The 288,358-nt window shown below is 40.9% G+C and overlaps 11 protein-coding genes and 3 long non-coding RNA genes across 36 annotated transcripts in view; 5 read left to right on the top strand and 9 right to left on the bottom strand.

The window, feature by feature from the left end:
* Positions 1-11,380: 11,380 nt before the first annotated feature.
* LOC121847306 lies at positions 11,381-12,384 on the bottom strand. The gene is made up of 3 exons (XR_006084191.1): positions 11,961-12,384; positions 11,652-11,815; positions 11,381-11,518 (listed from the first exon to the last, which is right to left on the bottom strand). It is a non-coding gene; the product is annotated as an uncharacterized LOC121847306 (long non-coding RNA).
* Positions 12,385-12,387: 3 nt separating this feature from the next.
* LOC121847307 lies at positions 12,388-14,309 on the bottom strand. Its single transcript, XR_006084192.1, has 3 exons — positions 12,908-14,309; positions 12,634-12,740; positions 12,388-12,481 (listed from the first exon to the last, which is right to left on the bottom strand). It is a non-coding gene; the product is annotated as an uncharacterized LOC121847307 (long non-coding RNA).
* A 7,785-nt stretch (positions 14,310-22,094) lies between these two features.
* On the bottom strand, positions 22,095-67,031 carry npas2 (neuronal PAS domain protein 2). Of its 2 annotated transcripts, XM_042326715.1 has the most exons (22): positions 66,434-67,031; positions 61,631-61,835; positions 58,570-58,626; positions 56,893-57,047; positions 52,770-52,861; positions 52,463-52,552; positions 49,935-50,055; positions 42,852-42,965; positions 41,725-41,843; positions 34,375-34,457; positions 33,042-33,148; positions 32,608-32,755; positions 31,968-32,052; positions 31,515-31,644; positions 31,191-31,297; positions 30,991-31,077; positions 30,235-30,420; positions 29,757-29,966; positions 26,047-26,240; positions 25,373-25,465; positions 23,324-23,534; positions 22,095-23,199 (listed from the first exon to the last, which is right to left on the bottom strand). In XM_042326715.1, the coding sequence occupies exons 2-22, from the start codon at positions 61,684-61,686 to the stop codon at positions 23,002-23,004; spliced, it is 2,643 nt and encodes an 880-aa protein (XP_042182649.1). In that variant the 5' UTR covers positions 61,687-61,835; positions 66,434-67,031; the 3' UTR covers positions 22,095-23,001. The 2 variants fall into 2 exon arrangements, with proteins under 2 accessions (XP_042182649.1, XP_042182650.1); XM_042326716.1 differs by lacking the exon at positions 30,991-31,077.
* Positions 67,032-101,711: 34,680 nt separating this feature from the next.
* On the bottom strand, positions 101,712-103,904 carry vma21 (vacuolar ATPase assembly factor VMA21). The gene is made up of 3 exons (XM_024431389.1): positions 103,741-103,904; positions 103,137-103,246; positions 101,712-102,919 (listed from the first exon to the last, which is right to left on the bottom strand). The coding sequence occupies exons 1-3, from the start codon at positions 103,800-103,802 to the stop codon at positions 102,774-102,776; spliced, it is 318 nt and encodes a 105-aa protein (XP_024287157.1). The 5' UTR covers positions 103,803-103,904; the 3' UTR covers positions 101,712-102,773.
* A 5,795-nt stretch (positions 103,905-109,699) lies between these two features.
* On the bottom strand, positions 109,700-110,878 carry mtnr1c (melatonin receptor 1C). The gene is given in 4 exon segments (XM_042327843.1): positions 109,700-110,157; positions 110,160-110,467; positions 110,469-110,511; positions 110,860-110,878. Coding segments are annotated over 4 exon segments (828 nt in total).
* Positions 110,879-121,562: 10,684 nt separating this feature from the next.
* zgc:113208 (uncharacterized protein LOC550591 homolog) lies at positions 121,563-125,420 on the top strand. Of its 2 annotated transcripts, none has more exons than XM_024431387.2 (6): positions 121,563-121,934; positions 122,168-122,323; positions 122,415-122,502; positions 122,618-122,688; positions 124,620-124,750; positions 124,867-125,420. In XM_024431387.2, the coding sequence occupies exons 2-6, from the start codon at positions 122,297-122,299 to the stop codon at positions 125,099-125,101; spliced, it is 552 nt and encodes a 183-aa protein (XP_024287155.1). In that variant the 5' UTR covers positions 121,563-121,934; positions 122,168-122,296; the 3' UTR covers positions 125,102-125,420. The 2 variants fall into 2 exon arrangements, with proteins under 2 accessions (XP_024287155.1, XP_024287154.1); XM_024431386.2 differs by having other exon boundaries at positions 121,565-121,934; positions 122,404-122,502.
* Positions 125,421-130,197: 4,777 nt separating this feature from the next.
* On the top strand, positions 130,198-134,843 carry nono (non-POU domain containing, octamer-binding). The gene is made up of 10 exons (XM_024431385.2): positions 130,198-130,354; positions 131,023-131,149; positions 131,242-131,435; positions 132,421-132,722; positions 132,832-132,927; positions 133,069-133,265; positions 133,492-133,679; positions 133,917-133,938; positions 134,049-134,149; positions 134,345-134,843. The coding sequence occupies exons 2-10, from the start codon at positions 131,023-131,025 to the stop codon at positions 134,447-134,449; spliced, it is 1,332 nt and encodes a 443-aa protein (XP_024287153.1). The 5' UTR covers positions 130,198-130,354; the 3' UTR covers positions 134,450-134,843.
* Positions 134,844-138,489: 3,646 nt separating this feature from the next.
* On the top strand, positions 138,490-157,832 carry aifm1 (apoptosis inducing factor mitochondrion associated 1). 5 transcript variants are annotated; one of them, XM_024431381.2, is made up of 22 exons: positions 138,490-138,750; positions 139,824-139,954; positions 140,941-141,049; positions 141,160-141,186; positions 145,934-145,996; positions 146,117-146,182; positions 146,286-146,360; positions 146,464-146,517; positions 146,626-146,691; positions 146,802-146,873; positions 147,339-147,487; positions 147,681-147,811; positions 147,906-147,996; positions 148,373-148,457; positions 148,574-148,650; positions 150,672-150,780; positions 154,530-154,637; positions 154,812-155,041; positions 155,279-155,421; positions 155,514-155,638; positions 156,249-156,442; positions 156,562-157,832. In XM_024431381.2, exons 1-22 carry the CDS (start codon positions 138,663-138,665, stop codon positions 156,631-156,633), a joined length of 2,265 nt encoding a protein of 754 aa, XP_024287149.1. In that variant the 5' UTR covers positions 138,490-138,662; the 3' UTR covers positions 156,634-157,832. The 5 variants fall into 5 exon arrangements, with proteins under 5 accessions (XP_024287149.1, XP_024287148.1, XP_024287150.1 ...); XM_024431380.2 differs by having other exon boundaries at positions 146,455-146,517; XM_024431382.2 differs by lacking the exon at positions 146,464-146,517 and having other exon boundaries at positions 138,491-138,750.
* A 959-nt stretch (positions 157,833-158,791) lies between these two features.
* glra4b (glycine receptor, alpha 4b) lies at positions 158,792-168,665 on the top strand. Its single transcript, XM_024431379.2, has 10 exons — positions 158,792-159,506; positions 160,585-160,712; positions 165,199-165,266; positions 165,360-165,583; positions 165,780-165,862; positions 166,067-166,204; positions 166,294-166,508; positions 166,714-166,872; positions 167,438-167,548; positions 167,836-168,665. The coding sequence occupies exons 1-10, from the start codon at positions 159,448-159,450 to the stop codon at positions 168,103-168,105; spliced, it is 1,455 nt and encodes a 484-aa protein (XP_024287147.1). The 5' UTR covers positions 158,792-159,447; the 3' UTR covers positions 168,106-168,665.
* Positions 168,666-171,712: 3,047 nt separating this feature from the next.
* On the bottom strand, positions 171,713-172,826 carry rpl36a (ribosomal protein L36A). The gene is given in 6 exon segments (XM_042327842.1): positions 171,713-171,733; positions 171,951-172,073; positions 172,255-172,322; positions 172,556-172,613; positions 172,615-172,653; positions 172,797-172,826. Coding segments are annotated over 6 exon segments (339 nt in total).
* On the bottom strand, positions 172,613-201,366 carry LOC112257641 (dystrophin-related protein 2-like). Its single transcript, XM_024431378.2, has 24 exons — positions 201,113-201,366; positions 200,772-200,907; positions 187,197-187,377; positions 185,371-185,527; positions 184,096-184,204; positions 183,657-183,919; positions 183,196-183,342; positions 182,916-182,994; positions 182,714-182,774; positions 182,272-182,333; positions 182,103-182,177; positions 181,775-181,994; positions 180,465-180,550; positions 180,205-180,362; positions 178,855-179,021; positions 178,653-178,764; positions 178,420-178,556; positions 178,240-178,305; positions 174,746-174,793; positions 174,488-174,619; positions 174,047-174,281; positions 173,804-173,927; positions 173,594-173,692; positions 172,613-173,395 (listed from the first exon to the last, which is right to left on the bottom strand). The coding sequence occupies exons 1-24, from the start codon at positions 201,113-201,115 to the stop codon at positions 173,376-173,378; spliced, it is 2,877 nt and encodes a 958-aa protein (XP_024287146.1). The 5' UTR covers positions 201,116-201,366; the 3' UTR covers positions 172,613-173,375.
* Positions 201,367-208,841: 7,475 nt separating this feature from the next.
* LOC112259080 (nuclear fragile X mental retardation-interacting protein 2) lies at positions 208,842-220,866 on the top strand. Of its 2 annotated transcripts, none has more exons than XM_024433844.2 (4): positions 208,842-209,058; positions 210,640-212,307; positions 215,216-215,248; positions 215,408-220,866. In XM_024433844.2, exons 1-4 carry the CDS (start codon positions 208,917-208,919, stop codon positions 215,458-215,460), a joined length of 1,896 nt encoding a protein of 631 aa, XP_024289612.2. In that variant the 5' UTR covers positions 208,842-208,916; the 3' UTR covers positions 215,461-220,866. The 2 variants fall into 2 exon arrangements, with proteins under 2 accessions (XP_024289612.2, XP_042182648.1); XM_042326714.1 differs by having other exon boundaries at positions 209,053-209,185.
* A 14,205-nt stretch (positions 220,867-235,071) lies between these two features.
* LOC112259335 lies at positions 235,072-238,416 on the bottom strand. Its single transcript, XR_002954822.2, has 3 exons — positions 238,356-238,416; positions 237,769-237,830; positions 235,072-235,233 (listed from the first exon to the last, which is right to left on the bottom strand). It is a non-coding gene; the product is annotated as an uncharacterized LOC112259335 (long non-coding RNA).
* Positions 238,417-279,988: 41,572 nt separating this feature from the next.
* Positions 279,989-288,358, bottom strand: part of LOC112257639 (RNA-binding protein Musashi homolog 2) — a 432,435-nt gene continuing 424,065 nt past the window's right edge. For 6 of the 16 annotated variants that reach the window (XR_006084054.1, XR_006084058.1, XR_006084059.1 and 3 more), the window contains 4 exons: positions 287,517-287,671; positions 283,713-283,783; positions 283,569-283,609; positions 282,057-282,172 (listed from right to left, as the gene is read on the bottom strand). Coding sequence is in view for 9 of the 16 variants with exons in the window: in XM_042326705.1 (XP_042182639.1) it covers positions 282,131-282,175; positions 287,517-287,671 (200 nt within the window). In the remaining 7 variants the exon portion in view is untranslated. Of the gene's footprint in view, positions 282,176-283,568; positions 283,610-283,712; positions 283,784-287,516; positions 287,672-288,358 lie in introns of all 16 variants that reach the window. The other 10 variants (XM_042326705.1, XM_042326712.1, XM_042326710.1 and 7 more) reach the window with 5 other exon arrangements.

The following is a 288,358-nucleotide window of genomic DNA, read 5'->3' as shown; positions in this document are numbered from 1 at the left end:
GTCAGCCAGGATCTTCCAGATCCGCCAGTCAGCCAGGATCTGCCAGAACCACCAGCTGGCCAGGATCTGCCAGAGCCTACTACCTGCCTGAGCTTCCTCTCAGTACTGGGCTTCCTCTCAGTACTGGGCTTCCTCTCAGTACTGGGCTTCCTCTCAGTACTGGGCTTCCCCTCAGTGCTGAGCTTCCCCTCAGTCCCGAGCTACCCCTCAGTCCCGAGCTACCCCTCAGTCCCGAGCTACCCCTCAGTCCCGGGCTTCCCCTCAGTCCCGAGCTTCAATCCTCAGTCCCGAGCTGCCCCTCAGTCCAGTGGGGTCCTTGGTGAGGGTTATTAGGCCTAGGTCGGCGGTGAGGGTCGCCAATCAAAGGACGCGTTACAGAGGGACTAAGACTTGGTTGGAGTGGGGTCCACGTCCCGAGCCGGAGCCACCACCGTGGACAGACGCCCACCCGGACCCTCCCCTATGGGTTTAGGTGTGCGGCCGGGAGTCCGCACCTTGGGGGGGGGGTTCTGTCACGCCCTGGTCTTAGTATTTTGTGTTTTCTATATTTATTTGGTCAGGCCAGGGTGTGACATGGGTTTATTTTGTGATGTGTTTATGTATGGGGGTTTTTCGTAGGTTTTGGGATTGTGGCTTAGTGGGGTGTTCTAGCAAAGTCTATGGTTGCCTGAGGCGGTTCTCAATCAGAGGCAGGTGATTCTCGTTGTCTCTGATTGGGAACCATATTTAGGCAGCCATATTCTTTGAGTGTTTCGTGGGTGATTGTTCCTGTCTCTTTGTTAGTTGTCACCAGATAGGCTGTATAGGTTTTCACATTCCGTTTGTTGTTTTTGTATTGTTCGTGTTTTTTCGTTATTAAACATGTATCAAAATTACCACGCTGCATTTTGGTCCGACTCTATTTTGACGGAATAAAACCGTAACAACATCCTTGGTCATCCCTACTGCCTCTGATCTGGCGGACTCAGTGTGTTGGAGTGTGCCCCTGACTATCCATAAAATAAAATTTAAAAAAGAAAATGGTGCCATCTGGTTTGCCTATAATATAAGGATTTTGAAATAATGTGTACTTTTACTTTTGATACTTGAGACTTTTACTCAAGTCGTATTTTACTGGGTGACTTTCATTTTTACTTGAGTCATTCTCTTATCTTTACTTTTACTCAAGTTTGGCAATTGGGTACTTTTTCCACCACTGCTAATAAGCATGCACCCATTAAGAAAATTACTGTAAAAACTGTCAAATCGCTGTGGGTTGATGAGGAATTGAAAATGTTTATGGTTGAGAGGGATGAGGCTAAAGGAATGGCAAATAAGTCTGGCTGCAGAACCGATTGGTAAACGTACTGCAAATTGAGAAATCATGTGACTAAACTGAATAAAAAGAAGAAACTATACTATGAAACAAAGACAAATGACAGATTGATAGTAAAAAGCTTTGGAGCACCTTAAATGAAATTTTGGGCAGAAAGGCAAACTCTGCTCCAACATTCATTGAATCAGATGGCTCATCCGTTACAAAACCCAGTGATATTGCCAATTACTTTAATGATTTTTTTCATTGGCAATATTAGCAAACGTAGGCATGACATGTCAGCAACAAATGCTGACACTACACCAGTATAACTGATCAAATTCTGAAAGGCAAGCATTGTACATTTTGAATGACCTACTGGGGTCTGACAACTTGGATGGAAAATTACTGAGGATAATAGGGGAAAATATTGACACTCCTCTTTGCCATATCTTCAATCTAAGCCTATTAGAAAATGTGTGCCCGCTGGCCTGGAGGGAAGCAAAAGGAATACCGCTACCCAATAATAGTAAAGCCCCCTTTACTGGGTCAAATAGCCTTTGGAAAAAATGGTGTTTGACCAGACACAATGCTATTTCACTGTAAACAAATTGAAGAGACTTTCAGCACGCTTATAAGGAAGGACATTCAACAAGCACAGCACTTACACAAATGACTGATGATTGACTGAGAGAAATTGATATAAAGATTGTGGGAGCTGTTTTGACATTATCTGCTGATGGAAAAACGTATGTGTTATGGCTTTACACCCCCTGCTATATTGTAGATAAAGAGATACCTGTCAAACAGAACACAGAGGGTGTTCTTTAATGGAAGCCTCCAACATAATCCAGGTACAATCAGGAATTCCCCTGAGCAGCTGTCTAAGCCCCTTGCTTTTTCAATCTTTACTAATGACATGCCACTGGCCTTGAGTAAAGCCAGTGTGGCTATGAATGTGGATGACTCAACACTATACACATCAGGTACTACGGTGAGTGAAATCACTGCAACACTTAACAAAGAGCTGTAGTTAGTTTCAGAACGGGTGGCAATTAATAAATTAGTCCCAAATATATATATTTTTAAACTAAGAGCATTGTATTTGGGAACACACTAAATGTATTGGGTAAATGAAATGTCATGTAATATTTTTAACTGTAAGTAAATGTCTTAATGTTGCTGGACCCCAGGAAGAGTAGCTGCTTCATTGGCAGCAGCTAATAGGGATCCTTAATAAAAATAAATACAAACAATTTTGGGACTATATCAACAATGGACTAATGAAACAAAAACCAAAAGTTTTCCTTTTTCTCCAGATACTCAAACCCCCAGTTTAAAAAAACTGAAAATTGCCACAAACAATATCTACAAAAATATTTCCAGAATTTACAATAAAATGTGACTGCCTAATCATGTTAACAAAGAACAAATTAATTTCAGACATATTGTGGTCCAATATATTATCCAAAGCCATGTCTGTCATTCTATACACCTTGGTGATGAGAACCTCTTCTTTCTCTCCTCCCAGATGACAGAGGTCAGGGATATACACAAAATGTGTCTTTCAGCTCCACAGCAGTTGACAAATTTATTCTGAATGAACAAAAAAGAAAAACCAGCATACACAAAGTAACTGTCCAGTTAAAATCTCACTTTTAAAAGTTGATAAACTGTTAACTCCATACCCAAATAATGTTGTTGACGCATTCTATACTCATATGTGGCCAAAGCATACATTGGAGAAAAAAAACTTCTGAAAAACCCCACCTCAACCTTGTATCTCAAACAGACCGCTTCAAAAATGCTTGCCATTTCCTCAGAGGATGATGTCATCCTCCTATGGAGGATGAGCTGACCAATCAGTGGTCTACTCGCATTAATATTTTTAATGACCGCTATACACCCACACCATAGTCACGCCTTGGTCTTAGTATTTTGTGTTTTCTTTATTTATTTGGTCAGGCCAGGGTGTGACATGGGTTTATGTTGTGGTGTGTTTTTGTATTGGGGTTTTAGTAGGTATCGGGATTGTGGCTGAGTAGGGTTGTCTAGGAAAGTCTATGGCTGCCTGAGGCGGTTCTCAATCAGAGTCAGGTGATTATCGTTGTCTCTGATTGAGAACCATATTTAGGTAGCCCGGGTTTCACTGTGTGTTTGTGGGTGATTGTTCCTGTCTCTGTGTTAGTTGTCACCAGACAGGCTGTATAGGTTTTCACATTTCCGTTTGTTGTTTTTGTATTGTTCGTATTTATCGTCATTAAAGATGTCTCGATTTAACCACGCTGCATTTTGGTCCGACTCTCCTTCGACGGAAGAAAGCCGTAACAGAATCACCCACCACACCAGGACCAAGCAGCGTGGTGACAGGCAGCGACAGCAGAAGCAGCGAAAGGAGGAATGGACATGGGAAGACGTTTTGGATGGCAAGGGTTGTTACACTTGGGAGGAGATACTGGCTGGAAGAGATCGCCTCCCATGGGAACAGGTGGAGGCACTTAGGAGAGCAGAGGCAGCCGGAGAGAGGAGCCGACGATACGAGGGAACACTGTTGGCAAGGAAACCCGAAAGTCAGTCCCAAAAATTTCTTGGGGGGGGGGGGCTCAGGGAGAGTGTGGCAGAGTCAGGGTTCAGACCTGAGCCAACTCCCCGTTTATCGTGAGGAGCAGCGATCACAGGACTTCTGGACTTGGGAGGAAATATTGGACGGAAAAGGACCCTGGGCACAGCCTGGTGAATATCGACGCCCCAAAGAAGAACTGGAGGCGGCGAAAGCGGAGAGGCGCTGGTATGAAGAGGCAGCACGGCGACGCGGATGGAAGCCCGAGAGTCAGCCCCAAAAATGTATTAGGGGGGGGGGGCTCACAGGGAGTATGGCTACGCCAGGTAGGAGACCTGCGCAAACTTCCTGTGCTTACCGGGGGGCTAAAAAGACCGGGCAGGCACCGTGTTATGCTGTGGAGCGCACGGTGTCTCCAGTGCGGGTGCATAGCCCGGTGCGATACATACCAGCTCTTCGTATTGGCCGGGCTAGAGTGGGCATCGAGCCAGGTAAGGTTGGGCAGGCTCGGTGCTCAAGAGCTCCAGTGCGCCTGCACAGTCCGGTCTATCCAGTGCCACCTCCACACACCAGTCCTCTGGTGGCAGCTCCCCGCACCAGGCTTCCTGTGCATGTCCTCTACCCAGTGCCAGCACCACGCACCAGGCCTTCAGTGTGCCTCGCCTGTTCAGCGCTGCCAGAGCCTTTCTCCTCTCCAGCGCTGTCGGAGTCTCCTGCCTGTTTAGCGCTGCCAGAGCCTTCCCCCTCTCCAGCACTGCCGGAGTCTCCCGCCTGTTCAGCGCAGCCAGAGCCTTCCTCCTCTACAGCGCTGCCGGAGTCTCCCGCCTGTCTAGCGCTATCAGAGTCTTCCTCCTCTCCAGCGCTGCCAGAGTCTCCTGCCTGTTCAGAGCAGCCAGAGCTGCCAGTCTGCATGGAGCAGCCAGAGCTGCCAGTCTGCATGGAGCAGCCAGAGCTGCCAGTCTGCATGGAGCAGCCAGAGCTGCCAGTTTGCATGGATCAGCCAGAGCTGCCAGTCTGCATGGAGCAGCCAGAGCTGCCAGTCTGCATGGAGCAGCCAGAGCTTCCAGTCTGCATGGAGCAGCCAGAGCTGCCAGTCTGCATGGAGCAGCCAGAGCTGCCAGTCTGCATGGAGCAGCCAGAGCTGCCAGTCTGCATGGAGCAGCCAGAGCTGCATGGAGCAGCCAGAGCTGCCAGTCTGCATGGAGCAGCCAGAGCTGCCAGTCTGCATGGAGCAGCCAGAGCTGCCAGTCTGCATGGAGCAGCCAGAGCTGCCAGTCTGCATGGAGCAGCCAGAGCTGCCAGTCTGCATGGAGCAGCCAGAGCTGTCAGTCTGCATGGAGCAGCCAGAGCTGCCAGTCTGCATGGAGCAGCCAGAGCTGCCAGTCTGCATGGAGCCGCCAGAGCTGCCAGTCTGCATGGAGCAGCCAGTCTGCATGAAGCAGCCAGAGCTGCCAGTCTGCATGGAGCAGCCAGAGCTGCCAGTCTGCATGGAGCAGCCAGAGCAGCCAGAGCCACCAGTCAGCCAGGATCCGCCAGTCAGCCATGATCTTCCAGATCCGCCAGTCAGCCAGGATCTTCCAGATCCGCCAGTCAGCCAGGATCTTCCAGATCCGCCTGGATTCGCCAGTCAGCCAGGATCTGCCAGAACCACCAGCTAGCCAGGATCTGCCAGAACCTACTACATGCCTGAGCTTTCTCTCAGTACTGGGCTTCCTCTCAGTACTGGGCTTCCTCTCAGTACTGGGCTTCCCCTCAGTGCTGAGCTTCCCCTCAGTGCTGAGCTTCCCCTCAGTGCTGAGCTTCCCCTCAGTGCTGAGCTTCCCCTCAGTGCTGAGCTTCCCCTCAATGCTGAGCTTCCCCTCAATGCTGAGCTTCCCCTCAGTCCCGAGCTTCCCCTCAGTCCCGAGCTTCCCCTCAGTCCCGAGCTTCCACCTCAGTCCCGAGCTGCCTCTCAGTCCAGTGGGGTCCTTGGTGAGGGTTATTAGGCCAAGGTCGGCGGCGAGGGTCGCCAATCATAGGACGCGTTACAGGGGGACTAAGACTTGGTTGGAGTGGGGTCCACGTCCCGAGCCGGAGCCGCCACTGTGGACAGACGCCCACCCGGACCCTCCCTTATGGGTTTAGGTGTGTGGCCGGGTGTCCGCACCTTGGGGTGGGGGGGGTTCTGTGACGCCTTGGTCTTAGTATTTTGTGTTTTCTTTATTTATTTGGTCAGGCCAGGGTGTGACATGGGTTTATGTTGTGGTGTGTTTTTGTATTGGGGTTTTAGTAGGTATCGGGATTGTGGCTGAGTAGGGTTGTCTAGGAAAGTCTATGGCTGCCTGAGGCGGTTCTCAATCAGAGTCAGGTGATTATCGTTGTCTCTGATTGAGAACCATATTTAGGTAGCCCGGGTTTCACTGTGTGTTTGTGGGTGATTGTTCCTGTCTCTGTGTTAGTTGTCACCAGACAGGCTGTATAGGTTTTCACATTTCCGTTTGTTGTTTTTGTATTGTTCGTATTTATCGTCATTAAAGATGTCTCGATTTAACCACGCTGCATTTTGGTCCGACTCTCCTTCGACGGAAGAAAGCCGTAACAACCATTCTGTTGTCGGGGACGAGAACACCATTCTAATACAGAAAATCTGCTTTTTAACATCCTTTATTACACTTTTTTTGGAAGAAAACTATTCTACTCTTATTGTAATAAATTATAGGTCATATTTCATACGAATCTGGAAACACTGGACAGTTACTTTAAGTTGTAGAAACATTATGCATACAGCCCTCCTGATTACAGTGTCTACATTTGACATAATTAATGAATCAATGCTTAATATTATGTGCAGACAGAATGTACCATGAAAATCATGTTTGATTTGACCCTGCACTGTACCATGTAATCAATACTCAGTCTAACCTCAGGAATGGACAGCATGTTTGCCATAACTGCTCTCTTAAGTGGACTATTGAGTTTTAAAGCTGAAAGCTCCACTTGTAGGTCAACATTAGGAAATTTGATATTGTAAATATGCTTGTGAGCAGGTCATGAACCACGAATAGTTGTCGGCTTGAAAATAGCCAGGGTCTTCCGCCTCAGCTAAAAGCAGTGCCCCATGACTGGCTCCAAGGGGTGTGTCTTTATCCTCCCCTCCTGTCCCCCTCTACCAGGTGTGTTACCGGGTTCGGGGAGAGCAGCTTCACTCAGGCTCAGGGGGTCTGCGAGAGGGCAGAGGAAGCCTGTAGACAGGCAAGACAGAAGTGTGTTGTCATGGGGGTCTTGAGGCAGACCTAAGGACCTGCGGTCCCCAGATGGCATCATCTGGTTTATAGAGAGAGAGAGAGAGACATGGTAGTGTGTGCAGCTCCTGTACTCACAACAATACAGTGAGTATAACATACAAAATTATACATTCATGCATGTCCTATTTTAACAAAGGGAGATGTATAATGAATCAAATCAAACTATTTTAAGTGCATTTAAAATAGTATACAATCAACACATTTTAGAGTAAACAATGAAAGAAATAAAAGCAAACAAGCAATAAAATATTAATAAAACAAAAACACTAAGGATGTATAAAACAAAATCCCTGATTGACTCAAGTCAAATGAAAGGAATGCAAATAAATGATGAACATGAGCTCTACATTACCAAATATTGTGGTTTTATAGTATCCTTTGCAGGCTACTGGTGAGAAGGTGTCTGTGGTTTGCTCTAGTATTCACCTGGCTGCATGGAGGTTACTCTGCTGCAGCAGAAGGGTCTTGTCGACAAATCTGAATTTCTGAGAAAGGCAATCTGGGTAAACACAACTAGAATGTAAATGGGTCAATGGCTTGACGTGCATATTTTGGTGTCCGAATTAAATATTTTACAAACATCAACAACCAATATATACACATTTTATGTTATGAAACTACGTTCTTTCTCTTTTACTTTGTCCTAAAAGAGTTAATGGTTAGATGTGAATTTTTTTTCATTTTTTCATTCTGTGCACCTGTCCAAAAAAAATAATACAATCTATAAGTGTTAATAAAACATCTTAAATCATAGCAAAACTGTCAAAAGATTATTCTGGCATGATTTTATAATGGTCTACTGCACTACACTTTAATATGGGTAAGACAGTTTAGGCAGAAAAGTTTTAAATACTTTACATACTTTTGTCCGGAAAAATTAGCCTTCATGATTATCATTCGTTGCAACTGACATAAAGTCACCATTTTGGATCAAATCACATGATGATATACTAGTGACAATATGTGACATCATTAAGATGCCTGTGAGGCACCCTTTGGTTAAGAAGAAATGTTAGGCATTCGCTCGTAAATGTTTAATAAGTTCACATTTCCACTCCCTGTCAGGTTTTACCTCTCCCAGAAAACGCTAAAAAACAATACAAATTTTCAATTATCTGAAAAGCTTGTATATTATTTTGAAACTCAAGATGCATACTTAAGGTTAAAGTCAAGTTCTCACATGGGTACACAAGCAGTTGCCTGTAAAACATGTTTACGTGAGAAAAATCATATGGTACAGCCAAAATTATCATTCATAGTCACCAGAATTTCCAGTTGCACCATATGACTAAACAGTTATACTGAATGATATCAATCTCTTTGTCTTAAGTTATCTATTCATCTATTGAAAAAAAAAATTGTACACAGAAATACATAATATTATTTACTTTTAAGTAAAAACCATTTTTTGAAGGATAAGGGTGTTTTATGTCTGTGTTGTACAGTTTTATAGTAGTGCACATCAAGCAGCTAATACTGAAAATATGTGTAAGTAAAAAACGACTATCCTATTAATCTAGATATACATCTTATGTGTGTGCAAAGTGTTGCTACAATTAAGTTTCATTTGCTGAGACGGAGGAGACATCAGAGACAATAAATAGGCCTATCTATCTCCTGGCAACAGTAGAAGAGGGCGACAACTGTTGAGGAGAATGTATACACACATTTTGTGAAAGTGTCTCAACCTGGATCCCTTAAGGACCTGAAAGAGGTCTTCAACCAAAATCTAGATGTTCCAGCAAAGCAGTTCAACTGGATCCACCAAGTAGAGAATTGTAGATTTCTGAAGGAAAGTCTCACAGAGGAAGAGGTGCTAGTTCACATAGATTTCTCTGAGAACTTTGCATTGGGGGCGGCAGGGTAGCCTAATGGTTAGAGCGTTGGACTAGTAACCGAAAGGTTGCAAGTTCAAATCCCCGAGCTGACAAGGTACAAATCTGTCGTTCTGCCCCTGTTTGTATGCAATATTTGCTTTGTGGACTTCACCACACAGATGTTGCTGTCCAATTTTGTGATGAAACAAACGTATGTTTGCCAGCTTCTCTGTGAACAGACCAAGCATCTCATAACCTGAGCTACTGGGTGGGTCCCTGATGGGCATAGAGAACTGATTATGGCAGAGGATAAAAGTTGATTCAGTACCTTTTCTCTTGCATCCTGGCCCGAGTGATGTAGCATTGCTTTATCACTCTAAGAGACTAAATACAATTATTCTAAAACACGCAAGTCATCATGACAATGTAAAATATACAAATACAATTTCAAATGCCGTAGTAAAGGGGAGTTACAAGTACAATTTTAAATGTTTAGTAATGTTGACAGTCATATAGCTCACCTGTGTTTTGAAACTCACCTCTTCTTGGGTTGTTTTTCCCCCGTCTGCCGAGTGAGCTCTGCACACCAGAGGGCGCTGTTTCCCTGTTTTTCAGTTCCGTCTACAGTTTTCTGATCACCGTGTGGGTTAGGTACAGCCACAACAGTCTCACCCACAGACTGAATCGTATTCTAAACTTGACTTACCAACGGCAAATCATTCCTGTACAGGTAACTGTTTTTTTTTGTGTCTTTCAATGTATCCTGTCCTGTTCTTGTAAAAAAAAACAATGCATCGACTTTAGATAAAGATAATTAGTGTGTTAAAATAACATGAAATGTGTTATATACACTGAGTATAGCAAACATTAGGAACACCTTCCTAATATTGAGTTGTGCACCTCTACAAGGCGTCAAAACCATTCCACAGGGATGCTGGCCCATGTTGACTCCAATGCTTCCCACGGTTGTGTTAAGTTGTCTTGAAGTCCATTGGGTAGTGGATCATTCTTGATAAACATGGGAAATTGTTGAGCGTGAAAAACCCAGCAGTGTTGCAGTTCTTGACACAAACCAGTGTGCATAGCACCTACTACCATACCCCATTCAAAGGCACTTAAATATTTTGTCTTGCCCATTCACCCCCCTGAATGGCACATATCCGCAGCACACCACCCTGCAGCACACCACCCTGCAGCACACCGCCCTGCAGCACACCGCCCTGCAGCACACCGCCCTGCAGCACACCACTCTGCAGCGCACCACCCTGCAGCGCACCGCCCTGCAGCACACCGCCCTGCAGCACACCGCCCTGCAGCACACCACTCTGCAGCACACCACTCTGCAGCACACCACTCTGCAGCACACCACTCTGCAGCACACCACTCTGCAGCACACCACTCTGCAGCACACCACTCTGCAGCACACCACTCTGCAGCACACTGCTGGCTTGCCAGATGCTGTTGGAAGTGGTGTTAGAGGGCCAGTAGGAGGCACCCTTTCCTTTGGTCAAAAAAATACACAAAAAATATCCCAATGCCCCAGGGCAGTGATTAGGGACATTGCCCTGAGTAGGATGCCGTCTTTCGGGTGGGACGTTAAATGGGTGTCCTGACTCTCTGTGGTCACTAAAGATCCCATGGCACTTATTGTAAGAGTAGGGGTGTTAACCCTGCTGTCCTGGCTAAATTCCCAATCTGGCCTTCATACCCTCATGGCCACCAAATCATCCACAGCGTCCAATTGGCTCATTTATCTCCCCTGTAACTATTCTCCAGGTCGTTGCTGTAAATGAGAATGTGTTCTCAGTCAACTTACCTGGTAAAATAAGGGTTAAATTAAAACATCTCAAAGCTTAAAAATATATATATATTTTTTTTTACCTCCGCTTCATATACATTGATTGAAGTGGATTTAACAAGTGACATCAATAAGGGATCATTGCATTCACCTGGTCAGTCTGTCATGGACAGAGCGTGTGTTCTTAGTTTTTTGTGTACTCAGTGTATCTAGAGTTAGAGAAATGTATTGACGTGTCACTCCACAATTATACTATAATACAGTTGTTTTTTTAAAAACCACATTGTGGACCACTCAAACTGAGTTGAAACACTAAAAACAATCATAGGCAAACATGGTACATGCGTAATATATAATGCCTTAAATAATCTATACACATTTATTCATAAAGTACAGCAGCTAAAAGGACAATTAGGCTCTTGTAAAAAATAAAGTATCCATTGGAGGATAAGGTGGCAGGCTTTGGCACAGGCATTTACATTATTGTTACCTGATAAAATGTCACATAATTGGTTATTTTCATCAAGACTGTTAAAATTTAGATTTTGTCCGGACAGCTGACCAAAAGATCCTCCTTAAATTCATTGTATAAACCCACAGTAAAGCAATCAATAAAGCCTACCTGGTCTGACAGTGCCTCCTTTGGCCATGTCACATACTGCACAGCAATGATCTGACCTTGGATTGCCAGCTGCTTGTGCTAACGATAATGCAGACCCTCCATCTCCCTCTTTAGGTCATTTGCAGCAACCAGAAGAACTTGAGCTGGTAGATGGGAAATAAATATGAAAATGATTAAATGGTGATGTCTGCTGTGGTTAAAAAGCAACAAACATACAAAAACCAGTATTGCATATTACAGACATCTTTCCTTCATGAAAAGGTTCCCCTCACTCACCTGAGCCAACTGCCACTGACTGTGTGAATATCTGAGGGGTGTGAGGGAAGCAAAAATGGCCACCAACAACAGTCTTCTTCGGCATAATGCTGTCCTTCAGTCTTGGTCCACTGGTCGAAACTTCACCCTGGGGTCTGACAGGTATGGCTGGCCCTTGTGATACCCTGAGGGAAAACTACATCAATCAAGTGAATCAATACATACTAGATTATATTAACATAATGTCGCATTGTGTCCGTCCATATATTCTTTTTTAAATAAAACAGTTGTACTGTTTATCTTTTCTTTGCAAATGACAGCTGCACTTACCGGTATTAAATATATGTGTATTGCAGCTGCTGATGAGGTAAGGCAGTGAGTCTTGCTCTTAACACTTTCTCATCTGAGTGCACACCAGGTATGTTACAATGGGATATGGGGAGGGTACAGAGCAGGGAGAAAATAAGTACAATTAGGAGAGTTCTGTTGCCGTTTACCTATGGAATTGTTTGTATTATAGCTACTAACTGTTATAGCTAGTACTATCGTAAAAATATTTGCTTGGGTATATCCCATGGTATATTTCTGGTTGTGAAGAAGCAGAAAGTTCCAAAAAGGACTATTGGATGTTCCACTGCATGGACCCAGCGGTAAGTCCAGTATTTTTCTGGGCCTGCAAAAGATGGAAAAAAAACATGAGCATTTGTGTTACATTTTCAGAATAAATGACTAGTCCAAGTCTAACGAACACCTCTGACCTGCGGACCCCTTACTCTTGACTCTCTCCACCCGACCCACAAAAATTACCAAGCCAAATGACATCACATGCAGAATTGTTCTTCAATTCTTATCTAGAAGAAAAACATTTATAAGAAGCAAGGAATGAGTAGTTCATGCATATGACAAAGACTGCTTAGTAATGTTGTAAATGTTACCCAGGGAAAGGCCTTTGTTTTTTTACATACAATCTAATTTAAACTGCATAATGTGGTTGTGAACTTACCTGGTGGTGAACTAGTAGGAAACCTTAGGCAAGCCCCATTGAGACTGCACACTTGGCTGGAACCACAGTAAGGAGTGCAGTGGGAGTCCAAAGATTCAGACAGATTTCTACAAGGCCATGAATAATAAAAATGAAGAGTTTCACAGTATTCAGTATACAGTGTTCAGACAGAATATTATTTCAAAATGACCAATTGGGAGTGTCTGTCTGGCAATGTACTACTGTATGTTGATTTGCTAAGTTGTGAATCACTAGGTTAGGTTGAGTTCAGTACCTACTGAGTGAAAGCTCTTCATTCTGTGGTTGTCTATGTCAGGTCGAGACCTGTTTGGATTATACTCTGCTTGAGGGTGTAGTTTTGGAGGTAGAGCACAGTTCCAACATTCAGTCTCTGGTACCACTCGGGCCACAGCTCATTCTACATGACCAGGGGCATGGTGACACTTTGGTCTGCGACCTCAAAGTAAGTCTGGAGCATGGAGAAATACACAAAGAGTGCCAATCCTGATGAGACACTTCATACAGACAACATTCAAAGAAACGTTAATTATATTGTCAGGGTTGAGTAGAGAAGAGATGGTATATGTGTAAAGTGTTATTATGATATAGATACTACTCACCTGTTTCAGGTAATCACCATTGTAATTACCACAATAGTTAGCAACTGAAATTCTGATTTTACCATCTAGAACCTATACTCTGCTTTCAGGACCCTCATTATTCCAAAGAGACAGGTAATGTTTGTGGCCCATCTGCAGGGGTGCATCACTTTGCAATGCCACAATGTTTCTAAATCCATCCTTGGTAACCATGAGGAGGGACTCAAAAGTCCTTAATCTTGCGCAAAACATTAGACTTAATTGAACCATGTTCAATCTTCTCAGTGTAAACACAAACCTGACCAAATAATTTCTCATTGTTAAACAAATGAGTACTGGGTAATGTTATTATAAATTCCACTGCGAAGGTTTTTGTGGACCAGATCATTTAGACTACGGTCAGAATGCACGTGGCTTGCACAGACTCACTCACTGTCGTGTTTTAGCTGTAAAGTTGTTGTTGTGTCAAATATCTATATAGTCAAATAACAGCATCAGTTTTGTCAATTTGAAGTGTATGAGTTTTTGCTGTAAAGAACTGTCCCAAAGTAGAGTGTAAGAAATATGTCAAATTAGATGTTTTCTCAACTTCTTCAGGTATGGTTCATTAATGTGCATAACAGACAGTGCACTGGGCGAAATGGGTTTAAAAAAAGTATCTTGGTAGCTATGTAAACACAGTTTTTAAACAGCCATTTGCTGACTACTGTACAGCAGCTGACCACGCAAACAAGGGTTACCGTTAACCATCAACCCAGTGCTAGCAGTATATTTCTTGCCAAATCAAATCTTGCACAAAAACGCGGCTGTAGTAACTAACTTTAGCTACGTAGCTAACTCAGCTGTTAGTCCGCCAGATAGCTAGCATGCCAATGTTACTGATATGATATCCGTTCTTCCGGTTTATGACTAGCTAGCTATCTAACGTTGGCTACTTTTTGACTTACGAAAATCACGACAAGTTGTTTGGAAAATTGGAGCTACAGTATACTTTCTGATAGTAGGCCGAATTTATCAGAGTTTAGCTTTTGCTTCGGCGCCAGTGGATTTGAATATAGGAAGCTGTCATTCCACACATCAACGCTGCAGCACTGACTACGTAGCCTACTACATACACACTAACGTTACAGGACCAAAAGTATGTGGCACCTGCCCGTCGGACATCTCATTCCAAAATCATGGTCATTAATATGGAGTTGGTACCCCCTTTGCTGCTACAACAGCCTCCACTCTTCTGGGAAGGCTTTTCACTAGATGTTGGAACATTGCTGCAGGGACTTGCTTCCATTCAGCCACAAGAGCATTAGTGGGGTTGGGTGATTAGGCCTGGCTCGCAGTCAACTTTCCAATTAATCCCAAAGGTGTTCGATGGGGTTGAGGTCAGGGCTCTGTGCAGGCCAGTCAAGTTCTTCCACACCAATCTCGACCAACCATTTCTGTATGGACCTCACTTTGTGCCATGGGGCATTGTCATGCTGAAAAAGGAAAGGGCCTTCCCCAAACTGTTGCCACAAAGTTGAAAGCACAGAATCGTCTAGAATGTCAATGTTTGCAGTAGTGTTAAGATTTCCCTTCACTGGAACTAAGGTGCCTAGCCCAAACCATGAAAAACAGCCCCAGACCATTATTCCTCATCCACCAAACTTTACAGTTGGCACTATGTATTCGGGCAGGTAGAATTCTCCTGGCATCTGCCAAACCCAGATTCATCTGTTGGACTGCCAGATGGTGAAAGGTGATTCATCACTCCAGACAGTTTAATGGCGGGCGAGCAATACACCACTCCAGCCGACGCTTGGCATTGTGTATGGTGATCTTAGGCTTGTTTGTGGCTGCTTGGCCATGGAAACCCATTTCATGAAGCTCCTAACGAACAGTTATTGTGCAGTTTTGTGTTGCAACCGATGGCAGACAATTTTTACAAGCTTCAAGACTTGGCGGTCCCTTCTTTGAGCTTGTGCGGCCTACCACTTCGTGACTGAGCCGTTGTTGCTCCTCAACGTTTCCACTTCACAATAACAGCACTTACAGTTAACGAGGCAGCTTTAGCAGGCTGGAAATTTGACAAACTGACTTGTTGTAAAGGTGGCATCCTATGACAGTGCCACGTTGAAAGTCACTGGGTTCTTCAATAAGGCCATTCTACTGACAATGTTTGTCTATGTAGATTGCATGGCTGTGTGCTCAATCTTATACACCTGTCAGTAACAGTTGTGGCTGAAATAACCAAATCCTTTCATTTGAAGGAGTGTCCACATACTTTTGTATATATAGTGTATTTTAACAGGACTCGACTCCTTTCAGAGTAATATCAGAGAGAATAAACTTCAGTTACACATTAATGAAAACATGCAGAATAAAGTGCACCAAATGCATGTTTTTTTTATATTTATTTTTCAAGATACCACATTATCAAGATTAATTGATTTATAAATAATTCAATATCACATAATTAATATCCAAGCTGTTTCAGAATGTAAACTTTTTATTAATTTATTTTAAAACAATATTAACAATATGTTAAAGCTTATTTTTGATGGTATATACAGACAGAAAAAACAAGCCATACAATAGACTGTGAAACACCATAACACCAACTTGCTGAATTGAAGAAAATAATAACCTCACCTCCCCAAATAAGACACTTCAATAATCTGTTACAAAATACTTCTGTTTGTTTTACTTTAAAATCATGTAACATATATTCAATCTATTTGACATCTCATAAAATAAAGAACTATATAATCTCAACATGTTTTGTACATTCTATAATACAATATTCTCAATTAGTTTTCTGCAATGCAATGGCTAATATGTACCAGGTTCTGTTTTTGTTTGTCTTACTTTTTCCTGGCAAATGTTTTACAGTATGCATTGATTGACCCTCCACCCCATATACTGCAAGGATGCACAGTCCACTCTAAAGGTCACAAATGCAAAAGTCAAAGTAACATCATGCCTTTAAAAAAAGAATGACACTTGATGAAGAATTCATGAACATACAAATATAGTCTGAAACAGTGAAACAAAAAGTGCATAATCTACTGCTGGGGGAGGTCGATTAAACAGAATCATAGAAAGAGCCAGTACCATTTGATCTAGCGCAGCAATCACAATGAAGAAACACACATACCAATAAACATGAACATTTGTATAAACTGAAGCAATACACAGCAAACACACAATGGCTCTCAGCATGACCTTAAATGTAGGAAATCATCTGTGGCACTGGGTTAATGGAAATGAATAACTGCCTCTGGTTTGAAATGGGGGCAACTAATGCAAATTCTTTACATACGATGGTTAGCTAGAGAGTACACTGGATACTTGTGAGAACATGGTTTACTGTTATTCTATGAGCTTGATAATTAAACATACACTACATGTTCCTTCAACCAGCATCAAAAGGCAGTTCACCTTATGATTGGACATTGAGCACACTGAACCAACAACAGTTTTTTTTGAATGATAAGGTTGAGTGGAGGCCAACGTAGGGAGTCATTTAGCTGACAATCAACAAACAGTATTTAAAAATGATACAGCATTAACAGGACAGTTGTCTAAACAAATCTGCATGTAGGTCTTGAATAGAGTCAATGTTGTGTCTTTAGAGTAATAACAAACTGACACAGTAATGATGTTGAAACAATGTGTTGCTCATATCACTTAAAACAATGTTGACGTTGGGCTGACCCCAGCAAGAGGCCAACACAAGTTCTACTGAAAAATAGAATGGCTCCCTTTTCCCTCATGCCAGCATCATTCTCAGACCAGTTGACCTGCGTCTTTAGTGTGGATTAGTCATTCTAACAAAGTCTTCAGCAGATACAAGCTGTACCTCAGTAAAGATACTGCTTATATTTATGGTTGAAGGAATGTTAAAGATATTTTAATACAAAAATATTTCTATTTCATTCACATAGTACATTGGTTTATAGTATAGAACTAAATCTCTATTTTACATGAGTACATACCTGCCTAGAAATGTTTATTTTCAAAACTGACATTGCACATAGTAAAAGGGTAAACCAGCACATACTCGAAGCATTCTACAACTTTCTTTAAGCATCTGTTCAACCTAAATGAACAGCACCAGTCTTCATGAGAGTGACTGTGACAGATGAAGTGACAGTGACTCAATGTACACAGCAGATTGCTAGGATTGTCATAAACATTGTACAATTAAAGATTCTTATTACTCCACAATGCATTTCAACCTTCACTTCATGTCAAAGGGCACATTTAGTTTGATTAGAATTCCAATATGGTGTTACATTTTGTTATGGCTATTGACTTACTCATGGAGAGTAAAGGAATTTTGAGGCATACCTACAGTAGGTCTGTTTGTTTGACGGATGTTTCACTGAAGGACTTTCCCATTCAAATATTACAATATCTAATGAACGTGGGGGAACTCAAATCAGATACCTAATGATGTAGTTATTTAGCTAATGTAACTTTAAAGAAAAATAATAAGAAATATGTAGTATTATTTGATTGTCATTTACATTAGCAGGTCATTTATCTCTGGTTAGTATTTTGTTATTACACAGTTTTCCTGAAATCACCAGAGTGTATGGACATAATAACTCATACATGGATAAATCCACTAATAGACTCCCTCCTACCCCAAAAAAATATATATATATATTAACCGACTAGCAAATATAAACCATGTAACCAGAAAATGATGACAAGTTGTTAATGTAATACTGAGAATAAATGTGTGATTATTAATAATTTGTGGTTATTTCCACAAATAACCTGAGAAGAAAGTTGCGTTACGAAAGCATACATAATCAATGTATGACAATTACAATATATTAGTGACATCTTCTTAATCATTGCAGCATCTGTTACATGTGATACAAAGTAAAATAGTCCTTGGTTAGTAGTTTATGGTTGTGAGCCATTTAAGGCATTAGGACCCTACCCACTGGGCACAAACTGGTTGAATCAACGTTGTTTCAATGTAATTTGTCGACGTATTGTGATGTGGAAAAAAGTCATCAAACTGTTGTTCAGAGGCTGAAATTCCAACCACAGGATTATGTCAGCAATTTAAGCTATTTTCAACATAGAAACCTTGTATAAAATGTCAAACATGTACCCTTGACACAACATCAGATCTTCAACGTTATATCCACTATAAAAAAAAAATTTTAAACATAGGCTGGGCAGCAACTCCTACTGGAGAGTTGCTCCATCTACAGTACAGCTATTCATTTGGTCTCCCATGCAGGGTTTTAACCAAGCCCAGCTTTAATATTTGTCACTGACTACTACCAATGTGCTATCGTGAGAACAATTATTGAGACCTCTTAATAACTAAATATATTCACTGTTGCTATTGACGTCATTCTAATGGGTAGGTTTAACAGATCAAATGAAATGTAACCATACTTTATAAGTCATACAGTATATCATCAATGATACTAGTCAGGCATATATAGCATTTAAAAAGTCATCAACAGCTATTGTTTCAATTCAACCCAGAGTTCAACTAAATATAGACAATACATATAGGCCTAGGGTTTAAAGCTTTGGTTGATTTCAAATGTCATCTTCATGTTAATCATTAATATGTTGGATTCACGTCTCCATCTCAACCAAAAATCTAAGTTAAGGAATGGGACTAAATCGAATCAAAAACTAAACTTTAAATGCACCTAAAATACAGTTTGATTTGATTTAGTATATTCTTTAACTTTGCGTCTTGGTTGAGATGGACATGTGAATCCAACATATTCATTATTCATTTGTAGACATACTGGATTTGAAGTCAGTGGCACCACTTTTGCAATAGAGTAAATGGCTTATTAACTTGTCGACAACTTAACAAATTATATGTTGGATTGACGTCCCCAATTTAACCAAAAATAAAAGTTAAAGAATAGGATTAAGCCAGTGGCTCAGATGAAACCATCCAAGCGTTAGATATCCTTTAAATGTTGTTATTTGGTTGTTGTCCACCAAACACAATTCAATATTACTTTTGTGATACAGTAAATAGCCTAAAGTTACGGCTATTTTACAAACTAATGTAACAGTATTTATTCAGCCTAAATGAGTAATGCATCCATGGCCACATTTTGAAATTAGCCTACTGTAACTCTAAATGTCTTATGTAATCATAGAAAGCTTGCATGTTCAAAATAGCATGCAAAGGTCGCAGATCTGTAGAGATTGCTATAATAATTGCTATAATAATCTGTGCAGAATCTTGAACAGAATTGATCACTTTCACTATGTACTTTTAAATGTAACCTCAACTGCAATCCAGGTCATTGGGTTGTGCTATGAGATGAAGCACAGTTATAACACATTAAGTTGTTGTATAAATACAACATATCTGACATTCTATTCCCATTTGAACTTTGTTGTGCTTTTAAATGTTTGAAATCGCAGTGATAACACATTTAGACGACAACTGAACCAAAAATCAGACATTGAATTTCCATTGGAATTTGGTTGTGCTTTCAGATGGTTGAAAGCTTAGTGACAACACATTGGGAATTCAACACACTTCTGGTTGTCTTTTAGATGGTTGAAAGCTTAGTGACAACACATTGGGAATTCAACACACTTCTGGTTGTCTTTTGAATGGTTGAAGGCTTAGTGACAACACATTTGGAATTCAACAAACTTCTGGTTGTCTTTTAGATGGTTGAAAGCTTAGTGACAACACATTGGGAATTCAACAAACTTCTGGTTGTCTTTTAGATGGTTGAAAGCTTAGTGACAACACATTGGGAATTCAACAAACTTCTGGTTGTCTTTTAGATGGTTGAAAGCTTAGTGACAACACATTGGGAATTCAACAAACTTCTGGTTGTCTTTTAGATGGTTGAAAGCTTAGTGACAACACATTGGGAATTCAACAAACTTCTGGTTGTCTTTTAGATGGTTGAAAGCTTAGTGACAACACATTGGGAATTCAACAAACTTCTGGTTGTCTTTTAGATGGTTGAAAGCTTAGTGACAACACATTGGGAATTCAACAAACTTCTGGTTGTCTTTCAGATGGTTGAAAGCTTAGTGACAACACATTGGGAATTCAACAAACTTCTGGTTGTCTTTTTGAGTGGGTGAATAAATGTTGAAATCTCATTGATCAACGTCTCAACCAAATATGACCCACATTTCCATATTAAAATGACGTGGTGTGCCCAGTGGGTATTGTTTTATATTTCAATTCCCCAATAAAAATGCACACAGTAGAACAGCAAGACATAACAATAATGGCTGCCTGCTTACACTTGTTTTGAAATATATGGTAAATTAACAAACATGCTATGGTAGTCTACTAATAAGGTTTGCTCCGTCCATTAAAGTGTGAATAAAAAAATATGAAGCCTGATTTTTACGAATTATTTAATGAAAATGTTGGCATTAGTAATTGGTACTTTTCTTTAGTTTTAGAAAATTAAATGTCAAAATATTTGATTCTATAGTGAACATAATAGGGTTATACTTGCATGAGGATAGGTTTCCAGATGCTTTGTCAGTCATTTAAACAATATATTTTTTCATACATGTACTAATAGTGTTGGGTGGTGAACATACTATAGTGTTTAATAATGATATCAATTACAGTATACAGTGCATTCGGAAAGTATTCAGACCCCTTGACCTTCTCCACATTTATTACGTTATAGCCTTATTCTAAAATGCATTAAATAACAATGAATTCCTCATCAATCTACACACAATACCTCATAATAACATAGCGAAAACAGGTTTTTAGAAATGTTTGCAAATTTACATTAAAAAAACTGAAATACCTTATTTACATAAATATTCAGACCCTTTGCTATGAGACTCAAAAATTTAGCTGAGGTGCATCCCGTTTCCATTGATCACCCTTGAGCTGTTTCTACAACCTAGATTGGAGTCCACCTATGGTAAATTCAATTGATTGGACATGATTTGCAAAGGCATACACCTGTCTATATAAGGTCTCACAATTAACAGTGCATGTCAGAGCAAAAACAAAGCCATGAGGTTGAAGGAATTGTCCGTAGAGCTCCGAGACAGGATTATGTCGAGACAAAGATCTGGGGAAGGGTACCAAAAAATGTCTGCAGCATTGAAGGTCCCCAAGAACACAGTGACCTCCATCATTCTTAAATGGAAGAAGTTTGGAACCACCAAGACTCTTCCTAGTGCTGGCCGCCTGGCCAAACTGAGCAATCGGGGTAGAAGGGCCTTGGTCAGGGAGGTGACCAAGAACCCAATGGTAACTCTGAGAGAGCTCCAGAGTTCCTCTGTCTAGATGGGAGAACCTTCCAGAAGGACAACCATCTCTGCAGCCCTCCACCAATCAGGCCTTTATGGTAGAGTGGCAGATGGAATCCACTCCTCAGTAAAAGGCATATGACAGCCCTCTTGGAGTTTGCCAAAAGGCACCTAAAGAATCTCAGACGATGAGAAACAAGATTCTCTAGACTGATGAAACCAAGATTGAACTCTTTGGCCTTAAAGCCAAGCATTACGTCTGGAGGAAGCCTGGCACCATCCCTACGGTGAAGCATGATGGTGGCAGCATCCGGCAGGGACTGGGACAATATTCAAGAACGAGGGAAAGATGAACTGAGCAAAGTACAGAGAGATTATTGATGAAAACCTGCTCCAGAACGCTCAGGACCTCAGACTGGGGCCAAGGATTCACCTTCCAACAGGACAACGATCCTAAGCACACAGCCAAGACAACGCAGGAGTGGCTTCGGGACAAGTCTCTGAATGTCCTTGAGTGGCCCAGCCTTTTATTTTTTTATATAAATTTGCAAAATGTCTAAAAACCAGTTTTTGCTATGTCATTATGGGGTATTTTGTGTAGATTGATGAGGAAAAAATAGATTTAATTCATTTTAGAATAAAGCTGTAACGTAACAAAATGTGGAAAAAGGGAAGTGGTCCGAATGCACTGTATCTAGGATGACTGATTTGAATGTGTGATGAAATAACAACTGATGTCCAACATCAAAATGAACCCTTCCTTTACATTTCCTTCTGGGGAAAATATTGTTGTTTTATAGGTTTGTAAAACTGCTGTTTCATAACAAAAAAGTATGCAACAACTGCACAACAAAACCATAACTCACAGACACAAAGTGTTTTTCATGTGAAATGAAGATGCAACTTTGAAGAAGTAAATGTTCACTGCTTGTGTTTACTCTCTGAACATCAGGACAGATGCTATGAACAAGTGCAGTCAGTGCACAACTAGACTCACCTAACAATAACCTACTTTTTTGTTGAAAACATATCTGCATAAAAACACATAGCAGAACTGTTTTCCTTATGATTACTTTCATAGTTTTCTCCATCCAGCAGTGTCATGATGAAATATGACGTGTAAGCATGGTCCCAGTAGCTTTGTGGAGTGGGACAGAGAGGTTGGTGGTGCAGTGAAGCACAAGCCTTCAGCACACTGACTCCTTTTTCATTTCTGGGAGAGCTGTCACATTGGGGGCCGCCACCGGTCCAAGCAGCCTCTGACTGTGGTTCACCCCAGCATGGGGTACAAAAACTGCTTTGTCTGAAAAGGGTGGCTCCTTATCAGAAGTAAGGTCACCACAGGCATATTTTCATTTTTTTTTTTTGCTGTGGAAACAAAGCCACTTTGGCTTCTTAAACAGCGAATAACACTGCACAGCATGGCACCAAATAGCCTCTGTCTCTTCTATGCATCCCATATAATTCTGCCACTGAACCTGTGACAATACATTTCAGGGGATAACTAACAACTCTGTTTGAGTCTTCGGTGCTACCGAGTGAGCATATTTCGGAAGTCTGAAAGGTTGCCAGTCTGGTTTTGGGAATGGTGGTGTTGTTGCTGTTGTTGTTGTGGTTGCTGCTGCTGCGGTTGTTGTTGAATATAACCCACAGTACCTTGCTGTGGGATATTAGTGGCGTGGAAGAACGCCTGAGTGGGTCCACTGTGTAAGAGTCCTTGGGGCTGCATCTATCAACAGAAAGGGATCAGGGCATAAGTGAGGTGATACTAGTTATTCTACAGAGTGAGCCAAACCCCCGCCAGCCCAAGGCCTGCGATCACACGACTGCAAGTAGTAGGACTACTACCTTACCTGAAAGAACTGCTGGGGCTGCTGCAGCTGTAGAGAGTGATGGTTGGCCTGCTGCTGAGGGTGGTAGGTGGGCTGGGCCTGGTGCGTGATAAAGCTGTTGTGAGGGATCATGATGGGGGACGTGAATACAGGGGAGGGGACCAGGACAGCGTTGCAGTTCACCTGCTGCATGGGGAACGACGGGGTCATCATCTGCTGCTCCAGGGAGTATCTGGGGAGGGATGAGCGCAATCAACCGGTCAACTACATTTACTGTGTTCATAGTAACAGAATATGTTTATTTTGTCTTTAACACTTAGATTTCTGCATGGTCTGATAATTTGCAGATACAGTTGAAGTCGGAATTTGACATACACTTAGGTTGGAGTCATTAAAACTCGTTTTTCAACCACTCCACAAATTTCTTGTTAACAAACTATAGTTTTGGCAAGTCGGTTAGGACATCTACTTAATAAGTAATTTTTCCAACAATTGTTCACAGTCAGATTATTTCACTTATTACAATTCCAGTGGGTCAGAAGATTACATACACTAAGTTGACTGTGCCTTTAAACAGCTTGGAATATTCCAGAAAATGATGTCATGACATTAGAAGTTTCTGATAAGCTAATTGACATCATTTGAGTCAATTGGAGGTGTACCTGTGGATGTATTTCAAGGCCTACCTTCAAACTCAGTCCCTCTTTGCTTGACATCATGGGAAAATCAAAAGAAATCAGCCAAGACCTCAGAAAACAATTTGTAGACCTCCACAAGTCTGGTTCATCCTTGGGAGCAATTTCCAAACACCTGAAGGTACCACGTTCATCTGTACAAACAATAGTACGCAAGTGTAAACACAATGGTACCACGCAACCATCATACTGCTCAGGGAGGAGACGAATTCTGTTTCTTAAGAGATGAACGTACTTGCAAAAAGTACAAATTAATCCCAGAACAACAGCAAAGGACCTTGTGAAGATGGAGGAAACAGGTACAAAAGTATCTATATCCACAGTAAAACGAGTCCTATATCAACATAACCTGAAAGGCCGCTCAGTAAGGAAGAAGCCACTGCTCCAAAAAAGCCAGACTATGGTTTGCAACTGCACATGGGGACAAAGATCGTACTTTTTGGAGAAATGTCCTCTGGTCTGATGAAACAAATATAGAACTGTTTGGCCATAATGACCATCATTATGTTTGGAGGAAAAAGGTGGAGGCTTGCAAGCCGAAGAACACCATCCCAACCGTGAAGCACGGGGGTGGCAGCATCATGTTGTGGGGGTGCTTTGCTGCATCATAAGGGAGTACAATTATGTGGATATATTGAAGCAACATCTCAAGACATCAGTCAGGAAGTTAAAGCTTGGTCGCAAATGGGTCTTCCAAATGGACAATGACCCCAAGCACACTTCCAAAGTTGTGGCAAAATGGTTTAATAAGGACAACAAAGTCAAGGTATTGGAGTGACCATCACAAAGCCCTGACCGCAATCCTATAAAAAATGTGTGGGCAGAACTCAAAAACCATGTGCGAGCAAGGAGGACTACAAACTTGACTCAGTTACACCAGCTCTGTCAGGAGTAATGGGCCAAAATTCACCCAACTTATTGTGGGAAGCTTGTGGAAGGCTACCTGAAACCTTTGACCCAAGTTAAACAATTTAAGGCAATGCTACCAAATACTAATTGAGTGTATGTAAACTTCTGACCCACTGGGAATGTGATGAAATAAATAAAAGCTGAAATAAATAATTTTCTCTACTATTATTCTGACATTTCACATTCTTAAAATAAAGTTGTGATCCTAACTGACCTAAGACAATGAATTTTTACTTGGATTAAATGTCAGGAATTGTGAAAAACTGAGTTTAAATGTATTTGGCTAAGGTGTATGTAATCTTCCGACTTCAACTGTACATTTATATCATGTGTTTTAAGTACAATCAGTTCATATCAAGGATAAATGTTCTCATATTTCACTGCATGTACTACATATGGGTCAAATAACAGACCATGTAAAGAAAGTCAACATAATGATTATATACACACTCAATCACACACTTACTTGGTTTGCTGGATGGCTGTGTTGCACTGGGAAGTCTGGGAGCTCATACTGCTATCAGGTAAGAGGGTATGCATTGGCTGGTTGAGCAGCATGCTGCCAGAAAGAACGGTCTATGTCAGTGTCAAATCTGGAACTCCAACCTTTCTGAAAATGACCCCTGGGCCATGAGGGCTGAGATTGCACAAGCTGGTATTTTCCACCCTTGACATACTTATCCATCTCCAAAATACAGTGTGAGTCTAATAGACAAGACAAAAGGTTTTGTGACTCAAGGAGACTATTCCCTCTCCAATGTCACCCTAACCTTTTTCTTCTAACCATTTGATTTCAACCTGAAGAACTCAAATCTACTTTTATTTTTGATTAAGTTAACAGAAGGACAAGACTTTCATATCAAGTTACTTTCACTTCAAGGTAAGCTGGTGTTAAGCAGGTGCTCTTTCATTCAGAATTCATACAATGTAGTTATGATTAACTTCAAATCATAAAGCTTTGTTTTAATAATATACAGCTTGCCATGTCAATGTTTCCCAAAATGTATTCCGTTACAAGTTGCTTCAATTCAGACCAATCTAAAAGCTGAGTTACACTGACCATGAAGAACAGACTCAACACGTTCTTGAAAGGAATTGTGCAACAAGAAATCAGAGTGTTTTACTGTCTGTAGGGCTCACCGTAACTGTCCCTCTTGACTGAACTCGGTGTCTGAGTGTCTTTGGTTTGCGTCCTGCAGTGGCTGTGTGTTCATCTGCTGAGAGAACATCATGGGGTTGCTGTAAAAGGGCATGGTCAGGCTGGTGTGGGTGTGCACCGGGAGACTGACTGCCTGCATCTGCCCGCCTGCATTCCTTATCAATCTCTGCTGCACCTAAACAACAACAACAGGGACATTAACACCAGGTTGACTACAGTCATGAACGAAACACGTCCTTGTATATTTGAAATCAAATCAAACTTTATTTGTCACATGTGCCAAATACAACCAGTGTAGACCTTACCATGAAATGCTTACTAACAAGCCCTTAACCAATAGTGCAGTTCAAGAAGAGTTTTAAAAAAATATACCAAATAAACTAGAGTAAAGAATATTAAAAGTAACACATTAAAATAACAATAGGCTATATACAGGGGGTACCGGTGCCGAGTCAATGAGTAGCAGCAGTGTACAAAACAAATGGGGGGGGGGGGGGGGGTTGTCAATGCAAATAGTCCGGTGGCCATTTGATTAATTGTTCAGCAGTCTTATGACTTGGGGATAGAAGCTGTTGAGGAGCCTTTTGGTCCTAGACTTGGTCTATCACTTGGGTGACTGAAGTCTTTGACAATTGTTTGGGCTTTCCTCTGACACTGCTTATTATATACAGTTGAAGTCGGAAGTTTACATATACCTTAGTCAAATACATTTAACAATTCCTGACATTTAATCCTAGTAAAAATTCTCTGTCTTAGGTCAGTTAGGATCACCACTTTATTTTAAGAATGTGAAATGTGAGAATAATAGTAGAGAGAATGATTTATTTCAGTTTTTATTTATTTTATCACATTCCCAGTGGGTCAGAAGTTTACATACACTCAATTAGTATTTGGTAGCATTGCCTTTAAATTGTTTGGATTGGGTCAAAGGTTTCAGGTAGCCTTCCACAAGCTTCCCACAATAAGTTGGGTGAATTTTGACCCATTCCTCCTGACAGAGCTGGTGTAACTGAGTCAGGTTTGTAGGCCTCCTTGCTCGCACACGCTTTTTCAGTTCTGCCCACAATTTTTCTATAGGATTGAGGTCAGGGCTTTATGATGGCTACTCCAATACCTTGACTTTGTTGTCCTTAAGCCATTTTGCCACAAATTTGGAAGTGTGCTTGGGGTCATTGTCCATTTGGAAGACCCATTAATTAGCTTTAACTCCCTGACTGATGTCTTGAGATGTTGCTTCAATTTATCCACATAATTGTACTTCCTCATGATGCCATCTATTTTGTGAAGTCCACCAGTACCTAAGGCAGCAAAGCACCCCCACAGCATGATGCTGCCACCCCCGTGCTTCACGGTTGGGATGGTGTTCTTCGGCTTGCAAGCCTCCCCCTTTTTCCTCCAAACATAACGATGGTCATTATGGCCAAACAGTTCTATTTTTGTTTCATCAGACCAGAAGACATTTCTCCAAAAAGTACAATCTTTGTCCCCCTGCGCAGTTGCAAACTGTAGTCTGGCTTTTATATGGCGGTTTTGGAGCAGTGGCTTCTTCCTTGCTGTGAGGCCTTTCAGGTTATGTCGATATAGGACTCGTTTTACTGTGGATATAGATACTTTTGTACCTGTTTCCTCCAGCATCTTCACAAGGTCCCTTGCTGTTGTTCTGGGATTGATTTGCACTTTTAGCACCAAAGTACGTTCATCTCTAGGAGACAGAACGCATCTCCTTCCTGAGCGGTATGACAGCTGTGTGATCCCATGGTGTTTACACTTGTTTACTATTGTTTGTATAGATTAATGTGGCACCTTCAGGCGTTTGGAAATTGCTCACAAGGATGAACCAGACTTGTAGAGGTCTACAATTCTTTTTTTGAGGTCTTGGCTGATTTCTTTTGATGTCAAGCAAAGAGGCACTGAGTTTGAAGGTAGGCCTTGAAATAATTTTTTTATTTTATTTAACCTTTATTTAACTAGGCAAGTCAGTTAAGAACAAATTCTTATTTTCAATGACGGCCTAGGAACAGTGGGTTTACTGCCTGTTCAGGGGCAGAACGACAGATTTATACCTTGTCAGCTCGGGTATTTGAACTTGCAACCTTCCGGTTACTAGTCCAACGCTCTAACCACTAGGCTACCCTGCCGCCCCACACCTCCAATTGACTCAAATGATGTCAATTAGCCTATTTAAAAAACATTTTTTGACCCTTATTTAACTAGGAAAGTCAGATAAGAACAAATACTTAATTTCAATGACGGCCTAGGAACAGTGGGTTAACTGCCTTGTTCAGGGACAGAACAACAGATTTTTTTACATTGTCAAGGATTCGATCTTGCAACCGTTCGGTTACTAGTCCAACGCTCTAAACACTAAGCTACCTGCCGCACCAATCAGAAGCTTCTAAAGCCATGACATCATTTTCTGGAATTTTCCAAGCTGTTTAAAGGCACAGTCAACTTAGTGTATGTTAACTTCTGACCCACTGGAATTGTGATACAGTGAATTATTTGGGAAATAATCTCTCTGTGAACAATTGTTGGAAAAATGACTTGTGTCATGAACAAAGTAGATATCCTAACCGACTTGCCAAAACTATAGTTTGATATACTGGGCTGCACGTACTACCCTCTGTAGCGCCTTACAGTCAGATGCTGAGCAGTTGCCATACCAGGCGGTGATGCAACCGGTCAGGATGCTCTCGATGGTGAAGCTGTAGAACTTTTTGAGGATCTGGGGACCCATGCCAAATCTTTTCTGAGGGGATCTGAGGACCCTTGCCAAATCTTTTTAGTCTCCTGAGGGGGAAAAGGTGTTGTCGTGCCCTCTTCACGACTGAATTGGTGTGTTTGGAACGTGATAGTTCGTTGGTGATGTGGACACCAAGGAACTTGAGACTCTCGACCTGCTCCACTACAGCCCCATAGATGTTAATGGGGGCCCGTTTGGCCTGCCTTTTCCTGTAGTCCCCGATCAGATCCTTTGTCTTGCTCACATTGACGGAGAGATTGTTGTCTTGGTACCACACTGCCAGGTCTCTGACCTCCTCCCTATAGGCTGTCTCATCGTTGTCGGTGTTCAGGCCTACCACTGTTGTGTCATCAGCAAACTTAATGATGGTGTTGGAGTCGTGTTTGGCCACACAGTCATGGGTGAACGGGGAGTACAGGAGGGGACTAAGTACACACCCCTGAGGGGCCCCAGTGTTGAGGATCAGCGTGGCAGACATGTTGTTGCCTACCCTTATCATCTGGGGGTGGCCCGTCAGGAAATCCAGGATCCAGTTGCAGAGGGAAGTGTTTAGTCCCAGGGTCCTTAGCTTAGTGATGAGCTTCGTGGGTACTATGGTGTTGAACGCTGAGCTGTAGTCAATGAACAGCATTCTCACATAGGTGTTCCTTTTGTCCAGATGGGAAAGGGCAGTGTGGATTGCGATTGAGATTGTGTCATCTGTGGATCTGTTGGGGTGGTATGCTATTTGGAGTGGGTCTAGGGAGGATGCTGTTGATGTGAGCCATGACCAGCCTTTCAAAGCACTTCATGGCTCCCGACGTGAGTGCTACGGGGCAGTAATCATTCATGCAGGTTACCTTCGCTTCCTTGGGCGCAGGGACTATGGTGAATATTTCCCTGCTAACTCTATACAAAGTAAAAGTCTAAAGCTATTGGGATAAGAGTATAGATGGAGAGCTGGGGTACCTGAGGGGAGGGTGTGCTGTGCTCTCTGAGGAGAGAGTGAGGGGACGAGTCGTGGGCTCCATGGAGAGGCTGTTTGGAGTGGGCCGAGGCCTGTCTGATCACCCTAGACTGAGGCTGAGGCTGCTGGACCGGCCTCCCTGGACCCTGCTGCTGAGGCTGCTGCTGTTGGACCTGGCCAAAGTCACCGTGGATGGGTTGCTGTAACAACATCTACACACACACACAAACACAGGAGGGCTTAGCTACTGTATCCACTCTATGACAATTGGCTTAGGTTAGCATTTCCCAATCTCAGTCCTCAGGACCCCAAGGGTAGCACGACACAGCTGATTCAAAGCTAGATGATTAATTTATTATTTGAATCAGCTGTGTAGTGTTATGGGAAAAACCAAAACAGAGGACCAAGTTTGGGGAAACCCTGGCTTAGGTTAAGGGACTGCTTTAGGCCGGGAGTCTGACTAGCGGTAAGCAGGGTTACCTGGAGGTTAGCTAGCTGAAGCTTCTCCTTGATGTCATGCAGCTCCTGCTGCTGAGTCTTGATGTCCATCTGCAGGATGCGTGTCCTCTCCTCCAGCTGCTCCTTGAGCTGGTTCATCACACCTAGCTGAGGCTCTTGGGGCTGCTGTTGGTACATGGACTGCTGCTGCTGCTGTTGTTGTTGTTGCTACGACGGAAATAATAGGATACACAGCCATCATGATAACGGCGGTTCACAACAAAGTACCATGCATGGGCGATGCTCTGGCACAAGCCTTCACAGCTGCCTACACACATTTTCAGAGCCAAGGAGGACTCTGCTGTAGTTCAGAAATACAGCACTCAAGCACTTGAGGTCCACAGAAATCATCCTCACAATCATTATCGCTTGATTAGCACTTCCAGCTCTTCTTGTTTCCAGCTCTTCTTCTTGTTTTCATGCAGATGTAGGAGATGCTTTTACTTGGCCTCATTTAACATGAGTTGAAGTGATCATCTTGAGACAATTTATACATACTTGAGAGTAGTAGTTTTACATCTGGAATTTAATTGTCATCTACATTTACAGCTATAATATGATCATCCCCAATTACGTTGCTGTGGTCTAAAATCAAGTGGGAGTGGAGGCATTTCGCACAAACAAACGAGGATGTCAACCAACAGACAAGAGCAAGCTGTCATAATAATGGGAGACTACTAGACAAACAGTAAGCAGGCAGGCGACAGACAGACAGGAGAGATTAGACTAAACACCAACCATTACGGAGTGCTGGCTGCAGGTAGGAGAAGGGGGTAGGCTCAGTTGGGGAAGGAGGTCAAAAGAGTTTTGCCTCTGTACCAAAGTCTATAAGGTGAAGGACAACAAAAACAGACGGGGAGTTGAGCAGGATTCCAGGCTGATGTTTTTCTACAAGTATTGGTTTTTCCACTGGCTAGTTCTTAATGAGGTGAACTGACCTTTGCACTACTGGGTACGAGTCTGGCCAAATTCTTCTCTGTCCCCGCGACTGATGCAGACTGTCGTGATGGTGTGCAAGCGTCTGTGAACCGCAAGGATGTGTTGGCTGGTGGGGAAAATGATTCAATATGTAGAAGGTTACGCATACTTCATAATTAACCATTTAAATCCAAAATTGTATACAGTAAGTGAGTGTATGGTGGTGCAGAGTTTGGATTAGGGTGAAAGTGGTGTTGTATGGTACAGGGTTCAAGTCTAAACGGACTAATTCAGTATGGGGGTATTTGGGTTAGCTGGAAAAAGAGAGCAACAGAGGGACTCACATGCCGAGTCGGACAGGGCTGTGTGGGAGGATTTCCGGGAGCTGTGGGAGGACACTGAGCATGCCCCGCTCATCCTGTCCTGTCCGGGAGGTTCCAGATTGGGACAGATGTCCAGGTACACCTTCTGAGCCTGGAACACACAGGATAGACAGAGGAGTATCAAGTACTGACAGCGCCAATAAGATCTGGGACATATTAGCTTTTACCCACTCAGAATACACACAACAATGCCTGACACTTGAAAGCTCTGTATTTGCATGGCATTTCACCATCCCACTTAGCTCTGAACACTGACACAGGATTGGAAAGTAGAGCACCACTGTACATGATTGTAATGTATATGATTGAACGTGGTAAAATGGCTGTTTATTGGGAAACTTGAATACTGGATGTTATTGTAACATTCTTTATGATTCATTATTTATATTTGATCCTAGTGACTCTTCTTCATACCTTTATGGAGGACGAAGTGGCCATCTCAGGTGACGTCTCCTCCAAGCCAAACTCTCTCCTCCTCTCCGCTCTCACCTCCGCGTAACTTCAAGTCCGTGACAGAGTGTGATAGAAAGACAGATCAAATGTCAAATGATTTGCCCATAAGCCTAGCTTTTCCATCAACAATCAATCAAATTTGTTTTATAAAGCACTTTTTACATCTACCCAGTCTGAAGCTCCAAAGAGCAAGCAATGCAGATGCAGAAGCACAGTGGCTAGGAAAAACTCTCCAGAAAGGTTGGAACCTAGGAAGTAACCTAGAGAGGAACCAGGCTCTGAGGGGTGGCCAGTCCTCTTCTGGCTGTGCTGGGTGGAGATTATAAGAGTACATGGCCATTAAGGCCAGATCTTTCTTCAAGACGTTCAGATATTCATCCTCAATTTACAATTTTATTTATTTATTTTTTTATTTTTTTTTATTTATTTTTTATTTATTTATTTTTATTTTTTTACCTTTATTTTACTAGGCAAGTCAGTTAAGAACAAATTCTTATTTTCAATGACGGCCTAGGAACAGTGGGTTAACTGCCTGTTCAGGGGCAGCATCAGAGTATATTTGACCAAACATGACAGAGAGAGACAGAGGAATTAGGTTTACCTGACGACTGTGTGAGTGCACACTATGAACTCTGGCTTGGAGTTCCACTGGTGGTATGTAATGTAGTAGTGTGTCTGGAGCCAGATCCACTGCTGACCCTTGGTCAGAAACCGATAGTAGCAGGATTTACCCTTCCCAAACTGCATTACTGTGAAGACAACACAGGGACATTTTCAACAGAGCAGTCAGGCATACACAAATCACTACACTGCCCTTGTTCCCAAAATCCTAAAACATCAGGAGTAGCAAGCTCTAAGCAGTCTCAGAAGTCCGGGCTTTTTATGCACATTGGTGAAGTGGAAATAGAAATGTAACTACAGTGGGATGACCTCTTTCTTTGAAATGGCTGCCTGGATCCTGTGGTAGTGAGGAAGAGTGGGAGAGAGGGAGAGAGGGAGAGAGGGATGAAAGAGGTAGAGGAGAGAGTTGCTTACATTGCTTATGACACCGCGCTATAAGCTCCAAGTCATCCACATGATAGTAATCATAGCCAGAAGTCCCAAGAACCTCAAAGGGCAAGTAGCCGATGATTGGTGAAGCTCTGGAAAGAGAGAATAACCAAGATATTAGGCAGCTATGTTTTATAACAACAACAGACTGGTTAAACTGTGACATTTAAGTATTTATTTTGTCGGAATGTACTATTTTGCAGCCTTGAGAGAATAACTTGATTGATAATGCCATAATTACCTTGACAAGTACATTGAAAAATGCATGAACATTATGATTAATAAACCTACGTTTGTACTGCCTCAAGCACACAGGGCAATATAACTTCATATGATCCATACAGTTATGACACATTGACAGAATATCACCACTCTAAATAGGCTAGGGCTGAGCGAGTGCGATGTTGCGAATGCCTAAAAAATGCGTAAACATGGCAATGTCGTATAATCACAGCTATGATTATGACATGATTTTGGCTCACTTGGTGCATTTCATTCATCAATGCTCAGTTAAATCCACTTAGCCTAGGCCCCCATAAGCCAAATTCAGAATGGCATGCAGGTCACATTATAGAGGGAGCCATTCTTGAGACCTAGCGCAGAGCACAGCAGTTTGGCAAGGAGCTGTGAATGTCCAATTATAGCTCAGCAGAGCACAGGACGTACAATTTCCTCCCTTGGTTTTACCTTCTTTACAGTTATCTAATAATCTCGGGGTGGTTGCCATCCTCCCTGCTCTGAATTCACAAGGGTCTTTGATTAGCAGGTACTAAGGGATTTGATTTGATACTGCATTGGTGGTGTCATGAATGATAGAATGTTGCAGTCTGGGCTGTTTCTCATTGGTCCTTTATCACCTGTGACATTGCAGACTAATCTTGTGTCTCACTCTCACTATCCAGGGCACGGCAGCAGGTCTAAATGCCTTACTTAGTGAGGACGCCAGGCCACACAGTGGAAACTAGCACAATCAGTCAGTCACGCCACTAGCACCAGCAGTCTGCTGAACACTGAGCCTGCTCACCCAAAGCCAATCAGATGGAACATAACCAAGGGACACAGCGGGGCAGTATGACACGCCAGTAGACAGAGTTTACAAACAACAATGTCATGTTAATGCCAAGATAGAGACAGGAGAGAACAGCAGTTGTCCTCTTAAATATATATGTTCACTGTAGCGCCAAAGATGTGCAGCCCAGAGGATGCCAGTTGATGGGCACCGATGACAGTGTGGCTTTCCATCAGGATATGAAGCTACTCAATTAAAGACTGATAACAGATGGAGGACAAAATGTACAGTTTTCTATGCTCCTCTTACCTGTGATCTAAGAACAGGAACTTCCATTCAAGGCTGTGTCTGGATGTGAATTCATCACAGGGATCTTCCACATTACACAAATCCTGGTAAAAGTAACAAAAATACAATTTAAGGCACTAGAGAACCAATCCTTAAATCCCCCCCAAAAAACTATTGGTGACCATGTAATTATAAGGTCTACGAAAAGTCTAGATCTGAGTTATAAGTTTTCACGTCATATCTCAGAACTGCTTTGGAGTGAATTCCTCATTCATAACTAATCAAGTCCCTCACCATAGAGGTACTTAAAGTGCAGAGTATCAAAATCCTGAGACTTTTGTAAATTCGTTTTTTTTTAGGGGGTTGTTGTAATTGTAACCTTGTAAGTCTCAAAAGTGGATCCGTGTTGTGTAAAAAGGTTCTTTCTGGCACTTAATGATACGATTATTTCAACGTTAATAGAAAAGTAAAGCCATTTAATGATTAAATGAAGAGAATAACCTTCCTTCCTTCAAACCACATGATGTAATACATCATTTCATATTCAACATCAATTCAACATGAATTCATAATCACCAAACACTTGTCCTTGCATCAAAGCTAAGAACAGCTTCTATCTCAAGGCCATCAGACTGTTAAATAGCCATCACTAGCCGGCTACCACACAGTTACTCAACCCTGCACCTTAGAGGCTGCTGCCCTATGTACATAGACATGGAATCACTGGTCAATTTAATAATGGAACACTACATACTGCTTTACTCATTTCATATGTATATACTGTAATGCCACTCCGACATTGCTCATCCTAATATTTATATATTTCTTAATTCCATTCTTTGTATTTTACTTTTAGATTTGTGTGTATTGTTGTGAATTTTTAGATATTACTGTACTGTTGGAGCTAGGAACACAAGCATTTTGCTACACCTACAGTAAAATTTGCTAAATATGTGTATGTGACCAATAACATCTGATAAATATGTGTATGTGACCAATAACATCTGCTAAATATGTGTATGTGACCAATAACAACTGCTAAATATGTGTATGTGACCAATAACATCTTCTAAATATGTGTATGTGACCAATAACATCTTCTAAATATGTGTATGTGACCAATAACATCTTCTAAATATGTGTATGTGACCAATAACATCTTCTAAATATGTGTATGTGACCAATAACATCTTCTAAATATGTGTATGTGACCAATAACATCTTCTAAATATGTGTATGTGACCAATAACATCTTCTAAATATGTGTATGTGACCAATAACATCTTCTAAATATGTGTATGTGACCAATAAAATGTGATTTGATTTGGACTTTAAAACAATAGCTCAATGAAATGACAACTACCCTACAGTGATTTCAAAAAGTATTCACACCCCTTGACTTTTCCCACATTTTATTTAGTTACAAAGTGGGATTAAAATGGATTTAATTGACATTTTCTGTCAACCATTTACACAAAATACTCTGTAATGTCAAAGTTAGAAAAAATATATTATAATAATAAAGAAAAACACTAATATATCTGTATTAGAAAAGTATTCAACCCCCTGAGTCTACATGTTAACACCTTAGGCAGTGATTACAGCTGTGAGTCTTTCTGAGTGAGTCTCTGAGTTTTGCACACCTGGATTGCACAAAATTTGCTCTGTCAAATAATGTTGATCATTGCTAGACAGCCATGTTCAAGTCTTGCCATAGATTTTCAAGTCGATTTAAGTTTTAAAAAATGTAACTAGACCACTCAGGAACATTCAATGTTGTCTTAGTAAGCAACTCCAGTGGATTTACCCCAAACATAATGCTTTGTATTCAGGACAAAAAGTTATTTATTTTGCCACATTTTTTTGCAGTATTACTTTAGTGAGTTATTGCAAACAGGATGCATGTTTTGGAATATATTTTTTCTGTACAGGCTTCCTTCTTTTCACTCTGTCATTTATTGTGGAGTAACTGCAATGTTGCTGATCCATCCTCAGTTATCTCCTACAGTATCACAGCCATTAAACTCTGTAACTGATTCAAAATCAACATACTGTCAAACTGTCAATCAACACAGCTCAGGTGGTGAATAAGCAAACATATTGGTGATTTGCTATACAGCTATAGGATTGGGTGCAGCACAAACATCAAATTATAAGAAGAGAGTATTGCCATAATAGTTAAATATGCAGCTCAAAACAATGTTGGTGATCAAGAATATTAACTGTTTACTTTACAAGCTCATCAGCAGAGGGGCAACAATTTTTAGAAAAGGCCTACTGCTATTTTTGTATCTAACAATTGCTTGAAATGGATCATTTGCTTATGAAACTTGCATTTGGAATTTGTTTAAAATGAATTATTACCATAGGCACTGCTCTTCACTTGCACTCTCCAAACTCCAGCCAGTGGAAAGTGATTATTTTCTCTTGTTGAAATGTTTTCTCTTGATTTCATATGTTTAAATGTATAGGCCCTATGTGGTATATCTATATTGAAATAATTGCTAGCGTCTCATCATTCCATCCCCATACCGTTTTTTGCAACACGTAGATATTTCTGTTACATGTTTGACAGGTCTACGATACATTTGCATTTAGCCAAACATTAATTATTTTATTTTATTTTTATTTCACCTTTATTTAACCAGGTAAGCTAGTTGAGAACAAGTTCTCATATGCAACTGCGACCTGGCCAAGATAAAGCAAAGCAGTTCGACACATACAACAACACAGAATTACACATGGAATAAACAAAACATACAGTCAATAATACAGTAGAAAAAAAAGAAAACAAAGTCTATATAGTGAGTGCAAATAAGGTTAAATAAGGGAGTTAAGGCAATAAATAGGCCATGGTGGCAAAGTAATTACAATATGGCAATTAAACACTGGAATGGTAGATATGCAAAAGATGGATGTGCAAGTAGAGATACTGTGGTGCAAAAGGAGCAAAATAAATAAATACAGTATGGGAATGAGGTAGATAGATGGGCTGTATACAGATGGGCTATGTACAGGTGCAGTGATCTGTGAGCTGCTCTGATAGCTGGTTCTTAAAGCTAGTGAGGGAGATGGGAATCTCCAGCTTCAGTGATTTTTGCAGTTCATTCCAGTCAGTGGCAGCAGAGAACTGGAAGGAAAGGCGACCAAAGGAGGAATTGGCTTTGGGGGTGACCAGTGAGATATACCTGCTGGAGCGTGTGCTACGAGTGGCATGAGTTGGCATGATTTCTATTGTGCCCATGAACATTCGCAAGACTCATGAGGTAGAAGTACTGTTTATTTAAATAAATGTATGGTTTCCTTTGTTCATATTGCTTGAGTTATGTCTGGGTTCTGTGTGTCTGTCATTCTGGTCATTCTGGTTGTGCGTAATATCTGCACAAGCGCCTCAGTGTGCATAGAAATAGGCTACGTGGCCTGCGCTCCACGCTCTGGAGTCAGAACGTTGAACAAGATAAAATGACTGTTCCATGTATGCACGGTGTTGAAATATCATTAATAATCATTAAGTCGGATTAATACGAATGTAACAATGGATCTGGAATTTTCCTTTTAAATTGTAGAACCAGTTTTATTGGTTTTAATTGCCAATTGGATTGTATGTTCCTGGGGGCCAAGTGCTTATTATGTAGGCCTACCTGTTTGAGCTCTTGTTAGACAGATTTACTTTCTCAAAAGGAGGCTGTATAGTCTTGCCGTCTACCTGTTTTCATTCATATAGGGCAGGTTAAGCCTGATACAGAGGCTATTCCTTTTGGGCTAATGCCTGTGTATATTTGGTAAATCTACTTGTATGTTTTGTATGATCTGGCGCTTTCACCATTGGATTACCAAGACCTGTAAATAAAATGTACACTCTGAGCACGTCAACCTGCCTTGTTTTCTGCTGATGTCATGCCCTTACGACTGCTACATGTCCCTATTGTACACTTACAAATGCTAATCAAAATAATGAAAAGTGCTGTCTGGTGGCCTCAATAAATAGACAGAGATTTGTAGTTGAACAAGTCGTTGCATGTATAGATTTTTTTGTTACTTGACTTGACTTGCTCTTAGAATGCACGACTTGGACTTGACTCGAGTCTTGACCCGTTCTACTTGGTACTCGACTTGAGACTCAGACCTTGTGACTTGAGACTTGCTTGTGACTCGAATAATAGTGACTTGGTCACACCTCTGATAAGCCGTAATGGGCAGTCATTACCATCATGGGACTTATATGAATTGTTTTACTCAGTGTTGTTGCAGCATTCAACCCACGTAAAGCATAGTTCATTTAATGTCTAAAACAATTATCGAAACCAATAACCTTTTTTAATAATCGAGCTGACCTCAAAAAGCATTAATAGCTCAGCACTAATCTACTAAATGTATAGTTCTGAGATATGGAGTATTATTCAAGTCCCAGATCTCAGAACTGTTTTGTGATGTCTTCCTCTTTCATGACTCAATGCATCCCCTTACACGCAAATATGTTTGATTGGAAACTCAGTAATGTGTGATTTGATTGAGATAGAACCTTATAAAATCAAGTTCAAAGTTGCTGCGCAGATAGAACTTTCACATAAAAAAATATATAAAAATGTCATCGTAAATAGATGTATTTTATTTTATTAAGAACACCTTCTCTTTTCATGACATAGACTGACCAGGTAAATTGAGGTGAAAGCTATGATCCCTTAATGATTTCACTTGTTAAATCCACTTCAAATCAATGGAGATGAAGGGAATAAGCATTGAGACAATTGAGACATGGATTGTGTGTGTGCCTTTCAGAGGGTGAATGGGCAAGACAAAATAATTAAGTGCCTTTGAATGGTGTATGGTAGCAGGTGCCAGGAGCACCGGTTTGTGTCAAGAAGTGCAACGCTGCTGGGTTTTTCACGCTTAACAGTTTCCCGTGTGTATCAAGACTGGTCTACCACCCAAAGCACAACTATGGGAAGCATTGGGGTCAACATGGGCCAGCATGCCTGTGGAATGCTTTCGACACCTTGTAGAGTCCATGCTCCAAAGAATTGAGGCTGTTCTGAGGGCAAAAAGGGGGGGAGGGATGCAATGTATGTCACGTGATGGATCATCAAAAGAGCAACTATGTGAATAACATTTTTTTTTACCAAAAAAGTACAATTATTCCAAGGTCTGGTAAAAAAAATATATATATATTATTTTCCGATTGCAAGTGAAACATGCAACCCAACCTAGAAGTGACAAAAGAATAATATGATGAATCACAATGCAAAAAACTCTAAGACAGGACTTATGGCTTGTCATTCCAAGATGGCGTAGCAGTGCAGACGTGGTTTGTCGTCCTCTCGTTTACTTTTTGTATTTTTCGTCTTTTTTGTATATATATATATATATATATATATCCGGTAACCCGCCTCACCCAATGTGACACGGATCCGCTATTTTTTAGACCTTATAGCCAGAACCTCCATCAGAAGCTAACCAGCTAATTAGCTACTAGCTATTTAGTCATTGTTAGCCACTGCTAGTTGCCTTTACCTTCTGCACAGACACCAGCTGTTTTTTTTTGCCTGGATAATACTTGCCAGCCTGCCAGTATCGGACTGTTTTCTCCACTACAACGCCGGATTCATTTCAAATCCCACCGTACCTTCTTCGCTGTGCAATCCGGTTTTCGAGCTGGTCATGGGTGCACCTCAGCCATGCTCAAGGTACTAAACGTAATCATAACCGCCATCGATAAAAGACAGTACTGTGCAGCCATCTTCATCGACCTGGCCAAGGCTTTCGACTCTGTCAATCTCCTCATTCTTATCGGCAGACTCAACAGCCTTGGTTTCTCAAATAACTGCCTCACCTGGTTCACCAACTACTTCTCAGACAGAGTTCAGTGTGTCAAATCAGAGGGCCTGTTGTCCGGACCTCTGGCAGTCTCTACAGGGATACCACAGGGTTAAATTCTCGGGCCGACTCTTTTCTCTGTATATATCAACGATGTCGCTCTTGCTGCGGGTGATTCCCTGATCCACCTCTACGCAGACGACACCATTCTGTATACATCTGGCCATTCTTTGGACACTGTTAACTAACCTCCAAGCGAGCTTCAATGCCATACAACACTCCTTCCGTGGCCTCCAATTGCTCTTAAACGCTAGTAAAAACCAAATGCATGCTTTTCAACTGTTTTCTGCCCACACCCGCCTGCCCAACTAGCAATCACTACTCTGGACGGTTCTGAATTAGAATATGTGGACAACTACAAATACCTAGGTGTCTGGCTAGACTGTAAACTCTCCTTCCAGACTCATATTAAACATATCAAATCCAAAATTAAATCTAGAATCGGCTTCCTATTTCGTAACAAAGCCTCCTTCACTCACTCACGCCGCCAAACATACCCTCGTAAAACTGACTATCCTACCGATCCTTGACTTCGGCGATGTCATTTACAAAATAGCTTCCAATACTCTAGTCAGCAAACTAAATGCAGTCTATCACAGTGCCATCCATTTTGTCACCAAAGCCCCTTATACCACCCACCACTGCGACCTGTATTCTCTAGTCGGCTGGCCCTCGCTACATATTTGTCGCCAGACCCACTGGTTCCACGACATCTATAAGTCTATGCTAGGTAAAGCTCCGCCTTATCTCAGCTCATTGGTCACGATAACAACACCCACCCGTAGCACGCACTCCAGCAGGTATATCTCACTGGTCATCCCCAAAGCCAACACCTCATTTGGCAGCCTTTCCTTCCAGTTCTCTGCTGCCAATGACTGGAATGAATTGCAAAAATCGCGGAAGCTGGAGACTTATATTTCCCTCACTAACTTTAAACATCAGCTATCTGAGCAGCTAACCGATCACTGCAGCTGTACATAGCCCATCTGTAAATAGCCCACCCAATCTACCTACCTCATCCCCATATTGTTTTTATTTACTTTTCTGCTCTTTTGCACACCAGTATTTCTACTTGCACATCACCATCTGCTCATCTATCACTCCAGTGTTAATTTGCTAAATTGTTATTACTTCGCTACCATTGCCTATTTATTGCCTTACCTCCTCACGCCATTTGCACACACTGTATATAGACTTTCTTTTTTTCTCTATTGTGTTATTGAGTTATTGACTGTACGCTTGTTTATTCCATGTGTAACTCTGTGTTGCTGTTTGTGTCGCACTGCTTTGCTTTATCTTGGCCAGGTCACAGTTGTAAATGAGAACTTGCTCTCAACTAGCCTACCTGGTTAAATAAAGGTGAAATAAAAAATGTAAAAAATTAAATGGCTTTTCAAAATGTATTATTTTCTTCTTCCTCTTTACAAGGTAATATAAAACATCTGTATGTTCTCAAATGGAATCAGCAAAGATTTAGCAAAAGAAACACGATCTTACCTTTAAAAACTGCGGAGTGACTAATCGTACAGTGGCAACAAGGCAGACCTGCTCTTCCAGTGATGACTGCAGTGTTCTTGGTAATGTCAACTCAAACCCGTTACAAGAGGAAGTAGGCACTGAGTCAAACAACAGAAACAGTCACTCAATACCTCCCCAGAGGATGAATGTAGGCATAGCAAATATAAATACACAGCAACAATTCATTTGGTGCATTACAACAGTATAGTATAGACACGAGGAGTGATTATCATCAACCCCAAACAGGTATATCTGTTACAAGAGGAGTGTGTGCTGGGGATTTTGCCCTTTAATCACACACTCATTTGAGAAAGGAAAATCAGCAGGACTGTGGCCCCTGAAGACTGTGGTAGTGATCCCCAGCTGAGGGTTGGGGGTAATGGCAAATCAGGCAATAAATCTTTGATTAGCAGTGACTGGAGTTATTCTACGAGTGCCAAATAACTTTACATAACCGTTCAATCTCACCACACTCTGCCTTTCCATCTCACCACACTCTGCCTTTCCATCTCACCACACTCTGCCTTTCCATCTCATCACACTCTGCCTTTCCATCTCACCACACTCTGATGACCTTACTACGTCATTAGGCCATTCAAACGACTGGAAGTCCAAATCTTTAAAAAGTATGGAAATATCCAAAAGTCCGAAGCATAATTTCAGACGAGAGGGAAACATTTCCTCATACGTCTAATTTTCCAGTCATTTAGCCAGGTATTTGAATAGTGATCATCAATGAGATATGCAGTTCTGAAACGGTTTTATAACCTGTTTGATTTTCTGTCTGTTTTATGTTTCAAGTAAGTTTTTATGACATAACATCTCCATTCTAATATTCAATAGAATGCAGAGTTTGGCCTTATTAATATAACTAGATGGTTTACTGTCCATTCATCAGGTTGAAGCTCGGTCAGTAGTTGTAGATGTAATGGCACATAAAATACACATGATCATAGAACAATAGTTCTGGCAGTTGAAAGGGAAAGTCATTTCTGTTGTTATGCGAGTATGTCAAGGAAACAAAGATTTGGGAACTAAAACATTGCAAAGTATTGCACAACTTTCAAATGTCAAGCGAGCTCAGGGTAGAATAACAGAACACTCACCATTGTTATGAAACTTGAAATCTCCTACAAATTTCACATACTCATATGTAGGGGGTTCCTTTGGGTCGATGTTTCCTCTGGCTAAATGACAGCAGAACTCAATGTGTGTCTTACCTGTAAAAAAAAATACCAAATGGAAGTTAGCTGCAGTGTCCTCAACAAAACACAATGCTTTTTCCATCATCATGAAGAAAAATAAAGTAAGAAAAATTATTGACTGACAAAGCGAATAACCCATTTTCAGTGTGTATTTACACATACTCTATTGGCACTTCTTTTTCATATAAATCATCTTGAAGTCTTCATGGTGCAACATGATAAACTCGTTTCAAATAGGTTTAAATTTTATGTAAGAGCCTTGGATAAAACTGACAGAGTAAATCTCACAGAAAAGAATGATGACAATAATAATTTTGCCATTACAACTTCTGCTCCTAACAACCACTGACAGCTCAGACGTTTTGGCTTTTCTCTCGTGGCTGGAAATCAGCACACAGCTCCCAGTAAATGGCATTGAACCCAGCATAGTTTGTCTCAGTTGTCATGGGATGGCTCAGCAGTGTTGTTCCTACAGACGAGGCTTCACTTGGCAGGGGAATGGGACCAGTGGTGGGAGAGGAAGAGGGGGAGTATGTCACTGAGCCATCGACACACTAAAACTGTGCACTGATGATGTTCTAAATACTCCTCAATCAGACACAATGTCACAGTCACACAGAATGTCTGAATACAGTCATCCCATTTTCTACAGAATCCATGGCTCCGTTTAAACGGGTTACCTTTGCGGAAGAGAATGCCTCCACAGACTTATGTCAGAGCACTAGCTCAGACATACTGTACACACTGAGGGGACTCTACTAATCCTCCAAAGCCAATGTGTGGCTCTTCATTACACTAAAAATAGAGCATTGTGGCATTGTCAGGAGGCTGGGAATACCAGTGGCCCTGTGCCATTCAAACTGAGATATACAGTGCATTCGGAAAGTATTCAGACCCCTTCCCTTTTTCCACATTTTGTTACGTTACAGTATTAATCTAAAATGGATTTATTAAGAAATTGTCGTCATCAATTTCCCCACAATAACCCATAATATCAAAATGAAAGCTGTTTTTTTAAAGAAATTTTAGCAAATGTATTACAATTTTTTTTTAATTAAATATATTATTTACATACAGTACCAGTCAAAAGTTTGTACACACCTACTCATTTAATGGTTTTTCTTAATATTTTCCTATTTTCTACATTGTAGAATAATAGTGAAGACATCAAAACTATGAAATAACACATATGGAATCATGTAGTAACCAAAAAAGTGTTAAACAAATCAAAACATTTTAGATTTGAGATTCTTCAAAGTAGCCACCCTTTGCCTTGATGACAGCTTTGCACACACTTAGCATTCTCTCAACCAGCTTCATGAGGTAGTCACCTGGAATGGATGAAAATGAACAGGTGTGCCTTGTTAAAAGTTAATTTGTGGAATTTCTTTCCTTCTTAATGTGTTTGAGCCAATTAGTTGTGTTGAGACAAGGTAGGGGTGGTATAAGTTAAGTCCATATTATGGCAAGAACAGCTCAAATAAGCAAAGAACAATGACAGTCCATCATTACCTTAACACATGAAGGTCAGTCAATACGGAACATTTCAAGAACTTTGAACGTTTCTTCAAGTGCAGTCACAAAAACCAAGTGCTATGATGAAACTGGATCTCATGAGGACCGCCACAGGAAAGGAAGACGCAGAGTTACCTCTGCTGCAGAGGATAAGTTCATTAGAGTAAACTGCACCTCAGATTGTAGCCCAAATAAATGTTTCACAGAGTTCAAGTAACAGACACATCTCAATATCAACTGTTCAGAGGAGACTGCGTGAATCAGGCCTTCATGATCGAATTGCTGCAGAGAAACCACTACTAAAGGACACCAATAATAAGAAGAGACTTGCTCGGGCCAAGAAACACGAGCAATGGACATTAGACTGATGTAAATCTGTCCTCTGATGAGTCCAAATTTGAGATTTTAGATTCCAAACGCTGTGTCTTTGTGAGACAGACGCAGAGTAGATGAACGGATTATCTCCGCATGTGTGGTTGCCACTGTGAAGCATGGAGGAGAAGGTGTGATAGTTTGGGGTGCTTTGCTGGTGACACTGTCAGTGATTTATTTACAATTCAAGTCACACTTAACCAGCATGGCAACCACAGCATTCTGCAGCGATACACCATCCCATCTGGTTTGCACTTAATGGGACTTTCATGTGTTTCTCAACAGGACAACAAACCAAAACACCTCCAGCCTGTGTAAGGGCTATTTGACCAAGAAGGAGAGTGATGGAGTGCTGCATCAGATGACCTGGCCTCCAAAATCACCCGACCTCAACCCAATTGAGATAGTTTGGGATGTGTTGGACAGCAGAGTGAAGGAAAAGCAGCCAACAAGTGCTCAGCATATGTGGAAACTCCTTCAAGACTGTTGGAAAAGCATTCCTCATGAACCTGGTTGAGAGAATGCCAAGAGTGTGCAAAGGTGTCATCAAGGCAAAGGGTGGCTACTTTGAAGAATATGAATAATATTAAAATAATATAGAATATAAAATATATTATTAACACTTTTGGTTACTACATGATTCCATATGTGCTAATTAATAGTTTTGATGTCTTCACTATTATTCTACAATTTAGAAAACACAAAAAATTAAGAAAAACCTCTGAATGAGTAGGTGTGTCCAAACTTTTGACTGGTACTATAAGTATTCGGACCCTTTGCTATGTGACTCGAACTTGAGCTCTGGTGCATCCTGTTTCCATTGATCATCCTTGAGGTGTTTCTACAACTTGACTGGAGTCCACCTGTGGTAAATTCAATTGACTGGACATGATTTGGAAAGGCACACACCTGTCTATATAAGGTCCCACAGTTGACAGCGCTCGTCAGAGCAAAAACCAAGGCATGAGGTCGAAGGAATTGTCCGTAGAGCTCTGAGACAGGATTGTGTCGAGGCACAGATCTAGAGAAGGGTACCAACAAATTTCTGCAGCATTGAAGGTCCCCGGGAACACGGTGGCCTCCATCATTCTTAAATGGAAGAAGTTTGGAACTATCAAGACTCTTCCTAGAGCTGGCCGCCCGGGAAAACTAAGCAATCAGGGGAGAAGGGCCTTGGTCAGGGAGGTGACCAAGAACCCGATGGTTACCCTGACAGAGCTCCAGAGTTCCTCTGTGGAGATGGGAGAAACTTTCAGAAGGACAACCATCTCTGAGGCACTCCACCAATCAGGCCTTTATGGTAGAGTGTCCAGACGGGAGCCAGTCCTCAGTAAAAGGCACATAACAGCCTGCTTGGAGTTTGCCAAAAGGCACTGAAAAAGGAGCTGAAAAACATCCACACAGCATGATGCTGCCACCACCATGCTTCCCTGTAGGGATGGTGCCAAGATTTAACTCTTTGGCTTGAATGCCAAGTGTCACGTCTGGTGTAATCTGGCACCATACCTACGGTGAAGCATGGTGGCAGCATCATGCTGTGGGGAGGTTTTTCAGAGGCATGGACTGAGAGACTAGTCAGGATCAAGGGAAAGTTTAATGGAGCAAAGTACAGAGAGATCCTTGATGAAAACCTTCTCCAGAGTGCTCAGGACCTCACACTGGGGCGAAGGTTCACCTTCCAACAGGACAACAACCCTAAGCACACAGCCAAGACAACGAAGGAGTGGCTTTGGGACAATTCTCTGAATGTCCTTGAGTGTTCCAGCCAGAGCCCGGACTTGAACCCGATCTAACATCTCTAGAGAGACCTGAAAATAGCTGGGCGGCGACGCTCCCCATCCAACCTGACAGAACTCGAGAGGATCTGCAGAGAAGAAATACAGGTGTGCCAAGCTTGGAGAGTCATAGCCAAGAAGACTTGAGGCTGTAATTGCTGCAAAAGGTGGTTCAACAAAGTACTGAGTTAAGGGTCTGAATACTTATGTAAATGATATAATTCAGATTTGTATTTTTAATACATTTGCAAACATCTGTATAGAATGACACACACATTTGGGATTTAAAGCGCAAAGGAAAAAAGGTTCCTTATTAAACCAAGAATGATATCATCACTCCATTATTACACATATCTAACGGGATTAAATGAAGTAAAATGCTTCCTCTGTGGTACCATAAGCTCTGAGTCAAGTATCTGAGTTCACTTATCCAAGAGTAGCTAGACGTTCATAAGTACCTGAGAGCTCCTTTGTCCTCAAGTGGGAGTGCAGTGCACATAATGTATGTATTAGTGATGAACACTCAACTCAGCGTAACAAACATTCTCATAGCTATTCTTCAACAGAATGATAGTAGCACATTAACCAAGAAGATAGCTGACTTCCAAAACAATTTGTGTGTTGAGCAGGAGAAGCAGTATTTTTTTTTAAGAAAAGAAAGGAGATGAAAGATAAATGCAGGAATTAACTGTTAATGAGGCTAGGAGAAAATTATGATTATTCCAGACACAGTAGCGTCTACAATAGTTTTCTATGCTTTGTATTCCTATAGTTCTAAACATAGACCTAGATGATTCCACATCAGTCTCTTTCTCAGAAGAAAACAATTGTAGCATGGGATTAAGCTCAGTGTCTCAAGCCCTAGATACAGTATTACTGAAGCTACAGTGATTAAAACTCCTAACCACACTGCTAGGCTAACTACTATTATTAGCTAAAGGACTAATCATAGGACCAGTGTCCAGCAATCCAATAAACTGGCAGCACCAAACATGGCAACCTGCCCTATATTCACGGTCAATTCAGTATCAGGACTGCAGAGCAGAGGTGTGAGGTTCAGTACAGTAGAGTGTGAATTCCTAACACACAGAGGAATTAGTCATGTAAATACAATAGAACTGGATGAATGCCTACAGGAGAGATTTAACACTTTGTCAAACAGAATTTTTTCCAATGCTGGCATAAAATCGCTGTTTGTTTTGAAGGCTGTGGCGTGTGACTGTTGGGCCACTGCGTGGTTTGATGTATAATTCATGGGGATATCGCTCATAAAAGTGAAATAGCCAACATCAAAAGAAATAAAAGGTCACCACAGCCCTGTTCATTGCTGTAGTGCATTAAATTAAGCAAAACAAAGCACGGCTACAGGACAAAATAGGAGGCTGGTACAAATGCTTATGAATAATTGTTCTGCAACATTATGCCAATAAGAAAAACAAAGCATTACTAACTTTCATTCAGTGACCCTAGTTTAGACCTGTGGATGAACAACAATATAATTAAAGTGTAAATGTTGGTTAAATGCCACCCATAATATTTATGTAAAATCTCATTAATATGGTGATGGACTCTCTGATTATACAGCACAGATGACTTGGATTCTTAGTGTCATCACCAAGAGTGATGCCCACCTATAATTTGGCCCAAACAACTACCTCTTTCCCTACTGTATTTATTTATTTATTTATTTATTTTGCTCCTTTGCACCCAATTATTTTTATTTATACTTTGCACATTCTTCCACTGCAAATCTACCATTCCAGTGTTTTACTTACTATGTTGTATTTACTTTGCCACCATTTTTTGCCTTTACCTCCCTTATCTCACCTCATTTGCTCACATCATATATAGACTTATTTCTACTGTATTATTGACTGGATGTTTGTTTTACTCCATGTGTAACTCTGTGTCATTGTACGTGTCGAACTGCTTTGCTTTATCTTGGCCAGGTCGCAATTGTAAATGAGAACTTGTTCTCAACTTGCCTACCTGGTTAAATAAAGGTGAAACATTTTTTTTTAAATAAAAGAGTCCAAGACACTCGGAGATAGGTAAGAACATTTCAAACGTCTCATCAAACAACACTATTGTGAAATACACAGACATCTCTATCCAGACATCTCCTAAGCTAAGCATCCCTGGTGATGCCAAAGCTGGAGATCGACCCAGTACTGATTGACTGAGAAGGAAAAATGGGTTCAGACCTAAGGGAGTGAAGAGGAAAGATGGGTTCAGTACTGAGGGGGTGAAAAGGAAAGATGGGTTCAGTACTCAGGGAGTGAAGAGGAAAGATGGGTTCAGTATGGAGGGAGTGAAGAGGAAATATGGGTTCAGTACTGAGAAAGAAAGATGGATTTAGTACTGATGTAGAAAAGAGTTAAGATGGGTTCAGACCTGAGGGAGTGAAGAGGAAAGATGGGTTCAGTACTAATAAGGAAAGATGGGTTCAGTACTCAGGGAGTATAGAGGAAATATTGGTTCAGTACTGAGGGAGTGAAGAGGAAAGATGGGTTCAGTACTAATAAGGAAAGATGGGTTCAGTACTCAGGGAGTATAGAGGAAATATTGGTTCAGTACTGAGGGAGAAAAGAGGAAAGATTGGTTCAGTACTGAGGGAGTGAAGAGGAAAGATGGGTTCAGTATTGAGGGAGTGAAAAGGAAAGATGAGTTCAGTACTGAGGGAGTGAAGAGGAAAGATGGGTTCAGTATTGAGGGAGTGAAGATGAAATATGGGTTCAGTACTGAGAAAGAAAGATGGAATTAGTACTGAGGTAGAAAAGACGAAAGATGGGTTCAGTACTAAGAAGGAAAGATGGGTTCAGTACTGAGGGAGTGAAGAGGAAATATTGGTTCAGTACTGAGGGAGTGAAGAGGAAATATGGGTTCAGTACTAAGAAGGAAATATGGGTTCAGTACTGAGGGAGTGAAGAGGAAATATGGGTTCAGTACTGAGAAAGAAGAAATATTGAAGGTTTCAGTACTGAGGAAAGATGGGTTCAGAAGGGATTGAAGAAATATGGGTTCAGTAAGAGGAAATATGGGTTCAGTACTGAGAAAGAAAGATGGGTTCAGTACTGAGGGATTGAAGAGGAAAGATGGGTTCAGTACTAAGAAGGAAAGATGGGTTCAGTACTGAGGGAGTGAAGAGGAAATATGGGTTCAGTACTAAGAAGGAAAGATGGGTTCAGTACTGAGGGAGTGAAGAGGAAAGATGGGTTCAGTACTGAGGGAGTGAAGAGGAAATATGGGTTCAGTACTGAGGGAGTGAAGAGGAAATATGGGTTCAGAACCGAGGGAGTGAAGAGGAGGACTAAATACTCACTGTCTAGGAAGTCAGCAGAGATGGGGTCAGTCATCAGCATGTGGGATGATAGCAGCTTATAGACCTCCCCATGCTCACGCTCAGGGAGAAAGTTCAAGATATTTTGGTCCACCATATCTGACTGATACAAAAGGATAAAAGGTGGGAACGTCAGTGTCTATGGCCCATCATTGTCCATGCACATGTCATATCACAGTCATATTATAAGATACGGTATTACATACCATAGTTAGTGTCCCAATTGCAATAATGTATACACTGATTTGAATTAGTATATTTAGATCATAATTGGAAGCTAAAGTAATTTTTTGTGGGTACTTTTTTTACCCCTTTTTTCTCCCTAATTGGTAGTTACAGTCTTGTCCCATCGCTGCAACTCCAGCATGGCCTCAGGAGAGTCGAAGGTCGAGAGCCGTGCGTCCTCCAAAACACCACCCCGCCAAGCCGCTTTGCATCTTGACACACTGTTCGCTTAACCCGGATGCCAGCCGCACCAATGTGTCGGAGGAAACACCGTACAGCTGGCGACCGAAGTCAGAGTTCATGCACCCAGCCGCCACAAGGAGTCGCTAGAGAGCAATGGGACAAGGACATCCCAGTCGGCCAAACCCTCGCCTAACCCGGATGACGCTGGGCCAATTGTGCGCCGCCTCATGGGTCTCACGGTCACGGCCGGCTGCAACACAGCTCGGGATCGAACCCGGATCTGTAGTAACGCCTCTAGTACTGCGATGCAGTGCCTTAGACCATTGCGCTACTCGGGAGGCCTTGGAAGCTAACGTTTAACGCATGATACAATCAGAAACATGGTGGTTGCAAGATTTAATCTATATCCTTGTTTACTGTGCAGCTCTTTTAATATACAGTGGGGAGAACAAGTATTTGATACACTGCCGATTTTGCAGGTTTTCCAACTTACAAAGCACGTAGAGGTCTGTCATTTTTATCATAGGTACACTTCAACTGTGAGAGACGGAATCTAAAACGAAATTCCAGAAAATCACATTGTATGATTTTTAAGTAATTAATTTGCATTTTATTGCATGACATAAGTATTTGATACATCAGAAAAGCAGAACTTAATATTTGGTACAGAAACCTTTGTTTGCAATTACAGAGATCATATGTTTCCTGTAGTTCTTGACCAGGTTTGCACACACTGCAGCAGGGATTTTGTCCCACTCCTCCATACAGACCTTCTCCAGATCCTTCAGGTTTCGGGGCTGTCACAGGGCAATACGGACTTTCAGCTCCCTCCAAAGATTTTCTATTGGGTTCAGGTCTGGAGACTGGCTAGGCCACTCCAGGACCTTGAAATGCTTCTTACGGAGCCACTCCTTAGTTGCCCTGGCTGTGTGTTTCGGGTAGTTTTCATGCTGGAAGACCCAGCCACGACCCATCTTCAATGCTCTTACTGAGGGAAGGTGGTTGTTGGCCAAGATCTCGCGATACATGGCCCCATCCATCCTCCCCTCAATACGGTGCAGTCGTCCTGTCCCCTTTGCAGAAAAGCATCCCCAAAGAATGATGTTTCCACCTTCATGCTTCACGGTTGGGATGGTGTTCTTGGGGTTGTACTCATCCTTCTTCTTCCTCCAAACACGGCGAGTGGAGTTTAGACCAAAAAGCTCTATTTTTGTCTCATCAGACCACATGACCTTCTCCCATTCATCATCTGGATCATCCAGATGGTCATTGGCAAACTTCAGACAGGCCTGGACATGCTTGAGCAGGGGGACCTTGCGTGCGCTGCAGGATTTTAATCCATGACGGCGTAGTGTGTTACTAATGGTTTTCTTTGAGACTGTGGTCCCGGCTCTCTTCAGGTCATTGACCAGGTCCTGCCGTGTAGTTCTGGGCTGATCCCTCACCTTCCTCATGATCATTGATGCACCACGAGGTGAGATCTTGCATGGAGCCTCAGACCGAGGGTGATTGACCGTCATCTTGAACTTCTTCCATTTTCTAATAATTGCGCCAACAGTTGTTGCCTTCTCACCAAGCTGCTTGCCTATTGTCCTGTAGCCCATCCCAGCCTTGTGCAGGTCTACAATTTTATCCCTGATGTCCTTACACAGCTCTCTGGTCTTGGCCATTGTGGAGAGGTTGGAGTCTGTTTGATTGAGTGTGTGGACAGGTGTCTTTTATACAGGTAACGAGTTCAAACAGGTGCAGTTAATACAGGTAATGAGTGGAGAACAGGGGGCTTCTTAAAGAAAAACTAACAGGTCTGTGAGAGCCGGAATTCTTACTGGTTGGTAGGTGATCAAATACTTATGTCATGCAATAAAATGCAAATGAATTACTTAAAAATCATACAATGTGATTTTCTGGATTTTTGTTTTAGATTCTGTCTCTCACAGTTGAAGTGTACCCATTATAAAAATGACAGACCTCTACATGCTTTGTAAGTAGGAAAACCTGCAAAATCGGCAGTGTATCAAATTTTTATTCTCCCCACTGTACATGAATATTAAGTTACAAAGAACAATGCTGTTACGAGCTAGATCAGCCTAACTCTCACTCACCGGTAAATGGGCAATGAGTGAAGACACGCTGTCGGACACATATATAATGTTTCCATCTGTAGTTAGTGCTATGAGGAAACCGTCTAAAGCCTGTGGAAGGAAAACAAAGTGATCATTCTAATACCAGCAACTATAATTGTTGTGTGCTACATTTGTTTCAGAGGTGCATCATGGGTAATGCTGGTGCTGGCGATACAGCGGTTCATCAGGATGTCAAAATACAGTATTCCTTCCAGTACAAGTGAAGGATGTCTTTTGGCTTTATTTAATATCAGAGGAGATTAACGTGGTGCTAAGCTGATTTTACCTCTAGCATCAACTGGGTGAACTCCTCATTACTGAGGAACGAAGGCTTCCAGTCCTGCCGGATCTCACACGACTCGGTCTGTGCTGTTATTTCTGAAACAGAGGATAAGGCCAAGTATAGGGGTTAGATAGATCTGTTAGCACTACACTACTGCTGTCCCCGACAAAAAAAAATCTTGGTCGACCAAGAATCATCTGTTCTTTCAACCAATCGATTTGTTGATATTATAAAATGTGTATTTTTAGACACATCCTATGTATTTTAATCAAATCAACTATATGCACTGAGCTTGTCTGATGCTTTAAGCAAACTGTTTGATTCAATAATTAAGACACACTCGTGACTAGAGGGAGTTTGACCGCAATTGATTTGAATGTGCCGGGCCTGGCTCAGACTTGCTGAGCCGTGTTAAAAAAAACTGTGAGTGACTGTGTGACTAGCACCTATTGTCTCTTTCTCCTCCCTGCTGCAGCTACCACCACAGAACATCAACAGTGTGTATCACGCTGTTCGTGTTGCTGAAGCTGCATCATAATTACATCCATTTCTGACTGAAAAGTTATGTTACCAAAATCTCTCATTGGTTTAGGAAAAACATTCCCTATTCCCTCAACCGTTGCTCTCTTTACGTGACACATGTACGCATCACATGCACGTAACCAATAGGACCTGGCCTATAACATATCATAATCACATCAATAAATTGGTTAATACACAACTCTGAACACAGTAACAAGTGACAGCAAATCAGATGCAGAGGACGTGACAAATAAACTCGAATTGGGGGAATGTTTACTGGTTGCTCAGGAGGAAGTCTGAAGAGTGGAATACATTTTACTAGTTGTGGAAAATACTGGAGATCAAGAAAAAGAAGCTAAGGAGCAAGTGCCACATGCATATTATGTTTGCCAAACGGTATCTATTAGATGACAACATCATTTTTCTGACTGTTTGGAACAATGTAAACAACACTGAATAAATAAGCGTACCAGAGGGTCTGTTGTTTTGTAAAGCCTTTATTACAGCAAAGACTAAAAACAGTCGCATTCAATTTTAGAATTGGAAAGGTTTAGGCCTATTTATTGTTTACGCTAATTATGTAATGTCGCTTTGTTATTTTGCATTTCATATCATGAATGACTCCTATGCTGTGTGATGACATTAACAAATAAATTATTGATTGATACAGTAGCCTATAAAAGTATTGAAATATAGGCCTAAGTTAGTTAAGCTACTAAGACTAAACAAGATGAGCTCTTAGGCTTATAGCTAATGATGATGGTATACAAGGTTGCTATACGAAGCCTACTAATGATAATAACATGACTTATTATTATAATAATGATGATCATAATAATAGTAATAATAACAAGAAGGACATCAAGGAAAAAGGAGGATTATTATTATAAATATAATTTTTCTGACAATTTGGAAGAGTGTAAACAATAGCAAATAAATTATAAATAATACCAGAGAGGCTGGTCTAACAAAAAAAGTGTTAAGCCTTTATTACAGCATAGCAGAAATTAAAAACTGCCACATTTGTGAATCTGACATGTTGTGGTTGCTTGAGGATTGGTGATCAGTAGGTTATTAAACAAACACTCACAGGCAACAGAAGCAGTATCTGTCTTATTTCTGTAGATATACAGTTCATTTGGAATGTATTCAGACCCTTTGACTTTTTCCACATTTTGTTACGTTACAGCCTTATTCTAAAATAGATTAAATCATTGTTTTCCCCCCATCAACAATCTACACACAATACCCCATAATGACAAAGCAAAAGTTTTTATTTATTTATTGCAAATGTAATAAAAAATAATAAAGGGAAATATCACATTTACATAAGTATTCAGACCTTTTACTCAATACTTTTTTGAAGCACCTTTGGCAGTGATTACAGCCTTGAGTCTTCTTGGGTATGATGCTACAAGCTTGGCGGCACACATGTATTTGGGGAGTTTCTCCCATTCTTCTGGATGGGGAGCGTCGCTGCACAGCTATTTTCAGGGCTCGCCAGAGATGTTCGATCGGGTTCATGTCCAGACTCTGGCTGGGCCACTCAAGGACATTCAGAGACTTGTCCTGAAGCCACTCCTGCGTTGTCTTGGATGTGTGCATAGGATCGTTGTACTTGGCCGTTAATCTTTCCCTCAATCCTGACTTGTCTCCCAGTCCCTGCCACTGAAAATCATGTCCAATTATTGAATTTACCACAGGTGGAATCCAATCAAGTTGTAGAAAACATCAAGGATGATCAGGTGAATCCTGTTTTCATTGAGCTCAATTTCGAGTCTCATAGCAAAGGGTTTGAATACTTATGCAAATAAGGTATTTCTGTAACAAACAACAACAAAAAATATGTTTTTGCTTTGTTCTGATGGTGAATTGTGTGTAGAGTGATGAGGAACATTTTTTATTTCATGAATTTTAGAATAAGGCTGTAGAGTAACAAAATGTGTAAAAAGTCAAGGTGTCTGAATACTTTCCGAATGCACTGTGTATGGATGATATATAAAGCCAGGCACATTTAACAGTTACAGACCAAATTAAGTTGGGGTTTCCTCTCTCATCATTTTTCTTAGACAATTACGGCAAGGGCTGTTTTCTCGTCTCCTAACTCCGGTGTCTTGTACACCATGATCAAAAAAAACTTTTTTGCTACTGCTCAACTAAAGAAATCATGGTCGACCAACAGCCTATCGACCAAACAATCAGCCAGTCGACTAAACACACCAACATCCAGGGGACCATCGCTGCCAAATCGGCTAGTAGTGGAAGGATCCTGATGAATACCTCTGAATAGACCCAACTGATCAATCTCTCAGATAAAATAGGAGAAGCATAACAGAAGTGGAAGAGCGGTTAAGAAATATCCCAGATCGGGACTGTTTCTGTCTAAAAGCCATCTCGTAAACACTGACAGCTGTGACCTTGATTCTGACAGGAGACTGACAGGCTGACTACACTGCTCGCGTCACGTGAGAGAGCGTTGCAAAATACATTTAGAAATGTATATTATTAAATTATTGTACCCACGCGCGCGCCAATGAGCATCTGCGTTGCCAAGGGCTAAAATAGAAGTCAGTTCTATTTGTGGCGCAGATCGCGCTGCAAGTCCTGCCTCTCCCATCTCCTCATTAGTTTACAGAAGCAGGTTCCCATGTGCCATATCCTCATTGGTTATACCCACGTGGGTGATTGAAAGACAAACAAGGTCGGTGGCGGTAATGCACCTAATTTATGAAAGTTGCCAATCACAATATAAAGTCAAAAGAAGTAAAGGCCTGGAAGGAGGAAAGATGACTAGAAACGATTCGGTTGACCGTTTTATGTGTGGATTAATTGGCAGAGTAGAGGATCTTGTGCATTTCAGGTAAAATAACAACTCAATGTTTATATCCCAGGACAAATTATCTAGCAACAGCAAGCTAGCTAAATAGGACAAATTAGCTAGCAAGCGCAAGCTAGCTAGCTAATTTGCCATAAATGTTTAACGCTTTTCGACCTGTCCCCAAATTAATATAATTGGTTCAGAGTTTGTTTTGATATTTTAACCTGCGTGTCGTGATCGCGTTTGGTGTGGGGGGACAAAATACATTTATGCACGATGGCACACGCACACAGCCGGTTTGGGTTCCATGTGAGTTGAAGTTCTGTCTGTCTGGGCCAAGCTTGGTAGGGAAGTGGAGAACTCCTCTCTTTTCTCTATGTTCCCGTCCAAACAAATACTATACTAGACAGCTAATGCCCTCCACCCTCTTAGTTCCTTCCTTCTTTTCCCACCCATTCTGGGAGCAGTGATGTTCTTTATGTAGGGCAGGACAGAAGTGCCACATGCACACGCATTTGACATTTGAGTCACTTAGCAGACAGACGCTCTTATCCAGAGCGACTTACAGCTAGTGCATTCATCTTAAGATAGGTGGGACAACCACATATCACAGTAAGTACATTTTTCCTCAATAAAGTAGCTGTCAGCAAAGTCAGAGCTTTTAGGAAAAGACAAGTTCAAGTGTTGATGTTTTTTGGTTGTTTTTTAGACGCCACACACACAGGTCAGCAGGTGGCCAACGTCAATGTGATGAATGATGCAGCCGACTACATTACACATTCCTACCTTTCTGTGTCTGCAGGAAGTTGATCGTTCTCTGCAGTATGGTGGACTTGTCCATCTTGCGCGGATGACCTTGGCCCTGCAGCATGGTGCACAGCTCCTTGATGAGCACATTGAATTGGTCTCTTCTTTTCTTTTCCGATTTGTTACGAGATGCCCTTTAATAGAAAACATGATAAATGTACAGGATTACATTTCTCACCCTTTACACTGAGCATAAAAAACATTAGGAGCACCTTCCTACTATTGAGTTGCAGACCCTTTTGCCCTCAGAACAGCCTAAATTCATCAGGCAAGGTGTCGAAAGCGTTCCACAGGGATGCTGGCCCATGTTGACTCCAATGCTTCCCACAGTTGTGTCAAGTTGGCTGGATGTCCTTTGGTGGTAGATAATTCTTGATACACAAGGGAAACTGTTGAGCGTGAAAAACCCAGCAGCGTTGCAGTTCTTGACACACTCAAACTGGTGCGCCTGGCACCTACTACCATACCCCGTTCAAAGGCACTTAAATATTTTGTCTTGCCCATTCACCCTTTGAATGGCACATACACAATCCATGTCTCAATTGTCTCAAAGCATAAAAATCCTTGTTTAACCTGTCTCATCATCTTCAGGTTAAAAGGTTAAATAAAATGTAAATTAAATAAAAATCTACACTGACTGAAGTGGATTTAACAGGTGACATCAATAAGGGATCATAGCTTTCACCTGGATTCACCTGGCCAGTCCATCATGGAAAGAGCAAGTATTCCTAATGTTTTGTACACTCATTGTAATTTAAAACGTGGAACATATACACTTTATAAATGATTTATAAAGAAGTGCATTTGAGGACAGATGCTAATGCGCAAAAGATGCGGTGGAAGTTGCGAGCTCAACGATTCTACATACAGCTTCTTATTTATTAAACACACTCAAGCAAGCTAAGAAGTGACAGCTGCAAATAAATAACCACCATCACAATTCACTCATTCCTCAGCCACCATAAAACAGCTTGCAGGATGCTAAGAGAAGGATGACAGTCTAGTGAAACCCAACAATATCCCTTCTGATATCACAAGCAAACGTTTCTGAAGATTCATCCCATATGGACTTATTTTTTTATGGAAAACACTCTGATATCAACAGCATAGCATGTACAAAATCTACCATTAAAACAAACAAACATATCTTTTTTTGTGCTTGTAGTTTTTGCTGCCATTCTCCCCACACAAACCTTCGATGAATCTGACCCCAGCTGAACCCACCAGAAAACTGATACACTGACTAATGATTTAAAAGTCTACTTTCAGTCAGGCTTGTATGCATCATAACTGAAAAGCAAAAAATGGCTTGACCTTGTTGACTATATTTAACAGTTTCCTATGATATTTTGTAAACTGTCTAGGCACAGAAACACTTGTCTTTGTGCTGAAGGTGTTGAGGTTTATAGAGCTGAAAGTGTGAAGAGTCTTCACATCAGGAAAGCAAACACCTTCACAGATGGAATGTCAAAGTAGGGCCATGCCAAGAGGACCTTTCATTAACACATACAAGCTGAAGTAGGGAACTTCTCTGTCTGCCTCATCTCTCGTCCTTACACTCAACCGTCTGTCTCTCATAGGACACACACACTCACACACAGCCATTACACACAGACACACCACCATTAAACACACACACACACAGTGGTGGAATACCTTTTTGCCCTGTCTTTCTCATCTTCATCCATCAAATCGTCCACACAGCTGCTGGTGCTAGAGGGAGAAGGGAGAGGGGAGGGGGAAATTAGTTGGAATGCTGTTTCTCTGAATTAACACCAAAGTCATCAACAGATAGATACAAAGCCCCCTCTCCCATACAATATTATGAACAGAGATAGATACCCTTGGAATGTAAACCATTCTTCAAATTGTCATCTTATACAACAGCAGTCTCCAACTATGGTCCAAAAGTGCCCAGATGCTTTATTCTAGGGTGTTCACATAGTACAGTAGTCGACCAAGTATATCCCTGCATACAGTGCATTCAGAAAGTATTCATACCCTTTGACTTATTCCACATTTTGTTGTGTTACAGCCTGAATTTAGAATGGATAAAATATCATTTAAAAATAATAATCACCCATCTACACACAATACCTTGTAATGACAAAGTGAAAACATGTTTTAGACATTTTTGCTACTTTATTGAAAATGTAAACATAAATATCTCATTTACATAACTATTCACACACCAGAGTCAATACATGTTAGAATCACCTTTAGCAGTGATTACAGCTCTGAGTCTTTCTGGGTAAGTCTCTAAGAACTTTGCACAACTGGATTGTCCAATATTATTCTTTTGAAAATTCTTCAAGCTCTGTCAAGTTGGTTGTTGATCAGTGTTAGATATTTTCATGTCTTGCCATAGATTTTCACGGCGATTTAAGTCAAAATTGTAACTGTAACACTCAGGAACATTCAATTTCTTCTTGGTACGCAATTCCAGTGTATATTTGGCCATGTGATTTAGGTTATTTTCCTGCTGAAAGGTGAATTTGTCTCCCAGTTTATCCTAAAAAAAACTCCCAAATCCTTGCCGATGACTAGCATACCCATAACATGATGAAAATACTGTATGAAGAGTGGTACTCAGTGATAAATTAACTTTATTTGACACATTTTTTTGCAGTTTTACTTTAGTGCCTTATTGCAAACAGGATTCATGTTTTGGAATATTTTTATTCTGTACATGCTTCCTTCTTTTCACTCTTTAATTTAGGTTAGTGTTGTGGAGTAACTACCATCCTCAGTTTTCCCCTATCACAGCCATTAAACTCTGTAACTATTTTAAAGTCACCATTAGCCTCATGGTGAAATCCCTGAGCGGTTTCCTTCCTCTCCGGCAACTGAGTTAGGGAAGACGCCTATATATTTGTAGTGAATGAGTGTATTGATACACCACCCAAAGTCTAATTAATAACTGCACCATGTTCAAAGGGATATTCAATGTCTGTTTTTTATTTCTTATTTGCTAGGCATTGGAAAACCTCCCTGGTCTTTGTGGTTGAATCTGTATTTGAAATTCACTGCTCGATTGAGGGACCTTACATGTAATTAATTGTATGTGTGGGGTACAGGTGAGGTAGTCATTTAAAAATTGTTAAACAATATTATTGCACACAGATTGAGTCAATGCGACTTATTATTATGACATGTTTACTCCTGAACTTAATTAGGCTTGCCATAACAAAAGGGTTGAATAATTATTGACTCAAGACTTTTCAAATTTTTCATTTTTAATTAGTTTGTAAACATTTCTACAAAGACAATTCCAATTTTACTTTATGTGGTATTGTGTGTAGGTCGGTGACAATCTCAATTTAATATTTTAAATTCAGGCTGTAACACAATAGAATGTAGAAAAAGTCTATGGGTGTGAATACTTTCTAAAGGCACTGTATATTGTTAGAATGTAGGGTAACTCGGTAAGTCATACACTACATGACCAAATGTATGTGGACACCTGCTCGCCAAATATCTCATTCCAAAATCATGGCCATTAATATAGAGTTGGTACCCCCTTTGCTGCTATAACACCCTCCAATCTTCTGGGAAGGCTTTCCACTAGATGTTGGATCATTGCTGTGGGGACTTACTTCCATTCAGCCACAAGAGCATTAGGGAGGTTGGGCACTGATGTGGGGCCATTAGGCCTGGCTCGCAGTTGGCGTTCCAATTCCTCCAAAAGGTGTTCAATGCTGTTGTAGTCAGGGCTCTGTGCAGGCCAGTCAAGTTCTTCCGCACTGATCTCAACAAATCATTTCTGTATGGACCTCACATTGTGCACGGGGGGATTGCTGAAACAGGAAAGGAACTTCCCCTAACTGTGCTACAATGTTGGAAGCACAGAATCGTTAAGAATGTCATTGTATGCTGTAGTGTTAAGATTTCCCTTCACTGGAACTAAGGGGCCTAGCCCGAATCATGAAAAACAGCCCCAGACCATTATTCCTCCTCCACCAAACTTTACAGTTGGCACAATGCATTGGGGCAAGTAGCGTTTTCCTGGCATCTGCCAAACACAAATTTGTCCGTCGGACTGCCAGATGGTGAAGCATGATCAATCACCAAAGAGAATGCGTTTCCATTGCTCCAGAGTCCAATGGCGGTGAGCTTTACACCACTCCAGCAAACACTTGGCATTGCACATAGTGATCTTAGGCTTATGTGCGGCTGCTCGGTCATGGAAACCCATTTCACGAAGCTCCTGACGAACAGTTATTGTGCTGATGTTGCTTCCAGAGGCAGTTTGAAACTCAGTAGTCAGTGTTGCAACCAAGGACAGATGATTTTTACGTGCTACGCGCTTCAAAATTCGGCGGTCCGATTCTGTGAGCTCGTGTGGCCTAACACTTCGCGGCTGTTGTTGTTTCTAGACGTTTCCACTTCACAATAACAGCACTAACAGTTGACCGGGGCAGCTCTAGCAAGGCAGAAACTTGACAACCTGACTTGTTGGAAAGGTGGCATCCTATGACGGTGCCACATTGAAAGTCACTGAGCTCTTCAGAAAGGCCATTCTACTGTCAATGTTTGTCTATGGCGATTGCATGGCTCCAATATTTGTTTACGGGTATGGCTGAAATAGCCAAATCCAGTCATTTGAAGTGGTGTCCACAATACTCTTGTATATATAATGTATTTCTCCATACAAACACATGTATTTAGCAGTGACAGAAAACACAACAAAGACAATAAAAGTAGCCTAGATACTCACTCCCATTCCCTTCGGCTAGACGGACATAGGGACCCAAAGTCGGAAAGGTTGTCCATACTTACTCCCTCTCCCAGCCAGGCCCTATCTGAAGTCTGATGTATCCCATTCGCGCTAGCTGCACTGAAACACCCAGGAAAAATCTAGTGATCACCTGCTGCTGCTGCCCACCTCCTCCTCCTGGAGTCCGCCACAGAAATACAAAAACCTGGGGAGGATAATAAGACAGAAAGTGGGCTTGAATTAAGGGGGGGGAAGTCTACTGTAGTTATGGCATATCTATGTCAATCACACATACATCTGATAATTACTGTATCTTAATTAATATGCAGTAGTTTAATTCAAGTATCATAGCTGTATTATGCCCAGCAACAGTACTGCCCTCAGTATTTTCTTATTCACACTCAATCAAGTCCCCAAACCTACTTGAAAGTCATCCTATTTCCAATTATTTTCTGAACAGGTGTACTTTTTAATGCTTCCTTTTGAGCTTTCATTGGAACTAAATCAATCAAATGTATTTATAAAGCCCTTTTTACATCAGCCAATGTCACAATGTGCTATACAGAAACCCAGCCTAAAACTCCAAACAGCAAGCAATGCAGATGTAGAAGCACAGTGGCTAGGAAAAACTCCCTAGAAAGGCAGGAACCTAGGATGAAACCTAGAGAGGAACCAGGCTCTTCTAGCTATGCCGGGTAGAGATTTTAACAGTACATGGCCAAGATGTTCAAACGTTCATAGATGACCAGCAGGGTCAAATAATAATAATAATCACAGTGGTTGTAGAGGGTTCAACAGGTCAGCAGCTATGCTTGTCAAAAACAACAACAATAAATGCATACAAAAGTATTATGTTTATTGTAAAATACAAGGAGAACTATTATTTATCAACCCAGATCCTGTGCATATCTCAGTGAATATAATATCAGTGATTGAACACATTACCAGAAAAATACAATTATTCATTGTTAGCCATGGTTTCCAACAGTGAACAGCATGTATTAAAGGAAGTGTGGTAAACATAAATTACCACCTGGACACAGCAATTCAACATGGAGGACGCAGCATTACGTGCGGGAGGAGCTCTACTGACCTAGAAAAATCCCAGAGGCAGAGACACCTCTTTTGTTAACAAAGAGAATGGAAGAGTTACCTCATTCAACCCATCACAAAATATAAAGAAAAACTTGAGCAAACACCTCTGGGAATTCAAACAGCCTTTGTCCATTTGCAAATGTAACCCTAATAGAAAAGTAAATCAGAAGCCATCAAATCAAATACAACCGAGGAGGAACCATTAACCATGTGTTTAAACGAGAGGAATGTGACTGACATGTTGAGGTCAGATGAAAGCGTTAATTAGCCATGTACTATTAAGCCCCATGATTGAACCCCGTTCATCTTAGCTTCAGGTCTGCATTGTCTGAATCATAGCCTAGAGGTTAAGAGCATTGGGCTAGTAATTTAGAGGTTGCTGGTTCAAATCGTTGAGCTGGCAAAGTGGAAAAATCTGCTGTTCTGCCCTTGAGAAAGGCAGTTAACCCCCCAACAACACCTGCTCCCCAGGTGCTGATGATGTGGATGTAGATTAAGGCAGCCCCCTGCACCTCTCTGATTCTGGGGGGTTGGGTTAAATGCGGAAGGCACATTTCTGTTGAATGCATTCAGTTATGCAACTGACTAGGCATCCCCCTTTCCCTTCTTTAAAATCTGAGATACCGTCCTTTTCCATCTTCCACTTTCAGATGAAGTAAACTACAGCAGGCACCAACCTTTTCGATCAAATTAAATGAAACCAATGAACCAAGATCAAATGCATCCACTCTTACACCAAGATAGTATTCCATGCAAAAATCTTTCCAATAATCTTGAGTGGGGGAACAACACATCATTCTTTCCTTTACTCCAATTAAAAGAATAGAGGTCTGTGGGCTGGAAATGTTTTTTTTTTTTTTAAATATATATATATATATATATTATGTCTGTGTAATTATGACAGTTGGTGGCCATTTTCCGTTCTTTGCGGTTCAGGATGTCTGAGAATGGTGACTCTGTGCCCATTTCCATTGGGCCGAGACCCAGTTCTTATTCCATACGTTCACTGACTGACATACAGAAGCGGCCTGAGAAGGGGCCAACGTGGATATTATATTTCACATAGCTCTCTTCATGTAAATGAAATCCATGCGCTCAGGCGAGGAAAACTGAAAGGAAAATCCAATAAGAGTTGTAAACTGTGATAAAATGATGAGCCATAAAAAACACATTTTCTCATAATACATTTCAAAGCTCAACAAATTAACCAAAACACTTTATGGTATTTATGACACTGACATGAAAATGGTTTCTTGATGGTGCCTGCTGCTTGTCACCATGCCCAATAAGATTATGCACAATAAATCTTTAATATGGGTCCCTTCATTACTCAGAGGGTTCGCTTAACTCAAAGATTATATTTTAGGCACAATTGATACCTACTTCAGCTTTAATCTTCCCTTTTGTTGTTGAGGGGTTTTTCAATCAAGTCTCGACTATACCTCATGCCTGTGTCAAAGAATGAATCAATAATTCCGTATTTCAGGTTGTTTCCTTAAAGGGAAACATCACAATTTTGAACTTCATATTCATCATCTCCAGCACCACCCCAACATCAACATATGTGAAAATTGTGCGTTTCTATGTTTTGTAGTAAAACGATGGAAAAAGATAAGTGTTTCCAATTGTGACGTTTCCCTTCATTGAAAAGTCATGCAATCGTATATTCACACTGTCAATGGTTCACCTTCACACAGACACACATTCAGAGAGTTATAATTTCTATTGAAGCAGCCATCTTTAATCTTACAATGTTTTAACTCTTACACCTGTCAAGATATCACTGCTGAGAATGGTTTGGGCGGGAGCTGCTGGTCATAGATCTGAACCTTTTCATAAAAAAAGGTGACGTATTTAAGTCTTCATCAAGGATGTAATTCCATGAGAGGTGAGAGGTGGCCCAAGATGGCATAAGGTTAGTAAATCTAGGCTGAAGTGTCAGTGACACATATGGTGAAAACAGGAAAAGAGAATGTGAGACTAAACACATATGACATGAAGTGTTTCGGGCTGATGATATATACTTTAAGGGTCGAGGGGGTGATTTCATTGTACTTGACTCTCAACACAAACCAATCATAATGTGATGTTTCTGTGATATGTAATGCCAGTGTTTTTCCCAATCTACATTACCCTGGTCTAAATTATATTAGGCTCATATTTTCTACTTGTCTTCAGCTTTGTTTTTGGACAAGCCTATGTGGCCTCATGAATAATAGATTCAAAGCCATAATTTACTCCTCAACTAAGGAGGATTCTTGTAACACTTTTACTGTAATATTTAAATCTTGAATTAGTGTAATTTGAAATGTAAAAAAAACTCAACTTGGTCATGATTTGTGATAAATGTAGAACTAGCCTATAGGGTGCCAAATGTTCTTTAGAAACACAACACAGCCCAGGGTTTTTTCTGGCTCACAATCATTTCTTATCATAGATTCACTTAGCCTTTACAAACCAATACCGCCAATCAATCTGGGTCGTCATTAGTTACCACAGCTACAAAGTCATAATTATGGCTAAATCCTGCATAGTATTTCTACAATTTACTTTCTTAAATTCTGACTTTAAACCTAACCCTAACCCTAAACTTAACCACACTGCTAACCTTATGCCTAAGCCTAACATTAAAATAATACCAAAAAAGCTCATTTTTTGTAGTGACAACCATCAATCTGGAAAGAGAATTAATCGTTGACTTTACTTCCTGGATCAATGTGCGTCTCCATGATTAAACTAGTCAACTAACTAAACCCTGCCTTGAGTGAAAAGGAAACAACATCAGAGAGATTCACCTCCATTGGCTCCCTAAGCCAAACAATGGGAGGGACATCTCACGCACTCACTGACCTTCTCCTCCAACCAACATCCACTGAGGTGAAGAAATAATAATGTCCCCTGACAAAACTGGGGGAAAATTACATTGGCAGATAATTAATTCATATGGTTTCATACACTAGGCCTACTTAGCTAACCATCTACTTAGGCTGCTGACAGAAGAAGACAAATTATTATATGGAAATGTCAAATGACAGATGTCAAACCTTTCAAATCATGATGTGAAAATTCATCAAAATTGAAATATTTGCAAATGCAACATTTACATGAAGTATTGTACAGCAATTGTAGGTACATTTATATTACACTCCTCAGATGACAAGTCACTGAGCTATATCCAGAGCTTGCTAAAAGCCCTACTGGAAGTTCCCAAAATACATCATTTAAATAACTTCAAGATTCCTCACATGATTAATTGACCAGACATGATTTGACAAGGCACTAAGCCTCCTCAACCAATCAGTTACAATGCAAGTGCCAAAAGCACTATGTTCTAATCAACGTAAACATGGTTTTAAAACGATGTTTCTCAAAACAGACAACTCATACACTTGCAAGGACATGCTCTACTCGTAAATCTATAGGCTACCAGTGAGCTGAACTGTCATGGAGCCTGTTAAGAAAATTAATAACTACGTTGGGGAATACACAAAGGACATATAACAATTCTCTATGAAAACCACATATAATGCATATAAATTAACATTGATAATAGTTAGCCTACTTTATTTGTATTTTGACACCGTTAGTTAGAAGCGGTAGCCTACAGATCTATTCATCCAAAATGGAAGCAAACCCAACCGGTAAACGTTTTCATTATCACAAGACTAGAGTGACAAAAAATGCAAAGGACATAAACATTTTACATACCTTGAAAACAAGACTTTAGTTGACATAAAGATCCATACTTTACTTTTGTCGGTACTCATTTTCCCACATAGCCTACTGTGCAATTCACTGAGCCAAGTAGACTATCCTAAGCTTGACTCACCACAAACGCATCGCGAAAAGACCATCAATTATTGCATACATACGCTGCCTAAGTATTATTCGAAATCCGATTCATGTAACAATCCCTATTCGGTACATACACTGTACAAGATTTCGGGAGTAATCGTTTTCAGGTCTATGCTCTGTCTGTTTTCCTCTACCACTCAACCTCCGTTGGCAGTCCCTTGTAAACAGGACTGAGCCGCTGCGAACAGGGAAAGTAGGTCAGTCGGTAGCTCAATACTTAGCTAAGGACATTATTAGCAACCGGCTGTACAACACTCGACTAGGAGTATACATAGTGAGAAAAATAATAGTTCGGATAATACTAACACTTGAACGGCATTTAGGTCACATTATTCTGAATTCGAACGTCTGTATTAATTTCAGTGCCGAGTATAAACTCCATTAAACGTTGTAGCCAACATCATGGGGTAGAGAGCGGGACATGTAGTATCTCTGATAGGTTCGAGGTTTGCAGTCAATGGTTTTGGCTCCCGATCACTGTAATAACGTTTATGGTAACGTTGCTAATGACGTATACAATTGAGGCCTCACCTTCGTGTTACCTGTTTCATGTAGCCTGTAGGCTGGCAATTCATGACATGGTGACAAATCAGGTTAGGTTGTCTATCAAATATTGTAATTACAATTTGATCCTGAAAAGTTCTGAGATGAAGATGAATTACATTTTACCAGTCTTTGCAGTAGGCCAACATACTGTACAAGGGGAAATTATTTTCACAATTCTTAGGCCTATTCTAATAAAATATCTTGCCCTAACTGCAGTAGAGCTACAATACAGAAAAAAGCCATATTACAACATGTCAAAATTGCATTGTTTGCTCTATAGCCTGTTAGTTCATATGCCTTGCCACCGTGATATAAAGGCCTAAGGCCTAGACAATAAGTAGACCCAGTGGCAGAATAAATCCACATCTTTGTTTCATCACAAAACCGGAGAGCAACCACTGTCCGGTGAAGTCCACAAAACATATTGCATGTAACAAAGAGTTACATGACCTACAGCATGGTTAAGAAAGTTCATGTTCCCGAAATGTTCTGACTACTAAACAACTATTGATTTAGAACCACAGAGTGTTACTGCAAGTTGCAAAGAAAACAGGAGCTGCCGCCACTATTCCAGCACCATTTCAACTTCAACATTTCAACATCAAATGACATATGCTTAGTCTAATACAATGACAACTAAATTATAGCAAAAACAATTTAGTCCAATCAACGTAAGCTAAATACAGTATGGTGTTGCTGTCCATGGTTCTGATTTGTGTGTGTGTGTGTGTGTGTGTGTGTGTGTGTGTGTGTGTGTGTGTGTGTGTGTGTGTGTGTGTGTGTGTGTGTGTGTGTGTGTGTGTGTGTGTGTGTGTGTGTTCGTACAAGTAGAAAAAAACATGTTGACTCACCCTACTTGTAGAGAGACGCCAATGCCATCCTCCTCTCTTTCATGTTGATGAAATGGTCTATGACTCTGTCATACAGTACACACTTTTATTTTTTTGTTGTCCTAGGCTACCTGGCTAAAATGCTTGTTCGCTAGCCGAACTTTCTTTCATGGGCACCGTTAGATAGCTAACATAAGGCTTCTACATCTAGCTACATATTGTCACGACTTCCGCCGAAGTCGGTCCCTCTCATTGTTCGGGCGGTGTTCGGCGGTCGATGTCACCAATCTTCTAGCCATCGCTGATCAATTTTTCATTTTCCATTGGTTTTGTCTTGTCTTCCTTCACACCTGGTTCCAATCCCATCAATTACATGTTGTGTATTTAACCCTCTGTTTCCCCTCATGTCCTTGTCTGTGATTGTATGTTATGTTCAAGTTATGTTCTGGCGTGCGATGGGTTTTGTACCCACTTTTATTATTTTGTATATTTTGGTTTTCTGAGTTTTGTGAGCACTTATTAAGCGACTCCGTTAATACCAAGTTCGTTCTCCTGCGTCTGACTTCCCTGCCATCAGCACGCACCCATTACACATATTGAACTTCCATCCTCTCATTCCATGGGCACAATGTATTTTATGCTTGGATCAGAATCGCCGGTATAATCATTGGCCAGTATGGAGAATTTAGTAAAACCACAAGTCCAAATCCCTATCTCCATCCATGGCTAATTTAGTAAAGGGACCATTTTAGCTAGCTGGCTAGCCACCGGAGGACAACAACACAACAAGATGCAACAATTCAAGTTGTTTCTATCAATGATGCATTTCTCTTTAATAGGAGTGAAGCCAAATCCAAACTGGCTTCCGTTGACACTTGTTTGTGGTGTCGAGTTGAGCTCACTCAGTTTAGCTCAATGATGATTGGCTATTATTTTATACTTTTTTAATCAAGTGAAACCATATGCTCACCATATGCTTCTCTTGCATTCCATGCTACTGGCAGCAACAACGTCATACTCTTTATGACCAGAAGGCATCAGATAGATGGCCTACACATACAGAGACAGAGGGGCGCTGTTTTGTTCGCTCGGATGCTTTCTCCATTGAGATACTGTATATACACAACCCAGTTATGGGAAATAGCCCAAGATTTGATAAACTGTCACAACCACTCACAAACCCACATTTACAGTGCACACATGGTCGACACACAGATTCAGATTCTACATACTCTCCTGTATTTTTTTAACAAAAACATTATTCAGTAAGGTCAGTGTCCAGTTCCATGAATACCCTGTGCATGAAATGTCCCTTCACCACTAGCCTCGCTTGTTCACTTCCGCTACACTGGAAATATTGATATATCAATAAATGTGTTTGGAAGCTGCTCTTATCTATTAACAAACACATGTTACTCAATGCTTTATGAGTATCAAAATGCAGGCTACTGTACACATACACAAAATGCAGGCTACTGTACACATATATGTAGTGAATATCACACACATGCAGCCACCTGTGAGGGACATGACAGATGGAAGGACTACTCATGCCAATCACAACTGAGTCACACACAGTCTAAGCACTGTATCACATACACTCTCAATTTAACAATGATATTCAAATGTATTAAACCACCTTTCTGTCCTAGGTTAAGTCTGTTCCCATAGAACTGTTCCACATTTTTTTCTGTAGCTTCAAACTCATTTGAATCACTCATCTCTATTTTATATTTATCTTTTAAACTAGACAACTTACAATTTGCATTTGTTGCCGGGGTCCAGGTGACATTTAGTCCACAACACACAGCTTTCGACAACCTCCTCATGAAAAGAGAATCATATGAATGAGAAGGCTTCCCAAGCCATAACAGCCGTAACTACCTAACTGGCTGCAATAAAACCTTATTATGTTGTTTGTCTATGAAATTGAACATCAGGACGCATATCTTGTGCACGTTTCAACTTTAAACTTGTCAGTAAATGAATAACTAATTACAGCCATAAGCTTCCTGTAAAAAATGTAAAATGTCTGCAGCTAAAGTCTCAGGGGTGGAAATATGTTCTTTCTATACAGGCTTCAGCTCCAAGACCTGTCTACGAACTCACACTGGATACAAAACAGGACTGTTTCTTTCCTTTTGAGACCTTTGGAAATACTGTGAAGCACAAGCTGGATAATACAAGGCTTGGTTTTCAATGCCAGCAATAGTCAAACCGATAGAGCAAAATCAGATTCAAAAGTCCCTTAGTACTTAGTATGCACATTCACACCAGGAGAGTCACTTCTACACTCACTGATGGCAAGACATGCTCTCTCTTCTGTAATCAAATCACATTTTATTGGTCACATACACATATTTAGCAGATGTTAGTGCGGGTGTAGCGAAATGCTTGTGTTCCTAGCTCCAATAATGAAGTAGTATTTAACAAGTCACACAAATCTAAAAGTAAAGGAATGGAATTCAGAATTATATAAATATCAGGACGAGCAATGTCGAAGTGGCATTGACTAAAATACAGTAGAATAGAATACAGTATTTACAGTGAGGGAAAAAAGTATTTGATCTCCTGCTGATTTTGTATGTTTGCCCACTGACAAAGAAATTATCCGTCTATAATTTTAATGGTAGGTTTATTTGAACAGTGAGAGACAGAATAACAACAAAAAAATCCAGAAAAACGAATGTCAAAATTTTTATAAATTGATTTGCATTTTAATGAGGGAAATAAGTATTTGACCCCCTCTCAATCAGAAAGATTTCTGGCTCCCAGGTGTCTTTTATACAGGTAACGAGCTGAGATTAGGAGCACACTCTTAAAGGGAGTGCTTCTAATCTCAGTTTGTTACCTGTATTAAAGACACCTGTCCACAGAAGCAATCAATCAATCAGATTCCAAACTCTCCATTATGGCCAAGACCAAACAGCTCTCCAATGATGTCAGGGACAAGATTGTAGACCTACACAAGGCTGGAATGGGCTATAAGACCATCACCAAGCAGCTTGGTGAGAAGGTGACAATAGTTGGTGTGATTATTCACAAATGGAAGAAACACAAAAGACCTGTCAATCTCCCTCGGCCTGGGGCTCCATGCAAGATCTCACCTCGTGGAGATGCAATGATCATGAGAACGGTGAGGAATCAGCCCAGAACTACACGGGAGGATCTTGTCAATGATCTCAAGGCAGCTGGGACCATAGTCACCAAGAAAACAATAGGTCACACACTATGCCGTGAAGGACTGAAATCCTGCAGCGCCCGCAAGGTCCCTCTGCTCAAGAAAACACATATACATGCCCGTCTGAAGTTTGCCAATGAACATCTGAATGATTCAGAGGACAACTGGGTGAAAGTGTTGTGGTCAGATGAGACCAAAATGGAGCTCTTTGGCATCAACTCAACTCGCTGTGTTTAGAGGAGGAGGAATACTGCCTATGACCCCAAGAACACCATCCCCACCGTCAAACATGGAGGTGGAAACATTATGCTTTGGGGGTGTTTTTCTGCTAAGGGGACGATGGACGGGGCCATGTACCGTCAAATCTTGGGTGAGAACCTCCTTCCCTCAGCCAGGGCAATGAAAATGGTTCGTGGATGGGTATTCCAGCATGACAATGACCCAAAACACACAGCCAAGGCAAAAAAGGAGTGGCTCAAGAAGAAGCACATTAAGGTCCTGGAGTGGCCTAGCCTCGAAACCTTAAAGACTTGGAGAAGATCTGCAAAGAGGAGTGGGACAAACCTGGTGGCCAACTACAATAAACGTCTGACCTCTGATTGCCAACAAGGGTTTTTGCCACCAAGTACTAAGTCATGTTTTGAAGAGGGGTCAAATACTTATTTCCCTCATTAAAATGCAAATCAATTTATAACATTTTTGACATGCGTTTTCTTCTGGATTTTTTTGTTGTTATTCTGTCTCTCACTGTTCAAATAAACCTACCATTAAAATTATAGACTGATCATTTCTTTGTCAGTGGGCAAATGTACAAAATCAGCAGGGGATCAAATACTTTTTTCCCTCAATGTACATATTAGATGAGTAAAGCAGTATGTAAAGATTATAAAAGTGACTAGTGTTCCATTATTAAAGTGGCCAGTGATTCCATGTCTATGTATATAGGGCAGCAGCCTCTAAGGTGCAGGGTTGAGTAAGCAGGCGGTAGCCGGCTAGTGATGGCTATTTAACAGTCTGATGGCCTTGAGATAGAAGCTGTTTTTCAGTCTCGGTCCCAGCTTTGATGCACCTGTACTGACCTCGCCTTCTGGATGATAGCGGGGTGAACAGGCCATGGTATGGGTGGTTGATGTCCTTGATGATCTTTATGGCCTTCCTGTGTGCCCCCGGTGATGCGTTGGGCCTCTGGAGAGCCCTGCGGTTGTGGGAGGTGCAGTTGCAGTACCAGGCCTACAGGATGTTCTCAACTATGCATCTGTAAAAAACTTAGTGAGGGTCTTAAGGGCCAAGCCGAATTTCTTCAGCCTCCTACTTCACCACACTATCTGTGTGGGTGGACCATTTCAGATTGTAAGTGATGTGTATGCCGAGGAACTTGAAGCTTTCCACCTTCTCCACTGTGATCCCGTCGATGTGCATATGAGCGTGGTCTCTCTGCTGTTTCCTGAAGTCCACAATCAGCTCTTTCGTTTTGTCTCCTCCATTGCCATGTCCTGTGTATCTAAATAATCATGAGATCATTTCCTGTTTTATTCTATTTAATTATATTGTATAAACTTTTGCCTATTGCAGTAGTAATGCAGTATATTAATAACACAATAATAACTCTTAATCTCGTAATGACAAAATGCAAGTTGATGCAGAAATTCTGGCAGGTTTTAGATGCCTGATTTCCCTTCAACAATCATTCAGTCAGAGACACAGAGACGCACCACCCCCTATTTGTCTAGTTCAAGACACAATCCTAACCTGAAATGAGGAATTTTGCCCTTACTTTTAGAACCTAGTACACCTTACATACTGTATATGTATGGCACTTGCATCTACACACTTGCGTCATAGACCATAATAAGCAAGGCTACAGTTATGAACAACCTACAATTTTCTCTCCCTCTCTCTGTCTATTAATTTGCTTTATTATCAGACTAATGTTCTTTCATTAAAGCCGTAAGCTACACTAGGCCTAGCTCATGATGAATGGTAAATGAACATTTACATGTGGGTCTATTGTATAAAAGGAGATGAGGAAAGTCTCAAACTAATTAAACAATGTAGGAGCCTATAATTAAGGTGACCTGTTTTGAATTTAACTACGAGACACTTTTTTATCACACAGAAAACACAAATGACAGCTCAATTAAATCAGAGGCTTGCAGGCTGTGAAGAGCATTTGTGTTACCGGCTACAGCAATTGCTTTCCATATAATCTCTGAGTAGTGAAAAAAATGACTGACAGTTGACTCATTAACCACTGTTCTTACAGGTCTGTAAAAACAACGCTGCTCAAAGGCATAATTAAAGAAATATAACTATTTTCAGAGTCCCATGCTTAATTAATATCAAGGGAATATGGTTAATTGCAAGTATGTTTCATTAATTACAGTACCCTTTAAAAAGTTGTTGTGCATGTGGTTCTATTCATCTGCATACAGTATAACAGACTAATTTACTCATATGGCAAATAATATTGCTGACTTTACCCTTGCTATTTTGCAAGCATTTGTGATAATGTTAAGCTATGGTAACTATGCCATATTCTTGGTCGTGGCTCTTAGAATTATAGTTATCCATTCAATTAGGAAAATGATTGATCTTTCAATGAACCATGATGCCATCATTGTAATTATATATTTTATTAGATATAAAAATGTGCCCATATTGGTGTTGACGGGGCCAGTTTTTAAATCAGCATTATTCAAAAACACTATATAACCAAAAGTATGTGGACACCTGCTCGTCGAACATCTCATTCCAAAATCATGAATATTGACTTGGTCCCCCATTTTGCTACTATAACAGTCTCCACTCTTCTGGGAATGCTTAACACTAGATGTTGGAACATTGCTGTGGGGACTTCCATCCTTTCAGCCACAAGAGCATTAGTGAAGTAGGGGCAGTGATGTTGGGCAATTAGGCCTCACAGTAGGCATTCCAATTGATCCCAAAGGTGGATGGGGTTTAGGTCAGGGCTATGTGCAGGTCAGTCAAGTTCTTCCACACCAACCTCAACAAACCATTTCTGTATGGACCTCGCTTTGTGCACGGGGCATTGTCATGCTGAAACAGGAAAGGTCCTTCCACAAACTATTTCCACAAAGTTGGAAGCACAGAATCGTTTAGAATGTATGCTGTAGTGTTAAGATTTCCCTTCACTGGAACTAAGGGGCCTAGCCCGAACCATGAAAAACAGCTCCAGACCATTATTCCTCCTCCACCAAACTTTACAGTTGGCACAATGCATTCGGGCAAGTAGTATTCTCCTTGCATCCACCAAACCCAGATTGGTCCGTCGGACTGCCAGATGGTGAAGCGTGATTCATCGCTCCAGAGAACACGTTTCTACTGCTCCAGAGTCCAACGGCGGGGAGCTTAACACCACTCCAGCTGACATTTGGCATAGCACATGGTGAACAATTTTTTTTTTATTATTTTTTTTATTGAATATTAAAACATAGAATCTACTTGCAGTGAAACCATCCAGCATTTACATTACATTCAGTCATCTAACAGACTCCCATCCAGAGCGACCTGACGTGTTTGAAAGGTGGCATCCTATGATGATGCCATGTTTAAAGTCACTGAGCTCTTCAGTACAGGACATTCTACTGCTAATATGTGTTTATGGAGATTGCATGGCTGTGTGCTCGATTTTATAGAAATAGCAGAAATAGCCAAATTCACTCATTTGAAGGGGTGTCCACATCCTTTTGGCCATGTAGTGTATATTGACCATAGTTTTGATTGAAATAAGGTTATCTGAGTAAAACCTAAAAAACATTCACTCATGCTTGTCAAAAATGTACCCTTATTGCATGATGATCCCAGAGTGAACTGATTCCAGGATGATGATGCTGTATCACACTGAAATAACCATCCTATGCCAGAGGCCAACAAGTCTGAGGCATTTATGATTCATAAAGATCACCCACATTTTACTGCATTATTCACCATCCGCCTACGTAGAGATTAGTTCCTCTGTTATGTAGGTCAGGCGATTGGATAATGGGATGACACTCAGTGTTCATAAATGGTCCCCTTCTACGTAATAAATTGAGGGACTGCAGCGTGTGTCACCCCCCTGTACCTAAAGCCTAGCTGTTACCCTCAGATCTTAGAAAAAAGAAAGTGTCTTTTAACATTGCAATCAATGAGATGTTGAGCCAAACTACCTCTAGCAGGCATCTGGGATGCTGGTGTCGTGATGTCATCACAGTCGTCATTTGATGCACTGACTGTCATTAATTACTGGGCTCATCTGCATGATCCCTGCCAAAATAAAAGTTAAATCAAATAAAATGTATCAGGCTGTGGTACTTCGGTTCTCTCTGTGTTCCCATGGAAACATTGTGTGGTGGAAACGTATGCGGTCCTCTCTTTTCCATCAGCCAATGCAGTTCTTCCCCTCTACTCACTGTCTCAAAGCAGAGTCCTACCATAGGTACACAATTATTGAAAGTTAGTCTCAGAATGGCCTCGTTTCCACAAGACAAAGGACTGGCTTTCTACTGAGGACTGGCTTTCTCCTGAGGACTGGCTTTCTCCTGAGGACTGGCTTTTTACTGAGGACTGGCTTTCTACTGAGGACTGGCTTTCTACTGAGGACTGGCTTTCTCCTGAGGACTGGCTTTCTCCTGAGGACTGGCTTTCTACTGAGGACTAGCTTTCTACTGAGGACTGGCTTTCTACTGAGGACTGGATTTCTACTGAGAACTGGCTTTCTACTGAGGACTGGCTTTCTGAGGACTAGCTTTCTACTGAGGACTGGCTTTCTACTGAGGACTAGCTTTCTACTGAGGACTGGCTTTCTACTGAGGACTAGCTTTCTACTAAGGACTGGCTTTCTACTGAGGACTGGCTTTCTACTGAGGACTGGATTTCTACTGAGAACTGGCTTTCTACTGAGGACTGGCTTTCTACTGAGAACTGGCTTTCTACTGAGGACTAGCTTTCTACTGAGGACTGGCTTTCTACTGAGGACTAGCTTTCTACTGAGGACTGGCTTTCTACTGAGGACTGGCTTTCTAAAGTCTGATGCAATCCTAACCTAAACCTTTTAAATGTAGCCTCATCATCCTTGTTGGCAAAACTAAGAGTAAATTGTTGATACATTTTTCATGCAATTGATGTTCACAAGGCTTAACATTGTTTAAAATAGCTTTTCTTTCTTTGCTAAATGAAACGCCCCATGTCCCATCTCATCTGGCAAAAGGTCATCCTGTCCTTATGACCGTTTGAGATGTATTGTGTAGACAATGTTTCCAAATGAGACACCTTTGGAGGCCTTGAGCCAGCAGGTATCATGTGAGTGGAGAGCAGCTGACAGGTCTAAAAATCACAAATCAAATCTAGACTGTACCTCAGAATTCATTTCATGCCATGCATGCAGGAACTGAGTATGCTCAGTATGTTCACATATTCCACATCGAGATAAAATGAGGATATCTGATCTTATCAAGCAGCTTAACAGAAAGTAACTGGATGGTTTGCTTAAGCATAAACTGCATTTGACACTAATGGACCTTACAATAAGTAAACAAGCAGCCTACAAAGCATGCAATCAATGTATTTGTTATCTTCAAAATGATGAGTGACATGAATATAGTGATTGACCAGGAAATGAACAATCATTAGGTGACAAAAAAATAAACATCCAAAGGTGAATATTCATAAATAATCCATTGGTAACAGCAAAACCGTACATTTTAGTAGTCACTTTTATCCAGAGTGACTTACAGGTGCAATTAAGATTAAGTGCCTTGCTCAAGGGCACATCGACAGACATTTCACCTAGCCGGCTCGGGGGAATCAGTGGCCTTTCAGTTACTGGCCCAAACCTCTTAACAGCTAAGCTACCTGCAGCCCTATATAATTCAGATAACTCTAGGGAATGCCTTATTCGGAGATGTTTGATTGTACTAATCTGGTTCAATCAATTAAGACAAGTTCAGATTCATCAATAATTCGGAGAGCGAGCAAATAGAGTCCCTGTACAAATGTTATAATTTATAAATGAACATCAGGTAAATCAATTAATCAAAGGGTTTCATTATGAACTGGGCCTAAAGCAAATGTCTTTGCAACTTATGAATTACGTTAAAACTACCAGGGGAATAAACATAAGTTAAATCATTTATACCAACATTCAATAGACTCTGCTTTATTGCATTTATTTAAAAAGTGACCGTTTGAATAATACTCAACTTAAAAACGAAATATTATTATTTATGTAGCTTGGTAAAGATGTTTTTATTTTTTATTAAATACATCTTCACTATTACACTACATAGATTTCAGACATTTATTACAGTTTAGCAAACTGCTAAGCATACACCACAAAATAAATAAATCATCAGTCCTATGAGTGAACAGGCCTCTTATACTGTCCTGCTCAGGAGCAAAAGACATGATCTTGGCGGCCTACATGATGACAATTACCTAAAGCGGTGTGTGAGCAGATACAGTATGTAGGTCATGATTCTAGGGCACGGATGGAAGGACCATGCAGCTCACACTTTGTGCACACAAGCTCTGAGAGGAGGTTACATCTTTAATTCAATTATTGGCTGCAGAAAGGCCCTGATTATGTTACAATACCCTGAAGAGATACTTTAGGCGGACAAAGTATCATCGTCGTCACCATCATTATAATAAGCCACATACATTTAAGAGGTGCAGCTGATACAGTTGGAAGCAAAGCACACTGGAACAGCTTTGAGAGTGAAAGCAAACTACCCATGAAAAATATGATCCTATTCCTGTCAATTGCTACCTCCTTTTCCTCATTGTGTAAGAGTTTAGCACATCTCCCTATCCTCCCTCTAGTCTGGTCTGGGAATGCCAATGCTTTCACCAGAAACTGCTTAAGGTAACCAGTCAGACATATATATGTCTCACTCTTGACATGTGTACAAAGAATTTGCACAGTTTTGACATTTGAACCCATGTGAGTAAAAGTTTATAACCTGTAAAAAATGACATGTACAGTATCCTGATCCATTAAAATGTATGAACAGGTGTAAATACCTTTTTCTAGTTCATACCAGGGAGTTGTCAGACCTACACCCTACTGCAGTGGTTCCTAAACTGTGAGGTACAAGGGGTTGGCAGAGAGGTAGGGGCTTTCAGGTGTGGCATGAGTGAAAACATTTGGGAAGCACTGCTCTACTGTACAGTGAATTAGACATTTGCAAATGTATTAAATGTTCAGGGAGTGGCGCCTCAGACAATCCACGGACCGTCTGTACATTGTAGTATTCCGTAACTCAAACAAATGATTATGTCAGTAATAGAGACGCACAACCAACACCCTGAGAACAAGATCTGAAGGGCTGGGCCTACTCAGATTGTGAAACCAAACTGTCTTCCTCTGAGAGCACCAGTGTAGCCACACCCAACCCTTGACTGTGACCTTTTGCCTTGGGAGACTCCGGTAAAGCCTGAGCAGCCAGGATTATCACAACCAGACATGAGAATAGACACTCCAGAAAAAAAGAATAGCTCAGATATACAGAAGGCCTCCCTGTCTTGCACACGGTCAAGGATTAAAATACACCCAGATTGAAGTAAATTCACCTCTAAGTTAACTAGACTCATTATGTAGGAGGACACTTCCATGAACAAGCTGCACTGATCACAGTATGTTTGAGGATTCCAGGTCGTCTACTTACAGTAACCACCCCACAGCTTACTGTGCTATGGGGAAAAACAATGCTGTGAGAAACGTTATGCCATTTCCCCTAACTCATTTCCATGGATTCTCTGAAGCGAGATGCTGACACACAAAACATGAATCATATTTGAACAACCGGAAGAAAGGAACATAAAAGGTAAAGCAATTAAGTGTCTTGTCATGCCCTAATAGGTCTCTGCCTGTAGCTAGTGAGTACAAAGACAGTGTGCTGTGGACCAGAGATGAGCGACATCAGCAGAGAGGCTAATGACGTCTGTACTGGCAGTTATAACCCGAGCTGAACATTTCGTCTGTCACAGTAAGAAGGTTAAAGAGGGTGACATGAATACCAGACATACTCTCAAGGGTCATGTGCAACATAGTTCCACTGGGTGAATGAAGCCGCCGCCAAGTATACCAAGGAATGCTACAGTACTACTACAGCACACAGGATCACCAGGATTTTATGCTTAATGACATACTGCACCACAAGCTACCCGATATACAGTCCCTTCGGAAAGTATTCAGACCCCTTCCCTTTTTCCACATTTTGTTACGTTACAGCCTTATTCTAAAATGGATTAAATAAAAAATGTTCCTCAATCTACACACAATACCCCATAATGACAAAGCGAAAACAGGTTTTAGAAATGTTGCAAAATTAACCATAAAAAACAGAAATCCCTTATTTAGATATTATTCTATTCAGACCCTTTGCTATGAGATGCGAAATTGCTCTCAGGTGCATCCTGTTTCCATTGATCATCCTTGAGATGCTTCTACAACTTGGAGTCCACCTGTGGTAAATTCAATTGATTGGACATGATTTGGAAAAGCACACACCTGTCTATATAAGGTCCCAAAGTTGACAGTGCATGTCAGAGAAAAAGCCATTAGATCAAAGGAATTGTCCGTAGAGCTCCGAGACAGGATTGTGTCGAGACACAGATCTGGGGAAGAGGACCAAAAAAGTTCTGCAGCATTGAAGGTCACCAAGAACACAGTGGCCTCCATCATTCTTAAATGGAAGAAGTTTGGAACCACCATGACTCTTCATAGTGCTGGCCGCCTGGCCAAACTGAGCCATCGGGGTAGAATGGCCTTGGTCAGGGAGGTGACCAAGAACCCAATGGTAACTCTTGAGTTCCTCTGAGGAGATCGGAGAACCTCCATGAAAGACAACCATCTCTGCAGCACACCACCAATCAGGCCTTTATGGTAGAGAGGCCAGACGGAAGCCACTCCTCAGTAAAAGGCACATGACAGCCCGCTTCAAGTTTGCCAAAAGGCACCTGAAGGACTCTCAGACCATGAGTAACAATATTCTCTGCTCTGATGAAACCAAGATTGAACTCTTGGCCTGAATGCCAAGTGTCACGTCTGGAGGAAACCTGGCACCATCCCTACGGTGAAGCATGGTGGTGGCAGCATCATGCTGTGGGGATGTTTTTCAGCAGCAGTGACTGGGAGAGTAGTCAGGATCAAGGGAAAGATGAACGGAGCAAAGTACAGAGAGATCCTTGATGAAAACCTGCTCCAGAGTGCTCAGCACCTCAGAGTGGGGCGAAGGTTCATCTCCCAACAGGACAACGACCCTAAGCACACAGCCAAGACAACACAGGAGTGGCTTTGGAACAAGTCTCTGAATGTCCTTGAGTGGCCATAGCTGTGCAGCGACGCTCCCCATCCAACCTGACAGAGCTTGAGAGGATTTGCAGAGAAAAATGGGAGAAACTCCACAAATACAGCTGTTCCAAGCTCGTAGCGTCATACTATACTTCCGGCGCCGACAGAGATGGCCGCCTCGCTTCGCGTTCATACCCAAGAACACTCGAGGCTGTAATCGCTGCTAAAGGTGCTTCAACAAAGTACTGAGTAAAGGGTCTGAATAGTTACGTAAATGTGATATTTCAGTTGCACAAATCTAAAAACCTGTTTTTGCTTTGTTATTATGGGGTATTGTATGTAGATTGATGAGGGGGAAAAAATATGTTTATCCAGTTTAGAATAAGGCTTTAACGTAACAAAATGTGGAAAAAAAATCAAGGGGACTGAATACTTTCCAAATGCACTGTATTTAGATTATCATGTCAAGCTTTTCTACCTCTAGATTTGAATGGCTATATTTTCACCATATGTTTAATATGTTAGGTGAATATGAGTTGTCTGACAGTAGCAGGAATGCCTATTTGTTGCTTATATGACAAGCACTAAGTAGTACATGTCATATAATCCATAGCTTGATAGGATTGTGTTGTGTCATGCTTGTAGTTTAGTCTGTCATGTCTTATCAACTGGGGTAATTATCAGCATGTGAACCTTGATCTCATCTTTGTTACACTTCCTTTTCAAAACGTGAAAAGCAAAGAACATTCCCCACTGCTGAAAGAAGTGGATGTGCCATGACTGACTTTCCGAAAATGCTTGGTTGGTTATGATTTATTTTTTATCAAAATGTTATCACTATGCATTGGGACATAAAAGAGTAGGGGAAAGATGTACATCTACAGTACTTTACTCTCTATAATATATCACTTTTCAAGAGGTTTATACAAGCTATCAATTCACCTAAATTTAATTCAAGGAATCTACAAAGAATGAACTGAGGTTGCCGTAGTTCAGTTACAAGTAATTGCCAGTAGAGGCAGCTTTCATAGAAAATCTCCAGTTCATGCTAGCTGTTATTTTAATCACTCATCACACTGGTGACAGATGCAGCCTGGGCCCACTGCCGCAAAAAAGGAGGCGTGATTAATGAATCATGTATTCCACATGTGACCTAATTATAACTGATCAATACAGATGTGGGATCTTAATATGAGCAAGTTTGCTACAGCAGGAAAATAATAAGCAACAGAATATGTTAATTATTATGTGGATTATAATTCATGGATATTTTTGTAGGGGTTGATACATTTTTGTAACTGAAAATCAAGTCTGAAATTTCAAAGTGGAAATTACAAACTTGAGAACCCTTTTTAAACCTCAAATACACTACAAGATAAAAAAAATGTATCCTGCAACTGGGTGATCAAATTAAGATCCTACATCTGTAGTTGTATCCTCAACCTATCCCAGCAGAGGACACCAAAATCACAAGAATATAATTTACATGAGGGCATTTCCATCGAAAAGGACCCAACCTGTGAAGTTCATAAAAGCATATCAATTTGAGTCTCAAATGAAAGCTAAGAGTCTATATTTTGGGGAAAAGAAGGCATAGATAAATTTGTCAACTATTTTCAATCTTAACAATTAGGCATAAGTAAAGGCTTTCTTTTGTGGATAAACAGATGGAAAATAGGTTTTAGAAAGTATCTACCAGAAAAAGTCTTAAAAAGGTATGAGAAATACATTTTAAAAAACAATGTTGATGTAAAGACTAGAGGTCAACTGATTAATCGGCATGGTCGATTAATTAGGGCCGATTTCAAGTTTCCATAACAATCGGTAATCTGCATTTTTGGAGTCTCCACAAGGAGACTGCATGGCAGGCTGACAACCTGTCACGCGAGTGCAGTAAGGAGCCAAGGTAAGTTGCTAGCTAGCATTAAACTTGTCTTATAAAAAACAATCAATCTTAACAAAATCACTTGTTAACTACACATGGTTGATGATATTACTACTTTTTTGTCCTGCATTGAATATAATCAATGCGGTGCATGTTAATTTATCATCAAATCACAGCCTACGTCGCTAAACCGATGATGATTTAACAAAAGCTAATTCGAGAAAAAAGCACAATCGTTGCACCAATGCACCTAATCAAAAACATCAATTCTTTTTCTACTGTGTTATTGACTTGTTAATTGTTTACTCCATGTGTAACTCTGTGTTGTCTGTTCACACTGCTATGCTTTATCTTGGCCAGGTCGCAGTTGCAAATGAGAACTTGTTCTCAACTAGCCTACCTGGTTAAATAAAGGTGAAATAAAAATAAATAAAATAAAAATGCCTTTCTTAAAATCAATACACAAGTATATTTTTTTAAACCTGCATATTTAGTTAAAATAAATTCATGTTAGCAGGCAATATTAACTAGGGAAATTGTGTCAGGGTATATGGAGCAGTTTGGGCCTCCTGTCTCGTTGCGAACTTTGTGAAGACCATTTCTAACTAACATAGACTGTAATTAATTTCCAGAATTTTACATAATTATGACATAACATTGAAGGTTGTGCAATGTAACAGCAATATTTAGGCTTAGGGTTGCCACCCGTTCGATAAAATACGGAACGGTTTCGTATTTCACTGAAAGAATAAACGTTTTGTTTTCGAAATTATATGTTTCCAGATTTGACCATATTAATGGCCTACGGCTTGTATTTCTGTCTGTTTATTATATTATAATTAAGTATATGATTTGATATTTGATAGAGCAGTCTGACTGAGGCAGCAGCAGGCTCGTAAGCATTCATTCAAACAGCACTTTACTGCGTTTGCCAGCAGCTCTTCGCAATGCTTGAAGCACAGCTCTGTTTATGACTTCAAGCCTATCAAGATTAGGCTGGCAATACTATAGTGCCTATAAGAACATCCAATAGTCAAAGGTATATGAAATACAAATGGTATAGAGAGAAATTGTCCTTATAATTCCTATAATAACTACAACCTAAAACTTCTTAACTGGGAATATTGAAGATTCATGTTAAAAGGAACCACCAGCTTTCATATGTTCTCATGTTCTGAGCAAGGAACTTAAACGTTAGCTTTTTTACATGGCACATATTGCACTTTTACTTTCTTCTCCAACACTGTGTTTTTGTATTATTTAAACCAAATTGAACATGTTTCATTATTTATTTGAGACTAAATTGATTTTATTTATGTATTATATTAGGTTAAAATAAAAGTGTTAATTCAGTATTGTTGTAATTGTCATTATTACAAATATAAAAATAAAAATTGTCCGATTAATCGGTATCGGTTTTTTTTGGCCCTCCAATAATCGGAATCGGTATCGGCGTTGAAAAATCATAATCGGTCGACCTCTAGTAAAGACCCCTGCCAACTAATATGAACAGTTGTATTTTGTTTAAGACATTGTTTACCTTCAGTAAGTTTAAGAAATATTGCCTGGTGCCTTATAATTCCATTACTAAAAACCCACATATCTTTAAGATAGTTTCTAATTTCTGTCCCTCATGAGGAGGGAGGATAATAAAAGTTCACAAAAGTAACAAGCAATGATAGACCTACCAATTAGTTAGTGATTTTACTGATATGAACTTTTTTTAATGAATTACTAAGTGATTAAAACTCGTAATTCCGTTACCAAATTGGTAATGGAATACCCAAAAAAGTCAGTAACCGAATTATTACAACTGAATTGGCTACAACGGGAAATCACAATAGTCATAAACCACAGTTGGGTCACCTGCTACTGTCCTCCCTTCCACTGCCATACTGTTATGTTGAGCTCATAACTGTTTTCTTTGTCTTTCTGTCATCTAGTGGTCAAACCAAGAATGTTAAAACAGTCTAAGTCTAGACAACCCCTCCCTCTCTCTCTCCCTCTCTCTGCCTTTTCACTCTCACTCTCCAGTTAATGTCACCGGTCCTAGTTTTTACTGACACCTACCTATGAGCCCTCTCTCTTTCCATTTCCATTAACCAGCATCCTCGCCCAATGAGCACCTACCGACACCGGACATCCATTGATGTTGAAAAGTAGTTTACATTTGATCAGCCCAACCTGGTATTGATGTTAACGTCCACAGATGGACCGGACAAGTTTGGTTAGCACAGTACAGTACAGCACTGTACAGTGAGTAGAGCACAGTGGAGTACAGTACAATACAGTAGTGCAGTACAATACAAGGAGTACAGCGCTGCTACGCTGTGATGTCCACACTTGTTAAACATGAGGAGAATGACATTCATATCCATAATTATGCATTTCTGTGTATTAGAGATCAGGGACCCATGATGTAATTCCATTACCGGCTGTAAATCCACTTCTTATTGTAGTTCAATAACTCAAGGTGTCATGTCATAGCTGACACCCCATTCTATCTGCAGACATATTTTTGAATCTTAATATGGAGCAGATATTTGAGAATTTTTTGAAAACGTGGTCGCATAAAAACCTGAGGGAGATTTTACCACGATTCCGTTACCAAAGTTTGTCTCTGCACAGATCTTCCACTAAATACGTTTTTGTAAATGTTTCAGTGGAAATTGTTAAAAGTAGTCTTTGTGCATAGATTTGTATGGTTTGTTAAACTTTGAAATCAATGTTTTTTATTTGACATACAATTTCAAGTGAATAAACTGAGTCAAAGCGTAAATCCGTTAGCATGGAATTGCTCATGAGGTGATTATAAGTACATCATATTCTTATCCTGTTGATAGATGCATCACACTTGACTGTCACTTAAGTACAGAAGTTACATGTTAATTACTGCTCTTACATCCATTTCAATTAGGTGCCGAAAGTAGGGCTTAGCAATCCCCTTCAAAAATGAATTAAACAAATATTTGACGATTCAACGAATTTCTAGGAAACAAGCACCCGGTGTCCAGGTCAATTAATGTCAGTCACTGCTTGAGGACATAAGCCGCAGGAAACCAACCATCAAATGCAGACGTTGGTGATGGGAGGCATGTTTATGTTGATATCTAATGTGGAACAGTGCAGCTGACACCCATGTGACATTCCATTGTCAGTGTCCCAAAGAAACATACTACAACCACTAGGTGATTTAACAAGTGAAGAGGGGCCCGTAAATAGATGCTTGCTGTGCAACAGCTGTTCACTGCCAACATGACTGCCTTTATTTTTACTTCAAATTCTAGAGGTATAATGAGGTTAAAAATGTACTAAAAATCACTAACTATTGACTTCTACTTGCCTGTGAAGCTATGATAACCCCTGACATCTGTTATCTTCCAAGCCTCCTGTTCCCATACAAACACACTAGACAATTGACGACTAACGCTACCAGGCGTTTAGCCCCCCAAATCAAACCATCATAGTTTTGGAGTTAAACCCTTTTCTCGGCTTGGCCCTGACCTGTCTGTGACATAAAGGGTCATGGCACAGTCTCTGTCTGACCACAGTCTGGCTGATTTAATCAAGTGAATCCATTCCGAATCATTCTCTGAATGTATTTTTTTTTACCTAACACTTGCATTTACACTGGATTAGGAGCATTGCTATTTCTCTGCAGAGTCACTTTTCTGAAGTGCAGGTATGATTAGATTGTGTCCTGAATTGCTGCTGAGCAGAATGCACTGTCCAATCAGAGCCACTGACGATGATTTGGTGGTCCTCAGAACGGAAAAGGTTGGGAACCGACGCAGTAGGCTAAATCCTCCCTGATGTCCCAAAATAGAGGAGTTCACCTGGGTGTCACAATGCTAAAATGTCGCTTCATAAAATTGAAGTTTTCGGTAATATAAAACTGCCCTTTAAAAAGAAAAACTCCAGCCAGCACACTTGAGTTGAGCTTGATGCTTCACTTTAACAACTACACCTAATAACAAAATAATAAAAACACTTCAGCAATAGACATTCTTCTCAGGTTAGCCTTTATGCAATGAAAAACGACCAGCAGGTAGGTTCCATTGAAAGAGTTCATAATGAAACATTCTCAGGTACATTATAGAAACAGGAAATGGTGCGGTGCGATCGATCCTCACTGCTCACAGCTAGACCTAAGAATAAAGTGAATTCACTGCTCATCTCGAGACCTCTATGAAATAAACCTGTAGTCATGTTTCACTAATTTATTGTGTGCTTGAAATGAACCATCATGAGTTGAACATTCATCAAAGCCTTGAAGAGAGTCTTTCTTAAAGGGACAGAGCACAGGGGGGAAAAATGACTTTGCTTTTACACGGACCTGCTCCATTTGTGCATGGCTAGTCACACTTAGCATCCCCAGCGATATTCCAACTAGCGTTCAGTTTAAGCTTGCAGGACATGGCCCAGTAACCTACTTTCCCTCCAGCAGGCTCCGTAACAGCAGAGGCTGCGTGTCATGAGTTACCTAACATTCACACAGCATATTTTCAGGCAGAGAGATGTGAAAACCCTCTACAGCATAAGGAGGGGGCAGAGACCCCCATTTCCTCTCTGTACACCTTTCAATTAAAAACAAAAACTTGTCAAGGAGCTCTGTGAAAGTAAAGGTTATGGCATCACCTCTTTAACAGAGCTCACTGCATCTGTTCTAAAAACTCATAAAAAGCATGTTGCATATTTTCAACAGGGCAGCAGGTAGCCTAGTGGTTAGAATGTTGGACTAGAAACTGAAAGGTTGCAAGATCAAATCCCCAAGCTGACAAGGTAAAAATCTGTTGTTCTGCCCCTGAACAAGTCCGTTAACCCACTGTTCATAGGCTGTCACTGAAAATAAGATTTTTTTCTTAACTGACTTGCCTAGTTAAATAAATAAATAAAATAGCCAAGGCTTGAACTGACCCTCTATACTGCCATGACACAGCTTTTTTAAGAAGAACTTATAGAGCCCCACAGTGGATGTGTCATAATACTCATATAACCTAGCTGTAAAACAGGGAAATTGTTCCAATTGTTTTTCCACCATTCATTTTTTCAATTGGGTATTTTAGAAACACTTCAAATAAGGGCTGTGTTTCGTGTAGGCTTACCCTGCTGTGACGTTTTGATAATCATGTAAATCTCTCTTGGACAAGGTGACTTTTATCAATGCAGTACCAGTCAAAAGTTTGGACACACCTACTCATTAAAGGGATATTGTTAATATTTACTATTTTCTATATTGTGGAATAATAGTGAAGACATCAAAACGATGAAATAACACATATGAAAACATGTAGTAATCAAAAAAGTGTTTGATATATATATTTTAGATTTTAGATTTTTAAAAGAAGCCACCCTTTGCCTTGATGACAGCTTTGCACACTCTTGCCATTCTCTCAACCAGCTTCATGAGGTAGTCACCTGAAATGAATTTCAATTAACAGGTGTTCCTTGTTAAAAGTTCATTTGTGGAATTTCTTTCCTTCTTAATGCTTTTGAGCCAATCAGTTGTGTTGTGACAAGGTAGGGGTGGTATACAGAAGAGAGTCCTATTTGGTAAAAACCATATTATGGCAAGAACAACTCAAATAAGCAAAGAGAAATGCCAATCCATCATTACCTTAAGACATGAAGGTCAGTCAATCTGGAACATTTCAAGAACTTTGAAAGTTTCTTCAAGTGCAGTCGCAAAAACCATTGAACGCTATAAATGAAACTGTCTCTCATGAGGACCGCCACAGGAGGGGACGACCCACAGTTACCTCTGCTGCAGAGAATAAGTTCATTAGATTTACCAGCCTCAGAAATTGCAGCCCAAATAAATGCTTCACAGAGTTCATGTAACAGACATCTCAACATCAACTGTTCAGTGGAGACTTGGTGAATCAGGCCTTCATGGTCGAATTGCTGCAAAGAAACCACTACTAAAGGACACCAATAAGAAAAAGAGACTTGCTTGGGCCAAGAGACACGAGCAATGGACATTAGACGGGTGGAAATCTGTCCTTTGGTCTGATGAGTCCAAATTTGCAATTTTTGGTTCCAACCACCGTGTCTTTGCGAGACACAGAGTAGGTGAACGGATGATCTCTGCATGTGTGGTTTCCACTGTGAAGCATGGAGGAGGTGGTGTGATGGTGTGGGGCTGCTTTGCTGCTGACACTGCCAGTGATTTATTTAGCATTCAAGGCCTAGTTAACCAGCATGGAAGGAGACGCATTCTGTCTCCTAGAGATGAATGTACTTTCGTGCGAAAAGTACAAATGAATCCCAGAACAACAGCAAAGGACCTTGTGAAGATGCTGGAGGAAACAGGTTCAAAAGTATCTATATCCACAGTAAAACGAGTCCTATATCGACTTAACCTGGAAGGACGCTCAGCAAGGAAGAAGCTACTGCTCCAAAACCGCCATAAAAAAGCCAGACTACGGTTTGCAACTGCACATGGGGACAAAGATCATACTTTTTGGAGAAATGTCCTCTGGTCTGATGAAATAAATATAGAACTGTTTGGCCATAATGACCATCATTATGTTTGGAGGAAAAAGGGGGAGGCTTGAATGCCGAAGAACCCCATCCCAACCGTGATGCACGGGGGTGGCAACATCATGTTGTGGGGGTGCTTTGCTGCAGGAGGGACTGGTGCACTTCACAAAATAGATGGCATCATGAGGAAGTACAATTATGTGGATATATTGAAGCAACATCTCAAGACATCAATCAGGAAGTTAAAGCTTGGTCGCAAATGCGTCTTCCAAATGGACAATGACCCCAAGCATACTTCCAAAGTTGTGGCACTCTATTGGAGTGGCCATCTCAAAGCCCTGACCTCAATCCTATCAAAAATCTGTGGGCAGAACTGAAAAAGCGTGTACGAGCAAGGAGGCCTACAAACTTGACTCAGTTACACCAGCTCTGTCAGGAGGAATGGGCTAAAATGTACCCAACTTATTGTGGGAAGCTTGTTGAAGGCTACCCAAAACATTTGACCCAAATTAAACAATTTAAAGGCAATGCTACCAAATACTTATTGAGTGTATGTAAACTTCTGACCCACTGGGAATGTGATGAAAGAAATAAAAGCTGAAATAAATCATTCTCTCTACTATTATTCTGACATTTCACGTTCTTAAAATAAAGTAGTGATGCTAACTGACCTATGACAGGGAATTTTTTACTAGGATTAAATGTCAGGAATTGTGAAAAACTGAGTATAAATGTACTTGGCTAAAGTGTATGTAAACTTCCGACTTCAACTGTAAAATATATTTTGATTTGTTTAACACTTCTTTGGTTACTACATGATTCCACATGTGTTATTTCATAGTTTTGATGTCTTCACTAATTATTCTACAATGTAGAAAATAGTAAAATCAAGAAAAACCCTTGAATGAGTAGGTGTGTCCAAACTTTTGACTGGTACTGTATATTCGGCTCGATTTACTCTCATATTTGAACATGCTAATTAGAATCAAAGTAGACATCATGCAAAACTACAATTCCCTGCAAGCTCCTACACGTCATCTCTAGCTGACACCTTTTCTAACAGTTACTGTGTCAATTTAAAACTTGTACAAGACATTTCACAGAACTGTCCATTTAAATACATTTGGCCAATTTATTCATTACTACATTTAGCTAACATTAGATAGTTAATTCAGAGATTCTTACCTTTGCCTTGATTCGGCAGTCTTGTCCAGATCATCATGGCATTTGTAGTTTTTTATGATAGCCACATTAGTAGCTAATTAGCTTTCATTTATAGGATAAGTCACCTTATCCTAGAGAGTTTTACACGGTTATCAAAACATCACGCCAGAGTAAGCCTACACGACACATAACCCTTATTTTAAGTGTTTCTAAAATCCCCCGAGGGAAAAATGAATTGTGGAAATAGCGATAGGAACCATTTCCGTTTTGGTATTATGACTCATACTGTGGTACTCTATAGTAGAAGTATCTATCGATGGAAGGGGAAGTTACATGAAGAGATAGATAAAAATGGGCAGATGAGTGAGGAAAAGAAAGAGAAAAGGAGATGTCAGCCAGTAGAGGGCAGACAGTGTATCTCTTGAGTTAAAAGTCTAACTCTTAGTGGGTTGGCTCAGTAAAATAAGCTTAGCTACCTCACTTCACCATTACTTCACCTCACCTACTCTGGCAACCAAAAACCTGACCACATGGGACCAGCCTCATCACAGACCAGATGAACAATAGTAAAACCATCAACATAGGCTTCCAATCCTGGCTCCTTGAACACTTGATCAGGATCATTGTGAGCCAAAAATCATCAAATCGTCAGTATCAAGGCAAATGGAAACTTAAATAATGTGATGTCTTCAAAATAATGTCTCACATGATTGTAGTGTGTGTTGAAGTAATTCAACGATGACCACAAACTTTTTGCCATTATAGATTGTTTTTGTGAATAATATCCATTATCTGAACTAAACCAGTACTATTTCTGCGAGTCTGATATACATTCAGGATCGGTGTGAGTGGAGAAGAGTCCCCATCATCATCAATCGTACCACGCAATCATAGGCCTACATTTTCTCATAAGGATGAACAGCTTTCGTTGCAAATATTTTCTCCTGACGCCCAGAACAACTGCGCAGCACGGGTAAATTTAGTTTCCCTTCTTTAATAAATACATCTGAGGCGTGACGTCACTGCAACTGGCTCATGCTTCTTCATGAGTCATGAGTTACATAACAATGTCTCTTTTAGTGATTAACCTACATAAATTAGATGTTGTAAGGAGTGCTCTCCTGACAGTGTGGTCACGATCAACCTTTCAGAACGAAGTAACTTTTATATAGGACCAAAACTATAATTCCACGACTGGTCTGGCTCGCATGGATAGCCTACTGTCTTTCCAAGTAGACTACAGGCTATTCAACACATCCAAAACGTGCAGCCTTACTGGATGAAAATAAATAAAAATAACTTGGTCTAGCCGGTCAAATTAGGTAATCTAATAGAAAACCGTGAAATCACCTGGAAGTTCCCATTTCCGACAACTGCACGACTATAAAACCATAGACTATCATGCACCGGCATATCAATGGAACATCAACTTTCGATCAACCTTAGCCAGATGTCACTCACTCCACTCAATCTAGGTTACGCGTGAACTTGCTGTAACGAGTAAAAGTAATGCATTAACTTACTTAATGTAAAGCAGCAACGAGGGGACGATTCCGATATGAAAATCCCATCCGAGAAATTCAACAAGGCTTTTAAACACCTATTCCTACCATGAAATAGTGTTAAGTAACTGGCACCGTTTCTGTAGGCAATGAGATACTTCGAAGTGTTTTCACTGCTGATGTTCATTTTCCAAACCACACACCTCACAATTTACATCATCAGCCGTCGTCGCACCTTAAAAGGAGCTGCAGGGAGTGACCTAACCAAGCGCGTCGTGTCCAGATTCGCTACAGTAGGGGAGGGAGGAGGAGCGTCCGGCACGAGCGCATATCCTCAGTTCATTGCCATTGAAGCGTAGCCCGCCAACGTCATCGCCTAAAATTATGGACAACATTCACTACTCAGCCAATTCGTTCACAGAAATGATCGAGGCCATCTGGTATCTAGTGCTTCAGGACGACCTCATCCCATTTTTATCACATTGCTATTTTTCCGATTTATGCATGCATCATAGTGCTGTAGCTTTAGTTCTATTTGTCGCATTAAAACAACTGGAAACTCGAAAATCTTCGACTTTTAACTTCAGTGCGTTCAGGACAACTGGGAACCACGATTGGAAAAATCGTTTTGATGCTCATCCAACTCGGAATTACAATTTTGGGCCTCTTTTTAAAGCTCCGACTTTGCGACTTGAAGATCACTGACGTTATGATTTGATCTCGAATTTTTCTGAGTTCCCAGTTGTCTTGAAAGCACCATAAATTTACGTGTGCCCAGCAGCCAACTAAGTTACACAACAACCATTATTTTGCAAGTACAGGGCTTCTGCTACTTGCAAACTTCCATCGCAGTAAATTATTGAAATTGCAGAATGGACTGATATTGTGTCACTACCTTAACACTCATTTGCTTTTTATGTCTAACCTTATTGCCTATTTCAAATAATCGCTTACCATTGGCCTATTGACATGTGGTGCACATATTGGACAAAACTACATAGGCATATGCTACAGCTCAAAGTAGCCCACTATAATTTGAATAAAAGGGTGGGTTAAACTGGGTCATACAGGGTCTTTACAGTCTCTGTACAGGACAGATAAAGACCACAGTATTGCCATCTGGTGACAGACATGATCATTGGCAAATTATGATTTTCCCTCAAAAAATCAAACCCAACTCATAATAGAAAATAAGTATGACTTTTCTATCTACAATGATTTAGAAATCCCATGAGACATTCACATTATCTACAGTATATCACTGAAACATTCAAATGTCATTCAATTTTTTTTAAATGAATGATTTCCACATTTACATGGATTAACAGGTGGAAAATACATTTCCAGATAACTGAATTTGTGACATAGTCTATCATACTTACAAATTAAATTCAAAATTTGCATCAACATGATCACTTAGCCTATGTGTGAGATATTTTCACATTTGCATAAGCAATGGTGTGGCATGGCTAATCTTATTCACCAGCAGATTATCAAACCTTGTGGCAAGTAAGGTTTTGGTGTGGAATGTTTAAAGCTAGAATCCTTAGTTGCTACATCCATATTTGGACTTTAATGACATATACCCATTGATTCTTGAAGAATACAACCTATCAATGCCTGATGAGCTTAGTTCAATTGTTGTGCCCCATCAGCTCATGTACTGCTTGCTTATAAAGCACTCACAAATAATGGTATATTTTTTTTAATGTGGTGTACAACCGAACATATTGAGAGGGATTTCAAGAGTCCTTGCTGTTACACATATGCACTCCAAAACAACTTTGACCTGAAGTGAATTGATTTGGAAATCTGATAATAGCACAAACTTTATGGAAATCACTTCTCTTTGGTGAATCACCCTTGGTTACATTGCATGATAACCTTACAGGATATGAGTTCAATGTGTGTCCATGGCGACAGGGTGACTTCATTCTATTTCAGAAGAGGAGAGAGAGCAAGCGATATCTCTTAGCCATTACCTAACCCTTGGACTCTTCCCTGTTCTGTATTCAGGGGAAGTAGGGGTGCTGAGGGTGCTGATAAATCAAAATCAAATAAAAAGTAAGGGTGCTGAGGGTGCTGATAAAAATGTATATGCAAAAATATATATACAAAAAATATCCCACCAAATTAGTACACTAGGCGTTTATTACTACGGTATGATTAATTACATTGTCTGAAAGTATGAAAAATACACTGACAACATCACAAATACATTATCTGTACAGCTAAAAACAACAATCCAATGTAAAAACAAGTTGACATTGAGGTTAGAGAAAGTGTGCTTTCTCAATTTACCTAATTTTTTAAACTCTTCATTTAGACAAAATCAAGACATCAATATTCCTGTAATGTTTTTTTGTATAAAAAAATCTTAATTTACAGCTTAATTTGAGCCAATTCAGAACAAATCCTGCGATTAACTGAATTACATGTTTTCTATTGTTTGATTAGCCCTACATAAAACATGACTATTATAACATAAAAAGCCATCACTACAGTTAATGCCTACACAGACATGTATTAGGGGTTGTCCTAGTATCCATGGTAGCAGTTGCATAAATGATAAACTTCCTTATTAACAATTCACATCTCACACACCAGTGGAGTCATCATGGTATATCTTCTTTCATCATTAGTTGACCAGGATCCATGAAGCAATGACAAGTAAATTAAATTAACTGTGTTATACAACTCCCATCTACCTTACAGACCTGGCAACCTGAGGTTATGCCATAATGGTCTTGCTTAAATAAATGTGGTTTCTAATGACAATTGAGATGTACAAACTACGGTATAAGGGGACGACAAGCACATAATTAGGATTAAGACAATAAGCTAGCTAGGACGGAGGTAGTCAATAAAACTATTTGTTCAGCATGTCATGGCTGTTGAAAGGAGAGGACCAAGGTGCAGCGTGGTGAGCATACATTTTCCTTTTATTAATCAAAATGACGCAGAACAAAAACAAATAACACTACAAAAACAAACCGTGAAGCTCAAAGGCTATGTGCCCTAAACAAAGTCAACTTCCGACAAAGAAAGGAGGGAAAAAGCTACCTAAGTATGGTAGCGATAGACAGATAGATAGATAGACAGATGTCCCTGATTGAGAACCATACCCGGCCAAAACATAGAAACACCAAATCATAGAAAACAAAACATAGAATGCCCACCCCAACTCACACCCTGACCAAACCAAATAGAGACATTAAAAGGCTCTCTACGGTCAGGGCGTGACACAGCACTTTTGAAATGCACACAAAAAATGTGGGTTTCAACAACGGTTCTTCTAAGATCCTCAATGTTCTTCAAGGAACCTTAGGGTTCTTGGCACTGAAAATGGTCCCCAAAAGGTTCTTCAAGACCCCATAGGAGGTAGGGTTTATCGAGGAACCTCCTTAGTTGGTGGGGGTTCTTGCAGGAACCTAACTGCCCAACTGAAACACTTGGATTTGAATTTAAAAGGACAACAGGTGCAGACACTTAACTGAAACATGTAAAGGTCTCCTCAATTTAAGGTAAGGTTTATCCCTTGTATGATCTAAATGTATATTATTTTATGATGATACCATCTTTTCATATTTGTGCAAATCTTTCTAAAACAGAGAATAGGCACAATTCAAAGGATATGAATCAACAAAGAGGTAAGAATATGTAGGCTATAAGAATATGTTGAAGGCTAGCTGTATTGGGTGAAGATGACAGAACTGCTCCCTTTTGTGTCTGTAGGTATACAGACAAGGACGCATACAAAGGTATGTCAGTTGGTATTGGTATGTTATGCAAAGTATATTTACCATCCTTCGCCCTTACCTCTTCAATGAATATCCCATAGGCCTCTACATTATCGACAAGGTATGTGATCAAGACAAAGGAGATTATTGTGGACTACAGGAAAAGGAGGACCGAGCATACCCCCATTCTCATCGACGGGGCTGTATTGGAGCAGGTTGAGAGCTGATGTGGACGCAAAGTTCCTTTGCATCCGCATCACCAATAAACTAACATGGTCCAAGCACACCAAGACAGTCGTGAAGAGGACACGACAAAACCTATTCCCCCTCAGGAGACTGAAAAGATTTGTCATGGGTCCTCAGATCCTCAAAAGGTTCTATAGCTGCACCATTAAGAGCATCCTGATGGATTGCATCACTGCCTGGTATGGCAACTGCTCAGGCTCTGATTGCAAGGCACTACAGAGGGTAGTGCGTACGGCCCAGTACATCACCGGGGCCAAGCTTCCTGCCATCCACGACCTCTACACCAGGCGGTGTCAGAGGAAGGCCCTAAAAATTGTCAAAGACTCCAGCCACCCTAGTCATAGATTGTTCTCTCTGCTACCGCACGGCAAGCGGTACCGGAGCGCCAAGTCTAGGTCCAAGAGGCTTCTAAACAACTTCTACCCCCAAGCCATAAGACTCCTGAACATCTAATAAAATGGCTACCCAGACTATTTGCATTTCCACCCCTTCCACCTTTCCAGAAACAAGTCTCTCACCGCTTGCTATAGACCGCCCTCTGCCCCCAGTTGTGCCCTGGACTTTGTAGTTGAATTGATTGCCCCCCATCTATCTTCAGAGCTCGTGCTGCTAGGTGACCTAAACTGGGACATGCTTAACACCCCGGTCATCCTACAACCTAAGCTAGATGCCTTCAATCTCACACAAGTTATCAATGAACCTACCAGGTACAACCCCAAATCCGTAAACACGGGCATCCTCATAGATATCATCCTAACCAACTTGCCCTCCAAATACACCTCTGCTATCTTCAACCAAGATCTCAGCGATCACTGCCTCATTGCCTGCATCCATAATGGGTCTGCGGCCAAACGACCACCACTCATCACTGTCAAACGCTCCCTAAAACACTTCAGCGAGCAGGCCTTTGTAATCGACCTGGCCCGGGTATCCTGGAAGGATATTGACCTCATCCCGTCAGTAGAGGATGCCTGGTTATTCTTTAAAAGTGCCTTCCTCACCATCTTAAATAAGCATGCCCCATTCAAAAAATGTAGAACCAGGAAGAGATATTGTCCAGATATAGCACAAAAACATCCTGGGGTGTACCGCATTAACATCGAATAGCCCCCTCGAATAGCCCCCTACAAATCAGCCGGGCTAGACAATCTGGACCCTTTCTTTCTAAAATTATCTGCCGAAATTGTTGCCACCCCTATTACTAGCCTATTCAACCTCTCTTTCGTGTCGTCTGAGATTTCCAAAGATTGGTAAAGCAGCTGCGGTCATCCCCCTCTTCAAAGGGGGGGACACTCTTGCCCCAAACTGCTACAGACCTATATCTATCCTACCGTGCCTTTCTAAGGTCTTCGAAAGCCAAGTCAACAAACAGATTACCGACCATTTCGAATCTCACCATACCTTCTCTGCTATGCAATCTGGTTTCAGAGCTGGTCCTGGGTGCACCTCAGCCACGCTCAAGGTCCTAAACGATATCTTAACCGCCATCGATAAGAAACATTACTGTGCAGCCGTATTCATTGATCTGGCCAAGGCTTTCGACTCTGTCAATCACCACATCCTCATCGGCAGACTCGACAGCCTTGGTTTCTCAAATGATTGCCTCGCCTGGTTCACCAACTACTTCTCTGATAGAGTTCAGTGTGTCAAATCGGAGGGTCTGCTGTCCGGATCTCTGGCAGTCTCTATGGGGGTGCCACAGGGTTCAATTCTTGGACCGACTCTCTTCTCTGTATACATCAATGAGGTCGCTCTTGCTGCTGGTGAGTCTCTGATCCACCTCTACGCAGACGACACCATTCTGTATACTTCCGGCCCTTCTTTGGACACTGTGTTAACACCCTCTAGGCAAGCTTCAATGCCATACAACTCTTCTTCCGTGGCCTCCAATTGCTCTTAAATACAAGTAAAACTAAATGCATGCTCTTCAACCGATCACTACCTGCACCTACCCGCCTGTCCAACATCACTACTCTGGACGGCTCTGACTTAGAATACGTGGACAACTACAAATACTTAGGTGTCTGGTTAGACTGTAAACTCTCCTTCCAGACCCATATCAAACATCTCCAATCCAAAGTTAAATCTAGAATTGGCTTCCTATTTCGCAACAAAGCATCCTTCACTCATGCTGCCAAACATACCCTTGTAAAACTGACCATCCTACCAATCCTCGACTTTGGCGATGTCATTTACAAAATAGCCTCCAATACCCTACTCAACAAATTGGATGCAGTCTATCACAGTGCAATCCGTTTTGTCACCAAAGCCCCATATACTACCCACCATTGCGACCTGTACGCTCTTGTTGGCTGGCCCTCGCTTCATATTCGTCGCCAAACCCACTGGCTCCATGTCATCTACAAGACCCTGCTAGGTAAAGTCCCCCCTTATCTCAGCTCGCTGGTCACCATAGCATCTCCCACCTGTAGCACACGCTCCAGCAGGTATATCTCTCTAGTCACCCCCAAAACCAATTCTTTCTTTGGCCGCCTCTCCTTCCAGTTCTCTGCTGCCAATGACTGGAACGAACTACAAAAATCTCTGAAACTGGAAACACTTATCTCCCTCACTAGCTTTAAGCACCAACTGTCAGAGCAGCTCACAGATTACTGCACCTGTACATAGCCCACCTATAATTTAGCCCAAACAACTACCTCTTTTCCCAACTGTATTTAATTTTTATTTATTTATTTATTTTGCTCCTTTGCACCCCATTATTTTTATTTCTACTTTGCACATTCTTCCATTGCAAAACTACCATTCCAGTGTTTTACTTGCTATATTGTATTTACTTTGCCACCATGGCCTTTTTTGCCTTTACCTCCCTTCTCACCTCATTTGCTCACATTGTATATAGACTTGTTTATACTGTATTATTGACTGTATGTTTGTTTTACTCCATGTGTAACTCTGTGTCGTTGTATCTGTCGAACTGCTTTGCTTTATCTTGGCCAGGTCGCAATTGTAAATGAGAACTTGTTCTCAACTTGCCTACCTGGTTAAATAAAGGTAAAATTAAAAAATAAAAAAATAAACATACAACTTTTCAGGGAAGTTAGGAACCAATATGCAGGCAGTTAGGAAAGCTAAGGTTAACTTTTTCAAACAGAAATGTGCATCCTGTAGCACAAACTCAAAAAGGTCCTGGGACACTGTAAAGTCCATGGAGAATAAGAGCAGCTCCTCCCAGCTTCCCACTGCACTGAGGCAAGGAAACACTGTCACCACCGATAAATCCACTATAATTGAGAATTTCAAGAAGCATTTTTCTAAGGCTGGCCATGCTTTTCACCTGGCTACCCCTACCCCGGTCAACAGCCCTGCACCCCCCACAGCAACTTGTCCAAGCCTCCCCCATTGCTCCTTCACCCAAATCCAGATAGCTGATGTTCTGAAAGAGCTGCAAAATCGGGACCCCTACAAATCAGCCGGACTAGACAATCTGGACCCTCTCTTTCTAAAGTTATCTGCCGAAATTGTTGCAACACCTATTACTAGCCTGTTCAACCTCTCTTTTGTATCATCTGAGATTCCCAAAGATTGGAAAGCTGCCGCGATCATCCCCCTCTTCCAAGGGGGAGAAACTCTAGACCCAAACTGCCATATATCTATCCTACCATGCCTTTCTAAGGTCCTCGAAAGCCAAGTTAACAAACAGATTACCGACCATTTCGAATTCCACCGTACCTTCTCCGCTATAAAATCTGGTTTCAGAGCTGGTCATGGGTGCACCTCAGTCACGCTCAAGGTCCTAAACGATATCATAACCGGCATCGATAAGAGACAGTACTGTGCAGCCGTATTCATCGACCTGGCCAAGGCTTTCGACTCACTCAATCACCTCATTCTTGTCGGCAGACTCAACAGCCTTGGTTTCTCAAATGACTGCCTCGCCTGGTTCACCAACTACTTCTCTGATAGAGTTCAGTGTGTCAAATTGAAGGGCCTGTTGTCCGGACCTCTGGCAGTCTCTATGGGGGTGCCACAGGGTTCAATTCTTGGGCGGACTCTCTTCTCTGTATACATCAATGATGTCGCTCTTGCTGCTGGTGATTCTCTGATCCACCTCTAGTCAGACGACACCATTCTGTATATTTCTGGCCCATCTTTGGACACTGTGTTAACTAACCTCCAGACGAGCTTCAATGCCATACAACTCTCCTTCCGTGGCATCCAACTGCTCTTAAATGCAAGTAAAACTAAATGCATGCTCTTTAACCAATCGCTGGCCACACCAGCCTGCCCGTCCAGCATCACTACTCTGGTCGGTTCTGAATTAGAATATGTGGACAACTACAAATACCTAGGTGTCTGGTTAGACTACAAACTCTCCTTCCAGACTCACATTAAGCTTCTCCAATCCAAAATTAAATCTAGAATCGGCTTCCTATTTCGCAACAAAGCCTCCTTCACTCATGCTGCCTAACATACCCTTGTAAAACTGACCATCCTACCGATCCTCGACTTTGGATGTCACTTACAAAATAGCCTCCAACACGCTACTCAACAAATTGGATGCAGTCTATCACAGTGCCATCCATTTTGTCACCAAAGCCCCATATACTACCCACCACTGCGACCTGTACGCTCTCGTTGGCTGGCCCTCACTTCATACTCATCACCAAACCCACTGGCTCCAGGTCATCTACAAGTCTTTGCTAGGTAAAGCCCCACCTTATCTCAGCTCACTGGTCACCATAGCAGCACCCACCCGTAGCACACACTCCAGCAGGTATATTTCACTGGTCACCCCCAAAGCCAATTCCCCCTTTGGCCGCCTTTCCTTCCAGTTCTCTGCTGCAAATGACTGGAACGAACTGCAAAAGTTCCTGAAGCTGGAGACTCATAGCTCCCTCACTAACTTTAAGCACAAGCTGTCAGAGCAGCTCACAGATAACTGCACCCATCTGTAAGTAGCCCATTCAACTACCTCATCCCCATACTGTATTTATTCATTTATCTTGCTCCTTTGCACCCCAGTATCTCTACTTGCACATTCATCTTCTGCACATCTATCACTCCAGTGTTTAATTGCTATATTGTAATTACTTCGCCACCATGGCCTATTTATTGCCTTACCTCCCTTATCATACCTTATTTGCACACAATGTATTTAGACTTTTTCTACTGTATTATTGACTGTATGTTTGTTTATTCCATGTGTATCTCTGTGTTGTTGTATGTGTTGAACTGCTTTGCAATATCTTGGCCAGTTGTAAATGAGAACTTGTTCAAAACTAGCCTACCTAGTTAAATAAAGGTGAAATAAAAAATATATTTAAAAAAAATTATATGCTGCTGCTACTCTGTTATTATCTATCTCTGATGAATATGACAGGAAACTTGTTAAATCACCATGCACTGCAAAATCATTCTGGCTGTGGATACGGAGAACATCAACACATTAACATCAACACGCCAGAGGATATACCCATTGGACTTGGGGCTCTGCCGGGAGTCTACCTCATATTGAGATTTTTTTTAAATGCTGCTCTGCCATTAAAATCATATACACTGAGAACTAAAATATTGTGTTATTGTTGTTATTCATATTATTATAATTAATAATAACAGGGGAGTTGGGGGGGGGGGGTAGTTTAAAAATTAACCCTGAAAGGTTCTTCAAAAGGTTATTTGAGAATCCATTAAAAGGGGTTCTTTGAAGAACTTATAGGGGTTCCCCCACAGTTTCAATTTGAAGAACCCATAAAGGATACTCCAGGAACCGTTTCATTTCTGAGTGTAGGGTGTAGGGACTGCTGTTGGGACTCTGCTGCTGGGACAGCTTTATGCAGGCCCTAACAGTTTGTGGGCAGCGCTATAGTGCAATTAATGTATTGTTTAGTGTTGTGCAGTGGCTTTGCTGGCATGCATCCCAACTTTTTTGTTGTTGTTGTTTGCCCCACCACACTAAAATCACCACTGCTCCAATCCTGACCTGAAACACATGGCTGTCAGTCTTGCTGTGACAAGTTGGTTTCAGAAAAGGTTTGTGTTGTTCGTGTAAGTGCAGTATGTATACCAAGTACTATTTATTATATGTTCATTACATTGATCTGACGTTTTACATCAATTCAGCCTGACTTAAATCTGAGGTTTAATGCTACTTTTGCCTTTTTGTAGGATGCATAGTTTTTATTTGAGGGAATGGTTAGATTTCGAAATCATTGGGCATTTAAGCAGAGCATTACAAAGTTACTAGGCCAATCAGTGGCCTTGGTTTCCATATTTCCTCCATCAGAAGCCAGACATGTTCTCAAGGTTTCCATGATTGTCTTTACTTTCCATGTTTTTAAACTTTTGGTTTGCTGCTTGTCATTAAGTCAAGACCTTCATTCTTTCTTGTTTTTCCAGTAAGTATTTGCTGTGTGAATTGAAAACATTTTTGTTATAATTCTTGAACCACAAATCAGAGATGAATGTTTTCCCCCAATGACTATTCAATTTCATCCAATTGTCAAACCCTGACAGCACACCTTCATGGTGTCAGTTTGAATATATTTTTTGTTGAGACAAGCTTACAGAAAGAGACCCAGGGTGGAGGTCTCTGCAAGCATGATCAATAAAAATGCCTTCATGGGTATTTCACGTATCATTATGAATTGTATCAAATTGGGTGAAAACAAACATAGAATACAACATATGTGACAGTCAAAAAGAGCCTTGGGAGTTCAACAAACTAGAATGTGCAAATCACATTTGAAGGAATCAGTGAGAAAAAAAACATGCATTCTAAAGTAAAAAAAACAGATGAAGTGAAGATAGATGTGGTACATGACATTAAGACTTATCATCAGCCATCTATTTTATCTATTATTTTTTATTTTGATACAATCTAACCTCCGATGATGCAAAGCCACAGGTGTTCATATTAGGTTGATACCTACAGATGTTTATCAAGTATTTAGATTCAAAACAATGACTGAATGATGATTGATTACCTTAATGGCATATGGCAATACACCAAAATATAATACTCTTCCCTTCCATAAGAAAACCTATCAAAAACATGATTTTGACTCATCCCCAAAGCCCTGTTACCAGGTTAGATTTAATAGGGCCCCATGTCTTAAAAATAGTTGTCCCTAATTTTTTAACTGCTGAAACTGGACAAACTCATTGAGCAATTGCTGCATATTCTTATGCCTGAACACCACATTGCATACTTTCGTGCTTCTCCAACCATATAAATCCTGAACATCAACCATCCACTATTGCACTGCATCAGTGGGCTCTAGGTTGTAGCCTCACTGTCTTCTCTGTGTGTGGTGGTAGTGATGTGGTCACCCTCTTCTGGTCCACACACAGCCTGATCCTCCTAGTCCTGCTTTCCTTCTCTTGTCTGATGTGAGCCGGTGCCCTCATTCCATGCAACATACACAAAGAGGGCCAAGACCACATGGACAGCTATCACTGCCACGATGGCAGCATAGAAATAACTGTCATTGCTGGAATACCCAGAAGCTGAGGAAGCAAGAGAGAAAAAAAATGTTTGTGTATATAACATTAAAACAATATAGGCCTATGGAAAAGCCATCATGATGGCAGAAATGGATGTCTTTAGAAAATGACACCAAAAACAGACATTTTACACAAAATATTCCACTAAACAAAAACAATGTGGCTCCTGCTGTGCATAATTACATTTTTGGTGGGCTACACCCTTAGCTATCAAATTTACCTTCAAAAATATATGATTTTGATGTAAAATATAATCCTATTGGCAGGGTTATCATCATGACCGTGAAAAACAGCAATGTCTTCAGTACAGACACCAATGATCCATCGTTCCTGAAAGTCGAATGAAACAAAGAAAACACCTTTTGTTTTAATTTAGATGATTTGGTGACCACATTTCACAAATCTAACACTTTACTTGTTAGATTCATAAACTGTTTCTTATACAAGGAAACAAAACGGAAATGTATAAGCAAAAAAATAAACTGTGTAAAGTATAATTGCATCATATGCATAACCCCATTATTAATGTGCATGTATAACTGTAGAGTAATTTAGCTAGTTGGTTAACCCTGGACAGAGAGCGCAGTTAGCTATATTTCTTGTCTGGTGATGACTTTGTAGGTGGTCAAATACTATATGCCCATGGTGAGGTACCGTAGCTAACAACATTGCATGTAACCTTGCAGCTACATGCAAGTAGATATAGTATTGCATAAATTAAGTTCACAAGCTGGGCTAGCAAGATATCTAGCTAGCTAGCAATCCATCCCGTTAGCTAGCAAGGCTCCAGTTTCACAACCTTTTGCCTATCCGTAATAACTTACCCTCTGAAATCTGGAACAGGACCTGGCATTGAGTTCAAAGATTGTTTATTATAGTTATCCATTTTTGGTTTAACTGAATGACACAGTAATCTTTTCTAGAAAATATTGCCTATGTCGATGGCTCTTGCAGTGTGGCGATGAAAACATAAGACTTCCTGGTAACATCACATGATCATGACGTATACATTTTAAAGGAGCACGGTATTTAATTATTATTTTTTTTTTTAATTTTATTTTTTTTTTTAATATTTTTTTTATTAACAACAAATCAATACATAAAGCACATGAGGGAACACAAGCATACATAGATTACAAACAATGGACAATCGCGCTAGGGGGTACAATATCACATTACAATTACACAAGGACCTTAAGGGACATGCATATACTTACAATTCTAACAGCTTTTTTGTTAGTAGAGCATTTAACCGTCTTAAAATACAGTTCAATTTCTTTTTGTAGGGTACGAAAATGTGGTTTTCTGTTTGTAAATTTACATTTGTGTATATGAAATTTGGCCAAAAGAATAATTAAATTAATTACATAAAAATGATTCCGCTTATTTCTATTGTATGTAAAGAATCCAAACAGTACATCTCTCCACAATAGTGTAAAATCTTCATAAATGTGTTCAATTATAAACCTACTGATGTCTTGCCACAGTTTTCTTACATGCATACAATGCCAAAAAGATGCACAACTGTTTCTGGGTGGTCATTACAAAAGGAGCAATTTGAGTTGATGTTTTCCTTAAACTTCTTCATATAGTGGTTGGCAGGATAATATTTATGAATAATTTTAAAGGAAACTTCCTTAATTTTGTTAACAAGTAGGTATGTGTGTGGCAACATCCAAACTTTTTTCCAACAGATATTATCAATAAATCCATTCCAATAAGGCATGACATAAGGTATAGATACAACATACTGCTGAAACAAGGATCGTATCTCTCTGTTGTTGAATGGACCAAAAGAGAAACAAATCTTTCCTACTGATGAGTCAACAGGGTCAATAGAAGGTAGGCTCTGAGGGTCAGGTCTTGACATGTTCCTGAATAACATAGCAACACCTGAGGGAATGGCATCTAAAACAATTGCAAAATCTTTAGGTGTTACAGGGACCTTGTAAAGTGATAAGAATTCTTTATAACTGAGTAAAAGACCCTCTGCATTTACCAGTTGGCTCACCAATAGGATATTATTTCTGAACCAATATTCTAAAAACAGAGAGGTATTTTTATACAATATATCCCGATTATTCCATATATAATATCTGTGTGGAGAAAAATTGTGTTTATAAATTAAGGACCATGACAAGAAAACCTGCCGATGAAAAGCAGAAAGTTTCACTGGAACTTTGTCAATATTATAATTGCAAAACAACATGAAGTTAAGGCCACCAAAAGTAGAGAAGACATGATGAGGAATAAAATTCCAGATAGAAGTGGGTCTTCTTAGGAATTGTTTTATCCAATTGATCTTGAAAGTATTATTTAAAGTAGTAAAATCCAGAAAATTCAGTCCACCATTCTCATAAGTGTTCATTACAACAGTTTTCCTAATGTAATGGGTACGGTTTCTCCAAAGAAAGTTGAAAAGCATCTGGTCTATCTCCTTGCTTATTTTACGGTCAAGATATAAAGATAGAGCACCATATGTTAGTCTAGAGATACCTTCAGCCTTGGTTATTAGGACTCTACCTTTTAAAGATAAGTCCCTCTGTAGCCATTGATTTAGTTTCTTCTGGGTTTTTTTAATAAGAGGGTTAAAATTTAGTAAGCCTCTAGACTTCTGATCCTTTGTAATGGTTATGCCTAAATATGTAAGTTCTTCTTTTATAATATGAAGGTGTCACACAATCTTTGACAGCCATGAGTTCCCATTTCTTAATGTTAAGATATAGACCAGACGCTTTGGAAAAGGATTGTATCACATTGATCGATATGGGAATTTGGTTAGAGTCTTTCAGAAAAAGTGTAGTATCGTCAGCCAGCTGGCTTATAATAATTTCTTCACCAGCTATGGAAATACCTTGTACAGGACTATTATTTAAAGAATTTGCAAGAAGTTGGGTGATTAATAAAAACAGGTACGGAGAGATAGGACAACCTTGCCTAATTCCTCTCTTTAACTCAAATCTAGGTGAGGTGCCATATTTCAATTTGATAGAGCTGTTACCATTTGCATAGAGAGTCTTAATAGCCTTACAGAAAAAATCCCCAAAGCCAAGTCTCTCAAGGGAGTGGAAGAGAAACTGATGCTCTACTGTGTCAAATGCTTTATAAAAATCTAAAAATAATATGAAGCTATCCTCAGTTATTATGTCTGAGTAGTCAAGTACGTCTAATACTAGTCTGACATTGTTAGAAATATGTCTGTTCCTCATGAAGCCAGACTGTGTTTCATCAATGATTGCATCCAGGACTTCTTTAATTATTTTTGCAAGTAGTGAGGCTAATATCTTATAGTCATTATTAAGAAGACAAATTGGACGCCAGTTATCAATGAGCAGCACTTCTTTTTTAGGCTTAGGTATCAGTGTTATTAACCCCTGAAAGGAGCACGGTATACAGTTGACCAAGTCGAAGGTGATGACGTTATTTATTTAACTAGGCAAGTCAGTTAAGAACAAACTCTTATTTATAATGATGGCCTAACCCGGCCAAAACCTAACCCAGACGACACTGGGCCAATTGTGCGCCACCCTATGGGACTCCCAATCACAGCCGGTTGTAAATACAGCCTGGAATCAAACCAGGATCTGTAATCTGTAGTGACACCTCAAGCACTGAGATGCAGTGCCTTAGACCACTGCACCACTTGGGAGCCCATGACATGGTATATATTTTTATTTGTGCAGTGTCAATCAGTGTTCTTTGTTCCATGTCTATGTTTTTAACAGGAGCATTTTATTCAATGTTGTTACTGATGAGGATATTTTTTTTTACCATCTCTACAGATGTACTCACTTATTGTGGCTACTTTGCGTGATATATTGTTCTCTACCTTCTTGCCTTTTTTCTGTTGTCTGTGCCGAATAATGTTTATACCATGTTTTGTGCTGCTACCATTGCTGTGTTGATATGTTGTTGTCTTAGGTCTCTCTTTATGTAGTGTTGTGGTGACTCTCTTGTCGTGATGTGTGTTTTGTTCTATATTTTTGTTTTTAATACCAGCCCCCCTCCCCGCAGTAGGCCTTTCGGTAGGCTGTCTTGGTAAATAAGAATTTGTTCTTAATTAACTGACTTGCCTAATTAAATAAAGGTTTTAAAAGAAACACACAAAAAAAAACAAGACCTGATGCTTAAAATGTCGCTTCATAGCCATTCTCCCAGAGAAATACATATTCGTGAAATTGTATACAGTAATACTAATTTTAAGACATGAAAAGCATGCTGCTCAATGGAAATATGAGTCTATGTAATTGCATTATCTTACCACTAGAGGGTAACATACTATTAGAATCGGCACTAAACTAACGTGACAGACTACGAGGCCAACCTGTTTTACTCTGGTTTTACCAATGGGCGGATTCCATTATTCTGGGTGCCGGGCACCGGTCTATGGCCTGTGACGTGAATGGGCAAAAGTGGTAAGGGAGGAGCGCCCTTCTCAAATCGAACAGCAATCTGCGTCGCTCCGTCATGTTGTCAACAAGCCAGCATCGTCCAGAAACCTATATTTTCCATTAAATATGTTTTAATTTTCAAACTAGTTTAACTGGAAGGCGGATAAAGCGTTATCAAAAGTATGTGAAAACACAGAATCCTACTCATTACTCCACATGCTAATTACATCACTTTTGTTTTCAACTGGGTTTTGAAATGGGCATCTGGCTCACGCCTGGGAGGCAGCCGGTTCCTAAACGAATGTGAGAACATGCCTACTCGGGCGCCCGAGGCCAGATGACTGTATGAAGAGTTTTACCCAACGATGTATAAACCCTATTGATATTTTGCTATGTATTGACCAATGAGAGGCTTTGAAGCCACCGGTCGGCCATATTGGCACTCTCCAGAAGAAGCAGTCCTCTATAAGAATGAATTGATTTCTACAGTATTTCAATTAAAATGTCACAAAGGACAAAATTACATGTATTTAAGTAGTTTTGCTGTTGTAGTGGGGACAGTAACATTAGTACTTTAAAACAAAAAACTTTAATTAAGGAAAGTTTTTATATATATATTTTTTCTCTTCAAAACAGCACCCACTGTTAGTCATCTAGTGTATAACTGGTTTTCCCTACCAAACTGCAATCTGTAAATTCACATCCATTTATAAAAAGTCACACATCTCAACCACTTTGCATGCCCCTCAAACTTGGATTTTGTTTTGAACAAAACTTTTGTTGAAATGTTTGGGTAATGTCACTAATCACCATGATTCTTTCTCACTATTGTGCAGTACAGTCTTCACTGTAAAAAATCAAAATAAACTGGGTAGTAAGGTAAAGGATCCTCAATCCAGCAATATGTGTTGCATTTCTACCAATGTTGGTTGACCAGTGCAAGAATCTCTTCATATATGAATGGCCTTGTATAGGAAGTGATTTATATTTTGCGCTTATCATATATTTTAGACTCAGGTACTGTATGCAATTACAATATGGTTTGGTTGCTTTCAATTGCCTTGGCAAAAAAAAAAAAAAACAGGTGCACCCAGGTCACCATGCAGTTTGACTGTATTAGAATAAGTACATGACTTGCACTGACTGAGGCAGCAGAACATATCTCTGAAATAAATCAACTTACATCCTTACAGCGAGTGCCCTTTGCCAAAATATGGAGAGTAAAGTGATTACACAGCCCATAAAGCCACGTATATTGATCAACCAGGTACCCAATGAACAGAAAAACTATTCTTGAAGGGACATACCATCCAAAGGCAGGCCAGACTTCCAAATCTGGGGCCCAGGGTCATCTACCTACATTTTGTGTGTGTGGGGGGGGGGAATACTGCTAGCTTGCTGCAATTCTACACATTTTGCCATGGGGCAGATATTTTTTTTCTTCAGTTTTATAGCTGAAGGGAGGATGGTAAATGTGATCAGCATCACATACCAATACCAATTGACATACCTTTGTATGCCCCCGTCTGTATACCTGTAGACAGACAGAAAGTGAGCAGTTCAGTCATTTGCACCCAATGCAGCTAGCCTTCAATATATTCTTATAGCCTACAGTACATATTCTTACATCTTTGTTGATTGATATCCATTGAATTGTGTACATTTCCTGTTTTAGAAGGAATTGCACAAATATGAAAAGATACATGGTACTGTATCACCATAAAATAATATAAATTAAGATCATACAAAAGGACAAACCTTACCTTAAATTGAGATCTTTAAAATGTTTAGTTAAGTGCCTGCACCTGCTGTCCTTTTCAAATCAAAATGTTTCAGTTAGGCAGTTAGGTTCCTGCAAAAAAACATTGACTAAGGAGGTTCCTCAATCAAGCCCCAAAAAAGGGAATAACCTTTTGGGGGCCATTTTCAGTGCCAAAAAAGTACTCGGTGCATGTTGAATGTTTAGCAGGACAGGAACATGGTCCAATTTACACACGTGGACATCCCTACTCACTCTGATCTGGCAGACTCACTAAATACAAATGCATCGTATGTAAATTATGTCTGAGTTTTGGAGTGTACCTCAGGCTATCTGTAAATTTTAAAAACAAGAAGATCTGCTTAATATAAGGAATTTAAAATGATTTCTACTTAGGTATATTTAGAACCAAATACTTAGACTTTTACTCAAGTAGTATTTTACTGGGTGACTTTCACCTGAGTAACTTTCTATTAAAACATATCTATACTTTTACTCAAGTATGACAATTGGGTACTTTTCCCACCACTGTGTACAGGTTAAATGTGAATTTAACACATTTATAATTTGATCAAATACATTTTTCTTGCTCCATTTCATAGTATTTTAAAGGAGTAAGTGAACAGTCATTTGCTATTCACCTACAGGTTCACCCTCAGCCTGATTGCTGTTTGACACTACATGTGACTGTTTACTTGTTGTTCTTATAAATCCCTCAGTCCCACACCTGGAGCCTTCCACAAAATCTGTTAGAGCGGTGCACAGCCACAGGAAGATGCGCTGGTATTCATTACAAAAGTTCTGATTGAGTAGCCCGTAGATGGCAGTATTGAGACACCCTTCCGGGTCAGTGGCCACTGCCAGGCCAATAAAGCTGAGTGGTCCCCAGCACACAGCAAGCAATAGGAACACAACAAACATAGTCAAGAAGTTGTGAAGGTCGCTGGGCTTTAGTTTCTGCTTGTCATTTGGTTTCACCCTTTGTTTCACCTGGATGACTAACACCCAGATCCTCAGCTAGCAGTAACAGACCACCGAGAGGGGCACCAGGAAGTGGATGAGCACCACAGAGATGGTGTAGTAGGAGCTGCAGTCTGGGCGAAGGTGCAGTAGTAGATGCATGGGTCGTACTGCAGTGAGCCCACAAAGACGTTGTGCACCGTGACCATGGCAGTGAGCAGGCAGGTGATGCCCAGGTAGCAGCAGGTGTTCCTGGTGCTGAACAGGCGGTTGTAGTGCAGGCTGTGGCAAATGTAGCAGTAGCGGTTGATGGCAATGACCATGATGTTGAAGATGGAGCCAATGACACCGAGGCCCATGATTAAGCCTCTGAGCTGGCAGTGCACAACCCCAACTGTCCAGTCATTGTGGAAGATGGCCAGGAGAGCCAGGAGGTTAGGCCACCACCATGTCTGCCACCGACAGACTCACCACAAAGATATTCCCTACAAGAGACAATACAATCCTTTTAGTAGTCAAACTTACTGAGTACAAACATGCTTCCATATTAAAGACACACACACACATATATATACACACAAATGTATGTGGACACCCCTTCAAATTAGTTGATTTGGCTATTTCAGCCACACCCATTGCTGACTGGTGTATAAAATCGAGTACACAGCCATGCAATCAAACAAACATTGACAGTAGAATGAAAGTCACTGAGCTCTTCAGTAAGGCCAACATGGCACCATCATAGGATGAAACCTTTCCAACAAGTCAGTTCGTCAAATTTCTGCCCTCCTGCTGGCGGGGGCATTAAGGTCCATGTGCTTATTGAGTGTGACCCGCGGATGCCTTGTTCATCTTGCCCGGACAGAGACTGAAGTGTGAGTGTTACAGTTTTCTTCCTGGTAAGGAGAGGACCAAAATGCAGCGTGGTTATGGTTGAACATCTTTAATAAAGATGATAACGTGAACAATAATCATATACAAAATAAGAAAACGTGGGCAAAACCAAAACAGTCCTAACTGGTGCAAAACACAGAGACAGGAACAATCACCCACGAAATACCCAAAGAATATGGCTGCCTAAATATGGTTCCCAATCAGAGACAACGATAAACACCTGCCTCTGATTGAGAACCACTCTAGGCAACCATAGACTTACCTAGAATACTACACTGAACACAACCCCATCAATCTACAAAACCCCTAGACAAGTGAAAACACATAATCACCCATGTCACACCCTGGCCTAACCACAAATATAAAGAAAACACAGAATACTAAGGCCAGGGCATGACAGTGAGCTTGTTTTTCAGTTATTTTTACATTTTGTTCACACCTACATGAATATTCATTCTATTTTTTTTATTTTAAAGCATTGTAAACTTTATTTTTGGTCCAGTGGATGGTCGGTCTGTGGCCATGACTGTCTGTGAGTGGTTGCATTTCTCCACCCTTATCCCTTAACTGTTTACAGGAACAATGGTGAGGTGTTTTCTCTGTCCCTGTACTATCGATTGCCCTTTAACGTTTATTTTTTTAAATTTTCTAGTTGAGTATATTATTTATATTGCTTTGTGTTGTCTTGTCTGTGTGTGTGTGTGTAAAACTTAATAAACAGAGTTTAAAAAATAAAATTAAAAACATTCTGCACTCCTGAAGCTGCCTTGGTCAACTGTAAGTCTTGTTATTCTGAAGGGGAAATGTCTATGAGCAACAATGGCTCAGCCGCAAAGTGGTAGGCCACACAATCTCACAGAACGGGACCTCCAAGTGTTGAAGCACGTAGCTCGTAAAAATCGTCTGTCCTTGGTTGCAACACTCACTACAGAGTTCCAAACTGCCTCTGGAAGCAACTTCAGCACAATAACTGTTCGTTGGGGGCATCATGAAATAGGTTTCCATGGCTGAGCAGCCACACACAAGCCTCAGATCACCATGTGCAATGCCAAGCATCGGCGGAAGTGATGTAAAGCTCGCTGCCATTGGACTCTGGCGTGATAAATCATGCTTCACCATCTGGTAGTCCGATGGACGAATCTGGGTTAGGTGGATGGCAGGAGAATGTTACCTGCCCCAAATCATAGTGCCAACTGTAAAGTTTGGTGGAGGAGGATTAATGGTCTGGGGTTATTTTTCAAAGGTTCTGGCTAGGTCCCTTAGTTCCAGTGAAGGGAAATCTTAACGCTACAGCATACAATGACATTCTAGACAATTCTGTGCTTCCAACTTTGTGGCAACAGTTTGGGGAAGGCCCTTTCTTGTTTCAGCATTACAATTCCCCTGTGCACAAAGTGAGGTCCATACAGAAATGGTTTGTTGAGATCGGTGGGGAAGAACTTGACTGACCTGCACAGAGCCCTGACTACAACCCTAACGAACACCTTTGGGATGAATTGGATTGCCGACTGCGAGCCAGGTCTAAACACCCAACATCAGTTCCCGACCACACTAATGCTTGTGGCTGAATGGAAGCAAGTCCCCGCAGCAATGTTCCAACATCTAGTGGAAAGCCTTCCCAGAAGAGTGGAGGCTATTATAGCAGCAAAGGGGGGACCAACTACATATTAATGTCCATGATTTTGGAATGAGATGTTTGATAGTGTCCACATACTTTTGGTCATGTAGTGTATGTCTGAGGGTTTCAGTGCATACTAATCTCACGGCCAGCCAGTTCCTGCATTACTATCCAGAGACACACGGTCCAGAGTATGTGAGCAGAGTTGAGTCGTGGAGCTGCTCACATCCATGTCCTTTCTTCTCCGCTAAAAACCGCTCCACGCTCACAGAAGAACTACTGCTCCAAATTCGCTCCATTCATTAAAATCACAATTGAACCAACACCCATCTATTTTTGTGACTACCTGGACCTACCATTTGTGTTTGAAGTATTGACACCAAACCATATGCTTGAATGAAAGTATTTTAATAAACATGAAAATATTAATGTAAGAAGCGCTCATCATTTCAAATAGGCTACATGCCATATTAAACAGCATATAAACACTTTAAAATAGGTCAGGAACTAGACAGGGAGCCTGAGAAGGAACATAAATGAACTATTTAGGCTATATTATTTCAAGGCTATAACCTACAAAGAAATACAATGTGAAGCATTTGCGAGTGCGACACACTAGGCTGGTAGGCAGTCATGGACATTACGCGCACAGCATTTAAACATTTAGTTGTATTAAATCATTAGTCTATAAATTGCGCATATAGGCTGTGAATTACTTAGAAATAAATACACAATAAATGAAAAATGCCTTAGCCTCAGTGCCCTTGAATACATTTTTTTGAAACACCAGTTTGGCCAGAGTCTGTGGCTTCAGGCTCATGCGATGGTACCTTGAGAGAGAATATCCTCTCCATGTTTGCAGAGCCACTGGGGATACTAAACACCCTTTTGGCCACTCTTGCCAGGATGGGCAGGGATTCAGGGTATTTTTTCCTCTATAGGTAAGCCTAAATGTTTTTAAATAACCCAATCAAAAAAAAAAAATGCTCCTTGAAAGTTGAAATATGCCAAGCCTATTGGGCCAAAATCAAGTATGACCTGTTGTATAAACAATAGAACAAAAATGTAGGAAACTTTTAAGAGATCTGATTTTTTGTTTATACTTTGCTACAATGACACTTAATTAGCTACCCACCTAATTCCTTACTTATAGCATATGCATGCATGATGTACACCATCTTGCTTTCCGGATTTGTGTCTTTTCAGATTCCACAATGATTCTTTCATTGTGGACATCACCACACTCCCTCTCTTGCTCTATATCTTTGTAAGTCACCTTGATTTTGTACCTGTGTGTTTTATCAGTTTCTTTATAAAAAATATTTAGTGAACTCCATGACAGTAGCTAAAGCAAGAGGCTATGAAATGAGTGCTATGGAAGAGAAGTTAGAGAAGGGCAAGAAAGCCGATGCCCCAGCCTTTGGGAATTTTTAGCAACAAAATACAATAAAATAACTTTTTTCCGAGGGGCCTTGCCTGTTTTGCATTTTATTTTGTCATTAATATGTGTCACATATCAGTTTGCAATGAGTAAGGCAGCTCCAAAATGCAGGCGTTTCATCCTAGCTCAGTGCTTTCTGTGGTGGTGGGACAAGCCAGTAGAAAATACGGAACATTGCGCCATGATTTGTCTCAGTATTCTGCCACTCATGGGGACACTACGTCACCACCAAGTCTAAGGGTAGAGCTCGAAAATTCAAGCCCCTTTGGTGCTGCAATTAGAAGTACCCATCCAAGGCTCGAGGTCATTGGCCACAGATAAAATTACATCAAATCACATTATATCTACAGTAGCTTTGATTGGATTGATCATGTCAACATCATACTTTCAAAATCTTAGCTAGCAGTCATCATGAATCAAGTCGACAATCTATTGGGAAACCCTTTTTAATCCTTGTCAAATGAAAATAGTAATTATAGATAAAGAGTATTGGTGCTCATCGGCTATTGGACATAAACATTTCAAAACAAGTTGGAAATCGCAAATTCAACAATGAGTGGTTTGGAAGGAATCAGTGGCTAACTTCAAGCATTGCAAAGCAATCATTAGCCTGCTATTCAGTGGAGTGTCTGTGGTCCCAAGTCTAAGATTAAAGATCTGTTTTCCTAGTTTAAATGATAAACATTCAACATTGGCCATGCTGTCAATGAAGCATGATTTGTACCGTGCTCAAAACAACTGTTAACTCGAAATTGCAAGATCTGACTAGTAAGTTCAAGACAACTGGGAACTCTGGAAAAACGAGCTACGACTGGGAAATTACGTTTTGAACTTTCATCCAATCGGGTAAATCGGGAACTCTGGCCTCTTTCTAGAGCTACAACCTGAAGATGACTGACGTCATTATGATTGAAATATATATATATATTTTCATTCCCAGTTGTCTTGAAAGCACCATAAATCCAGAGATTGGACTTTAATGACAAAATTTGCCCACAAAGGACCGCCGCACCACCTTTCTGTTCAAATGAGCACAGCACAACAAGGTGAGTCCAACAATGTTTTGTATGCTGCTGCACAAATTATGTAATATACCGGGGAGATACGTATACTGTAGCTAAGAAAGTAATACTAAGTGTATGTTGTGTAGTCAGCTGTTAGTAGCCCATGTTCCTCACCCTCATAACTTAGCCTACTGCTCTGACTTGGTGGTGCACATTTCTCTAAAAGCCTGTTTTAGAGAAATGTCATTGAATATTGTAAGAGCTTTAATTGTTTGCTTATATGCCCCCTTTTTATCCTACGGTTCTGACTTGGTGTACAGGGAGAACACTGTAAGAATGGCCCAAGTTCTGAATTCTGTCGCTGTACAATTCAAAAGTGCTGAACAAATAGTTATACTGACTACATCTGTCCTAGGTCGCTCAGTAATTTATTAATCAAAATTACGGATTGCCTCTTATCCGCTTGTTGTCCCCTTATGCCATAGTTTGTACATCTCAATTGTCAGTTGAAACCACATTGGTTTAAGCAAGACTGTGTACAGTATCTCTCCCTCTGATGACCAAAACCAAGTCAGAGAAACACACACCTCAATTAAGGAATTGTCTGGACTCCGAGGAAAGGATCCTCCTAAAGTTAAACCAAAGGCAAAATCCTGGTATTTATTCACATGAAGTGAGAAACACTAGCTTGTGCATTCATTATGAATGATTTCACATGCAAAAATGCACCTTACTTTTGATTTATTTTTAAATCTCAAACTGACTTAGGTTTAGGTTCTGCACAGCTGTTCAGTAGCTTGTTCATAGAATAATAGACAGATGGATTACTACAGCCTTGAACTCACATAATGTCTATATATTTTTCATTGAAGCTGTATCCCAGTCACAGGGAAACAAACAGAACATGTCATGTTAATACATCTAACTTCTCATCGACAAGCCTGGAGTGATACTGGATCCAAATATTCTTATATAATCTTCACTCAAGAGGGTATCTTATGATAAAATGTATGGGCAAATACAGTCTTCCATCCTCATGCAATACAATTATCTTATTGATACTAAGTTGCAGCATGTAAATTTGTTTTAATCGCATACGAACATTAGTAGTGGCAACATCTATCACATCCGTCTTGAAAATGTGAGATACTAAGCAAACAAAGAATGAGTTCTCTATCCAGGCTGCAGATAGTGATGACATGATATACAATATGAAATAGATCAAATGCTAAAATGAACATTCTCCAAGGCAGGAATCCCTTGAGATGTTAAGTGATCATGGGGACAAGTTCTGAAGGGGCCAACCGAAGTACAGCTTGGTCCGCTGCTGTGTTCTGGAACTTTACATTTTTTAAAAACCTTTATTTAACTAGGCAAGAACAAATTCTTACTTTCAATGACAGCCTAGGAACAGTGGGTTAACTGCCTGTCCATGGGCAGAACAACAGATTTGTACCTTGTCAGCTCAGGGGTTTGAACTTGCAACCTTCTGGTTACTAGTCCAACACTCTAACCACTAGGCTACCGTGCCAAACTTGTTTTCTGGGGTCACGGAATACATTGCACTGGGAGTGGGAACATGATGGGCGGTAGTGCAGGTATAGTATAGGGGCCAACAAGCTGGAGAAACTGGCCAAATCTGGAAAAGGCAGATTAAGCTTTTGATAGGATGCCCTGGTCCAGGGATAGCCACATAAAATTCAAGATACACTACATGACCAAAAGTATATGGACATCTGCGCGTTGAACATCATGGGAATTAATATCGAGTTGGTCCCCCCTTTGATGCTATAACAGCCTCCACTCTTCTGTGAAGGCTTTCCATTATATGATGGAACATTGCTGCAGGGACTTGCTTCCATTCAGCCACAAGAGCATTAGTGAGGTTGGGCACTGATGTTGGGCGATTAAGACTGGCTCGCAGTCGCCGTTCCAATTCATTCCAAAGATGATCGATGGGTTGAGGTCCGTACAGACAAACCATTTCTGTAGGGACCTCGCATTGTGCACGGGGGCATTGTCATGCTTAAACAGGAAAGGGCCTTCTCCAAACTGTTGCTACAAAGTTGGATGCACATAATCTTGAAAAACAGCCCCGGACCGTTATTCCTTCTCAACCAAACTTTACAGTTGGCAATATGCATTCGGGCAGGTAGCGTTCTCCTGGCATTTTTTTTCTATTACAGCATATTGGATGATATTGGATGACTCATTCATATTCCATTCACCCAGTTCAATGTAACAGCGAGAGGTTTAGGCTACTACATGATACAAAAATGTTCCATATACCCATCATGAGGTTGCTACAATCTAGCCTATGAATGAAAGTTTACAAAGTAGGTGCACACAGGTCGAGAGAAACATTTGAGGTGAAAGACAGTGACACATGGACAGACAGTGACACATTAAATAGTTGCAAACAAGAGTTTCTATTGAACAAATTCAGGTATGTTTATTCCTGTTTTGTTCCGTTTGCTTCCGTTTAAGAAACGCTTTTCAACAGAATCCGCAGAATGAATACACCCTGATCATGCGTAAACAAAGTTCACTTTTATTGCAGACATATTGCATTCCTTCTCTCCTCCTCTCACCTTGTCCCTTCACTTGTGGACTTCAATGCACAACACATCAGCTGAATGTGACCTGGCGAAAAAACATTTCCAAGCCAAACCATATCATAACCACTACACACAGCCTTTCATCGTTTGTCACCATATTAGCTAAAGTAACGTCATAGTCAACATACATATAACTAACTCGTTAGTAAACTCACTAGAATCATGCAGTAATGTTACAGTGTACAGTCATTAAGCAGTTTAGCTCTAACACCGGCAGGCCCCGGTGGCAATAAATGAGTAAAACCAAAAGCTTACCTGTTGTGTTGGATAGTCATAGCCAGCTAGCTAACATAGCATCCCTCTATTTGAGCAGGGTATTTGAGTAGGCTAAACTAGCTAGCTGCATTTGCTAGCTAAGTAAGTGAAACTGAAAGCAAAAAAAATAAAAAATAATAATCAATAAACTTTCTTCTCCTTCATTTTGGAAGAAATTAATTTTTTCAAAATTGTTAATCTAGTGCCCTGACATACATGGCTTTGAGGTGGACCTCCATACCCATAAGTTATCACTCTTTGTGGATGACTTTATCTTATTTCTAACAAACCCAGAACACTCCCTCTCTCACTTGCAGATCCTTCTACAGTGTTATAGTTCTTTCTCTGGATATAAGGTCAATTTTGATAAAAATTGAAATCTTACTGTTGTCTGTCTTTGACCACCATACCATCAAGCATAAGTTTCCTTTTAGATGGTCGCCAATGGGCTTCACATATTTGGGCATAATGGTGGATGGTAACATGAAGAAGCTTTATAAACTCAATCTGGCCAGCTTGTTGCAAAAGGTGGAGGGTGACCTGTGTAAATGGATGGACTTGCCTCTCACTCTACTGGGTATAATCAATGCAATTAAAATGAATGTCCTGCCCAGATTTCTATATCTGTTTCAATCTCTCCCTATCCTTGTGCCCGCAGCATTTTTTTCCTCTCTCGACAAGCTGACCATACGGTTTATTTGGCACGGCAAAACCTCTAGGGTTGGCCTGGATAAACTGACCCTTGATTACAGTCAAGGGAGCTTAAACCTCCCCAATTTTAGAATGTACTACTGGGCTGCACAGTCTAGGTTTCTGGCTCAGAGGTTTGACAATGGTCCCTCTCCCTCATGGTTGAACATTGAAACGTTTGAGGAAAATGATGACACTGGGGCAGAATTGTTTTGCAAATGGGACAGAAAATCTATAAAACCCATCACAGACAACCCTTTAATCATACATTCTGCCCTGGCATGGTGCAAACTGCCTGAGCTGTTCAGACGAGGGGGATTCCTTTCCCCTAAAACCCCTTTATGGAACAATAGATTGATCCCTATGTTTTTCCAGAATAGTAACTTTAGACCATGGTCTGATAAGGGTACCACTCTTCTGGAACATTGTTATGAGGAGGGAGTTCTTATGTCTTTTGATCAGCTGAAACAGAAATACCACTTGCCTAACAGGGACTTCTTTAGCTACCTACAACTGCAAAACTTTGTTAGGGTGACTCTCAAGGGACAATGGAACCTACCTAAGATGTCACCTATTGAACAACTCTGCCACACAGACCAACCACTGTTCAAGACCATTTCCCGTGTTTACGATGCTCTTATGTCAGGACTAACACTGCCTGAGCTAGATAAACCCCGACTTAGATGGGGAAAAAGATCTGGGTATTAATCTTGATGAGGGTCTATGGAGTGACCTATGCAGGGATGGTGTTACATCCACATTGAACTCCAGATACAGACCGATCCAGTTTAATTTCCTCCATCAGCTCTATATCACCCCATCTAGACTGCACAAGTTCAACCCTGATATCTCCTCCCTATGTTTTAGATGTGGCTCAGATGAAGGAACATTGCTCCATTCCACTTGGCAGTGTTCAAAACTACACGGTTTCTGGCAGGGGTTATGCGATACCATATCCTCAATTCACGGGGTTGCATTCCCTTTAGACCCGGAGGTCTGTCTACTGGGTAACTTTACTAACTCCAATCTTAGGCAAAGCCATACTATAAAGCTAGCAGAAATATTGCTAGCGATTGCCAAGAAATGTATTGCCTTGAAATGGAAATCGGATTCCCCCCTGCCAGTTGCAATGTGGCTATCGGAAGTTAATAGTTGTATCCCACTGGAGAAAATCACTTACTGCTTGAGGAATAAGTTTGAGACATTTTACAGAATTTGGCAACCTTTTGACTATATGGAGAATCTCCCCTCACATCACATTGATTGAATCTCTATATAATCCTCACATAATGTTTCACACGTAATGTATAATATGTAGTTTACGGCAGGTGACCATGTGATCCAATGTCTCATTATTATTATTTTATTCTTTATTATGACTTATTTACTTTATGTTTGTATATATAATTATTATTATTTGTTTTCTAAATTTACACTCGTCTGTTACTGTCACTTTGTCATATTGTTGTCTAATATCTTTTCACTTTTGTTATGAATGTTCTTCATCGGAAAATGCAAAAATAAAATATTCAAAATAAAAATGGTTCAACTATTGCCTTTCTGTCTCTTTGAGTAAACTACTTACCAGCTTTTATGCACTGTAGTGCTAGCTAGCTGTAGCATATGCTTTCAATACTAGATTAATTATCTGATCCTTTGATTGGGTGGACAGTTAATTTCTCAGAACAAGAATAAACTGACGAGTTTCAGAAGAAAGTTGTTTGTTTCTGGCCATTTTGAGCCTGTAATCGAACCCACAAATGCTGATGCTCCAGATACTCAACTAGTCTAAAGAAAGCCAGTTTAATTGCTTCTTTTATCAGACAACAGTTTTCAGCTGTGCTAACATAATTGCAAAAGGGTTTTCTAATGATCAATTAACCTTTTAAAATGATAAACTTGGATTAGCTAACACAACGTGCCATTGGAACACAGGAGTGATGGTTGCTGATAATGGGCCTCTGTAAGCTTATGTAGATATTCCATTAAAAACTTCCAGCTACAATAGTCATTTACAACATACACAATGTCTACACTGTATTTCTGATCAGTTTTATGTTATTTTAATGGACAAAAATGTGCTTTTCTTTCAAAAACAAGGACATTTCTATGTGACCCCAAACTCTTGAACGGCAGTGTTTATATTATGACATTGTCTTTTTTCTCTGAAAATCATTGTAACGTGGTTAACCTCAAAAATCTAAATGAAAATGATTCAAATCTAACAGTTAAAATTCAATCAGAGAGCGCCCTTAGATCAGGGGAAAAGGCTGCACCTGACTGTTGCTATGCCCGCTATAATATGAAACCACACAATTCCAGAGACTTTGATATGACTGGCCCAATTTATATGGTGAAAACGATGTGTGGGGAGGTAGAGGCACAGAAACTCACATCAATACCGTTGTCAGATAACACTGTGAAATTAAGAATGCATGATATAGCTAGCAATCAAGAGGAAAGTCTGACTGAACGACTCAAAGGCTCCCCACCTTACGCTCTCCAAATGGACGTATTTCTGTCTGTAATATAAAGCCCTTTTGTGGTGGAAAACTCATTTTGATTGGCTGGGCCTGACTCCCCAGTGAGTGGGCCTGGCTGCTGGATGCACCCCTGCCCAGTCATGTGAAATCGATAGATTTGGACCTAATTTATTTATTTCAATTAACTGATTTCCTTCTATGAACTGTAAAAATCTTTGAAATTGTTGTATGTTGCGTTTATATTTTTGTTCAGTATATTTAAGTATGCATTAAGGTGTCTTTAATAGAATACACATGGCAAAAACTAATGTAGACATTAATAAATGCATTTCTATAGATTCCAAAATATTTTTTACAATGATGGGGGTGCAAAGATGGAGGCATGGTGGTTTCAAAACAGCACCAACTGTCAGTTTACAGTCTGAGGAGTGCCAATTTGGCGCCTTCAAAGCCTCTCTATGGCCAAAACATAGCATCAGCAATCCAGGGTTAATATGTCATTGATTGGAACCGTCATCTGACTACGGAGCCTTGATCGGGGTGCGCTGGTTTGTAAAGCAGGCGTACCCGTAGAATTACATAAACAGTGAGATGCGCGTTACTTAACACGATTTTTTCCCCCATTCATTCATACTGAGGATACAGTTGAGTCCCACCTTCTTCACAACAAAACCATTGTAGCTAGGGTTGTGCAACTCCGATGCTTGATGGTTTTCGATGTATTTCATTTGAACGTTGTCTAGGGCATACAGGAAGGAACATAACGAGACGAAATATGGAGAAAAGCAGCGGGACAACTTCTACAAAAAGAAAAGCTTCCTCATCTGAGACAAGTCTTCCAGACTGCAAAAAGCTGAAATCGAAGGATAGTGGCAAGACTAGCGCAAATAAAGCTCTGAACAAGAGTAAGTCACGGTTTTGAGTAGTTACAACGTGGCTGCATAGAAAATGGCCGTGCTCCAGAGCATCATAACGACTATCAACAAATCACTTTTCATCATAAATAACGACTCATTATTAGTCAGTCAGTCACAATTTAACCACGATACATTGCGGATTTGATCCTCTTGAACACGGCCAATGGTAGAAAAAAAAATATTTACGTTAGCCACCTAAAAATAATTGTACTTTTCCACAGAAAATACTAAAATAGAGAAGGACTCAAGCAAGAAAAAACACACATTCTTGGGCAGCTCAGAAGTTTCTCTAAGTTCTAAAGATGCAAGCCAGAAGATGATCCGGGATGGATGCCTAGAGGTTTCAAAGAATGACAAAGGACAACTTGTTTTTAAAGGTATGCCTACATATGCAACTCTGTTTTAACACACTGACATTCATTTCACAGAAGGCTCGGTGACAAGTAACTTTTCTTAGACTTCCCTCAGTTCCAACCTAACATGTCACCAAAAGAAGTACTTCAAGCTGGCAGCTTTGGTGGTACCTACTTCAGACCAATATACTCAAGTGTCACAAGTGAGTAGCCTATCCCACACACATCTATAATCATTACTTTGGATGTTATGATGTGATTACTAATGTAGGTTAACCAATTTACTAATCGCACCTTTTTTTGTTTCTTTCATCATAGAACACAATTGCAAAGATGAATGGAAAGAGCTCCCTGAGGATTGGCTGAAAGGTTTGAACATTCCCACACAGGTGATTATACGAAGCCAAACCTACTCTACACACTGACTGTGTTTAGGCCTACCAAACTAAATTAATGATAAAACACCTATGAACACATGCATTGTAATAGAGACACCCAAACAAGACCGAACAATTCAAGCTGATTGGTATAATGCAAAAATAAAGCATTATAAGACTTCCCATAAGCATGCCCACCAATGTTGTTATGATCTCATAATGATCCTGACGAAGTTAGACATTTTGAGTCATTTGGAAATTTGCTGAAATATATGCACCGATATTTTCCTTGCCAAAAAAAAAAACGGATACCGATATCCGATATTTAACATTTTAGCTGCATTTTTAAGCATTCTAGTACAGTTAAATAGTTAACACACACACATGGACGCAGCCCTCTTAAGGCACTGCATCTCAGTGCAGGAGGCTTCACTACAGTCCCTGGTTTGAATCCAGGCTGTATCACATCCAGCCATGATTGGGAGTCCCATAGGGAGGCGCACAATTGGCCCAGCGTCGTCCGGGGTTCTTAACTGACTTGCCTAGTTAAATAAGGGTTTACAAACTGACCAAAAAGTTATTTTGTTGGCATTTACCAGTAAAACATAATCGAAACCTATTTCTTTCACTTACTTGCTGTGCTGTTTCGTTGTTTATTTATTCAGTCGTTTCATTCTGAACCAGGATTTCTATGGAATGCCGTTTGGGTCTTTGTGTGTCAAAAAGATACAGGTCAAATAACACTATTTGACTAATCAGGACCTGAATATGATTGCACGTCACATAATTTAACGTGTTCATACATTTTTGACGTAGTTAATACACATTGATTACACTATCACTCGTATTTCATATGTCACAACGATTCATCGATACGTATGCTATGATGCTGGTGAAGTTGTCTTGCGCACCTACAGTGCTGGTCATTAACAAAAAAGCTAGGTAGCTCATGTATGCAAGCAATGTCCTTCCCCAAAAACATAGCAAAACAACAATCTGTTTCAGTAGCTATAGTTAGCTAGCTAACTATATAGCTAGCTGTCATCATCTAAAATAACCCTAATTTATAAGACAGTTCTTATTTGATTAATGGTGGTCGGACCCATCTATGTGAAGCTAGCCACAATAAGGATTAGCCACAATAGTGGACTTTGCAGTTAGCCTTCAAAATAAAAGTATGTCATTGACAGTGATGCAAATTAATACAAATAGTAGAATTATGCCATAATTGAATAAATCATGCTAAACGAGGTTGGAATGTTATATAAAATCAAAAATAGTTTGAAATCACACTGGATGTATTATACTTTAGAATTGCATTGAGGGCATACTTATTTCACTGTACAGCCTTCCCTATGGATTGTGGATGAATGACATGGGGTATCAGTGACATGGGGTATCTACTCAGTGACACCCAGAAAACATTAGTGTATTACTGTGTAACTCCGGTATGTCAAAATCTGAAAAATAGTGCACTTGGTAGTGTGTCCCGGTGCTCGACCAGTCGCGAAAAATCCAACATCACCCACGACAGAGAACGGTTGATTGTCAAGGGCAATGAATTCCATTATCTTGGCATTAATGGATTTCAACTTTGTGTTGTCTCGCTGAAATTTTCTTACTCTTTCAAATGACTGCTCGACTTGTTGACTGCTCGATCCACACAGCAGACATTGTGGGCTAGGTTAGGAATGCTGTGTTGCACATGTAGCGCAAAATTTTACGTGGCATCATTACGCCACGTTATATAGGCATGCACGTCAGCTTTGACATCGGTTTTCCACATCGGCATTAAACTAGACATTGGGTATTGGCATTTTTAGCTAATATCGTCCAATTCTGATATGTCCACCGATATATCGTGCATCCCTACTAATAAGACATTACAAAGCCAGGCTCACACTGCTTATAATAAATAATGCATTATGTGTTTCCCTATACAGGTGGCCTCATCAACATACAGAGACAGTGTAAACACATACAAAGTGAAGTGTGGAGGCAGTCTAGAAATGTGGGAAAGCAGTGGATGGATTGTAACCCAGGATCCCTATGGGTGGTTTCAGTGGTACTGCAGGTATTTGCAAAATATATACAGTACATTCAGACTGGGTATAACAAGGCTCCTTTCTAGTCTCTTACATTAGTGTCTTCTTCCTCAGAATCTTACTCTGAAATGTAAATTCCCTACAGGTTTTACCATGGTCGGCGTACTAAGGATGATGAGCGTCAGATCGGGCGATGGGCAAAGTGTGCTGGGGTAAAAGGCCGGTGGAGAAATAATCTGATAACTAAAGTAGTCCGGTCAGGCTGTGGCTTTGACAACCCAACAATCTCTCCTGTGGTCAGACAGACATTACAGCACTGGGGGTACCGACTGACCAAGGAGGACTACAAGGAGGGTGCCAAGAGGGTTAAGTCAAAATAACCTTGCACCCTGCTTGTATTCATTATACGGGTACAGTAGGGAGGCTGGTGGGTGGAGCTATAGGACGGGCTCATTGTAATGGCTGGAAGGAATTTAAATGGAAAATAAACAAACAGATCATACATATGGAAACGACATTTCGATTCCATTCCATTTATTTAATTCCAGCCATAACAATGATCCCATCCTCCTATAGCTCCTCCCACCAGCCTACACTGGGGTACAGAAATAAGTGCATGAGTTTGACTGTTTTATTTGCCAACGTGTGTTTGTGGTATTTTTGATACTGTAAATGCAATGTTTAACTTTAATTCGACTTTAAAAAAAATAGAGATACCTAACTCCCTTTCTTGGAGCTTCTGTCTAATTGTTATTCTCATGCGTCTTTCACCTCTTATGAAGTGGGTATTGTGCGCTGCAAAAATAATATGAGCTCACCAGCTTGTAGTCCTAAATCCCAGAAATTAGTTTCCTCTGGTTTGTTCAGCCATCTCTAAGGGAAGAAAGTATAGGGTTTTGTAATAAAAGCTAAAAAATACGGTCTGAGGATAACTGACTGAGCATGCGCCGGACCTCGGGCTCAAAGGTCGAGGGTTCGAGACTTGCTCCCTGCTGTTTCATTACATTGGCGATGTTATACATTTTGTTCTGTGATATAATAGCAGTTATGTAAAAAGGGCTTTATAAGTACATTTGATTTGAGTTAACATACAAATCCTTTATGAATTATGCAGCAATTTTAGCATGAAAATCTTGGTGGGGCAAACAATTGAAAAAATGTTTTAATGCATGCCAGCAAAGCCACTACACAACATTAAACAATACATTCATTGCACTATAACGGTGACAAACCCTACTTTAAGCTGTCTCAACAACAGTTACAACACCTTACCACTGCTACACCTGGGCCCTGTTTCAGAAAGCAGGTTTAACAAACTGAGTTTAAACCTGAACTCTGGGTTGACTAACTCTGAGCTCTCAAACTCTGCGTTTTTGGTTTCAGAACAGGTGATAACAATTAGTTAAATCAACTCTGAGTTAAGTTAACCCAGAGTAAAGCATGTGCATGAGTAGATTAAAAGCCCTCATCAATGGAACGCAGGTAACATGATTCATCATGGCAACAGGAGAAAAAAGGGCTCGAACCTCCTACTTCTCCCTAGTGGAGTTTAGAAATATTAATGAATTCGTATGCGGAATATGAGTATACGCTACCGTTAAGTTTAGGGTCACTTAGAAATGTCCTTGTTTTTGAAAGATAAGCAAAATATTTGTCCAAATTGATCAGAAATAGTATAGACATTGTTAATGTTGTAAATGACTATTGTAGCTGGAAATGGCAGATTTTTAAAAATGGAATATCTACATAGGTGTACAGAGGCCCATTATCATCAACCATCACTCCTGTGTTCCAATGGCATGTTGTGTTAGCTAATCCAAGTTTCTCATTTTAAAGGCTAATTGATCATTAGAAAACCCTTTTGCAATTACGTTAGCACAGCTGAAACTTGTCCTGATTAAAGAAGCAACACAACTGGCCTTCTTTAGACTAGTTGAGTATCTGGAGCATCAACATTTGTGGGTTTGATTACAGGCTGAAAATGGCTAGAAACAAATAACTTTCTTCTGAAACTCGTCAGTCTATTCATGTTCTGAGAAATAAAGGCTATTTCATGTGAGAAATTGCCAAGAAACTGAAGATCTCGTACAATGCTGTGTACTACTCCCTTCACAGAACAGCGCAAATGTGTGAGTCGAAAAATGTGCGAGTCATGTACAAACCCAGGCCACTTTGCTTCCACCATGCTGATGATGTGGGCTGCATCACATATGATCTTCACAGTGCAGAACAGTACTTAGCTACAGTAACTGTATTGTAAAGTATCTTTAATTTGGAATGCTAAAGGCTACTATTTAGGCCTACCTGCACATTAATGCTGTGGAAATACTTCCTATTCACATACTCCTTCAGTTACTGAAGGAGCTGTGATAGGAATATGAGTGCCATCTATGCAGCTAATCATACCTGGAAACCCTAAAATGTATCAAATTAAATGATTAGTGCTTCAAGTCTCAAAGCTTCATACTAAATAAATAAATAAATGCTGAGACTGATACCTGCAATTCTGTGGAATTCTTCTTTGATGAGTCTTATGGGTCTGTGACTTGGGAACACCACAAAAGTGTACAGTAAACGTTATCATATATTTGCAAAAAAACAAAGTGCAACACAAATAATTTGTTTCCCAAACTAAGAGCATGTCCACGATGTGTCATATGAACGTTATAAGGGCTGAAAATATTGTGAAGATGAATGATCTATCTGCATTGTGTCCCACCCACCACCCCCCTCTTTTACGCTACTGCTACTCTCTGTTCATCATATATGCATATTCACTTTAACCATATCTATATGTACATACCACCTCAATCAGCCTGACTAACCGGTGTATGTATGTATCCTCACTACTGTATATGTATATGACATACTGTATATGTCTTTTTACTGTTGTTTTATTTCTTTACATACCTATTGTTCACCTAATAATTTTTTTTGCACTATTGGTTAGAGCCTGTAAGTAAGCATTTCACTGTAAAGTCTACACCTGTTGTATTCGCGCACGTGACAAATAAACTTTGATTTGATTCGATCTATTGTGCAGAAAAACAGAAACCCTCCAACAGATAATCATCAGGGAATGATTAAACATCCAAGCGGGGTCTGATTACCCTCTCCCAAAGGAGATTTCTGTGGAGTATTTGTGCTTCAATATCAACTGGCTCTTCAAGAAAAGGACACGCCATGTCTGACACCTCCTTCAGTCTGCAGGCTTTAGCTAAAGAGGAGGAGAAACTCTGGGTTAGTTGAAGAAAACCTGCCAGCGAGCAGGTTAGCTTCACGGAGTATGTTGCCATAGTAACTGACTCAGAGTTATGCTGAACTGGCTTTGTCAAACCGAAAACCCAGAGTTTCTTTCAACTCTGGGTCAACTAACTCTGTCACTAAACCCGCTTTCTGAAACTGGGCCCTGGCTATCAGCAAAGCCTTGTTTGGCAGCGAAACAGTTCCTTCAGCCTAATTTACTGCCTTTAAAAGATATATTGCTGACTTGTTTAAACAAAAGTGGTTTCTACTGACAATTGAGCTGTACAAACTATGGCATAAGGAGACAACGAGTGGATAAGAGGCCATCTGTTATTTTGGTTAAGACAATGAGTGAGCTAGGACGGACGTAGTCAATGTAACTATTTGTTCAGCACTTTTGAAATGTCCAGCGACAGCATTGAACATGGGCCGTTATTACCATGTTCTCCCTGTACACCAAGTCAGAACCATATGAAAAATAAAGGGGGTATATAAGCAGACAATGAAAGCTCTTACAATATTTGATGGTGACATTTCTCTAAACAGGCTATAGGCTACATGTGCACCGCCAAGTGAGAAAAGTCAGCCAAATTAAGAGGGGAACATTTACCACATTTTTAGGGTGAGGGACAACAGCTTACTACACAACATACACTTAATATTACTTCCTTAGCTACAGTATATATATCTCCCGGGTAAATTACATCATTTATGCAGCAGCATAAAGACATTTTTAGGCTTGCCTTGTTGTGATGTGCTCACTTGAACAGGGAGGTGGTGCGGCGGTCCTTCGTGGGCAAATTTTGTCAAACTTTGTCATCAAAGTCTGGCATTCTCTGGATTTATGGTGCTTTCAAGACAACTGGAAACTTGGAAAAAAACAAGATTGAATCATGAGGATGTCAGTGATCTTCAGGTTGGAGCTCTTGGAAGAGGCCAGAATTCCCGACGTATTATCCCAGCCGGAGCTCTTTTTTTTTTCTCAGAATTTCCAGTTGATCAGATTTCCCAGTTCCCAAGTTTCCACTTGTTTTGAGCGTGGCAGATGTCATGCTGGTTTGACAGCATGGCCAATGTTGAATATGTATCCTTTTAAGCTTGGAAAAGAGACCTTAAACCCAGACTTGGGACCACACCCTGAATAGCAGATCAAGTTTGTATGTGGCTTTATTAACTCAATTATTATTATTATTATTATTATTATTTTTTTACATTGTTTGCAAACTGATATGTGGCATGTATTAATGCCAAAATATCATGCAAAACAGGTGTAAGAGCAAAATTGCAAGATGATGTTATAATGTTGTAATTGCATCAAATGGTTGTTTTGAATAAGGTGTTGTTAGAACGCTCATCTGTGTGTGTTCTACTGAGGATGGGACTCTGGAAGATTTACGATGTCTTTGGGTGATACTGCATTCCAGAGCATGACTTAATGTTTCTGTTCTATAAGGTACCAGGGAGAGATGACTCCAGGGCCATACCTTGGTCTCTACACAATTAGAACTGTTTTTACAGCAGATACTGTCTGCTGTGAATTATAAGTATCTTTCATACAAATCTTAACCCATTCCATACATCTGTTGTTTGTCATGTAGACAGAAGGAGGATGGACTTCGCTATAAAATGTTGTGGCTCATACCAGCTCGTTGAGTTCTCAGTGATCACCTCCAGGGGTGATTACCGACCAGCTCCATTAGTGCAGTAATGAAATAATAAAGTTTGATTATTTTGAAGAAATCTAAAAGTCTCTCCTTTTAATTACAATAATACCACCAGACAGGCTATCAGAAATATATATTTTTTAAAAGGTAGGCCTCAAAACCTTCCCTGAATGACAGGTCGCCACTGGAATTATGAGGCCTTTATGTGCTTTTTTATAACATCAATTTGTCAAAATTCACAAAAAAGTTATTTTAGCTTGATGAAGATTATCTCATAGGACAAAACGTATAAAGTCTGCTAAGCCTGTGTTTACCACATTCCTTATTATGGGTGTTTATCACAAAACCCCATTCATTTCCCTCAGGCTTTTTCCAACAAAACATGGCGGAGTTATTTGTGCCTACAAAAGACACAGTTACTATTTATCTTACCCTTTAGCGTCGTACAAACTATAAACGTAATTTCCAGACAAAAATCAAAGAACGTTCAAATACAATATGCACCAATCAGATTGTTAGATATCTTGTTCTCTATATAATTGACGGCAATTGTTCCAATCACTGCATGTCTTCACGATATCCGCCTCCTCTCTGTCAGCAAATCTACTTTCTCATGCGTTATCAAGGTTGTTTGTGAAATCCATTCTCTGTTCTTTGTATAGAGCGATTTTCCCTGCTACGTGCGTTGGAATCGTATTGACCCAAACATTCATTTTGGTAAAGGTATGAAGTAATGGTTGGATATATAAAAATTGTGCTTTCATCTGAGAAGTATCTTATATATGTTGGATTAATTTGCTAGAAAAAAACGAGTGTGCTAGCTAGCTATTGTTAGCTAGGAGTGAGGGTGATTAGCTTAGCTAGCTGGAGTTGTTGCTAGCCCGCTTCCCAAATGTATAAGGTAGCTAGCCGCTAGCTATCGGTAGTTATCGAACGTGTGCTACTACGTTTTAGTTCGTTGACTGATTGTTTCAACATCGATGTTCGTTTGCTAGCTGCAATGCACGCCTTGAACTAGTTAGCTAGCTAATTAGGTGGCGTTCAAATTCGGATAGTTAGCGTTAACGCGTTAGGTAGTCGCTTTACTCTTATCTTGACAACTTAACTAACTAGCCAGCGATGTCGCATTTCATTACTTAGCCGATAGTAACGTTCTCTCAAAACGCCACTCTTTACCATATACTATTTGCTTGTTAAACGTCAACCAAAAATATTTTAAACGGTGAAATGATCAGTTAACGTTATAACTAACTGAACACTTACATTAGCTAGCTAACGTTATATCGTTAATCTGGCTTTGGAATCTTTATTTTATTTCATAACTAGTTAACCCGAGTATGTTCTCTATAATTAATGTAGTGACTGTGTTAATGACTGCCCTTTTTTATTAGATGCAAGGAAACTGGGGCCCCCGTGGTGAACAGCAGAATCATGGCCCATCTAGACACCAGATGGAAAGTCAGAAAAAACCTGGAGATAACAGCAATGGACAGCATGCAGATGAGCAGGAGAGCCCAAGTAAGATGGGATTCATTGCCTCCTGAGCCCTGTATTGGAAGGAAATTAAATCCTCCTGTATTAGATGATTATAATATTTTGCTTCTCTGTAGATGCTGGGATAACCATAGATCTACAGAACTTCAGGAAACCTGGAGAGAAGACTTACACTCAGCGTAGCCGTCTCTTTGTGGGAAATTTACCAACTGGTGTTACGGAGGCGGAGGTGGAGAAGTTGTTCTCCAAGTATGGCAAGGCAGCTGAGATTTTCATCAACAAGGACAGAGGGTTTGGATTCATTAGACTGGTAAGTTGCTAGTGTAATGGATGACCAAGTGTATCTACTGCCTTACTGAGATGTATAAATGCTGTCGCCCCGGCTTTAGAATTGCCTTGGCATTTCCAGGTCAGTGGTATTGACAGTGCCTCGTGTGAGTTGTTACGTTGAGAAGGGTTGTGAGTTCGCACCCCGGTCAGGTGGAATTTCCACGCTGTCGCAGCAGCATATTCAAGTGATTGAAGTTATATTCTAAATTATATGGAAAACAGACTGGCTGGCTGACCTCCCAGCTGAAACAGTTAGGAAGAGTTTGTGCATATTTTCTGACAACATTTTGTGACCTTTTAGACTTCGGTGAGGGTTTTTTCAGCTGTTCTGGCGCGCACACTTTTTTTTTCTGGAGGCAAGCCAAAGTCTACACCCCTTTGTTGTTGTTTGGTCAGTGGTAGAGATGCTTCAATAGTCTTTGTCATTCAACCAGATACAACTCATTTTCATGTACATTTTTTCATTGAGAAATACTGCAAACAGATGTGAAATTGCGTGACTAAAATCTCAGATGCAGCTGTCTAAGGCACTGCATCTGTGCTAGAAGTGTCACTACAGACCCTGGTTCGATCCCGGGCTGTACAATTGGCCCAGCGTCGCCTGGGTTAAGGGAAGGTTTGTCCGGGGCAGGCAGTCATTGTAAATAAGAATGAGTTCTTAACTGACTTGCCTAGTTAAATAAAAATGAAATATCTGACGTTTGAGGAAGTGTATGCTGGCTATGTCATGTCAAAATAGACAAACGGTGCTATTGTAGCTTTTTTTCTAGTTTTCAAGCCAAGGTCTTTTAAGGCAGTATGCAAGCTGAGTTTGGTTGGGCGCTAGCCGAACTAATGCATGCTGATGCCTTAAGCCAACCCTGTCTGTTTTGCCCTAAGTGTTGGTTTTTGTTGCTCAATAGCCAACCTTTCTATTTATGTGATAAATTTGGAAATGTTCTAATTTGATGATTTTCTACCAACAGGAGACAAAAACAGTGGCTGAGATTGCTAAAGCCGAACTTGATGAAACCTCATTCAGAGGCAGACAGTTGCGAGTGCGGTTTGCGACACATGGTGCTGCTCTAGCTGTGAAGAATTTGCCACAGTTCATTTCCAATGAGCTCCTGGAAGAGGCTTTCTCCTTCTTTGGCCAGATTGAAAGGGCCATAGTTATAGTGGATGATAGAGGGAGACCCACAGGAAAGGGGATTGTGGAATACACAGCCAAGCCTGCAGCAAGGAAGGCTCTGGATAGGTGTGCAGATGGAGCCTTTCTATTGACTGCGTAAGTATTATGCTGGAAATGTATTAAAACATGTTGATGTTACAAATGCATTTGTTTTGAGGTTTTCAAAATGGCAGAAGTCGTCATGCTGATTGTTTTCTGCTTTCAGATTCCCCAGGCCAGTAACAGTCGAACCAATGGAGCAGTTTGATGAAGATGAGGGACTGCCAGAGAGGATTGTAAACAAAAACCAAGTTTTTCACAAGTGGGTAATACTTTCTCAGAATGCATTGGTCAGAACTGTGCGTACAACAATCTCACACTTTGCTGCTGAAAAGAGGTACAATCCATAACTTGAAAATGTTGCGTACTGAGCTGTTTCTCTTATGTAAAATCTCTCCGCCAGGGAGCGGGAGCATCCACCAAGGTTTGCTCAGCCAGGGACATTTGAGTATGAGTATGCCATGCGCTGGAAGGCCCTTTTGGAGATGGAGAAGCAGCAGTATGAGCAGGTTGACAGGAACATAAAGGAGGCTCAGGAGAAGCTGGAACAGGAGATGGAGGCAGCCAGACATGAGCACCAGGTTGTCCTGATGAGACAAGGTATGCATGTATGGTCTCGGTCCACTCTAAAGACGCATATCAATACAAAGTTTAGGATACCGATGAACACAACGTGGTGTCTTATGGGAAAAGTGTCCTACCACCAGATTTAGCCTAGAGGTCAATCGCATACCACACCGCTTGAATGTAGTCCTGTTAGCAATTGATTCATGTTTTAGGTCTTTTGACTGTGTTACTAACAAATGGGGTGTTCATCTCATTATAGACCTTCTGAGGCGTCAGGAGGAGCTGAGGAGAATGGAGGAGCTCCATAACCAGGAGATGCAGAAGAGGAAGCAGATGGAATTGCGTCAGGAAGAGGAGCATCGCAGGAGGGAGGAGGAGATGAGGATGCACACTGAGGAGAGGATGAGGAGGCAGCAGGAAGGCTTCAAGGGGAACTTCCCTGGAAATGTGAGTCTTTGCTTCTTGACACTGCTTAAATGCACAGAAATGAAAGTTTCCTAAAATGTTTCTAAGCATCTTTACAATTGTTTTGTTTGTGGTTACTGGTAGTCGGCGATCGGAAAAAGGACAAGTATTCTCTTAAAAAAAACAATTTTGGTTGGGTATTCTGAAAGCTGTATATTGTTTAATGTATCTGATTTAAGAAATACCTTTTAATGTGTTATCTTTTTTTTGTGGGAGCAGGAGATGCGGATGCACATGCAAGGTAAGTTTTCCATTAGCGGTCAGATCTTCACTGAGTTATCAAGGGCACCATGTTATCTAGTAGATATTGCATTGGTTTGCAGATGTGCTGTCTGTCTTGGTTTGGTGTAGGTCAAGGAATGAACAGAAACTCAATGGGTGGTGTTGAAGGAAAGCCCAGCGGGCCCAACCCTGGAGCTGCCAACATGCCTGCTGAGAACCCCCCTTTAATGGTAATATAAGAGACTACTTAGAATAACAAACCATATATTTACATACCAAGATTAACTAATTTATTGTGCCAAAGAGAACATAAACAAGAATGTATTTGATCATTTCACCTCTGGTGTCATGTAAATATACCGCTGCAACAGACTTGCTTTCATTTGTGGTTGTCACTCATGTTATGTATTGTCTGTTTTCTCCAGCAGGGGGCAGGAAACGACACCATGCCCGTAGGAGGCCAACCTGGCTTCGCAAGAGGCCCTGGCCAAGGCCCTGCTGACTTTGCCAACAAGCGTCGCAGGTTCTAAAATGGTCAATTAAACTTTTTTACTTTTCAAACTGTACTATATTTTAAGTCATACATGGATTATTACATTTTATGTACTGTGAAAAATTGTATGGGGATTTTTTTTTTTTTTTTAAGTGTCAAGTTGGCATTTTCGTATTTCAGATGAATACTGCTTCTGTATAGACTTCCTCAAAACCAGTGGTGTAGTGGAGGGTGAACGCAAATGCATTGCAAATGGATGTGGAGTGTGGAGTGTTGCTTTTTTCACCTTGACCGGTGATCAGTTTACCCAACTATTTTTATACCACTACACCACTCCTCAAAACAATGTACTTTTATATAGCAATAGTACATTTGTCACGCTCATTCTCTCTAAGCCTTTCTGAACAGCTTTAAATAAAATCTTAATTCCATGTAGGGTTTTTTGGTACTTTGTCATGTTTTAATGTTCATGTTAACTGTGTTAGAATGTTATCTTTTCCTTTAAAAGGCTGGTTCAGCGACTGCATAGAAGACATGCATAAGAGGATAATGTAGTTACAAGTATGATTTGAAGACTTGGTCTTTAAAGCATTTAGATTTTTACTAAAGCACTGCTACACATCAGTGAAAATCATATGATATAAAGGTATTTGAGTGAAGCATACCATTGTTCCTATGGTCTAATGTACAAGTTGGTGTACTGTAAAATAGGGTGTTACTCTTTTTGCCATTTAACTCAAGTGTTTGTCTAACAGTTCAACTTTTTGCTAGTCTACAACTCACCACATTGACAAACTGCGCTTGACATTTATTTACAGATCAAAACAAAAGGGTAATTCCCTATTGATTTGACGTTCTTCAGGTCTGTCAGTAATACCTTTCTTTTATAGTTGCCGTTAAATGAGGGGGGGGGGGGGAGCAAGCTACGAGGTATTCCATGTTTCCAAAGGCATCAGGAATGTGGCAAGACATCAGGCTTGAACCCACAGCATGCTGCTTAGTGCAGACCTTAATTTAGCCATGAGACAGTCTCTCGTTAGCTTGACGTGTAGACTTAGCCTGCATGTTAACTACAAGCAACCATCCAAGATCTCAAATTAGGGATGTATCCTAATTCAAGCTTGGACCACATTGGTCTATCTGTAGAGAAAGGGGAACTAATAGAACACTAATATTCTGTATATTTGAGAACTTTAGTTAAGCGTTTCTACCCATCGACGCAATACAAGGTGGTCGATTTTGAAATGAGGTAATGCATCAGCAGTTTCTCTTGTCATTGTAGAACGTGAGTTATTTAGAACTTGTCAGAAATGTCCAGATCAACTAACCCATGTCAGCTAATGTTTTTAGCCTGTTGCTGTAATGTTTGAGTCATGCATTAGACATTGGCCAACAAGAGGGGACAGTGCTTGTGTCCATAGACTGCCACATCTATTTCATGAGTGGAAAAAGTTTGGGAAGCTCCACAGTAAGCCACTTAAAGGACAACACTAACTCACTGTCAAGTGTCACTTCGAAAGCACTCGTGGATAATACTAGGATGTGTAACCTTTAACTAGGCAAGAACAAATTCTTATTTACAATGACGGCCAAACCCGGGTGCCGCTGGGCCAATTGTGCAGCCTGTATTCAAACCAGGGACTGTAGTGATGCCTCTTGCACTGGGATGCAGTGCCTTAGACCCTGCGCCACTCGGGAGCCCATCTCTAAGATGCTGCTGAATGAAAATATCAAATGTACAATTGTAAACACATAATCACATTTAGCCCAAAACCTATAGTCTACTTTGCATTGTTGAAGATGGAGCAAAAAGCTACCGTATTCTGTTGGCTCCATGACCATATTCCGGGAATGTCCATTCCAAGTGCACGGAATAGGTTTTGACCATTACCAATCAATGATGGACATCATTTTGAAGTACAGTGACTTGTGAAAGTGTTCACCCCTCCCCCCCCCCCTTGACATTTTTCCTATTTTGTTTCCTTACAACCTGGAATTAAAATGGATTTTGGGTGGGTTGTATCATTTCATTTACACAACATGCCTACCACTTTGAAGATGCAAAATATTTGGGAAACAGGAAATTGGACAGAAAAACTTGAGCGTGCATAACTATTAGTCAATACTTTGTTGTAGAGACACCTTTGCAGCAATTACAGCTACAAGTCTCTTGGTTTTTCTCTTTAAGCTTGTCACATCTAGCCACTGGGATTTTTGCCCATTCAAGGCAAAACTTCCAGCTCCTTCAAGTTGTATAGGTTCTGCTGGTGTACAGCAATCTTTAAGTCATACCACAGATTCTCAATTGGATTGAGGTCTGGGCTTTGACTAGGCTATTCCAAGACATTTAAATGTTTCACCTTAAACCACTCAAAGGTGTTGCTTTATCAGTATGTTTAGGGTTATTGTCCTGCTGGAAGGTGAACCTTAGTCTCAAATCTCTGGAAGACAAACAGGTTTCCCTCAAGAATTTCCCTGTATTTAGCACCATCCATCATTCTGACCAGTTTCCCAGTCCCTGCTGATGAAAAACATGGATGGTGATGAGAGGTGTTGGGTTTGCGCTAGACAGCATTTTCCTTGATGGCCAAAAAGCTCTATTTTAGTCTCCCGCATGCCTTTTGGCGAACACCAAATGTGTTTGCTTATTTTTTTCTTTAAAGCAATGGCATTTTTTCTGGCCACTCTTCCATAAAGCCCAGCTCTGTGGAGTGTACGACTTAAAGTGGTCCTATGGACAGATACTCCAATCTCCACTGTGGAGCTTTGCAGCTCCTTCTTGGTTATCTTTAGTCTCTGTTGCCTCTCTGATTAATGCCCTCCTTGGCAGGTTTGTTCTGGTGCCATATTCTTTCCATTTTTTAATAATGGATTTAATGGTGCTCCATGGGATATTTTTTATAACTCAACCTGATCCGTACTTCTCCACAACTTTGTCCCTGACCTGTTTGGAGAGCTCCTTGGTCTTCATGGTGCCCCTTGCTTAGTGGCGTTACATACTGTGAGGCCTTTCAGAACAGGTGTATTTTTACTGAGATCATGTGACACTTAGATTGCACACAGGTGGACTTTATTGAACTAATAATGTGACTACTGAAGATAATTGGTTACACTATATCTTATTTAGGGGCTTCATAGCAAAGGGGGTGAATACATATGTGTGCACCACTTTTCTGGTTTTTAAAATTATTTTTAACAAGTTATTTTTGATTTCACTTCACCAATTTGGAAAATGTCCATTACATGAAATCCAAATAAAAATCCACAATGCAGATGAGACACAGATTAGCCAGCTAGATGAAGAATAATGGAAAGGTAAATTCTTCAGAGATACAATTTACTGATAAATGGGTGTCGTTGGATAGTTCTCCCCCACTATTCTTATGCCAGAGTAAGACTGGCTAATAGATTGAGACGGCTCTTTAAACATCTCGTTGTATCCTCAGGAAACACTGTGGAACTCATCTGTACACTATCCTGCAAGGTGAAGTGATGTTTTTACACATTATTGTAATGAAACAGCAAGGAGCAGGTCTCGAACCCTTGACCTTCGAGCCCGAGGTCCGGCGCGCTATCGACTGTGCTACAAAAGCATACTCGTCCAGCACAGTATAAATCGCGTTTATAAAACCAGGGTCGTTACAAAGAGCGCGTCCTCGCGCGTGCATGCGACTCCAGCTAGCTTCGCTCACCAACCAAGCACACGCACTGTCGTGGATGCCAGGTCCGATCACTTCTGACACCAGTGTAATGAAACAGCAGGGGAGCAGGTCTCGAACCCTCGACCTTCTAGCCCGAGGTCTGGCGCGATATCGACTGCCGCAAAAGCATGCTCGCCAATTTCCGCGCTTATAAACCCAGGGTCGTTACACTATGTTAATTCAAACTGGTGAAAATAGCCTACTTTCTCAGTCTTGCGCACACCAACTGCGTAAAATTGAAACCAGAGAAATTGTTGATATGCTCGAACACATATGAGTGTTAGCCAATGTGCATCGAAAGAACATGCACACATAAAGTAAACCACCAATGAAATGGTGAGATGGGCGGGCATTGCGTGATGACAAAAAACGCTTTTGAATCAGATGACCTAAAAATAAAAAAAAGTCTGTCTGGCCTTGTAGCTAGTACTAGCCGTTCTAATTATACTTCAGAGGTACTAGCTGTTTGAGTCTCTGGCAAAAGCGAGCCAACGACATTGTTGTACAGATCTAGCTTGTAGCTAGCGGTTTCTCTGTCGTGAACTCGAAATGTGGACGTGTAAAAACCTGTGGAAGAAGTTAGCCCCACTCGCCAGATCCTCTTCAACTTTGTGCCGGCAAAATGCAAGGGGAGTATGTAAGTAACGTTAGCAGATTGGTGAGCCCTGGATAGCATGTGCAACTTTGAAACTGTGCAGTTGTTAGCCGGTTTGACTGTACACTACACCCCAAGTCAAACATGACTACTTCAGTCTGATAACTTTGCTAGGGTAGCTAGTCAGTAACGTTAATGTGCAGTAAAATGCACTAACTACAGATGCGGCTAGTTAGCTAGCTAACGTTAATTAAGTGTCATAGGTAAGCTAGCTAGCTAACTAGGCATACATTTAACGTTGGCTAGCTAGTTACTAACGTTAGATTAGTTAGCACCATTTCGCATGGTGGGTAATGAAACACACAGGTATGTCTGCTAACTAGGATGAAATATTCTCGCATTTAAACCGACGTGGCCCTGTCTTATCATAACTGTTGTGGCGCAACCTCCCCATGGCCATGTATTCCGCCAAGGTCGTTGCTAGAAAGCATGTCCACCGTGGCTACGTGGTGGGCACCGTCATCTCAACTTCATTGGACCATCGTGACATATTTTCTGTAGGAAAAAAGTTCACATCTAGCTCAGCTGGCTTACTGAACTTGAAACTTAAGTAATTTGTTTCTCACATTTTGGGCAATATTCAAATGTTTGCAGAAATTATATAACTTGGCTTGGCTTGTAACACGGTCTCGGGTGCATATACACATAACGTTTATTTCAGACTGTTTATAATGTCAAACTGGATCATCCATCAGGTGTATATGTATTTTAGGAAGTATTAGTATGATTGAGCCATGCATCATTATCAGCCAGTCAGGGTTTTCTTTGCAGATAAGGTCTTATTGAGATGGTGAGACAAAGAACAGATTCAACTGAAATGTTAAACTACCTTTATGAAATCACCAGAATGATTGACAAGTGTCATAACTTGTCACATGCAGGCTATTTCTGTTTACTTTTCAGTGGATTAATGGTTATAAAGTAATGTACTATTTGAGTTAGCCTAATGGAAAACACTACAGCAGGAGTCCTCAACACTAGTCCTGGACAGCTACTATATGTTCAGGCTTTTGCTCCAGCCCAGCTTACTTAACACACACCTTGATTCATTTCAGTGTTTAACAATGAGAGAAGACTGCCACTGGTTCCACAGGCCCACATGTCCTCAGGAACTCCAGGGAGTGGAGGGGACAACAACTTGTACTACCTCCTAGTGGGAGCAACCTGTGTAGGGGGAGGATTTTATGTAAGTAATAAGTGTCCTGCCCATTTCTTTCAGAAATGCACACTAGTTTCAGTGCATTATTATTTTGTCTAATCACAATGTGAATGCAAAGGATTTTGATTGTAGTACTGTGAATCATGCTTTGTTGTGAAAGTGTACTGTCACGTGCACCTGCTTAGTGCTATAGGCTAGCTTTAAAAAAACAAGTAGGACAAATATTTTGGACACCATAGGTCGTTGACCTTTGTAGCTGATGACCGTTTTAGTTCAGTCAAAATGTCATCAGGGCTTCAAACTGTAAGGTGCTATTTCAAGTCTGGTCTGCATTTGATGTCTTCTGAGTTTTGACCAGAACTGTGGGTCACCCTATTAATGATTATGTATGGACTTTATTCAATGGAATTGAACAGTTGTTGTCATTGCCCTCTTGCCTCATTCACCCATTCATTACATGTCTTTTGACAGAGGCCTTTAAATACTGTGTGTTGGACCTTCTGGTTTTAAACTTGGCAAATGTAGTCATTTAAGATTCAACTGAGTTGGAGGGTCAAAAAGGGGCCTAGGTAGTCGGGGCCTGTCAGCATGGCTGAATTTTAGATAACATTTTAGATGCCCCCATTTTGGTACATAGGTTAAAAAAACAAAATATTTAATTTAAAAAATGATTTTGCTAGTTTCCTGCAATTCTATGCATTTTGCTATGGCTAATGCTGTTATTTTGCTCAAACATAATAACAAAATCAATACTGCTAAATGTATGGTTTTTGTAATTTTCACTTCTCCCTGACTGTCTAGGTTTTATTTTGGTGATTTGTTAGTTCTCAATGATTATATTTTAAAGAACAAATACTGCGTGTTTTTCCATCCCGAAAGCAAATGTATTTTTACACTGTTTGGACATGGGTATCTTGAAAAAAAAAAACATTTAGGCGTCCTGCCCAAGGATTTCAATGGCAGAAAAATCCCTGAAAAGAGGTTTAAAGATGTAATGTTTTGTATTTTCACAGGCTTACCGCACCATCAAAGGAGATAAAGAGCGATATCAGGAACGAATTAATGAAATTGCTTCCAGACCAAATAAGGTAGTGCCAGAACAACCAATCACAGAGGCCCCAGGTGAGAAGGTTTGATTCATAACACACATTGGCAGTCTAAAGTCACATCTGCATTTTTTGGTCTTTACATTTAAACAAAATTACTTGTGTGGTGTACATCTTGTCTTTCAGGCGAACAAGCTGCTGAAACTCCACAAGGTGAGAATTTTTAGTTGCTTGCCGATAACAATCCTGTCCCCAACCCTTATGTCATACATTAACATGTAGTCTCTCTGTTTTATGTAACAATGTGCATGATGGTATAACATTAGTGGTCAGGTGAGAATCATAAAAGGCTAAATTATGTTGCATAGTTCAGATTAAAGCAAAATTATTCTTCAATTTGACCTGGTGCGTTCTAGCTAGGCATTGAGCCTTTTTTACGAGAAATTTTATAAACCCTTGTTCAAAACCTGGAATAAAGGATTATTTGTGGACTTTTCTTAAGAGGAAAAACATGTAAGCCTAGTTATACAGTGCATTTGGAAAGTATTCAGACCCCTTCACTTTTTCCATATTTTGATACCATACAGCCTTATTCTAAAATGGATTCAATTGTCCCCCCCCACACAAGCTATACATAATAATACCCCATAATGACAAAGCAAAAATGGGTTTTTAGAAATGTTTGCACATTTTGACATATATATTTTTAAAAATGATTTTACATAAGTATTCAGATCCTTAATTCAGTACCTTTTTGGCAGCGATTACAGCCTCAAGTCTTTGGTATAAAGCTACAAGCTTGGTACACCTGTATTTGGGGAATTTCTCCCATTCTTCTCTGCAGATCCTCTCATGCTCTGTCAGGTTGGATGGGGAGCGTTGCTGCACAGCTATTTTCAGGTCTCTCTAGACATGTTCGATAGGGTTTGGGCTCTGGCTAGGGCACTCAAGGACATTCAGAGATTTGTCCCGAAGCCACTCCTGAGCAATCTTGGCTGTGTGCTAAGTGTCATTGTCTTGTTTGAAGGTGAACCTTTGCCCCAGTCTGAGGTCCTGAGCACTCGAAAGCAGGTTTTCATCCAGGATCTCTCTGTTCATCTTTCCCTCAATCCTGAATATTCTCCCAGTCCCAGCTGCTGAACAACATCCCCACAGCATGATTCGTAGGAGAGTGCCAGGTTTCCTCCAGATGTCACGCTTGGCATTCAGGCCAAAGGGTTAAATCGTGGTTACATCAGACCAGAGAATCTTGTTTCTCATGGTCTGAGTGTCCTTTAGGTGCCTTTTGGCAAACTCTGAAGTGGGCTGTCATGTGTCTTCCGTCTGGCCACTCTACCTTAAAGGCGTGATTGGTGGAGTGCTGCAGAGATTGTCGTCCTTCTGGAAGGTTCTCAACAGAGGAACTCTGGAGCTCTGTCAGTGACCATCGGGTTCTTGTTCACCCCCCTGACCAAGGTTCTTCTCCCATGATTTCTCGGTTTGGCCGGGCGGCCAGCTCTAGGAAGAGTCTTGGTGGTTCCAAACTTCTTCCATTTTAAGAATGCTGGAGGACACTTTGTTTTTGGGGATCTTCAATGCTGCAGAAATGTGTTGGTACCTTCCCCAGATATGTGCCTCAACACAATCCTGTCTCTGATGTCTACTGTCAATTCCTTCCACCTCATGGCTTGGTTTTTGCTCTGAGATACACTGTCAACTGTGGGACCGTATATAGACAGGTGTGTGCCTTTTTTCCAAATCATGTCACCACAGGTGGACTCCAAGTTGTAGAAACATCTTAAGGATGACACAACAGTGGCAAGCCTGATCACCGTCAACGATGAGACATCCTATAGGGAGGAGGTCAAAGACCGATCAGTGTGGTGCCAGGCCAACAACCTCTCCCTCAATGTGGGCAAGACAAAGGAGATGATCGTGGACTACAGGAAAAGGAGGGGCGAACAGACCCCCATTAACATCTATGGGGCTGTAGTGGAGCGGGTCGAGAGTTTCAAGTTCTTTGGTGTCCCCATCACCAACAAATTATCATGGTGCAAACACACCAAGGCAGTTGTGAAGAGGGCACAACAACACCTTTTCCCCCTCAGGAGACTGAAAAGATTTTGCATGGGTCTCCAGATCCCAAAAAGTTGTACAGCTGCACCATCGCGAGCATCCTGACCGGTTGCATCACCGCCTGGTATGGCAACTGCTCGGTATCTTGACCGTAAGGCGCTACAGAGGGTAGTGCGAACGGCCCAGTACAACACTGGGGTCAAGCTTCCTGCCATCTAGGACCTATATACCAGGTGGTGTCAGGAAGGCCCCAAAAATTGTCAGACTCCAGTCACCCAAGTCATAGACTTCTCTCTGCTACCGCACGGCAAGCGGTACCGGAGTGCCAGGTGTTGGTCCAAAATGCCCCTTAACAGATTCTTCCCCCAAGTTATAAGTCTGCTGAACAGCTAATCAAATGGCCACCCCCCCTTTGTTTTTACACTGCTGTTACTTGCTGTTTACCATCTATGCATAGTCACTTTACCCCCACCTACATTTACAAATTATCTCGATTAACCTGTGCCCCTGCACATTTACTCTGTACCGGGCTCCCTGTATATAGCCTTGTTATTGTTATGTAGTTCTACTGTTACTTTTTATTTTATTTATTCAGTATTTTCTTAACTATTTCTTGAACTTCACTGTTGGTTAAGGGCTTGTAAGTAAGCATTTCACCTGTTGTATTTGGCGCATGTGACAAATAACATTTGATTTGAGGATCAATGGCAACTGGATGCACCTGAGCTCAATTTAGAGTCTCATAGCAAAGGGTCTGCATACTTATGTAAATAAGGAATTTCTGTTTTTTATTTTGAATACATGAGCTAACATTTCTAAAAACTTGTTATCGCTTTGTCTTTATGGGTATTGTGTGTAGATTGATGAGAAAACATATTGTATTTATTCAATTTTAGAATAAGGCTGTAACGTAACAAAATGTGTAAAAGGTCAATGGGACTGAATACTTTCTGAAAGTACTGTATATTTCATATTTGGATGTTTGTCAAACTCTGGAAAAGCACCACTAGGGGGCATGGATGCTTATGTTGGATATTGTTTTAATTTACAGGGATGGTTTGGTTTTTATTTGTGACTTTTCAGATTTTAAACTTTGGTGGGCAGAACAAGATTTCACTGAAAACATGAATACTCTATAAAGCAGTTACCCCTGGCATCACACCAATGTCACTTCTGTTTGCAACACTAATTCGGCTGTTATTAATAGTTTGTAAATTGTGTGTTCAAAGTAAAGCTAACACATGAAAACTATAGTTTTGTCTACCAACCTACCATGCTTCTGCTTTCCATTTGTTCAACCTCGTCATTGTCTATCATCTTGCACTTACCAGGCTGCCTTTAGCTTTGCTGAGCTTGATCCTTTAAGTTTGGTCAATTATATGGCCCTTAACTGTTGCAGCAGGGTAGAAGGCCTTTAGCTATACATATGTGTTGAGTTTGCATGTGATCTCTCACCATGAAGAGACCTCTGTGCAGGGTTCGGTCTCTGAGCCTATAGCGGCTGAGAGCGAGGAGAGCTCTGAGCCTATAGCGGCTGAGAGCGAGGAGAGCTCTGAGCCTATAGCGGCTGAGAGCGAGGAGAGCTCTGAGCCCATAGCGGCTGAGAGCGAGGAGAGCTCTGAGCCCATAGCGGCTGAGAGCGAGGAGAGCTCTGAGCCTATAGCGGCTGAGAGCGAGGAGAGCTCTGAGCCTATAGCGGCTGAGAGCGAGGAGAGCTCTGAGCCTATAGCGGCTGAGAGCGAGGAGAGCTCTGAGCCTATAGCGGCTGAGAGCGAGGAGAGCTCTGAGCCTATAGCGGCTGAGAGCGAGGAGAGCTCTGAGCCTATAGCGGCTGAGAGCGAGGAGAGCTCTGAGCCTATAGCGGCTGAGAGCGAGGAGAGCTCTGAGCCTATAGCGGCTGAGAGCGAGGTGTCACTTTCAGCTATGGAGGAGAGCTCCCTGTGAAACAACGGAACTATCTACAAGTTCTATAGAATATATAGCTATTTATATACGTATATTCCTCAGTCACGTCTGGAACTTCCAAACGCATTCACACCCCATTATGTGTATAGAGATGCTTAAGTTCAGAGACTGAGAACTAGCTTATCTAGTTGCCTGTCCTGAGTGTTGCATGGGGCCGGTTTCTGGTCAAACCTCCTCTTCTATCTGTGGCATGTGACTATTTCTCTGTTTTAACGCCCTCTTCAAGTGGCTCACCTCCCGTCAGCACATTTCCCTGTTGTCTACTTTGTTCCTATTCTGCAATTTTTTTTGTCTTCTCAAACTTGGATCAACTGTCTGGGTGCAATGTGTACTCATCCAATCTTGTTTTGTGACAGCACATGTGTTCTGGAACTCTACTCACATGCCCCACCATACCATGTCCTTGAATGTAATGTGTACTATTTCAAACGTATAGCTAGGATGTGGTAATTGGATGGGACATGTTTGTGGGGGCATCGTCAATGGAGTTTGTAGGCTATCTATCTGTTGGTTGACAATACCTAGCCCACAGGTCCATGATTATGAATGGATCTCCTCCTGTCTCACATTTTCTGTATCAATCAAACTTTAATAAGTTTGATTTGAATAGTTTACCATCTTGACTAACACCACAGCCTTTCCAATCTCTGCTTCTTTTCCCGTTATAACTACTAGATGTTATGGGAATGTTCTGTTTTTTTTTTTTACATATTGTTGAAAATGAATTTTGTGTGTGTTATTGCATTATGTTTTGCCTTAATGTTCTGGTTGTGTTAATTGAGGGAGGCAGATCCCACCTTCACAGTTAACTCCTCTATGAAGTCCATTAAGCTGCCTACGTCAAATCAAATGGAGAAGAGCTAAAACCAGTGCAGCACATTTTCAAGCGTTCTGTTTTTGTACCACTCCCCTTAACCTTTACGGTCATGCCTACTAACAGAGATTGCACCTGTTACGGAAGATGCTCCTGTGGAAACTCCGGAAGTAACCCCTATTGTCGAAGGTGAGGGTGATGGCTTAAAGTTGCTAGAAGAAAACTCTCCATTTTAGTCAAATCAATGCTTGGCCTGTAAATATCATAGACCCCCAGAACTTTTTTAAAGAATGTTGGTCAAATACACAGAAGTGTCCCCTGAAGTTGTTGCAGTGGAACAAGAGGATCCTCCCACCACACCAGAGGCTGAGATTGGTAAGGCATGGTTGCATGGATGAAGAAAGCAGGCCCTCCACTCACATAGGTTTTTGATGTGGAGTTCACCCTATAATCATGGACTATGGATTACCCTCAACAGCACTTGAATCGGTGGTAGAACCAGCTCCTGAAGAATCAGTAGGGACGCCTGATGCTGATCCAGTAGTTAAGAGTGGTAAGATCTGACTTCGTGGAATAAATCATTGTTCATTTTTATTTTAGTTGAAATAGAGTTAATAATAATTTAGGACCCATGCTAACCGAAGCAGCACTTGTAGCTAGATCTGTCTCAGAAGAAGCAGTGGAGCAGCCAAGTGCACCAGCTCTGATTGGTAAGAGCTTTGGCCAATGAAGATGAAGTCTTTATTCATTTTTTGTGAAGTCACTACTAGCATAATGAATAAGCCGTTACATTTTTAAAATGCCATTGTGCTAAACAGAACCTTCAGTGGAACCGTCCCCCGTAGAGGTTACAGAAGAGCCTCCTGCTCCCGTTGTGAAGAGTGGTAAGCACTCAGACCAGTGCATGGGAAAATGATCCCATATTTTTCAATGATCAAAATAGATTTTTCAGATTTTTTTTCCCAATTGCCTAACGCTTCGGTTATACTAACAGAACCAACACCAGTAGCAGGAAGCCTTCCTGCAGAAACAGCGGAGCCGCAAACTACGACAGAGACAGAGAGTGGTAAGACCTGAGTCCAACCTCTGCTGGAGTGGGAGGGGGCAGACAGACAACACAGCACTATGGGTTTTTCTGTAAACACGATATGGTTACTTCCAACACATCTCCTTTTTATTTCTTTATTCATTTTCTGTTTATGGTTACGTTGATTTCATTTTCTCCATCCCAGTTAAGGTTACCCGTTGTCTATGTTTGGGTCCAGTTTATGCTAAGTGATAAAGCTCTCACATGGATGGATAACAATTTAACTTTTTTTGTTTTCCCTTAACTCCATTTGAATCTCCTTTCCTTTTTTAAGGTTACTTGTGCAATGGTCATTGTACGGCTAAATGATAATCTCCTACACATGGTTCTGGTGTTTTTAGACTTGAGGTTTTCTATTGTACAGCAGGATGGAGCATGCTTGGGGTCAACCTCTGAGTCCACAGTATCAGACCAGGCAGTGATTTTACCTATTTGCTGTCCCAGCTGCGGAACCTGCAACTGTTGCACCTGCTGAGGTCCCTGCACCTACCCCTGTAGAGTTTCCCTCACACGCCCCCTACCTCTTGATTGGCGGAGGCACGGCCTCCTTCGCTGCAGCACGCTCCATCAGGGCCAGGGACCCAGGAGCCAGGGTTAGTGGGCCTCTCTGTTGTTGATCTATGGAGTGACCAAGAACTTAGCAAGCTGTGTTATGATAGTAGGCTCATTATGGTATGAGTTTTGCAGAGTAATGCAGTCCTACCTCATGTTGATTGCTTTAGACCATAACTAATCTATTTTAGCTTCTTAACCAAAATCTATTTTTCTTTTGATATCTGTCCACAGGTATTGATTATCACTGATGAACCAGACCTTCCATACATGAGGCCTCCTCTCTCCAAGGAGCTGTGGTTCTCTGATGACCCCAGTGTGGTTGACACCCTGCGCTTCAAACAGTGGAATGGCAAGGAGAGGAGGTGTGTGTGTGTGTGTGTGTGCTCACATGTTAACAGAACACAATCAACATGTACAATATTCTTGTACTAATGCATGTTTATTTCTGGTTTTCAGCATCTACTTCCAGCCTCCCTCATTCTATGTTAGTCCTCAGGATTTGGAGAAAGTGGAGAATGGTGGAGTGGCTGTGCTCACTGGGAAAAAGGTTGGTGCTTGTTTATTTTTTATAGCATAGTATTCTGGTCTTGAGCTATATTCTATATAATTGAAGAATTTGCCTACATTTCATTAGTTTTTCTATCTTTTCCAAACTTATTCCGATTTAGTAAAAGGATTTATCAAACCTTCTTGGAGATTGCAATGGACAGCACTCCAAGGATAATCTTTAATAATTAAATGATTGGTGAATGATTTATTGGTGAATAAATTGTTAAACTGTATCCTTAGAGTGCTGTCCATTTCACTCAATGTATTTTACTAATGTGAATTCAGCACCCAACCTCCATGAAGAATAATCTGTGAGTGATGAGCATGTTGTCCTAATATCACATTTTTATCAAACCTTCCCTAATCTTCTTCAGGTGGTGCACATGGACGTGAGGGGCAACAAAGTGACACTGAGTGACGACACAGAGATCTCCTATGATAAGTGCCTGATTGCCACAGGTAAACCATGGTGAAAATCCAGTTTATTGAGCGCATCCTGTTTAGCTGCTGACTTGTGTGTGACATTCACAACAGGCTAGGACTGAGCAGTAATTAATATGAGCTTTTTTCTTAAGGTGGAATCCCAAGGAATCTGCAAGTGATTGAGCGAGCTGGAGAAGAGGTGACAAAGAGGACTACACTGTTTAGAAAGGTAAACACATTGCCTAAAGAATCAAATGTTTTAAAAGGTGTGGGCAGAAGCCACAAGACGATGATTCATTAATTTTATGTTTGGTACCATTGACATGACAATAAAACATGCTGAAGCTAGGTCCTTTACAATGTTAGGAAGGTGCAATTATTTTAGTCATCTTCAGGGACTTCTAAGTCATAACTTAGACATGTTCCATCTGTAAGGAGAGCCACCAGGGAGAGCCTTTGTGCTTGATTGATGCGATCTGGTGTTAATGCATCACAAGCCTGGGGGCTCTATTTTTGGACTGGAGGTAAGGTGGCGCTAGTGTCAAACGCACGTTAGTTTTTCCATGACGAAATTGCAAACAGTCGCGCCGGCATTTTCCAGCCCTAACGCCAGGTTTGGCAATTTACCTGTCTTATATTAGCTCAGTTGGGCGGGGTGAAAATATGTGCGGTGTCCTTAAGTGCTAATTTCAGGCAGTACTGATGGGGATATTTAAGACCAACCAAGTGCTGGTTTGTATTGATAACGCAGTTGGTTATGGCATGAATTTTGACCTCAAACGCAGCCTATCTAGCCAAGAAGCACACTGCCCATATGAACATGGAACAAGAGTAGGCTAATGTGCTTTTGGTGCCTCTGTATACTTTGTATTTAGAAATACAAAGTAGTCATGACTGTTGATAAAGGGTTTGGCTTCTGAGACGGCTTGGAAATAAATCTTCATCAAAGCTTTCTTAAAATATCAAGTTTGAGAGGAGTAAAACTGAGCTGACATTACCTTTTTATCTATGCATTGTAGGCAGGCCCACATTATTTTAGTCATGTAGGTCCCGTTCTGGACGTGCGTAAAACCCCCTCCATGATGCAGGCTACATGTCTATGCCTATCATGAAACAAGAGATGAGAACCTTGGTGAATACCGGTGAACCTCAAATTTTGAAGTTATCTGTAACCTGTAAAAATGTTTTCCCGTTTCATACGTTAAAAACCCAAGCCCTCCCTTAGGCCTGCTATAATGAAGGCTGGTTCAACAGCAATGCCTGTATTTTTAACCTGTTGATTTTTATGATATCTTTACATTTATTGTTTAAAAAAACAACATTGATTTTTCATTTAATTTTATTACAACCAAACTTGTTAGAATAATTTACCTTCCTGGTTTTATGTTGACCATGTCCATAGCGCTCTCGCAATGCAACTTCTGGAGATCTGACCTGTAAGATGGTTCCGATTATGGTCATTAAAAAAACAGGCATATTTGGGAGCAGTATAATGACATTATCCTTTGCTATTTATATTGGATCTTTGTCCAGCTACTGGGAAAAGTTTGGATAAGTGTTAAACTCTCCATAGTCTGTCATTTTAATATTATATGCCCACAAGGAGAAATGATGGTGCCTGTAAGTGTGACAGCCTATTTAAAACAGGTTGTTTTGTTTTGAATTATTCCTTCTCTATTTAGGCCTTTATCAATAATTAATTTACAGTAGGCCTAGCCGCTGTATCAGTGTGACTGCTATTGAAGCCATGCAATTACTTAGAACAATGGACTGCAAATGGGTTCAAGTTAACCTATTTATCAAAGATAGGTCTACATTTTATTTTTGTTTCTGTAAGCCATTTAACAAACTATAACGGACTAACATTGGAGTTGATTCCAAGGCAATACAGAACTTGAAGCAACCACGTATCGCCACACCCACAGTTTTATTCATCAAAACCTAGCCCTTTCGTGCCAATGCCAGCAAGTGCACCGATAACTGTGATGGTGAAATTAGTACAAATATTTCTGACACCCCCTGAACCTATAGCGCTACCCCCTGCACTTCGATTTACCATTGCGTTAGGTTTGTTACAATGGAGCCCTGAGTTATGTCATGTACTTCCTGTTTTGCGTAAAACTATAGTGATGTCGATCATTCAAAATAAATGATGGTTTAAGATAAGTGCCAGCAAGTATGTTTTTTTTTACAGGGAATACTTGTAGTTACTTGCTATCATTGACAGGGAATACTTTATATCATCCCTAGGTTGAAGATTTCAAAGCTTTGGATAAGGTCTCCAGAGACACCAAATCCATCACCATCATTGGAGGAGGTTTCTTGGGGAGTGAGCTGGCCTGTGCCCTGGGCAGGAGATGTAAGTTAAGTAGGGCTGACCCCATTTTGTCCACTGGTCGATTGTTTGGTTGATAGGCTATTGGTCGACCAAGATTTCATAGTGTACAAGACACCTGTCTGATTCGCACCTGTCACAGTGGACTTATCCTTTGGGGAGACTGTGGAGATGGCACAATCCATCACTCATACATGTGAAACTAAAATTGTATATGGTGGTTATATTATGTGAGAACGTTGGTGCAACACAAATAAAATATAATTTTATAACAAATGCGCTTTCTCCTGCGTTGGATAGTGGTCGCTGTCCGCAATTCTGAAACACATTAGTGCGCTGTTGAATTGGCGCCATTTCCTAGACCATGTTGCTATGTGCATAATAACAAAGTTAAGCAGCATATTGATGTTGAGAACAATGCAGCAGCAGAGTTGGGAGATGAGAAAACAGCCCTTGCCTTAATTGGAGAGAGGAAAACACAATTTAATTAGTTTTATAATCAATTGCCTAACTGTTAAATGTGCCTTGTTTTATAAATCATTTCTCTATACAGTGCATTTGGAAAGTATTCCTACCCCTTTTTCCACATTGTTACTTTACAGCCTTGTTCTAAAATTGATTAAATATTTTTTTTCTCATTACAATACCTCATAATGACAAAGCAAAAACAGGTTTTTAGAAATGTTGCAAATGTCTAAAATAAATAATGAAATATCGTATTCAGACCCTTTGCTATAAGACTCGAAATTGAGCTCCGGTGCATCCTGTTTCCATTGATCATCCTTGAAATGTTTCTACAACTTGATTGGAGTCCACCAGCAATAAATTTAATTGATTGGACATGATTTGGACAGGCACACACTTGTCCCTCAGTTGACCATGAATGTCAAAACAAAAACGGAGTCATGAGGTCGAAGAAATTGTCTGTAAAGCGCGGAGATGGGATTGTGTCGAGGCACAGATCTGGGGAGGTAACAAAAAATGTCTACAGTGTTGAAGGTCCCCAAGAACACAGTGAACTCCTCCATTCTTAAATGGAAGAAGTTTGGAACCACCAAGACTCTCCCTATAGCTGGCCACCCGGCCAAACTGAGCAATCGAGGGAGAAGGGCCTTGGTCAGAGAGGTGACTAAGAAGTTCCTCTGTGGAGATTGGAGACCCTTCCAGAAGGACAACCATCTCTGCAGCACTCAACCAGTCATGTCTTTATGGTAGTGGCCAGACTGAAGCCACTCCTCAGTAAAAGGTCTGATGAAACCAAGATTGAACCTTTGGCCTGAATGCGAAGAGTTATGTCTGGAGGAAAGCTGGCACCATCCCTACGGTCAAGCATGGTGCTGTGGGGATGTTTTGCAGGGACTGGGAGACTAATCAGGATTGAGGGAAAGATGAACGGAGTACAAACATCCTTGATGAAAACCTGGCAAAGGTTCACCTTCCACGAGGACAATGACCCTAAGCACACAGCCAAGACCACAAAGGAGTGGCTTTGGGACAAGTCTCTGAATGTCCTTGAGTGGCCCAGCTAAGAGCCCGGACTTGAACCCAATCAAACATCTCTGGAGAGACCTGAAAATAGCTGTGCAGCAAGCTCCCCATCCAACCTGACAGAGCTTGAGAGGATCTGCAGAGAAGAATGGGAGAAACTCCCCAAATACAGGTGTGCCAAGCTTTCGGTATTATATGGGGTGGCAGGTAGCCTAGTGGTTAGAGCACTGGGCCAGTAACCGATAGGTTGCTAGATCGAATCCCTGAGCTGACAAGGTAAAAATCTGTCGTTCTGAACAATGCAGTTAACCCACTGTTCCTAGGCCGTCATTGTAAATAAGAATTTGTTCTTTAACTGACTTGCTTGGTTAAATAAAGGTTAAAAAAATATATTTAAAAAAACAAGACTCGAGGCTGTAATCATGGCCAAAGATGCTTCAACAAAGTACTGAGTGGTCTGAATACGTAAGGAAATGTGATATTTCAGTTTTTGTGTTTTTAAACCTGTAAACCTGTTTTTGCTTTGTCATTATGAGGTGTGTAGATTGATGAAGAAATAAAACAATTTAATACATTTTAGAATAAAGCTGTAACAAAATGTCAAAAGTAAAGGTCTGAATACTTTCCGAATGCACTGTATCGACAGAAATAAGCACCCATGCTTGTTTAATAGCCTACTGATTCCGTGAGCACCAAGCCTCATGCAACAATTTCACAAATGTGGCTGTTTTTTAATCTTTGCTATGCTGTAATAAAGGCTTTATACTTTTCCGTTGGACCATGGTATTATTGTTATTTAGTGTTTACGCTGTTCCAAATGGTCAAATTATGTTTATTATGATAACCCTCCTTTTTCCTTGATCTCCTTATTGTTGTTATTATTACTATTATGATGATCAATAAGTAATGTTATTACTAGGTTTACTAGCCTTGTATTCCATCATTGAGTTATAGGCCTAAGAGCGCGTCCTGTTTAGTCTTAATAGCTTAATTTTATTTTTTCATTTCAGCTTTATTTAACCAGGTAAGCTAGTTGAGAACAAGTTCTCATTTGCAACTGCGACCTGGCCAAGATAAAGCATAGCAGTTCGACAGATACAACAACATAGAGTTACACATGGAATGAACAAAACATACAGTCAATAATACAGTAGGGAAAAAAGTATATATACAGTGAGTGCAAGTAAGGTCAAATAAGGGAGTTAAGGCAATAAATAGGCCATGGCGGCGAAGTAATTACCATATGGCAATTAAACACCTTTCAATACTTTTATAGGCTACTGAATCAATCATTAATTTGTTCATGTCATCACACAGCATAGGAGTCATTCATGATATGAAATGCAATCAAGCATTTTGTTTAAAAATAAAATAACAAAGCAACCATTGAATAATTAGCATGAACAATAAATAGGCCTAAACTGTTCCATTTCGGAAATTGCATTAACAGATGAATGTGACTGTTTTTAGTCTTTTCTGTAATAAAGGCTTTACAAAAAGCACAACAGACTCTCAAGTACACTTACAATTTTTGTGTTTGTGGTTCCAAACGGTCAGGAAAAAATATTGTAATCTAACAGCACTTGTTTCGTGCACGTAATATCCACGCAGCTTTGCTCCATACCTTCTTTTTCTTGATCTCCAGTATTTTCCACAACTAGTAAAATGTTTTCCACTCTTCAGACTTCCCCTTTACCTCCTGAGCAACCAGTAAACATTCTCCCGTTGCAAGTTTATTTGTCACGTCCTCTGCATCCATTTTGTTGTTACGGTGTTCAGAGTTTGTTTATAACCAATTTATTGATGTGCTAATAATATTCTATTGGTCAGGCCCTATTGGTCACGTGCATTCGATAGGGAATGTTTGTCAAAGACAAATGAGAGATTTCGGTAACACAACAGTACAAGGCACACAGTTGATGTTTTGTGGTGGTCGCTGCAGCAGGGAGGACAGAGAGAGAACGGATGCTAGTCACACAGTCCCTCGCAGTCTTTAAAAAAAAATAATAACACAGCAAGTCTGTGCCAGGCCAGGCACATTCAAATCAATTGTGGTCGAACTCCCTCTATTCATTTGTGTGACTTAATTATTTAATCAACAGTTCACTTAAAGTATCAGACAAGCTCAGTGCATATCGTTGATTTGATTAAAACACATAGGATGTGTCTATGGCCCAAATTTTCAAACATGTGTTTTTCCAATTAATTTGACACTATTACTGAACCAACATTCACCACAGTGAAATGCCCCTTTTGTAATGTGTCTCTGTCCATCCTTCTCTCAGCTGCTGATTCTGACCTGGAGGTAATCCAGATGTTCCCTGAGAAGGGCAACATGGGAAAGGTGCTGCCGGAGTATCTAAGCAACTGGACAACAGCCAAAGTCAAGAGCGGTAAGGAGGGGAAACCTCTTCATCTCTATTACTTGTATGTTTCACTAATGGACTGTATATGGCAGTTTCTTCTCCCCTGTGGAAATGACTGAGGCAGCCATTGCCAACCTCGCCTGGTTGATACTTCTTTTAAGTAAGTTATTTATACCGAAATTCATCTTTCACCTTTTACAGAGGGAGTGGCGGTCATCACAGAAGCGTTGGTAAAAGCTGTGAGCTTCAAAGATGGTAAAGTGGAGATCAAACTGAAGGATGGTCGTGTGGTGAAGACTGACCATATTGTTGCAGCTGTTGGGCTGGAGCCCAGCGTAGAGCTGGCCAAGTCAGCAGGTCTGGAGGTAGACTCTGACTTTGGGGGCTTTCGGGTCAACGCAGAACTGCAGGCTAGGTCCAATATATGGGTGGTAAGTGCAAATTCAAGTGGTTGTCTTCGGCTCCTACTTCATTTTCTTCTGAAAGGTCAATTCTCAGTAAAGAAGAGCTCCCCCATTGAAAGATTGAGAACATCTCATAAGATATGCATCCTTTACTCTCATTCTCAAGCACAAGGAAACTATAAACTAAAAAGTGTGGCCATTTATTACCGATGTGTCATGACTATGTAGGCCACTGTTGTGATCCTTTGTGTCCTCTGTTTACAGGCAGGTGATGCAGCGTGCTTCTATGACATCAGACTGGGCCGCAGGCGAGTGGAGCACCATGACCATGCAGTCGTTAGTGGCCGGCTGGCAGGAGAGAACATGACGGGAGCCAATAAGCCCTACTGGCATCAGTCCATGTTCTGGTACGAGTCATATCATTCAGTTTCCTTGTCACTAGTCGTCAGTGGCTCCCTCTCCTCAAACCTTGTATCTCATGTCCTATTTTGTCCCACAGGAGTGACCTGGGGCCTGATGTAGGCTATGAGGCCATTGGGATAGTAGACAGTAGCCTTCCAACGGTTGGAGTATTTGCCAAAGCCACTGCTAAGGACACTCCCAAAGCTGCCACAGAGAAGTCAGGTATAACCATCCACATGATACTGATTTACAGTCAACATAATTGTCAGATTCCAGCCACCCAAGTTCTAGACTGTTTTCTCTGCTACTACACTGCAAGTGGTACCGATGCACCAAGTCTGGAACCAACAGGACCCTGAAGAGCTTCTACCCCCAAGCCATAAGACAGCTAAATAGTTAGTTAAATAGCTACCCGGACTATCTGTATTGACCCTTTTTACATGAACTCTTTTGACAAATAACATACGTTGTTGCTACTGTTTATTATCTATCCTGTTGCCTAGTCACTTTACACCTACCTATATGTACATATCTACCTCTTACCTTGCACATTGACTCGGTACTATTACCCTGTGTATATAGCCAAGTTATCGTTGCTCATTGTGTAATCATTCCTCGCGGTATCATTTATTTTTTCATCTCTGCATTTTTGGGAAGGGCCTGTAAGTAAACATTTCACTGTTAGTCTACACCTGTTGTTTACAAAGCATGTGCCGACAACTATTTGATTCGACAGAAGGACCTCTGTTTTACAAATCAACTCAACTTTTAAACCCCCCCCCCCAACAATTGTTTCAAAGACATAGACTGAGCGTCTTTCCTATCCTGATAGGAACTGGAATCCGTTCGGAGAGTGAGACTGAGGGGACGGCCAATAGCCCTGTAGCCTCCTCCACCCCTGAACCCCCTCCAGTACCCGAGCAGAAGGACAACTACGGGAAAGGAGTGATCTTCTATCTGCGAGACAAAGTGGTGGTGGGCATTATCCTGTGGAACGTGTTCAACAGAATGCCCGTTGCAAGGAAGGTGAGAATTGTCACAAATGTCAGAGGATACATTTTCTCTGTTCTTTAACCCGCTCCATGTCACTTAAGTGATGTTGAACGCAGTTAAATATAGACTGCTTTGCATTCTTGTCTTTGCAGATCATCAAAGATGGAGAGGAACATGCCGATCTGAATGAAGTGGCTAAGCTCTTCAACATTCACGATGACTGAGTCTTCTCTCCTCTGGGGAGGCTGAGCCTATGCTGGGAGAGACGTGTGCTGTCACTACTCATAAAGGCTTTGAACTTTCACAGTCATCGCCAGGCTTTGGCAGACCCCACTATGATGATGCACTTGAAAAGGGAGAATCTCTGGACACAAATCTACTCTGTACATTTTAATGTCGCTGGAATATTGTCATGTTTGTAATTTCTATCACATGCATGTTTTTTTCTTATTTTCTATTCAAGATAGTGAGTAGAAATATTCCCAATGTCGATCAGTCTAATCATTCTATATAGAATGAATGCCGCCCCCATATCCCCAGATCTATTCTGTTGCGTTTTGTGATCAAGGTGAAATTGTCCATCCCGGGAATACAGGTGACTGTGTGCAAGCCTGACAACATACTGGTACATAGAGGTTGTTTTTCAGTGTGATCAGAGCAGCTCCGATTGTTAAAGGCTGCAATAAACCTGTTTTTAAATTGAAATTATCCTACCATTTGCATTTTTATTTCCTAAGATGTTATCACTCGGTTAGGAGAACTGGTTCTGATATGGACTGTAAGCACTAAAGTCCCTTGATACATTTCCAAGAGAACTTGTATTATAACATGGTTTCACATTGTTTAAATGTTGGTAATTAAATCACACAAGCTCAAATATGGAGTCTCTTATGCACTGGCTTTTGCTATGGTTTACCATGTTGAGACCGTTTTGTTGAACAAAAGATCCATTCCCAACAATCACTGCTCACCTGCCTGCACTGCTCCCACAGACTGTTCCTGTCCTGGGAGCTCTCAGGTTAGTGCCATGGCTCTCCTCAGAGTGGATGGGAACAGGCAGTCCTGCTCCAAGGGCGCCTGACCTGTGGGCTACAGCATACAGAACCACTCACTGGGAAAGTAGGTCTGCAGTATAACTTTATACTCTACAGAAGTCTGCCACATTAAAATTAAAGCTGGCCTACTTAACCACTATGGAACTGGAAATGTTTTTACATGCAGAAAACTTGCGTGATTTTAAAGATTTTTTTTTCTTCTCTCCCAATCTGCTGACACTGGCTCTTAAACACCTCCCTGTGGGTAGGCGGGAAAGTTTTTACAGATGTGAAGGAACTGTCTTAACACGTGTGAGGTACAGCTAGCATCGCTTTTGCTAAGATAGTCTGCCATAGGCGTAATTATTAAAAGTAATGTGTGAAATGTATTGCCGCCTTATGTCTGACTGTTACTACTGAGTTCCTCCAAAGGTGTGATAATTTATCTAGGTGTTGAAAGAGACAAGTAATTAACCTGTGAACAGAAAACGTATCCCTTCGAGGGATAGTTTAATTAACTAGTCGAGAACTTCTCATAAGAAAGAAATATACAAAATGTCTTTCCCTTTTGTATTGTACACCTTGAAAGTACTTTCCTTTTGATAACAATGTTGTGCCCTTTATTCTTTAATTTGTCTGCTTAACTGCCTTGAGTGCCCCTCTTCATTCTTGAATAATTCAAAATCCTTTTACCAATTAATGTTTATTTAATACATTCTTGAAATTAATTATTTTAATAATGGAGGTAGACTTGTATCTAGAAATATACTTAACAAAAATATAAATTCAATAATTTCAAAGATTTTACTGAGTTACAGTTCATATAACGAAATCAGTCAATTGAAATTCATTGGTCCCTAATCTATGGATTTCACATGAATGGGAAGGGATGCAGCCATTGGTGGACCTTGGAGGGCATAGGCCCACCCACTGGGGAGCCAGGCACAGCCAATCAGAAGGAGTGTTTCCCCATAAGGGCTTTATTACAGACACACATACTCCTCAGAAATACCCCCCATGTGGTCTGCGGTTGTGAGGCTGTTTGTATGTATTGCCAAATTCTCTAAATAGACGTTGGAGGGGGCTTATGGTAGAGAAATTAACATTAAATTCTCTAGCAACAGCTCTTGTTGACATTCCTTCAGTCAGCATGCCAATTGCACGCTCCCTTAACTTGAGATCTGTGGCATTGTGTTGTGTGGCAAAACTGCACATCTTAAAGTGGCAATTTATTGTCCCCCAGCACAAGGTGCACCTATGTAATGCTGTTTAATCAGCTTCTTGATATGCCACACCTATCAAGGTCGATGGATTATCTTGGCAAATGAGAAATGCTCACTAACAGGGATGTAAACAAATTTGTGCACAACATTTGAGAGAAATATACGCATATGGAACATTTCTGGGATTTCTTTTTTCAGCTCATGAAACATGGGACCAACACTACATGTTGCGTTTAAATTTTGTTCAGTGAATATATATTTGGGGAATGTATGTCCATGTTCTCTGTTACTGTGTTTTTCTTTTTAGGTGAAAAAAGTTATTTATTTAATAGGAAATGCCTTGACTGTGGATCCAAACTGTGTTCATGAAAGTCTAAAGCCATCATAAGATAAAGTCTCAAAATATTGGAACTTTAAAGACTCACTGACTAAAAAATGTATAAAAAAGAGGTCTCAAATGCTGCTGTCTCTTTAAATATTCCTGCTGTAATTCCTGGAGCATGCATTTGGCTATGAAAAAGACATAAAGCTTGTGGGTCTTCAACACAAAAAAATCACATGGCAAAACTTCCCCAGACCTTGAATTATAGACCAGCATCATCTTGGATGTTACACCTGCAGAGAGCCGGAGGCTCAGAGGGCTCAATATGGATTTGTCTGGGTAGAGGAGCAACACCATGTTTCTCAGCCTAGATTCACAGACTCTTCACTGAGTTATATGCCTCTAAACATTTCTTCATCCATTTGTATTTTATTTTATACATAGAGCTGTAAGCAGAGAATGCTTTCATTAGTCCTGTGGATGGTATGGGTCTCCTCGGTCTGCTTTCTACAATGCAGGTAAGATACATAATTGTCTTGCCTTTTGGCTTAGTAAGTACTTATTGTTTTATTATAGCCTGTGGTTGTTTGAGTAAAACTAAAAGGAGACTAAGAAAAATGAAAATGTTTCAATGTGCATTTGTGTAAACTGAAGAAATAGAGATCTACTTTTGAAGTGAGAAGTTGTTCCATGGGGAATGTACAATGTTTTCCCAATTATATGAAAATCACAGAAATAAAATCATTTTTTTCACCTTGAAAGGTTCATATGTTCTACAAGATATATTTTTTAAATGTGCCTAAAAATAATACATGTATAATAGATATTAAATTGATTTTGATGAGCTAATCATGTTGATCATCATACATTGCATTTTGTAAAATAATTACCAATAACTGTAGGATATTTATTTGGACTATATACTAAAAGGTGTAGTTATTCCTCCAAACTTTGCAGACTTTTACCCTGTATTAAATATTTATTCATAAACAACTCTACATTTAGCTTAACAAATTTATACGATTCTGCTGTTAGTCTAATGCATTGGGACTAGACCGTAGAAGTCCTACACTTAAAGTAGGATCATCTATGAAAGAAAACCGCTGATAGAGGGAGCAAGGTGATTTGGGATGTTGGGAAAGCCACAGTGGAGAGATGATTTTGTCCAGGGATTAGATATACGCAGTCTACATAAAGGAGAAAGCTACATGACCTGTGTGTTTACTAAAATCAATATAAATGATCAAAACCAACTCAAATACCATCTCTTAATTGTAAAACATTAATATTCCAATTTTATTACAAAAAATAGTCACTACTTTACTGCTTGTGGCCGATTACAAAGAAATAGTAATTACAAAAAACATATATCGTCCCTACCATTCTTATTCCCACCTTATATTTTCAAAGAAATATGTTTTTGCAGCATATCACTTGTTGAGCAGAGTATGTAACTCTTCACCTTTTTATGAATCAAATTCTTTCTATCACATCCATTTATTATGACTGTCTGAAACTGTAGTTGCCCATCAGTTCCAGATAATACTACTCCTGACATTCCTCTCACAGTTTGCTCCTCTTCCTCCCCTCTGGCAGGCCTGGGTCCTGTAAGGAGATGAAGCTACCTAGCAGGGTAGGGAAGGCCCCTTCCCCATCTGACTTTCTGGATAAACTCATGGGAAGGACATCTGGGTATGACGCCCGCATTAGACCCAACTTCAAAGGTATAATGCAGTACATTGTAGATTATAAAACAATACATATACAGTTATACACATTATGATACAGTACAGTAAAGCCTAAACAGGTGGCTGTAGTACAGTAGCTTGAAATAATATATTTAAGATACAATTGGATATAAATCTGAAAGATTTCCACTTTCATATTATAATTATTTATTTTGAAACTTAAAGCCGGAATTACTCAGAGCATTTGTTTTTGGTTAGAAAATTGTCATTTTGCGTTTATGTTAACCCACAGACCCTGGGCTCTATTAAATCCGCGTCGCAGAAGTTCAACCTTACAGTGTGATTGAAATGTAAAGGCAATATTCCCGCTTTAGCGGAGACTGCATTCACAGTATATGCTGCATGTCAGCTCAATCGGAAATTACCTTAAAATGTTATCTCGGGATCAGAATGAATAGTGCCCCTAGTTCAGTCTGTTTCTCCACAGCCAGCGAAGCCAGCAGATTCCCTCTGACATAGTTCCTCTTTATTTCTCAAGGGTCAAATCTCATCATATATATTTTATACTTGCTGCACATCACTGAAATATGCCAGTGAATGCAATGCAAAGTAACTCCATGCTGATTGTCTATAAATACACACATTTAATTAAAGTAGAATCAATAAATTATACCCTCTTAGGAAATGAGATTATGAACTATTTATGATGTCAGTAGTTGTGAGATGCAATGTACTAATGGGAGCATATTGGAAACGACAACCATTTTATCCTGTCTGTTTGTGATTACTCAATCTAATACAAGACAGCTTGCCACATTATAAACTGTGTAAACACATCCACCGCTGTGCAGTCAATCATCTCTAAAATGAAAGGCCACCACCTTATCCCTACTCAAAACCTGCTCATCAAGCCTGCTTATGTTTCTCATCACCCTGATCAACAAGTCCCTGCTGACCGGAGAGGTACAGTACCACCAATCTTCAAAACAGCTGCAGTCACCCCGTTACTGAAGAAACCCAACCTTGACCAGCACATCCTATCCAACTACAGGCCCATCTCCAACCTCCCCTTCCTATCAAAAGTACTGGAGAACGTGGTTGCAAACCAACTTCAATCTCATCTGTCATCTAATCAGTTGTAAAAGTTTTTCCAATCTGACTTTTGGCCCTTGCACAGCACCGGAACAGCTCTGATTAAAGTTACCAATGACCTGCTGATGGCTGCTGATTCTGGATCTCCTAGCATCCTCCTCCTCTTAGATCTCAGTGCTGCTTTTGACTCTGTACACCACATCATCCTCCTGTGGCATCTCAGAGAACACACTGCTGTCTCTGGAACAGCTCTGAACTGGTTCTCCTCTGACCTCTTCCAATAGGTTATACCATCACTCTCCCAGACAGATGCATAGAAATTCATCCACGCCGCCTTCTCTCAGAATGACTACGGCAATGCGCTGTTTGGGGGCTTCCTAGCCAAATCACTACAGAGGATCCAACTAATCCAGAACAGTGCTGCCAGGGTCTTGACCAGGACCAAGAAGTCAGACCATATCACCCCGATCCTGGTCCAACTCCACTGACTACCGGTCGACTACAGGATTGACTTCAAAATGGTCATGCTTGTATTTAAAGCCCAGCGACCTCATCTCAATCAGCTAGCCACCTTGCACTCTCTGCTCCAGCCACTCCCTACTGCTTCAAGTCCTCGACACGTCTCCGAACTATGGGGGACCGACCCTTCTGGTTCCTTGCCCCTCGCCTATTGAATGCTCTCCCTGGCCATCTGAGAGTTGCACCATCACTCTGAACTTTTAAAACGGGCCTTAAAACCCACTTCTACAGACTGAATTTTTGATAGTCCTAGTCCCAATCTAAAATGTATTTAGCACCAATCACACTATTGCTGTTTTATCTGCCTTGATTCTAAATGCATGTTGTTTTTATTGTGTATATATACAGTATCAAAAATAAATCTAATCAAAAGCTTTATACAAATGTATTATTATTATACTGAACAAAAATATAAACGCAACAATTTCAACAATTTTATAGTTAAAATTCATAAGGAATTCAGTCAATTGAAATTAATTAATTAGCCCCTAATTGATGGATTTCACATGACTGGGCAGGGGCACAGCCATAGGTGGGCCTGTGAGGGCATAGGCCCATTCACTTGGGAGCCAGGCCCACCCACTGGGGAGCCAGGCCCAGCCAATCAGAATTAGTTTTTCCCCCACAAAAGGGCTTTATTAACGACAGAAATACTCCTCAGTTTCATCAGCTGTCCGAGTGGCTGGTCTCAGATGATCCTGCAGGTGAACAAGCTGGATGTAGAGGTCCTGGGCTGGCGTGGTTACACGTGGTCTGCAGTTGTGAGGCCAGTTGAACGTACTGCCAAATTCTCTAAAATGACATTGGATGCAGCTTATGGTAGAGAAATGAACATTCAATTATCTGGCAACAACTCTGGTGGACATTCCAACAGTCAGCATGCCAATTGCACGATTCCTTAACTTGAGATCTGTGGCATTGGGTTGTGTGACAAAACTGAACATTTTAGATATTTTTTATTTCACCTTAATTTAACCAGGTAAGCAAGTTGAGAACAAGTTCTCATTTTCATTGTTGCGAAATAGGAAGCCGATTCTAGATTTAATTTAGGATTGGAGATGTTTAATATGAGTCTGGAAGGAGAGTTTACAGTCTAGCCAGACACCTAGTTATTTGTAGTTGTCCACATATTCTAAGTCAGAACCGTCCAGAGTAGTGACGCTAGTTGGGCGGGCGGGTGTGGGCAGCGAACGGTTGAAAAGCATGCATTTGGTTTTTACTAGCGTTTAAGAGCAGTTGGAGGCCACTGAAGGAGTATTGTATGGCATTGAAGCTTGTTTGGAGGTTAGTTAACACAGTGTCCAAAGAAGGGCTAGATGTATACAGAATGGTGTCGTCTGTATAGAGGTGGATCAGGGAATCACCCGCAAGAGCAACATTGTTGATATATACAGAGAAAAGAGTCGGCCCAAGAATTTAACCCTGTGGTACCCCCATAGAGAATGCCAGAGGTACTGACAACAGGCCCTCCGATTTGACACACTTAACGCTGTCTGAAAAATAGTTGGTGAACCAGGCGAGGCAGTCATTTGAGAAACCAAGGCTGTTGAGTCTGCCGATAAGAATACGGTGATTGACAGAGTCGAAAGCTGGTCGATGAAGACTGCTGCACAGTACTGTCTTTTATCGATCGCGGTTATGATTTCTTTTAGTACCTTGAGAGCGTGGCTGAGGTGCACCCATGACCAGCTCGAAAACCGGATTGCACAGCGGAGAAGGTACAGTGGGATTTGAAATGGTCAGTGATCTGTTTATTAATTTTGCTTTCGAAGACTTTAGAAAGGCAGGGCAGGATGGATATAGGCCTATAACAGTTTTGGTATAGAGTGTCACCTCCTTTGAAGAGGGGGATGACCGCGGCAGCTTTCCAATCTTTAGGGATCTCGGACGATACGAAAGAGATTTTGAACAGATTGGTAATGGGGGTTGCAACAATGGCGGAGGATAATTTTAGAAAGAGAGGGTCCAGATTGTCTAGCCCAGCTGATTTGTACGGGTCCAGGTTTTGCAGCTCTTTCAGAACATCTGCTATCTGGATTTGGGTGAAGAAGAAGCTGGGGAGGCTTGGACGAGTTGCTGGGGATGGGGGTGGAGCTGTTGGCCGAGGTTGTGGTAGCCAGGAGGAAAGCATGGCCAGACGTAGGGAAATGCTTATTGAAATTATCGATTATCGTGGATTTATTGGTGTTGACAGTGTTACCTGGCCTCAGTGCAGTGGGCAGCTGGGAGGAGGTGCTCTTATTCTCCATGGAGTTTTTGGAGTTAGAGCTACAGGATGCAAATTTCTGTTTGAAAAAGCTAGCCTTTGCTTTCCTCACTGACTGCGTGTATTGGTTCCTGACTTCCCTGAAAAGTTGCATATCGCGGGGACTATTCGATGCTAGTGCAGTTTGCCACAGGTGGCCTTTTATTATCCCCAGGTTCTTGATATGCCACACCTGTCATGTGGATGGGTTATCTTGGCAAATGAGAAATGCTCACTAACAGGGATGTAAACAAATTTGTGCACAACATTTGAGAAAAATTGCCTTTTTGTGCCTAAGAAAAAAACTTTATTTCAGCTCATGAAACATGGGGCCAACACTTTACATGTTGCGTTTATATTTTTGTTCAGTATATACAGTAAAATAGTTCTTATTCCATTGTGGGCTGGAATACAATATTATCCCATCATTAAATAGACCTGACAATGTTTTCAGATCCGTTTTTATTTGCCACAGATGCTCTGCCACAGATATTTTCCTTGAAATATGAATGAATGATGAATGAACATGTACTGTATGAGTAATGCATTTTACAGTACAGGTTAAAGCAATGAAAAAATTGTCCGTTTCAGAAAATAGTATAGTGAAACACATGAAATTATAATCCAGTATAGATGAGTAGCTGTGTCTCATGGACTATTTTTCAGGTCCTCCTGTGAATGTCACCATCAACCTGTTCATCAACAGCTTTGGGTCCATCACAGAAACCACTATGGTGAGGGCTTTTTATTCTCATCCACCTTTCCTCCAAACAGCGGCTGTTCGCTCACTTTAATAGACTGTCTCTTTTCTACTATAACTACCATAGGACTATCGGCTTAATGTGTTTCTACGGCAACAATGGAATGACCCACGACTGGCCTATAAGGAGTACCCTGATGACTCTCTGGACCTGGATCCTTCCATGTTGGACTCCATCTGGAAACCTGACCTTTTCTTTGCCAATGAAAAAGGGGCAAACTTTCACGAAGTCACCACAGACAACAAACTGCTGCGGATATTCCAAAATGGGAATGTCCTCTACAGTATCAGGTGACCGGTGTCTCTAAAACAGTAGTGTCTCCTCATAATTATATATAAGAGTACAATTGTGTTATTTATAACATGTGATCAGTAACAATAATTATCAACGCTCAATTTGAGGCCACAAGTAATATTAGTGTACAAAGCTCCCCATACCTGTCTTCTATTCACCCTCTCACTATGTGCTTCTGGTTCTGTGAGTCAGGTTAACTCTGATCCTGTCCTGCCCTATGGATCTGATGAACTTCCCTATGGACATTCAGACATGCTCTATGCAGCTGGAAAGCTGTGAGTTTTCTATTACCTCTTTTTTATCCATTCTTTGCACTCGGCTAGTTTCACTTCCTGGTGCCTCTTTTTCCCCATTCTCTACACTTGACTAGACAGGCTTTTGATGTTGACAACTTTATAAATAAACTTGCCTCTCCCTCTGTAGCAGGCTAGATCATGAATAAAAGAAACCCGTGTTCTCCCTTCTCCTCTGTGCTCTAGTTGGCTACACCATGAATGACCTGTGTTTCCAGTGGCTGAATATTGGCCCTGTGCAGGTGGCTGATGACCTGATGCTTCCTCAGTTTGTGTTGAAGGAGGAGAAAGACTTGGGCTACTGCACCAAACACTACAACACAGGTAGATTCTGGGCTCTCAATGGAATGTTATTGCCACAGTTTGCTTCATGACAATGTCTTCATCTCTAACCATCTGGCATCTGCTGGCAGGTAAATTCGCCTGCATCGAGGTAAAGTTCCACCTGGAGAGACAGATGGGTTACTACCTGATCCAGATGTACATCCCCAGCCTGCTAACCGTCATCCTCTCCTGGGTCTCCTTCTGGATCAACATGGATGCGGCCCCAGCTAGAGTGGGCCTTGGTATCACCACAGTGCTCACCATGACAACACAAAGCTCTGGGTCCAGGGCATCCTTGCCTAAGGTAAGAGAGGAAATGTTTGATATTTTATTTTGCTCAGGTGTTCTAGCTGGACAAGCTACATACATTCAATCAAAATTGATTTCAAAAGATTATTTAATTCAGAAAATGCCAGTTACCAGTTTTATACTTAATAACTAACCATCACAGGTTATTTCAGATGTTTACCTGCATGTTGAAGTTCTAACACGTATTCATCTGTTTGTAGGTGTCTTATGTGAAGGCCATTGATATCTGGATGGCTGTGTGTCTTCTTTTTGTGTTTGCTGCACTGCTGGAGTATGCAGCAGTAAACTTTGTCTCACGACAGCACAAAGAGTTCTTCAGACTGAGGAAAAAGATCAAAGAACAACAGCGGCAGAGAACTGTGAGTACGAGACCCTGTGCAGCCCACTCCCTCAGGCTGCTGTCACCTGCTATTCCCTCTATGCCCTGTTATGCAGCAGCAACACAGTTCAGCTGGCTGTTGTATCATGCTGGGAGATCCACAGATCTGTTCTAAATTCAAGTCATTTTCTTCCTTCTTCTAGCCATTATTGCTCTACTCAACAGCTTGGCTTTCCGTTTCACTTTGGACCTCAACATAAACAAGTAACCCAAAAGAGTGATCAAAAAAATAATTATCTGGAATTATTGAACTGACTTGTGGTAGTAGTTTATCTGTAGCTCCACAGTTAGCCTTCCACTATATTATGAAAATTCCCAATACTTTTCCCTGACACCTCCATCTAGATCAGTTCCAGGGACCAGATAGTCTACTGTTTTACCTAAGTCTCATCTTATTTTGAAACCTTTACACATTCAGTTGGTATTTCTCAGACTCTGTTAACATACTTGAATGTCATCAGTAATGTGTCACTGCATGTTGTTTAGATTGAATCACAGTATTCTCGTATGCCTGCTAAACCTCCATGTTGCTCTGGCTCTATCAGCAGGGAAGTGGAACTGGTGAGAGCAGCAAAGTGAAAGGTAACAACGTGCCAGGCAACAACACCTGCCAGGGGACCTTGTCTGGCCCTCAGCAGTGCAGTGTCTGTGCCAGGGTAAAAACTCCTACTTTTCTCACATTGACTGGAGTCTAGTTTAATGGGGATAGTCCACTGTTTGTTCACTTAGAAAAACAAAATGGTAGATCTCACAGTGATACGGTTGTCATCGCTATCTGTTTAATCTCTCTAATGTGAAATGTATTCATCACAAAATCCAAGTCCTTTTTTACTTTGCCACACTTGAATAATTATAATACTGTATGTGGCAAGAAATGTGGAGAAAATGTTTCAGGTTGAGGGTGACAGACATATTTGACCCTTTTCCTTTTGTCCTTTCCTAGGAGCAGGAACTGACAGAGCAGAGTCAGGCCTATTTTCTCCATAGTTATGGAGCAGCAGAAGATGCACCACCAGAGATGGACGCCCCAATCTTTCAGGCCTTACCTCCTGGGTTTCCACTGTATGACATCCGCAGGCGGTTTGTAGATCGGGCAAAAAGGATTGACACTATATCCAGGGCTGTGTTCCCTCTGAGTTTCCTTTGCTTCAATGTTTTCTATTGGCTCACGTACAAAGTGCTACGGAATGAAGCCATTCGAGCTACTCTGTGACAAACCAACATCTGTGGACTGAATTATAGTACTAGAATCTAGTCTTCCACAGAACACTTTGAGACAGTGTTGGAGATCCATCAGCTGTGCCAATGGATAAATAACTGACTGCATGTCCAGTTCCATTCATTTTTTTATGAAAGTAAGCAAACTTGATGTCTCTTCGAAGTGTCATCCTTAAGTTTTTTTTACAATTCCAATGGAACGCACTAATGGCATATAAGCCTTCTTGCACTATGGATACTTTCAATGTCACCCCCATGGAGGGCACAAGTCCAGATATTGAAGCAGGACTGCATGGAAAAATATATATTTTTTTGTATTTCAGAATTGTATTTATTTTGTACTCTTGTGGATTGCCACATTACCGTATTGGCAAATCATAAACCCCTACAAATATATTGATTTAAACATATGGTACACTTTATGTAATTGTACATTATTGGTACAGAAGTGAATGCTGGACATATTGAATTGTCTAGTTAGACAATGTCCTTGATTATCATACTGTGTCAAGTATTGACTTTGTCATCCTCAATTAAACCAAAAAGCCAAATTAATGACTAGTGTGAAAATGAATCACTGCTGTTGTCACTGTCTCAGTGATGCTCCTAAACTTGTGTCCATTCTGAAAGAAAACATACATAAGAGGGGGAACGGAAGTTCAGGATACAGCGTACACCTTTAGGAGTATTAAATCCACAGCTAATCCATTTGAAACACTGAATAATACATAGGGATTATCTAGTTTGTTTTCTGAGGAGTATTTAACAACTAGAACCTACATTCTGCTCACATTTGATAGTCAATTAGGGGGGGAAGGCATCATCCAAACTTCACTACAGATCAAATAAAATTGTATTGGTCACATACACATGGTTAGCAGATGTTAATGCGAGTGTAGTGAAACAACTACTACCTTTTACACACAAGTGTAAAGGAATGAATAAGAATATGTACATATAAATATATGGATGAGCGATGGCCGAACGGCATAGGCAAGCTTCAGTAGATGGTATAGAGTACAGTATATACATATGAGATGAGTAATGTAGGGTATGTAACCATTATATAAAGTGGCATTGCTTAAAGTAACTAGTGATACATTTATTACATTCAATTTTTAATTATTAAAGTGGCTAGAGATTTGAGTCAGTATGTTGTCTGATGGCCTTGAGATAGAAGCTGTTTTTGTCTCCCGGTCCCTGCTTTGATGCACCTGTACTGACCTCACCTTCTGGATGATAGTGGGGTGAACAGGCAGTGGCTCGGGTGTTTGTTGTCCTTGATGATCTTTTTTGCCTTCCTGTGACATCGGGTGGTGTAAGTGTCCTGAAGGACAGGTAGTTTGCCCCCGGTGTTGCGTTGTGCAGACCTCACGACCCTCTGGAGAGCCTTGCGGTTGTGGGCGGAGAAGTTGCCGTACCAGGCGGTGATACAGCCCGACAGGATGCTCTCGATTGTGCATCTGTAAAAGTTTGTGAATGTTTTTGGTGACAAGCCAAATTTCTTCAGCCTTCTGAGGTTGAAGAGGCGCTGTTGTGCCTTCACCACGCTATGTGTGGGTGGACCATTTGTTTGTCCATGATGTGTACGCCGAGGAACTTAAAACTTTCCACCTTCTCCACTACTGTCCCGTCGATGTGGATAGGGGGCGTGCTCCATCTGCTGTTTCCTGAAGTCCACGATCATCTCCTTTTTTTTGTTGACGTTGAGTGTGAGATTATTTTTCTGACACCACACTCCGAGGGCCCTCACCTCCTCCTTCCTTGATGATTGAGTTGGAGGTGTGCATGGCCCGCAGTCATGGGTGAACAGGGAGTACAGGAAAGGGCTGAGAGCGCACCCTTGTGAGGCCCCAGTGTTGAGGATCAGCAGGGTGGAGATGTTTCCTACCCTCACCACCTGGGGGCATCCCATCAGAAAGTCCAGAACCCAGTTACACATGGCGGGGTCGAGACCCAGGGTCTCAAGCTTTATGACGAGTTTGGAGGGTACTATGGTGTTAAATGCTGAGCTGTAGTCGATGAACAGCATTCTTTCATAGGTATTCCTCTTGTCCAGATGGGTTAGGGCAGTGTGATTGCGTCGTGTGGCCCTATTGGGGCGGTAAGTAAATTGGAGTGGGTCTAGGGTGTCAGGTAGGGTGGAGGTGATATGAACCTTGATTAATCTCTCAAAGCACTTCATGATGACGGAAGTGAGTGCTACGGGGCAATAGTCATTTAGCTCAGTTACCTTAGCTTTCTTGGGAAGAGGAACAATTGTGGCCCTCTTGAAGCATGTGGGAACAGCAGACTGGGATAGGGATTAATTGAATATGTCTGTAAACTCACCAGCCAGCTGGTCTGCGCATGCTCCGTGGACGTGGCTAGGGATGCCGTCTGGGCTGGCAGCTTTGCGAGAGTTAACAAGTTTAAATGTTTTACTCATGTTGGCTGCGGTGAAGGGTGAAGGAGAGCCCGCAGGTTTTGGTAGCGGGCTGTGTTGGTGGCACTGTATTGTCCTCAAAGCGAGCAAAGAAGTTTAGTTTGTCTGGGAGCAAGACAGGGTTGGTTTTCTTTTTGTAGTCTGTCACGGCCCCTCTGCAGTGCAGGTTACTCCTGCGGTTCCTCCTGCAGGCAGAGGGTCGTTAGTGATTGGAGTCACCTGGGCTCAGGGTATTTAAACGGCTTCACTAATCACTCTGGTCTCTCTCGGCTCCTCCAGGTATGATCCTGTTTTGTTTGTTCCTTTGTAGTTTTGCATAGTTTTCACGCAGTCATTCACACACACAGATTCACACATCCCTGCACTGTACATACACCTTACATTATACTTTCACACCTCATTCCTTTTTCTTTGTTTAAAGTTAATAGTTTTGGTTTAAAAATAAAGAACCTTTTTGATTGGCCTATACCTGTTGTTCGTGTCCCCTCATTTTTGCCACAGGCCATGAGCCGGCCTGTGACAAGTCCGTGATTGACTGTAGACGCTGCCATACACCTCTCGTGTCTGAGCCTTTGAATTGTGACTACTTTGTCTCTATACTGATGCTCAGCTTGTTTGATTGCCTTGCGGAGGGAATAGCTACACTGTTTGTATTCGGTCATGTTTCCGGTCGCCTTTCCCTGATTAAAAGCAGTGGTTCGCGCTTTGAGTTTTGCGTGAATGCTGCCATCAAAGCACAGTTTCTGGTTGGGAAGGTTTTAATAGTCGCCGTTGGTACAACATCACCGATGCACTTGCTAATAAACTCGCTCACCGAATACATCAATGTTGTTTGACGCTATCCGGAACACATCCCATTCCACGTGATCGAAGCAATCTTGAAGCATGGAATCAGATTGGTCGGATTAGCGTTGAACAGACCTGAGCATGGGCATTTCCTGTTTTAGTTTCTGTCTATAGCCTGGGAGCAACAAAATGGAGTCGTGGTCAGATTTGCCAAAAGGAGGGCATTATCATGTTTAACTGCATGTGTCAGACAATTCAAGATCACTTGTCTGACTGGTTCCAATGTATACTAGAGGTTTATTATCAAGTGACAACAGTAAATACAGTGCAAGTTCAGGTACAGTTAGAATATATATTTTATTGATTAAAGTGGCCCAAGAAAAGAGAAAGTTTAAAACTGGATGACCTGGCCCTGAGAGTAAGAAAAAGGATAGCGATTAGGTAAAAAAATATAACATTTCACAGATTGCTGAAAATAGATTCAAATCACCATCTATAAGAAGCTAAACTGTCTTAGTGTCCATCTCATTAACACCACCCTCTGCTTCGTGCCCACGTTTCACAATTAGGCTACCAATAGACGCAAAGGTTTGCTGGTTCTCAAAACTGAGGAGAACCAGTACTATTACCTTCCTCTTCTTGTCTCCTCCCAGTTCAAAGTGTTTGCATCACTTGATGGGCACCATTCTCTTTTGCCGACAGTTGGGCTCCACACACTCCAGCCTCAACACAATCTTCTTTGTAGTTTTACCCTGCAGGACAAATCACAAGGGTTCAAGCATGCAACATAAAAATATGGAAATGATTCATTTGCCGACTTGGGTAGACATGGTAACTAAAACAGGCAATTTGCAAACAAGTCCCATCTTTAGAAGGGAAGACTAGGGTAACAGTGAATTTGTAAAATATTTCCCCGTTGTGATTCTTGCATACCTTCTTCCTGAAAATAGGCTTTGTCTGGCCACCACAACCAGATTGTTTTCGGTTGTATCTCCTTTTGCCTAAAATACATTGTTACCTGATTAACGCATGCGGAGGTAGACACCACGCATAAATACATGTGAATGTTCAAGCAGACAGAGACTGTGAAGTAACGACACATGGCAGCTCTGCTTCTAGCGCCTACGTTTAAAAAGTTACAAGCATTTCGCTACAACCGCAATAACCTCTGCTAAATATGTGTATGTGACCAATACAATGTGATTTTGAATGTTAAACTCTGTGGCAAACTTACCCTGTGCACACAGAGAATCCTTGTACTGGGTAACTTCGTGAGTTTTATGTTTTTTTAAATTTCTTGCAGTAAGTCCTGCGGGTCTTCGGTACGTTTACCTAGATACAACATAAACACTAGTAAATGACTGTAGCAAAGATATAGTTAAGACTTCCTCTCCACTGAAGCCTGTATCACATTGCTTGCTAGCAATTTCAATAACGTTTTCCTAAATTCTCCTAACCTGCTACGAAAAAGTCACTTCGGTATAGTGGCGTGAAAATTGTGCCATCCTGTTGATTAAGTCCATTTAACAGAAGAGAATATCTTTCCATGGAAAGTACTGATAAGTGATTTGTATGGCTGTTCCCTCTGTGGGCCTACATTGTGACAATGAAATTTAACTTTTTCATATATTTAAACTATTACTGAGAGACAGAATATTGAATACTGACATGAATAACTACATGTGGAAATGTACTTTTGTGCAAAATAATTAAACGGTTAGAGAGAAACATTGAATTATGAATTTATTAATTCTTGAAAATGTAAAAAATATCAACATCATGAAATATTACACATAGACAAAGATGGGCCTGACACCATAAACACATTTCCATCCAATGGTATATTTGGCCACTGGACATCCATAATGTACACTTATTTTGTCAAATGTATTCATTATCAGCCTGTTTGTTCATTTCAATGTGTATTAAGCTGGATAAAACACACATGGATCTCAGTAGTGATATGTGCTTGATCATAGTGAGAGGAATCTTGAAGGCTATCCGTTAACGATAGGTGTTAGGTTCACAGTCTGGTCTCTGGAATGGCAAACAAGTCAAAAAGGTGATGCAACACCTATGGGGCCAAAAATGAAAAAGAACAGACATTTAAATGTACTAAGTACACACTATTAGAGAATATCCAGAGACGGTCAAAGAAGGCTGGCATACTTTTGAGATATTTTTCTGATGTAATAAGGATTATGCAGTGGAGATATCCCATTGATCATAAGAATGTAGCCTTTGTGCCAGGTTATCAACCCTTTGAACTTACTGTTCTCTCTGGTCTCTAAGGGGAAGACGTTCTTCAGTTGCTCTATGACCTGTTGAAGGTGATCTGCTGTAACACCCTGCTCTGGCTCCAAGGCAGGCCCTGATTACACATAGGGAAAACAAAGGCATGATGGCTCCCTTTTAGACAAGCCCCTAATGGCAACATGTCTTTGATAGTTAATCCTCATATCAAACTAGCGTAGTATGTTACCTGGGGGTTCTGTGTTGGAGGCTCCTGAGCTTAGCTGTCTCCCCAGCTGGTCTCTTCGTGACACAGGAGAGTACACAGATGATGGTGTTCCAATCGATACATTGTCCTCTGAACCCCCTCTGTTCTGTTGGACTCACAAAACATATTCTAAAATCACAAGGAAATAAAAGGATGCACTTTCATGTGGACAGGACTGTGCATTCGAGGCATCCCCCTATTTGCTAACCTCTTGCTGAGACTCACCTGTTGTAGAATCTCCCTGAGCCGGTGAAGCTGGGACTCTAGCTCCTTGTTGTGGTCCTCCAGGATCTGCATGTGGGTTTCCAGCCTGCCCTTATGGTGCCTCAGGCCTTTGGCCTCAGCCAGCAAGGCCCGGTCCTGGTAGTCCTCCTGGTCCACAGAGCCCTCCCTCAGGTGTGGACATGCCTGGGCCTCAGCGTGCTGCCACTTCAGACGTCGGTACTCCCCCTGGAGCACCCTGGGGGAAATTACACCTTTGTGACCCCAGGCACTCATTTGTGTTTTTATGTTTTCATCTATGCTCTTATGGAAGATCAGAGGTAAACTAATGATGATTGGATATGATTCGATACCCTGATGGCAGAAATATTTTGATTTGGATGTGATTGGACTGACCTCACCACTCATGAAATGATAAGGACATGAGTGTTAGTGACCTCTCACCTGTTCTCATTCTCCAGCATGGCCAGTGTCCTCTGCAGCTCATCCTGGGTCTCACAGCCTGTATAACCCAGGTAATGATGACAGGAGGCCAGGGAGTCCTGCTCCAGACGGTCAAGATACTGATCCTCATCCCTGGCCATTAACAGAGGGAAGGACAGTAATGAACTATGCGGACATGTAAGAAAGATAATGTAATGTTCATCTTGGACACAGTCTCATTTTGTATCATTAAGTAAGAGCTTTATATGATAAACTTACAAGCTCTCATTGAAGAAGGAGCAGTTCTGGTCCTCCATGTCAGCAAGTCTTGAACAGAAGCAGACAGTAAAAACATACAGTACCAGTCAAAAGTTTGGACACACCTACTCATTCAAGGGTTTTTCATTTTTTTAAACTTCTTTCTACATTGTAGAATAATAGTGAAGACAACAACACTATGAAATAACACATATGGAATCATGTAGTAACCCCAAATTTTTTTTTTTTTTTTTTAATTCTAGATTTATTTTAGATATTTGATTCTTCAAAGTAGACACCCTTTGCCTCGATGACAGCTTCACACACTCTTGGCATTCTCTCAACCAGATTCACGAGGTAGTCTCCTGGAATGCATTTCAATTAACAGGTGTGCCTTGTTAAAAGTTAATTTGTGGAATTTATTTCCTTCTTAATGAGTTTTAGCCAATCAGTTATGTTGTGACAAGGTAGGGGAGGTATACAGAAGAGAGCCCTATTTGGTAAAAGACCAAGTTCATATTATGGCAAGAACAGCTCAAATAGACAAAGAGAAATGACAGTCCATCATTACTTTAAGACATGAAGATCAGTCAATCCAGAAAATGTCAAGAACTTTGAAAGTTTCTAAAAGTGCAGTCGCAAAAACCATCAAGCAATATGATGAAACTGACTCTGAGGACCGCCACAGGAAAGGAAGATCCCGAGTTACCTCTGCTGTAGAGGATAAATTCATTAGGGTTAACTGCACCTCAGATTAAAACCTGTTAGAGAGGCTGCGAATTTTCGCAGCTTTTTGTTAAAAATCGCGCAACATTTCAGCGCCCTGCTACTCATGCCAGGAATATAGTATATGCATATGATTAGTATGTGTGGATAGAAAACACTCAGACGTTTCTAAAACTGGTTAACTGGTTAATCACGGCTGTGACTATAACAGAACGTGCGTTTCATCGAAAAGTGCAGGAAAATCTGATCACTGAAAATGGAAATAAATATCCATGCGCCACTTCCAGGAATTGTTAAAGGTGAACCGGATTAATTGAGGCCGAGGTTGCAGTACCTACAGCTTCCACACGATGTCTAGAGTCTTGTCATTTGCTTAGGCTTTGATTCTTGGTCAAACCGACCCAAGGGAACCGATTCCCTCCGGCCTCCAACAGGATGTTTTGGTTGAGATTTTTCCGGGCATTTTTTCCAGACGGACACCTATAGAATTTACATCGTCTCCTGATGAATTTTATCGCTTATTAACGTGTACTAATACCTAAAGTTGCATTACAAAAGTATTTCGAAGTGTTTTGTGAAAGTTTATCGTCGACTTTTTTAATTTTTAAAAATGACGTTGCGTTATCAAACTCAGTTTTTTCCTTGATTACACAGTCTTCATAGATCGATATCTAGGCTATATATGGACCGATTTAATCGAAAAAAGACCCAAATAAATGTTTATGGGACATCTAGGAGTGCCAAGAAAGAAGCTCGTCAAAGGTAATGAATGTTTTATATTTTATTTCTGCGTTTTGGGTAGCGCCGGCTACCGCAAAATCTGTCGTGTTAGGTGACGTTGCAGTATTTTGGGGGTACATGCTATCAGATAATAGCTTCTCATGCTTTCGCCGAAAAGCATTTTACAAATCTGACTTGGTGGATAGATTCACAATGAGTGTAGCTTTAATTCACTACCTTGAATGTGTATTTTAATGAAAGTTTAATGAAATTATGAGTTTTATCAAAAACTATAGGTGGCGCTCTGAAATCCGCTGAGTGTTGTTCCTGCATGGGAACAGCATTCTGCATCATCCTTAAGAAGTTAAAGCCCAAATAAATGCTTCACAGAATTCAAGTAGCAAACAAATCTCAACATCAACTGTTCAGAGGAGACTGTGTGAATCAGGCCTTCATGCTCGAATTGCTGCAAAGAAACCACTACTAAAGGACACCAATCATAAGAAGAGACTTGCTTAGGCCAAGAAACACGAGCAATGGACATTAGACCAGTGGAAATCCATTCTTTGGTCTGATGAGTCAAAATGTGAGATTTTTGGTTCCAACCGACATGTCTTTGTGAGATGCGGAGTAGGTGAACGGATGATCTCCGCATGTATGGTTCCCACCGTGAAGCATGGAGGAGGTGTGATGGTGCTTTGCTGGTGACACTGTCAGTGATTTATTTAGAATTCAAGGCACACTTAACCAGCATGGCTACCACAGCATTCTGCAGCGATATACCATCCCATCTGATTGCGTTTAGTGGGACTACCATTTGTTTTTCCACAGGACAATGACCCAACACACCTCCAGGCTGTGTAAGGGCTATTTTACCAAGGAGAGTGGTGGAGTGCTGCATCAGATGACCTGGCCTCCACAATCGCCCAATCTCAATTGAGATGGTTTGGGATGAGTGTGACCGCAGAGTGAAGGAAAAGCAGCCAACGAGTGCGGGAACTCCTTCAAGACTGTTGGAAAAGCATTCCAGGTGAAGCTGGTTGAGATGATTGCCAAGAGTGTGCAAAGCTGTCATCAAGGCAAAGGGTGCCTACTTTGAAGAATCTCAAATATAAAATATATTTTGATTTGTTTAACTTTTTTGGTTACTACATGATTCCATATGTGATATTTCATAGTTTTGATGTCTTCACTATTATTCCACAATGTAGAAAATAGTAAAAATAAAGAAAACCTTTGAACGAGTAGGTGTTTCCAAACTTTTGACTGGTACTGTAGTTCACTGTGAGGTAAATGGAATGTGTATCATAGGAGGGAATTCCCAGAAGTACAAATGCAGCAGTCTAAACATTACAAGGCGGAACAACTGTTGCTCCTTCTGTTGCTCCTAAATCAGGCTTCTGTGCTTTAATGTAGACACTTTCCTTGGCAGAATTACATTTCTGTGTTTTCTTCACTTTTTGCTTTCATTTCTTATAAACATGATCTTGCAGAGAAAGAGGACACGCCAGACTAACTGTTTTAATATGATTAAGCCGAAATAAGGAAGTCACGCCACTCCACCATACTCATTAGTGGCATCATGTTCATCTGTGTGGAGAAGATTATTTCAGAGAAAAGGCACTTCCTGAGCAGTGCTGCTGAGGGCCGAATGTAGGGACAGATAAAGACTGCATGCATGGATAGTGAACAGATGAAAATTAAGAAGTTAATCGAGATTTCTTCACTGACATTGAAGTAAAGAAACTGACAAATGTGTGTCTGACATAATAGTTGCTTTTGTTGAAGTAAACACAGCGGTGCCGGGGAACACGTAGTGTTCAGCAGGCGGCTGATCTCAGACCAGCTGTTACAAATATAGGCTGCAGAAGTTATTGCCTGAGAAACTGGATTATAAGGTTCTGTGAACACTGCTAACCTTCAGCGTGCTCTCCTCCTGGCCCTAGCGCTGGTAGGCTTCAGGCCCACTTTTCTGACTCAGCCTGACCCAACACCCCCAGGGTGAAGTCCACCCAGCTAATGGGCAGCAGCAGGTGGCTGATACTATATTAGGATTTCTTGACTCATACCTGCAGGCATAGTGCTCAATCCTGGAGTGTGTGTCCGAGTGGGGAAGCCTCGGGGACGAGCTGGGCCTAAAGGAAGCACAGAGATGTCAATCAAAGTCAGGCGTCAATCTGTGCTCACAGTCTCCGGATGTGCCATCACATAAGACCTCCCAGGCTTTAGAACTAATTCTGTGGACTCACGTCTCCTCACTCCCTGACCTCAAGACAGACTGTACAGGCAGGTAACCCCTCTGGGGATGCTTGCTGAAGTACTGCTTTGATCTGAACTTGTTCTTCAGTGTTTTGGCAAAATCACGCATCCTCTCGCCTGAAGTGGTCTGTCAGAGATCAGAAAATAATGTACATTGCAATTCCATGGGAATATTCTTGTAGCCATGCTTGGGTGTAGTATGGCATAATAAAATGAGTCTTACTGGGGTGTAATACTCCATGATGGGGTAAATTAAAGCCTTGGCCTTGGTAGTACGCCCGGACAGGAAGCAGCTCTGACAAATGTCCACATTAAACTGTTTGAGGCTTCTGTATCTGGGGGAAAATGAGTTAAAAAGCCTAAATATTATTGACATTCTCTATATGGTTGAAATGGTGTTCCCCTGTCGAGGCCCTATGGTTCACCTGAAGCCTTTGATGGGACACTGTTTGCAGATGGAGCACTTGGCCTGGTGTTGGGCGTTCTCTGCCTGGACCACTCGCTGCAGCACGGGCAGCCACACAATGGACTGGGGCTCCAGGCTCATCCACTCCAGGAAGTGGGACAGCTGGATGGAGGTCTTCCCAGGAGCCTGCAGCCACACGGTGGGGAGGAGAAGAGGACCATGAGACCACCAGAGATCCCGAAGGCAGGGCCTGTGCTCTCTGGCACCCTGAGGGCAGCTGGTCCCCTTCAGAGACTGACTAAGTAGAGCTGTAGCAAATTACTGGCGCTTCACAGTCATTCATTGCCAGAAATAATTAATGACATTGATGATAAGAAATGTTAAAGAAAAGCCTCATGAGTCACTAATGTTCATTACTGGACTAAATTCTCATTAAAAAGGGTTTGAAAGGCACTCCATGTAACATTTCTTGAGGGCCTTGATGAGAGAAATTGCATAATTAAATTGTCATTGCCGTTTGGGTTCCAGTGGTGTGCTCTAATCCAGCTGTGGAGCCTGATAAAGCCTGTCTACTATAGTAGCATCCCGATGCCACTGGAGTGAAGGACTGCTGAGTATCTATCATGGGGACATACCAGAGGACAAATCACATATTTACTACACAGACATGCATGTGGACATACAAATATACACAACGTACACAAATACACCAATGTACACATATGTACCTCCGTAAAGCCCACACAAACAAGCTGATAGACAGCAAAAGGTCAGAGCGACAGAGCCTGTGGTAATTAGCCCTTTCAGATAAGTTAACACAGCCTGTTAAAATGCCATGACCCCTTTGACATAGTTGACTGTTTACTAATCTCACTCAGATATGTCAAGATGAAACAGAGGCAGCAGACATATGACTGGCTGATCTAAAAGAGTCTATCAGAGGCGTTGATGTCTCAGTATTTATCATGAATGTTTGACATGAGCTTTTAACATGATACAGTTTGAGTTAGCATAACTGTCATCATAGATGGTTAGTTGAATAGGGCTCACAGTGTTTAATCAGGCATATGCATCTCTCCACCATGGTCTCAGAGCTACTCAAAGACATATAAACAGCCTCAAATCCTCTGTGATATTAGTCTGCTGCTCACATTATTTGTTATAGATTACACCTTACAAATGAATAAAGAATGTTCAAAATCCCCTTTGATAATCAACATCACATATCAAGATTGGAGATACTCTAATGACAAGTATCAGTTTTTAACACAGAATGGATTGTACTTATTGTAATCTCACACAACAGGGAATTAGATGGGGAAAACCTTAACAGTAGTAGCTAGTTTGACCAATGTAAATCCTAGCTCACCATGCGAAAGCAGCTGGCCACGCTTGGCTCCACATTGCTCCCTCCAAAGGCAGCCACCTCTCCTAGCTGCCATGGGATCTGGATTATCTCCTGAAGCAGAGCATTGAGGTGTTGCTGGTCAGCACATCCACCAGGCCCAGACACCTGCCAGAACAGATCTGACATACCCTCTCCTCAGACAGGACATATAGGACACAACCTACACTTCTCTGTACGATTGATTGGAAATGCATCATATACAGTAACAAAGCACATCTTACATTTGCATTTCTCCTGAATGTCAGCATTGCATAGACACACCAGTCCTGTCTTGAAGGACAGGATTCTCAGCTGCCCATTGCGGCCACTAGAGGGTGCAGAGAGAGAAAAAGAGGAAGTCTCAGTGTTTGACTGCCGCACAGTATGGAGTGAGGTGGATGGTTTTTCACAGTGGTATACATTCTTACTCAACAGAGTCAACTGCCATCTAAGCATGAGATAATGCAGTAATACACCCTCACTATCTCTCTCCTTCTCACACACAAATGCACATGGTTCAATACCCACGCACATTCATAAGATATCCAGGTTTTAGCCCCAGAGCACTATACTCACTCTTTTGGCCTTCAGCCGCTCAGCTGAAGTGCATATGAATGCATCTATATATACACACACACACACACACACACACACACACACACACACACACACACACACACACACACACACACACACACACACACACACACACACACACACACACACACACACACACACACACACACACACACACACACACACACACACACACACACACAGCTAACCTTGTGGGGGGACACAATTCAGTCACATTCAAAATCCTATTTTCCCTAACCCTAACCCGTACTCTTACCTTAACCTTAACCCTAACCCAAAGACCCAACCTTAACCCTAAACCAAGCTCCTAACCCTAATCCTAAAACCAACCCTAGCACCTAACCCTAATTCTAAGATTAACACTAACTCTAACCTTAACCCTAAACCCGCTAGAAATAGCATTTGACCTCGTGGGGACTAACAAAATGTCCCCAGTTGGTCAAATGTTTGTTTGTTTACTACTCTTGTGGGGACTTCTGATCCCCACAAGAAGTTAAACACGTCCACACAGTCTTCACACACACACATACAATCGCCCAGGGACAAATGAACGCTATCCAAAGAGCGTAAAGGCCGCAGTATAAAACACACACACACAAACTGAGCGCTGTCACGCATCATTGGATATTTATTTGATACTTGGTTGGTGATGTTGCCCTGGGGAATATTGTTCACTAAACTGAATGGCTAATCCAAGGAGCCCTGCTAAGAGTGATGTACTGTAGCTAAATTATCTAAGAGATAGAGAGAGCAACCCTGATGTGGGACTGACCTAGGATGTCTCTTAGAGGAAGAGAGGAAGATGCAGAGAGAGATGGAGGGAAAATATTTAAGGGAAAGAGTGGAGAGAGTGACATGTTATGGAATAGATAGAGATTGGGAATAGAAAGGCTAAAGGATAGACAAAAAGGGGAATAAACTGTAGAAAATTAAGAAGATGTTCCATTAGGCAGACCTGTCGTATACGTTGAGCAGCCAGTTGAGACACATGTCCACACAGAGCGGGATGTCGAGCAAGACGCCATGTTTCTCCTCCAGCTGCTTGTACAGGCTGGTCAGAGCATGGATGACCTCCAGGACATCCATAACCTCAACAGCGTCCGTCACGGGGTCATCATACCCCGACCCCAGGCCCTGTAAAACCGCTGCCGCACAGCCAAGGCTCAGCTTGTCCACTTTGGGTAGAGGGGAAAGGGAGAAGGGCGTTAGCTGTGACACTACTGCTGCGGTGATTGAGTGGAGCAATTAATATGACAGGCCACTGGGCACAGTAACACACTCACATCTCAAGGCCTGTTGTACACGTCGCAGCTTCATGGCTGTTCGGTAGGCAGAGAACCTGATATTGTTCAGATCAGCTGGGGAAAGATGGTAAATAATGGCATCTTTAGATCAACACCATAATAGGAAGCATCCTTGCAATCATATGGCGATCCTTTTCTTCAGTCTTACCAAGTGCCTGGTAGAGCTCTTTCATTTGTGGATGATCCCAACAAGTGGTCTGGGTTTGATGGCTGTAGCAAGAGAGAGTAACATGTAGAGAGACGTAGAGGGACAGGGGTCATAGTAAATATTGAGGTCACAGTAAACAAACTGGGACACGGGTCACAAAAAGAGGGAAACTGTTGACATGCTACAGTGGTTCTTCCCTTAAAAGTTGCGGCCTTACTGCAGCACAGCTTGCAGAGTGCCGCATAATTATATGGCACGTTATTTGTCAGCTATTGTTGCCAGAATGACACAATTTACCCCAATCTGCCACCATCTACCACAAACGGTCGCGGCATAAGCTCTAAACTTTTAAAGGAAGAACCACTGTATGCTGCTAGACTTGTATTTGTGCTGGAAGGCTGATGTTTTTTCACACTGGTTTTGTGTTTTTATTTATGCTTACTTAATGTAGTATGGCACTTTGTTGGGCGATATGGCACGTTCCCATGGAATCTGCACTGAACCTAAAATGAAACAATGTAAATCAAGCAAGCACAACAATGTAGCATGGAAAATGTAACCAGAAGAGCAAGGGCATTCAGCATGGCAAATGTAACCAGTGTTCTGAGGGGGTTCTCCAGCAGAGAGAGAGAGAAGCAGCTTACCAGAGAGGAAATGCTGGGACCTGGGCCCAAAGTCTCTGTGGGCATCCTGCAGATGCCTCAGCCTCTTCTCAGTGGACTCCTGCAACAGGGAAACACACACACATCTCTAAGCCTGCTACAGCACATTCCCAGGGACAGAGTAACATACTACACGTGATCTGACAACAAGAGGCTTTAGAAGAGTGATGGGAAAAATGAGACTGCTGGAGAACATTGTTGCAGGGGAAGATCAGGATTGTAAAATCTCATATAGGATTTTAGCCTCTCCCTTTTTTTGTACCTCCAGCAGTTTCCACCTGGTGTTGAGTTGCTGCAGACCCTGGGTGTTGTCCTCTGATAGGGGGACACTGGAGATGGTCAGCTGGTGGACTAGCTGGTTGACATGCTTCATGCCCTCCTGACCCTGAGTCAGCTCCTCCTGGAACAACTACAACATAGAGGCCATGCCAGTCACTAACACGGCAACCATTTGCCAATCATAATACAACATCCTGATATGTAGGGTCTTTGACCAAATACGCTGTATCTGCTGGTAAAGCAATCTAGAATAAATCTAAGTATATAATGTGCAGAGAATAGCTGCTAAATGAGTTATTCTATGCCTATGCACATGCATTAAGCATTTGGAGCAGATCAGCTCACTTTCAATGTTAGTCTAAGTAGTCACTATATAATGGAAAATAAAAATGGACCTTGCTAGTGGAAAACAAAAATGGTTGTATGTTGCTGATTCCTGCATACCTTGGTGGCATCGATATGGTCCTGCAGTGAGTCAATGAGAAGGTCTCCTATGGGCCCCCAGGCCTCCTGCACCCCCTCAGCCTGCTCCATGTCCAGGCACAGCTCCTCCACAGCCCCCTGTAGCTCTGTGAGGCGCTCCAGAGTACACTGCATGTGTTTGTGGCGCTGAACACTGCGTGACATCACACTCTCCCACAGGTCTCCGGCCACTGCGGCCTGCCTCCACACCCAGCGACCAACACTCTGCTGTTGAGTACTCACGTCTACAGACAGGAGATGCAGAGTAACAGAAAGGGCAGATCTCACTGGAGAGACAATGACAAATCAGGATTCAGCTTATTATGAAATAAGCATTTTCTTCCTAACGAGGAACACATAACTAACTTCTTAACTTATTGGTCTGATAATTGGGTTTGCCATATCTTGCTGACTTCCCCACCTTTGCTGTCATCTGGATTCACAGTGGCACATTGTGACAGAAAGGCCTGAGCGGACTCCAACACCGAGTAAATAAAGGGTCCCCGAGACTTTAACTCCTCAACGAAAACCTAAAGAAGAGATCAACAGAACAGACATCCGTTCCATCGTCATTCCATCTGCTCTGGGTTAAGTGCTGCACATAGCAGCATAACAAGACTTAACGTTAATAAAACCACAAATCTGGAGTATGCACAAGACACTGGATATCTTGTTTTTTTCATCCTTGTAACTGAATTAGATAACAGACCTCTGTGGACTTGCAAATATAGCCAGGAGCAAACAAGAGAAGAAATATTCACAAGCTCAGGCTTCAGACTGAATCTGTGTTGATTTCCAATGACAATACATTCAGACTACATCATAATGTGGGTTGAAGTACTCTCTCTCTCTATTTAGAATTTCACTTGGACTACATTTCATACATTGCATGTGTTGGGACTTTGCGATTCATGACAACAGACAGACGTCAAAGACTGTAGAGATGATTTTGCAAGGGCATATAAAGATCATCAAAACCATTCCCATAAACAATGGCTTAATGTGAAATAACTGTACAAGGCCATTTTTATGCTCATATTTTATTTATATACAGCACATGTGTATTGTGTACATATCCTGCAAAAATATTTGCCAATAAAAGTCAAACAAATAAAATGTTCACCACTGTTCAAAAGTTTGGGGTCACTTAGAAATGCCCTTGTTTTTGAAAGAAAAACACATTTTTTTGTCTATTAAAATAACATACATTTGATCAGAAATACAGTGTAGACATTTTTAATGTTGTAAATGACTATTGTAGCTGGAAACGGCAGATTTTCTATGGAATATCTACATAGACGTACAGAGGCCCATTATCAACAACCATCACTCCTGTTTTTCAATTGCACGTTGTGTTAGCTAATCCAAGTTTATCATTTTAAAGGGCTATTTGATCATTAGAAAACCCTTTGCAATTATGTTAGCATAGCTGAAAACTGTTGTCTGATTGAAGAAGCAATAAAACAAATGGGATAATGGACCTCTGTACGCCTATGTAGATATTCCATTAAAAAATAAATCTGCCGTTTCCAGCTACAATAGTCATTTACAACATTAACAATGTCTACACTGTATTTCTGATCAAATGTATGTTATTTTAATGGACAAAAAAAAAAGCTTTCAAAAACAAGGACATTTCGAAGTGACCCCAAACTTTTGAACAGTAGTGTATATCTTATAGATTGTTTTGGCCTACCTGATGTATCTCACTCTGATGTTTGTAGCTTGTTATATCGCCATGTAAAGGCAAACTGTCAGATAGCTCCTCATCCTTCACAGATAGCCAATCAATGATGCCCTGTAGCGAACGCTGAAGCCTCTCATTAATGTCTGAGAGAGTCTCCAGTCCTACACTGTGTGGATTGGAAATATATTTTGAAACACAGACAAACACAAATCGTACATACATTGTTAAATGTTGAGTAAATACAGCAATTTTCTCACAAATCATTCCAAAATATGTGAAAAGTTTGAAAGTGGGTAATCTACATGTGTGGGTGGTTAAGAATTTCAAACACATTAATGGATGTACTGTAATGACTTCCTCAGAAAACCGCGCCAGACCATGCTCTCCATCTAGGCCTATCAGCACAGTGCGAGAATCTCAATTGCATAAACCTCACATCCTCTCTCCTCACCTCCTTCTCAAAACCTATTGGATGAGAAAGCCAGAGGTGAACTTCTCCAAATGGGATGTGAGGAGTATGCAATTGAGATTCTTCCAAAGATGCCCTAGAGTTCAACAGTGACCCCTGACCTGACCTAAACTTCAAGAGTCAATCAATGTCCTGCCAGAGGCCACTTCTGAGCCGAGCAGTCTGAATGAGGGAACCCTCAAACGAACAATCCAACATGGTACTGACAAGTAACATTCTTGCAGGGCATGTTCCCCTCTGTGTTATCTATGATTCAGAGCAACGTCTACTTTCTGTCAGTTCAATGTCAACACCAGCAATTAAAATGCTACATCCAGCCTGTCTATTAAGTGCTGTGAGAGTCAGTGGGGGTCCCTTCATGGTTTATGTGCTAATTAAAGCCTGGGAGATAAGCTCTGGGTTAGCACTAATTTACCCCGCTCTCCATAGAATTCTCCCTGGTTCAATAAGTTCCACTTTCCTCGGCAGTGACAAAAACAACACGGCACACAAGTAGCAATTTACCAAAACTGTAAACGGTAACCAAACAGGAAAATATAGAATTGACAAAACAGAGCCACAGACACTGGTCCAGAAAGTCAGGGGCTAAATGAACAGATGGCAGATGATAAGTAGCATGATATAAATACATCTAGGAGGGCACATCACAACATATTTTGTAAAGAAAACACACCACAGTTAAGGATATTGTGGAATAAATATCTATTATAATAATGATAATAATTTATTGAACTTTTATAGCGTTTTTCATTACAGACAGAATCTCAAACCGCTTGTTATTAGGCAAAATAAACAACAAGCAATTTAAAAATGATTGTGTAATTTTATCATCACACGAATGCATGCTTCAAACTACCAGGGTTGTGTTTGACTTCTACTGGCATCACAGTAAAAATAAAAATGGGTTGTTCTGTATGAAAGCTGAAAGCTAATGCCCGGGGAAATGCAGGGTTGCATCTCTCTTCTTTCGCTTGACTGCTTTACCTTGTGTAATAATTAACCCAGAAACATCAGTCCTCACATCAGCGTACACAAGACATACACACATGGACAGGCATAACACACCCTCACATACTGTACACACACACTGCACAAATAAACATGCTCTTCGTAGACTCATGCTCATATTAAGACTCAACTTATACATAATATTATGAAAACACATTCATGCACATTACATACATTAATACATATATGACATACAAAGATCTAAGTATGTGTGGTTTCTGCAGATCCAAGGCTAACGATAACATTTCAGACATGGCCCGTCAACAGAAATACATACTTTCTGCCCGGTGCTATACACTTCTCTCTAAGCATTAGGAATAATGCATTATACACAAATCCTGCCTCTGCAGAGTCCTACCTTGTGTTATGAGGATTGTGTTGGACTCCCCTACACCACAGACACATCTCACAGTCTTCACACTGCCCTCCCTGCTGGCTGACTGATCGTCTGCCGTCTCTGGCCCATTCCTGGTCCCTCGGAACCCCAGGGTGTGGCTGTGGTTCACACTGACACTGTGGCATGGAGAGGCGTCCCCGAGCTAGATGAGACACAAGCAGGTACACATGACAGATGGCCATTACAATACAAACAAATAAACAGCAAACGTAGACAAGAATCGGACTAAATCCTTAAGTGATTTATTCCTGCAAACTATATACTGTATCTGTTTTCATCTTTAAGCATGATTGTGATCCTGACTGAGCCACTGTACATACTACAGTAAAATGTGTCACTGCAAATAAGGCAACCATTCTGTGTCTTGTGCCAAATCTATGAGACTAGGCATTACTGCATACTGGGAGTCATGCTCTCTAACACTACATACAGTGGGGAGAACAAGTATTTGATACACTGCCGATTTTGCAGGTTTTCCTATTTACAAAGCATGTAGAGGTCTTAAATTTGTATCATAGGTACACTTCAACTGTGAGAGACGGAATCTAAAACAAATATCCAGAAAATCACATTGTATGATTTTTAAGTAATTCATTTGCATTTTATTGCATGACATACTGTAAGTATTTGATCACCCACCAACCAGTAAGAATTCCGGCTCTCACAGACCTGACCTTTCTTTAAGAAGACCTCCTGTTCTCCACTCATTACCTGTATTAACTGCACCTTTTTGAACTCGTTACCGGTATAAAAGACACCTGTCCACACACTCAATCAAACCTCTCCACAATGGCCAAGACCAGAGAGCTGTGTAAGGACATCAGGGATAAAATTGTAGACCTGCACAAGGCTGGGATGGGCTACAGAACAATAGGCAAGCAGTTTGGTGAGAAGGCAACAACTGTTGGCGCAATTATTAGAAAATGGAAGAAGTTCAAGATGACGGTCAATCACCCACGGTCTGGGTATCCATGCAAGAGCTCACCTCGTGGGGCATCAATGATCATGAGGAAGGTGAGGGATCAGCCCAGGACTACACGGCAGGACCTGGTCAATGACCTGAAGAGAGCTGGGACCACAGTCTCAAAGAAAACCATTAGTAACACACTACGCCGTCATGGATTAAAATCCTGCCGAGCACGCAAGGTCCCCCTACTCAAGTCAGCGCATGTCCAGGCCCGTCTGAAGTTTGCCAATGACCATCTGGATGATCCAGAGGAGGAATGGGAGAAGGTCATGTGGTCTGATGAGACAAACATAGAGCTTTTTGGTCTCAAGTCCACTCGCTGTGTTTGGAGGAAAAAGAAGGATGAGTACAACCCCAGAACACCATACCAACCCTGAAGCATGGAGGTGGAAACATCATTCTTTGGGGATACTTTTCTGCAAAGGGAACAGGACGACTGCACCGTATTGAGGGGAGGATGGATGGGGCCATGTATCGCGAGATCTTGGCCAACAACCTCCTTCCCTCAGTAAGAGCATTGAAGATGGGTTGTGGTTGGGTCTTCCAGCATGACAATGACCCGAAACACACAGCCAGGGCAACTAAGGAGTGGCTCCGTAAGAAGAATCTCAAGGTCCTGGAGTGGTCTAGCCAGTCTCCAGACCTGAACCCAATAGAAAATCTTTGGAGGGAGCTGAAAGTCCATATTGCCCAGCAACAGCCCCGAAACCTGAAGGATCTGGAGAAGGAATGTATGGAGGAGTGGGCCAAAATCCCTGCTGCAGTGTGTGCAAACCTGGTCAAGAACTACAGGAAACGTATGATCTCTGTAAGTGCAAACAAAGGTTTCTGTACCAAATATTATGTTCTGCTTTTCTGACGTATCAAATACTTATGTCATGCAAAATAATGCAAATTAATTACTTAAAAATCATACTGTAACGGCTTTCCTGTTGTGAATTAGAAGCGGACCAAAATGCGGCGTGATTATACTGATTCATGTTTAATAACAAAAAGGATAAACACGAACACGACAAAAACAACAAACGTGGAAAACCAAAACAGCCCTATCTGGTGCAAAAGACAGGAACAATCACCCACAAACACACAGTGAAACCCAGGCTACCTAAATATGGTTCCCAATCAGAGACAATGACTAACACCTGCCTCTGATTGAGAACCATATCAGGCCAGACATAGAAATAGACAAACTAGACATGAAACATAGAATGCCCACTCAGCTCACACCCTGACCAACCAAAACATAGAAACATACAAAGCAAACTATGGTCAGGGTGTGAGACATACAATGTGATTTTTCTGGATTTTTGTTTTAGATTCCGTCTTTCACAGTTGAAGTGTACCTATGATAAAAATGACAGACCTCTACATGCTTTGTAGGAAGTAGGAAACACTGCCGATTTTGCAGGTTATCAAATACTTGTTCTCCCCAGTGTATGTAGGATCTGAATTTGACCTATATTGTCACATCAAAATAGCCCTGCAGTAACAGGATTTGAACGTTTAGTCCATAATGTTGCTTGATCGATGGTTAGGCTATTAGATGGCCAAATGTCGACTACATGAAAAGTGCAATACTGTTAATATGTGTGTTAGTGTGGGCTTTCAGTGTATTTATGCAAATCACAAAACTCATCTGCATTTCCTAGGGTGCAGGAAGATTCTCAGCAACAGTAGAGTGCTCAAATTAAGATCCTACAGCCACATCATTGCCAGGAAAAACATAAAATGCATGTGACAGACATAACTTGCAGGGCAGAGTCATTTGGCAAAAGAGCCCATTATCACACATAATACAGTTATTGTATGTCACAATATCTCAGTAAAACAGGACTAAACAGAAATGGTTTCCTTATCATTTAGGGCCCTCTCACTTATCTTAAAAATATAATTTTGGTGAGAACTGAGAACCTTGCCTATGTTTGCGATTAAAGTGATGTTTCCAAAGGAACTTGGGTATTAGCTGGGGAGGAGTAGTGCAGTGCAGTTTCGCGGCCCCCATAAGGTTAGAGTAAGCCCCTCACCCCCCTTTTACTTCAGGATACATTTTTTCTTCCATGGGGCAGAAAGAAAAATGTGCAGTATTTATAGCGAATCTCATACGGTTTTACACATTTTGTCATGAGGCTGGGAGAAAATGTTGCTGTTTTAGAGCTCAGTACCTTGACACAAGGCGAGACCCAGATGCAGACACAGAAGGCATATGGTTGGAGTCTTACAATATTTATTAATCCAACAGGGGGAAGACCGGAGAATGGTCCTGGACAGGCAAGGGTCCAAACCAGTTCAGTGTCCAAAAGGTACCGAAGGGCAGTCAGAATCAAGGTCAGGGCAGGCAGGATGATCAGGCAGGTGGGAAAGTAGTCCAGAGTCAGGCAGGGTTCAAAACCAGGAAGACTAACAAAAAGATAAAAGCAAAAGGAGTATGGGAAAAATACACTGGTTGACTTGACTAACATACAAGGCAAACTGGCACAGAGAGACAGGAAACACAGGGATAAATACACTGGGGAGGTTTACGTGTTGCTGTGTGTTGTTGCCAACCTTACTTTGCTTCCTGACAACTTTATGGTTTTTACTTTTTAATTACCGTTTATATTTTTGGTTTTTCCCTCACTCAACTTTTTTTCATTCAACTTTTTCACTCCGGACGCTTTATTTGGACGTGGTTCGTCAGGACCTCCACCAGCCTAAGTAGTAACATTAACATGATGCCTTCTAATTGCAGTCGCTGTACTCAATATACAGGAGAACGATCGCCTTATGGCGAAGATAGCTGTGTTGCAAGCCCAGCTTCAGATGCAATCGTTAGGCAAGGGTAATTTCAGTGTAGGAAAGGATGAACCAGCGCCTGTGCCACCAGTAAGTACAGATAGTAACGTTAGTATAAATCCCCTGGCACAGTCCCCACAACCGGACAACTTTCTCATGGTTTCTGAAGGGAAATGTAGGAATGCTCAACCGGTGTCGCTCATTCAGCCGACAGAAACTTTCAACCGGTTTTCCCCATTAAGCAGCTAGTCGAGTCTGAGGCCGAGCCTTCTCTTGTCTCTACTCCTCCCGTTACGGGGTCTGAGACGCCGAAGCTTCCCACCATTAGCTCTGACAAATTGAAAACCCTAGTCATTGGCGACTCCATTACCCGCAATATTAGACGTAAAACTAATCATCCAGAGATCATACACTGTTTACCGGGGGCAGGGCTACCGACATTAAGGCTAATCTGAAGATGGTGCTGGCTAAAGCTAAAACTTGCGAGTGTTGAGAGTATAGAGATTTTGTTTTCCACGTCGGCACCAACGATGTTAGGATGAAACAGTCAGAGGTCACCAAGTGCAACATAGCTTCAGCGTGTAAATCAGCTAGAAAGATGTCGGCATCGAGTAATTGTCTCTGGCCCCCTCCCAGTTAGGGGGAGTGATGAGCTCTGCAGCAGAGTCTCACAACTCAATCGCTGGTTGAAAACTGTTTTCTGCCCCTCCCAAAAGATAGAATTTGTAGATAATTGTCCCTCTTTCTGGGACTCACCCACAAACAGGACCAAGCCTGGCCTGCTGAGGAGTGACGGACTCCATCCTAGCTGGAGGGGTGCTCTTATCTTATCTACCAACATAGACAGGGCTCTAACTCCTCTAGCTCCACAATGAAATAGGGTGCAGGCCAGGCAGCAGGCTGTTAGCCAGCCTGCCAGCTTAGTGGAGTCTGCCACTAGCACAGTCAGTGTAGTCAGCTCAGGTATCCCCATTTGAGACCGTGTCTGTGCCTCGACCTGGGTTGGGCAAAACTAAACATGGCGGTGTTCGCCTTAGCAATCTCACTAGGATAAAGACCTCCTCCATTCCTGTCATTATTGAAAGAGATCGTGACACCTCACATCTCAAAATAGGGCTACTTAATGTTAGATCCCTTACTTCAAAGGCAATTATAGTCAAGGAACTAATCACTGATCATAATCTTGATGTGATTGGCCTGACTGAAACATGGCTTAAGCCTGATGAATTTACTGTGTTAAATTAGGCCTCACCTCCTGGTTACACTAGTGACCATATCCCCTGTGTATCCCGCAAAGGCTGAGGTGTTGCTAACATTTACGATGGCAAATTTAAATTTACAAAAAAAAAAGATGTTTTCGTTTTTTGAGCTTCTAGTCATGAAATCTATGCAGTCTACTCAATCACTTTTTATAGCTACTGTTTACAGGCCTCCTGGGCCATATACAGCATTCCTCACTGAGTTCCCTGAATTCCTATTGGACCTTGTAGTCATAGCAGATAATATTCAAATTTTGGTGACTTTAATATTCACATGGAAAAGTCCACAGACCCACTCCAAAAGGCTTTCGGAGCCATCATCGACTCAGTGGGTTTTGTCCAACATGTCTCTGGACCTAATCACTGTCACAGTCATACTCTGGACCTAGTTTTGCTGCATGGAATAAATGTTGTGGATCTTAATGTTTTTCCTCATAATCCTGGACTATCGGACCACCATTTTATTACGTTTGCAATTGCAACAAATAATCTGCTCAGACCCCAACCAAGGAGCATCAAAAGTCGTGCTATGAATTCACAAACAAAGATTCCTTGATGCCCTTCCAGACTCCCTCTGCCTACCCAAGGACGTCAGAGGACAAAAATCAGTTAACCACCTAACTGAGGAACTCAATTTAACCTTGCGCAATACCCTAGATGCAGTTGCACCCCTAAAAAATAAAAATATTTCTCATAAGAAGCTCCCTGGTATACAGAAAATACCCGAGCTCTGAAGCAAGCTTCCAGAAAATTGGAACGGAAATGGCGCCACACCAAACTGGAAGTCTTCCGACTAGCTTGGTACCGTGCAGTATCAAAGAGCCCTTACTGCTGCTCGATCATCCTATATTTCTTTTTGATACTGTCGCAAAGCTAACTAAAAAGCAGCATTCCCCAAGTGAGGATGGCTTTCACTTCAGCAGTAATAAATTAATGAACTTCTTTGAGGAAAAGATCATGATTATTAGAATGCAAATTACGGACTCCTCTTTAAATCTGCGTATTCCTTCAAAGCTCAGTTGTCCTGAGTCGGCACAACTCTGCCAGGGCCTAGGATCAAGAGAGACACTCAAGTGTTTTAGTACTATATCTCTTGACACAATGATGAAAATAATCATGGCCTCTAATCCTTCAAGCTGCATACTGGACTCTATTCCAACTAAACTACTGAAAGAGCTGCTTCCTGTGCTTGGCCCTCCTATGTTGAACATAATAAACGGCTCTCTATCCACCGGACGTGTACCAAACTCACTAAAAGTGGCAGTAATAAAGCCTCTCTTGAAAAAGCCAAACCTTGACCCAGAAAATATAAAAAACTATCGGCCTATATCGAATCTTCCATTCCTCTCAAAAATTTTAGAAAGGCTGTTGCGCAGCAACTCACCGCCTTCCTGAAGTCAAACAATGTATACGAAATGCTTCAGTCTGGTTTTAGACCCCATCATAGCACTGAGACTGCACTTGTGAAGGTGGTATATTACCTTTTAATGGCATCAGACCGAGGCTCTGCATCTGTCCTCGTGCTCCTAGACCTTAGTGCTGCTTTTGATACTATTGATCACCACATTCTTTTGGAGAGATTGGAAACCCAAATTGGTCTACACGGACAAGTTCTGGCCTGGTTTTAGATCTTATCTATCGGAAAGATATCAGTTTGTCTCTGTGAATGGTTTGTCCTCTGACAAATCAACTGTAAATTTCGGTGTTCCTCAAGGTTCCGTTTTAGGACCACTATTGTTTTCACTATATATTTTACCTCTTGGGGATGTCATTCGAAAACATAATGTTAACTTTCACTGCTATGCGGATGACACACAGCTGTACATTTCAATGAAACATGGTGAAGCCCCAAAATTGACCTCGCTAGAAGCCTGTGTTTCAGACATAAGGAAGTGGATGGCTGCAAACTTTCTACTTTTAAGCTCGGACAAAACTGAGATGCTTGTTCTAGGTCCCAAGAAACAAAGATCTTCTGTTGAATCTGACAATAATCTTAATGGTTGTATAGTCATCTCAAATAAAACTGTGAAGGACCTCGGCGTTACTCTGGATCCTGATCTCTCTTTTGACGAACATATCAATACTGTTTCAAGGACAGCTTTTTTCCATCTACGTAACATTGCAAAAATCAGAAACTTTCTGTCCAAAAATTATGCAGAAAAATGTATCCATGCTTTTGTTACTTCTAGGTTAGACTACTGCAATGCTCTACTTTCGGCTACCTGGATAAAGCACTAAATAAACTTCAGTTGGTGCTAAATACGGCTGCTAGAATCCTGACTAGAACCAAAACATTTGATCATATTACTCCAGTGCTAGCCTCCCTACACTGGCTTCCTGTCAAGGCAAGGGCTGATTTCACTGCTTTTTTACTGCTAACCTACAAAGCATTACATGGACTTGCTCCTACCTATCTCTCTGATTTGGTCCTACCGTACATACTTACACGTACGCTACGGTCACAAGACACAGGCCTCCTAATTGTCCCTAGAATTTTTAAGCAAACAGCTGGAGACAAGGCTTTCTTGCTGGATATTGACGGAAACTGGAACATGCTGTTGTACACATCGATCCAGAGTATCCCAAATATATTCAATGGGTGACATGTATGATGAATACTCACCATGGAAGAACAGGGACATTTTCAGCTTCCAGGAATTGTGTACAGATCCTTGCGACATGGGGCCGTGCATTATCATGCTGAAACATGAGGTGATGGCGGTGGATGAATGACACGACAATGGGCCTCAGGATCTCGTTATGGCATCTCTGTTCATTCAAATTGCCATCTGAGAAATGCAATTGTGCTTGTTGTCTGTAGATTATCCCTGCCCAAACCATAACCCCACCGCCACTATGGGGCACTCTGTTCACAACGTTGACATCAGCAAACCGCTCGCCCACACAACGCCATCTGCCCGGTACAGCTGAAACCAGTGGCCATCGAAGGAGAGCATATGCCCACTGAAGCCAGTTACGGCCCTGAACTACAGTCAGGTCAAGACCCTGGTGAGGATGATAAGCATGCAGATGAGTGTTCAGAGATGCTTTTCTGATCATTTCTGCAGAAATTCTTCGGTTGTGCAAACCCACAGTTTCATCAGCTGTCCAGGCGGTTGGTCTCAGACGATCCCGCAGGTGATGAAGCCGGATGTGGAAGTCCTGGACTGGCGTGGTTACATGTGGTCTGCAGTTGTGAAGCCGGTTGGACGTACTGCCAAATTATCTAAAATGATGTTGGAGGAGGCTTATGGTAGAGACATTCACATTAAATTGTCTGGCAACATTTCTGATGGGCATTCCTGCAGTCAGCATGCCAACTGCACACTCCCTCAAAACTTGAGACATCTGTGACATGGTGTTGTGAGACAAAATTGCACATTTAGAGTGGCCTTGTATTATCCCAAGGACGAGGTGCAACTGTGTAATGATCATGCTGTTATCATTGTGACAATGGTGGTTCGAATATTGTATGTTTAAATTGATAAAAAATAGAGAATTTTATAGACCAGGAGTGTCTTACTGTACTATATGTCATGAAGACATGAATAAGGGGTCATGGTATAGCTGACCCTGCTCATTCCTGATGAATTTAGGATTATAGACAAACCTTAGGGAGTTATCCAAATCTCCGGACAAACGTTTTAGGAATCACAGTCTTGCGAGAAATAATTATTTAAAGTCACAGCACGCTATTGCAAGAAACGATATATTTTTGTTAATATCCATTATTGGCAGTTTTTAGAATTTGTTTTACTTTTTGGAAGAGTTTATAATTGTGATCCTTTGCTCCAAACAACGCAGGCAACTATACATAGACAAACAATATCCCATAACCCACAGGTGGAAAAATGCAACTTAAGTATGATCCCCAATTAGAGACAACGATTACCAGCTGCCTCTAATTGGGAATCATACACAAACCCCAACAGAAAATAAAACATAGACCCCCTAGCCGAGCTAACGTTAGCCACCTAGCCTCCTAGCTAGAATTCGCAACATATTGTACGTTTTGCAAATTCATAACATATAATACGATGGGAATCCACAAATTAATACATAGAAACGTAACATATCATACAAAATGTCTTGGAGAATACGAATAATTCAACAACTCAATCAACTGTTGCACTTATTTTACTTTTAGCCTTACCACTAGAAAGCTTCAGACAGCCTCCCTACAGCCCCAGACATTCTGCAGTCTGCATCAGACCTGTTGACCTGTAGCCCTATTACATTGGCTGTGTAGAACAGGAGTTAGAGGCCTTTTTAAATCAAACTAAGATCCTACATCTGTAGTACCATAATGCATGGATTGCCAAGAAAAACATATGGTGCATATGACAGACATAGGTTATAATCTGTTGTTCTGCCCCTGAACAAGGCAGTTAAACCCATTGTTCCTAGGCCATCATTGAAAATAAGAATTTGTTTTTAACTGACTTGCCTAGTTAAATAAAGTGAAAAAATAGAAAAATGTGATCTTATATCTGTATGCTAGACAGACCTTTTCAGTAGGCCATTCCAAGACATTTAAATGTTTCCCCTTAAACCACTCTAGTGTTGCTTTAGCAGTATGCTTAGGGTCATTGTCCTGCTGGAAGGTGAACCTCCGTCCCATTCTCAAATTTCTGGAAAACTAAAACAGGTTTCCTTCAAGAATTTCCCTGTAATTTAGCGCCATCCATCATTCCTTCAATTCTGACCAGTTTACCAGTCCCTGCCGATGAAAAACATCCCCACAGCATGATGCTGCCACCACCATGCTTCACTGTGGGGATGGTATTCTCGGGGTTATGGGAAGTGTTGGGTTTCCACCAGACATAGCATTTCCTTGATGGCCAAAAAGCTGAGTTTTAGTCTCATCTGACCAGAATACCTTCCATATGTTTGGGGAGTCTCCCACATCCCTTTTGGCGAACACCAAACGTGTTTGCTTATTTTTTTCTTTAAGCAATGACTTTTTTCTGACTACTCTTCTGTAAAGCCCAGCTTTGTGGAGTGTACGGCTTAAAGTGGTCCTATGGAAAGTTACTCCAATCTTTGCAGCTTTGCAGCTCCTTCAGGGTTATCTTTGGTCTCTTTGTTGCCTCTCTGAATAATGCCCTCCTTGCCTGGTATGTGAGTTTTGGCGGGCGGCTCTCTCTTGGCAGGTTTGTTGTGGTGCCATATTTTTTCCATTTTTTTTTAATGGTGCCCGTGGGATGTTCGAAGTTTCGGATATTTTTTGTAACCCAACCCTGATTTTTACTTCTCCACAACTTTGTCCCTGACCTGTTTGGAGAGCTTCTTGGTCTTCAAAGTGCTGCTTGGTTGGTGGTGCGCCTTGCTTATTGGTGTTGCAGACTCTGGGGCCTTTCAGAACAGGTGTATACAGTGGGGCAAAAAAGTATTTTATTTAGTCAGCCACCAATTGTGCAAGTTCTCCCACTTAAAAGAGGCCTGTAATTTTCATCATAGGTACACTTCAACTATGACAGACAAAATGAGAAAAAAATCCAGAAAATCACATTGTAGGATTTTTAATTAATTGATTTGCAAATTATGGTGGAAAATAAGTATTTGGTCAATAACAAAAGTTTATCTCAATACTTTGTTATATACCCTTTGTTGGCAATGACAGAGGTCAAACGTTTTCTGTAAGTCCTCACAAGGTTTTCACACACTGTTGCTGGTATTTTGGCCCATTCCTCCATGCAGATCTCCTCTAGAGCAGTGATGTTTTGGGGCTGTTGCTGGGCAACACGGACTTTCAACTCCCTCCAAAGATTTTCTATGGGGTTGAGATCTGGAGACTGGCTAGGCCACTCCAGGACCTTGAAATGTGTCTTACGAAGCCACTCCTTCGTTGCCCGGGCGGTGTGTTTGGGATCATTGTCATGCTGAAAGACCCAGCCACGTTTCATCTTCAATGCCCTTGCTAATGGAAGAAGGTTTTCACTCAAAATCTCACGATACATGGCCCCATTCATTCTTTCCTTTACACGGATCAGTCGTCCTGGTCCCTTTGCAGAAAAACAGCCCCAAAGCATGATGTTTCCACCCCCAGGCTTCACAGTAGGTATGGTGTTCTTTGGATGCAACTCAGCATTCTTTGTCCTCCAAACATGACGAATTGAGTTTTTACCAAAAAGTAATATTTTGGTTTCATCTGACCATATGACATTCTCCCAATCTTCTGGATCATCCACATGCTCTCTAGCAAACTTCAGACGGGCCTGGACATGTACTGGCTTAAGCAGGGGGACACCTCTGGCACTGCAGGATTTGAGTCCCTGGCGGCGTAGTGTGTTACTGATGGTAGGCTTTGTTACTTTGGTCCCAGCTCTCTACAGGTCATTCACTAGGTCCCCCCCGTGTGGTTCTGGGATTTTTGCTCACCCTTCTTGTGATAATTTTGACCCCACGGGGTGAAATCTTGCATGGAGCCTCAGATCGAGGGAGATTATCAGTGGTCTTGTATGTCTTCCATTTCCTAATAATTGCTCCCACAGTTGGTTTCTTCAAACCAGGCTGCTTACCTATTGCAGATTCAGTCTTCCCAGCCTGGTGCAGGTCTACAATTTTGTTTCTGGTGTCCTTTGACAGCTCTTTGGTCTTGGCCAAGGTGGAGTTTGGGTGTGACTGTTTGAGGTTATGGACAGGTGTCTTTTATACTGATAACAAGTTCAAACAGGTGCCATTAATACAGGTAACGAGTGGAGGACAGAGGAGCCTCTTAAACAGGCCTGTGAGATCCAGAAATCTTGCTTGTTTGTAAGTGACCAAATACTTATTTTCCAACCTTATTTTGCAAATAAATTCATTAAAAATCCTACAATGTGATTTTTCTGGATTTTTTTTCTCATTTTGTCTGTCATAGTTGAAGTGTACCTATGATGAAAATTACAGGCCTCTCATCTTTTTAAGTGGGAGAACTTGCACAATTGGTGGCTGACTAAATACTTTTTTGCCCCACTGTATATACTGAGATCATGTGACACTTAGATTGCACACAGGTAGACTTTATTTAACTAATTATGTGACTTCTGAATGTAATTGGTTGCACCAGATCTTATTTAGGGGCTTCATAGCAAGGGGAGTGACTACATATGCACGCACCACTTTTCCGTTTTTTATTTTTTCAATTTAAACAATTTTTTTTCATTTCACTTCACCAATTTGGACTATTCTGTGTATGTCCATTGCATGAAATCGAAGTAAAAATCCATTTATAGGAAAAACGCCAAGGGGGTGAATACTTTTGCAAGGTAGTGCATAACAGTAAAAGTAACTCTTATTTTCAACCCAGCAAGCCTTAGAAATCCATGTTAAAGGTTTAGACATTCTCATCCTACCACAGAGAAAATCCTTTAAATAAACAGTTAAATGAATTCACTCCTCAGGCCTTCAAATGATTTCATGAGCACTCTTTTTGAAGACAAGTCTCTGAAATAATGAACTGTAGAATGCAGAGAAATAAAATGGTTAATACGCTTAGCTGAGCAGAAAATCTAATTAATCTGGTGTTTTCAGCCAGAGAGGAAAACAAGTCAACACCTCTGTCTCTGCAAACTAACACGGACACACATACGGGATAAACGAACAAAGCAAACATTCAAAGTAAATCAACGTCATACGTAAATATCAATATTTGTCTATTGTGCAAAGACATGGCTTTTCCCCACAATAGCATTCAAGCTGTGGCAATTTGGTACCAGCATAAACAAGCACTTTGGAATAAAAAAAATAAACAAACCCCTGCTTTGAACCCATTTTAAGCAGACTTCAGGGTTCCAGCAGCACTATATTAGTATGGTTACTGCCTTTTATTTGTTCAACCTTTATTTAACTAGGCAAGTCAGTTAACAACAAATTCTTATTTACAATGACGGCCTACCAAAAGGCAAAAGGCCTCATGGGGGGACGGGGGCCTGGGATTCAAAATAAAAAATAAAAACAATATCAATTTAGGACAAAACACAAATCACAACAAGAGAGACAACACTACATAAAGAGAGACCTTAGACAACAACATACTGTAACAAGGCAGCAACACATGACAACACAGCATTGTTGCAACACAAGATGGTAGCAGCACAAAACATGGTACAAACATTATTGGGCACAGACAACAGCACAAAGGGCAAGAAGGTAGAGACAACAATACATCACACAAAGCAGCCACAAACGTCAGTAAGAGTGTCCATGATTGAGTTTTTTAATGAAGAGATTGAGATTAAACTGTCCAGTTTGAGTTTTGTTGCAGCTCGTTCCAGTCGCTAGCTGCAGCGAACTGAAAAGAGGAGCAACCCAGGGATGTGTGTGCTTTGGGGACCTTTAACAGAATGTGACTGACAGAACGGGTGTTGTATGTGGAGGATGAGGGCTGCTTTAAAAGAGTCTGGCACATGCACTTTAGTACAGACACGTTAGTAAAGAAGGCAAGTGCCTTCACATCCCTCTATGTTGCCTGAGTGAGTGAAAACCAAAGACACTTTAATAAAAGATTACAATTTCAGAGTAATGCACATGCTTGACTGTTGTATTTATACTTACTGTCAATGTCCCTGGTCAGGTTGGTGGTCATCCAGTCACAGAGCCCTGATTCCATTCCATTGGAGTGACTGAGGTCTGGAGGACATAGCATAATGTGCTGCTGTTTCACATGGATCTCCTCATGCAGTCTGTGAGTCTTTAACATACAATGACAGCATAACAATCTCAGACTGCTTACGACTTCACATTAGTTAATTGCACTTCTGGGCAAATTGTGTAATGCAACTCTTGATTGGTAAGACGGAAAATACATAACTTACAAACTATTATCAACTACATAGAAATGAATTACTCGAGATATCATCACACACAGAGAAAAGTGATTCACAGCTGAATCTTACCATTGCGCTCAATCGTTCCACAGACTAGACAATGTTCCGAGGACAACCAAAAGTCTCTGTGGTTGCTGAGAGAAAGGACGTCCACAATCTGCTCACTGCCACACCCGTCCTGCTGCATCACCCACAGCGCCAAAAGGAGAAGAGAAATTGAAAAGCAAATGAAAGCCAGCAGCCAGCAGCAACAGAGCCGATAATGCCACATTAACTCATCCTCATCTTCAGTGCACTCAAGTAGACTTCCAGAGGACAACACATGCACAGAGACCTCCAGCGCCTCAAAGAGCAGGCTGAGGGGGGAAGGGAAGGGTGACCCTCCTCAGGGGGTGGCTGAATCACTGGAACTGGCAGTGTCTAGGTTCTCTATGGGGAAGGATTCTCTTTTGATGTCCAATATTACATATCTTCTGTGATGAGATGTCTAGTGGTGCCTTATGGTAATCAATAAGTATATGGGAAATAGCAGAGTTATCTTCATGCTATAATGAAAGCTATTCACAGTTCAAGGTAATTTCTTATTATGGCATGGTAGTACCCTTAGGACATATGTCTATACAAGGATTAATATCAGTATGTGCTTATAAAGGCCAAATTCAGGGTCGCTCTCAGTGGTCAAACATTCATTGACGACCAGCATTTAAAGTGTATGAAATCTATGGGATGAAATCTATAAACTATGAAATGGCACCACCTGGTGCCTGGATAGCAATTTACAGTAGCTCAAACAGGGGAAGAGCTGTCCACCGGAAGTGTAAACTACTTAAGTAAAAATACTTTAAAGTACTACTTAAGTTGTTTTTTGGGGTATCTGTACTTTACTTTACTATTTCTATTTTTTACAACTTATAATTTTACATCATTTACATTCCAAAATAAAAAATTATACTTTTTAATCCATACATTTCCCTGACAACCCAAAGTACTAGTTACATGTTGAATGCTTAGCAGAACAGGAAAATTGTGAAATTCACACATTTATCAAGATAACACATGGTCATCCCTACTGCCTATGTTCTGGGGGACTCACTAAACACACATGCATCTTTTGTAAATAATGTCTGTGTTGGTGTGTGCCCCTGGCTATCCGGAAATTTTAAAAACAAGACAATGGTGCTGTCTGCTTTGCTTAATATATGTAATATGAAATTATTTATACTTTTACTTTTGATACTTAAGTATATTTTAGCAATTGCATTTACTTTTGATACTTACATTTAAGTATATTTAAAACCAAATACTTTAAAAACTTCTATTCAAGTATTATTTTACTGGGTGACTTTCACTTGAGTAACTTTCTAATAAGGTATCTATACTTTTACTCAACGATGACAATTGGGTTATTTTTCCACCACTGCTGTCCACCACACACCACACCCCACTCAATAAATGTCAGATGGCTACAACAACACATTTTTTAAAATTCTACATTTTGTTCAACAATATTATCTAATTGGTATGCTTTTCACACAGACAGTTAAGTATGTTGATTAAATTATATCCTGTGTGAGTTGAATACCAGCTAGAATGGAGCACATTACAGAATTACAAATTGTAAAAACCATTCTGCTGTGCAGCTAGTACCACACATGGTGTGTCAGCCATAGAGATAGATAGAGGGCTCTAGATGGATTTAACCAACAATGTATATACACTAAATGACTGACAATGGGCACTGTTTTGAAATCACCGCACCTCCATCTTAGCACTCCCCCACCAGTCTAAAAAATATTTTATTAATGTATACATTTGTTTTTTCCATGTTTATTCTATTACAGACACCTTAATTCATACTTTTAAATTATGTGATCAAAAAAAAAAGAAAGTTCTAATGTTACTGTACCCACTACAACAATAAAATACTTAAATACATGTAATTTTGTCTTATAAACGTTTCACTGAAATACTGTAGAATTACATTCATTCCTATGGAGGAATGCTCCTTCAAAGCCTCTCACTGGCCAATACATAGCATCAGCAATTCAGGGTTTATATACATCGCTAGGTTTAACTCGTTTTAATTTCGACATTGCCATTGAGGGCTTCTACCATTTTAAAGTAGTCAACTGGGTGGGGATTCCCTGGGGTTGGGAGCAATGACTGTATATATGAATGGACAAAGCTATCGATCACGTGACACCATTCATTCCTATGTGAGGACTCAATAGTGCATTGAAGCCGAATGAAGTCAGTTAAGATGGTGTCTCATGGAGACATTAACATGCGCAGTTTGAGCTATTCTAGGAAGTGACGTTGCAGGTTAGCTCAGTGCTCCGTCTCTCATTGAGTAACTCAAGTTGAAGGCCTACCAGGCTACTGCAGGCTGCCATTAGCAACTAAATTATACTTAATTTCTTCTGTGGGTGATTTTAAAATAATTGATTCCAGGACATACAGTGAGTGCATTCAAAAAGTATTCAGGCCCATTGACTTTTTCCACATTTCGTTACATTACACCCTTATTCTAAAATGTATAAAATTGTTTTTCCCCTTATTAATTTACACACAATACCCCACAATGACAAAGCAAAAAATGTTTTAGACATTTTGCAAATGTATCAAATAAAAAAACTGAAATATCAACATTTACATAAGTATTCAGTGTTGTTGAAGCACCTTTAGCAGCGATTAAAGTCTTGAGTCTTCTTGGGTATTGTCACGTCTGTGTCTGCGTCTGCTCCTGCTTCTCCCCTCCGGCATTCAACGTCGCCAGAGTACTAACCACCGCTCCTGGGATTCATTATTACGCACACCTGGAACTCATCATTACGTGCACGTGTGAATCATTACACCTGGACTCCATTACCTTAATTTCCTCCCCTTTATATGTCTCGCTTCTCAAGCCGGTGGTTTCTGGTCCCCTAGCTGATGCTGTCCCCCACGACACACCTCCACCCCTGGACATCGAGGGGAGCCCGGCGTACGCTGTCAGATCCCTACTGAACTCCCAAAGTTGTGGGGGTCGGCTCCAGTATCTGGTGGACTGGGAGGAGTGTGGCCCAGAGGAGCGGTGTTGGGTTCGGGTGGAGGACATTCTGGACCCAAACATCATCCGTGATTTCCACCTTCGCCGCCTAGACCGACCCCCTCCTCGTCCTCAGGGTCGTCCTGAGGATGGAGCCGCACATCAGAGGGAAGGGGATACTGTCACGTCTGCTCCTGCTTCTCCCCTCAGGCGTACAACGTCGCCAGAGTACCAACCACCGGTCCTGGGATTCCTTGATTCATACCTGGACTCCATTACCTTAATTTCCTCCCCTTTGTGTGTCACTCTCCCAGGTTCCCTCACCAGTTGGTATTGTTTTTGTGTATCGGCATACTGCCTTATGTTAGTGTCGTGGTCTTCTTGTTTTATGAAAGCGTTTCACCTGCACCTGCTTCCGACTCACCGCCCCATCATTACAGGTATGAGACTACAGGCTTGGCGCATATTTGGGGAGTTTCTCCCATTCTTCTCTGCAGATCCTCTCAAGCTCTGTCAGTTTGGATGAGGAGCATTGTTGCACAGCTATTTTCAGGTCTCTCCAGAGATGTTCAATTGGGTTCAAGTCCAGTTCCACTGAAGGACAATCAGAGACTTGTCCCTTCGCCCCAGTCTGAGGTCCTGAGCACAATGGAGCAGGTTTTCATCAAGGATCTCTCTCTATACTTTGCTTAGTTCATCTACCCCTCAATCCTGACTAGTCTCCTAGTCACTGCTGCCGAAAAACCCAGCCACAGCATGATGCTGCCATCACCATGCTTCACCGTAGGGATGGTGCCAGGTTCACTCTAGACGTGACGCTTAGAATTCAGGCCAAAGAGTTCAACCTTGGTTTCATCAGACCAGAGAATCTTGTTTCTCATGGTCTGATTGGTCCTTTAGGTGCCTTTTGGCAAACTCCAAGCGGGCTGTCATGTGCCTTTTACTGAGGAGTGGCTTCCGTCTGGCCACTCTACCATAAAGGCCTGATTGGTGGAGGGATGCAGAGATGCTTTTCCTTTTAGAAGGTTCTCCCATCTCCACAGAGGAACCCTGGAGCTCTGTCAGAGTTATTGGGTTCTTGGTCACCTTCCTGACCAAGGCCCTTCTCCCCCGATTGTTCAGTTTGGCCGGCGGCCTGCTCTAGAAAGTCTTGGTGGTTCCAAACTTCTTCCATTGAAGAATGATGCAGAAATGTTTTGGTACCCTTGCCAAGATCTGTGCCGTTGACACAATCCTTTTCTGAGCACTACGGACATTTCCTTCGACCTCATGTCTTGGTTTTTTGCTCTTACATGCACTGTCAACTGTGGGACATTATTTAGACAGGTGTGCCTTTCCAAATCATGTCCAATTAATTGAATTAACCATAGGTGGACTCCAATCAAGTTGTAGAATCATCTCAAGGATGATCAATGGAAACAGGATGCACCTGAGCTCAATTTCGAATCTCAAAGCAAAGGGTCTAAATACTTGTGTAAATAAGGTATTTCTGTTTTATTATTTTTTATAAATTTGCAAAAAACTCTAAACCTGTTTTCACTTTGTCATTATGGGGTGTGTAGATCGATGAGGAAAAACATGAATTTAATACATTTTAGAACAAGGCTGTAATGTAACAAAATATGGAAAAAGGTTAGGGATCTGAATTACTTTCTGAAAGCAAACTTTCAGAAACTTTCTGTACATCTGCTGTATTAGAAGCAATTATTGGTACCATGATTGTCTTTGAAGAAAAATGTATTTATTTGTAAAAAATATTTACACAAAGATTACCATTCACTACAATGGAGGATCCTGTTTTTTGCTGACAATGCCTTTCATACCAGGGTCTTGAATTTCAATGAGGGGGAAGTCTTTCTCCTCTGGTCAGGAGCAAGGGGCCAGGGTTCCAGTCTAGAAACACAGTTTCATCTGCTAATTTTCAAAATAAAAGCCTGAAACTATGTCTAAAGACTGTTGACACCTTGAGGAAGTGATAGGAAAAGGAATCTGGTTGATATCCCTTTAAATGGAGCAAAGGCAGGCTATGGAACATGGAGTTTTCAAAATAGAAGCCACTTCCGGGTTTGATTTTCCTCAGGGTTTCGCCTGCAATATCCGTTCCGTTATACTCACAGACAATATTTTTGACAGTTTCGGAAACTTTAGAGTGTTTTCTATCCAATACTAATAATAATATGCATATATTAGCAACTGAGACTGAGGAGCAGGCCGTTTAGTTTGGGCAACTTATTCATCCAAGCTACTCAATACTGCCCCCCAGCCATAAGAAGTTAAGCCTAACATTTCAAGAAGCCATACACGGTGTTGCAATGCTATCAGTTTGAGACTTCTAGCTGGTGGCAATAAATACATTACTTGTTCAGTAATTAAAGTTGGAAATTCAAACATTGCCTATGGAAAAAAAAATATATATTTTGAATATACAACTGTCCTGAGTAGGATACCTGAATGACATGAGCCATCCTCGCGCTCTCTCCCAGCTTGGATAGAAAGTTGTTGTGCATAAATGTCACAAGAATTTTCAATCCCAATGATGATAACTCAACTATTTTATCACTTTGACCAATTCCCAGAGGTTTGTAAGACCCTGGGTTTAATAATAATCAGGCAAAGTATCAGATTCTGCAAAAGGTTCATTCTTTATTCAGAGCGTACTCTGAAGTCAAAAAAGCAAACACAGTCATTTTATAACTCCCACCCCCACCTACACACACACACACACACACACACAGTTTATCACTTTTCTACCAGCCTGGCAGTTTATAGCCGTTCCTCTCCTCCCTAGATTAGAGGGGCCTTGGAAGGGCCCTCTTTCCTGTTGTCAGTTTTCAGAGTTATAACCAGGTCATGTGTAGTTCAGTTGTACTTTGTTTTCTCAACTATACCCAGCTCATATTGCGAAATAGTAACACAATGGTCTAGTCACACACATTATTAAATTATGACTCTAACACATTTCATACAATTATATGATTTCAGGGTGGAATACTTTAATCATTACTTTAAACATATAAATTCCTTTATCAATAAAACCAGTCTATTAATGTCAAATAATACAGTCAGTTCAACCTCAAAACACTAGCCTACTAGGGATTGTTTCATTATGCAGTGTACTATCTATAGCTTATACCATATTTAGCAGCTATTTAAAAGCGTTTTATTAAAATGACATCAAATATCCGAACAATTAGGGAAAAAAAGTAGTCAGCTCGAGGATAAAATGCAGCCACTATTTATTGTTGAACTCTGCAAGGATTGTCTGGCTAATAGCCTACACAAATGGGCTGCAATATTCTAAGTAAATTAAATCAAATCCAACTTGAGAGACTCCCCTGGTCTTCTGAAGTCCTCTTTCTTTTGTGTGCAAATGTTTTTACCACGGCCTTTAGGTCCAGGTTGCGGGCCAGACTATTTCTATACTGAGTATTGCCAACCCAGACTTTCCTGAGAAATATTGGATTATCTGTCCATTGCGCTACACACAGTTTTAATTTATTGGCTGTCCAGTATTCAGACAACCTGTCCACAGAGCTTCCTATACAGTTACTATCTTTCCGTAACATGTTAAGCCGGCAACTGAGGAGAATGAGGGGGTCAATTAAAGATGCTGCAGAACTGCTGTAGTTGAAGCACCACTCCCTTTTGCCCAGTTTCCCTGATGTTGCCACGGCAATCAAGCTGTTTTTACCATCCCTGTAACTGTCGCTTCTGTGGAGAGATTGTTTTCTAAGCTAAAACTCATAAAGAACTACCTAAGAAGCATTAGGCTCTTGGTCTGAAATGCGCTTTTGAACACCTGAGTAAACTCCACTCAATGCCCCGGCACCGTCGTAGCCTTGACCACACTCATTGCACTGGCACCGTCGTAGCCTTGACCACACATTTGTTCACCAATATGCGCTTATACTTTCAATCCGTTAAAAATATAGATATATTTGCGGAGGCTGCTGGGGTGTCCAGTACGCCAGTGTGATGTCATCGCTGCTTGCACTGCTCCCTGTGAGCACTGAGTGCTAGTGTGCATGTGAAATTGGTCTGTATAAACCGGATGCAACTCGGATAAAGACAGTCCATGAATCGGACATCTTGGATATTTCAGTGGTAGGGAGCTATCAGACAATTGTCAGAGCATTGTCTTCTTCAAATTGGAATGCCTTTGGTTTGTAAATGGATTTTAGCTATATCACCACCATCTAGTGGCCACAATAAATGAATGACATGCAGAATTTGGTTCAGTTCACCAGCACTGCAGGTGGCAGGCGGGTAAATCATTAATAAAGCCTCAATGGCGCTGCCCATGCTGTCACAGATGCCATAATAGCCCAGATATGAAAATGAGTCCTCTATCTATCTCTATGGTCTCAGCAGATCTCAGAGGTCTTGAAGACTACTTGTGGCATTTCACATTTGCTTGAATTCTATTTCATCTCGCATAAACTATTATTTTGTTCAACCTGTATTTATATGTATTTACAATACCTCTGTTTGCAATGATGGTGGGGAACCACCAAAAATAGTAGACTTTGATACTTTTTAGACATACTGCTGACGTTCACAGAGGCCTCGAATAGCTTCCGTTTGTCAGTCGCGTTGATTGGAAAGGAGACTGTGGGAAGATCTTAATTTGAATTCTCCTCGCGTCCTCTCTCCTTCTCAAAACCCATTGTATGAGAAAGCCAGAGGTACCGCCCCTCTGATCTTCTCCTCCAATGGGTTTTGAGAAGGAGACGAGGAGAAAGGACGCGAGGCTCCACAATTGAGATGGTCCCTGTTTCTGCTTCACTTGCCCAGTGAGCTTCGGCGCACACTGGTAGGATTCGGATATTCTATTCTAACACTTCAATGGAGGAACAGCCCAAAGAACGGGCACAAGATAGACGATATCACCACTATGGAGAAGAAAGAAATCATATTCAATACAAATCATCTATAAAAAATGATCAGATCTACTTCCAGTACCAGGAAACGCAGACGAAGAAAACAGGTTGGGCCATCCGGAAAAGTTAGCCAGCTAATACAAATTACTTAACTAGCTAGATAGCCACATTATTACCGACGTCAATGTAGCGTGCTAGCTCGCAAGACAGTCATAGCAGGATGGTAGCGAGCTGGTAAATATCAATTTAACCTATTAGTTAGCTGTGACTAGAGTTGAGTATGGCTAGTTTAGGGATAGTTAAGTCGCGTGACAGCTGTCGCTGGTGGTTTGACAGAGGGGATTGACCTTGTGCGCCGGTTTTACCACCCATTTCTACATTTATGGTACTCTTGACAATTCCCCTGTGTGACTAATTAGTCATTTTGTAGTTAAATTATTTTGTGACGTGAATACGTTGAGTTTACCCCACAAAGTAAGGGCTAATTTGGTATGAATTCCGTGGAATATTTTGTTAACAAAAACAAGCCGGCTCCACTGGAATGTTCTGAATTGCCATTTCCTGTCGGCCATGTTAGAAAATGCAAGCGGGGAAGCTAACGAGCTAACTGGCTAATCCTAATAACGAGAGGGAGCATAAAATACGTTTCAATGTTATTTTGTTTACAAATTACCACTTGGCTACAGTCAGGGCTACAAAAGCAAGATGACTAGTTACTTAACTTAATTTTGAGACTTTCCAGTTATTTAAATAACTACTGGAGCTAGTGCCAGACATTTTAAACTTACGCAGCTGCGGCTTGGTCGGGCCTGTTGCGTCTATCTAACTAGCCATGAAGCCACGCAAACATGTTAGCCTGGGTAGATGACCTGAGGAGTGTTATTAACACAGTTAGTTGTCTTTCTAGTTAGCTGATTGATGCATAGGATTTAGATTTTTAATAAACAATTCTTAAACAATTGCTTACTGATGTTTTAGCTACATGATTTGAAATGTAATTGTAGCATCGCCAGTTTATTTCGACTAGTTTAGACTTGATGCAAACAAAATTGTGCATACATTGAACCCTCGCTTCAGTTCAGATAAGGAAAATAAAACGCTTAACACAATTTTGTTATTCTATAACATTACTTAAGATGTTTGTTAACTCATATTGTATACAGATATCTTAGGAGCAAGATGGCAAATCATTAATTTAGTTGAAAGCTTTGTCTTTAGACGCTAGTGTGTTAAATACTGTTGAATTATAGCTAGCAAAGTCAGGCTCAGTCGCACTGACAACCACCTTCCGGTTACTAAAAGTTCTAGGACTGTAGGTAATGGCTATTTCTACATACAGCACACGTTTTTCTGAAGTGACTTAAGTATGGTATCTGTTAACAAGTAGGCTATGGGACTACTATGTTCAAGGGAATCTGATCTGGGCACTGGCATGGTTGCTTGCTACCAGCTGACCTATTCAGTCTAAATTGCCATGATACAGCAGCGTCTTATGAAGGCCTCACCATGTTTCCTGCAAAAGGAGCTTTGAGGTTGCATAGGTCTTGTAAACAGATTAGGGCTGTTAGTCCCTTTTGATATAGAGAGGTGGTAGGGAATTATGGAATTTCCTTGGACTTATGTTTGTGTGTCTGTTCACATGTTATTCTATCACTGGCAGTGCAATTTTCTTTTGTTTCCATTTACAGACAATGGGAAAATAAACACCAGTGACGTGGAGGGGGAGAAGATACTGTCTGCAAATTATTTTTTTTGTATCCCTCGTCCCACCAACAGCAATGGTAACAGACATTTGATAAACACTAATGTAAAACAGAAGTCAACACGAAAGGTTTATACCACTCTTTCAAAAATGGATAGCAAAGAAGGTTTTGATCACAAGAACAATATGGACAGCGACAAGGACTTGGATTTCACTAATGACTATGAGGGAAAGCTGTTGGACAAGGATTCTGCATTGCTTCTGAATGGGGTGGTAAACTCTGCTCATATTACCAATGGTTACTCCAGCAAGTCACCCCCTGACAACGATTGCAGTGGCTCAGAAAGTGGATATACTACTCCTAAGAAACGCAAGGCCAGACGCAACAGCATCAAGAACACAGAGCATGTGCCAAGCGAAAAGGAGAGAGCCATGCAGCAGGGTAATGCTACACAGGAGCCAGAAGCTTCTGGACTTGAACCAATGGAGAAAGCGGTGAACTCGAGACTTGTCCATAAAGCAGATGCCCAGACAGCAGTCAGGCAGATGGGGGCCCCAGAAGTGGCTATGGGTGAGTTGCAGAGGAAAAACTCAGACAGTAAAACTGCTGCAGTTGCCTTTGGTAAAAAGTTTGAGGATAGGCCCAAAGCCAAGCTCTCAACCTCTACAAAAGAGGACTCTTGGACTTTATTTAAGCCCCCTCCCGTATTTCCTGTGGACAACAGTAGAGCTAAAATAGTGCCCAAGATCAGTTATGCAAGTAAAGTTAAGGAGAACCTCAACAAAGCAGCCCAAGCTGGAGGAGAGATGCATCCTCCTCAGGTGCCTGATAGATTATCACAGGTCCCCATGTCTGCTATGAAAACCATCACCTCAGCTAGCATTACTAATGGTCCTGTTTCTGGAAATGGAAATTGTTATCCCTCTGTTGGTACCTTCTTCACTCCTGCTGCTAGTAGTATTCCACCAGCCCCCTCTCTCCCATGCGGGGAGAACGTAGCATCCTTTTTGGACAATGACTGTAGTTCTTCAACCAACCTTACAGCAGATCTGAGAAAGTGTACTCTTTTCATTTACCCCCTAAACCCTTTAAATATGCAACCTGTGCTCCCGAGTGCTCGCCAAGTGGACACCCCAGCTGCTCAGACAAATCAGAAAGCCTTGGGGGACATCTTCCAGAATCAGTGGGGGCTGTCCTTCATCAATGAGCCAAATGTGGGGCCAGAAGGTGGAAGAGGGCAGGTAGCTGCTGTGGAGGGAAAGGCTACGGTGGTCACATTTCAAGGGGAGCCATGCCCTGCTGTTGCAGCTGAGCCAGGCCTTGACGCTAGCCTATCAATCCCAGAGCCTTTCCTTCTCACTTTGGCTCAAGACTCAGAGAAAAGGACTAGTGCCCCAGCTTGCCCCCCTGCTACAATAAAGGGTGAGGATGGGGCAAAGGCTCAACTGTCTGGACTGGATGAGACGAAGGTTGAGGCGAAGGGTCTAGGTGCAGTTGTGGCCTCTGGTAAATACATTAGTGATGAGCCTGCACAGGCCCCCCTGACCAACCTGGTGTTGGGTCCATCTAAAGAGCAGACCCACTCTAAGAGCCTGGACGGAGGTAGCTGTGGGTTGTTTGATCTGAAAGCTGCTGTTACTTATCACACTAAAGGTAAGTCATCTTGCTCTGCTGTGTCATTTCTATAAACACATGGTAGTACCAGTGCTTGACTTGGGAAGAAAGCAGTGCAGGTCCATTAGACCATGTTCACAAAATGTACATTATGCTATAGCTATATCTGATTATTCGCTGTTAACTTAAGGGTTCATACACATTTTAACTGATGGAATTTCATGACTTCTAACCAAATTTCCATGACCAATAATTAGTGGTGTCTCCTACATGAAAAAGTCTGCATAAATGTGATATTGACACTAGAAGGCTGCTGGTCTGTTTTCTATATGAGCAGCTGATGTTTAGGCTACAATGTGGTGTTTTAGAGCGGGGCTTGAACAAAAGCCTGCACACCCCAGTAGCTCTCCTATAGGATGGTTGGCCACCCTTATAAGGTTAAGTATCTATGCACGGCATAGAAGTTGTTTGTCGTTTAGGCTATTAGAATATTTTTTTAATGTCGGAATTACATGGCTAGCCTACTGTTTCAATAGAGGAATCCCAGCTTTCCAATAATGGTATCAGATTTATTTCTCAACCGTGCTGGTGGAAAAGGCATCAACATTAATGCTTATACAGTGCCTTGCGAAAGTATTCGGCCCCCTTGAACTTTGCGACCTTTTGCCACATTTCAGGCTTCAAACATAAAGATATAAAACTGTTTTTTTGTGAAGAATCAACAAGTGGGACACAATTATGAAGTGGAACGACATTTATTGGATATTTCAAACTTTTTTAACAAATCAAAAATTGAGCGTGCAAAATTATTCAGCCCCCTTAAGTTAATACTTTGTAGCGCCACCTTTTTCTGCGATTACAGCTGTAAGTCGCTTGGGGTATGTCTCTATCAGTTTTGCACATCGAGAGACTGACATTTTTTCCCATTCCTCCTTGCAAAACAGCTCGAGCTCAGTGAGGTTGGATGGAGAGCATTTGTGAACAGCAGTTTTCAGTTCTTTCCACAGATTCTCGATTGGATTCAGGTCTGGACTTTGACTTGGCCATTCTAACACCTGGATATGTTTATTTTTGAACCATTCCATTGTAGATTTTGCTTTATGTTTTGGATCATTGTCTTGTTGGATGACAAATCTCCGTCCCAGTCTCAGGTCTTTTGCAGACTCCATCAGGTTTTCTTCCAGAATGGTCCTGTATTTGGCTCCATCCATCTTCCCATCAATTTTAACCATCTTCCCTGTCCCTGCTGAAGAAAAGCAGGCCCAAACCATGATGCTGCCACCACCATGTTTGACAGTGGGGATGGTGTGTTCAGGGTGATGAGCTGTGTTGCTTTTACGCCAAACATAACATTTTGCATTGTTGCCAAAAAGTTCAATTTTGGTTTCATCTGACCAGAGCACCTTCTTCCACATGTTTGGTGTGTCTCCCAGGTGGCTTGTGGCAAACTTGAAACAACACTTTTTATGGATATCTTTAAGAAATGGCTTTCTTCTTGCCACTCTTCCATAAAGGCCAGATTTGTGCAATATACGACTGATTGTTGTCCTATGGACAGTCTCCCACCTCAGCTGTAGATCTCTGCAGTTCATCCAGAGTGATCATGGGCCTCTTGGCTGCATCTCTGATCAGTCTTCTCCTTGTATGAGCTGAAAGTTTAGAGGGACGGCCAGGTCTTGGTAGATTTGCAGTGGTCTGATACTCCTTCCATTTCAATATTATCGCTTGCACAGTGCTCCTTGGGATGTTTAAAGCTTGGGAAATCTTTTTGTATCCAAATCCGGCTTTAAACCTCTTCACAACAGTATCTCGGACCTGCCTGGTGTGTTCCTTGTTCTTCATGATGCTCTCTGCGCTTTTAACGGACCTCTGAGACTATCACAGTGCAGGTGCATTTATACGGAGACTTGATTACACACAGGTGGATTGTATTTATCATCATTAGTCATTTAGGTCAACATTGGATCATTCAGAGATCCTCACTGAACTTCTGGAGAGAGTTTGCTGCACTGAAAGTAAAGGGGCTGAATAATTTTGCACGCCCAATTTTTCAGTTTTTGATTTGTTAAAAAAGTTTGAAATATCCAATAAATGTCGTTCCACTTCATGATTGTGTCCCACTTGTTGTTGATTCTTCACAAAAAAATACAGTTTTATATCTTTATGTTTGAAGCCTTAAATGTGGCAAAAGGTCGCGAAGTTCAAGGGGGCCGAATACTTTCGCAAGGCACTGTAGCTAAATGGTTAAGTAGCGCGAGAGCTTGTAGTATGACTAGTTATGTTTTGAATTGGCTATATAGTTAGTCTATCATTATTTTATAGGCTACCTCTGGCAACGGCCCACTGGCACACACGCAAATGATGCACAGCACACAGAGACACGCTGAAGGTTAGGCCTAATTCTGATCATGGCTGATAGATTGATAATATACTGTATTTAGGAAAACGCAATATTAAAATTCCATGACTTTCCCTTATTTGATAACTTGGAAAAGCGCATTCAGGCATGGCGCATTCTCAATCTGCGCATTCTCAAACTCAGTCTACTGGTACGCATATACCGGATTCACAGACTAGTGGCAAATAAACCTGAACACAGTGGAATCAGGCTATGAATGCCCACTCTCCATTGCTATTTGATTCCTGTCCCACCTTCATTCCGTTTTGATCAACCTTTTTTTTGACGCTGTGTGTGAATCCGGGCCGGCGATAGGCAACTTTGTTTCATAGAGGAGCCGGTATGCAGTTCTCAAAAAATTGGAGGTGCCGGTACAGCACTTCAGACAGCTCTGGCCCATGTCGAGCACTGGTTATTACACATTGGTAGCTTTAGCCTACTATTTCACTTGCACCAAAAGCTTTTAATCCTTTAGCATCACATTATTTTGTGTAAAAAAATATATTATGCACCTGGAGGTATTAATCGATCTTTGTTTTTTCTATACAGAAATGGAACATGTTTTCAATTTGCAAAAACAAGGTAAAGGTCTCTTCTGTATAGTGTTTTCAAAGTTGTGAAATTGGGTTTTCTATTTGATGTTCAAACGGTATACAGCTGAAGTTTGAATAATATACATTATGAATTGCTAACTACGTTCCACAGGGCCTACACACTGAAACATTTCTGTCCTTCCCCCAGATCCAAAAAGAGTAGTCTTCTATGACAAGACCAAGGATGGACCTGATCAGTGAGGTAGTGAATGTCTGTCAACACTAACCTCCTCCCTACCTGGGTGCTGCGGTTATAATCCCCTTGGAAAAAAAAAATCGAGACAACTGTGATATTGGGACTGACGGATGAGTGTCCTGTGACAGACTTTCATTGAAAATATAGAATGGCATAATGGGGACACATTTTTTGCCGGGGGTGGGGGGCATCGCCGCAGAGGAGAGGAAGACGAGGGGAAGGGTAATGTGAGGACGTATAAATCCAAGTATTGGAATTAATTTGAGCACAGAAGCTTCTGACGCTCTGGACTACACAAAGACGCAAACACTTGAAAGAGATGCTGGGTGCCTCAGACTCCCATGTGAACGGACACTTGTGACACTTTCTGCTGTGTTAGACATTGGTCTCATAGCGCCTTCCTCTGGGTGTTGAGGAGAAATAAGATGAAGGCCCAAACTGCACCTCCCAAGCCTTTATCCTGTTGCCCATTGAACTATATATGGCGAGTATCGGTCTTACAGTAAGATGCCTCAATCACTTTATGTCCTCATGCATTCAAATTATTCCAATATATGTAGATCTGTGCTATGATTTATACATACACATCAGTATATGTGCAAATTTGAATTCATTTTGAAATAAAATGAACTATAAGCTCAGATAAGAATGCCTTGAAACTGAAAGATTACGAGAAGACTGTTAGGCTGCAGGTTAAATGATAAATACATTTGAGGGAAAGCATTTGTCTTAATTACTTTAGTGAAATAACTATGCCCAGCAAAGAACTGACTGCTGGGTATCTCTTGACACCCATTTTGTTTTGTATGGTTTAGCGATTTCAGATGTGATCTACAGTAGGAACAAACTCCCAGAGCACAGATGGGTTCATTCTAATCTTGTGGTTCGGTTCTCACTTTTTGGTAGGCATGCTAATCAGTTGAAAAAACAGTTTTATTATATAATTGTCTTCATCTGAGTTTTGCTTTTATGTTTATTATTTTGACTCTTCTTAAGCCCTTGCAGTTGTCAGTCCACATAATTAATTTCAAATTAAGATGGATGTAGGCTGTTCCTTAATTTGTAGCTTCTCTTGAGCTATTCACCTGATTGTGGGAGTTTTATGAAAGATGAGAAGTGACTTATTGTGGCACAAGGGCTATGTATGTGTTTTTTTTTTTGGTTTGGTGTATTTGATCCGTAAGAGGCTCAAGATGTCAGTAATTCATTAGACCCACCTAGGCTATATTTGCTGATACTACATGGAGAAATGGCTCATTTCCTTATTTTCTTGCTCAAGCAATTTGCTTTTCATTTGCTAGCCAACTTATTCAGCCTAAGATACTCTTTGCTTTTTCAGCTTTTGGTCTTTTAATCTCTCTCTAGTTATGACAATGTATTTCTTGCACAGAGTATTGGTGTGGATGAGACTTGAAAAGTCGCAGTTTAATATAACCAAGAAAAGATGACAGAACCATCGCAATACTAATTATTTCATGTCGCAGACCAGCCACTTTGTTATACTGTTTGTAGAGATGTGGTGATAATTTCATAATACAGTTTCATCCAGTCAGTGTCTTTGATCAAAGTGGTTGTGTCAAGAGGCCTATACATGGCAAGGCAGGCCACATTTGGTAATACAATGAGTGGACAGCCACAATGTCATTGGAACTACCATCTCTTTTTTTTCTCTTTTTTTGGGGCTAAGGGAGGAAGTGTCTTAGCTTATTTTCTCTAGCATAAGTGATTTGGTTGTGTGGATTAATAGCACTTTATGTAACACTTTTAAAAAAATATATATTTTAATTACTACAGATACACATACTATATGAAATACTAACTTCTTTTAAGAATGGCTTTGGACTGTTGTTCTTTTTAAGACAAATAAATGAATAAATACCGAAATACAAAATGTCACTCAGGTAGTATTGTTAAAGCCATGACAAAGTTGGATAATATTGTGTTCTGCCAAATGGTTCAGAACAAAATCCTCGTATTGTGCTCAAATATGAATTGGAGTGATATTTAATAATGAACTACAGAGCTGTGATTTAAAATACCAAAACATTTTGCTTGCCGAAAACACTGACATGGCTTGCAATCAGCTGTCATAGATATGTAGGCTTCGAACCTTTACGTTTTCTGTTCAGGCAATTTCACTTTAAGCACACTGATTTCCACCGGTTTCCACCTGTAATAGGACAGTGTGATCTTACTGTCCCTGATTTTTAGACTTTATTATTATTATTTTACCTCTTCATTCATGGGCTGAAGCATTTCTGAGTGTACCTACTGCTGAATCCCAGTCCAGGTTATATGCAAAGGCAGGAATCTATGCCTGAGATTCCTAGTCCAGCCCTCTCTTGGGGTTCCTGGTAACCTCTTGGCTTATTCTTGCAGACAAAGGGAAGTACAAGATGGTCAAACACACCCCTGTTGTGTACAAAACTGTGTCTCACACACTAAGTTACTTCACTGTGGAATTCTGAGCAAAGGATAGACCTCTGGGACGTGGTATTTAAAACCTTTAGTTTTGCTTCCATTCTATGCCGTGTGTTGAAGTATTATCAGATTAGATCAGCTTCAATCAAGAGCACAATATCTTATTTTGCTAATGCTGCACAACAGCGAAAATATCACTTATTTTGACTTGATTGGCAGCGGAAATTATTTTTGTGCGATGGACAACCCAGTTTGCAATGGTGGACAATAGCGGCAAAAAGTGTTTTGGATTTTTGTGCTATAATTGTTTATGCACAGTTGATGTAACTTTACTGGGTTCCCTAAATATTGGAATATGAAACACCAGATCATACCATGAGGTAAAAAAGCCAAAACAAGCTGTCTTTTTCATAACTCTAACCCTTTTTTTACATTTGATCCTGAGTGGAAGAACAAGAAGCCCTATGCTTCTTTGTAAAACGGGGGGGGGGGGCAAGTCTCTTGCCTGGGTGTGTAGAAATGTGCTAACAGTCCAAAGTACTTCATCTGTTCATTGTTTTTGATTCCGACATGTCCCCTTATGTTGAATTTGATTCTTAAAGCCCCTGTGCAGTCAAATGTAATTTCCTGTGTTTTATATATTTCCACACTGAGGTTGTAATAATATTGTGAAAATGATGATAATGACCAGAAATTTCAGCCTGTGTTGGTGGGATGGAGTTTTGGCCTGCCTGGTGACATCACTATGCGGTAAATTAGTTAATAGACCAATAAGAAAGAGTTCCAAACCTCTCTGCCAGTAACAGCTAGGCAAGTTTTCAGTTTTCCTACTCAGGCCACTCCCAGACAGTCCTAGCAATTATTATGTTGAGAAATTGTTCTTTGCTAAGCTTTTTTTCCCCAATTAAATCAGTCAAATATAATCACACTAAGGTACCTATTGTTCCCAGAAATGATTTGATATTTAGGTAACAGCTGCATTGGACCTTTTTTTAGAGGGATCAGTGATCTCCAGGGAAATATTGCAAAAGTCTTCAAGCACTTAAGCAAAATGGGTGTTTTTATTTTTCTTGTCCATGCATTTCAGAAAAACATATAGCTATATTACTTAACGATAGTGTTGTAGCCTGTAAACCAAAAACCGGTTCTTAATGGAGATTGTTTAATGAGCACTCTGCTGGGCAAGTGAGCGAGTTGGTGTGATGAAAGAAAAGCATGAAAGTGAAGATTCTCTGTATTTTCAACCCCCTTAGGAGGTGCAAGCACCTCAAGGATACTCACACAGGCCTCTGAGTTCTGAATGATTGGTTAGGCCACTTTGCCTAGCTGTTTGGTGTGTGTGTGTGTGTGTGTGTGTGTGAAAGTGAGTTCTTCCAATTATATGCAAGTGTCCCATTTTTTTTTCAAGACCTCATGTTCAGGTGCCTGTGTGAAAAGTATGCTTTTACAGTAATTTTAAGAATATTTTTGTGTGTTTTGAAAATTGTTACTAAAAGCGATGTGCCATTTTCTTTGTCCAATTTCTTTCTACAACATTTTGCAATGCTGTTGAACATTTCTTACAGCTTCCTTTCACTGACATGGAAGAAGCTGAAAGCAATGTGCGTTTTAGCTGTTTTGAATGAATTTCACAGCTCTCAATCATATGACCTGCAAATAATTGTTCAGTGGGCTTGCGTTTGAATAAACTGCTTGCTGGTATATTCTAGTCAGTCCGTTATGGTCTGAAGTAGAGCAACGTTGACTTTTACTTTTCAATTGATCTAACACGTGTTTAATAAGCTGTTTTTTATTTTTGAATGTTCACTTTTTATTTGTAGTTGCACAACCCGAGCGAAACTACTTTGCTTCAAAGGAAAATGGGGAGAATTAGGCAAAGGTGTCTCATTTGATCATAACACGTACCTACTTTTTAAAAGACCATTTATGTTACTGTACATTGAAGCTGAATTCTCAATTTTATATAAAGCCCCAATGTTCGGATCCTTGTGGCTGAAAACAATGTTAAGCCTACTCCTTGCTTAGTTTTGCTATTTTTCAGAGTACACATGATTTATGTTCAATGCATTTCCTCAAATAGTAATGGTGGCGATGTGAGCACTGAACACCAAGTGTTCCTGATAAGAATTTCTCCCTGACATTCATCACGTGTTAAAGGGGAGCGATGTAAAGGAGATATATGTACTGTTTGATAACCATCTTATTTCAAGTTTGCCAAAGGTACAGTACACAACTCAAATATTCAGCTACTGTATGGTCCATGCACTTAGATTGGAAAGACTGATGGTTTAAGCCTAAGCCACCTGTTGTCTGAGCCAGTCAGGTTTGGGTGGGACCACAGCAGCTGAATGCAATTGTGGGAGTCTGTCCCCCCCAAACCCATAAATAGAAATAATAACAAATACCAAAAGTGCTGCTTCTTCCGGTTATCGATTGTCTGTAATGGGAAATGCTGGACTTAGTGTTTTGTGCTCCATTTTTGTCCTGTCTCCCACTTCTTGCTGTCATGCCTGCTGTTAAAACGTTTTTGTATGGGGGGAGTGGGCGGGCGCACGCATGTTTACTCTCTTTGGCACCTGAGATATTTGTAGACACACATCACTATGTTAACGACAAGGAAGAAGTGTTATTTCTAGGGCTCCACAGTGCTACTGCTTCTTTTGAAAGGTGGTGTGGTCATACGGAATATGTGTCTGAAGATTACAGCTGTGTGGTGCCAAGTCCATCTCTGTACCAGTTCTCACTGTCATATCTTGTTGTGCCTGTTGATGAGTTATCAATCTGCTCCATGTAAATTGACCCCCTCAGAATTCGAGGCAACAGCAGAAAGTGTATTTTATAATTTGACATTTAAGTGTTAATGTGACATCTGAAAAGGTTTAACAACTGCATCACATGAGTACCTAAATGTATTTTTTATTTTTAAAGCATGAAAATATCCCTTAAATTCCAAACCAATGTAATAAATTAAAGAAATTCAGTGTTCACAATTTCAGTTTCCATTAGTGTTCCATTTCCGTTTTAAAGTTGTTTTCTTCTCCCTCACCCTAACATTTTCAATTGAAATGTCATTGCATGGAAATCTTGGGACAAGACTTGGAAAATTGAAGAAGTGTGCCTGATTCCACAGGAGGCTGCTGAGGGGAGGATGGCTCATAATAATGGCTGGACCAGAAACCATGTATTTGAGTTCGATACCATTCCATTTATTCCGTTCCAGCCATTACCATGACCCTGTCCTCACCAATTAAGGTGCCACCAACCTCCTGTGCCTGAAATGACAATAGAGCCCCACAGTAGTGTGATAATACCCATAAACTCTAGTGGTGTTTCCAATTATTTTTCCACCATTTTTACCACAAGGTTTTTTAGAAAGCCTTTAAAATAAAGGGCTGTGTTTCTCATCGGCTTACCTGGCATGACGTTTTAATAACCATAAATCTCTCCCAGACAAGGTGACTTACCAATATATTTGGCTCTATTTACTCTGATTTTAAAATGCTAATTACCATCAAAGTAGACATGCAAGACTACAAATCCCTGCAAGCTCCTGCACGTCATCTCTAGCTGACACCTTTGTTAACAGGCATTGTGTCGATTTAAAACTTGCACAAGACAGTTCACAGAATTGTCCATTTAAAGAAATGTAGCCAATTTATTAATTACTACATTTAATATAGTTAATCCTGAGATTTGGCAGGTGCCCATTCCAACCCTCAGACAATTTACAAATGAAGCATTTGTGTTTAGTGGGTCCGCCAGATCAGAAGCAGAGATATTCAAGGATGCTCTCTTGATAAGTGTGTGAATTGGACCATTTTTCTGTCCTGCTCAGCATTCAAAATGTAACTTTTGGGTGTTAGGGAAAATGTATGGAGTAAGAAGTATATTTTATTTAGGAATGTAGGGAGCCAAAATATAAATAGTAAAGGACAGAGACCCCCAAAAAACTACTTAGTAGTACTTTATAAAGTATTTTTACTGAAGTACTTTACACCACTGGAAACCCTGTGGGCAAATGAGGAACAGCAAGTACCCAAAGAAGAGGCAATATTAGGTTACCCATTCATAAAAATTTGAGGCTACTTTAGATAGCAGAAAAACATTCATTTGTCTGTCTGAAAATAAACATGAGTGGTAAAGTGCTGTCCCAGTTACCCTGACAACACCCCCATCTCCTGGTGGTCCTGAAACACTGCAGTATAGCTATTCATATTGTGGCAAGCAGCACTTCTTGGGATTGGGTTTGCTGTTAGCTAGAATGAAGCTGTGTAAAGCTGATGGCTGTATGTCTGTCTTTGTTTCTGTGTGTTCGGACTTTCTGCTTCTCTCAGGTCTCAGGTGCTGAGTAGCAGATCTAAATTGTTTTCTGATCTAGTTTGACTGATCTGCCTCGCTCAGTGGCGTCCATCTGCAAATCCCAGCTGGAGTGTAACGCACACAAAGAGAGTGGATTTGAACTAGAGGTCGACAGATTATGATTTTTCAACGCCGATACCGATTATTGGAGGTCCAAAAAAGCCGATGCCGATTAATTGGACGTTTTTTTAGAAATGTATTTGTAATAATGACAATTACAACAATATTGAATGAACACTTATTTTAACTTAATATAATACATCAATAAAATCAATTTAGCCTCAAATAAATAATGAAACATGTTCAATTTGTTTTAAGTAATGCAAAAACAAAGTGTTGGAGAAGAAAGTAAAAGTGCCATATGTGCCATGTAAGAAAGCTAACGTTTAAGTTCCTTGCTCAGAACATGAGAACATATGAAAGCTGGTGGTTCATTTTAACATGAGTCTTCAATATTCCCAGGTAAGAAGTTTTAGGTTGTAGTTATTATAGGAATTATAGGACTATTTCTCTCTATACCATTTGTATTTCATTAACCTTTGACTATTGGATGGTCTTATAGGCACTTTAGTATTGCCAGTGTAACAGTATAGCTTCTGTCCCTCTCCTCGCTTGAACTAGGAAAACAAAGACAACAGCCACCCTCGAAGCAGCGTTACCCATAGAGAGCAAGGGGAACAACCACTCCCTAACTCGGACGACGCTAGGCCAATTGTGCGTCGCCCCATGGACTTCCCGGTCGCGGCCGGCTGCGACAGAGCCTGGGCTCGAACCCAGAGTCTCTGGTGGCACAGCTAGCATTGCAGTGCCTTAGATCACTGCGCCACCCGGGAGGCCGTTTTCCATCTTTTTTTAAAATCGCCTCCACATAGGAGATTCGATTGACCACTCAAACTTTTGCCACCTCAATCTCCTTCACCCTTACAGGGCACACCTGGAACTCAGGACCATGATCCCCACCACAATTGCAACACCATTGTCCTTCTACACACCGTTCTTCAATATACTCTGTCCGTCTGCACATACTTGAAAAATGGCCAAATCCTTTGCAATTCTTACACTGCAATGGTTTGGGAACGAAAGCTCTTACAGCGTATCTTATATAACCAAAGAATCCAGACAACAGAAGTTTTGATCTATGGAGTAGAGCACCAGTCAAAGGAGTCATCTCAGGTGTGACAACAGATGTTCAGGTTGAATCCCTGAAGAGAATTCCTGGTGTGATTGGTGCCCAGCGTCTGACCTGCTGGGTGAATGGAGAAAAATTAGAAAGTCTGTCAGTCCTGTTGTTTTTTTGATAAAGAGCAAATACCTACGAATGTGAAGCTTGGTTATGTAAGATACGCTGTAAGAGCTTTTGTTCCCAAACCATTGCAGTGTAAGAATTTTTTGGGCCTTAAAAGATTTAACAGCAGAAGCACTGCAAGGACTACTGTCGCCAGGAAAGGATCCTTCTGAGCCTGACTAGGAAACTGATTAAAACAGAAAAGCAGGCAATTTTAGTTTCATTAACATTTTGTTACATATAGTTTGATGGATTTTTTTAAACGTTTTTACTCTGCATTTTTTCCTTTTTGGATCATTATTATCCACCTGTACATTAGGTGGCAGAATGTACAAATAATTGTTGCAAACACCATTAAACCAAAGAAGAAGACTCATCCAAACTGTCCCTGTTCATCCCCTGGCATATGCCTTTGAACCTGTTCGTCGTTGTTCCCTAGTAGTACCTTCAAGTCATTTTGAGCAAGATAATGTAGTTGTAGACAGATTACACCGCAGGCTGAACAATTGTGAGTAGTGCGCTTGTGGTACAACTGTACTACGATGCCCACAGTCACAGGACAACTACATTGTATTGTAATGACTTGGCTAGATCATAAATTAACAAAATGTCCAGACAAGAGGATTGCGTTTACGAATTCACGGTTTATTAACCAAATTTAACACATGCTACTGTTTGGTCATAGCCCACGCCAAATAAACCAAGGAGAACAGTATCAAACAACGGTGACCCATCTCTTGTTAAGACCAGACATAAAGAGAGAGAACAATGGCTAAGCATGGTCTTACATTTGCGGTGCTGCACCCCCCTGCCAAAACCTCCGCCACTCCACCAACCACAAGGATGCAGTGTTGCCAACTCCTCAGTAAGGAAAGTAGCTATTGGCTGTCCTAAAAGTAGCTAGAAGTCACTAAATGACATCATCGCCTTATTTGCATAATTGTCCATGTGCATATAATTGTGATGGACGCTGTAGGAGAGAAGAATAACGTCACTTTATGGACCCCATTGTTAATCCCCGTCATAAGAGGCATTGTCAGTCCCTATCCCCAGGAGTTTCTCTTTTTTAAGACAACACTTCGAGGAAAGCCACAACAGCATGGGCTATAGATTTGGCATCTCCTCTCTCCAACTCAACAAGCCCCAGAAATGTTGATACAATTGTCTGCTTGGTGTCACTAAAGTACCTTATCACAACCCCCAGGTACTTAGAAACACTTACACCCGTGGACTCATCGAGGAGGCTGAAATGCTGGTCACCCACATCAGCGACCAACTTCTTCAGAAAGTGTGTTGCTAGAACACCATTAATCATTTCTGTGCATTTTGAAGTGGGTAGCAGCAGTGGAGTCTGAGAAAGCAGCTCTACATTCTTCTCCAATGTGATCACATGCCAGCATGGAACAGTGTTCAGCGATAGCTAATGTCATGGTGGCCTCAGCCTTTTTTGCAGAGTACATTTTTTTAAACCATAAATGACAGCTTGTTTTGGATGGAACTGTTATAAGGCTTTGCCTTTTTTGAGTATTTGAGTTGTCATGTGTTTTTTTTACATCACTAAATTTGGCGGAGAAATCAGCCTTACAATACAGGCAGTATGCCCGTGAATCATCTTCAATAAACGGCTTCAACCAGCCTTTGAATTCAGGATTTGATTCCCACTCCTTTCTGTATTTCTGAGTGTACAGTTTAGACTGAGACATGATGAGCAAGCCAGCTAGATGTTTAGCTTATGTCACAGAGAGGCACACACACACACAGTGGACAAGGTGAGTAAGTGACTGAGGCTGTGTGAGGCAGTGATTTATTTTTGTGCAGTGATTTATTTTAGACGGAGAACATTTTACATTTACATTCCGCCCTGAATGTAAGCCAGGGCGGGATCAGCCAGTGGCAGCTTCCCGCGTGCGTGATTCATTTGCAGTCTGGATGGGGAGGGGTGAACATCTCCTGCTCTGACTGCAGCTGCACGAGGACTGGGCAGCCTGTGAGTACTTTCGGACGTGGGTGGGGCCTGGTTGGGGCCCACGGCAGCACCCGCTGCTCGTTGAGAAGAGTAAGAACGATACGTGCTTTCACGTCAGTCTCTCCAAAAGTCTCCAATAACAGGAACTAGCTAGCTAGCTATTCCCAGATTATCCTGTGTCACTGCACTGTTTGATCGTATTGATGTGTATTGATTGGGTGAAAGTGGAGATGTCATCAATGTCAATGAATGTAAACAAAACCTAATCAGAGGCAGTGTGTTTGTTTGCTAGCTAGAAAAATAACTAAGTGAAGTCTGGTGAATTGTGTCGCCCCACAAGTTGCCAAGATAGTTAGCTAGTTGTTTACAACCAATTTTATCTGGCTACTGTAATGACAGGTGCGTTTGTTGACATTTTACAGATCGTAATGCAATCCACTTTCAATGCCTATTATTTGTAGGCTCCCTTGAATCCATTCCAAAATCGCGCACAATCTATAATTATATATTTTCTTATTACCATACTTCTGATTACTGTTACAATCATAAGCATTCTTTTTATTTATTTCTTACAATAAGGGCACACTTAATAATCAGTATACATGTTTCAGTCTTTACAGATTGACTGCCTATAGGCAATTCACCCTGAGGGCACTTGGGGAAGAGGAACTGCCTGTGTGGTCCATGCAATATGATCGCAATTACTACGGATTTGAAAATGCTTTTTATGATGGAAACATTAGACCTCATGCAGTCTATTTTACATGTTGTTTATCCTTCATATATTTGATGCTGCCTACTGTAGGAAATGGTGTAATACACAATGGCAATGACATTATTTTCTCCATGCCAAATGTCTTTATGCAATTTAATTTATACCACCACCAAATTGTTCCCTATAGTGTATATATACGAAAGACAGCCTCTCGAGCTCTTCTCAATCTAGGTATGTTGTCTCTCCCTGCACAATGCGCATGTGAGAACCTTCTATTCATACTCCTGGTCAATGCCAGGGCAAGTTCAGTTATTGAAAAGAACTAATGGTGTTTCAAGTGCTTTTCAACTGAGAACTCAGATTTAAAAAACGAGTTCAGATCATGACGTCAGTGATCTTTATGTAGGAAAGTCTAGAACGATGCCAAAGTTTCCAACTTCGAATTCCCGAGTTGGATGACCTTTCAAAACTATTTTTTCCAGAGTTTCCAGTTGTCTTGAACGCACTGAAGTCAGAGATTTCAGAGTTCCCAGTTTTGCTGTCAGCGAGACATGAACACACTATCACTGCTAGCTGTCAGTGAGAGGTGACCATGCAGATGACGTCACCGACTTGACGTTTTCAAGATGGCCGTGCCCTGTGGGTCAGTGAGAACATTTACAAAGTTGTTATTTACATATGCACATTTTTGCAATTTTAGGGGTTGAGACATGCTTTGTGATTGTATTAGGTTATTGAAACGACCCTTCATAAATAGTTTCAGTTCCACTGTAAAGTGTTATGGCAGACAACACCTATTGGTGTATTGCTGCCACCTACTGTACGGGGTATTGAAACAAAACAAAAATAATATATTCTGTTGTGGGTTGGGGGGTGCCCGAGATAATACATGAATGAATCAAAGCAACTATCCCTCTCCTTCAGTCACATTCCTACACAGGCTTAGATGCCTCTGACGATGGAGCATTCATCGACAGGATTCCTTGTAATGCCTCTGCAGAAAAGTTCCCCAAAAACGCTCAGCCACACTCATAATGCCTATTTTCTCAGATTTCCTCTGTTTGCACTGTGAAGTTGATAATCAAAGTAAAACACTACAGATTGTTAGATTACTTGTTAGATATTGCTGCACTGTCGGAACTAGAAGCACAAGCATTTCACTACACTCACAGTAACATCTGCTAACCATGTGTATGTGACCAATAAAATTGGATTTGAATGGAACTGCAGTAGAATTAGTGGGAGTATTAGTTGGTTAGATAGCCATGTTTGATGGATTGTGAATTTTGTGAAGCATGGATAGGATATTCCTTTTTCCTGGATTTTTGTGAACTACGTAATGGTGCTTTTTCACTTAACTGCAAACAACTAGCATGTTGTTATCTTGTTCTGAATCAGCTAGGCATGTTCTTTTATTCCAAAGCTTTTTTGTGCATCCCCTCAAGTCTGGAATGGCTTGAAGGCAGATAAGCATCAGAAAAGCCTAACTCTGTTTTGTTGTGGTTCCTTAAGCATCCTCAGGTCTGAGAGAAAGTCTGGCAGCTGCAGGGTAGACAGGATGTGTGGAGGAGAGGACTAAGATGAAAGGAAAGCCAACTAGATCCCACACTGCCTGCCTGTGTCTGTGTCTCTTTCCATGTCTGTCATTCAAAGTGTTGCTATCATTTCTCTTCAGCTCTCTCACTCTTCTCTTACTCTCTCTCTTACCCTTTTTACTTTTCTGAAGTTGGCGGGGTAAAGGGGGTCAACAGATGAGAAGGAAAGTGAGAGAGAAGATGAATCAAAGAAAAAAAAATCTAATCAAATTTAGTTAGTTTGCCCCCGGTGATGCGTTGTGCAGACCGCACCACCCTCTGGAGAGCCTTGCAGTTGTGGGCAGTGCAGTTGCCGTACCAGTCAGTCAATTCCGCCATCTATCCACAGTTTCTGGTTAGGGTAGGTTTTAATAGTCACATAAAAAAAATAGTGTTCAACCTAACCTCTGGAATGCGTTGCAAGGTTACAGATCTCCTATACACTTCCTTTTAAACTCATTCAACGAATCAGCGTATAGGTCAATATTATTCTGAGGCTACCCGGAACATGTCCCAGTCCGCGTGATAAAAACAATCTTGAAGCATGGATGCCCGATTTGTCAGACCAGCATTGAATAGTCCTTAGCACAGGTACATCCTGTTTGAGTTTCTGCCTATAGGAAGGGAGGAGACAAATGGAGTCATGGTCAGATTTGCCGAAAGGATGGTTGGGGGAGGGCCTTTTATGCATCGGGGAAGTTAGAGTAACAGTGATCCAGTTTTTTTCCAGCGTGAGTGCTACAGTCAATATGCTGATAGAATTTAGGTAGCCTTGTTCTCAAATTTGCTTTGTTAAAATCCCCACCTATGATACAATGCAGCCTCAGGATATATGGTTTCCAGTTTGCATAGTCCAGTGAAGTTTCTTGAGGGCCGTTGTGGTACCGGCTTGAGGAAAATATACACGGCTGTGACAATAACCGAGGAGAATTCTCTTGGGAGATAATACGGTCGGCATTTGGTTGTGAGGAATTCTAGGTCAGGTGAACAAAAGGACTTGAGTTTCTGTGTGCTGTTACAATTATATCATGAGTTGTTAATTATTCCTGTTTGCACGACGCACAAAGAATCAAGGTGGCTGTACCTACTCCGACAGCATATCCCGAGAGAGCCATGTTTCCGTGAAACACAGTATATTACAATCCCTGATGTCTCTCTGGAAAACAACAATTGCCCTAATTTAATCTACCTTGTTATCTAGAGACTGGACATTAGCGAGTAATACAGTCTGAAGCAGTGGGTGGCGTCCACGTCTCTGAAGTCTGACTAGAAGACCACTCCGTCTACTTCTTCTCCGGCTGTGTTGTTTTGGGTCAGCCTCTGGAATCAGTTCAAATGCCCTGGGTGGTTCAGACAAAGGATCCGCTTCAGGAAGGTCATATTCCTGGTCATAGTGCTGGTAAGTTGATGTCGTTCTGATATCCAATAGTTCTTCCCGGCTGTATGTAATAGAGGTTGACCGATTAATCGGAATGGCCGATTAATTAGAGCCAATTTCAAGTTTTCATAACAATCGCAAATCTGTATTTTTGGACGCCGATTTGGCAGATTAAAAAAAATATATATATATATTTTACACCTTTATTTAATCTTTATTTAACTAGGCAAGTCAGTTAAGAACACATTCTTATTTTCAATGATGGCCTAGGAACGGTGGGTTAACTGCCTCGTTCAGGGGCAGAACGACAGATTTTTACCTTGTCAGCTCGGGGGATTCAATCTTGCAACCTTACAGTTAAATAGTCCAACGCTATAACCACCTGCCTCTCGTTGCACTCCACAATGACACTGCCTGTTACGCGAATGCAGTAAGCCAAGGTAAGTTGCTAGCTAGCATTAAACTTATCTTGTAAAAAACAATCAATCAATCATAATCACAAGTTGACACATGGTTGATGATATTATTAGTTTATCTAGCGTGTCCTGCGTTACATATAATCTGACTGAGCATACAAGCATCTGACTGAGTGGTGGTAGGCAGCAGCAGGCTTGTAAGCATTCAGTCAAACAGGACTTTTGTGCGTTTTGCCAGCAGCTCTTTGTTTGTGCGTCAAGCATTGCGCTGTTTATGACTTCAAGCCTATCAACTCCCGAGATGAGGCTGGTGTAACCAATGTGAAATGGCTAGCTAGTTAGCGGGGTGCGCGCTAATAGCGTTTCAAACGTCACTCGCTCTGAGACAAGGAGTGGTTGTTCCCCTTGCTCTGCATGGGTAACGCTGCTTCGAGGGTGGCTCTTGTCGTTGTGTTCCTGGTTCGAGCCCAGGGAGGAGCGAGGAGAGGGACGGAAGCTATACTGTTACACTGGCAATACTAAACTGCCTTTAAGAACATCCAATAGTCAAAGGTTAATGAAAAACAAATGGTATAGAGAGAAATAGTCCTATAATTCCTATAAAAACTACAACCTAAAACTTCTTACCTGGGAATATTGAAGACTCATGTTAAAAGGAACCACCAGCTTTCATATGTTTTCATGTTCTGAGCAAGGAACTTAAACGTTAGCTTTCTTACATGGCACATATTGCACGTTTACTTTCTTCTCCAGCACTTTGTTTTTGCATTATTTAAACCAAATTAAACATGTTTCATTATTTATTTGAGGCTAAATTGATTTTATTGATGTATTATATTAAGTTAAAATAAGTGTTCATTCAGTATTGGTGTAATTGTCATTATTACAAATAAATAAAATAAAAAATTGGCCGATTAATCGGCATCAGCTTTTTTTGGGGTCCTCCAATAAATCGGTATTGGCATTGAAAAATCATAATCGGTCGACATCTAGTATGTAATTACACTTAAGATTTTCTGGGCTAACAATTTAAGAAATAATACATTAAAAAAAACAAATACTGCAAAGTTTCCTAAGGACTAGAAGCGAGGCAGCCCTCTGTCAGTGCCATCTTGGGGGTACCCTTCTTGAAGGGTCACAGGAGAGGTGCAGTGTGAAGCTGGGGTGAGGCTTGAAGGGGACATTGGCGGTACAGATGAGGCCTCTCAAGATGTCGTCTCAGAAGTTCAAGACTTCAAGAGACTTCTTGACTGTACAGTTCACACAGCGCTGAAACGTACCCAGCCCACTTGGGGGACAACAATTACGTACCCAGCCCATTCGGGGGACAACAATTATGGCAGATGTCATTCAAGGGTCTGGCTCATTTTGAATTGCTGCGGCTGTAAGCCGCCTTTCTCATGAACAGCCGCTGCCAGTCCAAAACCTTTTCAGTGCATTCCTCTTGTCAGTGGGTGGATGAGTTGGTATAGCAGAGCTACTGTACCTATGAGGGTCTGTTTTAATGACGTGGCTTTGGAAGGAAAGCAAGCCATCACCTTACGAGTGCAGCCTGGACTTTACTATAAATCTGGCTGCTCATGAAAAAACAATCAAAAGGGGAGAAATTATAATTGAAGATAATTTTCAAACCCCACTGGGAGGATGTGTGGAGAGAAATGGGAAGGATTGAAATGGCCATGCAGTGCATTATACAACAACTCATGTGGGAAGTCATTCGATATGTATTTGAGTGAATGGTTGATGATAATGTTGATGTTTCTTTGGCTGGCTCAATAGTGGGGTTTTCCCCATCATAGCTATCACATTATATCCTCTTCTGCTTTTCCAACTAGGCCTCTCTTGAGGGCTGATCACCTGTGTTGGATATTTTGGCTTGGCCTCTACCAGCTAGGTCTACACCTGCCTCTGAGCTTGTCACTGCTTATAAGTTATTTGATGGCATGATAATTACCTGTCTGCTGTCCTGCAGGTCAAAGGTCATCCACAACCTAACATGTTCAATGTGACTCTCTTGCTCTCCTCCCCTTCCTGGTTAGTGGTTCAGACTGCTGTTGGGCAACTGCTCTGAGCCCTCCGGTGCCTCACCTCCCATGTGAGCTTATGGCGCCACATCAGTCAGTGTTTATGACACTGATCCATTCCTGAGGCTATTACTCTGCTGATAGTAATAATTCTTCCATCATGGCACTGGTGAAATCCCCCAATGGACGTGTGCTCCTGTAATGGACTGTCATCCTGTGCCATGGCCTTGAATCTCTGTAGGCCTAGTCTGTCAGCAGATATTAGAAAGGCTGTCGGCTTAAAGCAGACCTTCTCCCAAAATAAACTGGGCTTCCTTCCTCTATTTCCCTGGGCGTTATCTCCACCAGGGGATTAGCTTGGCTTCTGGTAGCCAACTGTTTGCTAACATAAATCCCTGGTATAGTGCATATCATAACTATTCACCCTCCTTGGATTTCGTCAAATTTGACTGTTACAAAGTGCTATTAAAATGGATTTGTCATTTTTTTTGTCAACGATCTACACAAAACTCTAATGTAAAAGTGGAAGAAAAAGTCATCAAAAAATGTATATTACAGAAAAGGAATACACTTATCTTGATTAGATAAATATTCACCTGAGTCAATACAGTACATGTTAAAAACACCTTTGGCAGCGATTACAGCTGTGAGTCTTTTTGGGTAAAATGGTCTGATTTCAAATTTAGGGAATTTACACCTTTCTTACTCACTTCTCAGTAGTTGGTATTGACAACCCTTACCGCCCCCACTTAAATTACATTCAGCCTTCAGAATGCATAAACACTACATGAATGTGTAAAGCACAACCATATGTCATGCTTTATAAAGGGTTCATTAATGTGGCATAACTGTGGGACAATCACCAATGTCAAATGTGGCCTAAACCACTATGTCAAATATGATATAAACGTGCTTTATGAAGGGTGACCTGTCTGCAGAAGGGTGGCACAAGCTCTAAAGTGAAGTCATGTTTGTCACATTACACCTCATCTGGTTCCCAGACACTTACGCGTGTCTGGTGGACCAATGCATAAAGCTTGGCCTTCATTAGTTAGGGTTAAAATACAATTTTAAGAGGATAAATTATGGAAATGAAAAGAGTTTAGCCATAATTGTGACTTTGTGGCTGTGTTAACTAGTGACGACAAGGGGGAATGTTTTTGCTAGTAAAGGACATAGCCTTATGACAAATGTTTTACTCAGTAAGGTCAGTCCCATAGAATTCTATGGTCACTCCCACTAAGGCCAACTTTGAATGGTCGATATCTCAGGCTTATATGTGCTGTATGCACAATAGCCTGGACACAACGTTACAACACTTGATGAAAGCCTCCAACATAAGGACACTTTAAAGTGGCTTTCTTCTGGAACCAAGTTACCTGTTCCTCAGTACACAAACATGCACACAACACTTTAACGAGCGATAACGCCCAGTCAGGTCTTTGACACATTCACCCACTCCCCTGCTGAAAGATCAGCCACAAAATGTTGTCACCATTGTAACAGGTTGTAATCAAGCCCTGGTCCCCAGCATGGGAACAAAAGAGGAATAACTGGTGGGGTAGTCTCAGGTTGAACTACTCTAAATTATCTTGGCTCTGACACACACACACACAGTTTTGTAGGTCCATCAACCCATTTAGACACCGCTCACACCTTACAGTAACCTGTGGATCATGAGAGAATTTTCATAAATCAGCAGAACGTTAATGACCTATTTATTAACACTTTGTGAAGTGTCCTGAAGTGAGACACCGTCGGTCAATCATAACACATTCGTAAAGACTCTATCGCATGACACTGTACTTTAAAGTCAGACCCCTTTGGTCATGTATAACACATACAGAAATGCCTTGTATCATATGACGCTATAATTACTATGAAGTCAGACACCTTTGGTCATTCATAACGCATAAAGGGCATTCAGAAAGTATTCAGATGCCTACACTTTTCCACATGTTACTTTACAGCCTTATTCTAAAATGGGTTAAATAAATACTAATCCTCAATCTACACACAATAAATACCCCATAATGACAAATCAAAAACAGGTTTTTAGAAATGTTTTCAAAAATATTAAATATTAAAAACAGATACCTTATTTACATAAGTATTCAGACCCTTTGCTATGAGACTCGAAATTGAGCTCCGGTGCATCCTGTTTCCGTTGATCATCCTTGAGATGTTTCTACAACTTGTTCGGAGTCTACCTGTGGTAAATTCAATTGATTGGACATGATTTGGAAGGCACACACCTGCCTATAAAATGGTCCCACAGTTGACAGTGCCTGTCAACGCAAAAACTAAGCTATGAGGTCGAAGGAATTGTTCGTAGATTTCCAAGACCGGATTGTGTTGAGGCACAGATCTGGGGAAGGGTACGGAAACATTTCTGAAGCATTGAAGGTCGCCAAGAACATAGTGGCCTCCGTAATTCTTAAATGGAAGAAGTTTGGAACGACCAAGACTCTGAGCTGGACGCCTGGCCAAACTGGGCAATTGGGGGTGTAGGGCCTTGGTCAGGGAGGTCACCAAGAACCCAATGGTCTAGAGTTCCTCTGTGGAGATGGGAGAACCATCCAGAAGGACATCCATCTCTACAGCACTCCACCAATCAGGCCTTTTATTGTAGAGTGGCCAGACGGAAGCCACTCCTCAGTAAAAGGCACATGACAGCCCGCTTGAAGTTTGCCAGAAGGCACCAAAAGACTCTCAGACCATGAGAAACCAGGATTCCCTGGTCTGATGAAACTAAGATTGAACTCTTGGCACCATCCCTATGGTGAAGCCTGGTGGTGGCAGCATCATGCTGTGGGTATGTTTTTCAGCAGCAGGGACTGGAAGACTAGGATCGAGGCAAAGATGAACGGAGCAAAGTACAGAGATCCTTTATGAAAATCTGCTCCAGAGTGCTCAGAACCTCTGACTGGGGTGAAAGTTCACCTTCCAACAGGACAATGAACCTACACACACAGCCAAGACAACACAGGAGTGGCTTCGGGACAAGTCTCTGGATGTCCTTGAGTGGCCCAGCCAGAGCCCGGACTTGAACCCGATCGAACAACTCTGGAGAGACCTGAAAATAGCTGTGCTGTAATGTTCCCCATCCAACCTGAAAGAGCTTGAGAGGATCTGCAGAGAAGAATGGGAGAACCTCCCCAAATACAGATGTGCCAAGCTTGTAGTGTTATACCCAAGAAGACATGAGGCTAAAATTTGCACATTTCTAAAATCCAGTTTTTGCTTTGACATTATGGGGTATTGTGTGTAGATTGAGGGGGGGGATAATTTAATACACATTTTGGCTGTAACCTACCGAAATGTGGAAAACGTCAAGGGGTCTGAATACTTTCCGAAGGCACTGTACATAAAGACTTAATGATGTAAACAAAAATGCATTAACACTTAATAAATTATCACTAACAGCTAAAACAAATAAACACTAAAAGACATGTTCAAAAAATACATTTCCTTTTATTTTTACATAAGTTAATACAAATACATTTAACTTTAATGGAATTACATTGCTGGACTTTTTAAACATTACACAGGGCTGTGAATAGCGTAGCTTGTCCCTGAGCTGGAGGAATAGTGGTTCTTGCTTCTCTGCCTGCTGGAGGTACTGCGTGTTGGTTCCAATCTTCAAAGTAACAACAAAGAAAGTTATCAGGTCTGTTAGGAAATGCCTTTGTCACACCATCTGGATAAGGGCATTTCTGTGCTGCACCAGAAATACTCTAAATGGGTATATGGAAAACTCAATTTGATTTGTATTATAATCCTCTTTCATTTACAAATCCCATGACGTGACTAAGACGTGGCTATATCTAAGAGGATTTTTATTTAGCTGAGCCTGCTAGCTAGCTACATTTTGTTAGCTAGCAATTGCTGTGACATCACAAAATTATTTGATTGAGGTAGCTATGTAATCGAATGCAACACTTGAACTAATACAAATGAATTGAAATGATAAATGAAGGTTAACTTGTTTTTCGCTGTCCAGTGGCACCACAAGTGTGCATTTGATTTGCTAACATATCACATGTGCACTTACTGCGCTACAGAAACGCTGCAAACCAAATAACAGTGCAGGTCATGCACTGAATTAAAGGGCAACTACATTCAAATCAAAGTTTCTTAGATTTTTCCCAGAATTATGTGGTTTAAGCATGGTTGTGAACAAAGAAAATAAATAATTTAGTTGGTTTTCTATTAAGAAAGTGTGAATAACTGGGGGGAAACCAGATTTTTGGGGGGTAATTCCAAAACCTTGAAAAGCAGAACTGAGAAAACATTTAGATTAAAAATGAAAACGGATTTTTAAAAGGCTATAACCAACATCTTTTGCTGTGCATGACTGAACTTTAGAATGTGTGTCATCCTACAACATTTTGGGGAAAGTTGAAGTCAGGTCCAATATTGGCTATGCACCAAGTATAATAACTTTTGCAGATGTTTTTTTAACCAAAAACGACTTAGTCATGTGCATACATTTTGTGAATGTATGTGAAGCCTTTATTTAATATGATTTATAAAGCCTTTATTAAACTGTGATTATGCCACCCTTTATAAAGCACAGGTGTCATATTTTACATAGCTGGTTATGTCACATTTGACATTGGTGGTTGTCACACAGAGACAGTTATGCCACATGTATGAACCCTTTATAGAGCATGGCATACAGTTATAGATATTTTGTGACATTTATGTAGTGTTTATGAAGGCTTAATTAAGTCTTTAAGGTGCACGTCATTTAAAGCAGGGACCGATTTACCTTTGCAGGCATGGTTCCCTTGCTCTTGCTGAACACTTCCACTTGCTGGCCAACATATTTTCTTGTGGAGTTTTCATTCAATAGGTTTTTCAGTACATTTATCTTAAGCCATCCCTTTAAATACACTGTACCTTTTAATTCGAACTTTGTCTACAGACTCAATAGAATACATTGAGTGAACAGGTTCTGAATACAGGGATAAATGAAAGAAAGCCATCTATGCATATTCGTCTCCGTCTCAGCACCAGCTGGTAGATTTTAAAATTCTCTGACCTTGTACATTATTTAGGCAAATTTGAGTTAGGAAAGTACTGTATGTATTAATATTTTTTTGTACGTTTGGAGTGCCTTTATGCACGAAATATAGGCCTATTGATGAATCAAATACAATGGTTTGATTTATCCTGAAAGTTGTAATATTGAAGTTCAATCATGAAATATTGAAAGGTGGGAAAAAAAATAATTGTACAATAGGGGTTGAACAATAGTCATATACATATTCCCTTAAATCTCACTAATCATGGAACTGTATGATAACGGTCCAGTAGTGGTAAACCGTGCGCTTAGCTCCATTTTTAACCTGCTACGGGTGGTCTGAGTTCCATAATGATGAATAAACTAGATGTCCCAAATCGTACAAAGTTATTAAATAAATGATTTCACCTTTATTTTAACAGGGAAGACGTATTGCTAGCGACTCTCAGGAATAAGTTTTACGGATGTGAGAGAGGAAAGAAAGTGACAGTTATAAATGTATGTGGGCATTACTGATGGTGGCTCCTGATAGTGGCTAATACTTAACATGATACAAATTGTAAAATAAACCTGGAGAAAAGTCCAGGCATATAATTAGGATTATAAAGCGCATACAACACCTCGGCAGGTTCAGCCCTACACAAGCCTATTGCTTGGGTGTCCAAATTTCATGCACGCAAATTAGGAGCGCGCATAATTAAAATTCGGAATAACGACACAGCTATTTATAAACTATTTCACTGTGGAAAAGTGGAAACAATTCATGTCATGTTGATATGATTTTCAGTTTGCTTCCATATGGCTGGTTTCACATTCGTCTAAAAAAATAATGTAAAACAATTGCTATGTGTATTGACAATCCCGTTCTCCAAATATATTACTCATTCACCTAGCTCTTATAAATAGCTCATAAATGTATACATGACAGTGCATGGAAAATGCTATTACTTCTATCGAAAGAAAAAAAAATAGAAGTAGATGCTTTTTCCACTTGGAACCGGCAGGTTCGCTAGACCTTATTAACGGTTTCTTCGCGCATAAACGTAGTGGAATTACGAGGTCAGGATATTGCGTATCTGTAAACACACCTCCGCCACACCTTCATTTCATTTCACACCCAGAACTATGAGTGGCATGCTTACTTACCAATCGGTGCCGTTCTTTGAGGCATTGAAAAAGCCCTCTGGTCTTTGTGGTTGGATCTGTGCCTGAAAAATAATACTCGACTGATTTTAAGAATTGTATGTATGGGACACAGATATGGTGCAATCATTAAATCATGTTAAATACTATTATTGCACACAGAGTGAGTCCATGCATCTTATATGATTTGTTAGGCACATTTTTACTCCTGAACTTCTTTAGGCTTGCCATAACAAAAGGGTGGATGTTTATATTAACAAGACGTTTTAGTTCTTTATTTTGTATTAATTTGTAAATATTTATAGAATTTTCACTTTGACATTGAGGTATTTTCTGTAGATCAGTGACAACGAAATTACAATGATTAATTTCAATCCCACTTTGCAGTAGCGTGCCGTGGTTCTGGGGCCTGGGCCTTCAGTGAAGTCCTACACAGTCCCACCCGAATTAATCCACCTCTTATTACCATCATTATGATGCCATGGCTCTAGACACTATACATTTAGACAGAAACGCAGTATTAACCAGGCGTTGCGTCACCTTGAAATTGACATTTTTATTCAGAGAATTGCAGGGGAAGAGTACAATACCTTTTCATTGTGCAGCTTCGTTGCCCTGCGCGCTTGTTCGTTGAGCTGTAGATCCACTCGGGGGTCCCCAAAAGTTTTCAAAAGCACCTTTGCTTGTAAGTGCCCAGCCGTACTTTGGTGTCTCGTTGCTGCCTTGGTTAGACAACTCAGGTTTGCAAAGCCAGTGTGGCTCCAAACACCAAATCGATCACTTGCAAATAATAGGCATTCCCAGCAGTACAGTTTGCAGTGCTTCTCGGAGCCTGTGAGTCATTCATAGTTGAAAGTGGCGAACGAACCCCTTTCCCGACTGTGACAGGCTTTGTAGCGTCGGCATCTATCTCTCCTGACAATGTCTAACTTTTCTTGAAAAGTTTGTCTTGAGAATGGCGTTATAATTATATCCTCGACCAAATCGATATCTTCTCCTTCCGCCATTGTGGGTTGAAAAAACAGCTTAGTAGTACGCGAATTAATTCGTTGATCAATTTCAGTTTCCTAGTTCTGAGACCTGCCCATATAGGACCTGCCTCTCAATATTGGTAATCCAATCAAAAGACGTGCACGCACTACGCCTGCTAGCTGGCTCCTGTGTAACACGAGCCAGCCAGCAGGCGTACAATAGCCAACTCTAAAGCTGATTGGTTGACACTAAATTTTAATTTCCATTCACTTTAAGCTACAAGTTTAAATTGATTTGATTCTGAAGGCCTTAGGGCAGATTTTAGACCCCTGGCAACACATGATGGCTGAATATGATTGGATAAAAGATCTAACATAAAGACCAGCCCTCCAAATCTCAACCTGGGGCTGGAAGCAGTGCAACCAAGAGGAACGCAATGAAATGAAGAGTGTAACTCTTACTCTGGGGAATAATTTAATACATATTTGTGGGAAAATATATTTAAAAAATATATATATTCTGATGATGTTTAGGACAGCAGAGAAGGCCTTGCTGGCCCTGACGGCCCACCACTGCCGCTTTGTAATGCAACAGCACGTGGGAAAAATCCAAGGGGAGTGAATACTTATGATATGCACTGTACATGGCCGAAGAACAGTATGGGTTGTGGGGTGTGTTCTGTGTTCTGTGTGTGACCCTGTGATTGGTGATCCAGTCCCTCGGGATTGCCATGAGCTCTTGCAATGTACCATGGAAGGAAAGCTGCAACTAGCATCTTGAACACATTGTTGCTTTCCTGTGTTGATTTAATCCTTTTTTATTAACACATTGGGTATTTATTTGTACCCCTATCTCAGCGTGAACAGTATATCTGGCTCCTTCTAGAATGTGGACTATGTGTCTTACCTGACCAGTCTACTTAAAGTAGAGAGTTGGTTTGTGACTCAGTGTACACTACCTGTCAAAAGTTTTAGAACACCTACTCATTCAAGGGTTTTTCTTTATTTTTACTATTTTCTACATTGTAGAATAATACTGAAGACATCAAAACTATGAAATAACACATATTGAATCATGTAGTAACCAAAAAAACTGTTAAGCAAATCTAAATATTTTATATTTAAGATTATTCAAATAGCCACCTTTTGCCTTGATGACATCTTTGCACACTCTTGGCCTTCTCTCAACCAGCTTCACCTGGAATGCTTTTCCAACAGTCTTGAAGGAGTTCCCACATATGCCAAGCACTTGTTGGCTGCTTTTCCTTCACCCTGCGGTCCAACTCATCCCAAACCATCTTAATTTGGTTGAGGTCAGGGGATTGTGGAGGCTAGGTCATCTGATGCAGCACTCCATCACTCTACTTCTTGGTCAAATAGCCCTTATACAGCCTGGAGGTGTGTTGGGTCATTGTCCTGTTGAAAAACAAATGATAGTCCCACTAAGCCCAAACCAGATGGGATGGTATATCGCTGCAGAATGCTGCTGGTTAAGTGTGCCTTGAATTCTAAATAAAATCACAGACAGTGTCAACGCAAAGCAACCCCACGCCATAACACCTCCTATTCCATGCTTTACGGTGGGAAATGCACATGTGGAGATCATCTGTTTACCGACTCTGTGTCTCACAAAGACCCGGCGGTTGGAACCAAAACTCTCAAATTTGGACAAGACCAAAGCACAGATTTCCACCGGTCTAATGTCAATTGCTTGTGTTTCTTGGCCCAAGCAAGTCTCTTCTTCTTATTGGTGTCTTTTAGTAGTGGTTTCTTTGCAACAATTCGACCATGAAGGCCTGATTCACGCAGTCTCCTCTGAACAGTTGATGTTAAGATGTGCCTGTTACTTGAACTCTGTGAAGCATTTATTTGGGCTGCAATTTTTGAGGCTGGTAACTCTAATGAACTTATCCTCTGCAGCAGAGGTAACTCTGGGTCATCCATTCCTGTGGTGGTTCTCATGATGGTTTTTGCAACTGCACTTGAAGAAAGTTTAAAAGTTATTGAAATGGTCCATGTTGACTGACCAAATAGTGCTATCTTCTGTATAGCCCCCCTACTTTGTCACAACACAACTGATTGGCTCAAACACATTAAGAATGAAAGAAATTCCACAAATGAACTTAAGAAGGCACAACTGTTAACTGAAATGCATTCCAGGTGACTATCTCATGAAGCTGGTTGAGAGAATGCCAAGAGTGTGCAAAGCTGTCATAAAGGCGAAGGGTGGCTATTTGAAGAATCTCAAATCTCAAATATTTTTGGATTTGTTTAAAAAAATGTTGGTTACTACATGATTCCATATGTGTTATTTCATAGTTTGTCTTCACTATTATGCCACAATGTAGAAAATAGTAAAAATAAATAAAAACCCTTGAATGAGTAGGTGTTCTAAAACTTTTGACCAGTATTGTATGTCTTCTGTAGCTGTGTTGGAATGGACCTATCAGGGCCAGTCTTTAACACACATGTCCTTCTACTGAGGAGCTGAAGCTATGTGCTCTTTTCACTAGAGATCAACAGGAACAAAGTGTATGCCATGAATACTCCAGATAACACTTGCTATGGGATGCTGGAATGTTATGTACAGGAGTATGAACAGATGAGATGATCGTGGACTACAGGAAAAGGCCGGCCGGACAGGCCCATTAACATCGACGGGGTTGTAGTGGAGCAGGTCGAGAGTTTCAAGTTCCTTGGTGTCCACATCACCAACGAACTATCATGGTCCAAACACACCAAGACAGTCGTGAAGAGGGCACGACAAAACCTTTTCCCCCTCAGGAGACTGAAAAGATTTTGCATGGGTCCCCAGATCCTCAAAAAGTTCTACAGCTGCACCATCAAGAGCATCCTGACCGGTTGCATCACCGCCTGGTATGGCAACTGCTTGGCATCTGACCGTAAGGCACTACAGAGGGTAGTGCGTGCTGCCCAGTACAACACTGGGGCCAAGCTTCCTGGACCTATATAATAGGCAGTGTCAGAGGAATGCCCCAAAAAATTGTCAGAGACTCCAGTCACCCAAGTCGTAGACTGTTTTTCTCTGCTTCCGCACGGCAAGTGGTACCGGCGCGCCAAGTCTAGGACCAAAAGGCTCCTTAACAGCTTCTACCCCCAAACCATAAGACTGCTGAACAATTAATCAAATGGTCACCGGACTATTTACATTGACACCCCCCTCCATTTGTTTTTTACACTGCAGCTACTCACTGTTTATTATCTATGCATAGTCACCACCTCCATGTACAAATGACCTCAACTAACCTGTGCCCCCACACACTGACTCGGTACCGGTAACCCCTGTATATAGCTTCATTTTTTACATTTTATCGTGTTACTTTTGATTATTTTTTACTTTAGTTCATTTGGTAAATATTTTCTTAACTCTTCTTGAACTGCACTGTTGGTTAAGGGCTTGTAAGTAAGCATTTCACATTAAGGTCTACACTTGTTGTATTCAGTGCATGTGACAAATAAAGTTTGATTTGATTTTGATTACTGGGGGCGGCAGGTAACTTAGTGGTTAGAGCGTTGGGCCAGTAACCGAAAAGCTACTAGATCGAATCCCCGAGCTGACAAGGTACAAATCTGTCATTCTGCCCCTGAACAAGGCAGTTTCCTGTTCCTAGGCCGTCATTGTAAATAAGAATTTGTTCTTAACTGACTTGCCTAGTTAAATAAATAAAGGTTAAATATTTTTTTTAACAACTAAATACTCCACCAGCCCTTGAGAATATACTCCACTTGAGACATGGCCTCGGAATTAATCTTGTTTCTTGGGTCAGTTCCCTGTGCTGTGGTTTAGTTGTCATCTATTCACCTGGCTAAACATTGGCAATATTTTAGCATGTGTCATCTCATCCTGTTCGGTTTATGAATCATATGAACAGACAATGCTGTTTTCTTGCACAGTGTTTGTTGTTATTCTCTGTGAATTTTCCTTGTAAATGCTAATAAGTAGATGAGATGAAATTCGCAGCACTGGGAGCTGACATTATTAATGGAAAATGTTTATGTAACATTATTGGTGTTAAAAAAAGATTGAGCCCCCTCATCTTCTTTGACTTTCACTGCAGTGGTACTACCAATGGCTACCATATTGAACCCCTGTAGATGGTGCTGTGGGCCCATGACGATTCATAAGTAAAGGGAAAGGAGGAGCCCTTTCAACATGCTTCTGAGGCTGCGTTTACACAGACAGCCCAATTCTGGTATTTTTCCCCCCACTAATTGGTATTTTTTTACCAATCACATCAGATCTTTTTCAGAGCTGATCTGACTGTACCGAATTCGGTTGCCTGTCTAAATTTAACCTTCGAAGCTTTTCAGTTCAAACATGTTCTCTAATACAACTTTGATATGACTGGCTGTCAAGTGCTTCAAGTTCTATGGTGCCCACATCACTGAGGATTTATCATGGTCCTTTCACACCAGCACAGTCGTGAAGAAGGCGCGGCAGTGCCTTTTCCACTTCATGCCAGGCGGTGTCTGAGAATGTCAATCTTTCAGGCCTAAGACCCCAGCCACCCAATACATGGACTGTTCTACATGCTCCTGTCTGGCAGACAGTACCGGTGAATCAAGGCTCAGACCAAAAGTCTCCTAAACAGCTTCTATCCCCTGGCCATAAATGGCTAACCATTGCTGCTCCTCCTCACACCTACACTGCTGCTACAATGAGAATTCATTAGAAATATTATTAACACTACGCTGCTTTTCATTGATTGTTGATTGCCATCACCATTATTATCTATTTATCCTGCTACTGGTCAATGTTACTCCTGTGTACATGTATAGATTTCCATTAGAATATTACCAGAAGTACACTACATGGCTAAAACTATTTGGACACCTGCTCGTCGAACATCTCATTCCCAAATCATGGGCATTCATATGGAGTTGGTCCCCCCTTTGTTGCTATAACATCCTCCACTCTGCTGGGAGGGCTTTCTACTAGATGTTGGAACATTGCTGCGGGGACTTGCTTCCATTAGGCCACAAGAGCATTAGTGAGGTCGGGCACTGATGTTGGGTGATTAGGCCTGGCTCGCAGTCAGCATTCTAATTCATCCCAAAGGTGTTCGAAAGGGTTAAGGTCATTGCTCTGTGCAGGCCAGTCAAGTTCTTCCACACTGATCTCAACAAACTATTTCTGTATGGACCTGGCTTCGTGAACGGGGCATTGTAATGCTGAAACAGGAAAGGACCTTCCCAAAACTTGCCACAAGGTTGGAAGCACAGAATCTTCTAGAATGTCATTGTATGCTGTAGCGTTAAGATCTTCCTTCGTTGGAACTAAGCTCTAACCATGAAAATCGTCCCCAGACTATTATTCCTACTCACTACGCATTTGGGCAGGTAGTGTTCTCCTGGCTTCCGCCAAATCCAGATTCATCCGTCAGACTGCCAGATGGTGACTCGTGATTCATCACTCCAGAAAACACGTTTCCGCTTTTCCAGATTCCAATGGCGGCGAGCTTCACACCACCCCAGACGACGCTTAGCATTGTGCATGGGGATCTGAGGCTTGTGTACGACTGCTCGGTCATGGAAACCCATTTCATGAAGCTCCTGGCGAACAGTTGTGTTGACGTTGCTTCCAGACGCAATTTGGAACTTGGTAGTGAGTGTTGCAACTGAGGACAGACAATTTTTACGAGCTTCAGCACTCGGCGGTCTGTGAGCTTGTGTGGCCTAGCACTTCAAGGCTGAGCCATTGTTGATCCTAGACATTTCTACTTCACAATAACAGCACTTACAGTTGACCGGGGCAGCTCTAGAAGGGCAGAAAGTTGACGAACTGACTTGTTGGAAAGGTGGCATGTAACGATTGTCTTCCTCTTCTGATGAGGAATAAGAAGGATCGGACCAAAATGCAGCGTGGTACGTGTCCATGATAACTTTAATAACTCAGAACACGAGAAAATACCAAAAGAACAAAGTGCAGGAAAGAAATGAAAATTGAAACAGTCCCGTATGGTGCAAACACAGAAACGGAAAACAACTACCCACAGTGGGAAAACAGGCTGCCTAAGTATGGTTCTCAATCAGAGACAACGATCGACAGCTGCCTCTGATTGGGAACCATACCAGGCCAAACACAGAAATACAAAACCTAGAAAACACAACATAGAATGCCCACCCCTGACCAAACTAAAACAGAGGTCTGGGTGGGCATCTGTCCGCGGTGGCGGCTCTGGTGCGGTACATGGACCCCATTCCACCATAGTCTTGGCCCACTTAAGTGATGCCTTTGGAGCGGCGACCCTCGCCGCCGACCTCGGACTGGGGACCCATGCAGCGGGCCCCGAATAGACGGGAGACTCCGGCAGCTCCTGACTGACGGGCGGCTCCGGCAGCTCCTGACTGACACACAGAAACGGAAAACAACTACCCACAACCCATAGTGGGAAAACAGGCTGCCTAAGTATGGTTCTCAATCAGAGACAACGATCGAGAGCTGCCTCTGATTGGGAACCATACCAGGCCAAACACAGAAATACAAAACCTAGAAAACACAACATAGAATGCCCACCCCAACTCACGCCCTGACCAAACTAAAACAGAGACATAAAAAAGGAACACCGGCAGGACGTGACATGGCATCCTATGACGGTGCCACGTTAAAAGTCACTGAGCTCTTCAGTAAGGCCATTCTACTGCCAGTGTTTGTCTATGGAGATTGCATGTCGGTGTGCTCGATTTTTACTCTATATAGCTTCCTCTTATTTATTGTATTTTCTTCACTGTATATATATAAATATTTGTTATATGAATTATACTATTTTGATATTGATTACTACACGGTTGGGTAGAGCTTGCAAGTTAAGCATTCCACTGTACTTGTTCATGTGACAACATTTGAACTTGAAGTGTAGACGTAGCAGATGTGGATGGGTTTAAATTGACTTTTTATTACAATATTTCCTTATATTATCTGCATTTGATTAGGATGTAGTTGTCTGCAATGCATCGATGGCTTAACCACAGTAGAGGGTACTGTATGTTGGCCATCTAACAATATGTCTGTTGACATATACAGTACCAGTCAAAAGTTGACACACCTACTTATTTTGACTATTTTCTACATTGTAGAATATTAGTGAAGACATCACAACTATGAAATAACACATATAGAATCATGTAGTAACCAAACAAGTGTAAAATAAATATATTTTTTATATTTGAGATTCTTCAAAGTAGCCACCCTTTGCCTGGGTGACAGCTTTGCACACTCTTGGCATTCTCTCAACCAGCTTCACCTGGAATGCTTTTCCAACAGTCTTGGAGTTCCCACATATGCTGAGCACTTGTTGGCTGCTTTTCCATCCCTGTGCGGTCCAACTCATCCCAGACGGGTTGAGGTCGGGGGATTGTGGAGGCCAGGTCATCTGATGCAACACTCCATCACTCTACTTCTTGGTCAAATAGCCCTTATACAGCCTGGAGGTGTGTTGGATCATTGTCCTGTTGAAAAACAAATGATAGTCCCACTAAGCCCAAACCAGATGGGATGGCATATTGCTGCAGAATGCTGTGGTAGCCATGCTGGTTAAGTGTGCCTTGAATTCTAAATAAATCACAGACAGTGTCACTAGCAAAGCACCTCCTCCTCCATGCTTCACGGTGGGAACTACACATGTGGAGATAATCCGTTCACCTACTCTGCTTCTCACAAAGACACGGCGGTTAGAACCAAAAATCTCAAATTTGGACTCATCAGACCAAAGGACAGATTTGCACCGAAGGACAGATTTGTTCAATGTCCATTGCTCATATTTCTTGGCCCAAGCAAGTCTCTTCTTCTTATTGGTATCCTTTAGTAGTTGTTTCTTTGCAGCAATTTGACCATGAAGGCCTGATTCACACAGTCCCCTCTGAACAGTTGACATTGAAATGGGTCTGTTTACTTGAACTCTGTAAAGCATTTATTTGGGCTACAATTTCTGAGGTTGCTAACTCTAATGAACTTATCCCCTACAGCAGAGGTAACTCTGGGTCTTTCTTTCCTGTTCCGGTCCTCATGAGAGATAGTTTCGTCATAGCGCTTGATTCGTTTTTGAGACTGCACTTGAAGAAACTTTTGAAACTGTTGACATTTTCCGGTTTGACTGACCTTCATGTCTTAAAGTAACGATGGCCTGTTGTTTCTCTTTGCTTTTTTGAGCTGTTCTTGCCATAATATGGACTTGGTATTTTACCAAATAGGGCCATCTTCTTTCTACCACCCCTACTTTGTCACAACACAACTGATTGGCTCAAACGCATTTAGGAAAGAAATTCCATAAATTAACTTTTAACAAGGCACACCTGTTAATTGAAATGCATTCCTGGTAACTATTTTATGAAGCTGGTTAAGAGAATGCCAAGAGTGTGCCAGGCTGTCATCAAGGCGAAGGGTGTCTACTTTGAAGAATCTCATGTGTTATTTCATAGTTTTTATATCTTCACTATTCTACAATGTATAAATTAGTAAAAATAAAGTATCTTTGAATAAGTAGGTGTGTCCAAACTTTTGACTTATACTGCACATGGTGCTGAATCCGTCACCTCAGAAACAAGCTTGTGATAAGAATAAAAAAACAGGTCAACTAAGATAGCACCACAGATACGCTGTGCATGTTTGCACAGGCGGTCGGTCAGTGAACTGTTCAAATCAAAGATGAAAACAGATGTTCTATGAAATAAGACTGCATGTTGGTAAAATGCGAATTTTGCAAAGTTAATCAAGTGTTTGTTATTCATTGTATCTTTGAAAGAATGCACAGGTACAGGGGGTTTGAAAAGATGGCCTCCAGATCTCTCTGCTTTGAATGGAAGATAGTGTTGTTGTTGTCTGTCCCTCTCTCCCTCCCCATTCTCTCAAATCCCTCACTTTAGCTTTATGTTGACAGTATCTGTGGTCCCACACGGGTCCTCTCTGTTCACAGTCCCTGTCTGCTTCTGTCAGCCCAGGCAAAAGTCATGATGCCTCTCATTGTGGTGGCCAATATGACAAACAGGGAACAAGATTACCCTTGACATGGGGGCAGGAAGGATGGGACTGAGGCTTTGTCTCAGAGAATGTCCTTGTCTGTGACACGGCTCTTTCTTATTGCATGTTGGAGGCAGTGAGGGCTTGTTCCAGCCCACTGATTGATCTGATCCTGCTGGATTTGGACAATACAAAATACAGAAAGTGTGTTTTTAGTGCTGTGATCTGTCACTTTCTACCCCCACTCTCTGTGTCATATAACGAGAGGCCCAGCGGGCGTCAGCTCCAGTCCAGGTCTCAGTGTAATGGATGGGATACTGTGAATGGAGGAGGTTGATAACAGCCGTTAAATACAGCCATTCACACACTGCCCCTGTGCCATTATTTCATTTGTCCCAAAAGTGCAGCAAGAAAAATAGCACAGTAAAATAATGATAGTATTGTGTCAACATATGGCTGAGAAAAATGAGTTTTTTTACATAGTTTTGCATACTATTCTGGCTGTGTGTTTTAACCATGGACCACAGATACATGTCAACATAAAGCTAAAGTGAGGGATTTGAGAGAATGGGGAGGGAGAGAGGGACAGACAACAACAACACTATCTTCCATTCAAAGCAGAGAGATTAAGTATTCATAAGGGGGGTTGGTGTGATACTGTTTTAGAATAGCAGTATTAAAAATAGACCCTCACAACATACTGTACTGTAAGTAATACAATTAAAGCTGACACGTTACCTTCTAACAAATGTCATTTGCAAATAACCCCAAAAAATATCCTTACAATATTTCCAGTTCAAATACAATGAGAATCTACCAGTCTATTATAACTGAAGTCCTGTATAAAACCTATAGTTGTCATTAGGATTGGCAGAATGCATGAATGGCCTGTTCCTGACCAGATGAGAATTGCATTCCATGTCCCAGCACCAGAAGGTAGATAGATCCTATTAGTGTGTGGTCTCTACACCCAGGTCTCCATTCAAAGGAACCCAGCTAGTCAGAGCTTACAAAGCCAAGGGGTTAAATGAAAGGAGCTCATGAAAGCTTGAGATTTCCCACCGCCACAATTTGTCCAATCCCTGTAGCTGACAAAAGAGATATTTGAGATCAGGCTAAGCATCACTTGAAAGCGATGACCTTGCCTCTGTCTCTTATTATTAACCTTATTTTTGCTGTTAAAAAAGACAGTGGAGCTTGATGCACAAATCTCACCCTGTTGTACCTGGAGAAATGCCTGAATGATAATAGAACCTGTGGCTGTTCACACACAATCATCTGGAAAGCAATCCTGATGGTTAAAAGCCTGGCTTTGGTGTGGAGATGAGTTCTAAACACAGAAATGAAAATGATAGATATGAGATAGTTAAAAACAGTCCCATATGTGTGACATGAATTCCAGAGTGAATGTGGACAATGATAACCTGGATCATCAGAAGATGTCATTGAGAGTTACGCTCAAAATGAAGTGAAAAGCGCCCTGGTTCTCGTTCCTATAAATACACCTTTAAACATACAGACTGGGTTGTATTCAACATCAATTGTGATCCATCATGATCAGTATTGCAAATAAGTCCTCAATGCAATAGTCTACCTGCCATTGATGTAGCAGTGGTGTAAGCCAACCTAATATGAAGAAAGTGAGAGGCTCTCATCACGCCTTGCTCTTCAGAGCAAAAGCGTAAGCTTTGTGGACCGCATGCCAGATCCATACACTGTGTTATTACAATACCTGCATGCTGTGTTTGAATGAATATTGACTTCTAAAAGTGTGCTGGGTGTTGTCAGTGTGTGTGAGGTTGATGCTGCAGAGAGTGCAAAAGCTCAGCTGCATTTCCTCCTGCTGGCTCCAGTCCAAGCTTTCCCTAATATTTCCTTTAAAAGTCTTTCCAGGCATGTAATTAATGTTTTTCTGGTTAGATTCCTGGCAAGGATCTGTAGTGTAGGTAGAAATGATTCCAATGGAGCATGGACTGGAATTGAATTGATCAGAATGCCTTTGACTCTTCCACTCAAGTGGACTGAGCGTAATAAATGCATAAAACTAGAAAAGTTTAGGACGGCGTCTGGCAGGGCATCGGAGGAGGCAGTGCCAAGCAGCAGCTGGGGCTGTGCCAAACACACCAATTAATATCAGAAGCCATGTTGAGTGCTGAGCGTGGCCCATCAACAGAGCTGTCACGTCAAAAGGGCCCATTCATTGTGCAGGTGATGCAGCAACACTGGCTCCCATTTGATTACCGCCCATCCATCCGCCCCCACTGCCAGCCCACACAGCCGCCCTCCAACCAAGATCAATGGGAAGATGGCGAACCCAGTGATGGGAGGCCCATTACCCAGACATCACTCCACCTCCGTGGGGCAGGAGGCAAGCCTACAGTCAGACTGTATTGATGAGCCAGGCCCTGGAGAGACATACTAGCCAACCAGCAGTAAGGTTTTCCTCATTCCTTCATAAGGCCCAGTCAAATACTTTCCACTGTCTGTACATCTATGGGAAGTGTTTACTATAGATCTTATATTATGGACTTCTGACGTTCAGTGATGAAAGCATTCAGAATCAGGTTATAACTCCTAAGGCTGGGATTCCTTCAAACCAGAAATAAAAATGTTTACGCAGTCTTTATTTACATTATACAGAACATCCCGTGCCCACACACTTTAATTCTGAAAAGTGAAACATACCTGTGAGAGGGGTCTCCCTGGTAATAGTTTTTATACCGTACTAAAGACCAGTCTGTGTTCAATTGACCATTGGCAAAATAGTTACTGTGTAAATATTGCAATGTGGGTTTGATTGAGTTGAGCCCTAAATGTAATAACGTTTCAGTTTGTCATTAAAAGGTGTCCCCAAAAACAACAATGAAATAGAACACAGGATATTATTCTATATTGAAAGCACAGTCAGGTTTTTAAATGTTATCGCTGAAGAGGAACTGCCTGCCAGTCACCTTGACGGACAGCTCTAAATGTAACTATATCTCAGTGTGTGAAATGGAGAGGAAATGGCTTTGAGTGACTTATTTTATCTGTTGACTTATATCCTGCTCATATTTACCATAAAACCCCCCTATCGTCGCACCTCACTCCATCATCCGCCTCTTCAACTGCTTTGTCTTCCACAAGAAAAGAAATGGAATCTCATGGGGCCTCAAAGCTTATTAGCTTATGAACGATGACTGACATTTCACCATTGAGCCTGATGTGTGTTTTGTTTTGTGGTGTTTATGTGTTTCTTTGATGATTTGCATAAAGAGAGAAAAAAAAGGATAAGAGAACATTCTCTCACCTCATTGTCATGTATGAGAAGATTAGATGTCTAGGAAATCTAATCTAATAATGTCTGTCACACATTTATCAATTAATTGATGTTGCTTAAGTATTCTTAATGAAATAGTGGCTGTGAGATGTGACAACTGGCAAATGCGCGCGCGCACACACACACACACAAAAACTGGTATCTGTACGCTTAGAACCCCAGCTATTTCCAGGGACTGGGATCAGGCTGTGTTGACTGCCAATGATGAGATATTGATTAGCTGGGAAATGTCATTGTTGAATAATAGCCTGAAGCCATGAGAGTTTCTCTGAAAGGAGGGGGGAAGTGTTCCTCTGCTGCCAATGGGTGAAGCTGTTATCGCTCGGCTCCATCGGCGCTTGGACAGAAAGGCCTCTGTCTATAGCACGTGCAACACAATTCACTGAGTAGTTGTCATCTGTAGCAAATAGAAGGGCAGATGCTTGGTGCATGTGTACTTCCTACTGAAACGATGCGGATGTTTGGAAGGTCCTTGATTTTGGCTTCCGTTTTTGCTCTTTATTTTTGAATCTGTAGTTAAGTATAGTGTAAGAAAGAAACTAGGCTGCCAGGAATTCGGACTGAAGGCTGAAATCATAGAGATACGCCTCTGTCAGTCATCTCAGTAAAGGGTCCAGAGTGAGGTAAATGATGAGACAGAAGGTTTCTGAATTTGCCTTCACAATTGCTGTCCATACTACTGTATATGATAGAAAGAGTAATAGTCTGCCGTTGAGAGAATTCTCTCATATATGAGATATAGAATAACATTCCCACATGCGCACATTGGGGGATTGTTGACATACAGTACATTTGACATTTGTGTCTTAAAGCAAAATTGAGAAATATTTAATTGAAGTTGGATCATGTGGGTCATTTTGGCCTTAAAAAGGAAAAATCCACTCAAATCTTTTGGGATGTGGCTTCATCCACCCAGCAAAACTCACCTTGACCTTTCAGAATACGACACACATTTTCCACTGACAAGGAGCACAGCTGTTTAAAAGCACAGTCAACTTAGTGTATGTAAACTTCTGACCCACTAGAATTGTGATGCAGTGAATTATAAGTGAAATAATCTGTCTGTAAACAATTGTTGGAAAAAGGACTTGTGTCATGCACAAAGTAGATGTCCTAACCGACTTGCCAAAACTATAGTTTGTTAACAAGAAATTTGTGGAGTGGTTGAAAACGAGTTAATGACTCCATCCTAAGTGTAAACGTCCGACTTCAACTGTACGTCTATAGGCAGCTGTCTCTGATGTGCTAGTGATGGCTGTTTAGCAGTCTGATGGCCTTGAGATTGAAAAACAGTTTGTCTCTCGGTCCCAGCTTTGATTCACCTGTACTGACCTCGCCTTCTGGATGATATCGGGGTGAACAGTCAGTGGCTCGGGTGGCTGTTGTCCTTGATGATCATTTTTTGGCCTTCCTGTGACATCGGGTGCTGTAGGTGTCCAGGAAGGCGGGAAGTTTGCCCCCGGTAATGCGTTGGGCAGACAGTGCCACCCTCTGGAGAGCTTTGCGGTTGTGGGCGGTGCAGTTGCTATACCAGGCATTGATACAGCCTGACAGGATGCTCTCAATTGTGCATCTGTAAAAGTTTGTGAGGGTTTTAGGCGTTACGTCAAATTTCTTTAGTCTCCTGAGGTTGAAGAGGCGCTGTTGGGCCTTCTTCACCACACTGTCTGTGTGGGTGGACCATTTCAGTTTGTCAGCGATGTGTACGCCAAGGCACTTTAAGCTCTCCACCTTCTCCACTGCGGTCACATCGATGTTGATAGGGGGGTGCTCCCTCTGCTGTTTCCTGAAGTTCACAATCATCTCCTTTGTTTTGTTGACGTTGAGTGAGAGGTTGTTTTCCTGACACCACACACCGAGTGCCCTCACGTCCTCCCTGTAGGCTGTCTCGTCGTTGTTGGTAATCAAGCCCACTACTGTTGTGTCGTCTGCAAACTTGATGATCGAGTTGGAGGTGTGCTTGGCCACGCAGTCATGGGTGAACAGGGAGTACAGGAGGGGGCTGAGCACGCACCCTTATGGGGCCCCAGTGTTGCGGGTCAGTGAAGTGGAGGTGTTTCCTACCTTCACCACCTGGGGGCGACCCTTCAGGAACTCCAGGACCCAGTTGTACAGGGCGGGGTTCAGACCCAGGGCCTCGAGCTTGATGAGCTTGGAGGGTTCTATGGTGTTGAATGCTGAGCTACAGTCAATGAACAGCATTCTTACATAGGTATGCCTCTTGTCTAGATGGGACAGGGCAGTGTGGTGGCGATTGTCTGTGGATCTATTGGGGCGGTAAGCAAATTGAAGTGAGACTAGGGTGGCAGGCAAGGTGGAGGTGCGAGTGGTCTAGTTAATGTTTTGACTTAAATCGTCTTGAAAATCTATGGCAAATCTTAAAAATGACTGTCTACCATGATCAACAACCAACTTGACAGAGCTTGAATTGTTTAAAGAATAACAGGCAAATATTGTACAATCCAGGTGTTCAAAGCCCCAGAAACAGTTACAGCTGTAATTGCTGTCAACGATGATTCTAACATGTATTGACTTGGGGTGTGAATACCTACGCAAATTACATATACATCTCTATTTCATTTACAAAAATTGCAAACATTTCTAAAACTGTGTGTAGATGGGTCAGACGTTGTATTTATTTCATCCATTTTGAAATTAGGCTGTAACACAACAAAATGTGGAATAAGTCAAGGGGTTTGAATACTTTCTGAAGGCATATGCAAGATAATTGCAAAATCAAAAACGATATGGTTTCAATATTCATGTCTATACAGTAAGCACCAAAAGTATTGGGAGTGTGACACGTTTGTTTGTTTGGGCTCTGTTCTCCAGCACTTTGAAGTGATACAAGTACAGACTCAGCTTTCATTTCAGGGTATTTTCATCCATAACAGTTTAGAAATCACAGAACTTTTTATACATAGTCCCCCGCATTTTTGTGGACCAGAGGTATTGGGAAAAATTCACGCGTATTAAAGTAGTCAAATGTTTAGTATTTGGCCCCATATTCCTAGAACGCAATGATTACATCAAGCTTTTAACTCTACAAACTTGTTGATTATTTTCCTGTTTGTTTTGGTTGTGTTTCAGATAAATTTGTGCCCAACAGAAATTAATGGTAAATAATGTAATGTGTATTGTATAAATGTATTGTATAAAAGAATATAATATTTCTACATTAATGTGGATGCTACGACGATTACGGATAGTCCTGAATAAATCATGAATAATGATAAGTGAGAAAGTTAGATGCACAAATATCATACCCCCAAGACATGTTAACCTCTCACCATTACCAAAAACAGGAGAGGTTAGCATTTTTGGGGGGGTATGATATTTATGCCTCTAACCTTCTCACTCAGGATTTTCAGGATTATCTGTACCATGGTTCTGTTGGTCAATTTCTTCAACAGATGATCAGGTCTATATAATTATCAAACATACATTAGTAATGGAAAGGAAACATACTTTGTTTCTCCTTTAGTAATACAATTGTAGGCAGAAGTTGGTACAGAGTACAGTATATGATAGCTCTCCCCAGGTTCTGCAAAGTGTCTAAAACATCCTGTAACTCATATACCCTCTCCCAGTCCTCCTTGCGTGAGTTTCCCTGGCAACAACATTTTAATAAATCTAACCTCCCCCTGACAGGAGCAACCATCTTGTCAGAAATTAAAAGCTCAGAAGTGGGTTTGACCGAAACTTGACCTTTCATCACAAGTATAGGGTCATAACAAGGTGAACGAGTCCAAGCATATTCTGACAGGTGGCAGGTGCCTGCGGCAGTCTTGTGGCCTCAGAAAACCAGTCGTATTCTCAGAACCTCAGATAGCCAGGTGTATGAACGTAGGCGGTTTCCACCTTCTGATAATGTCTGAAGGGCACAACACTCAAAACAAGTGTTAATACACACACACACACACACACACACACACACACACACACACACACACACACACACACACACACACACACACACACACACACACACACACACACACACACACACACACACACACACACACACACAGAGGTCTCCTAGAAGAGGAGACCTTACAGTTTATCATAACACAATTGATTAACCCTTTAAAAGGTATGAGGCCTTGGTTTAACCTCTTCAGTAGCATCCACGTTAATGTAGAAGTCTTTCGAAACATATTCTCATTTACAATAAAATAGTTAACTTTTTACTACATTAATAAACATACAGTGCATCCGGAAAGTATTCAGGCCCCTTGACTTTTTCCATATTTTGTTACCTTGCAGCCTTATTCTAAAATGGAATAAATTGTTCCCCCCCTCCCTCATCAATCTACACACAATACCCCATAATGGCAAAGCAAAAACAGGTCCTTGAAATTTTTGCTAATTCATAAATACCCCCCCATTATTCCCCCAATATCACATTTACATAAGTATTCAGACCGTTTACTCAGTACTTTGTTGAAGCACCTTTGATAGGGATTACAGCCTCGACTCTTCTTGGGTATGTCGCTTCAAGCTGAAGCCACTCCTGTGTTGTCTTAGCTATGTGCTTAAGTTTGTTGTCCTGTTGGAAGGTGTACCTTCACCCCAGTCTGAGTTCCTGAGCACACTGGAACAGGTTTTTTTCAAGGATCTCTCTGTACTTTGCTCCATTCATCTTTCATTCGATCCTGACTAGATCCCAGTCCCTGCCACTGAAAAACATCCCCACAGCATGATGCTACCATCACTATGCTTCACCATAGGGATGATGCCTGGTTTCCTCCAGACATGACGTTTGGCATTCAGCCCAAAGAGTTCAATCTTGGTTTCATCAGACCAGAGAATTTTGTTTCTCATGGTCTGAGAGTCCTTTAGGTGCCTTTTGGAAAATTCCAAGCGGGCTGTCATATGCCTTTTACTGAGGAATGGGTTCCGTCTGGCCACTACCATCAATGCCTGACCGGGGATGGTTGTCCTTCTGGAAGGTTCTCTCATCTCCACAAAGCAACTCTGAAGCTGTCAGAGTGACCATCGGGTACTTGCTCACCTCCCTGACCAAGGCCCTTCTCCCCCGATTGCTCAGTTTGGCTCGGCGGCCAGAGATGGGAAGAGTCTTGGTGGCTCCAAACTTCTTACATTTAACAATGATGGAGGCCACTGTGTTCTTGGGGACCTTCAATGCAGCAGAATGTTTTTGGTACCCTTCCCCAGATCTGTGCCTTGACACAATCCTGTCTCGGAGCTCTACGGACAATTCCTTTGACCTCATGGCTTGGTTTTTGCTCTGACATGCACTGTAAACTGTGGGACCTTATATAGACAGGTGTGCCTTTCCAAATCATGTCCAATCAATTGATTTTACCACAGATGGACTCCAATCAAGTTGTAGAAACATCTTTAGGATGATCAATAGAAATAGGATGCACCTGAGCTCAATTTTGAGTCTCATAGCAAAGGATCTGAATATTTATGTAAATAAAATGTAAAAAATATTCCTACATTTTTTTTTGCTTTATCATTATGGAGTATTGTGTGTAGATTGAGGAAACATAATATTTAATAATTTTTAGAATAAGGCTGTAATGTAACAAAATGTGGAAAAGTCAAGGAATCTGAATACTTTCTGAATGCACTGTAAGTGAATTTTGTCCCCTAAAATGGAGGGACTACAGTATGTACACAAAGTGCTGTAATTTCTAAACGGTTCACCCGATATGGATGAAAAGACCCTCAACTTAAAGCTGACAGTCTGCACTTTAACCTCTGTCATTGTAGCATCTCAAATCCAAAGTGCTGGATTACAGAGCCAAACGACAACAAAATGGTCACAGTCCCAACACTTTGAGCTCACTGTATTTGTCAATATTCATGCTATAAGACAATTGTTATTGAAATTCGAAATCCTACTTATATTACAGAGTAAGCGGTATAGCTTCGTATGACAACTGTTAGCTTTGTAGCACCTACAGATGAAACATTATGGAGTCCTAAAGGAGGCCTGGGTACAGCTAAAATGTCACAAATGTTCCAACTTCAATTCATTCTTTCTCAATTATGCTCTAAGATACATATGTCAACACTCTTTCCTCCAAAGGACCCTTCTAGTCATCATATTGTTTTGTTCTAGTTTCATTTGGAATCACCCCATTTCTATATTTGAGATATCTATAAGTGTGTGTGCGTGTGTGTTTGTGCACACGAGGGTGAGCATGCCCGAGTGTGCCTGTGTACGTCCCTGCTTGTGTGTAACTAGAGTGACAGCTCTGGATCTGGGAGAGACTCAGAACTGGAAAAGCCAGGTGTAAATCTGAATTTGGGAATAACAGGCCTGTAAGAGGTAAATCTGGGAGTGCATGACAATCATTCGGAGCGCAGCAGACCAAATGACTACATTTAAAAGAGAGGCATGCATCCGCCCCCCATCTAGTCCATCACCATATCCCGATAAAACTGGAGAACGAATAAATAAATAAGAATCCCCATGACAACTGAGAGAGAACAATTGTCACGCTGCGTGCCGGATGACTGGCATCGCGGTCCCTTCATCCCTCTTAAGGCCCCCGACGGCAAATGCCAGAAGATATATTATTCATGGCGCCTCACTCCAAGTTCTATTGACAGGAAGCTGGGTAAAGTTCCCTGGTGCATATTCCTCTGTGTAACTGTGCCGTCTCACACTGTTTGAAACAGGTAGGCCCCCCCCTCCCCCTCCCCCTTCCCCCAAGCCTATTTCAAAGGAGACGTTTATGGGTAAAGGTGCCCTCGTGCTTTGACGTAGGCCCCTGGCGTTCTTCATGCCGGTCATTCAGGCGTGAGGACGTAGGGGAAGAGGCGGCGTCTGTTTCAGATAAACAACATGGAGCTGGCTGCCATGACTGAGTTCTCGTTAGCTAGGCGCTTCGCTCTGGGAGCCACCCCAAGAGATGCGCTGCGGTGCTGCCAAGTTTCAGTCAGAGCGAACGGAAAAGAGTGCCTTTCCGCAAGTTTTAGTTATTCAAATCCTTTACCACCACCGAAGCCCCAGCACCCCCCCCGTTAATTCCTGAAGGACGATTAAGCCTTTTGCAAACCAATTACATAATAATAACAATGAATTATGCTGAAGACTCCCCTGGTAGGCAGTCATAAGTGGGTTGTAAATGAAGACTGAATACTGGAAACATATGTCCCTGTTTATATAGTCTCATTTGTGATGAATTTGCATGTCCAGCTGTGTACTTGGTAGTGGTATGAAACAATTCAAAGTTGACTGAGGCAATTTATGCAAAACACAGATAGACATAGATTCAAAGAGGCATTGACATCGTAGACACAACATCCACTTCATGCTGTCTGTTTATCTTTTTGGAAACTTAGCAGACAGTTGCTGCCTTGAGGCCTAACTTCACCAATCATTGTGCCTGGAAACAAGGCTAAATAAGTTAATTCAAGTTATTCATGTTATTCAACAGGTCAGAAATATAATTCTCCTGTTTTTTTCATCCACATTTTTTTCCCCGTTATGGTTTGTAATAGTATTTGCAATTCACAGTAGCATGCTGTTTTGGTCATAGCTCTTAATTATGATCGGTGTGTTATTGCTCACCAGAGCATAGCAAATTGCCGTTATGTTGTTTGCCTGGGCCTAATCTAATTGGCACATTGTCACAAAAGTAATTATCTGTCATTTCAATTGATGCCATAACCACAAGTTAGGGACGCACCTGCTGCCACCAGCCTGGCTGAGAATAAACAAGGACACAGGCCCAGTCCCCCTACGTCCCTGTAGTACAGGAGAGGGTGAAGGAACTCTGTTTCCCAGCTCCTGTCTGTATGTAATGTAACACACATGCAACTCCTCCAGGCACCCCTGCTATGATAGTGACCTCTGGCAGGGTAACGCCACCTCTTATCATCCCCAAACAGCACCTCTTCCTGTCCTGATTTTCACAACAGGAGTCCAAGCTGCGCTGGTCAGAATTAGCTTGCCTTGCCTTTCATCAACACAAGTATGGGGCCACTATTGTTAGAAAACCGACTAACTAGGGTGCTAATATTGTTGCACTCGCTTCGTCTTGTGGTCTTAGGCCTAGTTAACTGGTCTGCAATCTGAATTCATGTGTGCATTTATGTGAGGACCTTGTTGGACGCACATGTGCCCAGGGCCAGCTCTGTCTCTCTTGACCTCTTGGTCAGCCAGTCCAAGCAGATTGTTGTTGGTTCAAATGGTGACGAAACATAAATACAGTATGTACAAAAAGTTAAAATACAAAAGGCATGCCCAAACCTAAGACTAAAAAACAAAAGGACTCATGGCCAGCAAACAAAACCCACAGCCTCGTGGCTTGCAAGCTGGGACTCTGACTGACAATCACCTTAATTGGCAGCACCTGAAGTGCTTTTCAATCAGGCTCTGTACCTGGACAAGTTTGCTGCTGCTGCCCCCTGGGGGAATGGAGTATGGAAGTGTCACCTGGATAGTGTGTTTGTCTATGTCCTAACACTAACCTTCCCCCATATCATAGCACTATGACCATGGATCTTGAGACATGATACTATATTACACTAATACAGTGTTTCTAATGTCTGTTGTAACTGGACAAAAATAAGCAATGTTTCTGGACAAAGAGATATCATGTGTAATTACTTTATTTGTAGACGGATACCTGTGGCTGTGGGTTAGACAGGGCAAACATACATTTGCGGGTGTTAAAATCTCGTGTTGAGGTAAAAAGTGTTGTGAGTGTTAAATCTGAGTGTTGATTCTAGTGGGGTTAACACCAGTAGAATACAAGGTAAATGGGTTTCCATTGCATTTTCACCACTGCGGATGGTTTTGTCACAAAACTGTTGCGATAAATCACGAACTTGACCAATCTGGTTTTGGAGCAGTTTGCTGATAAAGTAGACAGGGTAGATTACGTGATGAGATATGGATAAGAGCAATATAATTTTTATTTGATAATTCGCAGAAAAGCATCAATCATCATGTCAACCGCATTCAAATGATACTGTCAATATTTATTGGAAATTTGCATCAAGCTCACCACAACCATCCATCACTTAACCAACACCAAGTTCATCATAATTTATTTAATCTCCCTATACAATATTCATGTTTTTCCACGTCGTAGTGGTAGTACAACATATCATATCATTGTGTGACTCCAAGTTTATGGAAAAGCGGATACCTAGTCGGTTGTACAACTGAATGCATTCAACTGAACTGTGTCTTCCACATTAAACCCAACCCCTCTGTATCAGAGAGGGGCAGGGGACTGCTTTAATCGACATCATCGGCGCCCGGGGAGCAGTTGTTGTTCGGGGTTAACTACCTTGCTCAAGGGCAGAATGGCATATTTTTCCACCTTTTGGTTACTGGCCCAAAGCGCTTAACCGCTAGGCTACCAGCCACCCATATGATAGTTATTATATCAATATTTGTGTATAAAGCCACTTCCACTGCCGTTTCTTGCATAATTAATGCTTCACATAATTAATTTTACGGATACAAAAAGATCCCACCATGTCGACCTAACAAATTGTATGTCGACATTTATTACATTGAACCAACATTTCCTGTTTCCATCAGTCTGGTTGTGATTTTTTTTATGAGTCAGGAAATTCATTCACATTAAATGGTTGGATGGAAACCTGGTTACTGTTTCTGCATGCAGATTGATTGATTAATAATCTTTATTCTGTAAGTGGTTGCACTTATTGCACCTGTTACTGAGATGGTTGTTCCAGTTTAGATGGTTTAAGTAGTCTTGCTTGACAAGGTCTTCACCATAGCGATCATTCTGAACTCAGAATGTGGGTGAATTCTGAATGTGGGTGATAAAATGTTCCAATTGTTGATTATCCTCCCAATGGCTGTTTTCCTATAGGAATTACACATTACTTTACAAGTCAGCATATTGTGACTTCCAGGTCTGATTTGAATTGTATGATGTGAGGTTATAAAGGGTTTACCTTTAATTCAAACACAATCACTTAACTTCTTGCGTCGAGCAATCCCGTATCCGGGAGCGTAATCATAGCCTCAAGCTCATTACCATAACGCAACGTTAACTATTCATGAAAATCGCAAATGAAATGAAAGAAATATATTCACTCACAAGCTTAGCCTTTTGTTAACAACACTGTCATCTCAGATTTTCAAAATATGCTTTTCAACCATAGCTACACAAGCATTTGTGTAAGAGTATTGATAGCTAGCATAGCATTAAGCCTAGCATTCAGCAGGCAACATTTTAACAAAAACAAAAAAAGCTTTCAAATAAAATCATTTACCTTTGAAGAACTTCGGATGTTTTCAATGAGGAGACTCAGTTAGATAGCAAATGTTCATTTTTTCCAAAAAGATTATTTGTGTAGGAGAAATCGCTCCATTTTGTTCATCACATTTGGCTAAGAAAAAACCCTGAAAATTCAGTCATTACAACGCCGAACTTTTTTCCAAATTAACTCCATAATATCGACAGAAACATGGCAAACGTTGTTTAGAATCAATCCTCAAGGTGTTTTCACATATCTATTCGATGATAAATCATTTGTGGCAGTTGGGTTTCTCCTCGGAAGCAAAACAGAAAAATACACACAGCTGGAGATTACGCAATAATTGCGACGGAGGACACCAAGCGACCACCTGGTATATGTAGTGTAAAATGGTCAATCTTCCAATGATATGTCTACAAATACGTCACAATGCTGTCGACACTATGGGGAAACGACAGAAAGTCTAAGCTCATTCGTGACCCATTCACAGCCATATAAGGACTCCTTGAAACACAGCGCCTTCAAAATCTGGGGCACTTCCTGTTTGAAATTTCATCTTGGTTTCACCTGTAGCATCAGTTCTGTGGCACTCACAGACAATATCTTTGCAGATTTGGAAACGTCAGCGTGTTTTCTTTCCAAAGCTGTCAATTATATGCATAGTCGAGCATCTTTTCGTGACAAAATATCTTGTTTAATACGGGAACGTTTTTTTTATCCAAAAATTAAAAGAACGCCCCCTATATCCAAGAAGGCAGTCACTTTGTGTGACTGAAAATTGATGAATGCAACAACCACGCTACCGGTCCAAAGTTTTAGAATGCCTACTCTTTAAAGGGATTTTCTTTATTTGTAGTATTTTCTACATTGTAGAATAACATCAAACTATGAAATAACACATATGGAATCATGTAGTAACCAAAACATTGTTAAACAAAGAGTCATCAAGGTAAAGGGTGGCCATTTGAAGAATCTCAAATATAAAATATATTTTGATTTGTTTGACACTTTTTTGGTTACTACATGATTCCATATGTGTTATTTCATAGTTTTGATGTCTTCACTATTATTCTACGATGTAGAATAATAGTAAAATAAAGAAAAACCATTGAATGAGTAGGTGGGTCACATATAATTTCTAAAAAAGTGATTCTAAAAAAAGTGTGTGTTAAAATTCTGATTTCAAATTTGCTGTGTACCTCCCGTTAAAGCCAGCTAAGAGCTTATTACAAATGTGGAGGAGAGCTAAGTGTGCTGTGTGTCTGTATGAGAGACACCAAACACAGCACTACGGGTGCATCTGTCAGTAATTGGCTGAAGCGATCCAAACGTCCACTCTATTGACTTCAACGAGGCTACCCACAATGTATCATTTAACGACTGGTTCATAAGAATGTCTTTAAAACATGATTGTCTTTAGTTGGGACTTCATGAAAACGTCTTGAGTTCTAAGATATCAGGATTTAAATTTTTTAAATTTGTTTCTACAACATTTGTCAAAAGGTCTGCAGAAAGTTAGAGCCTTGAAATAAACTTTAGAGGGTATGGTTATGACAGTTTTTTTTTATTTCTAAATTTCCTATGTCCTTGAGAAGGTCTCTTTCTCTCTGAAGATGAAATAACCCACGAAAGCAGTGTCAAACCTCACAGTCAGATCCAGGCCCTTTCTGCTTTAAGTACATGAATCCACAGCACCTTCTAGGTCTACAGTATGTACTGTAGATATATGAGTTCCATGGTAAGAAGCCCATGAGTAATGGGATATCACAGATGTCACAGAAAGCAGGAATGGAGGAGAGAAAGCTTATTTTTGTCCTCAGACTAACATTAAATATTAAAACTATAAGAGAAAGAAGACTATGATGAATCTGACCTTATTAATTTCTGCTTTAAATAAATCACGCAGGATTCATTTCTGACAGTGGTAGGTGGTAGGAAATGGTGATGACCAAGCCTCAGCCCAGAGTCCCACTTACCAACTCTGTCGCTCACTAAAATGGAACTAAAACGAATAGAGACCCAATATGATAGTGAGAATAAATTTCAACAATAGTAATTGATAACTCTCACCAAAGCATGGTTGCACAAAAATTTCATGGGTATACATTGTCATGTAATACTCCTTCACAGCTCTGTGTGACTTTTTATTGAAATGTTGACATGGTCTCCTTTATTGTAGGTGAGTCTTATTGTTAATCAATGTCCGTACTGAGAAATTATCAAATGTATTTTCTGATTTTAAATTTTCTGACTTGACAAATAATCTCATGAAACATTTACATTTCAGGGTGTTGGACGATGACGGTCTCTTGAAGTGTTTATCATCTTTATGTATCTCCTTCATTCATAGCAGATTTCCTTCATGAGGTGCGGATTTAAATCCTCCTGACGCGTGGTTTGATAAAGTTGCAACTGACCTCAATGCAGATGCCAAGGCATTCCCTTGGTGTGCCATGCTTTGACCTTGACAAATTGGATTCTGAAAGGCAATTCCTTCTGCAGGGTTTGACAATAGGAGTGTCAGTTTGACAAGACAGGAGAGGATCCTTCTGGAGATTGGGGTATAAATAAAATAAAGAATGAGAAAGAAATAAAAGTAGGAAGCCCCTCCCTTTCCCCTTCTTGTCATACAGACTGGTGCTGCTCAGTCAGAGTTGAGGTTGTCAGTGATAATCTTATCTGACTATGACGGCTAGCAGAGTTAGACAAAGGGTCTACAGCCAGACTGCAGGTCTGATGGGCCACTGATTGCATAGCTGTCCAATACAGGGACAGTTGCTGTGGAAATGATGAATGATGTGTGTTTCAACCTTTTGCCCTTGGCCATCAAGATATGAAAACAACAGAAACTTCTCAACCAGGGAGAGAACCCCTAAATGCAGAAAGATGAAAGCTGAATTCAGAAGGCACGTCTGAATCCTAGCTCGTAAAATGTCATCCACACACTGTATCTCAAGTTAGGATTCCACCCCCTGTAAAAGACAAAGCTGTTAACCTATCTATGTTTCTCGGAGAACGATGTTGGTGAACCCCTTATATTTTGTTTATTTTTGAACAACAGCTTTGTGTGTGATAACTTGCTCAAAGTTTGGCTTGGACTTTGGCTCCCAGGCTCACAGCCACATCTCTGAATAGCAGCTTATTGACCATTCCTGAGCCTGATCAATATTTAATGTCATCTTTAAGAGGATCAAATTCAACAGAAAGTACTTTTAACCTTCTCTTGCAGATCACAGCTGGCTCCTGGTGCACAGGGTGGGATCATGTTAGTGTCATCAAATGTAAACCAGTATTTCCTTCAGCTCGTCTGAACTCAGTGACTCATTGGATTCCTTTTACTAGCTGATTAATGCTATTGGGTTGGCACTAAATGCACATGGTGTGTGACAAATACAAAATAGGATTGAAATAATCAGAAAATCGATGTCATTATTGCTGTCATACATTTATTTTTCTATTCTATTCCAAAAGGAGGCTGTTCTCAAAATTGACGACAGTGTGTTGTGGAACACGTCACACATGATACAGTGATGGCCCATCCACCAGAGAGAGGATTTGAGCCCTAGAACACATCAGACAGAGAAAAACAGACATGTCATGCTGAGAGCAAGTCACATTTCTGAATATCCCACTGTTTCAGCATCACATGCCATCATGATTAATAACCTGAGGGGGAGAGTGGATATGAGGGAAAGATATGCTGGAATATATTCAGGATGCAATGCTGGATTAGTCCAAAAGGCATTTCATTAACAGTGACACTGCACTCTCTGATCCGTGTGTGGAATACTAAATTGGCCTTGCTCTCTGGGAGAATAGTGGGGTAAACTTCCTGTGCCTGTGGGCTGTGCCTCAGGTGAACCACCTCTGGTTGCTTGTAGCATAGAACCCCAAGTGCCCAACACACTACACTGCCTCCCCCCTATGTCACACATAGTTTATCTCAACAGCTACTCACAGCTGGATTCACTCATGTTGACAATTCACAATTTACTAGATTCGCTCATGTTGACAATTCACAATTTACTAGATTCACTCATTCCTTTTCAGGATTGTACTTATAGTAATAAATAATGATTATGGTATCACCTAAAAGAGAGATGTCGCTCATCTGGAAAATGTACAAAGCAAGTCTTCGCTGTGATGTGTAAATTCACCTTGTTCTAAATATCATGGTTATCATGGTTCGGTGGACCAAAATCACCTTGTTCTAAATATCATGGTTATCATGGTTCGGTGGACCAAAATCACCTTGTTCTAAATATCATGGTTATCATGGTTCGGTGGACCAAAATCACACTTGGACCATAAATCACACTTTAGATGGCTATGCAGACTTCTGCATCTCTCTCTAATCACACTTTAGTGTGTTCAGTATGCCGGTGAGTTTGTCTTAAAAACAATTAGCTACAGACTTTCATAATAACCTCTGACCAAGCTGGTGAATATTGTTTTGGTCCTAGATGGAATGAATTAAGCTTTGTGCGCTGAGGGAGAGGATGGCAGGATGAGATAATGTATTTTGTGTGATATGGGCCATTGACTGCTTTTCCATAGCACAGGAACAATAATGAGGAAAAATACAGAATATCTGTGTATCCATTCACAATGGTGATTGTTTGTGGGTATTAAATTGTGCGTACATCTCTGAATGCTCGTGTAAAAAAAGGAATGCCATTGTCAAAACATTTGTTAGCAAATTGCTTTTTTTTGCCATTGTGCAGAGTTTTATGGATTCTGTGTTTTTGAAATTGAAAAAAATAAAGATTTTTTTTCTGAGTTGCCTGGTGGTCCTCAACATGCTTACTCCAGGGAATACATTTCTTAAGATATCTAAAGGGGTGATTGTGTTTTCTTTGCTGTAACTGAAAGATGAGGGAAGACAAGTATTGTTGTTATCGAGAGTTGTTCCGTTACAGGCATGAATGTGGGCTTGAATTTTGAATTGAAAGACCTGGTTTCAAGTCAGCATTGTCTTTGAAGTGAAGCAGTCCCTGGTCAATTTCTGCTTCCTTCGATGAAATGTTGAAATGAGCTATGAATGATTGAATGGTCATTTTCAGTAGGCCCTTATTTCTTCTGAAATCACACTGCCTTTGCATATTTTGTCAATGCATTTTATACAGCTGTGCATGAAGGTTGGATAGAGGAAATGTTGCTGCAGCTAAAGCCCTTCGTGTAAGTTTGTATGTGCATCTATGTATATGGCTGTGGCCAAGGATAGGGTGAGTGTTAAGGGCTCTATTCAATCAGTAACCCTGAATATCCGCTTTAAAGCACGATTGACAATTAAAGGCAATGTTCCTGCGGTCGCGGAGACTGCTTTCACTGTAAATTATGCAAATGTCGGTTCAATCAGAAATGATCTTTACATTTTTACACGGATCTTCTGCGATACTTTGGCGATATGGATTGAATCAAGCCCTAAGTCTATGGTTACCGTTAGTTAGCTCCACTCCACCATATAAGGCAGGTGACCTTTGAAATTACATTGTCACTGTATTTTTAAACTCTGCATGTATCTCTTGATTGACAGCACCACCAGTTGTTGTGGGTAAGTGTGAAACCTCTGCTTTGTCCTCAGTATTCCCGTACTGTCATCCTACAATGACTGATGTATTTCTCAGCTTCTTAAGTGTGTTACTCAATACAGTTTGCTCTAAGGAAGTTATTGATTTCAGGGAGTCCAATCTTTCAGGGTGATAACATTAATGAATGATGAGCAGACAGCTGCATGCTTTTTGATCTAGGGCAAAGCTGTTGTTCCGTGAGCTTTATGAACCCTCTTAGTAGTAGATAATACAAGAAAAAAGAAACACAATGACAGTATTTTCTGTGTTAGTTGCTCTGTGGCCCTTACCTGGATTCTATATACTGTACATATTTTGGAGTGGTAGGCTACAGAAAGCCCATGGGACCATTTCTAATTACAGCTACTATAATCACTTCAAGTCTAGAAGGCCTGCAGGTACAGGCATCTCAATATCAAATGATTTCTGGGTAGCAATGAAGTACCTTACTGTGATTGTTTTCAATTAAAATGACCAAAATAAATAAAAATAGCTTCTTAGCAAAGAGCAATTTCTCATGCAATAATGTTTCTAGGACAGTCTGGGAGTGGTCTGAGTGGGGAAAACTGAAAACGAGTTGCTTTTGGCAGAGCGGTTTGGAACTCTCTTTCTTATTGGTCTATTATCTCATTCACCACTCCATCACACAGGCAGAAATTTCAGGCAGTCTTTTCAAACAGCTCTTCCACTAAAAGAGCATTATCATAATTTTCACAAATGCACAGTATTATTCTAACCTTATAGTGTGGAAATACAGTGAGTGTACAAAACATTACGAACACCTTCCTAATATTGAGTTGCACCCCTTTTTTCCCTCAGAACAGCATCAATCTGTCTGGGCCTGGACTCTACATGGACTTCACAAGGTGTCAAAAGCAGTCCACAGGGATGCTGACCCATGTTGACTCCAATGCTTCCCACAGTTGTGTCAAGTTGGCTGGATGTCCTTTGGCATTCTTGATACACACAGAAAACTGTTGAGCGTGAAAACCCCAGCAGCGTTCCAGTTCTTAACACACTCAAACCGGTACGCCTGGCAACTACTACCATACCCCATTCAAAGGGACTTAAATCTTTTGTCTTGCCCATTCACCCTCTGAATGGTACACGTACACAATCCATGACTCAATTGTCTCAAGGCTTAAAAATCCTTCTTTAACATGTCTCCTCCTGGTGTCCACATCACCAACTAACTATCATGGTCCAAACACACTAAGACAATCACGAAGAGGGCACGACAAAGCCTATTCCCCCTCAGGAGACTGAAAAGACTTGGCATGGGTCTCAGATCCTCAAAAAGTTCTACAGCTGCACCATCGAGAGCAGGTTGCATCACTGCCTGGTATGGCAACTGCTTGGGCCTTTGACTGCAAGTCACTCCAGAGGGTAGTGTGTACGGCCAGTAGATCCAGTAGATCACTGGGGCCAAGCTTTCTGCCATCCAGGACCTCTATACCAGGAGGTGTCAGAGGAAGGCCCTAAAAATTGTCAGAGACTCCAGCCACGCTAGTTATAGACTGTTCTCTCTGCTACCGCAACGCAAGCGGTACCGGAGCGCCAAGTCTAGGTCCAAATGGCTTCTTAACAGCTTCTACCCCCAAGCCATAAGAATCCTGAACAGCTAATCAAAGGGCTACCCAGACCCCTCTTTTACGCTGCTGCTACTCTCAGTTTATTATCTATGCACTGTCACTTTAACTCTACATATTACCTCAATAACCTCGACAAACCGGTGCCCCTGCACATTGACTCTGTACTGGTACCCCCTGTGTATAGCCTCACTACTGCTGCTGTTATTTATTGCTGCTGTTTAATTATTTGTTACTTTTTTTTTTTTTTGCTTATCTATTTTTTACTTAACACGTTTTTCTTCTTAACTTCTTAAAGCATTGTTGGTAAAGTAAGCATTTCACTGTACCTGTTGTATTTTGTGCATGTGACAAATACCATTTGATTTGATTTGATTCTAAGCTTCCGAAACAATACTTGATATATAATTCACGTGTAACCAGACATTTGATTGGTTAAGGTAATTGCAATTTGACTGACTTTACCTAATGCAAAGACACTTGTTTTTAGAATGAAATAGTTTTATGACCTACTTGTTTCATTAAATCGAGGTCAAGCATGATCCGTATAACAGATCAGCCACAAATGGAGGCTTGGTGTAGACATTGGCAGGCACTTTAATGTGTAAGTATGGCAGCGCACAACCTTCCCTTAATATATAAGCTCATAAACAGCTTGATAAGAACTCAATAAAGATAAAGTAAATTTGAATCTGTGAATGACAAAAAGGATATTCGCAAAACACATTCTCGAGACAAATAAAAAAAGTAATATGCAATCACAGCCCACCCTACTGTTTCCTCCTTATCTGCACTTCTTCAATAACAGCTTTGCAGCCATATTCACAGATGAAGCAGTCAGTTTACTTTGGTGGAGGAAAGCACACTGTTTTTCAGTCCTGGTCCCGGAAGGTCATTTGGTTAACGCACATTTGAGTCTTCATGGGCTCTTAACTAGTTTTTAATCAGCAATTATTAGCGAGCTGGAAGGGTGTGCAGGCGCGCGTCTCCCTGGCCGCGGGAGAGTGCCCATCAATATGTCACGTCAATTACCACACCACAGGGTTGGCACATCAGGAGGGAGCAAGAGGGGGAGGGGACAGCCACCTGAGTGCCTCAACTAAAATCCATACAGACACACATTTCTCCACTGCACACATTACAGGGACTGATTGACTCCATTAAGTTTTATTGTAAAAAAAGAAAATGAGAATAGCTTTCCTTATCTTTCGCAATGATTTGGAAAAGGTAACCGTTAGTACGTGAACATACAGTAAGCATTTCTCTTTCTATCGTCAAAAGAATTGCTGTGAATACAAAGCAGAATGATTCTCAAGTGTAGTATGAGCACCACCTCAATGCTTTCCAACCTTTCATTTCTGTCTCATTTAAAAGGCATAAACACGGTTTGCCAATTTACCCTGATGTGTTCTAAACATAGCTCTGTCACTTTCACCCATATCTAACATATCTGTAATTGGCAATTAGGCATAGCCGGCGTCTCAGACTGGCTCTTAATTGCTGTTAATGAGGGCTGAGGAGCCCCAAGGTCTGTGCAGTGTCCTCCACTCCTCACTGTGGCTGAGGGCCCAGGCAAACTAACTAAGAGTAACAGAGTTGCTTAGAGAGCCAGGCAGTACTGCAAATCATGAATATGCATAATAGCCATGCAGGTCGGGAGCGAGCTATCTCCTGCTTCTCCGACAGATTCAGATGAATGTCCAGGCACCAGGCTACCCTCCTCTTGAGTTGCCGCTACTTCACTCCGCACTCATTCTGGCCAGAACGTGAGCATTGCTTGCTCCGCTTATTATCCATGCAGCAATGTAGTAGTGATAGTCTTTGCAACCCAGTGTGGGTCTGTGCAACGCAGTATGTGTTGTAAAGAGCTGTCACATTAGGCCTAGTGGTGGTGGTTCAATGCATTGAGAAGTCACAGGGAGCCTCTTCCTATGAGGCACTGTCAAACTGCTGTATGCAGATGAGTCCACTACTGTCTGTTTAGAAAAACAGTGTGGGATGGATTGTTTGTTTCTCTCTTCATAATTGGCCTCCACAAATAATAGGTATACTTCTTTTGGAAGTTCCAGCTGTTTTATTTGGAATGAAAATTGTAAATGCAACATAAAGTTCTCAGAAGTAAAGAAGTTAGAAAGACCCGTGCATGATTTAGACAGAAAGGCTAAAGTTCTAAGGCAGACTCCAAAGGGTAGTGAATAACCTTGATCTTAGACAGAGTCATACATTGAGCCCATCATCTTGTCCAAATGAATGATTCAGTTGTCTGCAACACTACAAGTGTACCTGACTGACATCTATAGTTGATAATGGTAAGCCATTTTTGTCAGGGCAGACCCTGAAAGACAACACTTGAATAAAAAAGATATGACAGCATAAACGCAATTCTATCAATATATGATTGCAATGTATTTTTTTTCACCATGTATATGAAAAGTGAGTATAATTCTGGAAAAATAAATGGTCAGTGTGACATATCCCTGAGATATTGTCTACTACTCTAAAGGTAGTGTAAGGATGCCGTTACAACACGCTAGTACAGAGTGGATGCAGTAAAGAGTGAACGTGGTGAGAACGGAACTGAACTCTCTGAAGAGTTCTCCAAAAGAAGACACCAATGTTCTGCCTCATAATAAAAAGGGAGAGTCATGGATAAAGGAAGCTCTGGAATGAGGGATAGAGTTCAAATAAATAGTATATCATCAGGAACTATACTGAACAAAAATATAAATGCAAGATGGAACAATTTCAAAGGTTTACAGTTCATATAAGGAAACCAGTCAATTGAAATAAATACATTATGCCCTAATCTATGAATTTCACATGACGATCCCGCAGGTGAAGAAGCCGCAAGTGGAGGACCTGGGTTGGTGTGGTTACATGTGGTCTGCGGTTGTGAGGCTGGTTGGACGTACTGCCAAATTCGTTAAAACGACGTTGGAGGCAGTTTATGGCAGATAAATTAACATTCAATTCTCTGGCTACAGCTCTGGTGGTCATTCCTGCAGTCAGCAGGCCAATTGCACGCTCCCTCAAAACTTGAGACATCTTTGGCATTGTGTTGTGTGAGGATTCCGTTACAACACACTGCACACTTTTATTGTCCCCAGAACCTGTGTAATGATCATGCTGTTTAATAATCCTGTCAGGTGGATGGGTTATCTTGGTCATGAAGAAATGCTTACTAACAGGGATGTAAACAAATTTGTGCACAACATTAGAGAGAAATAAGCTTTTTGTGCATCTGGAAAATTTCTGAGATCTTTTATTTCAGTTCATGAAACATGGGACCAACCAACACTTTACGTTGCATTTATATTTTTGTTCAGTGTACAATGGCTGGTATCACAAGGATTTACTAAACGACATAAACCCAGCAGATTGATTCTGGTATTTCATATAAAGCAGAATTCTTACCTGGTGCTCAAGATTGATTAACTTTCTTAACAATTGCTTTTCTTAATACAACCCCCTTTCCAACATTTCTATCCTTCACAGTGAAGTGAATTGTCAGACTAAATGCAGCAGATAAGGCCAGAGTACCTGTGTGTAGGTAAACTATAGCAGATCAGTGTTATGGACATTTCTCTATGGACTGGCCAGAGGGGGCTTACCACTGTCCAGCGAAGGCAATGCTCTTTCCAGAGTATTTCTACAATTTAGGACCACTACAAAGAGTCTGTTTAGACAGCTGCAACACTAAGGGAAGGAGGGAGGGAGAGAGAGAAGGCAGTACTGACTTCATCACATTCATAATAGGCCTAACCCTCATTTCTCTAATCCTCTAGAGCAATTTGAAACATGAAGATGAGACACGGTCTCAAATGGAAGGAGAACAAAAGGAAGCAGTTCTGCTGATGGCACGCATTTGCAATTCTCCATCTCAGGTAAAACAAAAGTGATTATGTTTTGACAATCGTATTAAAAAGTTTACCTTCATTACAGTGTGTGTGTGGGATGGCTACTGAGTGACTCGTCTCCGCTGCGAGGCTGCAAAACAACTGTCAGTCTCTGTAAGCATCAGGAAATGCACTGAATACATTTTCTTTGCTCATCATTTTATTGTACAGATGTAAGATCTTAATTTGATCACCCTGTTGCAGGAGAGCTGTTCTGCAATGTAGGACATTTAAAACTTGTAGTGTATTTCAAATCAAATCAAATTTTATTGGTCACATACACATGGTTAGCAGATGTTATTGTGAGTGTAGCGAAATGCTTGTGCTTCTAGTTCCAAGAGTGCAGCAATATCTAACAAGTAATATCTAACAATTCCACAACAAATACCCAATACACACAAATCTAAGTAAGGGAATGGAATAAGAATATATAAATATAAATATATGGATGGGCAATGACAGAGCGTATAGGCTAAGATGCAATAGATAGTATAGAATACAGTATATACATATGAGATGAGTAATGCAAGATATGTAAACATTATTAAAGTGGCATTATTAAAGTGACTAGTGTTACATTTATTAAAGTGGCCAATCATTTCAAGTCTACTAGGAAGCAGCCTCTCTGTGCTAGTGATGGCTGTTTCAGTTTGATACCCTTTGAGGTTTAAAAAGACTTCTGATGTTTGTAGTTTCCACTTTTTTTCCCACAAATTTGAGACTTGGTTTTCCCTTATGAAAAATGACCCCTACAAAAATGTCCATTAATTATAATCCACATTTCCTGTTGCTACAGGATCATTTTCCTGCTGTAGCAAACTGGCTCAAATGAAGATCCTACATCGGTACCATACTCTAAACAGGCTTTCCATTTGTCTGCATCTCTGGGTAAACTCAAAGTAGAATATGGCCCATAAACATATTGAGTGTCATAGTGAGACTAATAGAAGTGATGTTGCATTGCATAAAATTAACTAAGCACCAAATTATCCAAGGGGTGTTTAGTGTTTGGAGTCATTAAGCGCGCTGACCTTATGAGCGAGTTGCCTTTGAGAACCATAAAGCTGCAATATACAAGATATGAAATATACGCTGAGTAAGCTCCACTACACACTATCCATCAATATTGTGATTTCACCAAATGGGCTGTTTTCACCTTGTCTCAAGTAAGGCTTCTATTCAGAGCCCTGGCTTGATCTTCAGAAGAGATCTCTGTGTTGGGTGTGGTGGGGTGATATAATTACTGGCTAAGACAATAATGTTTTCCCTTGGCCTGAATGGCAGAGTGCAAAAATGGAATTAAACACCTTTGAATATTTTAATAAGCAGGCAGTGAACCTGGTGGCACCTCTAATAAAATGTGGTTAGTGTGATTAATACATCTAGACACCGTCACAGAGAGAGAGAAGCTGCCTCAGACCCAGACCTGCAGAGTTAGGTAAGCCTCCGTACATGGCTAGGTGTCCAGTCTCTCTGACCTAGAGATCGCAACAAGAGGGACTGTGCGTTTAAGGGGTTAGAGTTCAGTGTACATGTGTTTTCAAGAGACCACTCTTGAAAACAGTGGGTGTTACGTGGAAGGACAATAGCCTCACTATACGTGTAGTCATAGAAGACTGCCCACTATTTTTATTCATGTTACTACAGATTGGAATAAGAACCAACTGTGTAATCTGATCCACACACATTAAGACCATCCAAAAGAAACCAGGGGATGGCTCACTCATTGGTTAAAGGCACAGTGCAGTCAAAAACATGATTTCCCTTTGTTTTAGATATATTTCCACACTATGAGGTTGGAATAATACTGTAAATTGTGAAAAGGATGATAATGCCCTTGTAGTGTAAGAGCTGTTTGAAAAGACCGCTTCACATTTCAGCCTGTTTTGGTGGGATAGATGTGGTAAAGAGGTCAATCAAACTCGACTAAAACAATGGAATTGCCATGGAAACACGTGGAGGAAAGGGCCATGGGGGAAAGATCCCGAGAGTCCTCATTGCCTATCAGTGTATTTTACACGATGTTGAGGTAAAATACTGTTTGTATAGATGTCAATCCCCAAAACATGTTCATTTCATCGTTCCCAATCATCTGCATTACAGGTATAACTTACTTTGACTACCACCACCGATTTCTGTATGCTAGCTATACTAACCAGTAAATGGTTATATATTTATATAAATATAAATATTTATATAAATGGAAAATAGCATTTAGCAGAGTCACTTCTAAACCTGAAAGGGATAACTTTTATATGTTATGCCGTGAAAACAGTATTCAGAAATTATTCAGACCCCTTGACTTTTCCCACATTTTGTTACAGCCTTATTCTAAAATGGATTAAATACAAATTTGTCCTCATCAATTGGCACCCATTACCCCATAATGACAAAGCGAAAACAGATTTTTAGATATTTTTGCAAATGTATGAAATATAAAAACAGAAATACCTTATTTACGTAAGTATTCAGACCCTTTGCTATGAGACTCGAAATTGAGCTCAGATGCATCCTGTTTCCATTGGTCATCCTTGAGATGTTTCTACAACTTGATTGGAGCCCACCTGTGTTAAATTCAATTGATTAGAAAGGATTTGGAAAGGCACACACCTGTCTATGTAACGTCCCCCAGTTGACAGTGCATGTCAGAGCATAAACCAAGCCATGGGGTCGAAGGAATTATCGATAGAGCTCCGAGACAAGATTGTGGCAAGGCACAGATCTGGGGACCGTTGCCAAAACATTTCTGCAGCATTGAAGGTCCCCAATAACACAGTGGCCTCCATCATTCTTAAATGGAAGAAGTTTGGAACCACCAAGACTCTTCCTAGAGCTGACCGCCCAGAGAAACTGAGCAATCGGGGGAGAAGGGCCTTGGTCAGGGAGGTCACCAAGAACCCGATGGTCACTCTGACAATGGTCTAGAGTTCCTTTGTGGACATGGGAGAACCTACCAGAAGGATAACCATCTCTGCAGCACTCCACCAATCAGGTCTTTATGGCACAGCGGCCAGATGGAAGCCACTCCTCAGTAAAAGACACATGACAGCCCACTTGGAGTTTGCCAAAAGGCACCTAAAGGAATCTCAGACCATGAGAAACAAGATTCTCTGGTCTGATGAAACCAAGATTGAACTCTTTGGTCTGAATGCCAAACATCCTTTGTTGAGGAAACCTGGCACGATCTCTACGGTGAAGCCTGGTGGTGGCAGCATCATGCTGTGTGGATGTTTTTCAGCGGCAGGGACTGGGAGGCTAGTCAAGATCGAGGGAAAGTTGAAGGGAGGAAAGTACAGAGGTCCTTGATAAAAACCTGCTCCAGAGCACTCAGGACCTCAAACTGGGGCGAAGTTTCACCTTCCAACAGGACAACGACCCTAAGCAAACAGTCAATACAACGCAGGAGTGGTGTCAGGACAAGTCTCTGAATGTCCTTGAGTGGCCCAGCCAGAGTCTGGACATGAACCCTATCTAACATCTCTGGAGAGACCTGAAAATAACTGTGAAGCGGCGCTCTGCATCCAACCTAACAGAGCTTGAGAGGATCTGCAGAGAAGAATTGGAGAAACCCTCCCAAATACAGCTGTGCCAAGCTTATAGCATCATACCCAAGAACACTTGAGGCTCTAATTGTTTCCAAAGGTGCTTCAACAAAGTACTGATTAAAGGGTCTGTAAATGTGATATTTCATTTTTTATTTATTTTTTAAATTTCATATATTTGCTCAAATTTCTAAAAACCTGTTTTTGCTTTGTCATTATGGGGTATTGTGTGTAGATTGAGGAGGGGAAAAAACGACTCAATAATTTTTAGAATAAGGCTGTAACGTAACAAAATGTGTAAAAAGTCAAGGGTTCTGTATACTTTCGGAATGAACTGTATATCCAAATTGGACTTTAGTAAACACATTGTGGGCCTGTTACAATACATAAATCTTGACAAATTTGACAAATATCCACTTTGTGAGATCAGATTTGTTGAATGTGTTCAAATCCGGTCAATGGAATGTGTGCTTCCATTGACTCCTTTTCCGCATCTCTGGAGTTTTGGCCTGCCTGGTGACATCACCAGGCAGTATATGAGTAAATAGACCAATAAGAAAGAGAGTTCCAAACCTCTTTCAGCTAGTTTTCAATTCTCCCCTCCCCACTCAGACCACTCGCAGACCGTCCTAGCAAAATCCTTGCTTGAGAAATTGCTCTTTGCTCTTTTTTTTGTTTATTTTTGACCATTTTAATTGAAAACAATCACAGTAAGGTTCTTAATGATTTGATATTGAGATAAAAACAGCAGCATTGGACCTTTAACAGTCATCCATGATGTATTACTACTTATGCAAGACCACTGAACATGGTCCAGTTCGAATTTAGAAAAAAATGCAATGCCAAAAGAGCACACTAGCATGAGAGAAAGAAGTTGATGTCCATTGATGGATATCCATGGTCATTCTTATTATTATGCAAAACTATTCAAATGTAGCTGTAGTAAAATAGTAATAAAATACTGTGGACAAAAATAGTTTTGTCTGATTCTGTACAAAACTAGGCAAACATGTACATGCATGATTGTATAATTCCTTAAATGCTGCATTTAATATGAGAATGTTGAAATGATTCGAATATTGAGAGAACATCAAATTTAATAGGACAGACAAAATGAATAATACAATATTATTACAACAGATAAGCAAATCAAAAATAATAATCAAAACAAGGAATAAAACAGTATCTTTTTTTATTTTTTTTTCTCCAGACAGACACATCGATTTCTGGACCATAATAGAGGATGGAAACCTTTCACAAACATTTTTTTCATCATTATTATTATTTGAAAATACAAATATAAAATTATACTTTCCACATCTGAGATGTGAGAGACCCCCATCCATTTGAGTTTATGTTACAATAGGGCTTGAGCAAGCCATACAAGAAGACCTGAAAGATGCTTTCAGACGTCAGTCAGTTCTGTCAGTCTCTCGCCGTAAAAAGTCTGTTAACGTTAAAAAATGGGCAAGTGTTAGGAATGGGCAAAGCAAATCAGGAGCAGACAGCAAATTAGTGAGGATAGCTCAGTGGAAGGCTGCTCCTCCACACTGGAAAACAGTGGGTGTTACGTGGCAGGACAATAGCCTCATTATGCTGTGGAGTCATAGAAGACTGCTCACTTTTCCTCATACGTTACTACAGATTGGAATAACAACCGTGCACTCTGATCCACACACGTTAAGAGTATCCAAAATATACCAGAGGATGTTTCACTTATTGGTTAACAGTCATTCATAATGTATTACCTATGCCAGACCACTGAACAAGGTCTATTTTGAATTTTGAAGACAATGCAATGCCAACTGAGCACACTAGCTCACCATAACGTTGACTCTTTTGACAGCGAGGGATGAAAACAGTGTTGGCTACTAAGTTATACAAACCCAAGGGAGATAGGGCTTTGCTGTGTCTAGAATACAGAGGGATCACTATTCTCATCTAGTCACACATGTTCACATGAGGGATATACAGGTCAGACACATAACATAACATGTATGTACTGTACACAGACTAATGAACATGGGGGAGATGGTGATTCATGGATGATGGTATGAAATGATTGGCCATTGCCTAGCACTTGCCTCAAGATTCAAGTTTAAATGAACACGGTCGAACACAAATATCAACACCTTCCAGGTCGTTTTTAAAAATTATTTTAGATTTTTTTCTCTCAAACCAACATTTTTCCAATGGATTTGTTTTAGTATAGTAAGATGTGTAACATTCATCAGCTGTAAACTGCTGTCAATGAAAAAGACAATGACAGCAACAGAGGCATGCTACCTTAAAGTCCAAGCTAATATTGAACACAGATCAAAGGGGAATGAGCTATTTAAATGGGATGACCAGCCTTTACTTTAATCAAAGGAGGTGTCTACTATAGACTAAGATCCTCAAGGCATTGTAATGGTATCATAGGCTATAGTAAGTATATGCTACTCATATCTATTCAATCCAACTGCTAAAGACCTTTGTGTAGGGCCTGGACTGCTGATTTCATCCTGCCAATTCCACATACATTTCATTTCTTTGTGAACATGTTGTTATGGACAGTACATCTATGAACTGATTACTCTAAGAACTACTATGTATTATCAACTCCTGTATAAGTCTAATTGAATTCACCCATAATATTTGACTTTCTCTGTCGTCCAATTAACTAAATCCTTGACAAAGGTCGGAATATATACATATATTCAAGTGCTGCAAACTATTACGAGTGAGAAATACATGTATATCCCCAATTGTAATCCCCCCCCCGCTATAGACATTACAGTTTTACTGACCAACTGAACTACTGTTTGAAGACATTCAACAACAGGTGAACTAATTGAAGACAATCTTCAGGAGTATCTCAAGTTTATGCCGTGTTGACCACCTTCACCAGTTATGAAACAATCATTAGAAAGATTCATTCTGTGTCATCTTTGCTCCAAGTATGTAATGGCATCTAAAAGCTAGATGACTTCAAATTCTTTCCAAAGGTTGTGACGTAATAAGCATGTCTGTCGAGATCTGTGAGAACAACATTAACAGACAACATCCACCTAACTTTGATTAGAATAAAGCGCTGGTTTTAAGGGACTAAAAAAAGTATTCACAAAAAAGTATGTTTTTATGAGTAAAATGAAAGGCAGAAACATTTCAAAAACAGAGTGGTAATCCAAAAATAGCAGAGCCATACAGGCATCTGGGATATAGTGTAAAAACATTAAAAGATATTACAGTTTATTATTAGTAGTAGTGTTATGATTATTAATATTATTATTATTATTGTAGTAATCATCATTAATATGTTAGAACTTTCTAAAAAATATGTTTTTTTTTGTTGCTTTCACATAAAATCTTTTTCCTAATTATAGCTTGTGTCCCTCTTAAAAAGTAATCAAAAATAAACATTTTGCATATCTAGCGTTAACATTTAAGGTAGTATGACACACCCCTTTTAAACATTCAAGGGAGGGGATCCAAATAATGCCTTGTTTAAAATTCCATCTTACAGCAATTTGATTCTCTATAATTCTTCTATGAGAGCTTTGGTTAGTTGAAACCATGTGAGATCGGTAAAGCACACACTCGCACACACTCGCACACACTCGCACACACTCGCACACACACTCGCACACACACACACACACACACACACACACACACACACACACACACACACACACACACACACACACACACACACACACACACACACACAAAGACATGCGAGGAACAAATGACATGGAACTGCTATTAAAATAACTGTTTGCAAATTTATGTCAAACTTTTGATAATAAGAGAAAGTTCTATCCTTACTGGTCATAAATCCACTAATAACTACAAGTATTATCTTAATTACATAACATCTACGACTAATTACAAGGAGATAGAGGAGAGTAAGAGAGCGAGAGAGAGGGGAAGAGAATGTGACAGAGAAAGGAGAGGAAAAAGCCAGAAAAAGAGAGAACGACAAAGAAGAGCATAGACCACTACACTGGTATCAAAGACAGCACTCTGTTACAAGTTCATTTTTGTTTGTTTTTTTGTGTGATTTTCTTTTACACACTATTGAAATACATGGATGATCAACAAAAGGTTGTATGTGGTGACAGGGAAGGGAATGGAAAGAGAGAAATCGATGGATGCACAGTACATTTTAATAATATCATATTACAATTAGTAACCACAAAAATATCAATAAAATCCCCTGATTCAAAATTGAAATCAGTGAAGAAGCATCTTTTTCTTTTTTTAAAAAGTTTTGTATTTCTTTTTTTCCTTTTACATTTGAACATTACAATGGTTCTCTTCCGTTTTCTCATTTCAATTATTACTTGATCATATCTCCACATCATTCAAAAGCATCCAGCATTTTTCTTCACCTGGTTGTTCTGAACCAAAGAGCTAATGAAATGAAACATCAGGTGAAATGAATTGTCAAACATATTTGCAGCAGGAAAAGTACATCAGAATATACACCACTCATTCCATCATCATGTTTACAAATCTTACTGCACTTTAAAGCATGTCGTTAAATGTCTCTATAATTGAGCAAAACCTGTCCCTACACATACTGTGTAAGAAATTAGCGCAGCAGCTATGGTTACCAGGATGAATAATTTATTCAGTGTCTTCTATTGGCTGGATCTAAAATAGCATCAATATTTTAGATTAGAAGTTGGCGTACACAATACAATGAAATCCAAAGACATGACCACAACACATTGGTAGTAATTAATCAGTTAATTGCTATTTGCCAAGCTGTTTGTGTATGCCTATTCTAGAGAGGAGCAACATCCAATAATCCTTCATACTTCACCCCAGAGACAGGACCATTTTAAATAGCCAACATATACATGTGCAAATAGGAAATGGCCTGTTCTTTCTTTACTGCTCACAGTGCAATGATTTATACATTTTTTTCCCCATTCAATGTTTGAATCTATTTGCCAGTAAAATAAATGAAACCTCTCAACGATTCCAAGGTATAACTCACAGGGCTGAGGTACGGTATCAAAATGTTTTCCTTCCTAATTCCTTCAACAGAGAACTGATGGAGTCCCAAACTTAAGAGGAACAAGCAGGAGGAAACAAACAACAACAACAAAACAACAAACAACAAGTTGAGGTTTTCTCTCAGGAGTATAAAAGTGTCTGGATGCGCAGAGTACTGTAAAATGTTTAGGCTCAAGTTCTATTCTTCAACACTAAGTACAGTGTGCTTTGGATTAAATGATCACTCAAATAATATTGATCTCTTAAATAACACTTGGTTAGACAAAAGATACCGATGATCTTTTATCCATTTTAAAACTGTGCGCTGAACTCACCACTTGTAAATGCACTGGTTTGACACTTGTAAAGTTATTCAGCTTGAGTATTTACAGAGCAAGCCATCAGTGTTGAAATGTGTTGTGTCCATCACTGGGGTAGTCACTGTCTCTGAGCAGTAAAGGATAATAGTATTTGTTTAGAGCTATTTTTCCTATTCACGCGCTAGAACATTTCTTTGACACACCATCACAAAAATATGCTATTCTCTCATCGAGTTGGTTATATGCAATGACTGGAATAGTATTTACAGTTACATTTCTTTTTCTTAAGTCTTTGAATTCACAATGTATTTATATGAAATGTTTTATAGTATACATATTTCTTTCTAAACAACAAAAACACCACTTGTAAAAAAGGACCATAAAAATATTGGAGTCCTCTTTGTATTGCCCAAAAATAGGTAATTATGGTTAACAATGAGACATCACAATAATTAAAAACAGCTACTAAGATTTATTAGTTAGTTACCCTCTCGAATTTTCATTTGAAATGAAATTGATGTTTTTTTCCAAGACTTTCCACTTTGGATTTCTTTTATGTGCAAAAAGACACCTAAAGCTCTGATCTTTTTTGATTAAACGAATTGGTACCAAATGTGAACACATTACTTCGTACATTCTCGACTATGACCCCCGAAAGAGAGAAGCATATCCATTTACATACATACACTACAAGAGAAAATCAAAAAATGACACAAATAATTAGGATCAAACCAAAATGCCTCTCTGTAAAGCTAATCAAACAACTAATAAAAGGAAGGAAAAAGAGTGAATGAAATCATCAAGAAATGTCATAACAAACCAGGTTGTCAGGTTACAGGTTTGGATTATGGTACAGCAGTTTTCTTTCCTTTCTGAGATGATTTTTTTTTATGTGGTTCCACCATTTCTCCTGGGTGATGCTGTAGTGCTTGAAGTTGGATGACATCACCTGTACACAGAGCCAATTAGAAGGTTCGGTCTGTCTTCCCTGGACCACCAGATAGACTCTGCTGAATAACACAGATGCAGTGGAACAATTAGGAGCATGTACATTTCAATAGCACACAACATAAGCTTCACCATAACCTAGCACACTAAGAAAACAACATGAGCCTCGTATAACAGTACGTTGTTTGCTACTATACTAACAATATGCGTGAGTCAGTGAGGCATGTACAGTATATACACACAACCACACACGCACAAGAGACCACAACTGCATTCTACTATAGTGAGGTCATCACAAGCAAAGCTATCAGGAACTCATTCTCCCAGAATTCCAGTTTACACAGATTGCATCTATTACTGTTGCTTTCTCTTGCCTCATGCACTTTGAACAGCATCAGTGTTAAGGAGGGTGCTAATTGAGTGTGTTCAATTATATTAGTGAGTTTCATAACTGGAACATTGGCTATTACCTTCAGATGACTCCCTAACCAACAACGTCAACCACAGGCAATAGGAATTACACTGAATTTGACATGTCATGTGCATGCTTTATTTGACACATTTGCCTGAGTGATGCATTGTATGTAGACAGACCAGGCTTCAAAAGTGTTAAGTCCCTAACATGTTTTGGAATATATGGGGGGGCAGTAAGGACAAAATACTAGTTGCCTTGCATGTTTCCCAGATGACAAACTGTACTGTACAGTAAAAGTGAACGGAGAACAAACCCAATCATCTGCCATTAATGCAAACTAGAGAAAGCAACAGTACACAGTCAATTCATCCAAGAACGTCATTATTGTTATTCCATTTATGTACAGGCCTATAGGAGTAGTGTACACAGTCAATTCATCCAAGAACGTCATTATTGTTATTCCATTTATGTACAGGCCTATAGGAGTAGTGTACACAGTCAATTCATCCAAGAACGTCATTATTGTTATTCCATTTATGTAGAGGCCTATAGGAGTAGTGTACACAGTCAATTCATCCAAGAACGTCATTATTGTTATTCCATTTATGTACAGGCCTATAGGAGTAGTGTACACAGTCAATTCATCCAAGAACGTCATTATTGTTATTCCATTTATGTACAGGCCTATAGGAGTAGTGTACACAGTCAATTCATCCAAGAACGTCATTATTGTTATTCCATTTATGTACAGGCCTATAGGAGTAGTGTACACAGTCAATTCATCCAAGAACGTCATTATTGTTATTCCATTTATGTACAGGCCTATAGGAGTAGTGTACACAGTCAATTCATCCAAGAACGTCATTATTGTTATTCCATTTATGTACAGGCCTATAGGAGTAGTGTACACAGTCAATCAGGGAGGACAAGTTCCACAACCAAAGCTTAATCATGTTGTTTTGTAAAAGCATGGACTTGTAGTAATTTGCCATTGCATGCATTTAGCTTAATAGACATATTAAAAAAGTGTGTTTCTGTACCTGTACAAGTTTGTAGGATGGTGAGGTGAAATAGAGGGTTACTGTATGTATTTTAACAGAAGAAAGGAGAGGTGGAATTGGAGTAACAGAGTAGAGGTAAATCTACAGAAAAGACTGCTAAACAATATAAATGGAATATAATACCTCCAATAAGATGGCAACCGAACACCTGTTCAATGGTATCCATTTGTAAAAGCTGTCGCAATCAACGGGCCCTAAAAGTATACAGTTAGTACCTTTGTCAGTATGCATTTCAAGGAAAAAAAGAGTTAGTACATTGTATTGTATCCATTTTGTTCCGCTAGCATGAATGGGTATTCTCTGTTCCTGTTCATCATTTTGATCACTAAAGCAACAGACAAACATCATAAATCAAATGTGTTTTTTATTCTTAGGGGGGAAGAACCTGTCCCTTGTAGCATTTGACAGATGTCTTACTTAGTGAGGGTGTTTATACTGTTATTCACTGATCTTCAAAACACCACAACTACTGGAGGTCAATTCCACTTGGTGACAGAATGTTCACATCTTCTAAATGATTCAGTTCATTCTAATGAACAGATGGAAGAGAGCTTGAACTGAGTAAAAAGCTACAAGGGTGATTGAAAGAAATTATATCAAATGTATCATTAGGAAATAGAGACAAAACAAAGGGAGCGCTTGAGAAGAGGGTGAATAGAGGCAAATTCAAGTGCAATGCGTTTTGAAGAGAAGAATTACAATCCCTCAACACAGTAAAGGCCATAGGGGCCAGCCCATCCAACTACTGCACAGGGCCTAAGGACCTGTGAGAGACATAAGATTTCACTTTTTACACACGTATACTCATTCATGCCAACATAAACAATATTAATCAATTACAATTCAATTCATGCAAAAGCTACTTAGCATCGTCAAACAAAATCTTCCATAATGAGTCATTCTGCATAATGCCAATCAACCACATTGTCTGAACCATATCAGTGAACTGAGACACTGACACAGCATTCTTAGAGAGCAGAAACAACAGAACATCAATGAGTCTTTTCTTTTAACTGAGCCAGTTATCTAGCTTCTCATCTGTCTATTGTGTCTGTGACAAGTTAAGGAAGGTTTAAATAAACGCTTCAATGAAACACACCCAAAAATATCTGGAATGTTCATGAGCCATTCATTTTCTTTGTCATCTTGTTCAATTCAAATTCAAGGGGACAAATGAGCATGAGCCCAATCTATTATTGGTTATGACTCAGGAACTGTTTTAGCATTGACATCGTCTGACATCTCTCTAGTCAGAGCTGTTACACCAAACTGGGAGATCGTGTGGCAAGTCAAAGTGACTGAAGTCATCCATGAGGTTGTAACCTGTCAAGTTCCAATATGTGATCTTTTGGCTGCATGTAACACAGAAATTAATTTAAAAACGTCATTTTAGTTCTGAATCATTTCCCTTCTTAATGTTGTGGGTAGAGACTTCATCTGCCTGCACACTGAAGGTTGCCACGGCGCTTCACTGGTTCATTTCACTCTGTTCGAATCATTGAGTCATTTTAAGGTGGATTAGGTTGAATGGAATTTAGTAGAACTGAAGTAAAAATTAAAAACACATTTCACAACCCTTTTTTCTTGTGTAAAAAAAAGTATATCTGCATCAAAGATATCATATCTCCCTTCAAATGTACTGTCGAAATACAATTTAACATTGTTAAATGGCCTTCTTTTCACCAGTGTTTAGACAATGAACATTTTCTCATCTTCACAACAAAAGTTGAATCCCAATCCCATGTGCAACCTTTATCTGAGTCAGCTAGACTATGGATACAAACGGAAAAGGTTTGTATCCAAAAGAAAAAAAAGAACCCAAAACAATGGGTGCAAGCAGGCAATTTAAAAAATCCATTCTAACAGTGTTTTAAAGAATTTTCTGCAATTAATGTTGTTCAATGGGCCTACGTTCCTTTTATACTTTCATGATTACTGTGTTCCTAAGTCCTCAGAGTTCTAAGTATTTCTGAAGCAGTTCATTCCCAGAGAATACATCTGAAACTAAAATACAGAAAACATCTCCTGACATGTCCACTCTCTTTCTGACACGCGTAAACTAGGAGACACTAACAAGCTGGTGTCAGGTTGAACACGTTCACAGTGTTTAAAGAGACAGGTGACTGGCAGCGAGGGATACAAACTCAAGAGAATGCCGAAATGTTGGCAGTGCCAATTTAGCAGAGACAGGTCAGTAACAAGATTTAACATTGAGCAAATGAAATGGTTTCATAGTGTGTGTGTAGGTGAACTTCAGTCCTTCAGTAAATTCTATAACAAACATTGTCTTTCTTCCTAAATTGAGACCGACAAAGATTCAACCAATCAGACATGGCACAGCTGACAACTAATAAGGAAAGCTGTGCTCTGCCAGAAAAAATACCAATTAAATGTATTTTTCTGCAGCGTTGTGCTTTTGATGGGATATCATGTTTCAGTTTCACTTGATAGATACAATGTTGGCAATTTGCTAATTCCCTCTGATTAATACAGTCTCTTCCTCAATTGTTTTCCGCATTTTTTAAATATTTTTTTACAAGTCTGATACTGTTGACAGGACAACACACCAGCCCTCTGATCTTCACCAACTGATTGATTCAGTCAAATCTCATTTGATCTTTTTAAAAGTTTGATTGACACAACACTTCATACACCTCTGAAGTGTAGTTAGTGGTGAACCCAGTCACAAGTAGAGAGGGAGTGCAGTATGCATTGCCTCCTTGTAACACTAACACACACATACATTATGTACAGTGCATTTGGAAAGTATTCAGACCCCTTGACTTTTTCCAAATTCTGTTACGTTACAGCCTTATTTAATGGATTAAATAAATAATAATAATCAATATACATACAATACCCCATAATGACAAAGGGAAAACAGGGTTTTAGATTTATTTGCTAATTTATAAAAAATAAAAAACAGAAATACCTTATTCAGACCCTTTGCAATGAGAATCGAAATTAAGCTCAGGTGCATCCTGTTTCCATCGGTGAAGCACGGTGGTGGCAGCATCATGCTGTGGGGATATTTTTTAGCGGCAGGGACTGGGAGACTAGTCAAGTTCGAGGGAAAGATGAATGGAGCAAAGTACAGAGAGATCCTTAATGAAAACCTTCTCCAGAACACTCAAGACCTCAGACTGGGGTGAAGTTTTACCTTCCAACACCACAACGACCCTAAGCACACAGCCAAGATAACGCAGGAGTGGCTTCGGGACAAGTCTCTGAATGTCCTTGAGTGTTCAAGCTCGGACTTGAACCTGATTGAACATCTCTGGAGAAACCTGAAAATGCTCCCCATCCAACCTGACAGAGCTTGAGAGGATCTGCAGAGAAGAATGGGATAAACTGCCCAAATACAGGTGTACTAAGCTTATAGTGTTATACTCAAGAATACTCAATGTTGTAACCGCTGCCAAAGATGCTTCAACAAAGTACTGAGTAAGGGGTCTGAGTACTTATGTAAATGTGATATTTCAGTTTAAAATTAAAAAATCGAAAAAACAGTTTTTGCTTTGTCATTATGGGTTATTGTGTGTGGATTGATGAGGGAAACATCTATTTTTAATCAATTTTAGAATAAGGCTGTAACGTAATAAAATGTGGAATAAGTCAAGGGGTCAGAATACTTTTCAAATGCACTGTATAAGGACAGCAGTCTAATTGGTTAGACCAGGGGTGTCAAACTCATTCCATGGAGGGCTTAGTATCTGCTGGTTTTTGTTTTTTCCTTTCAATTAAGACCTAGACAACCAGGTGAGGGGTGTTCCTTACTAATCAGTGACCTTCATTCATCAATCAAGTACAAGGGAGGAGCGAAAACCGGGGGACACTTGGCCCTCCATGGAATGAGATTGACACGTGCGGGCTAGACAGACAGACAGACAGAACGGTCAGTGGACAGAGAAGGTGCACTGTACTCACTGCGATACTGTGGCCGAAGCCGGAGCCAGCCTGTGGGCTAGCAGCACTGATGTAGTTAGCCACATTGGAGTCCTGGCCTCCAGGGCCGTACAGGTCGGCTACAGGCCCTGGGCTGTTGGCACCTGGGAAGCCTCCAGGACGAGCTGGGTTTCCCCCTGTACATAGAGCACAGCAGGGGGGCAACAATTCAGTTCCACCGCGGTCCTTCACAGAGCACAGGTGATAACTTATATGTAGCTAGTTCATTCTGGGTCATTCTTCCACAATATAGACATTCACATCCAAGAATACATTACTGAACTCATGTCTGGGAAGAGGTATATTAATCAATACTATAATTAAACATAACACACATTAGTGAGTAATTGGTAATGCCATTTGAGGCCTGTTTGCATGTAAACTGCATTAATTTGGTTGGGGATTGACAGAAGAAATGTTGCAGGCTTGAGGCGGCAAGAGCAATGTAAAAGATGAATCCAGTATGATATTCTAGAGATATCTACATGCTACGTATACTATACAGTGAAAAACACTCACACCACAATCATGCACAATAGAAACTGTAAGCAGACCACCAGAGATACTTGGACCATGCTACCAACTATTAAGGTGTAGTTATGTATGTTGACAAGTGTTCATTTTATTGGTAATTATTATAATATTCAAGAGGTGCCATATAGTTAAGGGGGCAGCTTAGTTGCTTTGGATTCTATACTCATGTAGGTATAACACCAGTTGATGTTTTTTTATTTGCCCGATTAGACAAAAACCTGATTGGACAAAACATTCCAATGTACATAGACACTTTTTTTCTTTCATTGCATCTTACAATATATCTATAT

This window comes from Oncorhynchus tshawytscha, linkage group LG09 (genome assembly GCF_018296145.1).
Source record: "Oncorhynchus tshawytscha isolate Ot180627B linkage group LG09, Otsh_v2.0, whole genome shotgun sequence".
Classification (NCBI taxonomy): Eukaryota; Metazoa; Chordata; class Actinopteri; order Salmoniformes; family Salmonidae; genus Oncorhynchus; species Oncorhynchus tshawytscha.
The sequence above is the reverse complement of the archived record's forward strand: the minus strand, read 5'-3'. Positions and strand labels throughout refer to the sequence as shown.

Bases quoted from the DNA above. Each gene is read 5' to 3' on its own strand.
- npas2 (XM_042326715.1), bottom strand. From the start codon at position 61,686: ATGGACAACCTTTCCGACTTTGGGTCCCTATGTCCGTCTAGCCGAAGG. The intron at 41,844-42,851 runs GTGAGTGTTCTG...TGTTTGACTCAG, and splicing joins TTTCAAGTTTCATAACAATG to TGCCTACTTCCTCTTGTAAC. The intron at 29,967-30,234 runs GTAACCCTGCTT...GTGTGTGTGTAG, and splicing joins TTCAGCTAGCTAACCTCCAG to ATGTTGTTACAGCAACCCAT.
- vma21 (XM_024431389.1), bottom strand. From the start codon at position 103,802: ATGGATAACTATAATAAACAATCTTTGAACTCAATGCCAGGTCCTGTT. The intron at 103,247-103,740 runs GTAAGTTATTAC...TTCGACTTTCAG, and splicing joins CCTGTTCCAGATTTCAGAGG to GAACGATGGATCATTGGTGT. The intron at 102,920-103,136 runs GTAAATTTGATA...TTGCTTCCTCAG, and splicing joins AAAATCATATATTTTTGAAG to CTTCTGGGTATTCCAGCAAT.
- zgc:113208 (XM_024431386.2), top strand. From the start codon at position 121,730: ATGCTTGATGGTTTTCGATGTATTTCATTTGAACGTTGTCTAGGGCAT. The intron at 121,935-122,167 runs GTAAGTCACGGT...ACTTTTCCACAG, and splicing joins AAATAAAGCTCTGAACAAGA to AAAATACTAAAATAGAGAAG. The intron at 122,689-124,619 runs GTGATTATACGA...TTCCCTATACAG, and splicing joins GTTTGAACATTCCCACACAG to GTGGCCTCATCAACATACAG.
- nono (XM_024431385.2), top strand. From the start codon at position 131,023: ATGCAAGGAAACTGGGGCCCCCGTGGTGAACAGCAGAATCATGGCCCA. The intron at 132,723-132,831 runs GTAAGTATTATG...TTCTGCTTTCAG, and splicing joins GGAGCCTTTCTATTGACTGC to ATTCCCCAGGCCAGTAACAG. The intron at 133,939-134,048 runs GTAAGTTTTCCA...GGTTTGGTGTAG, and splicing joins GATGCGGATGCACATGCAAG to GTCAAGGAATGAACAGAAAC.
- aifm1 (XM_024431380.2), top strand. From the start codon at position 138,663: ATGTGGACGTGTAAAAACCTGTGGAAGAAGTTAGCCCCACTCGCCAGA. The intron at 146,518-146,625 runs GTAAGAGCTTTG...TGTGCTAAACAG, and splicing joins AAGTGCACCAGCTCTGATTG to AACCTTCAGTGGAACCGTCC. The intron at 147,488-147,680 runs GTTAGTGGGCCT...ATCTGTCCACAG, and splicing joins CCAGGGACCCAGGAGCCAGG to GTATTGATTATCACTGATGA.
- glra4b (XM_024431379.2), top strand. From the start codon at position 159,448: ATGCTTTCATTAGTCCTGTGGATGGTATGGGTCTCCTCGGTCTGCTTT. The intron at 165,267-165,359 runs GTGAGGGCTTTT...TAACTACCATAG, and splicing joins CCATCACAGAAACCACTATG to GACTATCGGCTTAATGTGTT. The intron at 166,873-167,437 runs GTGAGTACGAGA...TGGCTCTATCAG, and splicing joins AACAACAGCGGCAGAGAACT to CAGGGAAGTGGAACTGGTGA.
- LOC112257641 (XM_024431378.2), bottom strand. The intron at 182,775-182,915 runs GTAAGCTGCTTC...GTTTCATTTTAG, and splicing joins GTCCCAGCATTTCCTCTCTG to GTTCAGTGCAGATTCCATGG. The intron at 174,282-174,487 runs GTGAGAGGTCAC...AATTTCCCCCAG, and splicing joins ATGCTGGAGAATGAGAACAG to GGTGCTCCAGGGGGAGTACC.
- LOC112259080 (XM_024433844.2), top strand. From the start codon at position 208,917: ATGGAGGAACAGCCCAAAGAACGGGCACAAGATAGACGATATCACCAC. The intron at 209,059-210,639 runs GTTGGGCCATCC...TTCCATTTACAG, and splicing joins AACGCAGACGAAGAAAACAG to ACAATGGGAAAATAAACACC. The intron at 212,308-215,215 runs GTAAGTCATCTT...TTTTCTATACAG, and splicing joins TGTTACTTATCACACTAAAG to AAATGGAACATGTTTTCAAT.